Genomic DNA, 288,358 nt, shown 5'->3' on the forward strand with positions numbered 1-288,358 from the left:
ATTGAAAAAATTTCACTATGGATTGATGAAATGATGGCTACTCTGTAGGGGGAGTAGCTTAGATAAGATTTGTAGAGATGTTGAAAACAACAACAACAAATTTGATGACCGACGATGCATATGTACCTTTGGCATTGTTGTCAAAGGGGGCGAATAAATATATTAGCCTAAGGAGGAGATGTGTAACAAAAAGGGGGAGAAGAAATAGTTCCAGGTAGAGAAGAGAAGAACTGACAAAAGAGTGAAGTGTAGCAGAGAAGTTCCAGAATTGAGCAACATGATTTTAGTTGAATTTGTTGGTGTTTAATTTTGGTGTTGCCATCAATTCCAAAGGGGGAGAATGTTGACATGATTGGCACAATTGATGCAGATGAAGAATGATGACTAAACCGGTAAAGGATTGTTTGTGATGCCATTGTGATGAAGAGATTGAGATTGCATGATTGGATGACTTTGATCAATTATTTGTGTTGTCATTGATGGCAACTAATGTTTACTATGTTATATTTTGTCATCTTAGGCTTTTTGGTCTACTAGAAAGACCTTACCGGTAACAAAACAGGAAACTGAGAATTAGGACCTTAACCGATAAACGAGGAAATGTTTTGATTAAATCTGGTGATTGGTGATGATTGAAGTGTTGCAGTTTGGAATGTGAGTTTGTATCATTGCAATATATATCTGATCAGAACCACATCATGTTTTGGTTATTGGAAGTCATGTTTATTATTTTTTTTGTATTTTTTCTAGGGTTTAAGGACTGGTAAAGAATTCTCTTAACCAGTAATGATTTTTGGTTTGGTGGTGACCTACATCAAGTTCAAATGTTGGTGATGATGTGGCTGGAACCACACAAAGTGTTTGAATGATGTTTTGGTGCATTCAAGAGCGAATTTATTGGGAATGTGCGAAGTGCTTAGCAAAATGAGCTAAGGGTTTGAAAGTGTATTAGATTGAGGTGCAGTGATCATTCGACGATTGTAATTGATTTGTAATTGATTGTAATGATCCATATGATGATCTGTAATGAGTTGTAAAGATTTGTGATGATCTATATTGTAAGTCTTAGGGTTTTGTAACCGACTAAGTTGTAAAGGTTATTTAGGTCGGTATAGTTGATGTTTGGTGTGTCGGTGGTTTTTGAGAAGAGTGTGAGAGATTTGCCAAAGTGTAGCAAATTTGGAGCAGAATTGGATCTGATCAAGCAAGAAGTTAAGTGCTATACCCAGATCATTCACTGTTGTTCCCTAATAGTTGCAGCAGTCAAAATCCCTTAACCAGGTAGGCCCTAACATGCCTTACATTGTAAATCACTTAACTGGGTAGCTCAACATCTGAGTGTTAAATCCTCTTGTGAGGTTGATCCTAACAGGTCAAAGCTCCTCATAGGGCTCATCATATAAATCCCTTAACTGGTCACTCCTAATAGCATTTGCTCCTAAATGGGCATCTTTGTAAGCTCCTAACTGGGCTAGGCTCCTAATAGGGCACATTCTGAAAGAGTGCACAATTTTTGTGGGTACCAATTCCCATCGTGGTTTTTCCCTATTTGGGTTTCCACATGAAAAACATGGTGTTCATATGGTGAATATTTTTATGTATTGTTATGTTTTATTTTCAGTTAATGCATGGTTAATGAACACTTAATGTGTAGACTTGATAAATCAGATTAGCAGATGATTATCAGTAGATATCGGTACTAGTAAATGGTTTTGTTGATGGGTATTGTTTGATTTGGTGGAAGTTTTATAAGGTTGAGTTTCAGATTTGAATTTGTTGTTAATACTAATTCACCCCCCCTCTCAATATTAATCAGATCCTTTAAGATTAATACCCGAAACCCCATACAACATGTTTTGAGGGGACTCGAAACCCCACAGGTTTTGAAGGGACTCGAAACCCTAAGATTTTACCAAGATCTAGGACCCACAATACCACGCTGCTAAAAGATAATATCATCAGAAAACCAATAGCCAAATCACAACTAGGACAAAATAAACTACCCCACAAACAAGAACAAGAGTTTTACAAAGGCTCCCTTAACCTACACACAACACCATGGGTTTTTCTAGGCACCCATAACCTTCAAAGAAACCAAATTACAATAGGTTGGCATACAAACACAATCTAGACGTAAAGGGTTTTGAAAGGCTCCCCTAACCTTCATCCTGGGTTTTGAGCTGGCACCCAAAACTAGCATAAAAGGGTTTCCAAGACTCCCTTAACCTGTAGCAAAAAACTCTGGATGCCCAAGGAAAAACCAATCCTTAACCAAAAATAAAGAAAACTACTAGCCAAACTGGGCCCTTGAAAACTAGCAGCAACCAGCCTGTTTGTGGGTTTTACCAGGCTCCCACAACCTGAAACCAAAAAACCAACTGTCTGACTCCAAACTGAACTAGGAGGGATTACAAAGGGTCCCTCAACCCACAAAAACATCTGGGTAGCAGAGACACAAAGGACCCAAACCTTGCCATCAATAAACAAATGAGAGAAGTGGAAGGCAACTTCAACCAGCAACATGAGCAACATCATCATCCAAAAGGCCTCCTCACACCATCTCTCCACCTTGATAGGGAAGAGGTCCACCTCAATAGGAGAAATGGCCACCTCAGATAGGCAAGGAGAGGAACAACCCATAAACCCAAACATTTCAATCATAGCCCAGCATAGAAAAAGTCCCTCCACCTCAATAGGAGGACAAACCAGATCAGAAAAAAACCCAAGACACCGGATCTCCCAAAAAGAAAACCTTAGCAACACCATATCTGGCCCCAAGGGCATAAGGAATCCCAAAGAGAGAAGGGAAACCAAAAACCCACAAAAGAAGAGCCTTGAAAAACCGACTGGATCCCAAACAAGAGGAACCACCACCGCACCCAAGGAGGGAAGATCCACCAAAGCAACATCATCCACAACAACACGGGGCTTAGAGACCCCAAGCCTGAAACCGCCTATCCCTGAGAAGACCCCATATTCTGGCACAACACAAGCCTCCAAACCCAAAATGTCACCACACGAGCTCTTGGACACCCAACAATTTGCAGCACCAGTCTGCAACGAACCACAAACAACTAGAAACATGACACCCCCTCCACTAAGAGACACAAACAGGGGTGAGGAGATCACACCTCCCTCCTCTCCACTCGCAACCCACACACTCTATAAACCACACAAAACTGCGCAGTAACCAGAGCAACAAAGATGGGCCAAAGGGAAGAGGCCCCCACCCTCACCATCTGCCTCGTCATCCTCGTCTCCATCGCTTGATTCATTAGGCACCGAAACCCTAGCATTCATCATCCTCGTCTCCATTCTCCATAAAGGTTTGACCAAGTTATGGTGGTGAGACATACGAGTTTTTATATTTAAAAAAAAGCTATACTAAAAAATCCATAATAATTATTTTTTTCAAAAAATTGCAAAAAAATATGTTACATTTGGACATGAGTCTTCTACTTATATCTAAAACATTATAAAATAATATTATGATTTTATTATGGTTAGGGTGGTCAGACAGACACCTGCTTCTTATCTTTTTTTCTAAAATTTTAGTACTACTACATTGAAATTTTAAATTTTTGTCAAATAGTTTTTTTTAAGAAAACAACTAGTAGCTTAGAAACTACATTCAATTTTCTATAGATTCTATTCTTACATATGTTTGAAATAATGTTGGTAACTTATTCAATTTTGTACATAAAGTTTCCTAACTTTGTTTTTCTTATTTTCATTGCCACTTAAAGGCTTGTTTAGCCCACCATGATCTTGCAAATATCTCATTGGTATGAGTTTGCTGATGGGTTTGTCGTGTTTGTTTAGTCCAATATTTGGTTTTTACAAAAGGGAGAAAGGTGACTTAGACACGAGGATATATCTATGTCTATTTTTGCTAGAACGAACATCATCTTGATTGTCCTCCACAAGTTGAGATACATTGAAATCAAGAGGTAACTTGGCACTCTCTTGGGCAAGAATCATAAACTAATGTTGTGGGTTCTTGCATAAAATTGTCTTAAGCAAATTGTTGAATTTTGAGTTGGACAAATAATCTTGAAGTTCTGCCAAGGTTAATAATTCATCATATAAATCTTGCACATTATTGCAATTTTCAAAAGTCCTAGTATTGTAAAACTCTTATTCATCAATTTAGTGCAAGTATCCATGTCTTGAGATCTTACGGCTTCATGGGCTTCTCTTCTAAGTCTTTGGGCTCTTGTTTCAACCATACAGAGGAGAAGGTTTGACTTGGATGGATGGAAGGATGACAAAGGGTGATGGATGGAGGGAAGATATGAAAATGACAAAAGGTTGGGAGTATGCATTGCAAAGGTCCTGATATGAGGTTCTAAATGTGATAGAATTAGGACTATGATAGATAGCCACAAATCAATAACTTAAGCAAGATATATATAACTTCCTAAGAGATGAAAAATTCCAAGGTAAGGTATCTTGACTTAAGAGACTATAATGGTACCCTAGATAATAGATCTAAGAGGGAAACCACCAAGTGATGACAAAGTTTGAATGCAAGATAATAAGAACCACTAGACAACTTTTGACTTTGGCAATGTTGATGTTTTTGGAAGAATGAAGGTCTGAATAAACTAAAAATGGAAAGGCAACAATGTTAAACTGGTGGTTGATTGACTAGGAATCCTGTGGAATTAGTTGGAAATCTCTTTCAATCTCTGTAACTGAATACACAAAAGATACTAGGTACATGATGATATATGCCACATATGCATTATAAAGATCCAAACATGCCAAAACAAAATTACAAAAAATTAAAAAATGCAATGATATCTATTGTATATATAGTAAGATAGGCATGACAATAATGACAAAAAACACAACAAAAATTAGAATCTGACATAAGATATATAAATGCAACAAATATTACCATAATTGTGAAATCGGTCAGAAATCGATGCAATATTTAGCCTACAAATTTGAAAACACTAAAAACTCAACAACAAAAAATGTAAGAAATAACAAACAAATGTCCCACCTGGCAATGCCAAAATGTATATGCTGAATTTGAACCCTAAATATTGCAAACCTTAGTTCCAACCACAAAACCCTAGATTTATAATGAAATTCAACAACACATCAATGAAGAACCATCAAATATGCAAAATCATAAAATAAACCAAATGATGCCTTCACACATTCAAATGGGTTTGATCTTCATTATTCTCTTATCTCCATTGATTTTTCTTTTGAGATGGTTGCTCTCAGATGTTTATGCTTGTGCAAGAGCTCAATGAAAACTGGATGTGGTTGTGATGATGTAGACTAAAGTCAATTTGGTAGGATGTAAGTATGCTCCAAGATTTGGTATGAAAGAGAGAGGAGGAAGCCTCTTATATAGAGAACATCCTAAAAATGGAGGGATAAGATTAATAGGTGAGACAAAAGATGGTCGACTAAAATCTAAGGGTAGGTAGAGGAAATAATAAAATAAGGGAAGTGGTTAAGATGGATAAGGGTCCACTTGTCTTATAGATAAATGGAAGAGAAAAAAGATAAATGAATTAATTAGACAAATCAAAGAATTTATTTAATTAATAGAAGAATGGCCACATAAATTAAATAAATAAAACATTTTTTAATTTGGAAAAAAAGGAATTTAAATAAATAAAAATATTTTTTAAATTAAGATAGAAAAAGGCTTATAAAAGATTTAGTTAATTAATTAATTAAATAAAAAATATTCATTTAATTAATAGAAGAAAAGAGGATGATTAAATAAATAAAAATATTGATTTAACTAAACTAGGACAATTTTTAGGTGTCTACACCCTCCATTGAAGCCCTCCTTATAGAACCTCCACCATTACCATTTAAATTTCCATTGCTCTTCTTGAAGGAAATAATGCTCGACTCTGTATTCTTTGCACAAACATTACTTTGCCATGAAACATGTAAGAAGGGATTTGGGTGTGCCCTAGCCTCTCCTCGACATTTAGTCACTCACCTTCTCTACCAAATCTTGCCATTTACTCCACGTGATTGCTAAATTCACTTCTTGTATGATTCTAAAATGAATGAAAACATATCCTAGGGTACAAAGTTTCTTAATCCCAATGAATGTAAACATTTATTTTTTATTTATCAACATTAATTATGCTTCTAAATTCTCCACAATTGCATTTGTTGGATAGGGAATTCTCTATACAAAAATGGAAAAGCAATTAGAAGAATCGACCTAAAAAAAATATATAAAATCTCAGGAGGCATTATAAAGCTTAAAAAATACTTTAGAATTAATAACATTTATATCATTATTTGTAAAAGAAAAAATGTTAAATTCAAACATGTATTCATCACATTTTTTTAATTTTACAATAATATTTAGTTATTAGGGGGAAGCGTACCAATAGTTGTTATAGCTAACTTCACACACCCATAGATCCTAAACGATACATCGTATTTTGATGTTTTTTTTTGTTGTCTCCATATGCGACTTAAATGCTTATAGCTATTGTTTTGGCTTTTGGGCAGTAGCAACACACGTTGTGGGATCCGTTATGCATGCAAGGGTCAAAAAGTACACATTTCAAATTGTCGTCCAATACCTACTTAAAGATGACTCAATAACCGTGCACTTAAAATTGCTAATACTTATGGACAAATGTCCGAGTAGTTGTGCACAAATGTTCCACTAGTCATACATAGATGGGCCAATTAAGGTCCAAAAAAACTAAAAAGTGAGTGACTATTGGTACATGCAAAATTTATTAATGAGTTTTTAGTTATTATTTTTTTGGTTCCTTTAAAGTTAGTAGCTAGAGGGTTGGGTGCACAAAGAGTGCAACTATAATGACTACTAATGCTTTTCCCCTAGTATAAATATCTTATATACAAATTGATAGATATTAATTGAACTATTTTATCTATCTTAAAATTATTTTATTTTATTTTAAAATATTTTTTTAAAATTATTTTTGATTTTATTGTATCTACAATTTTTTATTCTAAATTTTGAAATTTGATTATTTACATCTAATTTTTTATTTTCAATGTTTGAACTTCTTATCATTATTTAAAAAGTTATTAAAAAGAAAAATTGTAAATAATCGAATTAATGATTCTTAATATGTCTTCTAATAATTTAAAAATATATGTATTTAGAATTTAAACTTTTTATCATTATTCTTTTTAAAATAAAATTTATAAAATATATCTTTTTAATGAATTACTAATTTCATTTTTAAATTAATTGCTATACATTGTAACTGTGAAATACTAGACTAGTTTTTTTTTAATTTTTAATTTAATTTTATATTTATATATCGATCTAACACTTATAATTTTGATGAGAGCATATCTTTATTTATATGTGATAATTATTTTGAAAACATTATGTTTATAATTAATAATATTTTGACATGTAAATGATTGTCAAATTCAAGATAAAATGCAAGAATTTTTATTATGTCAAGAGGACATGAATACTATATACTAATCTTCTCCATATGAACAAAAACTAAAAGCTAAAACAATACAATACAATTTACTTTCACACACATATATAATACAATATTAAGCCTTAAAACATAAACTTGCATAAATGGATATGGTTTTCACAAAAAAATGCATTTTTTTTTTCAAAAGTAGAAGTTGCATGGCTTTTTTCTACCTATTCAAGTAGATTTAAGTCTTCTAGCTAAGCCATTCACTTGGTGAAGACAATTATTTTGCATACAACAATAGATAGGTGTGGTTTATAGAGGCTTGACAATCGCAAAGAGAGGATTTTATTTCTCTCAATAGATTGGATTTAGTAGTTGTAATTAGAATTAATATGTGATCATGTCTTATATTTTTAAAGTTAGATTGTCAAACCTCCAATTAACCCCAACCCTTGTTTAAGAGACCCTTGTTTAAGAGACCTAAATTGTTTAAACACTAATAATTTCAAGAGAAGAAACAAAATAGACTATATTAATGAAACATAAACTCCAATATTTTTATTTTTTTATTTCTAAATATGGTAATGAAACATAAAGCAATTTCATTTACCAAATTGAATTCACATTGTTATTTTTCATTCCATTTTGTAGCATCTTAAAGAATAGAGGCTCCATGGTGGGCATTTTGAAAGGTTGCATTGGTCTCAACATTACCATTTTCATTGATATTCAACATCCTCTTTTCTAGCAACCCTTTTTCATTTTTATTGATTTTGACCATCATACTTACCCTTGTTTGTATCACTACTATGGTGTGTTTATGCAGTTGACTCATGCCTTCAAATTGATATCTCTTGATTCATGCTTTCAAATTGATATCTCTTAATGTATCTTGCATAAATTTTTCAAAATATAAGTATGCTAGTTAACTTAACACACTCAATATTGTAATATCACTGAAGATTTTTTTTAAAGACTGGATATTTAAACCATCACACTTTACAAATATTGATATATTAAAGATTTATCTTTATAAATTTATATGTTTGTATGTATGTATGTATTGTGTGTGTATGTTTCACTTTTTGTTGAATCTCATTATATATATTTTTTATTTTAATAAAAAAATACGCTACCCCCATAATAACAATTTGCACACACACACACACACAAACACGTATGTGTTAGCTATATTTCTATACATCAAACCTTTTCAAACATTATTGTTTACAATAATATAATTATATATATTTTCAAATATTACATTAATTTTTAGATATTATATTACTGTACCATCAAATGTTATTACTACTCATTCACCCTTTCTATTTCCTTTATTAATTTTTTTCACATCTTTTCTTCTAACTCATGTCTTCAAATTGATATATCTTGACTCATTCCTTCAAATTGATATCTCTTAATGTATCTTGCATAAATTTTTCAAAATACAAGTATGCTAGTTAACTTAACACACTCAATATTGTAATATCACTGAAGATTTGTTTTAAAGACTGGATATTTAAACCATCACACTTTACAAATATTGATATATTAAAGATTTATCTTTATAAAGTTACATGTTTGTATGTATGTATGTATTGTGTGTGTGTATGTTTCACTTTTTGTTGAATCTCATTTATATATATTTTTTGTATGTTTCACTTTTTGTTGAATCTCATTTATATATATTTTTTATTTTAATTAAAAAATGCGCTACCCCCATAATAACAATTCACACACACACACACACACACACACACACACACACACACACACACACACACACACACATGTTAGCTATATCTCTATACATCAAACTTTTTCAAACATTATTGATTACAATAATATAGTTATATATATTTTCAATTATTACGTTAATTTTTAGATATTATATTACTATACCATCAAATGTTATTACTACTCATTCACCCTTTCTATTTCCTTTATTAATTTTTTCTCATTCACCCTTTCTATTTCCTTTATTAATTTTTTTCACATCTTTTCTTCTATATTTTTTTATATCAAAGATATTCAAATTGGACATCTTACAACAATATTGCTTTTAGACCAAAATAAATAAATAAGTTAACACTCCATGAAATAGAAAGAAAAACAAGAGAGCAACACTTAATAGATTGATTTCACAATTCCAAGAAACAAATAAATCCCACACTTTATATAAAATAGTGTGAAATATAAAATAATAATATATATTTTTACATTTCTTTTAATTAATATTGATTAAAGTCTCACACATTTTATCTCTATAATTTATTTTTTAAAACATAAATTAATTTTAAATGTATTTTCAATTAATATCTTTATTGTTTAATTGAATTTTAGAGGTGTAACCTTATGTAATAGTACAAACCTAAAAATGTTCACAAAAATTATTTAAAAAAGGAATTTATTTTTTAAATAATAAAATTAAAATTTTAAAGTAAAAAACATAAATTTGAAGTAAAATAAAATAACACTTAACTAAATGAAATAGCATAACATTATATAGATAAAAGAGCTATTTGTTGTTTTTAATCTATTTATTTATTTTGTTGTTCAAGTTTAACATTAGTAGTTTAAATAGATAATAAAATTTAATAGTCATATAATTTTTTACATACAAATAAATAGGAATTGATTGGCCCCTTGTCTATCAAATATTAAAAAAATGATAAAAAAGTGTTCATAGAGGACCAATATAACTACAACACTTATCAATGAGAGCCTCAAAGTAAAGAAAAGAAAATAGCTAGGAAAACCTTTGAATAGTAGGTAGAATGAGCAAGAAAACCACTCTAAATTAAAAAGAATAAAATTCCTCAAAATATTAGAGGCTGAGAGAAAACTTGAAACCCAAGGTTGTTGAACCAACACCTAAGATGTAAATGTAAAAAAAAAAGAAATTAAGAAATACAATACAAAATTATAAGAAAGCAAGTTGACTTTTGTAGCCAACTAGAGAAGATTCTAAAAACCTTAACATCATGCTTCAACATTGAGCTACAATAATCATGTGTAAGAGTTGAACTACAAACATTGTAAGTTAGTTAAAGAATTAAAATGGTCCCATGGACAACTTCTTGATGCTTCTTCCTCTGAATGCAACTATTTTCAATTAAAGAAGGTAGTATTAAAACATCAATTGGACCTCTACAATCGGGCATCTATACGTAATACAAGAAGAGTTTTGATTATCATATATAGATCATTGCAAAATAAGGTAGATTTTGGTTATCATCCCCACAAAGTCCAAAATTCTTTCTATAGGATCTTAAAATTAAATTCTTCTAATGAAATATCATAATTCAGAAATTTATTCTCTCAAATTCATTACAAAATTTAACATATATTTGAAATTTGCAAGATTTGAAATAACATTACTTTGAAGCTTACAAGAATTGAGACTAACATTTCTTTGAAGTCTATATAAATTGAAACTTTTCCTTAAGGCTTCCTATTATTATTATGAAAGTTTCTTCTCAATCCAAAACTTCAATGCATTTAATAATGACTAGAAGAAACACAATACTTTAAATACATGTAATGATCCAACACCAAAGAACAATACTTTAAATCCATAAAACATACAACCAAATATAAATAAAGATCATTTATCCAAAATCAAAATCCATAAAACACACAAACAATGTATAATGAACAATCTCTACCCAAAGATCAAAATGTAGTTTATTAATTAAATTAATAAAAATCAGAATATAATTGTTTTGGAATCAGACATGTACATGTGATAAAGCAAGAATTAAACTTTGCTTAGCAGAAGACTTACCCAAAGATACAATGCATTATATTATATATACACGTACTCATTTCTATTTTTAGAAAATAGTTTTTTTTCAGGGAAAAAAGGCAAGCCAGGAGAACCACAAAATAGGAAGCATACTCCGTATGCTTTTTTGCACTCCATCCTCTGCCACTCATCATATTGTTACCGTTGGAGACGTTTCTCAATATTCATTAACGTAGAATAGATAAATACGGAAGCGTATATACGACACTCAGATATTCCAAATTGGAGGAGAATAAACGAACGAGTGCAGTGAAAAATATCACGCAATCACTCTGAGCGCCCAATTCCAGTTAAACATGGCCAATTGGATTAAAACATTCGAAAATTCCTGATATCAGACAGTGCAATTGAGCAAAGACAACGTCCATAACATAATAAAATGAAATCTCCACCATCGCCATTGCAGTCACCTGGAAAATGCCACCAAAAATTGGCGCTAGAACCTCTGTATCTTCAAGTAGGAGGAGGCACCAAATTATTAGGTTATGGGGAAAGGCTTTCAGTTTTATGCGAGTATGGCGCCAAGTATGGCAAAGTCAGATGCACAGTGGGAAAAAAATCGAGCAAAAAGGGTTTTGAATCAAATAATATTCGTAATGTAAGTCTCTTGTCAAAATTATATGCTGCTACACAGTCGTCCTCGGTTGACATCTTTCCTGAAGAAGAAGAAGAGGATATTGACGATGATTTATCTCGTTTCAGAGGTTTGGTGTTAGACCTCTATTACAGGTGTGAATATGTTAAATCTTTAAAGTGTAAAGTGTATGAAATATTAAAGTTTTTTTTGTTGTTGTTTCGCAAACGTTTATTTTAATATTTCTGTTGTTAGGAGGTGCTCAACTTATTTTAGTTTAGTTTTTTTGTTCGTTTATAATTTTAAGGAATATTGTTGGGGTTTGATTTAGACTCTGCTCTAGAAGCTGGAGCAATTTGTCGAAATGTATTTAGTTTTTTGAATTTTGAATTTTGTTATGGTTATCCAATTGTCTGCTGGGCGGGGAAGGACCGCTATAGCGTCAATCTTGCTTTGCTCCCGACCCCACCACCGGCAGAATCGAATTTTTCTTGCTTGGTTTGTAATTATTGTGTTGGAGGTTTTAGGGTTGAAACAATCTGTAAATTTTTGGCGGAGATTCCACCCGCCTCCTTGGGCTAAAATACCAATATGTACGTGGTAACTCTCGGCAAAATTTGCTTGGCTAAGCTGCTATGGTGTGAGGATAATTCTTTATGGAACAAAATTTGCCTGGAAAATTCCCCGACCAGAATCTGCTGTTACTGGCCATGGGCTAAGCAGAAACTTTTCTGGGTGTAGGCAGGGGAAATGGGCTGTGCAATCTATTGCACATTGAGTTTTGCCTGTAAATTATTGAGACTAACACACCTTGCCATAAGAGGGGCAATAATCGGATTGGGTTTTTTGGAGAGAGGATCAGCAACTAATGCTAGTCACATAACTCCAACTTGACAAACCAAACATTTTCAATCAATGCTAGTCATACGATTTCAACTTGAAAAGCTAAACAAACAATATCAGCAGAAACTCTAAATATGCTTAAAACTCCAGCATACATTAGTCCTTCTAGTGGCAAATAAACTGAATGGATAATGTCAGCAATCAATTCAATGGTCATAATAATCTGGAATTTATCATCGTAAATGAATATCTCTGTTCCCAAACTGAAACTGCTCTTCCAAATGACTAATCTTCAAACCTCAACATCAACTGTCTTCCTCAAGCGGTGAAATTCGATTTCAAGCCAGTAATTGACACTTAACTTGGCAAAAGGTGAGTTTGGTATTTCTAAAGGAGAGGAGATTCCTATGGTGATAAGCTGGGGACATGTATCCCTATGCTATGTTTGTTTGGTTATGTTGTCCTTCGTGATTGATACATTAAACTTATGTGAATCTCACTGCTTCCTTTCTACATCAAACCAATTTCCCCATTTCACAAAGCTCGTGCAAATAGAATGTGACACAATTTGGTGGATATGAAAGAGCTAAAATAAGCTCAATTTTTTTTTTGATCGATAAAAGTCAGCTTGAAGGGGCTGCACCCCTGTATTGAAATTACAAAAAACAGTTACATTATGTTTAGTTCATATCTGCAAATATGGCAATAGTGCCTCGCTGCCACGCTTCTCCACCCGATGCTTCTTGCCCGACTTCCAGGGGCAATTAGGTCCGCACTCACTATGGTCTGCATTTGCCAAGATGTTTTCCATTTCCTATACAATTGGCTCCTCATCCAACGTTTGCAATTCTCTTACATTTGTGCTTTCCAGGTTCTCCTCCTTGATGAAGGCCTTCAACCACTCCAAATCTTCTGTTGGCATCAAATCTAGATTGCACTTCAAAAATTGCACCCCCTTCATCACCCCAGTTCTAAACTTTGGTAGCTCTTGTGGGTTCGTTGAGAAAATGAGTGGGAAATGCTCAACAATGCAACCATTCTTTCAAATCATATGGTAATCATGCGGAAGAGGGATACAGGCCTTTGACTCCACATTATTAAGAACATCTTCCATTTCCCCCAGAAATATCCTCCAAATTAACTTGTCACAAAGTTGCTAAGTAATTTCTGGATTTGACTGTGTGAATTTTTAGTATTACCAACGTTTCGGATCAAACTCCATGATCCATCATCAGGGTGATAGCAAGAGAAGAGAGTAGAAAATATGATTTGTCACAAAGTACCGCAGCCATCTCCTTTGATTCCCCAGTGTTAAGAACTGACACCAGAAACATGGCCGAGATGTTGGAGTTAACTCTATAGAAGTGGTTCGACCTTAAGATGCATTCACCAAGCACCATCTTAATGGCATGAACGACCAACCCATAGCTCATCTTAAACACCCTGAGCATCCTTTTCTTAGAAACTTCACCTAGAAACCCCATTTGCCTTTTGCCACAGATTAGTTGAATTGGCATGTCTATTTTATTCGGCTCACCAACTAATTTTTGCGAAGTGGCATTTGGCATGGTCCTAGAAATAGCCAGGCCCAAATTCTCCACATTTCTAACTCAAACTTCCCAACACCTCCAATGCCGAATCATAAATGCTCCCGTCATATCACCCGCTGCTCACCATTTTCATGTTCGTAGTGTCCTTCCTTTTCCTCTCCATTCCACTTGGAGATGCTACAAAGATCAACCTTACCTTGCAATCATTCGGATTGCATCACTTGCACAATGCCTGCCTTCGTAGTGTGCTTTGCCAACTCTTCTGCCACCCCATTAGCCTAACTATACATGTGGCTGACCTTGAAAGCCTCAAACTCTTTAAGAAGTTCATCAATGGGCACAAGTCATTTCTCCAAATGCTAGTTAGTAGTGAATCCTTCTTTGATGGCGTTGATGTTGAGGCGTGAATCTCCTTCCGAGCATTTCTTGCTCACCTTCTGCTCCTGAGCACATTGCAAAGCCATTAGTGCCGCCTAAAATTTGGCCTCATTGTTCATCCCTCTTCCTAGGTATATCGACTTAGATGCTATGATACACCCTTGATGGTCACAAAGAACACATCTAGCTCTACATTCACCTGGATTGCCCTTGGACGCACCATCGAAATTCACCTTGAGCCATCTCTCCTCCAGTACCTTCCATATGGCTCCCTTTCGGGGGTCAGCAGTAGGATTAACTCACTGAACCCCATGAACAGGGGAAAATAAGCTCAAATTACATATGTACAACTGCAACGAATTTTCGCATAAAGTGAATCTGGTTTCTTTTTTTTTTAGGGTAAAAAACAATTTTATTCAAGAACTAATAAGATCATATAAACCACAAAGATTTCCAAATGGAACATACAAGTGATCCACCAAGGAAGTCTATGTAATGTCCCCGATTTTCGGCCTGGAATTGCTTGTGTTAGATTTTTGGAGAAATAAGGGAAAATTATTTAATTTAATATTATATAAGTTGTCTCATTATATTTATTTAAAAACATACATGAGATGACTTTATATTTTATTAAATTAATAAAGTGACTTAAGTATAAAATAAAAATAATTAAAAAAAGTCACTTAAGAAATATTAAAGTGTACGTACCCTCTTCTAGAAGGAATCTTATGATAGGTTATGAAAAGAATAAATAGAAGAGGGTAATTCATGGATGGGCATCAGTTGTTTGTTATCTCTTCTTGTGTTGTGGTTGTGGAGCCAAGGGCTGTCCGCAGATTTGATCTTAGGGAACGATACCTTCCTTCGATCTGCATAACTGAGGAGGTGAAAGACCCTCCGAAGGGTTGCCTTGAGAGTGAGGAACATTCAGTTCTTCACATTGAGCTAATTGGAGTTTTAATATCAGTTCATGGTGGACGAATTTGAGGAGTCTTCAGCTGTTGGGGTTTGGTGATTTCAGCTCTTCATTGGCTTGTATGTGCATCGATTTTTACTTGAAGGCTAGATGATTCTATGGGAGGTTTATTTGGAGGTTAAATTGTGGAGAGATTGCATCATTTCAGGTCTGAGACAAAATTAACCAGTCCCTCTATGCACATCAATTTGCTCATATGTCATTATGAAAGCATCCTTTCAAGGATTTGTTGACAGCGATTTCATCTAGAGGGAAGGGCGATTCTTTGTGAAGAAGATTGAAGGGGTTGAAATCAGTGTTGAGCATCCATTTTCAGGTCTGCAGAAATTTGTATCAGACTGGCAGATCACACATTGTTTGAGCTTCAAACTTCATCTTGATGGATAGTGCTTCACTCTAGGGGTTAAGGCGATTTGTCTTTGACAATATTTGGAGGCTAGTAGCAGAGATATTGTTAATTTCCAGACCCTCCATTATCAGCTGCAGGGGCGACTTGAGCAAGAGGTCGAATTAGCACTTTGGAGTGTTCTTTGACCATGATATTGTTTGCTTCTTATAGGCGCTTTATCCCAGGTTCAATTGCCAATTAAATTTCTTTGTAATTCTCAGTTTGAATGCATGAGTTTATGACTGTCATTTGTCGTCAGAAGTCTGAGAGTTAGTAATTGTTATTAGCCCATGTATTTGATCTTTTTAATGTCCTTTCAAGCTATCATATGAATAAAGGTTGAAGGAGTTTATGACTGCATCTTATATGATTAAATTCTGAGGTTGTATGACAACTATTTGATATAATGACAGCTAGTAGATGTCCATGTTTGAGAGCTTGATTTGTCTTACAATACATCTAGGTTGCTGTCTAAGCATTCCAGGATTAACATACTTTTATTTCAAGTTGTTGGTGAATGTTCTTTCATGAAAAATTAGTGTTTGATGTCCCTTATATCAAACTGAAACTAAGACCAGCAGACTGAGACCCTGTTAGCTAAGTGTTTGACAATATATGTAAGCCAAAAGATCAGAATTTTATATCAGAATTGGCAAGGGACATTACAGTCTATAAAACCACCAATCAATAGTCATGGAGGGATGGAGACTCCGTTGGCAGTCAGACCCCACCAAATTGAAACTACCTTTCATGATCCTCATGAATAAGCTTAAGAAGTTGCTGAGATTTCTCATGATCTAAACCATTCCAATTACCAACATCCAGCCATGAATTCCTTCGGAAGCTCACTTGGCAAGAGAGTTAGCGACCCTATTCCATTCTCTTGAGATATGCACAAAGGAAATTACCTCAAATTGTGTGGCTAGGCACATGATCTATTTAGCCACTATTGGAACTTTCTATAGTTTTGAACAGACACCAAAATCATTGAATCTGTTTTACGTAGGACCTATCTTCCATTGAATAGCATAAGCTCTTTCCAAAGCCTTAACAATTGCCCAAGCTCCCATTTGTTTATTAGAATGAGAGCCTATAAAAACAGAGAAAATAAAATGGACCAAACCTTCACTATCTTGGCCTATTCCCCCATTACCAACGTTGCTTAGATTACCTCTAGAAGAGCCATTGGTATCAATTTTAAGAACTCCACTTTGCAGAAGACTCCATTGATCTATTAAACTTCTTAGAAATTTGATTCTGATTACTAGATCAATGTTGAATAGACCAAGAGAGAGAAATCTCAAAGCTTTTGACAATTGGCCAGTTTGACGAAGTGAGAGAATCATCCATGTTAAAGTTGGCTTCAATTGTCTCCTTAATCATCAAACCATACTTGTAAGACTTTGCACTAGCAATTTTGAAAGATTCTATGATTTTGCTGTAACAAAATCTGCCAAAAGATGAAAGAAGGACGAATGTGCTAGGCAGCAAGAAGAAAAGAGGCTGAGGTAGGAAGGTGACCCAAACTATCCCAAAATTTAGACACATAAGTAGTGTGAACAACATGTCTTCTCCAAAGCTTCCGCTAGAGATCCCAAATTTCCTTTGGAAATGGGCATTGAAAGAAAAGATGAGAAGTGCATTCCTTGCTCCTATCATAGAAAAAGCATATGGAAGGTCCCTAGAAACCTCCTTTCGGAATGTTATCCCATGTGAGGCATTTATTTCGACTCAAGAGCCATAAAATGAAATTGCACTTGGGCCATCCAAACCAGTTCCAAATTCTCCTCCACTAGGGAAATTCAGCCTCTCCCCTTTTTTCCTATTCAAGATTTGATATCCAAGAGCATTTTTTTAAGTCACAGTCCTAGGCCAGTATGTTAGAGACCTCTAGAGAAGAACAAATTCTCTCAGCCAAAATAGAAGCCAAAGTATCTTGATCTTCTAGAAACCCTCCCTTAGGCTAGCTTTGTGGCTCTCGCCACCTATGAATATTGGATCTACCGAGGGGAACCTGATATTTAAAGTCAACAACCTTGGATCAGTTAGATTCTAGGATAATATTACAAAGAGGCCAGACTTGGGGGAAAGACGAGAGGATAGGGGGATAATTATCCCAAGAACCTTCCTAATATAAAGCTTTATTACCTTTATTTATTATCCAAAAAAGCTCCTTTTTAATAATCATGTCACCTTTTTTGATGGTGCCCCAAATTATGGATCCTTTCTTGACCAAGTCAATTCTAGGAATGTCCTCGTCAAGAACCCCTTCGAGATACTTAGGATTGAGGATTTTAGGCCAAAGCTAACTAGGATTTTTGCACCATCTCCAATATAATTTGGCAAATAAAGCTTGACAATTGAGTTTTGATTGTCACAATCAATGGTCCCCAACCTCTCTAGCACCACAAACAATATCCAATTCATGTGGCTCCATTTTTGCCTATCCAAGGTTTTGGCCAATAAAAACTTCTTAGAGAGAGCATCAAATTCCTTGAGAAAACTCTTAGGAGTTGCCAAATTAAGAACCCATAAATAGGCAATGCTTAAAAAAAAACCACTAAAAAATCTAGTGGTTAACTCTTGAATGAAGTATATCTAAGATGATCTTCCAGTGATCTCTTATGAGACTTCCAATTGAAAGAGGAATCCCCAAATACTCCATAGGCAGAGACCCAATTTTAAAATGAAAAATATTTCCTATCCTACGTTGAATACAAATTTCCAGGTTGAAGAAAAAGGTTCTAGACTTATACTCATTGATCAATTGACTAGAAATAGATATGTAAATATCTAAAGCCTTTATGAAATTAATAGCCTCTTCACTCTAGCCATCCTCATCAAAGCCATATCATCAACGAATTGAAGATGAGATAGGGAAATAGAGTTCTCTACCCAAGACCAACCTTGTATGCCTCTTAGCTAAAATATCGTTAGCAACGACCATTAAAACGAATTGTTAAGGAGAAAGGTCTCCTTGTCTAAGCCTATGAAAGTTGGAAAAAGGGAAGAGGGTATACAATTGATTAACACAACAAAAGTTGCCAATGTCACACAACTCATTAACTTGTTTGACCCACTTTGTACAAAAAACATAAGATTATAAAATGTTTTGTAGGAAAGGCCAATTAACCTTGTCAAAAGCCTTTGGCATATCTAGTTTGATGAACATAGCCTTTTCCTTCAAAGTAGTCATAGAGTGAATGAGTTTAATTGCCACAACAATATCATCCAAATTTCAATGAACCTTAAGGAATCCATCCTGTTTAGGGGATATGAGAATACTTCAAATCTTCAAGCATTCCGCAATAATCTTGGTAATGATTTTGTAAATGACATTGCAAAGAGCAATAGGATGAATGAGTCAAGCGAATAGGTGTTTTCATTCTTGAGAATCAAAGCAAGAAAAGTGGAATTAATTGCCCATAGCACCGTTTTATTCACTTGGGATTCCCAAAACCCACTTCAAGCAAGTCAAAAATTACAATCTCTCAAAATTCTTGAAAGAATTCAATTGGAAAACCATTAGGGTCCAAAGATTTACATTTCTTCATTTCAAAGACAATCGACTTAAGTTCATCCATTGAAATAGGGTTTGATAGAGACTGATTCATATCATCGAAGACAAGGGGAGGAATACACTCAAGAATAAGTCTCTCATTATCCACATGTTGAGGTCCTTGCTGATTAAATAAATTAGAGAAAAATACTTGATAGCTTTGCAAGAAATATCTTGGAAAGAAGAAAGGGTTTTTCCTTGACAAGAGATGAGGGAGGCTATAACATTACCACTTCTACACTCCTTCAACGAGGTATGAAAAAAGGAATATTCCCATCTTGCAACCAATCGATCCGAGATTTATCTCAAAAAAATCTCCTTCCAAACCTCCCATTCAGCCATCTCCTTAGAGAGGGAAGATTCCTCTCTCAGAAGTTCATCTATCAAACCCTCATCATTAATTTGGAAGGCATCTTCCTATAACTTGCTTGAAGATGCTTCTTATTTTGAAAGAATTCCCAAAGGTAAACCTATTCCATTTTTTGAACCTGTACTTGAAAAATTGAAGGCACTTGAAGGAGAACATGGCCATGCCAAAGCTAGGTTTCCTTTCTAATTGCAAACCATCCAAATGATTATATAGATCCACGTCCTAGAGCCACATTGGTTGAAATTTGAAAGGTGGATTTCTCAGCATTGATAGCGTCGAGGAGTGAAAGAGGATGTGCCAATGATTAAGACCCCGTCGAAACCAAAATCTGAGAGTAGGAATTCTAGTTGTAACCAAGCCAAAATTCAAAAGTAAGGAATCTATCTAGCCTTTTAGAATAGAATCCAGACCACACCTTCTATTGGTCCAAGTAGAAGTTCCATTTGTTTGTTTCACATCTATGAGATTAAGAAAGGATATGTTGTCCCTCATCAAGGTAGAGGAAGGACCTAGATGCTCCATACCTCCTCTTTTTTCATCTAGGGTAGTAATAGAATTAAAATCATCTGCTAAAATTCAAGGCAAGCTAGGAACAAGAGATCAAACAAATCTAATGTGAGTCCACAACAAAACTTTACTTGACAAACCACTAGGAGTATTGGAATTAGTGAGTAGGATAGAAGCGCTTGAGAAAAAACAAGAGGCAACCAAGGAAATGGGATTCCTACTACCAACCCACCAAGAAGGAGTTTCACTATTTGGATCCCATAGGCATGCCAAACCACCCAAAGTACTTGATGTGTTTTTTAGGACACCTCGAACACATAATAAAATACCAAGTATTCTATCCTTTCTTGAACAAAGAAACCTCATATGCTAAAGAATATGATCAAATGAGACAACTCCAAGGTTTACAATGCGAACACTTGACTTTATGTTGTGGATAAACTCAGTGTGTTTGATATGATCTTGCTGGAATCACAAGGGGACTTACATTTATGAACACTATTGGAACATGGAATCTATAGTAACGCACTTGGAAAATAAAAGATAAAAGGTGATAAGGTTTAAGAAATGTAAGCTAATCCTAAGAATGTAATTAATGATTGTTGACTCGATGCAATCAAACCAAGCTTTGCGTTGCCATGAGGAAACAACTGCACAAAGATGGTGCAATCTCTCAAGGATAAGCAAATGATTTTCATATCAACTATGCACACCAATGTCATGAACAATAAGCATATAGCAATTGAAGTTAAGCTTTAAGATAAGTTTAGTCTAACTACGCATTGCAACTTGCAATCAACAAATTCCAAGTGGTATGAACATTAGGTTTCACCATTCATCAACAATAATGTCTTCCATTCAACTAACGCATCTAAACTGTGAGAAGTAGAGACCATGCAACAAGTTGAACTAGCAAACCAAAATCCACCATGCCTTCAATGAAAATAGTATGTTTATTACATCAAGCCTTAGCAACAATCCCCTTTCCTCCTACTCTAATCTAATTGCGAATTATTTGCTAACTATTAACTTTTACAAATGAGAGAATTGAGCCTTATATAGAAGTCTCTTTACATTTTAGTGGCTCTGATTGATTCAAGATCAATGGCCGAGATTACATGATGAAACCCTAATTAGGGTTTGTTACAACTAACTTAGTTCGACCAATGATAAAATTACATTGTTAAGGACACATGTCCTTATTTAAATTCTTACCAATAGGGAAATTGGTTAGGTATGTGAAATAATATATGGTGAATCACCATGTGTCACTTGCTCCTTCGTGAGATGAATCAGGTTCACTGAACTTGGACATGTTGACTTGTCACATTTTGATTGTCTTGATGATGATCGGATGCCACCTCAACTTGCTCATGCAGATTGTCACAAAGTAGTGATTTTGATTGAGCAATATCTCTTGATACTCAACATTATCTAGTTGCTCAATGTGATGAAGATGGGGGCATATTCCCAAATTGTATCATCTTAGTGATCGGGCATCTAACTTTGCTCAACTCTTCTAAAACTATCTGCTTCTTTGATCATGCTTGGATAATCTCATCTCATAACTTGGGAATTTCATCCTTGTTGTCTCTTTGATGATGTTTGATCACCTTCATGATGTTTGGAATTCCTTGCCTTGGACTTGAATTCTCATTTTAGGGAATCTCCTTGTGTTGTACCTATCTCGCATTCGTCCTCATTGTGACACAAATTCGTCTCTCCTTAGTGTAACTCTTGAATGTTGCAATCACCTTATGTATGTGCATCTTGACCTTGGAGTCTTGGATTTTTGAAGAAAATTTTAAGACAATTGCAATTGAATCCTTATATTGATCCTCACACTTGCCTTGTTGAAGTGTTCCTTTCTTGATGACTTTGATCTCTTGTTTTGTGAAGACCCTCATGTTGAACGCAATCCCTTGTTATGGTTGAGTCTTTCTTTTGATTCACCTCCTTCTTGAATGTTATCCTTTTCCATGTTGCATTTTTGATGTTGTGATGACATTTCCTTGATTTCCATATTGAAATGCGAATCTTGTGTCCACCTTGGAATGGTAGTCCTTGTCTTTGCATTATTGAGGCTTAAGTCCTTAATCCTTGCATTAAAACCTACAAAAGAAACACATTTTGCATCATTTATCATGTGATTGCACAAAATATAAGACTAGCATCTGACAAAACTGAGAATGAAAATCCCTAGGTTTGGAAATGGTGTTGCTGATTGGAAATTTGGTAAAATTGAAGACAAAATTTTGCTCAGATCAGAATGCCCTGTAATATTCCTCTTAATTTTTTTGGTTTTTAGCAATAAGAGTTACAAGCAAACACCATAACCCGTTAAGATTAGAGAAATAATACAAACTGCTGAAAGGGAACCCTTCCACCTTTTGTTCACTGAGAGTCCAATCTACGGTGTTCTGGGGATTGTTAGCACCATAAATCAAACTGAAATTACAATGCACGGGCAGCAAGCCAACCCCTTCTGCTTATCCAACAGGATAGAAACTGAACTCTTGGCGGTAAACCAGCCAAGGGAAAAATAACAAGAAACTGAAACTCAATCACTCTACTGTGTATTTCAGCAGGAGGACATTACCTTATGCTATCATTCTACCGCATATTTCTGCAGGAGGACAATTGCATAAAACTTATCACTCGACCACTTATTTAGTGGGAGGACTAAGTACATAAACTGAATTACAAAGCAAGAAGGCAGCTAAGCCAGCCTCTTTTGCTTATGCAGTGGGAATTACAAATAAGAACAAGAAGAATGATTGATCAGTCCTACTGAAACAATCTTACAAAATAGAGTTATGAGATAAGATAAGAAGCTTAATGCTGATCTCAAACAATCCACTATCAAAATCACACCACACTTGAACACTACTACTGCTCTAATTTTGCAAGCTAGAAAACACACTATCCGGCCACTACCGAAAACACCAAAACACTCATAACTTTCTCAAAACTAACCGGAATCACACCAAATAAAATGCAAATGACAAATATAACCTGGACGATGAAACATGAACATAAAACCTGCAATCTAGTCGCCTCAAAACAGAAGCATGCACCCCAATGCACCTCTGGAATGGTACGACCCAGCTGAAAGGTATGATTTGCAACTAAAAATCCAATTTGCCAAATCAGTGGCTATAAAATTGCAGACTATATCACCTCCATGCCACTGTTTGATAGAGCCAATACCCAGAATGAAGGAATCACTTGGTCAAGAGGTATGAGCAAAATAAAGTTTCAGCAACTCCGAGACCAGCAGCAAGAAAACACTCCCAAATCCACACAAAACACTCCACATTCAACAAAAAACATAGCTAAGTACTATCTCAACAAAACACTCTCTAACAACACTGGAAATACAAGAAACATAGCTAAGTACTATCTCCCAAGTACGAAACTGAGACTTAGCTAGGAAGACACACTTCGAAGCTCAGATTTCAATCGCCAAACCGACAGCATAACAATGCAATTTCATAAGATAGCAAATGAGAGGCCAAGCACCTGTATTTATAGATTTTTCCCTCTGAAATTCAAATGTAATTGCTCCCAAATTCGCCCAAATCTCATTGCATTTCATTTCGCTATCACATGGCGTCCAATTTACATTTCATTTCATTACCAAAGTGGGCACCCAAGTTGTATTTAATCAATAATTAGACAAGTTCGAACTTGCCTAAGTCCTCAAACAATAACTTAAGGCATTCTTCAAATTTCAATGCCTAACTTAGGAAAATAACAATATAGATGGCAGATAAATATTTTCCCCTAAGTTGCCCACAATACAAATAATCAATAATAAAAATAATTAAATATCAAACCTTAGGATAAGGAATTAATATTTAATTAAATAAATTATAACTCCAATACTGATCAATACCAAAATCAAGGATGAAGTTGTGCGATGAAGACCACTGAATTGTGCTGAGTCAGAACCCTGTTCGAGGCTGCTAAAAATAGAAATGCTCAACACATCCACTTACTAAAAATAGTAAGTCAAGAAATATTGCTCCGAAAAAAATGATCTTCGCACCTAGAGAAAGAGCTTGGAAAGCTCAATAGGATTGCATCATCCAAACAGCCAAACCCTAACTTACTAAAAATAGTAAGTTCTTACTTTACCAAAGAATCAAATGCATGTTATGCCACCACGGAGTTCATGGAAAACCCAGAAGGAAACCATAGACAAAACTGAAGAATTCCCTCCTAGTAAACCCTAAAAAGCTCATGCAGAACTCCAGAAAAGTGGGAAACCCTAATTCTCCTTTTCAAATAGCCTATGGTGGTGCAGGGCACCCAAGGCATATCTCAGACTCTTGAAGAGTCACTAGGTTGTAGTAAGTGTTTAAAAGGGTGTAATCATGGTGTTGATCCTTTGGATCCACCTAATAATGTTTTTTGGTCCAATTTGTAAGGCTAAGAGTCCCAAAGGTACCTTAAGACAACCTTGGGTCTCATTAGACCAATAGGACCTTAGAATAGGATGTCATATGTCTTTTTGATATTGTTTTAGCAAATAAATGACTTTAGAATAGATCCTAAACATGTTTGAAGCTTGGAGGATGCAAATTGCCAAAAGTTGCAAAATTGTCAAAAAATGTTGTCCACAACTTTTGCAATATTGCTCTGAGAAGTTGCATTTTGGTTCTAACGGTCATAACCATTCAAAAGGTGGTTAGAGTCGTTGGAAAGGGTCTATGTAAGCATGTGAAACCTTCGAGGTGAAGGTGGGAAGTGAACGGATGTTGTTTTGGGTGGAGAACTGAATGAGAAACACTGAATTTCTTGAGCAATTTTGGTTTTCTGAGATAGTACGGTACTTTACGGATTGCCAAATCAAAACTCTGGGCATGGAATGATGTTAAATTGAATCATCTATTGTTTTCCTATGTTTGGAGTTCACTTGGTGACCGGAGTATTGGTTTTGTCTTCTTTCTGTTCTGACTGGTCTAGAAACCCTTAATTTCAGGGTTAGTGCAGAGATTGAACCCTAACTTGTCTTTTCTGCAATGGAATCTCACGGCCACTTGGAAAATGCAAGTTAGGGGAGTGTATTGTAAGACCCTAAAGGCTCAGGACTGGAGGAGTTTGTCTGTTGCTTCAACCACCAAGTTCTAGGCTAAATATCTCTATGTATTTAGCCTAAGCGATGAGGCCATTGTGTGGACAGTCAACCAAACAAGCAAGGTGACCGGTTTAATAGCGGATCCTGTTCTTTTGGAGGTAGGAGAACCTAACCAAAGTGCTGCATTGGTCCTATGCACCCATTCCTTGATACTTGCTTTGTTAACCAAGCCTAATTAGGCGTATTAGGTTTGTGAACATAGTAAGGGTTAGGGTATGCCGGAGTAGACTCAATTCCTGCAACTTTGGGATCTTTTGTAAGCCCAAAAAGGGTATCCAAAACAGTGATTTGTTTGTCTAGTCCTTTGGAAGTTTTGCAAGTTGTTGCCCATAAACCGGCTAAAGAGACCTACTAGGATCCTCTAGCCTTATAAGGGTTTTTAGCCTTGTGGAGATCCCAGAACCTAAATGGTGTTTGATTGTCCTTATATTAGTCATAAGTAAACTATCCCAATCATCAGATTGAGAATTTGTAGACTGGAGACGAGATTTCCATATTTTGGTCAAAATTAAGGAAAGTGTCCCTAAAGCCCAATTTTGGTTGGAGTTGTGTAAGGTCCCTAGAACCTATGGAAGAAGTGTGGGGTGTGAAACACACTTAGGAGATCAGTCCTTCCATCTAGGAAGCCATTGGACCACTTAGGAGTGAGAAATCAATCTTTGGGTGTATTAACCAAGAAGTAGGCCCATTAGTACATTTCTTGCTGAGTACTCTGCATCATACAGGTCTCCGGAATAGGTCAATGGACCACTGAACTAATCACTACGGAGAAGGGGACATTACATGCCCTAACTCTGCCTTGAAAATCAGAATCAGGTCTTGCCCAATTCACACTTAAGGCTTATGAAATTCCCTTAAAATCTGCCCAAATTCGCCTTGATTGAAGTCTGATTTGCAATGCTCTTGCAAAATCTGGACATATTCGCACTAGGTCAAGTCTTCTCTGCTACATGCTTCGCCTAGGTCAGATGAAATTTGCTTGAGGTCTGCTCTGCTGATGATTTACTGCGAATCAGACTTGACTGCCATTTGAATGGGTGAATTTGACCTTGTTTTATATGATTCTATAACCCTTGAATTCATTTCTTCTCCATTTGGCTGACTTGCAACTTTAAGTACTTGAAATTAAATTGTTTTAATGCCTACTAGGTCGGCCAGCAGAAGCAATATTTGCTTTGTTTTTATAAAATTTGAAATTTCTCCTCCAAGAAGCCGACTTAGACACACACATCACCATGGTGGGATTGACAGGGGTATAAGTGTGAAGTCAATTGCTTGATGTTTCCACAACACACAATTCACATTTGATTAAATATTCTGCTCTGCCTATATGCCAATCAGACCTGCACTTAGGTGTGCACCTGATTTTAGGTCTGCCCTTCCTGATTTTAGGTCTGATTCTACAAATAGATATTCCCTCTTTAATGTCTTACACTCGTAGCTTTTGTGGGGATACATGTTTTGAGAGTGAATGGGAGGGTGATAAGTTTCACCTCCCTATGAAAGGAATTCTAAATTTGGATTTCTATTTAGCATCCCTTTTGTGAGAAAAAAATAACCTTTTGTTTATTTTTCATTCCTTGCTGGAGTATTGTGAGAAAAAGAGAAATTTTGAAGAACTTGGAGTTGAGGAGTCTTGAAGTGAAGCTTGGAGCGCTTCATCAGCTCTTGATAATCTTTGGATAGCCTAGAGAGGTAGGTTCCCAAGCTTCCTTTTCGCTTCTTGTTATGCATGTGTAATTGTTTTTGAAAATATGTTGTCATTGATGTCAAAGGAGTGTTGTCCTTGATGTCAAAGGAGTGTCAGATGTGCTAGTCAATTCTATCATTGATGCAATGGCATTCGAGATTGAAGAATGCATAATACTATCATATCATACTAGAGCATTTTGAGTTGCGGAAGTATTGTGGCTAGCTATGGTGATGGAATTAGTTGAGGAATGTTTGTAGTATCACATTGCATCTATTCATGTTGGTGGACATGATTTGGAAAGATTAGAATGTTTGGGGTAAGTTACCCAAGTAGCGAGCTTGTTCTAGTAACTTGTTATGTTACGCATTTCTTCACCATTGAGATTTATGCTCCGTGGTCAGAGAGTATGTCTACACATGTTTCATCATATTCCAAAGTTTCTAGAGTTGATGTTTATCAAACAAAATGTTTGAAGTGACAGAAGGGTCACTGTACTAGTTAATAGGCGGGTTGTTGTTCCGGTTTGATGTGGCAAAGGCTTGTAGCATGTGCTCACCAGAGGTAGCGTGTGGATGCTGTTGGAACCAGATAGGGCTACATTGAACCATGTGGCATGTTCTATTTTTTGGAGTAGCGTGTGGGCTATTGGACCTGGCCTATTACATGTTTGATTGAGGAAATTGTTGTGGCTGACTTGTAGATATTGTTTTTTATGTTTTGGGTCGACATATGAATGTAATTGTATTGCATGTATATAGTGATCTAGGATTTGTCCTAGGTAGTAGTAGTTACTAGAATGCTATTCAGTTAGGTCTTCAATGTAATTATTAGAGTGATTGATGTATAGTATGATTTGATGTAATGTGAGTTGCATTCCAATCATTGTGCGAATTCATCAGAATATCATATGTAGTGTGGGAGAGTTTGAAGATTGATCAGATCAAGCGCAAGTTGAGTTTCCAGTCTTGAAGGTTTGCAAATCATATCTTTGTAAGCTAGTAGGACTGGTGTGTTACCTATTGAGTTGGTGCTTAGATATTTGTGTTGGGGATTGATGTCTCTAGTAGATTGGTGTCTGCAAACACAATTGGGGATTGGTGTCTCTAGTAGGTTGGTGGCTACAAACATAATTGGGAATTGGTGTATCCAGTAGGTTGGTGCCTACTTCATATTGTAAGTGATTAATTTTTGCGAGGCTAGATTTGGGCAATAGATCCAAGAAGCTATTCTCATCGTGGTCTTTCCTATCTTGGGTTTCCACGTATATCTAGTATTCTTTGTGTGGATGTGTGTTTTATGTGCTATTTAATTGCTACATCATTAAGAAGATTTGTTTGAGCTGCATTGAAGTATTAAGGTTTAAGCTTGGAGAAGTTGTATATAGGAATTAATGCTTAATTAAGTTGGAATTGGGATATATCGATTCACCCCCCTTTCCCCTCTCCCCCCCATCCTCATAGTATATTGTGTGCCCTTCAATTGTAAGAAACTGGAGTTATTGTTGACGTGTCTAAAGTCGCATTGCTACGACTCTCTCCGGCCAACGCAGAATAGAATGCTGAGTATCCTATCCTCTCTTGAGATAAGGAAATCCCTAATGCTGTTTTAGTTGATCAATGGGGACGACCTCAAGGTTTCAACTGTCAGGTCATGACTGCAGGATAGCTCAACAGTTTGATGTGTTTTGCTGGAAACACAAAGGGGACTTACGTTTTGCAACAAGCTGGTCAATATTTGATTCTCGAACTGGGAAATAAAAGCAAAAGAGAAGGGTTTAGGAAACTTAAAATTAATAAGATTGTTATGCGGGTAGACAGATTCAACATAACCAATCCCTACTTGGTCAGAATGGCTCACAACCTCACAGGAACGGTGCAATCTTCAAGGGGACTTGGAAGATTTTCAGACTGCAAATGCATGGCTAAGCACCCAATTCTGGCGTAGCTCAGACAGACACCTGTAATTGAACTAACCACGATTTAAAGGCTCAAGCCAACCATACACAAGGATACACAATCAACAAGTTAAGTCTATTTTGGTTTTTCTGGTTTAACAGGGATCTTGCATATCCCGAATATAGCATTTAAATTGGCCTAATAGACTTAACTTGCTGCAAGGAACCTGACAGGGGCCCTCCTAGCACCAATTCTATTGACGTGTCTATAGTCGCATTGCTATGACTCTCTCTGGCCAACAAGCTGGTCAGTATCTGATTCTCAAACTGGGAAATAAAAGCAAAAGAGAAGGGTTTAGGAAACCTAAAATTAATAAGACTGGTATGCGAGTAGACAGATTTAACATAACCAATCCCTGCTTGGTTAGAATGGCTCACAACCTTGCAAGAATGGTGCAATCTTCAAGGGGACTTGGAAGGTTTTCAGACTGCAAATACATGGCTAAGTACCCAATTCTGGTGTAGCTCAGACAGACACCTGCAATTGAACTAAACATGATTTAAAGGCTCAGGCCAACCATACACAAGGATACACAATTAGCATATCCTCAATGGTATGAGACTGAATCCATCAGATACCTACACACCAAGAAGATATATCTAAACTGCAGAAGAAAACCATGCAAACAGAAGAAAACCAAGATAACAAACACCATTCTTCAATGTTTATATATTGATTTTGACTGCCCTTACAACAATTTTTTGCAGCATTTCTATGCTACTCCTAAAATCTAACCTTCTACAATCTAACCTATTCTAACTGAAATCTAACTATCTAACAATAATCTAACTATCTAACCCTTTACAAAACAAAGGGCTCTGCCTTTTATAGATTTTACATAGCTGCAATCTGCCTTCTAGAACCTTGGCAGCCTTTACCCATGCCTACTTAATTCTCAGTTATCCCCCCAACCACCTTTTCAACTACCTATCACTATTTGGCATTAATCGGTCAATTTGACAATTGGAGATAACTGACCTATGTCCCCTCACTTTGAATTCATTAGATGGGGCCCACAGGCAACTCTCTTTTTACAATAAACAATTTTAGTTTTTGAATGAGAATTTCTGGAATTTTTCTAGCTGTATGTTCATCAGAGAATGCACATTTTGTAGCACTCTGTGTTCTTTGTCTTCAATCTCGTTTTCTGGTGGTCTGGTGATGGTGCACTTCCTCGTGCTTCGTCTTGCGCTCTACAACACGTTCCTCATTTCCTCTTCCGGTGTTGCTTGCGATCATGGCTCCTTGACGTTTCAGGCTTTCTCTTGGTTCTTCCCGACGAGGCCTTCGACCTGCAAACGATTAATTTCCATTCCGGATTAATCATTTGAAAAATTTAATAAATTAATTTAACAATCATATTAAATTTTAAACGACGTCGGGCTTTGTCCTGTCAAAGACGAAAGATGTTTGCATAAAAAAATTCCCCCTACGAAATTAGGGTTTTAAAGACAAGATTTAAAAGTGCAAGCTTTTGACGTCTCCTATTCAACATGCGCTAACAAGTTTGGGCCTTTTTGACGTTTCGAGAGTTTTAAATATAAAACACTTTGCTTTGAATTTCGGCCTATTAAGTGAAATTGCGAACTTGGACGTTTTCTTTCCATTTTCGGCTTATAATGGGGTAACTTTTCAAGTTGTCCTCCTATTTCGGCCTATTTGGCTGAATTGCATGATTTGAACCTTTATACCCTTTTCGCATTGAAGCTATTTTGTGCGAATTAAAGTTTGCATGATTTTTTTAAACTTCAAAACCATTAGCTTTTAGCAAAATTCAGACATTTTAGCGTAAATGAGCGATTTTATTTTTGTGTAAGTCGAAGTGCCTTCACTTAAAACTTGCGGGTACGTTGGTCTAAAATGGCAAATTTGTTTTATTTTACGTTTTTCGTGATTTTAGGTTTTGGTCGCAGGTTTTTGGATGAAATTTGTGTCTTATTTGGACTTGGTTTTTGCCTTGGCAAATTTCAAGATTCTTGACTGAGATGGGCGATTTTTTTGATTTTCGGCTTCTTAGGGAGCTTTTGCGTTTAGTTCATTTTCGGGCTACATGGGGATTTTGCATGAATTTGTGAATGATTTTCGGGCTATGAAGACCTTTTGCACAACTTGAAACCCTGGTGTTTTCTTCTTTGAAAGAATCCCGAAATTTGGTCATTCAAGCCGAAATACGCGACTTAGGGTTTTGAAGATTTTCGAGCAAAGTAGACTGTTTGTGCGATTTTGGACGTCTTTGTGCTTTTCGGCCCTAGAGGAATTCACGTTTTTGTATGAAATCGCGCGACTTTATTTTGGTTTGTAAACTTGGGATTCTGGCAAAAGTTTGCGATTTTTGTCTAAACATTTTAACTCCTCACTCACATGAATTTTGGGCATTTTTAGACAAATGGGCAAACTTCTTGCTTTGTTAATGAGATTCGGCCATTTTCTCCCTCTTGCTCGATTTATTGTTTTAAAATTTAAACGCCCTCCAAAATTCGGACCTTTTGATACAAATGAGTGATTTAGTAAAATCGTTTTTTAACTTGCCCTAATATGATACTCGGGCATCTTAGAAATTTTGGGCGAACTTCTTGACCAATTCGCGATTTTGACAAACTCACCATTTTCGGGGGCGTTGAGCGATTTGTCAGGCTAAGGAAATTTGACTATCTTTCTGTTTGCAACTCGACTTTAAACTCGTCTCTGGAGGAATTCAACTTTCAGGTTACACTGAGTGATTTCCAGGTGAATGGCAGTTCTCTTATGGCCCAAGCTTTGTGAGAATTTTGGGCAATTTGGAGGAAAATTGGAGACAGTAGAAAAAACACGAACCCATCATGTAGGCCTCTTTCTCTCTTCGTGAGAAAACTTCAGACACGAGGGTCCCCTGCAAAACAAGGGGTGTGTGTGCATTACGCACAACAATTATATATTGTCATCTCTGTGTTATTTTCTTTCTTGTGTTATTGTTATGTTGGGAAGGGTTGTATGCGATAGGTTCTCCGTCTTGATGAGAGCGTCTTGAGTGAGGTGTAGATAGAGCCTGGACCCTTTATGAGGATATGCATCTTCCTTCGAGAAGGAGAAGCTTGGGTATGAGTACCTTTGGATTTTGGTGTTTTGGCTGGGAGAATAATGTGATGGTTTTGTTATGAGAATATGAAAGGAGAGAAGGAAACAAGATATATGGTTTATATTGGTATATCATCCCCATTTAGGAGAGTTGTTCCCTCGTCTCACCCTATTATGAATCTTAGAGAAGATTCTTGTTTGTTCATACTTTGGGTGGTAAAGGGAGTTTTATTGTTTTGTGTGTGTGAGAGTCAAATGGTAGTGTTGTCCTTGTTTTTTTAGATGTGTGCAAACTTGATTTCTTTGGAGGGCTCCTAGCTTGGGGTTTCCTTGTGAGCAAGCCAACAATTGGGAAGTGAGCTTCTCTTTGATCATTGCAGAAGTTTGGTGTTTTGTGTAGGTATGAAGAATTTGTTGGAGCGTGCAAGTCAAGAAAATGACTATCTCCCTTGTGTCACTGTAACATGTTTTGAGGATAAGTTGTGGAAAGTATTTTTAAATATATTGCGTCAAGTTGGAAAGAGGGAAACTATTTTAATGCATATTATTTAAAATAATAATTACTTCAAGTGTGTTGCTATGATGGAATTGTATTATAATTGAAGATATTAAGGAAATGTGTTTTATTTTTCCATTGGAGAGATTTCTTTACTCAAAATATTCCATGGATGTTTACTCAAACATTTCATGCATATTCAAAAGAAAAATAATAATAATATTTACCTTGTGTTTTATATTAACCACACACAAACACACACAAACACACCCACGCACGCACGTGCGCCACATGCACACACATGCCACATGCATGCACTCACACATACATACAGATATATGCATGTATGTAATTTTATTCTTTATTTGGCAATAGTAATTTTTTTTTCTTATTTTAAATTTAATTATTAATAGTATACTTAGAAAAGTCAAATGTGTGTGCGTGTGTGTGTATATTATAAAATAATTAATTACAATGTCATCTCTACTTTTTGGAAATTAATATAGGCTTAAGATAAGTAGTAGAGAGATTTTGTTGTGGAGATGGGGGAAGCCCCAACTCCCCACAAGTTTGCGGGCTTGTGGGGTGTGGGAGCTTCGCTCCAGCCCATCATGGTGGCGATTTGGTCCCATTGTGGGAGTCAAGACCCTTGTTGGAGACATGGACTCCACACAAAAAAATATCATAAAGCTTTGTTTTTGTCCAAGGGCTAAATTATTGGGCATGACACTCATAAATTGACCAGGGAAACCACAAATGACTTGGATCAACACAAAACTGATCATCAATTTGATGACAAATGAATGAGAGATAAATTTACATTTTGAGTTTCATAGGGGTATAACCCATTGTTGACATAATTATTTTAGATTATGAGATGCACCCAACACAACAAAGAATGCATGGATTGTAATGTCCCCTTTTCCGCTCTAGTTTGTTTTGGGGACTGTTAGCCTATTCCGGAGACCCGTAGGCTAGTCGGACGCAAAAATTGGGGTTTCCTACCTCTGGGAAGATGTTTCTGCAGTTTTGAAGGCTTGCATGTTGGAATTTGTTAGTTTGGGTTTTGGATTCCTTCTGGGTTTTCAGAAGGCTTCACAATGAGGGTACATGCATAGCAAGCTATGGAGTTTGTTTGCCTTACTATTTTTAGTAAGTGGAGGCAGAAGCAATTGAGTTCTCTGGGTTTTTTTGGGTTTTTTGTGAGCTCTGCGATGGTATAACATGCAAACTAATCTGAAGACTTTTTCCAGACTTTTTAGTAGGTTATGACAGTTGCTCAATGTGGTTAAATTGCATTTGGACACGCTTACTATTTTTAGCAGTATGCTATTTTTAGTAAGTGATAGTTGCGAGACACTTACTATTTTTAGTAAGTAATATTTTTAGCATTGCTATTTTTGGCAGATTTTTGTGGTCCAGTTCAGAGGCAATTTCTGGCAATGTAGTTTTCAGGATTCCAGACTTCAGAGTATTTTGAGCAGTATTTGATATATGACAATTAAAGTATTTTTAATACTTTATTATTTTCCCCTTGGCCTAGGCATAAATGGTGTATGACATAAAGGGGGTCGATTTGATATTTAATTTATCAACTAATAGCCTAAGTCTGGACACCCATGGAGGTATTTTTCATTAAAAGGGATTATGACTTTATAATATATGTGATATTCGCTTAAGGGAGAAATACATTGTTGCTAAATAAAATATTTAAAAGTCATTTCCCTAAGTTTATGTCGAGTGCTCACTTATTATATTATTGGCAATTTTAATAAAGTGACTCATCTATGCACTTGGGCGATTTGGGAAGGAGATGGAATGAAATGCAAATTACAAATTTGAGAGAATTGAATGTGCATTTGGATTTGGCGTTCATTTGGGAGTGAATTTGAATTTGAATTTGATTTTGGAGCTTCAAAAACTATAAATAAGAGTGTTGGGCTCTTGTTTTGGGCATCCAGAGAATTTACACTGTTATGCTGTCGGAATGAGTCCAGACTTCTTCAAGGGTGAAAACCTCCTACAGTATCCTTTACAGTTTCAAGTGTGAGACATCACTCCTAGCTGTGGTTCGATTTTGTTGGATTGCTTGGTTGTTTCCTATGGATTGTGTTTGTGTGGATTTGGAGAGTTTGTTTGCTGCTGTAATTTTGGTGTTGCTGGACGTGGTGGCTGAAGCATTGTTTCATTCATATCTCCCTTCTTGTTGATCATTGCATTCTGGGTATTGGCTCCATCCAACCGTACTCCCTGGGCGATATAACTCACCAATTTGCAGATTGGGATGTGGTGATTCTGATTTTTGGTTGCAAGTCGAAATCTACAGAAGGCTGTACCATTTGGGAGGTGCCTTGGGTTACGTGCATCAGTGTTGAAGCTTCCATGTTGCTGGTTTGAGGTTTGAGATTGATCGCCTATGTTGTTAATTTCATTTGTTTCAGTTTTGGTGTGATTTAGAGTGGATTGGAGTGAGTTGTGAGCTTTTCATTGTTGCTGGTCCAGTTTTGAAGTTGCTGGTATTTTATATCAGACTTATTATTTTATGTTTGTGGCTTGAAATCAGCTATAGTTATTGTTGTGAGCTAGTAGTACTTCATTGTAATCATCCTTGTATCATTGGTTAGTACTACTAACCTCTATTATTGAACTTGAAGTGCTCATTGTAATCTCCACTGCATAAGTGGAAGAGGCTGGCTTGGCCGCCTTAGTGTTTGTAATTTCAGTTGGTAGCTTTTGTCCTCCCATTGAATAAGTGGCTGAGTGATCTTGTCCTCCCGCTGAAATATGCGGTAGAGTGATAGTTTTATATATTGTCCTCTCGCTGAAATATGCAGTAGAGTGATAGTTTTGTATAAGTCCTCCCGTTGCATAAGCAATAGGGTGATTATGTTGAATTTCCTTGTTGTTTCCTTGGCTGGTTCACTGCCAAGTAGTTTAGATTCTATCCCTACTGAATAAGCAGAAGGGGTTGGCTTGCCACTCATGCATTGTGATTTCAATTCAGTTTATGGTGCTAACGATCCCCGAAACATCGTATGCTCTCACCCTCCCAAATTGGGCTCTCGGTGAACAAAAGGTGGAAGGGTTCCATTTCAGTTGTTTTGGCTTATGTCTCTAACCTTAACGGGTTATTGTGTTTGCATTGTAATCTTGTTGAAAAAAAATAAAAAATTGCCAGGGTTATTACATAGACACAAGGAGAGGTAGAGGGAAAATGTGATGTTGCGATGTAACAAGCTTTCAATTAAGGTGTCAAAAAGACGAGTTACAAGGTAAGGGAAATACAAAGCAAGTGGACTAAAGAATAGTCCAAGACTATATTTCCTTTCTCTAAACAATGACTAGACATTTGGAATGGGTACAAAAGTCAATATGCTATTCAACAAAAGCATCCAATAACTAGTGTAAGTTTCAAATGTAATGATTAAATATGTGGCATATATTAGTCCACAAATAAATCTTCTAAGGGACTTGTTTCTATCTATGAGATATCTGCTTGTACAACATCGAGATTTCTTTTGAAGCACTCACCTCAAGTTAGAGTTGAAAAAGAACCGGAAAGAATCAAACCATTGTTAAAGTATTGGACAATGAACCCTCTTATTTTCTTCTTGTACTTTGAAGACCAAACATTTGGAAGAAGATAACATTCCCTAGGTTAACAAGGACTTCATTTTCCATAACTAAACATGGCCTAGTAATAGGTTTGGATACTCTATGGGGAACACCCTTGGGATTGAACTCATAAGTATTTGAAAATGCCATGCACTAGCCAATGCTCTAAGCTTTTATTTTACATAATTTACATTAGGATGCAAAGAGTCATGAAATAAGCATTTTGTACATTATACTTTGCTGATTCAAAACATGGTCATAATATTTTGAGTGTCTTGTAGCCACTATTAATGTCATAATGGGGATTTTTAGAGAACATAGTACCTTGCTTGTGTATGCAACTCTCTTTTTGACTTCTCTTTGCATTTTCCATGGTTTTATAATATTTTCTTTCTTTTACTTTCTTTTTCTCATGTGCTAAAACTTACTTTGGCACATGGATTTGAGATATTGTTCAATAGGGATTGTGTAGCCTATGATGCAAACATTTATGCCTTGTAGGACCATGTGGGTTGATATAGATCAATGTTACAAGACTTTGCTAGATTCGGTGAGTCCAGAGGTGAGCCACCTTTGCAGAGTCTCTGGGACTCTAGACTTAGACTCGCTGAGTCTTGGCAGTCTCGGCGAGTCTACAAGACTCAATAGATTCGCCAAGTCCTGAGCCTAGGACTTTGCTGCATAGTCAAAGGAAAAAGTGACAAAATGATGAAAAGACAAAATTGTTAAGGATTTATCTGACATTTTAGCTACTTCTTTTACAAAAACTTAGAAACCTTTCAATGCTTGTTTGGTTTATGACATGCCCATTTAGGATTATCCCCTTGTTTGTCTTTAAGTCAGTCTAATTTGCTTCATCAGAATATATACATGAAATATAACATTGAAATATAAGTCACATTTCAATGTGTTTTTTCTTTCTTATACTTTAAGTTATATTCCATGTATATATCGGTAGGATGTTTGAGAGTGGTTTTAGATTTGTACAAGTTGTAATGTAGATTCTAGGTTTTAGATCTTATAAATTTTGAGATAGTCGAATTTCAGTAATCAGCATTCTCACTCTCTCTTTCTCACTCTCTTTTTCTCCCCTTAACTCTAGACCTATCTGTCTCCCTGTCACTCTTCCTCCATCCTCTCTATCTACCTTTCTCTATCTCACTCTCTCCTCTTTCTCCCAAGATCTAGACCTATCTCTCCACTTCTCTCTCTCTCTCACCCCCAAATCCCCACAAGGGGTGCTTTCCTTAACCTCGTTTTGGTGTCACCCCCAAACCCCCATCAAACTATAAGTCTAAGCAAGTAATAGGCCAATGATGAATCATGATCATGAAATCTACAAAGTACATATCCCTTGTTGCAAATCTTTGCATCTTTGTAGTCAAACCCACAATCAAGGATTATCTTGTTTCATGCATTGGACAACTTGTTTAGTATACAAGGACTGCCATAGGCAAAGTTGGCATGCTACACTAGTCATTGTACAGTTGATACAAAGTTAAGTCATAGTTGGTAAGAAATGGCATTTTCATAATGCAAAAATGTATTATCATGTCTTGCACATACAACTCATAGAACATTCCATCCATTAACATCCTAGGTAAGGTCCAATTAGAACATACCTATATATCTTTTACATAGCCGTTCCTCTTTGTTAATGAGCTTGACAACAAAACATGCAATCTTGAAGACTTCAAGAAAAAATTATGTTACCATATGATTTTTATAAATTGTAGGTAAGCCTTTTAGCTGCATCACATATCAACAAGTAAAAGTTAAAAAGGAGAGATAATGCGAATTTATTAATTAGTTTGCATTAATCTTTATATTTAATTATTATATTGTGCAGAATAATTAAAGTTTTACTGATCAAATGAATTAATTCTTAAAGTGAAATAAAGATAAGTGGGCAAGTTAATTTTGGCAACAAAATATTTAAGAAAGAAAGTTGGGTAAAAAGAGGTTACAAGTAGTTACCCAACTACTTGGCTGTGGTAAGTTCTTTATAAAGGCGATTATTTTGTTGTAAATGGGGATTTTTTGATTCTCTCCTCCACGGGAAAAAACTTTGTAAACAATTTTAATGTTTTATTCATAGTTGAAATATGTTCTTGGAAAAAGAATAATTTCTTTTCCTCATGGATTTATTTCTGAAAGTCTTTGTGCTGTTCAGGGAGAGTGGCCTGTGTACCTCCATTTTGGAGGGATATTTGTGAACTGTGATTTATCACTATTTGCAATTATTCATTGAAAGTGTGTGCTGTTAATACTCATTTATATATTTTCTATTCACAAGCATTTATTTCACTTTCTATGTTGCATGTACCAAAATATTAATAGTCTTTGTGCTATTAATAATCAGTTATACTTTTTTTTTGTTACAACAATTTATTTTGTGCCGAGGAGAGGTTATTAAAAATATAAAAATTCAACATTTGAGGGAGCTGCCCCTCTTTGAAAGCAGAGGAAGATCATCCTTTCCATGATGATCTCTCCAATATTGCAAAGTTTAGTTACTGTCCATTGGGCAAATTAATGAGAAAAAGCAGTGGCAAAACCATTTTCTAACACTTTAATAATTCCTCACTTGAATATACACACTAGTCACTGAGACACAAGAAAATATCATGGCTACATCATTATCTAAGAACTAGCTTGGACAGCAGCACATAGCTTGCCTTGATGTTGGGATGAGTAATGTAGGCTCCTATGAGCCAGAGACTTATTTTTTCAGTTTTAATAGTTGTTTTGATGCCATGGATTTCATATTCCACGAGTCTTGTATACATTTGATAATATTTATATATCTATATGTGTTATTTCTTTCAGCTAAAATTTGCATTTATACTTATGTGATCAATATATACTTGTGTATGCGATCAAAGTAGCTTCTATTTGATGAGGTTATTGTCTTTAAAGTTTATTTATTTAAGTGTGCATGAAACAAGTTTTAAATTCTTAAAAATCTCTTAATTTCTTGGTTTTTTCGATTTGACGAGTCTTTGTCGAGTTTTTGCTTAGTCTGGGCACCGAGTCTAAGTCTGAGTCAAAAATCAGCTTGTTGAGTCTGAGCTGAGTCCAAGTCTTGTAACACTGATATAGAGATTAGAGTACTTCTGCTAATAGACTTCTGCTGAACACTCTTTAAATTTCTTTTCTGCCTCTAGGGAGTTAGAATAAATGTTCCCTGCCATGTACAATAATTGATCTTGCAACTAAGGCAACCTTCATTTTTGAGTGCCTATCTGATCTGTGCCATTGAAGAATAAATGTTTTCTGCCTTGTACAATAATTGATCTTGCAACTAAGGCAACCTTCATTTTTTAATGCCTATCTGATCTGTGCCATCGATTTGTGGCCTAGTTCAACTATATGCAAGCACTATGAACTCTATCTCACCATATCCATCTTGCTGGACTATGTATCATTTGAATTATTCAATTTGTTCTGTCTAACAAAGAGTAGATAGATTTTAAGTTCTTTGTTTAATTGTAATCCATTATAATTGACTGTGGTTATGTTGTGGATTTTATGCATAGGCCCATCAATGTTGTCTGCTGGAAGCGTGCCATTTGCTTGGAATTCTTGGAGAAGGTTAGAATTGTACTCTACTTTCCTGGGGCAAATCTTTGAGCTACGATTTCTTCTCTAATAAATGATGAATATTTGTCACTGTTGATATCCTACAAACACAGATTTTTAATTATAAAATGGGTCATCATTTCTAATTTATAATGTGTATGGTTTTCATCTTATTTGTAGATCCCAGTTTTCTAAAATGTTAGATACAAGGATTTTGCAAGTTTTAATCTACTCCTACTTCCTGTTGAAATGAACAAGTTCACTTGTACCAAAGTTATAATATTTTGGATTTGCATTTTATCACATTGGGAAAGATCCTTTTTTTGTCATACTCAATTGTCTTATTGATCGAACATCTTTTGATGCATTTCTATTTTTCAGGCAGATGTTTTACAATATTATGAGCAGACTGTTTCCTCTCCTGGAGGATCTTTTAATATTCCAGCTGTGTTGAAGGTATGCTTTTGTTTGGTAATCAGTTATCTATATCATATGAGGTCATCCTACTCACCTACAGTTTTAAGGAATTTTTTTTGTGTGATTTTGTAGTTAGTGCACAATGCCTTTATTATGTTTTATTAATATGGTTGTATCCAACTATGAATTAATTGTTGTTGGCTTTTGAGTAGATATTTGTTTTAGTTGGGAGATGGTTTTGTTCTGCTAGGCAACTATCGGATTCTTTAAATAAAATTTGCATGGTTAGAGAAAGGGGTTTGTTCATTGATTGATCATCTTTGCTCTACTTTTGTAATAACTTCATGTGTGAAATAAAGTTAAATTATTATTTCTATGATAGGATAGAAAATATTTGGTGTCTTTGCCTTAAAATAAATTGGGTTTGATATAAAATTTTAATGGCTTTAGACCCCAATAAAGTGGGATGACATTACAATGTGGTCAAGACCAAGAGATTAGTTTTTATTTTAAGATTGACAGAGAAAAGAGAATGAAGAAGACTATGAGAGGCTCTAGTAGTGTAAATCCGAAATTTAAGTCCCTCCCGAAGTAGAAGTTAGAGTTGGAGTTACAGTTGGGAAATAATTTATATTAGAACATTCAACCCATTACGAATAACCACATAATGGAAGAGTGGGTGGAGATAGAAATTTTCCATTATTAGATGAAGCATGGGTTGATCTTGCAAACCAAGTTCAGTATGAAGAAAAATTAGTAGACTCCTTCCTCGATGATGAAGTAGAGGCATATGAGAGAAACTTCCAAGGTATCTAAGTGTTATTAATTGAAGAAGAAACCAAGCCAAACACCCCTAGGGCTAAAGTGTGGAGTGTTTAGAAGAGAATTTGAAGGCAAAATAAGTGTGTGGACTGTTGAAGTCGTAAGAAGAGTAGATGATTCCCATGTGGTCAAGAGTGCTAGAGGAGCATTGAAATGTTTGAATTAAAACTCTAATGAGATAATTCTAGACACTAGGTTTGCATCAAAATAAAATCATGTTGATTTCAACATCAAGCCTTAGTGTAGAAAGGCAAAAGTTGCCTAAGTTTATAGGTATTGGATTGAGGATGTTGTAAGGCACTGTAAGACTTGTGAAATGATTTGGACAACAAATGGCCAAGATGATAAAGCATATTGGCTATGATCTTCTCTAGCCACCTTGAGAGGTGTGGCTATTGATTGGTATATAGAGATTGAATCAAGCTCTAAAAATACATGGGAGAAATTAAAGAAGGCCCTTGAAGAAGAATTCAAATCTCTTCAAGGCGACAATGAAATCATATTAGAAATTTGCAACACAAGGCAAGGTAAGCACAAAAATATAAGAGCTTATAATCACAGGTTCAAAGAATCACTCATAAATTTAGAAAAAGAACTTGTACATTGAAGGCCTTATTCCTTCATTAAAAAAAAATGAAAGCTCTACCACCATCATTATATATTGGAGCGTATAATTGAGCATTGTATATAAAAAGTGAGGACAAGATGTCTTCATGATCTAAAAGACAAATACATGAAGATGGTGTTTTTGACAAAAGTAATGATAGTGAATTTTACAAACATTAAGGAGACACACTTTGAATGATTAAGGTAGAGAAAGAAATTAGAAAAGAGCCAAAAGAACTATGGTGCATTAATTGCAATCATGAGATTCATATCAAAACTAATTGTTTTAGGAAATTGTTTTGTGATGTTTGATAGGTTATGGGCCATTCAATAAAAAGAGAGTGTGTACGATTCAAAGACTAGAAACATACAAGTACTTTTCACACAAGAAGAGCACTCCACTCCACTGAAGCCACAAAATAACATAAATGCATGTCTAGGTGGCCATTGAAATCAAAGAGGGGGAGGTTAGATTTGGATACAATACAACTCCAAAGGTCGCTCCATTAAACAATGTCGACAGTATGATGAATTGGGATATTTCACAAGAGATTGCTATAGAAAATAGGTTTACTATGACAATGGTTTGGACTTGGAGGCCATGAAGACACTAGATGTCCAAAGCAAAATGCCAACATCAACATCATTGATGTAGAGAGGCATAATAAGTAGTGGTCGTTACTTGAGCCCAAACAATGAAGATCGTGTACTTGTATCCATGCACAAAAAAGGCCTTCATAAAGCAAGAGCCAAGGTGTAGCATACTATGGATAACAAACATAGTCACTCAATTGCAAATGCAAGTATGGCAACAAATCAATTGCCATTTGAAAAAAAAAAATTGCAAGGCAAGTACTTCAAATTATTGTACCAATTAAAGTATTGGACTATTACAAAGTATTCAACTATAAAATTCTATGGCTGATGCTGTATTTGGGAAGAATGAGATGATGCACGATACAACTGTAATGTCCCTACTAGTTAGGGATCACTGTCATGCAAAACAGATTGTTAGAATACAACAAATATATATATATATAACTAATCTAATTTGCAATTAAACTTCCATTACTTAATTAACACTAATCTCAATTCCTATTTAATAAAAAGGATACGAGTGCAGTACTGGGACATGTCCATAGGCGGTTGTGAAGCTCGCCTTCTTGGAACCCATCTTGGTTCCAAGCCATACCAGGAAGTCGAAGGTTAATTCGATTCCTGTCTTGGATGTAATTTCTTACACCCAAGCCATCCAGTAAATCGAAGGTTAATTCAATTCCTGTCTTGGATGTAATTTCTTACACCCAAGCCATCCAGGAAATCGTAGGTTAATTCGATTCCTGTTTTGGATGTAATTTCTTACACCCAAGCCATACCAAGGAAGACCATCATATATTAACGATTCCTCGCCTTGGATGATGCATCTCACCATCCAAGTCCACCAAAGAAGACCAGCCAGATCCGTCTCTTCTTGGATGACTTTGTCAACCAAGACATAACATATATGCATATAGAAATTCAGTATATACTGCCTACCAGGGATTATCATAATCCCTCCATTAGGCTAAGGGAGTTTCCTCCCTATAGCCTCCATCATAAAGTCACATTATTCATATTACATTGTATAATTCATTATCATTTTCCATTTCATAATTTACGTCTACATTTACATACTTTTTAATCCTCTTTATTGATCCTAGATATACATAAATATTATGCATGGATATCTATATAAGTAAAGATTCAGTAATATATATATTCGTAAATTAACCTATATTTAGAAGTATTCTTTAATTCATTATCGCTCTTTAAATTCATAAGTTAAGCCTACAATTATATTTTTCTTCATTCTCATTATTAATCATACGTACATATGAATTTACTGCATACATACAACATTATAATCATTTATACTTTTATAATATACAACATCATAATTATAATTCTGCAGAATGATATTGGAAACAGATTTACCAAAGGAATACTATTATATCTATTTGTGTGTGTGTGGTACACACTTCCACACACAAATACATACCTGTAGCGTGCAACAGTACCTCCCTTCTTTTCCTTTACCGTCCTCTCTCCCCATAGCAGTAACAAATCCTTTTTTCCTATATTCTCCCCCCTCTAGACTTGATTTCTAAACTTATTTATATCCGATCCTACCTTACATGGAGGGGTCATGTAATGTCCCTACTAGTTAGAGATCACTGTCCTGCAAAACAGATTGTTAGAAAGACAACAAATATACATATATATAACTAATCTCATTTGCAATTAAACTTAAATTACTTAATTAACACTAATCTCGATTCTTATCTAATAAAAAGGACACGAATGCAGTACTGGGACATGTCCTTAGGCGGCTGTGAAGCTCACCTTCTTGGAACCCATCTTGGTTCCAAGCCATCCAAGAAATCGAAGCTTAATTCGATTCCTGTCTTGAATGTAATTCCTTACACCCAAGCCATCCAGGAAAATCGAAAGTTAATTCGACTCCTGTCTTGGGTACACCCAAGCCATCCAGGAAATCGAAGGTTAATTCGACTCCTGTCTTGGGTGTAATTTCTTACACCCAAGCCATCCAAGGAATGACCATATGTCAATTCCTTGCCTTGGATGATGCATCTCATCATCCAAATCTACTAGAGGGGACCGGATAGATCCGTCTCTTCTTGGATGAACTTAGTCAACCAAGCCATATATGCATATAGACATTCAGTATATGCTGCCTACCAGGGATTGTCATAATCCCTCTATTAGGCTAAGGGAGTTTCCTCCCTATAGCCTCCATCATATAATCACATTTATATTACATTTTCATAGTTGATTACTATTTTCCATTTATATTTACATATTCCTAACTTGACATGTATTCCATAACATATATCTCAGAAAATGTCCATTATCAAATATTCACATTTATTAATTTATATTCCTACTATCCATTGATACGTATTCCTTAACATACGTTTATACATATCCATTAATATCTGTATTAGACTGTTCATTACTGTATTCATTAATATATATATTAATTTACTATATCCATTAATATATGTATTAAAAATATTCAGTATTCATTAACATCAGTAATATCATGGAATTCTTTGAGGATTTTGCTTTTGAATCTGGTCTGAGGGGTCAAGTATACCCTTCCTTTGTACAAGATGAGATTTCCTTTAACTTTAAAATCTGTATTTGGAAGATTTCCCTCCAAGATTTCCTTTGCTTGTGGATCTTGGTCATATTCATTAAGGATTTCTTCCTTCCAGTCTTTTGAAATGCTGGTAATGGTATTGAGGTGGGCCCTACGGGACAATGCATCTGCTGCCCTGTTATTCACCCCTTTTACATATTCTATATCAAAGTCATAGGCTTGTATTTTGCTCACCCATTTTTGTTGCCTATCATTAAGATCCTTTTGGCTCAAGAAGAAGCGTAGACTGTTATGATCGGTTTTCACACCAAACTTCCCACAGACAAGGTATTGGCGGATTTGGCCAAGGCGTGCATTATGGCTAGCATTTCTTTGTCATAGATAGAGTAGTGTCTTTCTATGTCGGTAAGTTTACGACTCTCAAAAGCTATGGTATGTTTCTTTTGCATGAGTACTGCCCCAATTCCCTCCCCGGATGCATCACATTGTAGTTCAAAGGGTATAGAGAAGTCGGGGATGGCTAATACTAGACAAGTGCTCATGGTTCTTTTAAGATGCTCAAAGGCCTGTTGTGCCTGGTCATTCCACACGAAAGCCCCTTTCTTAGTTAGATCGGTAAGGGGTGCTACAATCTTGGAAAAACCTTTTACAAAACGTCTATAGTAGCTGCATAGCCCCACAAATCCCCTTAATTGTGTTAAGGTTCTAGGGGTGGGCCATTCCTTGATGGCTTTGATCTTTTCTTCATCCACACTTACTCCTGCCTCACTAATTTTATGTCCCAAGTAGATGATTTCCTTCATCCCAAATTCGCATTTGGAGACTTTGGCATATAATGATTTAGACTCAAGAATGTTTAATACCTCCTCAATGTGTTGGAGATGTTCTTTCCATGTCTTGTTGTAAATAAGTATATCATCAAAGAATATCAGAAGAAATTTCCTCAATTGTTGCCTGAACGTATGATTCATGCATGACTGAAAGGTGGCTGGGGCGTTAGTGAGTCCAAATGGGAGGACCAAGAACTCAAAATGCCCATAGTGACATCTGAATGCTGTTTTGGGAATATCTTCTCCCCTCATTCTAATCTGATGGTAACCTGACCTTAGATAAATTTTAGAGAAATATCTTGCTCTGTGTAGCTCGTCCATTAGTTCATCAATTCTCGGAATGGGGTATCTGTTTTTTATAGTCTTTATATTCAGGGCTCGGTGTAATGTCCCTACTTTGAAATATAATTTAATAATAAATAATAAAAAAATTAAAATACAAAAGAATAAATATAAAAATTAAAATTAAAATATAAAAGAATATAATTAAATATTATTTAAATTTGATTAAACCTAATGAAAGGTCAAAAGGCATGAAATGATAAGTTGTGACTCCCTCAAACGTGAGATATAAAAGGGAGAAGAGAAACTCATTTGAGGGGGGGGAGAATTTGAAAAATGAGAAGTGTAGATCTGATTTAAATAAGAACTACAGATATGATTATGAAAGGTTGTGTCCCTTTCAAAGGGTAGAAATAATGAAGAGTTGCACTCTTTCAAAAGGTGCTAATGGTGAGAGGGTGTGTCTCTTGCCAAAAGGCATGCATGATGAAGAGGTGTGACCTCTCCCTCACATTGAGAGATATAAAAGAAAGGAATAAAAGCATTCAGTAAGAGCACCATCAAGCAGATCAGATCAGAATTGTTATTATTGAGTAATAGGAAGTAACATCCTTGTTCTTGGTGGTATGCATGGGGATATGTTTAATAAGTATGCTTAATATATGAAGTCTAATAATGTTCATATGCAAAACTAATAGTAACACTAATATGGACTGCAATATGTATGACAATCATACTTAATTTCATATATATTCATAATACATGAGAAATTAGTATACTTATAGTCTAAATCATGTTATTACTGTCAATATTTAAAAAGATGGGAAGGAGATGTTCCAAAGAGGGGCAGTCTAAATCCAAGCAATAGATTAAGTCCCAAGATAGGGTGGGGATCAGCGACCCATAAGCCTTGAGGGTATAGACCCAAGATAGGTAAGGGCTTGGATCTGTAAACTTTGAGGGAACCTATTGTATTTGGTCTCTAAGCGCTTTGGTAACATACATAAACCCTTCTCCCTTAAAACTGAAGTAGTAGCAGGGCCTAATAACTATATTAAGAACTATAAATAATGAAATTAATCATCTAATGAGGAAAATAAATAAGAACTTGTTAATAACTAATTGAAGAATATCAATCAATTTTAGTATATTGAAATAGATCAGGTAGGGGACATTACACTCGGTAATCTATACACATTCTCATCATCCCATCTTTCTTCTCGACCAATACTACTGATGAAGCAAAGGGACTGCCGCTTGGTTGGATGTGTCCCATTTCTAATAACTCTTTTATGGTTGTTTCAATCTCCTCCTTGAATTTGTGGGGGTGGCGGTAAGGAGTGGTAATGACAGGTTTTGCTCCTTCTTCTAATTCAATAGAGTGTTCAAATCCCCTTTGTGGTGGTAAACCTGGAGGAATGTCTTCGAAGACCTTTTTGTGTTTCGTGAGGATGGGTTGTATCTCACTATGAATGATTTGACCTTCGCTCGGAGATTTATCCAAGACCATACATTGGGCGACCCACTCTCCTTGATCATGCCTAAGGATTTTCTCCATTTTATTACATGATACTACCTTTGGAGAGCCATCAGGAATCCCTTTCAATGTTATTTCTCTTCCTTCATGTTGGAAGCATATTTCCCGATTTGGACTGCCCATGGTGAACCGTCCCAATGAGTTTATCCATGGCATCCCCAAAATGATGTCATTTTCTAGGTTCACCACAAAGAAGTTCCTCTTAATTGTATGCCCCCCAGGTGACTTCCAATTGAGGTATAATTTTAGTGCACCTGTCTATGACTCCGTTGCCCATGATCACTTCAAACCCTCCAAACTCTTGAGTTTTTAACCTTCTCTTTGCTGCTAAGCGTTTGCTAATGAAATCATGTGAGGCTCCTGTGTCTACCAATGCGATTACTTTCTGCCCTCTGATAGTCCCTTTGAGTTTGAAGCATCTATTCTCACTTCCTTGAGTGATGACTGCCAAGGTACTTGGTTCGTTGTTTTTAAACCTGGCCCTTTTATAGGGTCTTTCCTCATCCCGTATTTCTTCTGTGTTATTTAACTGTCCCCTTTTATGTTCATGGCCTTTTCCCCATGGGGCCTTGCATTTGAAACATAATCCCTTCTCCATGAGTTCTTCTCTCTCCTTACATTGGTGATTCAAACTCCAAGGTTTCTTGCAAAAGCGGCAGGGCCTCTCCCGGCGGTCCCTCTGGGGTCCCTCATTCTTATGTGGTGTTTTGGTGGAGGTGTTCTTGGGAGCACTAAAATTGACCATCCTAGTTTTCTTAATGACCTCTACTAAATTCTGTGGTTCCAAGGGTTATACAAAATTTTTAATGGATTCTTTCAAGCCTTCTAAAAACATGTAAGTAAGTCTTCTTTGGGATAGGTTGGGGACCATTACTAATAGGTTTTGGAATTGGTCTATATAGTCTTCAATGGTTTCTGTTTTCTTAAGGTGTGTTAACTCTTGGAAGTACCATTCAGAGTCTTTCTGGTCAAACCTATTGATGAGCTTTTGGGTAAACTCGTTATAGGTGGAGACATTTTTGTGTCCTAGCGTAATGAGACTGTTATGCCACCAATTATGGGCTATTCCGGTTAAATGGAGTATGAGAAAATTTATAGCATCTCCTTCAGTCATGGGGCTGTATGAAAGGTATGTATCTAGTTTTTGGACCCAAGCTTGGGCGATATCCTTCACTGACCCATCAAAGCATGGTAGAGACATCTTGTTGACTTTAGCTTTGAGGTCTTTACTCATAGGTTTTCTCCTTCTCCCTTCATTAGTCTTGGACTCACAGAAGTTCCTGAAGGAAACCACCCTTTAGACTTCTGGCTCTGGTCTAGCATAAATTTGGGCGATTTCTTCCACCCCAAGTGTGGTAGGTTCCTCTTCATCTCCTCTATGTTCCTCTCTAGGAAGAAATTCGGGGATTGTTTGTCTAGAACTTTGAGGAGATCGTTCGTTATCAGCGTGATTAGAGTGTGTCTCTCTTCTAGGGTTTGGAATATCTCTATTGTTGCTATTTGTACTTTGGAGGATCAATTGGCTCATTCTTTCGAATTTCTCATTGGTTTGCTCCATGAACATCTGAAGTTGTTTGGCTAATTGATCGGCCATTGCTTTTGGGCCTTTCTTTCTCTGATATGTGATCATAAACTAAAAATCCTTCCCACAGGTTGGCAGGATTATGCTCTGATACCACTGTAATGTCCCTACTAGTTAGAGATCACTATCCTGCAAAACAGATTGTTAGAAAGACAACAAATATACATATATATATCTAATCTAATTTGCAATTAAACTTAAATTACTTAATTAACACTAATCTCGATTCTTATCTAATAAAAAGGATATGAATGCAGTACTGGGACATGTTCTTAGGTGGCTGTGAAGCTCGCCTTCTTGGAACCCATCTTGGTTCCAAGCCATCCAGGAAATCGAAGGTTAATTCGATTCCTGTCTTGGATGTAACGACTCCTGTCTTGGGTGTAATTTCTTACACCCAAGCCATCCAGTAAACGAAGGTTAATTCGACTCCTGTCTTACACCCAAGCCATCCAAGGAATGACCATATGTCAATTCCTTGCCTTGGATGATGCATCTCATCATCCAAGTCTACCAGAGGGGACTGGCTAGATCCATCTCTTCTTGGATGAACTTAGTCAACCAAGCCATATATGCATATAGACATTCAGTATATACTGCCTACCAGGGATTGTCATAATCCCTCCATTAGGCTAAGGGAGTTTCCTCCCTATAGTCTCCATCATATAATCACATTTATATTACATTTTCATAGCTAATTACTATTTTCCATTTATATTTACATCTTCCTAACTTGACATGTATTCCATAACATATATCTTAGAAAATGTCCATTATCAAATATTCACATTTATTAATTTATAGTCCTACTATCCATTGATATGTATTCCTTAACATACGTTTATACATATCCATTAATATCTGAAAATCATTCATTAATATCTGTATTAGACTATTCATTACTGTATTCATTAATATATATTTTAATTTACTATATCCATTAATATATGTATTAAAAATATTCAATATTCATTAACATCAGTAATATCATTTTCATTATATATATCTATTAACATATATAATAACATATTCATACAACTTACTTGTAGCTTGCTGACATAGCTTCTGACCTTCCTTCTTGCCTCGCAGCAGCCTTTCTATCCTCTGCCTTTTTTTTTCGTTTGATCCTGTTGTAGTATGGGCTTTATACCCGTGGAGAGGGATAGACATGACCCTCCATGGGGCCCCTTCCGTGGGAAGGGGCGTGACAGGTCGCAGCCTAGGCTGCGGCTACCATCACACCACTTCCCTTCCGAGGGAAAGGGTGTGACGGTAGTCGCAGCCTATGCTGCGGCTTCTGTCCCAACACTTCCCGCGGGGGGGGGCCGGGGGGGAGAGGGGGGGTCCACGTGACCTTCCCTTAATTAAATATATCTATGCGCTTTAATATATTTAAATATATCATTGCCTATTTAATATATTTAAATATATCTACGTAACTTTCCCAATTTAAAATATATTAATTTATTCTATGTAAATAATATATAAATATTATTTAATGTTTTAATTCCATCATTTTGCTAATTGTTTTACACTATTTTAATTCCATGATATATTAATATATTACAATTGTCTTAGATCATTTTAATTCCCTAATATACTAATATATTACATTATTTTAATAATGGTCTTTTAATTTATTTCATCATCATAAGGCTTACATCGGGTAGTGAGGTGGGGTTATCACAGGTCATGTCCGTTGGTGAAGATTATTCATAACCAACGGTTTTGTTATAATCTTATACATTCACCATTGATTAGATTACCGATTTATATTATGATTACAATGTTTCAATAACAACGATTACATATTATAATCATTGAAAGGAGATACAAGAGCAAGGAAAGAAAAATAAAATCCAAGAAAGTTTATTGATGAAGTAATTGTTACCAAGAGAAAAGCAAAAACCTTGGAGCATCACCCAAATGTGAAGAAGGAGGCACAAGAACTTTTGAAAGGGGAAAAGCATAGAAAAACCCCTTGTGATATTATGAATGAGGCAATGCCTAAAATGAGATGAGGAGAGGAGTTACAAAGTAACTCCCAAATCTATGAATGCCACCATTCATAAAATGTGTGTGCCATGTGTCCACATCCTCTTATGGAGGAGATCTAATATTCCTTAATAAAGGAAAATAAAAGAAATGACTTGTCCTCACACATGTACTAGAGGACAAATTACATGTAGGAATTCCAAAGGAATATCCTAAACTAAATACAAATAAACCTAAGCTAAGTAAAGATTAAATATTCTAACACCCCCCCTTAAGCTTTACTTGGGGAGCTTACATCAAACCCTTCAATGTGTTGTAATCCAAGATTTTTACAATGAAATTGGAACTTTTCTTTACAAAGTGGCTTGGTCAAAATATCTGCAACTTGGTCTTCCCCCTTGCAATAGAGGAGTGAAACTTGCTTGTCTTCAATTTGTTCTCTAATAAAGTGGTGTTGGAGAGCAATGTGTTTTGTCCTTGCATGGAAAACTGGATTTTTAGCCAAGGCAATGGCACTTTGGTTGTCACAATACAATTGAGTTGGTTCGTGTTGAGGTAGACCCAAATCTTCAAGTAGTCTTCTAAGCCACAAGACTTCTTTGGAAGCATTAGTGCATCCTTTGTACTCAGCTTCAATGGATCCAAGAGAGGTAGATTGTTGCTTTTTACTATTCCAAGAAATTGCTCCTGAACCAACAAAAAAACAATAACCACAAGTAGATTTCCCATCATTGGGATCTCCACCTAGATCGGAATCAGTAAAACCTTTTAAAGTAAAGTCAGAATTTGCATCATAAAACAAACCTACATTAATAGTTCCTTTAATATATCTTAAAATTCTTTTAGCAACTTGAAAGTGTGTTTGTTGAGGTTTAGACATGAATCTTGAAACCAAACCAACACTATAAGCAATATCTGGCCTAGTAAGAGTTAAATGATTTAAACTTCCGAATAATTGTCTATACAAAGTAGGATCAACAAGAGGAGTTTGCATATCAAGCATTAACTTAGTGCCTAATTCAATAGGAATTGAAACATGATGAGCATCATTCATTTTAAACTTATCTATGAGATCTTGAGCATATTTACTTTGAGATAAGAAAATTCCTTTAGAGGTTTGCCAAATTTGCATTCCTAAGAAATAATGTAAAAGACCTAAATCAGTCATTTGAAATTTTTGATTAAGTTGAAACTTAATATCAGAAATCAAAGTATTGGAACTTGAAGTAAGAATCAAATCATCTACATACAAGATAATAATTATAATATCATCTTCACTATGTTTAATATACAAGTTAGGATCATTTTTACTTCTAATAAAGCCTTGAGAAAGAAAGAATTCATTAATCTTTGAATACCACTCCCTAGGAGATTGCTTTAATCCATAAATTGATTTCTTTAATTTACAAACTAAGTGTGCATTACCTTCTTTAATAAAACCAGGAGGTTGAGACATATAAATTTCCTCATGTAAATCACCATTAAGAAAAGCACTTTTAACATCCATTTGGTGAATAGGCCAATTCATTCTAGAAGCTAAAGCAAGCACAAGTTTAATTGTAGGCATTTTAGCAACAGGAACAAAAGTTTCAGTATAATCTAAGCCTTCAGTTTGAGAAAAACCTCTAGCAACTAATCTAGCTTTAAATTTACTAACTTGATTATTAGCATTCAATTTAGTTTTATAAAGCCACTTGCAAGAAACAAGATTTTTACCATGAGGCAAGGGAACTAAATCCCAAGTTTGGTTAGAAGTTAAAGTATCATATTCTTCCTTCATTGCTTTTTGCCAATGCGGTTGATTTTTAGCTTGATCAAATGTTTTAGGATCATTAGAATTCATAATAGTAGTCATTAAAGCATAATTACAATAATTAACTCTTCTAGCTTGAAGTCTATCCATTCTAGCTAAATATTCATCACTATCTTGAATTAAAGATTTAAACCATTTAGGTCTTCTTTTAGAAGTAATGGATTCATCACTAGAAGAAGAGTCATGAGGAGTAGAGTTATTATTATCATCATCACTATCACTAGAAGGAATAGAAAGAGATGCATTAGGAGTAGGGTTAAGAGAAGGAGGTTGGTCCTCCACAAGCACAACTTTGGTTTGACCAAGTTCATCATCCTCCACTTTAGAACAATCATGAATGCCTTTTTCTGCAATACAAACATCTCTGGCAACTTTTACCTTGTTAGTAATAGGATTGTAAACTCTATAACCTTTAGTATTTTCATCATAACCAACAAAAATAAAAGGAGAAGATTTAGCATCTAATTTTTTTCGTTTCTCCTTAGGTTTGTGAACATAAGCTATGGAACCAAAAATTCTTAAATTCTGCAAATTAGGCTTTCTACCAGACCAAGCTTCTTCAGGAGTTTTATCCTTTAAGGCTTTGGTAGGTGTTCTATTAATTAAATAAGTTGCACAAGCCATAGCTTCAGCCCAAAACTTGTAATCCATATTTTTTGCATGCAATAAACATCTAGCCATTTCAACAATTGTCCTATGCTTCCGTTCTGCCACACCATTTTGTTGTGGTGTATAAGGAACAGTAAGCTCATGTTTAATTCCAAACGATTTCAAATAAGCATTAAATGCATTATTGACATATTCTCTTCCATTGTCAGTACGAAGAATCTTAATTTTAGAACCAGATTGCCTTTCTACAAACATATGAAATTCAATAAACACATCAAGCACTTGATCCTTACTATGAAGGAAATATATCCATGTTCTCCTTGAAAAATCATCAACAAAGGTAAGTGCATACCTTGAACCTTGGATGGAGGGATTCTCCATGGGACCCAAGAGATCACTATGAACTAGATGCAATTTAGTGTATGCCCTCCAAGATTGACCATGAGGAAAGGGTTCCCTATGCATCTTACCACTCATGCAACCATTGCAAACAATTTGAGAAGGAACAATACTAGGCAATCCATCAACCATATTTTCTTTTTGCATCAATGAAATATAATCAGAATTGAGATGGCCAAGTCTTTCATGCCATATAGTAAAATCAACAGTAGTGAGCAAAGAATACTTTGGAGGAGCAAATTCATAGAACTTGAATAAGTTATCACTATCCATTTTAGCAGTAGCAATAACATGATTAGTGTTTGGATCAATGATATAACATATGCCCCTATAAAAGTTAATCTTATAATCTTGACAAAGTTTAGGAACTGAAATCAAATTTGATTTTAATTCAGGAACATAAAGAACATCATGTAATTTCCCATTAGGAACATTCACATCACCAATAGCTTCAACTTTACAACTATGATTATTAGCTAATTGAACAGGAATATTAGAAGTATCGGGATGCAAAGATTCAAAACATTCTTTATGAGAAGTAACATGTTGAGATGCACCAGAATCAATAATCCACTCAAGTGGTTGAGAAACATTATAAGTACATGTAAATGCATGACGAGATGAATTACCATTATTATTACCTTTCTTATAATTAGGTTTATGTTGATTATTTTGATTATTTTGATTCATGGGCTTTTTACCATTTTGTTTCTTAAAACAATTATTAGTAATATGTCCATCTTTCCCACAATATGTGCAATGGGGTCTTGTTTGAGAATTATTCCTTTGATTATTGTACGTATTATTATGATTATTATTATGAGAATTGTTATGATAGGATTTAGAATGAGATTGATAATTAGAAGATTTGTGATTATTATTATGATTATTATTATGATTATGATTATGTTTATTATTATTGGATCTAAAATTATTATTATGATTTTGATTTTTAGACATAAAAGCATGTTCACTACTTTTAAGAGTACCAAATTGAATTAATTTAGCTTCCTCTTGATGCAATAAATTACGAAAAATATCATATGTTAATTGAGTAGCTAAGCTAGGAATAGCAAGTTGAGCATGAATATTCGTAATAAATTGTTGAAATTGACGAGGAAGACATTTTTTAAGAATAAGATGAATTAAACGTAAATCAGCTAGAGTAACTCCTAAACCAGTTAATTGACTATTAACAGAATCAAACTTTAATAAGAATTCATCCATAGTTTTAAAATCCGTATACCTTAGATCTTCAAGTTGATCTTGAAGTTGAATTTTTCGGGATTCATTTGAGCTATCATAAGTTGTTTTTAAAATTTCCCAAGCTTCATGCGCTTTTGTACAATTTCCAATTAAAACATACAAATCAGGAACCATTGAAATACCAATTAAACCAAGTGCTTCCTCATTTTGAGCCTTCCATCTATCTAGGTCGGCTTGAGGAGCAGTTGTAGCGGGTTCAAAGGTTTTATCAGTCGCAACATCCAAAAGGTGTTTGAAACGAAAAATAAACGAGATATGTGTTTTCCAAGAATGATAATTGGAACTATTTAATTTAATTTCCGGAATTAATGTAGACATGATAAAAAAAATAATGATTAAATTATGCTTAATATTGAAAAAAAATGCCCTCTTGGATTAAAATGAAAAAAATTTTAACCTCCTTGATTAAAAACTAACCAAATTTGATTAAAAAAAAATTATTTTTTTTAAAAAATATTTATGAAAAAGTTTTCAAACTTTATGATTATCTAAAAAATGTTATATTAAAAAACTTTAATTAAAAAAAACTATTAAATTACTTTAATTTTAAAAAAATAAAAAACTTGTTAACTTTATTATGTGAAAGAGTCTTAAAATAAACTAAAGGAAACTTTCATATATGTTAGAGAATCTTAAAAATAAATTTAACTTTTTAATCTATATAAACCTGTATAACTTTGGAAAGAAACCTTCAATTAAACTTTATACTAGTTAAATGTTATAATATAGACAAAACTTTTTAAGATTCGAATGAATGATAATGAAAAGAAAAGAAACGGTTATGCACTGGGTTCTACAGTCTACTTCTGAATTCGGTAGAAGAGAACAGATACGTTACTGCACAGGTGACAGAAAGGAGCAGAAACTCAACGGGTGTAACTGGAGAATCTAATCTAGGTTGGTTTACAGAAAATAACAGATTGCAAGCTTTGAGCACCTTAACGCAGGTTGGAAGTTGAATGTTTTCACCTCATACAATAACGTAGCTTAAAACTAACAATTTGGAAGCTAACAATCTGAACGTTTTCACTCATTTGGAGTTGAAAAACTGTATAAATGATGAAAACTATGGATGTCCCAATTGAGCGAAAACTCAGTTTAATGGAGGAAATGCTCGTCGATTCAATCAATAAGTACGAGGATCGATCCAGTAGAGAACAGAGGCGTACTTGGGCCAATGAGCCTCCGCAAGAAGCAAGAAGCATGAAGCACAGAGGTTACAGGGACTGAACCACGATGGTCAAATAAATAATGATTTGCAACTCAAATATCAGTCATGATATTAAAGGAATATTTTTGGAACTGAATGAAACATTGAGAAACATACTTACACACTGCTTGAGCAGATTATAATCACTAATATAGATAGCATCTTTATAGCCAAAACAGCTGAAAATTTTACCAACCTAATTTTACCAACTATCGTTGTACAGTTAAGAAGAAGAATAAACTAAAATTTCTTTGATGCTTGCATTATACAAAGTAAAAATAGGAAAACAATTCTTCAAAGCAGGAAACGTACAAAACGCAGGTGCAGAGACGTTGAATGTCAAAAATGAATACAAAACGCAGGTGCAGAGATGTTGAAGTTTTAGATAAAGTATCTCTAAAAAATAGTATACTCAAAATGATATAAATTTGAGTAGAGGTTGAGGTGCTAAGGAGAGAAAGTTACAGATTAGATTTGAAATATAAATAGAAGAGGCAAAATATAATAGAGATATAAGAATACACAGATATCAAAGCTAAAGATAATGGTTATTCTGATAAGAACAACTTATTAAAAACTTAAATTTTTCCTCTCAAAGAAACAAATTATGAGAACTAATGCAATGTAATAATAAATCAGATTTGGCGGCAAGCCAACCAAATAGATTAAGGAGGCTGAGTTTGGCGGTAAACCTTCCAAACTATTCACACTAAAAAAAACCAGAAACTTTGGCGGCAAGCCTTCCAAAGACACAAATTTAAACCAGCAAGAAGGAACTTTGGTGGCAAGCCTTCCAAAGCCTTTTTTATTTTTTAATAAAAAAACTAGAATAGAAGATTAAACCTGCAAGCAAACTTGTTAACAAGTTTGAAAAAAAAGTTAAAAATCTGAAACCAAAACCTGCACAATAGAAAATATTAGAAAAAGAACTTCTTCTCCTCTCAAGAATGCCTCCAACAAGGTGAACTCCACAGAATGGTAACCTTCATCAATGTCAACTTAAAACAAGGATTAGAAACCTGCTCTGATACCATGAAAGGAAATACAAGAGCAAGGAAAGAAAAATAAAATCCAAGAAAGTTTATTGATAAAGTAATTGTTACCAAGAGAAAAGCAAAAACCTTGGAGCATCACCCAAATGTGAAGGAGGCACAAGAACTTTTGAAAGGGGAAAAGCAAAGAAAAGCCCCTTGTGATATTATGAATGAGGCAATGCCTAAAATGAGAGAGAGAGAGAGAGCAAGAAGCTCTTTACAATATTGTCATTAAGAAGAAATGAGAGAGGAGACATCTCTTAAATAGAGATGAGGAGAGGAGTTACAAAGTAACTCCCAAATCTATGAATGCCACCATTCATAAAATGTGTGTGCCATGTGTCCACATCCTCTTATGGAGGAGATCTAATATTCCTTAATAAAGGAAAATAAAAGAAATGACTTGTCCTCACACATGTACTAGAGGACAAATTACATGTAGGAATTCCAAAGGAATATCCTAAACTAAATACAAATAAACCTAAGCTAAGTAAAGATTAAATATTCTAACAATCATTTTATTATAACTATCGATTGTTCCAGTATTTACCACAGTTGCCTTTGCTAATGAAGACATTATATTTTTGAATATCATTTGACCACAATTACCTTTGCTGACTAAGACATCGATTCAAACTGGGCTGCCTTTGTATTATTAATCATATTGCATTTAATAAGTTAGTAATCGGTTTTTATATGCACCATTGATTATATGTTCATTACATTTGCTATTCGAGGGTCACCACGGTATGATTCATGCCTTACGTGTGTTCATGTGTACACTTTATGCTTTAAGCCTCCTGTGTGTTCATGCATTTCTTCATGCCTACCTAATGATATAGCCGAGAGTTGTATTTAACTCATTTATATTATATTTTATTATTATTTTTTTCTTCTTTTGTATTTTAATTGTATTATTATTTATTATTGAATATATAAATTATGTTGATAATATATAATATTTAAATCATGTTCATAAATAATATTTAATTAATGAATTTTAAATAATCACTCATTGGTAATTATTATATTAATTAATAACAATAATTTCTTCATTTAGGGTCTTTCTCTTTCTCTCCTTATATATATAATGATCCAAGAGGGGACATGACAACAACCCATTTAGAATTTGAAAATAATGAAGATCCTTGGAAGGAATTTTACTAATAAAATTGTTGATGTTGGGTTTGGTGTGAATATTCTTCCAAAAGACACCAGGAGAATTTTGGGCAAGTGGACCATCTGGTTCCCAATTTTTCTACTAGGGGGTGTAGATAATCAAGGAATTGAGGTACTTGGAGTATTAATGGCCCAAAAGGTACTTACTAGAACACACATCTTTATTAAACTTTGTGATCATCTCATTATGGAAGAAAGCATACGATGCACTATTGGGTTGGGGTTGGTTGATAGCAACCAAAACTGAACATAATTGGAAAATTAATACTCTCTCCATTGAAAACAAAGATAGGAAGTATATAATTGATTTGAAGAACCAGGGATTAAGTGAGGAAGCAGCTTCCTAGGATTCGTCAAATTTCTCATATTCAAACTTGAAGAAGAATAGATAGAGAAGCATGGTAAAAGTCCTAGAGAGCCAAATGCCAAAGGAATTTTGGAATTGCAGTTGTGTTCTAAATGTGAAACAAATTCTCTTTACTGCTTTCTCCATTGGCAAATTGAGGATTGTGAATTACTTTTATCCACTTGCAATTTTATTGAATAGTTCATCTGTACCAAATAAAGTGTATGATTAGGAGTTGATATTTTATTCTCAAAGGCCAAAAACTCTATATTTGATTGCCATCGATGCTTGAACTGAAGAAAACACACACACATATATACTGAGGGGGGCTTAATCAGTATATAATCAACTTTCTCAACTATTTATTTTAGTAATCTCAAAGCAATAAGCAAATCATTGACACAATTAAGATCTAACATAAGAAGACAAGATGCACACGCTATTCTACATGGAAACCCTTGTAGGAGAAAACCACGACAAAATATTGCTTTTTATATATAACTTCTTACAACTTTGTAGGCTCCAAACCACAACAGACACCAATCCCCTCCACTGAGCTCCAACTCAGCAAGTGACTCTAATTTCTTGAATAAGAGGCTCCAATCCCAAATCTCGCCAATTAGAAGGCTCCAACCTTCGTAATGTAGGATGATAATGATGTTGATGGATCTGCCCTAGATCCTTTGAAGAGCTTCATTAATCTGTTCACTCCTTTCTTGAGAATCTACTCTAAAAGTTTGCTCCAGCACTGCTATAACTTACCTCAAAACTGCACTCATGTCTGCTCTGATTTTATCAATGAAATCTGCTCAGATCTGCACTCATGTCTGCTCCAAAATCATCAATAAAATCTTCTCCAACTCAGCTATAAGATATATTCTAAATAAGGTATAAGATCTGCAAGAATTCTTCTATAAGCCTGCTCCAGGTCTGCAATTTTTTTCCCCTTTTATGTCTGCTCCAGAGCTGCTCTTTATGTCTGATTATTTGCTCTCATAATCTGCTTCTTATCTGCTCCTCTTTCTGCTTTTAGTCTGCTCTAAATGGAAGAGATATGCAATTGAATTGATTGTAAATGATCTCAAATGAACTTGCCTATATATGCCAACAATGCCAAAGGTTATACCTCTTCAAAGAGGTTGGCCTGCTAAAACAGTATATATATATTTATTTGTTTTTAGTCCACCTTGAAGGGTGCGCTAGCCATGGGGTCAGCCCTATCAAAAATAATATTTTTTATTTTTATTTTTCTATTGAAACACCACGAAAATGGGTGCCATAATAGAAGAGGTCAGTCCAAATCAAAGGCAATTTTAATTTGAATTTTTTACCTACAAAAGCTGGGTGCCAAATGTAGAACCCTACGTTGGCGCAAATTAAAGGCAATTTTAACTTGATTTTTTTACCTGCACAAGGTAGGCACCAAATGTTGAACCCTAGGTTGGCCAGCATAAATTGAATTATTAGTAATCTTGTTAATCTTCAAAGGCATTCAAAAATCAAAGAACCCTTTGACATCAATGACAACAATTTCCAATAAGAACATTATTGAAGGCAACTAAAGGTAAGCTTCAAAATAATAATATTAAAATATTTATTGATCTGGAGCATACAAATATTTGCTGTCCTAATGAATGTTACAAAGGATCCTACTCTTGTTGTGTATTTTGGCACAAATCAAAGTTAGACTAGATTAGGCCTCATAGGTAAATTATGGAAAAGGGGAAGTATCGTAAAAGTGGGTTTGACAAAAAAAATAAAGATGTTGGAGAGGAAAATAACAGGTAGTCCCCACATAAAAAACACAAAAAAAATGAATGGAAAAATATTATCTTGCAATTGGTGGAAGAGCTATAAATTAAAAAATAAATAATATTTCCATCTTATGTTTAAGAGCATAGAGTATTAGAAATTTTGAAAACAAAATTCTTCTTTGCATTGTGCGACCAACCCCAAAGCTACGCAATTGGAAAATGAATATTCTCTCCATTGAAAAGGATAAGAAGTAAATAATTGATTTGAAGAACCAGGTTTGAATGTCCCAAGCCAACACACTTAGGACATTAGTCGATTGAACAGCCTTTTGTTCTGAAACAACAACCGCAACAACTAAGATGCAACAACATGTCATATTCCCACAACATTGTGCACACAAGTTTCATGCAAACCGCAATGACACAAGGGCACTAACCACATGAAGGACTTCACCATTGCTACAAGCAAGGCAATACCAATAGAATACTTACCAATTGTAGGATGAAGACACCATGATGAACTTATGAGAGGCAAATCGACACCCAACGACCATTGGGTATTAAAACACAATCATGTTCTCTCGCAATTGGAAAATGAATACTCTCTCCATTGAAAAGGATAAGAAGTATATAATTGATTTGAAGAACCAGGTTTGAATGCCCCAAGCCAACACACTTAGGACATTAGTTGATTGAACAACTCTTTGTTTTGAAACAACAACCGCAACAACTAAGATGCAACAACATGTCATATTCCCACAACATTGTGCACACAAGTTTCATGCAAAACACAATGTCACAAGGGCAGTAACCACACGAAGGACTTCACCATTTCTACAAGCAAGGCAATACCAATAGAATACTTACCAATTGTAGGATGAAGACACCATGATGAATTTATGAGAGGCAAATCGACACCCAACGACCATTGGGTATTAAAACACAATCATGTTGTCTCGCAACCCAACTCAAGGGTAGGATGATGGAAACATCTACCTCAAATCCACACCAAGACATGCTTACAAATTCCACAACACCACGAAAACCAACACAGATTATGGAACAACTAAAAGCTAACACCCCTTGACTAGACTAATCAACCATTTTTTTTTGGAACAAGGAGTAGGATGAGGGTAACAATCAACCTCTAGTCCACTAAAAAAATCAGCTAAACAACACTTAAACCAAGGGACAAGCCTACACAAGAGGTTGCCTTGCTAGGAGGTACAAGCCCTCAACCATCTGGAATGAAGACAGTTTGCTTCTAAGCAACAAAATGCTTTCTAAGACAAATGGGTGCCATAAACTTAAGGTATTGCACTTGTTGAGGAATTGACAACATGTGATGACTCTCTAGGCCAAGGGGAACAACTTTTGTATACAAAGTTTCCTCAAAAAATAGCTAGAAGACCCAACAAACAAAGAACGGCAAAAAAAGGGGACACCAAAGCATAGAAATGAGACTCAGACTTGACATGGACTTGGCGAGGGTGACTCGACTCGGGACTTGAGATTTGGCAAAAAAACTGAACACAAACTCGACAAGTGGAAAACCCAAGAAATTTAAAGATTTTTAAGAATTTAAAACTTGTTTCATGCACCCTTTATTAAATAAACCTTAAAGACACAATGACATCATCAAGTAGAAGCTAATTTGGCCACATACACAAGTATACATTGATCACATAATTATAAATAAAAATTATAGTTGAAGGAAATAACACACTTAGATATTATAGTTCTCGCACTGGAGTCCAAGTTTAGTGTTGAAGTCCCAAACAAGCCCTATAGTCCTAATTTTAGCACTAGTGCCTTGATTAGTGAGCAAAACCATGTTGGAAACTTGAGCTGTTTTGTTGCGTTGTCATTGATGTCAACCCGCCTTGTGTTGTCATTGATGTGGCTATTTGTTGTAGATGGTCCGGAAATGAATATTCTGATATTGTTGTGTGGCCTAGTGAAGATGTTGAGGTGTTTTCAAAAGGTTGATGTAGTGATATGCAGCAAACAGTATTTATGCAAGAAAAAGTTTTTAATGTCCCGATGGAGGAATGCAAGCATTCCTCTGGTATGTGAAAATTATGGAGTGATTTTGGATATAATGTTTATGATCTGTGTATGTTGCACTATCAAGTTTATAGGTCCTTTGTTGCTCAATTGGTAGAGTTGGTTGTTGTTGTTTTTGACAGTGGTTGTCTGGCAGAACTGGTCCAAAGAATGGTTGGTGGTTCTTTGATTTGTGGTTTCAAGTGTTGCATCTTGGAGGAAATGTTCATTTGGTTTGTGCAATGTTGTAGTTCAGTTTTTTGATGATGGTTTGATTGGCAAGTGAAGTTTTGATGTTTTGAGTTTAGTGTTGTCAACTGGTCTAGTTTCTGGTTGATTGAGGTGGTGTATCCTTTTTGGATCATGGCCTTTTGGTCAGGATATCTTTTGGACGTTTTGTTTGAAGGTTGATATGGGTCTCACCATGGCGTGTGTAGATCCGCATTGAGTTTTTTGTATTTGAAGATGTTTTTGGGTCGACTGGCTAGCATACTACATTGTTCATCTACAAGTTTCATTTGTTGTTGACTTTGGAGGATGTGTTAGCATGTGCGGTTTGTAGGAATCATTTGGAAAGGATGTGTTGTGATGTGTTTGGGTCCCCTCTATCTCCTGGATTGAACTGCAATGGATGCTATAGGTCCGGGTGGCTAAATTTATGTAATATTGTTTATTTTGTCTATGGCTGACCCTTAACTAGGGTTTTAAATGAATTATCTTGTATATAGAGGAGTGCGGACGTATGACTTGAGTATGGGATATATGTGAATTGATGTAAGTGGATGTGAATGATGCACAAGTAGATTTGGAGTGCAGAAGTGCGAAAGACAGTTGTGAAAGCTTTGAGATAGTTCTTGATGTCAGATGTGTTTGCCATGATATTGGTCGCTTGACACAATGGTTCAAAGACAATTTCATGATCAAGTGTTCTTGGTCATTTTAGTTCATTGATCCTTTACACTTGTCGGAAGGTGTGTTCCTTTTGGCAATCAGTGTATTCATTTGTATTTTGCCTTGAGACAATGAGTCTTAGTAAAGCAAGTCCTTTGTATCTTGCCCTAAGGTTTTGCGCTTTAGTCTTGCAAGTCACTTTTAGGGGTAATGAGCTCCTTGGCATTGAGCCTAAATGTTGTAATGAATTATTCATATTGTGAGTGTGATTCTCACTTTGGTTTTTCCCTGTTTAGGGGTTTTCATGTAAATTTGGTGTTCATGTGTATGTTGTGTTTTGTGCTTTCATGTTTCATAATTACAGTAATATGTTATGTGTGGTTTGAAGTTTAATAGATCAGAAGTAAAATGTTTTGAGGTCTAGACTAATTCACCCCTCACCCCTCCCCCCTCTTAGTCTTGTGGTGTGTTCAACAATTGGTATCAAAGCCCGCTTACTCTTAGAGGAGCTTAACTGCTTGGGGAAGATTCAAAATGGCACATGAGGTTAATTACAAAGCACCAAAGTTTGATGGCACAAGTTACTCTTATTGGAAGAAAAGGATGGAATGTCACTTGGAATCTTTGCAAATTGGAATATGGGAGAGTATCTAGAATGGGTATACTGCTTCAGCAAATGGTCCTCTGAATCCAAATGAGGTTAAGGCACATGAGAAAAATGTGAAGGTTAAAGTTGCAATTATTAGCTATTTAAGTGGTGCAATATTTGCTAAAGTTGTTGAGTTGAAGTTTGCTAAAGAGATATGGGAAAAGCTGAGTAGTGTATATGAAGGTGATCAGAAGACAAAGCAAGCTAAGTTAACAAATCTGAAGCACAAGTTTGAGAGCCGTATAATGTCTGATGATGAGAACATTGAAAGCTATAAATGCCAAGTAAATGAGTTTGTGAGTGCAATTAAAGGTATTGATGGTAAATTAGAAGAAAGTGAAGTTGTGAGAAAAGTGATGTTGACACTGCCTAAATGCTATAAACCTAAGAAATATGCCATTGAGGAAAGCCATGATATGGACAAGTACACCTTGGATCAGCTGTATGGTTCACTCTCTACCTTTGAGATTGTTGAGCTAGATGATTTGTAGAAAGAGAAGAAAAATGCTGCATTCAAATCTAGTAGGAAGATTGAAGATGAACTTGAATGAAGCATTGACATGGATGAGATAGAAGCAAACTTGGTAAGAAGACTGAAGAAAGGATTCAAAAGGTACAAAGGTAAGTTACCCTTGAAATGTTTGAATTGTGGAAGAATTGCTCATTATACTTCTAAATGTACTTATAAGGAAGATTATAGTAGAAGACCTGATGGTAATAACAAGGGAAGAGATAATCACAGATGCAATAATAGAAATAAGAGAACAAATGATAGAGACAAACCTAAGAATTCTACTCAATGGAGACCTACTCATCTGAAGAAGATGGAAATGACTCAAATGAAGAATTTATTATTTTTAGCTATAGAGTAGAAGAGTGATGAAAGGTCAGATAATCCGAAAGATGTGAAGAACTGTGAATGACCAATGAATGTGAAGACTGCACTGCATGTGAAAGTTGAGCCTAAGGCATGGATAATTGACTCTGGATGTTCAATGCACATGACAGGTGATAAAGGAAAGTTCATTGATTTTGAAAAGTATGATGGTGGATCAACTAAATTTGTAGATAAGGAAGTTGCACCAGTTTGTCGTAAAGGTACTATTTCAATTAATGGTAAGTATGAGACACAATTTTTTAAGTGAGTCAAATGTGTAGTAAGGGCTATAAGCTTATATTTCATAGGGCTGGAAGTGAGATCAAAAAAGGAAGTTTCAAAAAATTAGTTGCAAAAGGTATAAGAACTAATGACAATGTTTACTATGTGAAGGATAATACTGGTAGCAATTGTATGGTGGCATAGAGCAGTGAATGCTGATTGTGGCACAAAAGGATGGGACATATCAACTTTGACAATATGGTGAAGATCAGTTCTACTCATGTTGTAAGGGATTTACCAAAGATTATCAAATCCGTTGATACTATGTGTAGGGAATGTTAGCTGGGAAAGCAAACAAATAGGAGATTCAAGAACAAGGAGCATTCTACTTAAAACCTTTGGAGATGGTTCATACAGATCTATGTGGACCTACAATGACAAGAGGATTGAATGGTGAAATATACTTTATGTTTCTTATTGATGATTATTCTAGAAATACATGGGTTACTTTCTTAAGAGAAAAATATGAAGCATTTGAAAGGTTTAAAGTATTCAAGTCTATGGTTGAGAATCAAGTTGATGCTAGGATCAAATGTTTAAAGTCTAATAGAGGAGAGTTTACTTAAATGAATTTGATAGATCATGTGAAGAGTATGGTATTAGAAGATATTTTTCTACTCCTAGGAACCCTTAGCAGAATGTAGCAATAGAAAGAAAGAGTAGGATTGTTATTGAAATGGCTAGAACTATGATGAAGGATGCTAACCTACCTAATGTGTATTGGAAAGAGGTTGCACATACTGCTGTTTATATTCTTAACAAGCTTCAAAGTGAATCACACAAAGACGCCTTATGAGATATGGAATGGAAGACTTCCTACAGTCAAGTATTTCAGAATCTTTGGAAGCAAGTGCTACATAAGGAGTGATGAAGAAGATCTAGGGAAGTTTGATGCAAGATTAGATGAAGGCATATTCTTGAGATATTCTACAAGGAGTAAGGCATGTCGATGTTACAACAAGAGGATAAACAAGATTGTGGAGAGTGCAAATGTCAGAGTTGGTGAAGAATGGAATCAGAGTGAGACGGTACCTGAATTTGAGACTAAGATAGAAGTTGTTTCTATTGCTGCAGAAGAGAAGGATGCTCCAGAAGAGAAAGGAGAGACAAGTACAGAAGAAAAGGAACTGGAACAAACTCCCAAGACACCAACAAAGTACGTGAAGGAGAATCATTTAGAGGAACACATTATTGGAGACAAGAATAAAGAAGTTCAGACAAGAAGAAGACTTGCTGAAACCAAAGTTTGAGGACTCAGACTCGCCACTGACTCGGCAACCCAAAAATTGGACTCGGACTTGCCACTGACTCGACAACCTAAAAATTGGACTCGGACTCGGACTTGGCCAAAACTCGGGAAAGGACTCAGCAAAAAAAAAATCATAGTTTTACAAAAAAAACAAAAAGGAAAACATAAGAGCCATAATTGAAATATTACGCATGTCATATGATCTCTAGACGCTTAATATTTGAAATTTCATCATTCATACTCACAGTTTCAAACTTTAAAATGTATAACAGCAGCATAAGTTTATAAATGTTTACAAAATTACATATAATGATATGATTAAATGTGAAAAACAACAAACTAAAGAGAAGACTACATCTTCCTCTTTGCTCTCATAATATAGCTTAATTTTTCAGGCTTTGAGCTAGTAGTAGTAGTAGTAGGTGTTGAGGTATCTAAATGGTGAGATGATTCTTCTGCAAAATCAAAGTCCTCATCTTTGTCCTCCTCCATTTCATCGAATCCTGTTGCTTCTGCTTCTTGTGTTGCTCCTCTCTCTATTTCTGCAAGATCTTCTTTGGTAAGGAGGACATCATTACCAAAATTTTGTTCATTGATGGTCCAATCACCATATGGATCAGTTTCATCCAAGTCAATGGCCTCATGTGAAACACCCTCCACCTTTCTAGTACGAAGGTGAAGGTTCTACCGAATGAAGACAAGATCATTGAGGCGCTTCTGTGTCAACCTATTTCTCTTCTTTGTGTGAATGCTCTCATATAAACTCAAATTCCGTTCATACCCAGAAGCACTACATGGCTGGGGAAAAACACGGATGGCTATCTTTTGAAGATTAGGCATGCCAACACCATAATTCTACCACCATAAATCTACAAAAAAACATTCAGAAATATTAGAATTGAGAAAAAAATGTAACAATCAAGTTTCTAGTTTTTTTCTTGTAGTATTGAACTAAATTTTTACCTGGTTGTTGTTTTCCTCTCCTATCAATTGCTTGTTGTGAAGAAAAGAGTCTCCCCTCTACACCTTTGTAGATCTTGAACAATGAACATTTCCAAATTCATAAATAGATAGTCACACTCGATAATGAACATTTCCAAATTCATAAATAAAGATATAACAAATGTCAAATCTCACCTCCAACTCATCAAGAACCTTGTCTCTCAACTCAGGATTAGGTGCCATCTTATCAATGCATGCAACAACACTTGCCATGACCTCCTCATCAACCCTAAATGAATCAAAGAAGTAGAATTTCAGGTCAAGTAGGCGAAGGCATGTATCGGTTGGTGGAGTTGCTTCGTCCACCTACGATCAATGATGCGTGTAGGGTAAAACTATGGTCTAGCTTCTTTCTTGAATTGATTTGGAATTGAAACTTATGCGGACATCCTCAGTTGTACCTTAAAGTGTCAATCTAGGATTCGTAAGCTGATGAGAGGTATAATGGCTATCTTCTCAAGGGATGAAGATAGTATGTTAAGTGATTATGAATGCAGTTTTAATCTACACTCTTATTCTAAGAACAAATCCAAGACTCCTACACTTTAACTAACAAATTAAATCTCACACTTAAAAGATTCAAACTTAGATCACACACTTTCAATCAAGTCTCTTTAATTAAACACCTCCTTATGAAATACCAACTTATAACATTCACTTGATCTATTACTACTTTCCTTACTCCAAATGATTTTCACTTAGCACTTTAAGAGTAAAGACAAAATGGTTCTGCTTCCTGTCACAGTAGTGACAGGAAGTGGAACAGTGTGTGGAAATACCAAAATTATGGAATCACAGCCTATCGGACCAAACATATATTTGTCTGAATATTAGAATTATGAATCACAACTTATTCAATCAGATCAGACATAAGTTTGTATTGATATAGTTTAATTTCTGAACTGGGGTATCTTACTTGACCTGCAAATTCTAATTAGATTTGTGAATGTAGAAATGACACTACAATTTAAACCAAAGATATTCTACTATATGGATCATTAAATGTTCTGCAAATTCACAATTCCTTCAAACTGATACTAGATTGATTAGGAACTAAACTGTTTATTTAATCACACTACTGTTATCATAAACAATGAACATGTAAATCGTGCAATCCAAGCATAAAATTACTCACTCCACACTTATAAAGAAGTCGCTTGATAACACGAGCAAGGGGGCCCTACCTTCTCGGTCACCAGGGGAACGCAACACACACGGGTCCTTACGCTACTTCAACCATTCAATACATCGAATACCAAATTGATAGATTAAAAGGAGCAATATATTCATACGATGAAAAAAGGTACTTCTTGTCTTCAGTTTACATCCATATTTATAATATAATGACCAAATCTTAGTTTGTTATAGCTTCCGACCAACATCTTACCATATTACATTACATTACAAAATGGGCACAGATCGAAACCCGTGTATCAACAACTATGATCTAGATAAAAACAGTATTTGTCTAACAAATGCCTTTCTTTGGCAACACCAAAATAACCACTAAACAACTATCCCAAAATCGGTTTATGTTTGTTGTGCCCTTCCATCACCCGCATTCTTGACAGCTGGATTGACCGTTCATTCATTTCCTGTCATTGTAACAGCAAAATAATTAGAATAGTTATGATTTTCAGTAACCCATAAATCCTAATTTCCTTTCCATATTTTATTAAATATTAAGGTTCCTTCATCAAATGGTGACAGGAACGTGGACAAGAACAAGGGTAAGGGCAGAAAACATAAAGCAAAATAATGACACATCCTCTACTCATCAATGCACCAAAAGATTTCACATTTCTTGTATTTCGGCCATAGTAATGTGAAATGGCCTCTTTGGCCCTATCCATGGCCTCATAAATGAAACCCATTGGCATGCCCTCTCCATTCACCGTACGAAGAACCCTTACTAAAGGTTGTGTCACCTAAAAAAATGAAAACAAATTATAAATTAGTACAAAATTAACCCCTAAAAAAAATCAGCAATTAGATTATCTTGTATAAAGTTTATGTTTATGTTTGTTACTTACCCTAATCAACTCCTCTCCACTTTTGGTGAACCCTTCATAAATATAATGCTTACAATCTTCTCCACTTCAACTCTTTTGGAGTATGCATACTCCAACCAAGCATCGGGCACAAACATTTGTTTAAGATGAGGAATGGCACCAAGAATGCTCTGCAAAGTGAGGAAGTGGCTAGCAAATTGTGTCACTCTAGGTCGCACAATGTCCTTGCCATTTGTGTGTTTTTTCTCATCAAAGCAAGGTCCTAAGTATGATTGTAAATCAATTTGGTGACATTGTTTGCATCTTCAACCACCCTTTTCACCCATCCAATCTTCCCAATGTCCTCTAACAACAAGTCCAAGCAATGTGCAGCACAATGACTCCATGTAATTGTAGGATGCCTCTCCATAAGCATTCTACATGCAGCTACATATGCAACTGCGTTGTCCGTGATAATTTGGACAACATTCTCAACTCCAACTTCCTGGATCATCCCATCCAATACATTACACAAAGTTTTTGCATTTTTTTTTCATTTCAGGGATCAATAGACTTTGGGAATACCATTGCACCATTTGAAGCCACCAAGAAGTTGAGATTCCTATTTCCTCCATTTGCTCATCCATCCAATAAAATGTTACATCCTTTTCTCCTCCAAAATCTTTTTCGATCATCAACCACAACTTGTTTATTTTTGATGGCTTACTCTAGCAATGGCCAACTGAAGTCTCTACCTATTGGGGCCTTGAACCCCTTACCTACAACTATAAATGCATTAACCAAACCTTCCCAATACGCATTGTTCACTGCATTGAAAGGTAAATTATTGTAATAACAAAAGTTTGGGGCCTTAAACCCCTTACCTACAACTATAATATTCCCACAATTTTTATTTTTATTTTTACAACAAGATCACAATCACGTGTTAGGGTTAGAATAATGTAATCCAAACAACTGAAAGGAACCCTACACCTTTTGATCACCGAGAGCCCAAACTAGGAGGGTGAGAGCATATGGTAGCAGGGGATCATTAGAAGCAAACTGCTTAAAGTACTGATTACAATAATGGGTGGCAAGCCAGCCCCTTCGCTTAACTAGCGGGTAAACAAGATACTTGGCGGTAAACCAGCCAAGGCAATAGGAGCACACTCAACACTAATCACTCTACCGCAATGTTTCAGTGGGAGGACAGAATTACAACAACAAAGCTCAACTCGACCGCTTATGTAGCGGGAGGACCATTACAAACAAATATCACTTGACCGCTTATGCAACGGGAGGACAAAATTACAATTATCCAATGAAGGTGGCAAGCCAGCCCCTTCTACTTTTCAGCGGGAAATACAAGTATAAAGTAGGAATAATTGACCGTTTAGTACTACTGAAATCAGCCTTACAATAAGTGTACCTACATGACACTGTTAGCATCCAAGAAGCATTATATCTTCAATGTTATCAAAGAAATGATCCCAATCAGCTACAATGAGAACTACGAATATGACAAGCCAAAACCACTACTAACACCAATTCTGAAATTCTGGAAATTCATAGAAAATTCACCAAACCAGCAAGCTATAGACACACTAAAATGCTTACAAATCATCCAAAAAAAGTCCGAATTGCACGAGAACGGAAGCAAACAGAAGGGAAAGCATAGACGATGAGATCCAAACCTCAAACCAGCCACACGAACACCAAAAACACTCAGCACACAACCCTAGGCATCACCAAAATGGTATGACCAAGCTGAAAATTTCGATCTGCAACTAAAAATCTGAATCTCCAAATCTCAATCTGCAAATTTGTGAACCTTATCGCCCAGGGAGTACAGATAGAGCCAATACTGTAATGTCCCTACGAGTTAGAGATCATTGTCTTGCAAACCAGATTGTTACAACACAACAAAAATATATATACATAACTAATCTAATTTGCAATTAAAGTCCAATTACTTAATTAACACTACTTTCAATTCTTTAAAATAAAAAAGATACGAATGCCATACGAAGATATGTCCTTAGGCAGCTGTGAAGCTCGCTTTCTTGGAACCCATCTTGGTTCCAAGCCATCCAGGAAATCGAAGGTGAATTCGATTCCTGTCGTGGATTTAATTTCTTACACCCAAGCCATCCAGGAAATCAAACGTTAATTCGATTCCTGTCTTGGATGTAACTTCTTACACCCAAGCCATCCAGGAAATCCTGTCTTGGATGTAACTTCTTACACCCAAGCCATCCAGGAAATCGAAGGTTAATTCGATTCCTGTCTTAGATGTAACTTCTTACATCCAAGCCATCCAGGAAATCGAAGGTTAATTCGATTCCTGTTTTGGATGTAACTTCTTACACCCAAGCCATCCAGGAAATCGAAGGTTAATTCGATTCCTGTCTTGGGTGTAATTTCTTACACCCAAGCCATCCAAGGAAGACCATATGTCAATTCCTTGCCTTGGATGATGCATCTCATCATCCAAGTCCATTAGAGGGGACCGGCTAGATCCGTCTCTTCTTGGATGAACTTAGTCAACCAAGCCATATATATGCATATAGATTCAGTATATACTGCCTACCAGGGATTATCATAATCCCTCCATTAGGCTAAGGTAATTTCTTCCCTATAGCCTCCATCATATAATCACATTAATATTACATTTTATAATTCATTACTGTTTTCCATTCCATAATTTACATCTTCATTTACATATTCTTTAATCTTTCTAATGATCCTAAATATACATACATATTCTACATAGATTCCTATCTTTATTGCTACATTCATATAAGTAATCATTAGAGATATATGTATTCATAAAAATGCATTAATATATATGTGTGTGTGTGGCACACATGTCCACACACATATACACCTTAAGACTTCTTAACCCCTCTTACCTGTATGCAGATTGTAGCCTGCGGTTGGAGTTCTCACTGTAGATGTCGCCTGCAGATTAGGAGGCATACCACAAAGAACACAAATGTTACTTCTTGTAACTTGATAACAATTCTAATATGATCTTATCAATGGTGATCTCACTAGATGCTTTTGATTCCTTCCCTTTATATCTCTCAATTTGAGGGAGAGGTCACACCTCTTCATCATGTATGCCCTTTGGCAAGAGACACACCCTTTCACCATTATCACCCTTTGAAAGAGTGCAACTCTTCATTATTTCCACCATTTGAAAGGGACACAACCTTTCATAATCAAATCTGCACTTATTATTTAAATCAGATCTGCACTTCTCATTACCAAATTATCCCCCCCTCAAATGAGGTTTTCTTCTCCCTTTTATATATCATTGTTGAGGGAGTCACAACTTTTCCTTCATGTCTTTTGACTTTTCATTAACTTAATTAATTTTTAATTAATCATATTTAATTATGTCATTTTATATTTTAATTTTATTATTATCATTTATTATTCAATTCTATTTCAAAGTGGGGATATTATTATAATTTATTATTAAATTCTATTTCTAAGTGGGGATATTATTATAATTTATTATTAAATTCTATTTCTAAGTGGGGATATTATTATCATTTATTATTAAATTCTATTTCAAAGTGGGGATATTACAAATACCCAGAATGATGCTCTAAACACAAGTAGCTACGAATAAAACTCACTTCTAGCCAAGTACGGACCAGCAACAGAGAAACTCCAAAACTCACACTGAAAACTGAATCAAACACTCCAAAAACATCACCCAAAATCAACTATCCGGCTAGGTACTGTGTCTCAAGTATGAAACTAAAGCAACTAGGAAGCTCTTCCAACTTCGAAGTTTAGTCACTAACCATTCCGGCAGCATAACGATGTAAATTCTCAAGATAATGAAATGAGGAGCCAATACCTTGTATTTATAGATTTCTCCCTTTGAAATTCAAATGCAAATGGCGCCCAAACTCATCTAAAACTCACTTCATTTCATTTCATGTCACCTCAAGACATAGCGTCCCCATTCCAGCCTCCTTAGTCGAACTTTATCAAGGTGCACAAGTTCGAACTTTGAGAAAATAACATTAAGTGTTAAATTGACTTCATTTGGATGCACACTTGACTTAGGAAAATAGAATGGGATTTTGGATAAATAACATAATTTTCCTTCCTAAGTCATTCCTCCAAAATATAATCAGTCAGAATAATTAAATATTAAACTTTAGAACAAAGTAATAATATTTAATTAGAAGTTAAAATCAACCACTGATTGTTGCCAAATCAACCATGTGAACGGAGGTGCAAAAAACACTAATCTGAATTGGATTAGAGCTCTTCTCAAGATTGCCAAAAATAGCATTGCTTGAACTGACACTTACTAAAAATAGTAAGTCATGAAAACACCTCTGAAAGACATGCTCGTTAGACACTGTGAGAGCTCGAAAAACCCAAAAAAACTGTACTATCTAGTTAGCCCAACACCCACTTACTAAAAATAGTAAGTTTAGATATCTCCTCGTAAATGAATGCATGTTATACCACCGTGAAGCTCTCAAAAAACTCAGAAGGAATCCACGAACAAAAATGTAGAATTCCCACCGAACAGTCCTCAAATGGCTCGTGTAGAACTCCACAAAAATAGGAAACCCTAATTCTCCATTCCAATCAACCTACGGGTCTCCGAAATAGGCCAATGGAACGTTGATTACTCTTCACTGAGAAGGGGACATTACAGAGTCCTATTTCCTCCATTTGCCCATCCATCCAATAACATGTTACATCCTTTTCTCCAAAATCTTTTTTCGATCATCAACCACAACTTGTTTATTTTTTATGGCTTGCCCTAGCAATGGCCAACTGAAGTCTCTACCTATTGGGGCCTTAAACCCCTTGCCTACAATTGTAAATACATTAACCAAACCTTGCCAATACGCATTGTTCACTATATTGAAAGGTAAATTATTGTAATACCAAAAGATTGCTGTTGCTATCCTTGCTTGCTTATGCTTCTCTCTATTCCATCCTGTACCTTCAAGTGAAGGTTTTTCTCGTGGAACATTTCATGGAACAAAGTAATTAGGGTCTGATCTAAGTTGAGTCTCACTAGCCTCACCCTCATTGTCACCAAAAGATGGAAGTGGTTGACGTAAATTTGGGCTTCTGTGAGTGCGACCAAGGGGACCCGAAGTGGACAATGTGGGATTCATTGCAGCTGCTATGGCTTCTTTCTTTTTTTGCCTTTCTTCCTTTTGTATATCGTACTTAGAAAGAAGGGCCTTCATCTCTAACAATCGTCGGAGTTGTTTTGTCACATAGCTCCACACCTTGTCCAGGTATTTGTGCAAGGTGGTATTTTAATCTATTGATTCCACCAGTCATCCATTTGCTACATTTGATCCAAGTGACCTCCCCCTTTTTGTTTCCCGGTATCCCATACTTCCATGCTTTGTCTTTTTGTCTTCATGGCTTTGGGGTTGCCCTTGGAGTTGGAGTTGAACTTGCCATTGTTGTTTTAACATGAAAATATAAAAAAATCAGCTGGGTTTTGTGGACAATCAACAAAAAAATGATAAAGAATCATTTGAAAAAAATGATATTCGAGAACAAGAAAAAAATATAAGGAAATAAGTTAGGAAGAGAAATAGCAAATTTTTTGGTAGCATATCCCCTTGTTTTTCAAGATTTTTTTGATTTTCAAAAACATGGAGATGATAGTGTTTGCAAGAAGTTTGCATAAGGAATTTGAGATGTGTATGATAGGTGAGCTATCATTTTTCCTTGGTCTTCAAGTTAATTAGAAAAAAGGCATTTTTATTTCTCAGATCAAATATATCAAAAAGATGTTGAAGAAGTTTGAGATGGAGAATTCCAAACTGATTGCAACCCCTATCTTTATTGGTTGTAAGTTAAGTAAGGATGATGGATCTTTGGATGTTGATTAGAAAAAGTATAAATCTATGATTGTAGGATTGTTGTATATGATTGCTTCAAGAGGGGATATTATGCAAGTTGTTTTGTTTGGTTGCTAAATATCAAGCTAATCCTAAGAAATCTCATGATCAAGCAGTGAAAAGGATATTCGAATATTTGAAAGGAACTCCAGATTATGGATTATGGTATAAGAAGGATGATGATTTTACTCTGAAAGCATATATAGATGTTGATTGGACCAGATGTGCTAATGACAGGAGAAGTACAAGTGGTTTAGCATTTTTCTTGGGAGACAGATTGGTCTCTTGGTTAAGAAACAAGAATTAGTGTCATTATCTATTGCAGAAATAGAATAAACTGATGCAGCATCTTGTTGTACTCCACTTATGTGGATGAAGCAAACTCATAGTGATATTAAGGTGAAGTATGATGAGACAATTCCTATTTGGTGTGATAATACAAGTGCTATTAACATTTCAAAGAATTCGGTAATGCATTCAAGGACTAAACACATTGCAATCTGGTATCATTTCTTAAGAGAGAAGGTTGCAAAGAAGTCAGATTGGAGTATGTACCTACTAAAGAACAGATTTCAGATATCTTTACTAAGGCTTTGGCGAAGGATACCTTGGAGTTTCTCCGATTGAAGTTGGGGGTTATTGCCATTACTTCTTTAAACTAGATGCATTCAAATTGTGCATCTGTCTAGGGGGAGTTCTAAAGTTCATCTTTTGATCCTAGATTGATGCAGTGGCTGCTCTTAGGGGAGTAGTGAATGTTGCAATTATCAAAGCTTATCAGAAATAGAAAGGGGGAGAGTTTAGTAGAATGCTCTTTGTCCTTGATGTCAAATGGAGAGAGAGATCAATTGTATGTTTAGTGCTCTTTGCTGGTGGTGGTGTTGCCATCAATGACAAAGCGGGAGAATTTGGGAAACTTGAGTTTTTGTGTTGTGTTGTCATTGATGTCACTGTGCTGCAGATGGTCTAGAAATGAATGTTTAGATATTGTTGTGTGGTTGGGTGAAGATGTTGAGGTGTTTTTGGAAGGTTGGTGTAGTGGAAGATTCAATATGTAGCAAACAATATTTATGCAAGAAATAGTTTTTAATGTGCTAAAGGAAGAATGCTTTGCATTTCTTCGATATGTGAAGATTATGGATTGCGGTTTTGGATATAATGTTTATGATCTGTTTATTTTGTACTATCAATTTTATAGGTTCTCTGTTGCTCAGCTGGTAGAGTTGGTTGCTGCTATTTTTGATAGTGGCTGTTTGTTAGAATTCGTCTAGACAACGCTTGGTGGTTCTCTGATTTGTGGTTTCAAGTGTTATGGCTTGGAGGACATGTACATTTGGTTTGTGTGGTGTTCCAATTTAGTTTTTTGATGATGGTTTGATTGGTAGGTTAAGTTATGATGTTCTAAGTTCAGTGCTATCAACTGGTATGGTTTCCAATTGACTAAGGTGGTGCATCCTATTTGGATTATGCCCTTTTGGTTCGGATATGTTTTGATGGTTACGTTTGAAGGTTGACATAGGTCTCACCATGACATGTGTAGATCCACATTGAGTTTTGTGCATTGGAAGATGTTTTTGGGCCGACTGGTTGGCGTGCTACATTGTTCATCTACATGTTTCATTTGTTGCCAACCTTGGAGGATGTGTTAGTGTGTGCAATTCGTTGGAATCATTAGGAAAGGATGTGTTGTGATGTGTTTGGGTCTCCTCTATCTCTTGGAGTGGACTGCAATGGATGTTATAGGTCCGGGTGGCCGACCCTTAACTAGGGTTTAAATGAATTATCTTGTATATATAGGAGTGCAGATGTATGAGGTGAGTATAAGATGTATTCGAATTGATATGAAGTGGATGTGAATGATGTGCAAGCAGATTTGGTGTAGCAAAAGTGTGAAAGACAGTTGTGTGAAGAACTTTGAGATAGTGTTTGATGTCAAATGTGTTTGCCATGATATTGGTCGCTTGACATAGTAGTTCAAGGACAATTTCATGATCAGGAGATCTTGTTCATTTCAATTCATTGATCCTCTACACCTGTGGGAAGTTGTGTTCATTTTGGCAGTTAGTGCATTCATTTGTCTCTTGCCCTAAGACTATGAGTCCTAGTACTGCAAGTTCTGTTTATCTTGCTCTAAGGTTGTGCGCCTTAGCCTTGCAAGTCTTATTGGGGGTAGTGAGATCCTTGGCCTTGAGCCTAAACATTGTAATCAATTATTCATATTGTGAGTGTGATTCTCACTAGGATTTTCCTTGTTTAGGGTTTTCTACGTAAATCTGGTGTTCATGTGTATGTTGTTTCATAATTACAGTAATATGTTAAGTGTGGTTTGAAGATTAATCGATCAAAAGTAAAATATTTTGAGGTCTAGATTGATCCAGCCCCCCCCCCCCCCTCAATCCTGTGGTGTGCTCAACAAATGAAACTCATTTTTGGTCCCCAAGACAAGAACAACTTTCAAGAACTACAAGGATACGATGAAAAATGGGCTTAGAAATGACGAAAATTATTGATGAATCAGAAATGTCCTAAAGACTTGACCTTGCCTCACACTAGTACATGAAGGAGAACTCCCAAGGGTTGGGGAGACCACAAGAGGCTACAACACAAGGGGGTGAAGGGGAAGATGTCCTACACCTCCCAACCTCGCCAAGACCAGACAAAGAATCTAGAACAGCCCCACAACAAAGCGTTTCACACCAATTCTCTATGCTCTATCCCAAACTTGGGAGATAACACACGAGATTCATAGAAGCCCAAAACAAAATGCGCTTTGTGTTCATTTTACCAACATTTCCATAATGATAAACTGCATATGAAATGACATAACCATGCATCTAAAGATAGGTCGACCACTTATATAGGAGGATTATATTCCATCCATAAAGGATGTTTCCAAATTCAATATTATATTTACAAAAGAGGACTTTGTTGAAGTTATAGCTGCAATAGAGATCCAAGATGCAACGTCTCTTATTTATCTTGTGGATTCAGTTACCTTTATTTATCCTGCTTCGGTTCATTGGCTTTCGTTTTCTTTTCATGTTCTGTCGGTGAAGATGTCTTTGTGGCTGTCGGTGACTTTTCATGTCTATGTGGTTGTTGGTGACTTTTCATGTCTATGTGGTTGTTGGTGAAGATGTGGCTGTCAGTGTCTTTTCCTCTTCCTTCGTGGAGTCTCTTCACTTGCAATTCCAATTCTTTATTCATCGCCCTTCCATTTCCGTGGCTCTTCTTCTTCTTCGGTAGATGGATAGTTATATATTGCTGGCTTCTCTCATTTGTCTTGTAGCGAGTTGCGAAAATTGTGTATGTAATCTGTTAGATCAGTAATATTATATGTTTTTTGTGTTCAAAGTTTTCAGTCTTATGAAGGTTTATAGAATGTATATGAGATGTATCATTTGACTTCATTGTCATGATTGATTTGTAGAGAATCAAACTTATCTTATTGTGATTGATAGTAATCTGAAACTATCAACAGTTGTATTCATTTTCAGAGATATAATAAAGTTCATTTTTGAGTGGGCTGGGTTTTTCACCCTAAGGTGGAGGGTTTTCCCAGGATAAGCTCTTGTGTTTATGTTGTTCATAAGTTTAGTTTTCTGCTTTCTATTTATTCTTATTTGTTAAGGAAATTGGATCAGAAGATACTAATATATAAATATATTATGTATAGTTGATATTCGCTGATCAATGCAATTGCCGTTGTTATTGATTGATTGACCAACGAAGATCAACTATATATAAGTTGAATCGATGTAAATGTCAACAGTCACGTCTTTTGAATACCGACTATTTCCTAACAAACGACATAATAATAATATAGTCGCTGTTTTATAACCTGTCGGCATTAACCTGTCGGCATTAACTAATTGTAATAGGACTGTCACGATAGTTATCGTGACTGTTATACATAAACAGTCACGATAATACCGTGACTGTTTATGTATAACAATCACGATAGTATCGTGATACATAGTTAACTTATGAATTGTAGATTATACCATTCGATTAATATTTAGTGTTTTATATATATTATGATATATATATATATATATATATATATATATATATATATATATATATATATATATATATATATATATATATATATATATATATATATATATATATATATATATATATATATATATATAACATAATTAATGATTGATATATTATATTAGTATATATATACTATAACTCATTATATATATATATATATATATAATAGTTTTACGTCATTTTTGTAAACACGAACGAACATATTTTAACACTCCCTCTTGAGAGAGAGTTTACCAAGTTTGTAGAATTTTCACATCAAAATATATGACTCAATTCAAAATGTCATATCATGATAATTTATCACTTATAACAATATACATATTTGAGATGTCCGGACCAATCCGACTCAACCCCTTTCGGGAGTCTATCTTAAATAATTGTTAAACAAGTGATGATTTTGGTAACAAGATGTCCGGACCAATCCGGCTCAACCCCTTTCGGGAGTCTATCTTGAGACCTGGTTTCTATTGTCAGGATCGTCACCCTGAAATAGAAACGATAAATAGAAGATCGTCATCTTCGCACAAGTTTGAAATATTTCAAAAATTATATATATATATTTATGAATGAAATGTACATTAATAGTTCATATTTTGATCAAACCAATTTTGTTCCTGAAGAATTCTATCTTCACCCTTGCAAGGGATTTAGTGAAGATATCAGCATTTTGTTCCTCAGTGCTGATGTAGACTAGTTTAATAATTTTTCTGTCTACCATATCTCTCACATAGTGATATGGAATCTCTATGTGCTTTGACCGATTGTGAAAAACAGGATTTACAGAGAGCTTGATGCAACTCTGATTATCACAATGAATAATGGTAGGTAATAGAGGTTTACCAAATAAGTCAAAAAGTAATTTTCTTAACCATACTGCTTCTCTAGCTCCCATAGATGCAGCCATGTATTCTGCCTCTGTCGAACTCTGAGCTACAGCTGATTGCTTCCGACTAAACCAAGATATTACTGCGGAACCCAAACTGAAACAAACTCCTGTGGTACTCTTCCGATCAATGGTACTTCCTGCCCAATCTGAGTCTGAATAACCTTGAAGTTGAATTTCAGTCTTGTCATATTTTAGTCCAAGATCACTTGTTCCTTTTAAATATCTCAAGATGTGTTTAGCTGCCACTAGATGAATCTGTTTTGGTTGACACATGAAGTTACTTAGTACATTTGTGGCATAGCAAATGTCAGGACGTGTATTCACCAGATACATGAGGGATCCAATTATCTGTCTGAAGAGTGTCACATCTGCAGGTTCTGAGTTTTCTGCTTCATCCTTTAATTTCTGAAGATTTGTCTCCATAGGAGTAGCAAGAGGTTTACAATCTACCATACCAAATCTGTTCAGAATATCAGAAATATATTTCTTTTGACTGAGGAGAATATGATCTTTGTTTTGAATAATTTCAAGACCTAGAAAGTAGTGTAGTAGGCCCATATCCTTCATATCAAATTCAGCTACTAGGTCCTTTTTACATTTATCTATTAGATTGTCTTCTCCTGTAATGAGTAAGTCATCAACATAGAGAACAAGGATTATCATGTCTCCTTTTTCAATTTTGAAGTATATATTAGGATCTGCAATATTTTTAGAGTACCCCAATTTGCTCAAATATTGATCTATTCTTTCATACCATGCTCTGGGAGCTTGTTTGAGTCCATAGAGTGCTTTCTTTAACTTGCATACGAATTTATTTTTGTCATGAGTGAGAAATCCTTCTGGTTGTTCAATGTAGACTTCTTCCTCAATCTTACCATTTAGGAATGCAGTTTTGACATCCATTTGATGTACTTTCCATCCTTTAGAGGCTGCAATTGCAAGTATGGTTCTGACAGATGTGTAACGAGCTACTGGAGCGAATGTTTCCTCATAGTCAATGCCTTCTTTCTGTGAAAATCCTCTAGCAACAAATCGGGCTTTATGTTTATCAATACTGCCATCTGGAGCATACTTGATTTTGAATAGCCATTTTGATGATACAACTGACTTATGTTTAGGTCTAGGGACAATATCCCATACATCATTTTTCATGATGGACTGATATTCTTCAACCATTGCTTCTCTCCAGGCTTGTTTTGATAATGCTTTCTCAACACTGACCGGTTCTGATTCTGATAGTTCAGTTAGAAGTGCAGTGTAACATTTTTGCGTTCTAGTTCTTTTGTTTTCTCTGGAGATTTGTGCTGGTTCCATATTGTTTTCTTCAAGCATTTTCCTAGCCCATAATGGTCTCTTTTTGTTGTTTACATTTTCTACACAAGAAGGTTCAGGATCAAGGATTGCGTTTTCGTTATTTGATAGTGTTGAATTCATATTTGAATTGTTATTCTCGCTTTCTTCCTCAAGTGATAAATCTTTCTCAAGATCAAACAAACTGTTGTCTTCATTATTAGTGGATGAGAAGTTTTCTTCAAATTTGACATCTCTGCTTATTTCTACTGATTTTTGATTAGGGATATAGATTCGATATCCTTTAGAGTCTTCACTGTAGCCTAGAAAAATACCTTTCTTACCAGAAGGTTCTAATTTGGTTCTTTTCTCTTTTGGTACATGTATATATACTGGACATCCAAATACTCTTAAATGACTGAGATCAGGTTTAACTCCTGTAAATACTTCTTCTGGTGTGGTATTTTCAAGTATTGCATGTGGACATCTGTTTTGAATATAAACTGCAGTGTTGGCAGCTTCTGCCCAGTATGATATATGAATATTATGATCATGCATCATAGCTTTTGCTGCTTCAATGATGGTTCTGTTCTTCCTTTCTGCTACTCCATTCTGTTGAGGGTTATAAGGTACAGTATACTCCCTCTTAATCCCAACAGATTTACAATAGTTTTTGAAGTTGTCAGATGTGAATTCCCCACCATTGTTTGACCTAAGAGTTTTGATTTTCTTATTGGTTTGATTTTCTACCAATGCTTTGAATTCTTGAAATTTGGCTAATACTTCACTTGACTCTTTAAGTTTTAAAAAATATATCCATGTTTTCTTTGAATAGTCATCCACAAAGATTAGATAATATAGGGCACCTGAAAAAGGAGGAGTGGACATGGGGCCACACATATCAGTGTGAATGAGTTCTAAAACACTATTCGTCTTGTGTTCACTTGTTGGAAAAGATCCTTTAATGTTCTTTCCTAATGCACATCCCTTACAAATGCTCAAGTGTTCAGATTTTAGAGAGGGTACCCCAGAGGTGATTTTATGCAAAGTAGGAAGAGCACTATATCCAATGTGTCCTAGTCTTTTGTGCCAAATTTCATTATTCTGTTGAACATTGTGATTTAGGGCTACTTTTTGTTCATTACATAGTTTGTATAAGCTTCCATCTCTGGACCCTATGTGCATTGCATTTTTGATGTTTGTGTTTTTGGTCCAGAGAAGAACTTTTTCTTCATTAAATGTTACCCTATATCCTTGATCAGCTAACCCTGATATTGAGATTAGGTTTCTCTTTATTCCGGGCACATATAATACTTCTTTTAACTGTAGAGTGACTCCATCTCTTATCTGTATCAAACAGGTCCCAATTCCTTTTACCGGATAAGTGGAGTTGTCACCAATGGTTACTTCTTCTGTAGAGTTTCCAGAAAGGGTTTCGAACTGATCTCTGAATCCAGTGATATGTCTTGATGCACCGCTATCTATTATCCAAGTATTTTTATTGGAATTTAATTCACTTGCTAAGGCTAGATAAAAAAGAGAATTTTCTGTTCCTTTAGTTTCTGCTAAGGCTGCTTGAATTTTCTGTTTTTCTGGACAGTATTTGTGAATATGTCCAAATTTGTCACATTTATGACATTTTATTTTGGAGAGATCCCTTTTGAAGTGATGTTTTCCATTACTTGAATTGTTGAATTTTCTCTTCTTTTTCTGAGAAGTTTTAGTATGAAGGGCTTGTACTTCATTTTCATTTTTCGACCCTATTCCTCTGGATGCTAATCTCAATTCTTCTTGAGTACAATCGTTCTTTAATTGTTCGAACCTAGGTAAAGGTGGTCTTGTACTTATGCACTAATGAAGGTTTCCCAAGAGATGGGTAAACCCTTTAGGGCGATAAGTGTAAGTTCAGTATCTTCTATAGTATTTCCAATACAGAGAAGTTGATCTCTTATTTCAGATATCCTTAGGAAATAGGAGGTGATTGTTTCCCCTTTGTTCATTTTCATGTTGAGAAGTTGACTCTTCAATGTTAAGATTCTACTGGCATTGTTTATCTCAAATGTGTCTTGAATGATTTTAAACATTTCAAAGGCACTGGTAATTCTCGATATGCTCGGGAGGATAGAATCTTTCACTGAATCTATAATCAATTTCCTGGCTTTGTTGTTTCTCCTTTTCCATGTAGTTTTCTCAGTTTCTTCTTCCGGCATTTTCATATCCTTCTCAATATATTCCTCTAGTTCAAGTTCCATTAGAAGAGAAGTAAGTCTTGTCCTCCAAGATACAAAGTTTGAAGGACCTTCTAATCTATCTTCCATTCTCATACAGTGAGCCATAATTTAATTTATAATTTAAAATATTCTCAGCTATATGTTAGGTTTTATATATATATTATCTTCTTTATATTCCTTTCTGCTCTGATACCATGTTAAGGAAATTGGATCAGAAGATACTAATATATAAATATATTATGTATAGTTGATATTCGCTGATCAATGCAATTGCCGTTGTTATTGATTGATTGACCAACGAAGATCAACTATATATAAGTTGAATCGATGTAAATGTCAACAGTCACGTCTTTTGAATACCGACTATTTCCTAACAAACGACATAATAATAATATAGTCGCTGTTTTATAACCTGTCGGCATTAACCTGTCGGGATTAACTAATTGTAATAGGACTGTCACGATAGTTATCCTGACTGTTATACATGAACAGTCACGATAATACCGTGACTGTTTATGTATAACAATCACGATAGTATCGTGATACATAGTTAACTTATGAATTGTAGATTATACCATTCGATTAATATTTAGTGTTTTATATATATTATGATATATATATATATATATATATATATATATATGTATAACATAATTAATGATTGATATATTATATTAGTATATATATACTATAACTATATGTATAACATAATTAATGATTGATATATTATATTAGTATATATATACTATAACTCATTATATATATATATATATATATATATATATATATATAATAGTTTTACGTCATTTTCGTAAACATGAACGAACATATTTTAACATTGTTCAAATTTAACATGGTATCAGAGCAAGGTTTAGAAGATTGATCCAGAACCAAAATCTTCAAGTTCTTTATTGTTAGTGATATAGTGTCAGTCGGTCTAGGTGGAGGGTTTTCCCAGGATAAGCTCTTGTGTTTGTGTTGTTTATAAGTTTAGTTTTCTGCTTTCCATTTATTCTGGTTCAAATTTAACATGGTATTAGAGCAAGGTTTAGAAGATTGATCCAGAACCAAAATCTTTAAGTTCTTTATTGTTAGTGATATAGCGTCAATCGGTCTCCTTCTAACCGACTCTGCAGAACAAAATGTGTGAATGGCCTATCGCCCTTACACATTTTGTATTTTGATTTTTCATGATTAACCACAACTATACCTTAACCTATGTGTATGATTGATAAGGAATTAATAAACAAACAATACTGTGTTAAATCGGTATATCCAATTGATCATTAGTTAGCAATAGTTAATGCTTAACAAACTAATGATTAATATGTCCTGTCACTCTATTGGAAGGTTGTGACTCTTAACTATAGTCGCATCCTCCTGAGGATAGTTGACCCCCTTCGGGGCATTCATATAATCAGTCTTGCCTTCATTATTGACTAATGGGGAGATAAGAATCATAGACGGTGGCAATCAGACTGATTATAGACAAGCAGCAAATCGAAGACATTCTATAGCAGTGCAATACTCGTAGATAAATAACATGGTATCAGAGCGGGTTGGATCTTCCTGTTCCCATGCGATATAATTCATTTGATGATGAATCGCCAATTCGATTCAATCAGTAGCTGAAGGTCATCGATAGGATAGTGAACCCTTTCATATTTATGAGTCGATACGATCAACAGAATACCTCAAAAAACTCACTGAACTCGGAAGCCTGGTCTTAAGGTATTTTTCTTTAAATGGAGAATTGGCTTTGAAAAGTAATGAACAATGAACCAATTTGGAGTGTGGGCAAATGGCTTCAGAAAATATTGTAGAATCAACTAGTTTAGGCATTGGCATGAAAAGTCAAGGCAAAGATATTTAAGTTTAGGACAATGCTCTCCACTAATTGAGACTTTGGATACCTATTATATGCCACAAACCTCCATTGTTTCAAGACTTTTCATGCCAATGCCTAAACTAGTTGATTCTACAATATTTTCTGAAGCCATTTGCCCACACTCCAAATTGGTTCATTGTTCATTACTTTTCATTGTTCTAATTGAGACTTTGGATACCTATTATATGCCACAAACCTCCATTGTTTCAAGACTTTTCATGCCAATGCCTAAACTAGTTGATTCTACAATATTTTCTGAAGCCATTTGCCCACACTCCAAATTGGAGAATTGGCTTTGAAAAGTAATGAACAATGAACCAATTTGGAGTGTGGGCAAATGGCTTCAGAAAATATTGTAGAATCAACTAGTTTAGGCATTGGCATGAAAAGTCAAGGCAAAGATATTTAAGTTTAGGACAATGCTCTCCACTAATTGAGACTTTGGATACCTATTATATGCCACAAACCTCCATTGTTTCAAGACTTTTCATGCCAATGCCTAAACTAGTTGATTCTACAATATTTTCTGAAGCCATTTGCCTAAACTTAAATATTGACTCATAAATATGGCTTTCATATTTATGAGTCGATACGATCAACAGAATACCTCAAAAAACTCACTGAACTCGGAAGCCTGGTCTTAAGGTATTTTTCTTTAAATGGAGAATTGGCTTTGAAAAGTAATGAACAATGAACCAATTTGGAGTGTGGGCAAATGGCTTCAGAAAATATTGTAGAATCAACTAGTTTAGGCATTGGCATGGAAAGTCTTGAAACAATGGAGGTTTGTGGCATATAATAGGTATCCAAAGTCTCAATTAGTGGAGAGCATTGTCCTAAACTTAAATATCTTTGCCTTGACTCATAAATATGGAGAATTGGCTTTCATATTTATGAGTCGATACGATCAACAGAATACCTCAAAAAACTCACTGAACTCGGAAGCCTGGTCTTAAGGTATTTTTCTTTAAATGGAGAATTGGCTTTGAAAAGTAATGAACAATGAACCAATTTGGAGTGTGGGCAAATGGCTTCAGAAAATATTGTAGAATCAACTAGTTTAGGCATTGGCATGAAAAGTCTTGAAACAACATCGAAGACATTCTATAGCAGTGCAATACTCGTAGATAAATAACATGGTATCAGAGCGGGTTGGATCTTCCTGTTCCCATGCGATATAATTCATTTGATGATGAATCGCCAATTCGATTCAATCAGTAGCTGAAGGTCATCGATAGGATAGTGAACCCTTTCATATTTATGAGTCGATACGATCAACAGAATACCTCAAAAAACTCACTGAACTCGGAAGCCTGGTCTTAAGGTATTTTTCTTTAAATGGAGAATTTGCTTTGAAAAGTAATGAACAATGAACCAATTTGGAGTGTGGGCAAATGGCTTCAGAAAATATTGTAGAATCAACTAGTTTAGGCATTGGCATGAAAAGTCTTGAAACAATGGAGGTTTGTGGCATATAATAGGTATCCAAAGTCTCAATTAGTGGAGAGCATTGTCCTAAACTTAAATATCTTTGCCTTGACTCCATGGACAATCTAATTGAAGTTGATCTGCCGCTCACGACACTGAATTTCTTGGAGTTAAGACGTTGCAGAAATTTGAAAAGAATATTAGGGAACTTTGTACTGCCAGAGCTTGTAATGCTGAATGTACTAGAATGTTGGAAGCTTCAAGACTTGCCAAGCCTTGCGTGTCTGAGTTGTGTTGAAAGCATTAGCATTGATGGATGTAGGAAGTTGCAGAACATATCAGATATTGAAGAGTTGCAAGGACTGAAATATTTACATCTTTCAGCACTCGGAGAAGCAGCCCTAAGGAATTGCATCTACGGTTTATGAAGACTGTCGATAGAATTTATAAGTGTAATCCGTAAAGCCAATCATAAAGCCAAGTTAGCTGTAAATGCAGATAAATTTTTCGAAATGATTGGTGTTGGTGAGAACGCAGAGGGACGGATTCGTATAAACAAAGTTATCATGATGCTGGAGGATTCAGGGGTTCACTTTAGCACTATCATCGTATGCGTTGTGGTCCGAGCCCCTTATGGAGAGGAAAGTAATATGATAAGCATTCCTTGTGCCTCTGGTGTTATAAACAGCTATGTGGGAGGAGGAGAATGGAGGCCGTTGTAATTACCGGAGATAAAAAGTTGAGATATGCAGATCTTCCGAGTGTGACACTAGGTACTATAATAAAGAAGAGGTGGATAATGACTGTGAAAGTTGATGCCGAGGATATAACTTCACACTTATTGCAAAAGATGATTGATGAGTTCTATCAAGGTGTTAGATTAAATCTGGGTGCAAACCTTCAGTTTCAAGTCGTGGGAATTAAAGAACCAATAACAGTTGGTTTCGGGTGCAAACTCCCAGGCAGTTTGAGACATCAACATACATATCTACCAGACTGTTGTGGGTAATTAAGAAACTCTACAGGAGGCAAGGATTAGTGTGTGACAAAGTTATCGCATAAATAGACAGACAATGAGCTTGTATATGGATGTGACTGCAATCTGTGGGTTCCTTCTTTACATTAGCCAAAGCATGTCCAGTATATTGCCTGGTTCGAGTGTGCAAATAGTCTGCAGTGACTCTTCCTTCATATTGGATTAGAGATTCAGAGGGAGCTTGAGTGACAGAGGGAGCATGCCAAGTCCTTTACAGAGGATCAGCAAGCTTGTGAAGCAGTGTGGCTTCAAACGCTCTTTGTTTGGTCAAACATTGGAGCCACTGTAATTTATTGTATCAAAGGTGTGAGAATTCTGCCCTTGTTGAGAGGGAGTCTTTGCTGAGAGGGAGTCTTAGAATTCAGATGTTCTTATTAATCTGATATGGTTCATGATTAGTGTCATGTGTGTGACTCCATGACAACATTGGTTCAGTGCTTGATGAGCCCTTGTGAACATTATTGTGAGGTGACGATCTCTCAATAATGAACACTTGTACATCTGATCATTATCGTAAGGTGACGATCTTACGATATTGATTGATCATACCATTATGATGAATATCATGAGATGTGATATCTATGGATATGTCATAATGGTTTATATCTCTAGTAGTAATATCTATGGATATGCCATAATGGTGGATATCATGAGACGTGCTATCCATGGATAAGCCATAATGGTGGATATCATGAGACGTGCTATCCATGGATAAGCCATAATGGTGGATATTACATAAAGCGATATTCATGGTGAATTTCATGTGACGTGAAATCCGTGGACATGCCATGTAGTAATATCTTTAGATATACCTTAATGGTTGATATCACGTGAGGTGATATCTATGTATAAACCATAATGGTGGATGTCACATGAGGTGATGTCTATGGATATGCCATAATGGTTGATATCTTAGTGAGGTGATATCTCTCCTTCCCACATATGGATGTAGCCATTGTGGTCAACCATCATGATGAAGTGATATGTTATCACGGTGAAGTGATAAGCTTCTCTCATTCACATGAGGAGAGTCATTGTGTTAGTCATCACAATGAGGTGATGTGACTTGTGAAGATCAAGAAGGATTCCTCCCTAGCTAAGAGGGAGTGCTAGTGATATAGCGTCAGTCAGTCTCCTTCTAACCGACTCTGCAGAACAAAATGTGTGAATGGCCTATCGGCCTGACACATTTGTATTTTGATTATTCATGATTAACCACAACTATACCTTAACCGATGTGTATGATTGATAAGGAATTAATAAACAAACAATATTGTGTTAAATCGGTATATCCAATTAATCATTAGTTAGCAATAGTTAATGCTTAACAAACTAATGATTAATATGTCTTGTCACTCTATTGGAAGGTTGTGACTTTTAACTATAGTCACATCCTCCTGAGGATAGTCGACCCCCTTCAGGGCATTCATATAATTAGGCTTGCCTTCATTGTTGACTAATGGGGAGATAAGAATCATAGACGGTGGCAATCAGACTGATTATAGACAAGCAGAAAATCGAAGACATTCTATAGCAGTGCAATACTCGTAGATAAACAACATTTATTTCTTTCTTTTGTTTGCCCAAGTTATTCATAATGGTGAACGGATTGAAAGTAGATGATAGACTAGATGGGTCATCAAATTTCTCTTCTTGGAAATTTAGAATTCTGATTACTCTAGAAGAGAATGATCTCCTTGACCATGTCTCAAAAGATGTAGAAGAACCTTCTGCTGATGCAAAGAAAGTTCAATGGAGAAAGAATAGGACTATAGCTAAGAAAATTCTAATAGATTCTGTTAAGGATCATTTGGTTCCTATTGTTTCTAAGTTGGGTTCAGCCAAACAAATGTTTCATACTCTGAAGGACCTATACGAATTCAACAACACCAATAGAGCTCTATCCCTGAGATGTCAACTGCTGCATGTTAAAATGGATAAAGAAGAATCAGCTGTTTCCTACTTCATGAAAATTACAAAGTTAAAGGATCAGCTTAGTGCAATTGGAGAATCTTTTGCTGATAAAGACTTGGTGATGTTAGCCATGAATGGACTTCCCAACCTCTGGGAATCTTTCATTCAACGTATAAGTGGAAGAAATGATCTACCCAAGCTTGATCGGTTGAGAGCTGATTGTATTCAAGAGGAATGCAGATTGGAGGGGAGAGGTATTGGGCGTAATCATCATGATATGGAAAATCAAGTCCTTGTTACTCATTCTTCTATGGAAAAAGGTAAAAGAAGAAAGAGGGATAGAGACAAAGAATCAGATCCTGTTTCAGATTCGAAAAAGGACTTATCCCACATTCAATGTTATAGGTGTGACAAATATGGTCACATTGCTCGAAATTGCAGATTCAGGTCTTCTCATCTAGCTTCTTCTGCAGAAATCAACATAGGCACACCTCAAGAGGAGCCAAGGTCTAATGTAAATTCAAAAAGTTTCTTTTTTTAAAATGAGAATATGACATTTCAGCTTCAGAGGGAGCCTGACATTCCAACTTCAGAGGGAGCCTGACATTCCAGCTTCAAAGGGAGTCTGACATTTCAGGAGCCTCATTGTCTTGAAAATTTTGTTAATGAGTTCTTCTCTGCGAGAGAAGTTCGAGGTGAAATCCCTTGTTAATGAGTTCTTCTTTGCGAGAGAAGTTCGAGGTGAAATCCCTTGGTTAATGAGTTCTCTACGAGAGAAGTTGGAGGTGAAATCCCTTGGTTAATGAGTTCTTCTCTGCGAGAGAAATTCAAGATGAAATCCCTTGACCCACCCTCTGGGAGTAGCTATGGTGGAATTCATGCGTATGACTTTATGATTTTTATTTTTGATTTCACTCAACCTTTAGGAGTAGCTATGGTGAATATTGTTATGCTGAGATAACAACTTTATTGAATAAAATCTGTGATGAGACTCTGTTAACTTTCTTTGGTTGCAACTGAATGTATCTGTCATGAGATGACGAAATGAAGATCTCTCTCTTGCTAAGAGGGAGTGTTGAAGTTATAGTTGCGATAGAGATCCAAGATGCAACGTCTCTTATTTATCTTGTGGATTCAGTTACCTTTATTTATCCTGCTACGGTTCATTGGCTTTCGTTTTCTTTTCATGTTCCGTTGGTGAAGATGTCTTTGTGGTTGTCGGTGACTTTTCATGTCTATGTGGCTGTCGGTGAAGTTGTGGTTGTTGGTGACTTTTCATGTTTATGTGGTTGTCGGTGAAGATGTGGATGTCGGTGTCTTTTCCTCTTCCTTTGTGGAGTCTCTTCACTTGCAATTCCGATTCTTTATATTCATCGCCCTTCCATTTCCGTGGCTCTTCTTCGTCTTCAGCAGATGGATAGTTATATATTGTTGGCTTCTCTCGTTTGTCTTGTAGCGATTTGAGAACATTGTGTATGTAGTTTGTTAGATCAGTAATAGTATATGTTTTCTATGTTCAGAGTTTTCAGTCTTATGAAGGTTTATAGAATGTATATGAGATGTATCATTTGACTTCATTGTCATGATTGATTTGTAGAGAATCAAACTTATCTTATTGTGATTGATAGTAATATGAAACTATCAACAATTGTATTCATTTTCAGAGATATAATAAAGTTTATTTTTGAGTGGGCTGGGATTTTCACCCTCAGGTGGAGGGTTTTCCCAGGATAAGCTCTTGTGTTTGTGTTGTTTATAAGTTTAGTTTTCTGCTTTCAATTTTTTTGGTTCAAATATAACAGACTTAAGGTCTTGAATTATACATTTATATGATAATATGAAAGTGAGAAAACTGAAGGCAAGGAGATAACCTCCACTTGCATACTAATTAAAGATCCTCCAAATGAAGCCTCAAGAACTCTAATCCCTAATGGTGGTATTCCCGCCACCCAACCATGTGGTACCCTTAGGCCCATTCCCATTGTGCTAGGAGATAGTCATTTGGGCACAATCACATCAGTCACACAAAACATGGAGTATGGCTCATTAACACACCAATCAGTATAACGTCATATACACATGGCATCAAATGAAATACAACATCATCAAGGCATACATGCCAAGATACATGATCGACAACAAATGCACATGGGCCCACAAGCATGACAAACATCCAATGCATAATAGGCCAACAAACTGATCATCAAATCATAGAAATACATGCTCAAGTGGATAACATCACCGGTATTGAGCAAAAGGAATAACCCACTTCATTGGGCATAGATGTGCCAACATGACAACATATAGCACAGATGTAAAAACATGCAATCAAGGTCTCTTTCTATCACAATGTGACTAGAGACAGGTTTCTCCGTGTACATCAAGTACAATGATATCAAGGGCGAGGAACCCGTTGGTTGAAAAAATTTTACACTTGGAGAAATATACAAAATTGTGGTTTCAACCACAGTGTGTGAGTAAAACTCTCCTAATTAAGGGAAGGCTCCCCCTATCTATCTACAACTTAAAATTAAAATAGGATGGGACAACAATCTTTCTTCTTCTTTCAAGAAAGCCAATATCCTTTTTTCTTCACAGAAAAGGATAGCAATTTAACATAAAACAACAATAACAATTTTTTGAAATGAAATGAGAGAAAGGAAATGAAGTTTCTTGAAAGCTCAAAGACTTCCATCACTTCCTTTGGGACGGGACAACAATATCAAGCTCAAAGTTTTGATTATGTGAAGTCATATTTACCCTTTTTCTATATTAATGATATTCAAAACAAATTATATCAGCACAAAGACTGAAATACCTTATTCTTTTCTACGTAAAACAGTAAGAAGTAGTACAAGCTCAAAGACTCACAGCTATTTCTTACAAAATTTGCTTCTAAACTCTCTTAAGAACAAGTGCAAGCACAAAGTCTTGCAGCTCCTCTCAAAAGAATATTTACTCTAATTTATATTAACCTCCAATACTTGCAGCACAAAGACTGCAAATCAAATTCGATTAAGCTCTTAAAGAAACATTTGTAAGAAAGATAATATGGAACACAAACTCAAGAATGTAGCACAAAGACTCAAAGCTTGAGCAACCTTCTTCTATTGCTTTCAATTCTTGAATTCACACATGAAAGCTCAAAGACTTCTTTGCTATAAATTTGGCAGAGTTTTTGCTTGCTTTTCTAAAAGATAAAGATTACAATAGACCCGACCCCTCAAGTATTTATAGAAGAGGAGTCTTGAGAAAACGGTGGGAGGATCCTAACTAACTTGAGAGATTCTCTCAACCACCAAGACTTATTCAATAACTAACTATGACTTATTTCAACTACAGTCCTAACTGAACACAACTTGTAGTTGCTTTACATGTAATTACAAAAGTGCAAGTAAAGACTTGACTTGCAATTTACAAAAAGTTTTTACATGTAACTTGTCAAAAGAAAAACTACAACTAAGAGATTACAATTTTGGAAAAAACGCAACTAAGTGTTGAAAAACACTTAAGTTGCAGCTTGTGAATACATGAATCCTTCAAACTTCTGGATGATCATTCGTAGCTCAGCAGGATTCAGTTCGTGGGTGTTCTTGGCAATAACCATGGTTTTCATGATGGTGTCATGGCATCGAAGAAGCATAGAGTCATTCTTCTCCAAAGTGGACTGGATTTCGTGCAAAAAGATTTAATGTTTCATCAAAACCTGAATTGAAGCAGCTGAAAATTGTTCGCTCCTCCACTCATTATGAATCCTCATCTGTAGATCTGCGAGCACTTCTTCTTTTATCAACTCTCGATTTTGAGTCATTATGCTGCAAGAGGCCTTCTCACAATGAGAAACAACACCTTGGAATACTTCAACTCGCAATCTCATTGCATCATCAATCTCCTCAATGAGGGATTTGAGAACAAGGGCTTTATTCTCCAGAAGTTCTTCAAATTCCAAGTACATGACCCTGGAAGGAATAATGGCATGCTCCTGAAGAACACTCAACTATTGTCGAGGTATTGTGCGCCAAATTGTCAAGCTATCTTCAACCCTTTCCAAATTCTGTTTGAAAGTCTCGGAGGTATGATTTAATTTTTCTTCAATGGTCTCCAACTTCGACATTATTTGGAAAATGTCTTTCAGCACTTGTGCACACAAATCATGAAGTTGATCCACCCAAGAATCCAACGCTTGTACCTTCTGAACAACTCTTTCAACTCCTCGAATTGATTCTTGTGAACCGGAAGAACTTGTAGGATTACTCCCTTCACCAGTAGGTTTTGTAATTTTATGAATAGCTGCAACAAGTTGCCTGTTCTCCTCTTCTAGCTTGTCTTTCTTTGCTAGAAGTTCATCATACCACTGTACTAGTGAAGCTACGGATTGCTGGGCATCATGCTTGACCACTTCATGTGTTTGTTTACCCAATTCTATCCTTCTAACCCTGTAATCAGCAGCTTGCATTTCCTCACGTGGCTTATCCGCAAGGGGCTCAACAATTTCTGCCACTTTCATCTTGTTGTTGTCAATAGTTACTCTTGAGATTGTCTTGGCTTTTTTAGCAACCTTGGGCTTAGACTGCTTGAGTTGCTAATAATCAAAGACATTAGGAGAGATTTCCTGCTTCTTCCTCTTTGGGGTAAAAGAACTAAGCCATGGAGGTAAAACGACTAGTTCTCCTCTAGTAGCTGCTGAAGGCGAAGGAGAAGCAGTTTCTGTTTGAACAGTCCTAGTCACCCTAGGAGGAGTATCTATTTGGATGGCGACCATGGTTTGCTCGATAACCAAAGGGCATGAAGATTGCCTCATAAATTCTTCAAAGCCAAAAGTAGAGGTATCGATCTCTGACAAATGGATACATGTAGGAGTATCCTCGAGGATTTCTAGCAAACTCTCTTGTTGATGATCAAGAGGTGGCTCAACTGCTGAAATAAGAACGACATTCTGAGGAGACTCCTCCACTATTATGTCAGGAGGAGATAGAGGCAACTCCATGGAAACTGAGGAGGGAATCTCATGAGGTGACTCCGAAGCCAGTGACTTAGGAGCATCATTTGATTGTTGTCCTTCCTCTGGATCATCAGGATCAATCACATGAATATGAATCCGGGACTTTTCTTTCCCACGAATTGTTGCCTCCTCAGGAGGAAGCACCATTGCCTGACTAACCCGCAATTTGATCCTAGTGCCTGAAGATGATGCACCTTCCTTGTTTTCAATCTGAATATCAGACTTACGTCCAAGAGGCCCCATAGAATCATCTTCTTTTCTGACCTTGATCTTGATGAGCCTAACACCGTTACCTTTGAGCCAAGTGTTGGTGTTAGCTAAGATGGGCTGAAATCTCTCAAGAATGGAAGTGCATTCTTTATGTGACCATTGGATTAAAGGAAGTGGGGCTTCCTCAACCCTTCGTGAGACAAACTCTAGATCGAGCACATTACCATCATCAATCATTCCTTGCAGAATGTCCACCAGGTTCAGATCAATAACCTGCTTAACAATATTCCTGTAGTAGTCCATCTTGAGAACCTCCATTTCTGTACGAAGATCTACCTAGATATCCTCAATACGATGCACATGTACGAAGGACTTTTTGATCTTTTCCTTCATACCCTAGTAGTCAAAATCTGCCCTTGATTTAAACCTTTTGAGTTTAATCTCTTGCATCTTAGTCTCCATAGCTTTGGCTTTGACAGATGTGACAAGAGAATACCGGCCAATCCTTAATGGGTTTGTTGTAGAAATCCCAATTCCAACCTTATGTTTGACAGATTGATTAGCGTGCACAGCCATGATCTATCTTCCCAACTCCATAAGAATAATCTTATCAGTCGGGTATCTAGGAAGCATGTATGGCTGCCCACTGTAGAATCCGACTCTTACATAAGTGGAAGTCAGGAATTGAAGAAACAAGCACCCATACTCATTCACTCTTTCCCATGCTTCATCTGACACCCTTCTGTTCTTTAGAGTCTTGTCAAATTGGCACATGAAGTAACCAAAGAATGCATCTTGAACCCTTCTGAAATGTAATATGTTGGGTCTCAAAGGCAGCTGATCATAAAATTCCCACACAGGTATAATCGAACGATCACCCTTGGTAGAAAGACCAGGGAAATGTTTGAGTGATGCTACCAAATATACTAAGTAATCTCTCCCCATGATATATGATGGGACTGCCTTATGAACATGGTAAACTGATACATCCAGGGTTCAAAAACATTAGAGTGTTCAAGACCCATCATCCTGCTGAGGAGAGTAATGATGTCTCCAATTTCCCACTTGAAGTCACAATGGTACAACTTAGCCCACCTCGTGAAGGCAGCTCGTGGCTCATGAATCCACCTGTTAATGTGGCGTTTACAGTCCTTTTCCCTCTTGACATAGTACTTAGCTGCACTATCCTTTGAAATTTCCATATAAACAGGTGCTGGTGGTATTCTGAAGACTCTCTCAATAGTATCTGCATCGAGGCGGATTATTGCCTCACCATCATCATTTCTAATGGTTCTTGTCTCCTTGTCAAAGTGATGGGTGCAAGCGAGAACAAATTCAGGTTCTAGGGCAGCCACTGGAAAAGAAGATGCATGATGAATGTGGCTATCCAACAACCGCTACATATTAATATCCTGCTGATCCTCCACCCTCTTAATGAATTCTGACATGTCCACATGCCCTATCTCTATATCCTTGATGTGATCCAAAGGAGAGGAAACTTGTGAAGGTGAAACTTCATTCTGGTACTTGACATATTTATACTTCATCTTCTTCGAAATGGGAGACGATGGTAAGTCTGACATTGAAGGACAACATGGTATGTTGCGATGAAGACTTAAAAGTGTTAAGGCAACATCATAATCAGCTGCAACTAACATTTTTCCTTCTTCAAATGGGAAGAACTCCAGCACTTGCACTTCACAACTTTGTGAGAGAAAGATGGGAAATAAATGGGAATACTGAAAATTTGACTTTGACCAATTTCGGATCGTGGGGAAAGTTTTACAAGTGGGGAAGAACGAACATGCGATCGGATTTTTAAAACCCGAATGCAAGTATACTAATAAAACGGAAAATGATTAAAAAATGAAATTTGGACTTATGGGAAATGACGTGAACGGAACGTGTGGATATAGGCAATGAGTATGGATAAAAATGGGAAGATTTTGGGAATGTCATTTTTAAGAAAATGGGAAGAACTTTCAACATGCAATCCGGTTCTGAAAACCCGATTTTGGAAGAATGGGTGTTTTTCATCTTTGCAACTTGGAATTTCAACAAAAGATGGTTAAAGTCTTATAACCATAAGGGAAGATCAATTATTTTCATCCAACTTGTAATTGGGATTTAAAATCCCGAATACAAGAAAAACAATGCAATTCACAAATTGCTTTGCAAAGGGGAAAATCCTTCTCACAAATCCGATTTTAGGGCAAAACCAACATATATACAAATGTACAACTAGAATGGAAAGACAAGAAAACAAGAAAATGAAACAAGAAGAAAAGAAAACATACCTTGCTTCAATCCAAAATGCCTCTTCAAAAATGAAACAATCTTTGAATGAAGAAGACAATCCTTTAAATAAGCAACAAATCGAACTTAAAAACCCTAGCCATTTTTTTTAAAAACGTTTTTAGCAGCAAAAACGCCTTGCAAAGTGGAAAAAGAATTGGTCAAATCTCCCTTAAATCTCAACGCCTAGGGTTGAGGAAGCAAAACGATATGGGAGAGAAGAGATTCATGGCATCTTGGAGGACAAAATCTTGGTGTTTTGGCAAACACGTATTGCTGGAAACTCGCCTTCAAACCAGCAAATGAATACACCAAATGGCGTGAAAAGAGTTTCAATATGCATGAAAACAGTGAGGAAACCAAAACGCCTTCCTCCTAAGATTTCTCCACAAAAATCGGTGGAAAATGTCAACCAAATCCTTCAACAATGCTGGTTGGGTTCTTGGGAGAATGCAACAAGTTTTATTTTGCATGTAAGAATGAAAATCGGGTTTCTTTTTTCATTTTACAAGTTTAAAAATGTCACTTTATTTTGTAGAAGGCAAAATCGGGTTTTTGAGACCACATTGCAAGTTCAAAAATGCCTTTATTTTCACTTATGGAGCAAATCAGGTTTTTGAGACTCAATTGCAAGTTTAAAATGTCACTTTATTTCCATTCTAGAGCAAATCGGGTTTTTGAGAGAGAAATACAACTTATAATAACTTGTAAGGGGAAAATAAAATCCCCTCAACAAGTTTTAATAACTTAATACATGTAATAGGGAAATAAAATCCCCATTACAAGTAAAAACTCTAAAATAGGAACTTTATAAAAGAATTACAAGTAACTTTTTAAATTTGCAATTTAAAATTGACTTGTAACTAACCCAAAAAATCCCTATTATGACTTAAAAAACCAAAAAGCATCAAGGGGGAAATAAAAAGTAAGTTACAAGTTCTTTTTCAATAAAGTGCACTTGTAATTAGCTAAAAATTTCCTACAAAGACTAAAACAAAAGAAAACATTAAAACTTGCAATTTAAGGAAAATTTTCCACCTGCAGTCAGGGAGAAAAAACCCGAAATTGAAGGAAAGACATAGCAAATGAACCCTGAATGCGATGAAATTTGAAACGTGGTTCGAGGATGGACTGAAGATTAAGCTAGTCCAAGGGCGAAGCAAAATTCTGCCTTGGGAAGCATGCCATAGAGTAAAATTTTCATTTTTTGACAAAAAAATTATGTAATGGTCCATCATTATCAGGGGGAGGAGTGTCATCTCAATAGCTCAAAGAGATGGCTAAGTGGAGTCGTGTATGCATCCATTCGCCCACATGAGGAACCCAACTTGCAAGGCCCAATGGTTCTTGAGCATGCCTTCTATGCTCATACCAAGATTGTACTAGCACTCTGGGTATGCAATCAATTATCTTGGTTATTTTTATTTCCCCAATGTCTTTAATTTTCACTTTTTAAAGAAACTCTTAGCCCTTCAAATCCTTGGCCCCTTTGTGCTTTGGCCAATGTCAAGAGCCACCCATTTCCTACACCCTACATTGATATTCCTAGGTTCATCATGCCAATTAACTGTTTGGGCATGGCACTGATTTCAATTCAAAATTTTGGGGCTAGAAACAAACGTGGTCTCATAATTTCCTGAGTCAAAAACAAATACGGAGACTTTTTATCCTGCATTTAAATTCATCTAGAATAATTAGAAATTCAAATTTTCTGAAATATTTTACAAAGGAAAACCCATAAAATTTTCCAAGATTGCATTTATGGAAAGATTCAAATTTTAAAATACAAATTTCAATTTTCTAAAAACACCCTTTCTAACAACACACTTCTGAGATCAATTTATTTTTGAATGATTTTGGATTTCTTTTTCAGAATGATGACACAAAATAGAGATTTTAAAAAATTTTACCAATAAAAATGCATGAGTTAACTCTAAAATGGAGGCCATACGCTTCAATAAGGATAAGGATAGCAAAGCATAATTTAAACAACTTTCAACAACAAGAAATTGAGAAAATTACCTTTCCTTTTTTGGAGCTGAGAGATGACAAAATTGATTCAATTGGGAGAGAATTTCACAAGCAATTCACTCACACCAGCTATGCCTTGCTTTCCCATCCGAATTATAAACAATTCCATTCACCAACCAAGCTTTCTCTTGAAATTTCCATTTTTGAGAAGAGAGTTTTCGAAAATGAGAGAATGAGATAAAAGGCAGTGTCTTTTTCCTTCACTTTTTTCAATTCTATTTTCATTTTCGCTTTTTATTTTATTTCTTTCATTTCTTTTTTATTTATTTCTATTTCTTTCTTTTCATTTTCACAACTATAATTTTTATTAAATCAAAATTGCCTCATTCATTTCTTTTCCCAAAGACTATAAAATAATACAATTAATTCCTTTTTTCAAAATTTAAATAATTTTAATCAGTTTTTTAAAGCCAAAGGAAAAATTTGGGATAACAATTTTAACCAATTTCAGTGATTTAAATAATATTTCCAATGCACATCAACTTGCAATTTCCCTTTCTTTTGTTTCCCAATTTCTTGATTCTTAATACATTAGGCAATATTCACATGCAATATTTAATATTTAAAACTACAATTGCATGCCAATGGGAACTAAGCAACCACCTTAAACACATAAACTCAAAGTGATATCTCTAATGTACCCACCATTGGGGAATAACTAAGACTTGCATATTAGGTGGAGTAATACCCTTGTACATGTAACCACTTAACACACACATCAAGTGTACCTGTTCAATATATAATAGCTGAAGCACAAAAATCATCCAACGGGGTTCAACATATATAAGACATATAATCATGATATATTATACTAACAACCATAAAATAAATCACTATGATAATCAGAAAGCATAACACATACATCTCAAGGAATACAAAAGAATGAAATTCATCAAGTCCTTGCAAGGAAACTGGCACACTGACACACACACATCTCAATGCATATAGAACACCAACAATTGACATATTGAGGAACCTCATCTCGAAAAATGCAGGTGGTCCAAACACACCATGTAGAGCAAGAACAAAAGCCACAACCAGCTAACGAAGAAAATGGTGAAGTTGAAACACCAAACTATACCCAAAGCAACAAGCACAAGCATAACCTATGCATTTCTTGATACATAGCTGAAAAACAATGCTGAGATCTAGCCATCTCAAGCCTGGAAACGAGAGGGCTTTACATAAGTAGTAAGTGAGGAAGCAATTTCTTGGGATTCCTCAAATTTCTTAGATTCAAACTTTGAAGAAGAATGGTTAGATAAGCATGATAAAAGGCCCATGGAGAAAATGTTGAAGGAATTTTGGAATTGCAATTGTGTTATAAAGATGAAACAAATTCACTTCATTGCTTTCTCCATTGGCAAATTGAGGAATGTGAAGTATTTTTGTCGATTTGCAATTTTATTGAAGCTATGCAGATGACTAGAAGCAATCAAATTCATATCGAGGAAACTTGGCTTAGTGATCCTAAATTGTTGAAAAGTTCATTTGTGCCAAACAAATAAATGTTTAGGATTTGATATTTTATTGCCATAAATGCTTCAACAACAATATCGAAGGCAACTAATGAAATTATTGAAGTACTCAAAATAATAAATATTAAAAAATTAATTGATTTGGAGCATATGGATATTTGTTGTCCTGATGAATGTTACAAAGGATCCTACTCTTGTATATTTTGGCACATCAAAGTTAGACTAGAGTCGGCCTCACATGGAAATTACCAAAAAGGGCAAAGTATCATAAAGTGGGTTGGACAGGAAAATAATGATGGAGAGGAAAATAATGGGTGGTCCCTAGATGAGAAACACAAAAAATAATAAAGGGAGAATTATTATTGTGCAATGGGTGTTAGAGCTACAAACTAAAAAATAAATGAGTATGGGTGAAAAGAGAAATTAGAAGATTATATCATAAAACTTCTATGTTCACTATATGTTTAAGAGCATAGAGTATAAGAAATTAAAAACAAAAATTATTTCCATTGTGCAACCAACCTCTATATTGTGACCACAACATAAAATGGACAATCACATTAAAAATTATAAAGTCCCCAACTTTTACTTTGTATGGCCTTAAAAGATTAAACCATCCATATCATCTTCCCTACCGTATAGTAGAAAAGGGTGAAATAAATCATACATTTTAAGAGTTATGCTACCATATGACTCCATAAAGCTCCTAATTTCAATGTATTGTCAAAGGAAAGACCATATGAAAACTTCTAATTTTTCCCCATCATATGACAGGCTGAATAAGAATATCTTATAGTTCAATTCAACTACTCTTTCTACCATACAGTTTAATTCACTTAAGATAACTATTGTTTTAACCTCCAATCCTCTTGCTTCAATTGTATGGTTTGCATAGAACAACGCAAGTTTGTCATTCCTTTTCTGTATAACTCCTTCCAGTTGATCCTCCCAACCATACGGTACTCACAATACCTTTTTCTCATCGCATGGCCCTTGCTAAAACATCATACTATATGGCCTCTACTGGAATAGTTGTTTTGGAATCACCACTTTGCAGTGTTCAGCCAAAAAAGCCTAAATCAATTTTCGTTGTAACTAGATGATCACCCATTCTTCAATCAATCATTGTTTAGTCTATTCAAGTTGCTTCTATTGTATGGTCAGTGTGGGTTCTATTGATCCTTCTACAGTTGGCTTTTCTTTAGACTTTGAATTTGGCAAAAATAGAGAAGCATTCCTACAGGTTGGTGAATTGGATAAATGACATTCATGGAATATGGGGATACTGAACAAAATTTCATGATTAGAATTCTTTTGAAGTGCTCGTAGTGCTGTTTGGGTTTAGTGGTTGCTTGTAGCAATTTAGGGCAAATTTTTCTTTCAGTTATCTTTTCTTCTTCCATCGTAAACCATTTCTGGAAATTGTTGTCTATGTTTAATTGCGGAATGTTCACTAGTTGTGGAAAGATCAGGTTATGATCAGATTGTTCTAGTTGCTAGTGGGAGGTATTAGCAACATGGTTTTGCTTTGTCTATAATGCCGTCACAAGTTTACCTAATGTTACTTGATGATTACTTGTTTTTATATTGTCGAGAAGATGACTTTTGTTTGGTGGGGATGATGTAGCCAATGTACAATGCCTTTCTTATGTTTTATTTATACAATTGTATCCAACTATGTATTGATTGTTGCCAACTTTCAGATAATTATTAGAGTCAGTTAGTAGACAGTTGTGTTCTACTTGGCAGCCATCAGGCTCTTTAAATAAAGTTTTTGTAGTTAGGAAAAACGGTCTGATCCTTGGCTTATCATTTGTAGTCTACTTCTTTTATAACTTCATGTGTGAAATAAAGTTATATTTAAATGCTTTATCTGTTCATTATTTCAAATATTAATTCTATAATTATTTCCAACAGAGTTGAGTGTTTATTTTTCTTGTTCTTTTTTAAATTTCCGTTTAAATTAGAGTAATTTTCATGGGCTTACTGTGGATGTTATTTTTTGTCTATCCAGCTTGCAAGTTTCGCATATGTTCCCAAGCAAAGACATGTTAGGATGCAACTTAGCCGGAAAAATATATATCACCGCGATTTATTCACTTGTCAGTAAGTATCTTAATTAATGTGGATTTCAATATACTTTTACATTCAAGTAGGCTACTGTTGCATTAATGCCTATGTTTTATTAATGCCAGTAGTCATCACTTTTGGTCAGAGAATTATAGAAGATAAATCTAAAGAAAGAGCAATAACCAGGAAGAGATTACACACACAGAGATATAGATGTCCTAGTGGTTATGCCTTGTCTACGTCAGTACTATAATTTGCAGATATTGAAACCAAGGAAAACGAAAAAGTACCTTAAGTAGAAATTATTTAATACAGGATTATCATTTATGTATAAGGATGAATGGTTTCAAAGTAGAAGACAATAACCTTGTAATTGGGAAAACTCAAAACTGAATTATAATGGGTCAAAATGGTCTTTAGACTGAGTACTAGTTTCTCTCAAAAAGTTAACATTTGTGAATTAGTGATGGCTGTTTGTGAGGCATAATTTATCAATTTGGGGTACATAAACCATAGTCATTTTTGAATGAAAAACAGTATGATATAGCTAGAAGAAAAACTGCAGAGAAAAGTACAGCATAAGTGCACAGAAATCAGTGCAGCACTTGAAGTCTGAATGGTTGCACTTGTTGCTTTCTACTACTTAGAATGAATTCTTAGAGTATGGAGGGGAGTAAGGGAGTTGACAATTAACATCAGAAGTGACAATTGATAGTGGAGAAATATGTAGCCATGTCTTTGGTTCCCCTGACTGCTTCTGCTGGAATTAGGGGCTTTTGGAGTTTTTGAAGCCCTCCACTTGCCAACTGGGTGTTCACATGTAATTTAATTGTTGAGGGAATTGTTTACTTAATGAGTTAAAATGATGGACTCCAAGGGTGAATGCAAGGATCGAAACCCACATATTAAATCCCTTGCCTCTAGAATTCTCATTGGAGTTTCTTTAATCTTATATTGCAGGGGAGCTCACTTCCTTTTGAAAAAGGCAGTTTTCTTTATGCTTGAAATATCCATGCACATCAATTGAAAAAGGCAGGGGAACACAATTAAAATGTGTTACGTACTAAAGTAGAAATCAGCAAATGTAGTTTGTGGTTTTATTTATTTTGGAGTTGAAATATGCAAAACTTATATTGATTATTCTACTAGCAATTTGTTTATCTTTGCAGATCTTTAATATTTTTTCCAAAATTTGTGAGAGAGTAAAATTATAACATATCAATCTTCTGTAACAAAATTCAATGTGTTTCCTTAATACATTATGTACACAGTATTTCTTTCCAAACCTAAAATCAAAAGCTGAAATAAAGTAAAATGTATAGAACAATATCCATGCCTAGAGACATGCCAACTGACTGAAGTGATATATAGAGTCAAAATATACTTACGTATTGAACACAACATGGTTGCTGTGACTCTCTTTGCCCTAGGTGCAAAAGTGCATTCAAACCCATACTGTAACGTCCCCTCTTTTCTAATGACCATTCAGGAGGGAGGATTTGTCTGTTAGCCATCTCCGCAGGCAAATGGTAAGGTTAGGAGATGATTGGTTAACCAAGAGGAGCTACACTTAGTCAAATTCTGGTACTTGGTAAAAAAAAAAAAGCTTATAATGAGAGCTTATAAGTTACTTTTTCTATAATTAGAAACTTTAATAAAAAGTAACTTTATTTAAGTTATGACTTATTTTCACCCCATGGCTCGATTTCCTAGGCAAGATAAATAATTAAAAGGTGGTCAAAATGTTAATGATGAGCTGACCCTCATGCTGGGCGAACTTTTGGAGGGAGAAAGGAATCTTTCTTTGATACTTTTGGAGAGTTCGATTAGGGTTGGAAAGCATAAAGATGTTCTATGTGGCTTTTTGGTCATTATGTTTGGATGATTTTTGAACAATTCTTTACCTTCAGCAGGTCTGCAGCATATTGGCAGAGTTCTGGAGTCAATTTGGAGACGGAAAACTTCAAATTGCTAGTGTAGGACGAAAACCATCACACCTATCAGCATATTGATCTTCATTGGAAGCTCTTTTTCAGGTCATGGGGGCCAAATTCAAGAGCTAATTGGTGAATTACAGAAGCATTAGGGTCTGATATTCTGATCTGAGCAGAAATAAATCAATTCCCAGCAAGTTTATGCTCTTAATCAGCAGGCTGTACCTTTCCCAGGTTGGCCGTACCACTTGTCTTGTTTGGTGTTTGCAAATAAAATAATTGCTGGGGTTTTAGCCCAGCAAATCACATCAGAATTCATTGTTGGCAGCTAATAAGAAGAAGTCAGTGGTTATGTTGGAGAAATTGCATCATTTTGGAGTTGTGTCGGCAAATTAGTGGGAAAATTGATCATTCCTGGAGATTCCACTTGGCAAGATTCTAGAAATTGTACTGGACCTGAGATTTCTTCACAAATTTGTTTTTGATAATTATTTATTAGATGAATAAAGCTTATTGGAGTCATTAGCTACAACTAGAGGTGCCTCAAACATTCTATCTCACTTTTCAAGCAAATAAAGTCACCCTCAATCTAGCATTGGACACCTGGTAAGCCAACTTTGGCTCTGGTTACAATTAGAAGTAATTTAATTTGTTTGACAACTTGCTGTTAATAAATCAGAACTTTGAATCTTAGTTTCAGTCATAATTTCAGTTTTTTATTTGTATTACTTCATCATTTTGCATCATTCTTTAAATAAGCAAAAAACCCAAAACCTTCAAAACTATCAAAAACCAAAAAAAAAAAAGTATTTGCCTATCAAAGACTTCAAGACAAACCAATCAGATTTGTGCCAATTCCTAGTGGGCATCTTTCATTGGTATCAAAGCGATGATCCTTCTAGCCTGGGGGTCATCGGAGTGATTTTGTGTATCGGGGTGTTGATTTGTTTTTTGTACACGACCAAACACAGAATAAAATACCTAAAGGTACCTTATCCTCTCTTGAACAAAGTTTCCCGACTGCTGAAGATCTCGCCAAAGGATCAATCGGAGAAACTCCAAGGTTCTATTATGTAGGTTCTCTACTCGTGGATAAGCTCTTCGTGGTATGATGTGATTTTGTTGGAATCACAAGGGGACTTACATTCAATGACCTGAACGTCTGATTTGCTGGAATCACAAGTCTTATTTACCAACTGGAAGATAAAGAAATGGCAAAAGATACAAGGTTCAGGAAGTCTACTCTAAGACCTAGAATGCGAGAAGATGGATGAATGACCAGGTGGAATCCTACTGGGTTGGGTCTTACCATCAGGTTGAACAATTCAACACCAACTCAGTGCAATCTTCTAAGGGATGTTTCAAATATGTCCAAATCGTAGACCATCAGATACTGATCACCATTCAAGATAATGCATGAACAACAGAGGTGTTATGACTCAGGATTAAGCTTGTTCTATGCCAGTTGACCATGCAAGGAGCTCTTACAATCAGCAAAAGGCTAGTGGTTTGGACTAGGTGGATTCCACGCGAGTGCATTCAATAACTTCTTTCATTCAATTTAATTATCTATCATCTAAAATGAAGATTCAACAAGAGACCATGCATATTGCAAAGAAACAACACACTTCACCATAACTTCAATGAAAATGGAGTTTTTTTACGATCAATGGCAACAATTTCTTGCCTTGTCCTCCTACTCTACTCTAATTGCTATTCTATCAACTGACTATTAACTATTTCTAACTATTCACCATTTCTAACTATTCACCCACTATTAACCTTTTACAAATGAGGAGCCAGGGTTTTATATAGAGAACCCTTTACAAACGGACGACTCTGATTGACTTAGAACCAATGGCTAGGATTACAAGATAGAAACCCTAATTAGGGTTTGTTACAACAAACTTCCTTAGCCAATTACATTTCAGGAGTGAGGACCAATAAGAAGCAGGGGTAGGTACATCGAAGTTTGTGCCGCCTCTGGTAAATTAGGTACATTGAATCTGGTCATGCTGAGGTGGACCAATCTGACTGGAAGAATGATGACTGGGGATGCCACCTTGTCTAATGCTTGTGGCTTGGTTGATCCTCTTCTCTATCTCAATTTGATGAATGGTGTTCCTCTTTTACTCCCAAGTGCTTGATGAGGCTTTCTTATCGTCAAGTCTTCCTTCCCCGGTAGCATACCTTGCCTTGAAGTGTTGGCAAACCCTTTCTTTGTCATCTTGTGGTAGAATGAGGTCTTGAGACTAACTTGAACTCCTTGAACACCCCTGGTCTTCCAACGCTTCAAAGCACCTTGAATCCTCCCTTTTTGCATGTGGAACGTCCTTGATGATGATGGACTGGAAGAGGTCATCCTTGTCCCGGCCTAGTCTTCTTTCATCTGCAAAACAAACCATAAGATGATGAAGGACACATGATATATTCATTCTAACATAGCGTTTTCCACCTTAAATCATCAATAAGAGTTATCAAAATGAAGTTCTCTTGAAATCCTTCCCAACGACAGGCCCCATAAAATTTCGCCTTGGACCCTGGCCAAAGACAGGACCTATTTGGGATTTTCGCCCTGGACCCTCTGGAAGGGTCAGGAGCGAAATTCTTGTTTAAGCTCAAATTCCATCATTTTATTGGTTCAAAATGCCTCCAAGACAAGCATATGCTATCTTTCTCTTGTCCAAAGCCTAGGAATCCATGTCTTGACCTTCATCATGAGTAAGTTAGGTAAAATTGAGAATTTTGCTCTGGACCCTTTGGAAGGGTCAGGAGTGAAATTCATTCTTTAGCTCAAAATCCTTACCTCTTGGACTCATAACCTATTCAAACACATGCCTGTGGCCATCTTTAAGTCCAATTCACCTTGATCATTGTCCTGGCCTAGCACAAACTGGAAGGAAAAATGGCATTTTGAGAATTTCGCTCTGGACCCTTTGGAAGGGTCAGGAACGAAATTCAAGTTTTTCACTTGATATTTCATTTCCTTCACTCCAATCTATCTTGCAAGGCGAGAATACATCACTTTTCTTCCAATCATGCCATAGGGATCAAAGTTCTGGCTTCAATCAAGGGAAAAATAGGTGGTTTGAAGAATTTCGCCCTAGACCCTTTGGAAGGGTCAGGAGCGAAATTCATTTCTTGCTTGTTTTCCCTGATTCAACTCCATTCCTCTCACTTTGTTCTTACTTGATTCTCACCTTTGGATCTATCTCTCAACATAACAACACTTGCTTTACCTCACAATGGCTAAAAAGGAGAATTTCACTAAAAACCATGGCCAAGGTTAGGACCTATTTAGGATTTCGCCCTGGACCCTTTGGAAGGGTCAGGAGCGAAATCCTTATCCTAGCTCAAAATCTTGGCCATTGGTGGCCACAATCCATTCCAAGGCATGCCTAGGGGTCCTTCCAAGCTCAATCTACCTTGATCCACACTTAGCTTGACACAACAATGAAAGGAAAGGTTGGTTTTTAGGAATTTTGCTTTGGACCCTTTGGAAGGGTCAGGAGCGAAATTCACCTTCTTGAGCTTATTTCATCATTTTTCTACTTCAATTCAGATCAAAAAGGCAAGGACATATCAATCTATTCCTATCTAGGCCATAAAAACCAAGAACTTGACTTGTTTTGAAAGGGAAATAGGTGCTCTTAAGAATTTCGCTCTGGACCCTTTGGAAGGGTCAGGAGCAAAATTCATGTTTCTGCTCAATTCCATCAAGTTTGAAGATCACCAACAAGTCAAAGTCATGCCTAAAGACATCTCCAATCCTAATTCATCTTAGTCCACACCTGACTTGGCACAAAATTGAGGGAAAAGAGTGGTTTTGTGAAATTTTCGCTCTGGACCCTTTGGAAGGGTCAAGAGCGAATTTCTCATTCTAGACTTGACTCTTCATCTTTTCAACTCCAATCTTCTTTGAAAGGTAAAAATTCACTACTCTTCGCTCAAGGAACAAGGTTTGGGGCCTAAACATGGAAGCAAAAGAGGTTTATCAAGAATTTCGCTCTGGACCCTTTGGAAGTGTCAAGAGCGAATTTCATGATTTAGGCAAAATCTTCATCTTTCAAAGCGTCCAACTATTTCTCAAGGCAAGAACATACCAATTCACCCTCCAACATGCCAACGCCTAGCCAAAACAAGGAAGAAAATAAGAGCTATAAGGATTTTCGCTTTGGACCCTTTGGAAGGGTCAGGAGCGAAATCCTCTTTCCAGGTTGATCTTGCACTTCATTCATCCAATTCTTCCTCAAACGCAATCAATTCAACTTCCTTTCATCCTAATCAAGGCAATTCGCTATCAAACTAGCTCCAGACAAGGTCACTCTAGGGCCTAAGGCAAAAAAGAAGGTCAAATGGAGGATTTCGCTTTGGACCCTTTGGAAGGGTCAGGACCGAAATTCTCCTTCCAGCTTCCAGGTTGATTTCCATCATTTCATTGCCTCAAACTTCCTCTCCAAGGTAAATATGCATCCAAGTCTCCTTAACTATGCCTCAAAAATCCAAAACTTGGCCATATCAAAGAGCAAAAATAGAGAAAAAGTGAATTTTGCTCTGGACCCTTTGGAAGGGTCAGGAGCGAAATTCTCCTTCTAGGCTCATTTTCACTTTTTTCCTCCCTTCTTTGGCTTGGATATAACTCATTAGACTTCTCCTGATCATCCTCCAGTCGAAGTTAGCATTCACTTCAAGGCTTTGTGAAGAAAAAAGGGGCTCATATGAATTTCGCTCTGGACCCTTTGGAAGGGTCAGGAGCGAAATTCTTGTCTTGGTCAAAAATACTTCACTCCTTCACATTCTATCACTTGGAAAGGCAAAGACACATCATTTCCCTTCCAAATATGCCCAAGGAACAAGGTTGGTAGTCTAAGCAAGGAAGCAAATGAGGCTTATGAAGAATTTTGCTCTGGACCCTTTGGAAGGGTCAAGAGCGAAATTTCTATTTTAGGCTAAAATCCTTCACTCCTTCACTTTTAGTCACTTTAAGTTATGAAGTATAAGTGATATTTCCTTATATCTTTCTTCTTTCTTATACTTTAAGTTATATTCCATATATACTATTAGGATGTTTGAGAGTGGTTTCGGACCTCCAGAAGTTATAATGCAAAATCTAGTTTTTGGAGGATTCTTCAATTTTCTAGACTTAGTCAAATTTCAAGATCAGGATGACATTCCAGACAGCCAAATTTCAGGACATTTGAAGATCAGAATGACAATCCAGACTTCATCACTCACCAATTTGACTTAACTCAGACCTCCAAAGATGATACTCACTCACCAAGCTTCATTGACCTCCTCAAACTCAAACAAGACACAATTAGCAAAAAGAACAAAACCTTGTCCTAAAGAAGACTTTCAAAGAAATCCTAACCTGGAGCACCTGCTGACTCCCCCTGGCTCAAGCAGAGCCTACCATCCTAGTGATCCCCCTGGCAACACTCAAAATGCAAAGGCTAACAGACAAAACCCTAAAAGACCTAGAAACAAACCCCAAAAAGCAAAAAAGGTAGGGGTCCCCATTTGCAATGGGGCGATGTGTGAATACATCACAACACGGGGCAGATTTGGTACTTTCAGGTTCTACACACGTAGAAGAGCTCAAGTGGATGTGAAGTTTGTAACTGAACAACTTGTAGAAAATAATATGGCTGAACAAGAGAATACCAAGAATGAGGGAAGACAGGAACGACTTGATCTTGATGAGATTATGAGGAGCTTGGCTAATGGACAACCGAGAATTGTGCAAGCTATCGATAGGTTACAGAATAAACTGGATAGAATAGATTTGGGACACCTCAGGGATAGGCGTAGAAGGCATAGCAGATTAGTATTAGTTGCAAGTAGTCGTGGCAGCAGTAAGACTCCATCTTCCCTGGGTAGTTCATCTATCTCACCACGGAAAGACAAAACTCAAACCAGGACAACTGATAGACCCATGCTTCCTTGTTTCACTCCTAGAGATGAACTGCCATTGGCTGACCCATAGGATGGAATAACATTTTAGGATACAGTTATCGCCGCCAGTGAGGAATGGGCACATCTTCTAGCTCATGTTAGAGATGCTTTTCCGTTGCACTAGTACTGTATGCAACGAAGGGATTCCATGAGCGATCATAATGATAGATGGCTGAGACAGCAATGGAACAATGACTTGAAGAAAGCCTCAATCAAGTTCACTTTATCTCCCTTTGATGGCAGTGGGAAAATTAGTGCACGAGCTTGGGTCCATAAAATGGACATTTACCTATCCTTGAAGCCGATGCCAAAAGATGTGGCCATTCAATTTGCTGTCCTACACTTAGAGGGTGTTGCATACGATTGGTGGCACCATGGATTAGTCACTCAGAACCATGCTCTTATTCACTCATGCACAAAGTTCACAGAGAGATTGATTGCAAGGTTTGATAGGAAGGATGTGGAATTATATTACATGGACTTAGCTCTACTGAAATAGATAGACAACATTGAAACTTACATTAATGAGTTTCAACGCATTGCAGTCATGGTACCTGAGATGCCTGACAAGCGAGTAGTGTGGCTTTTTATTGAGGGCCTACATGAGAGACTCAAAGGTTTGGTTAAGGCTTTAAAGCCTAAGACTTTGCAGGAGGCCATACAGATTACGCTAGACCTTGATAGCTCTCCTCCACCCTCCATGTTTCAGCAAAACAAAAACTTTTCCATGAACTCCAAACCCTTCCAAAAGTCATCCTCACAACAAAAGGGAAACACTTCTTCTCCTAAGATTAATCGTGAATCTAGGAATGAATTGAGAAGAAAGAAGTTGTGTTTTACATGCAAGAAGCCCTGGGAATCGGGTCACAGATGCCTTGGCAAAGGCAAAGCCCATCTTATTGAGGTGAGCTAAGACGTGGAGGATGAGCACATACATGACATAGATGATGAGGGGGTACATGATGATCCTACTCGAGAGCCACCACAGATAGAACTTGATCATACTAACTCCATGGCTACGACCAACATTACTATGGCCACACTTTCGAGCTATCCTAAGTACCACGCCTTCAGACTGAAGGATACTGTACATGGGCAACGTGTAGTGTCCTTGGTGGATATTGGAGCAACCCATAATTTTATTGATCAACACCTGGTGGAGAAATGTGGGTTACAATCAGAGGAATCTTCGATATTTAGAGTGAAGGTAGTAGATGGGGCAGTGTTAGGTTGCACTAGGAAAAATCCTTAGCTCAGTATTCAGATGGGCGACTACACATTGACAAATGATTTTTATTTTCTTCCATTAGAGGATTATGATGTAGTTCTTGGTATGTAGTGGTTACAGGGAATTGGCAGATATATCATAGACCACCGCAAGATGCAATTGGAGTTCGTTGCTGATGGCAACAAAAGAATATTGAGGGCATTGTTAGATGGTGGCCCTGAGAAAGTATCATCTCATAGGATGGAGACTATTATCAGACATAATGACATCCATTGGGCTACTCAGTGCTTCATTACATCCAAAACACCTACTTCTTAGGACGAGTGTAGTATCCCCAACAATTTTTTGTTTATTTTAACAATTTACAAACACACCAATCACCCATTAGGGTTAGAATAATGCAATTCAAACCAACTGAAAGGAACCCTAACACCTTTTGATCACCAAGAGCCCAACCTGGGAGGGTGAGACCATACAGTGCATGGGGGATCGTTAGATGCAAACTGAAAACTGATTACAATATTTGGGTGGCAAGCCAGCCCCTTCCACTTTTTAGCAGGATATGGAGAATATTAAAAATCACTTAGCAGTAAACCATCCAAGGATGATGCAAGAAACTGAAGAACAATCACTCTACCGCTTATGTAGCGGGAGGACTAGAAATGAAATTCACTATCAACTCCACTGCTTATTCAGTGGGAGGACAACAAAGAAATTACAAATCAACTCTACCACTTATGCAGTGGGAGGACAATATTACAGAGCCAAATGTAGGTGGCAAGCCAGCCTCTTCCACTTTTCAGCAGGGGTTTTCTTTACAATCTAGAAATGGTTGTTAGTACTACTATTCAGCATTACAATAAAGAGATACAATTCATAGAATAGAGAGATTTTATTGTCCAATACTGATGAATACTTCCAAGCTTAACACAATTAGCAAACTCAAACACACTCATAGAGAAATAACACACCACTGATCACTAAATTGAAAAAGCAATTTGTTGTACGCATAACACGCAGAAAACAGCCACTACCAAAACCACTGTTATGCTCATAACTCGCTTAAAACTTCACTGAATAACACAAGAACAGAAGAAAATGAAAGCGAAGACTGAGATGATGCAACAAGAACCTCAAGCCTGCACTGTGAACACCACCAACAACTTGCACGCAACCCGAGGCAGCCAAGGAATGGTACGACCCAGCTGGGAAGTGCAATTTGCATTATTAAATTCAAATCAGCAAATGAGGATCTGCAAATTGGCAGACTCCATCGCCTAGGGGAGAGAATTAATCAGAGCCAATACCCAGAATGACTTGGCGAACACACAGGGACTCATGAACAGATTTCTAATTCAGCACACACACCAATCAGTAGCATAACACTCCAAAATATCTGAAACTAACACACAAATCTGCAACATTGTTCCTCAAATCTACTCCTCTGGATGAAGAGCAGTCACAAGCTTAATTAGTTGCTGTATTGCGAGCAAGAAACCAAGCAGTAGCTAGGAGGTATGCATTCCCCAAAGCTTCACTCCAAATTTTGGCAGCACTCCATTATAATTTTCTTCATAGATGCCAAATGAGAGGCCAAACTCTCATATTTATAGATTCTGAAACTCAAATTCACATTCAAATGGTGCCCAAATTCCTATCTTTGCATTTGGATTTCATTTCAAACATGTCCTTGACTTGGCACCCCTTTCTCTAGGCACAAAATTCGAACTTTTCCTTGGTCCAAACATACAACATAAAAGAACATTATACATGAGCATATATTCCATCCTTGGTGCCAGACTTAGGAGAATAAATAAATTTTTGAATAAGATGCATTATTCATTTCCTAAGTTGTCCAACAATATAATTAAATATTAAACTTTACAATAAAGTGTTAATATTTAATAAATCACTTGCGAAACAAATGTTGATCAGTACCGAAACAAATGCTGATCAGTACCAAATTGAACTATGAATTGAAGTGTTGGAAACTATCAAACTGAACTGGGTCAGAGCTCTGCACTGAACTACCAAAAATAGAATTGCCTGAATGGACACTTACTAAAAAAAGTAAGTTAGAAAAGCAACTTCCAAAAACATGCTTGTCAAACCCTATGAATGAGCTCAGAAAACCTAGAAAAACCCCAAAATTCAGTCATCTGACATCAACTTATTAAAAATAGTAAGTTGTGCAAACTCCCCTGAATTGATTGCATGTCTTACCACTACGAAGCTTAGAGAAAACCCAAAAGGAAACCTCAATTCTTTCTGCCAAAATCCAACCAGAACATCCCTAAAAACTATGAGGAATTCTCCTCAAAAATAGGAAACCCTAATTCCTCATTCCAAACAGCCTATAGGTTTCCAAAATAGGCTAATGGACCATTGATTACTTCCTACTAAGAAGGGGACATTACAGGGAGATCATTTCATATCGACATTCAACTGGTTTTTGATAAGCATGGAGTGGTTGTAATGTCCCCAATTTTAATAAAGTGACTTAATTAAGTTAATTAATTAAGTGGTCCTAAATTTTAAATAATACCATAAGGACTTATTTAATTAATTAATTTAATTACTAAATAAAGGTGGCCAAATTAATAAAATAATAAAATTTTGGTGTCGGCCGTTTGTAACCCTTCGGGAAACTTCCCGGAGCCCACTTATAAGGCCGAGTTTGGCATAGTTGTAGGTAGGATGCGAATTTGGTGTTTTCTCTATATGTGCAAATTCCAGTTGGAATTCAGTTGTCAGCCATTTCGGAGGTGGAAGATCCTCCCTACTTGGCATCCGCAGTTTCGGTGGGGGAAACTCCTCACCCTACTCTACTCTACTCTACCCTCAGTCCAAGGTTATTGTAATCTGAAGTGCTATCATTACTAAATCTGAATTTCTACTTGCATGTCTGTGTTAATGCATGATAGCTTCGGTAAGATAAATGATTGAATGAGAGATAAATGAAGTCTCTCATTCAATCATTTATCATATCGATAAACCATCAAGAAAAACATCAATCTATTATTCATCTGATAATCATTCCTATCTATATCGAATCTACTTAGTAAATCAATATCGATGATCTCTAATGGTTATTCGGGTCAACTATGTATTCCAATTTACATCAGATATGTTCCTTGAAATAAACAAATGATTATCAAGTGCTTTTGGGTGGCAAAGTATGCACCGCTTGGGATGTATAACTGTTAGTTAGTGATCGGTGTCAATTAACATAGACACCGATTCCCATCGGTTAATATACCACGCCAACCCCATCGTAAATACCGTTTAACATATACACAATGTTACGTGAACCCCGATTAGTATCGGGCTGGTAATAAGTTAAACACCGATTGATTATACATGCCAAGGGGTGCGATCAAGTAGTGTCTTGATCGGTCATGTCCATAAGACATGACCAGTCAAGCCACTGCTTGATCCTCCCTCTTGCATATATATATCATTTGATATTTGTGAAGAGGATATCGAAATCGAAAATACTCCTCTCACCTGTCAAATAAAGAAGATAGTCAGATTCATAATAGAGATAGAAAATTTCATAGATATAGAGAATACATCAAGAATACATCTTGCATATTGAATTGTAAATTGAACAATCATTTACATGGTATCAGAGCCAAGTTAAATCGAACCTGAGGCTATTCAATTTTACATAAAATTCAAATCAAGCATATATTCAACATCACAATCCTATCAATGGCTAGCGCTATTAGATTTGAAGACAGACTAGGAGGAGGTGATGACTTTGCATGGAAATTTAGAATTCAAATGATTCTAAAAGAAAATAAAGTCGAATCATTTGTAAAGACTGAAACTGAAGAACTTGAGACTGAACGTGACAAAGCAATTTGGAGAGAAGGAAACGATAAGGCTATCAAAATCATAGTTGATGGGGTAAGGAACAACGTTATGCCCATTATAAGGAAACATGAAATATCCTTCAACACGTTCAAAGCACTTGAAGATGCTTTTGAGGTATCTAATGCCAATAGAACCTTGGCCCTAAAAAGAGAAATAAATCACATAGCCATGATGAAAGGAGAATCAGTGAATGCCTACTTCATGCGAATATCTTCCCTAAGGGATGAACTGGCAACCCTTAGATATGAGATCCAAAGCAAAGAATTAACCCTCATTGCTCTAGATGGGTTGCCTAGCATATAGGAAACATTCGTCCAAGGCATCAGTGCAAGGGATAACTTCCGAAAATTCGATAGGCTAAAGGCTGACTGTCTCCTAGAGGAATCAAGGCAAAATAAGAAAGGGATCAAACAGATGAATATAGATGAAGACCTTCAAGTTCTAAATACGAACTCAAACAAGAAAGGCAAGCAGAAGCAATTCAAGAAGAGAAAAGGTCATCACGGCAAGAACGTCTTCAAGAAGGACCTCTCTCAGATTCAGTGTTACAGATGTGACAAATTTGGGCACTATGTTGCCAAATGTCCAGAAAGAGCTAAACAAGCCACATTTGCCAAAACAGGAAAATCCAAAAGGGAAGAGGACTCCGAGAACTATGTACTCTATTCAGCACTCACAAATCAAGCATCAAACAAAGTAAACTCCTGGGTGATCAACAATGGCTCATCCAAACACATCACAGGATTCAGAGAAGTACTAGACTCCATGAAAGAGGAGAATGATGAGGAAGTAACTATCGGAGATGATTCTACACACCCTGTCAAAGGAGTTGGAACCTGCACCATCAAACTAAAGTCGGGTGTATCATTACAACTTAGAGGAGTGCTATATGTTCTAGGCATCAAGAGAAATCTAGTCTCAATATCAGCACTGGAGGACAATGGATATAGAGTAACCTTCATGGACAACAAAGTATTGGCTTGGCCAAAGAACTCATCCATCAAGAAAGCTAAAACAATTGGTCAAAGACAAGGCTATTTGTATGAGCTATGTACAGAGGCCAACCTAGCCCTAATTCATGAGACCACATATACCAACGAAATCTGGCATAGAAGACTACGCCACCTAAATTTTAGAGCTTTATCATCAATGGGAGACCTTGTCACCGGTCTACCTAAGTTAAAGCAATGTCATTCAAATGCATGCACAGGATGTGCCCTAGGTAAAAATACTAAGGGTGCTTTTCAGAATAGTACTAGGAAAACAAGTAAAATTTTAGAGTTAGTTCATTCTGATGTATGTGGACCTATGTCCATACCTTCATTGGGGGGATTTCTATATTATGTAATATTTGTTGATGACTACTCTAGGAAAACTTGGATCTACTTCTGAAATGTAAAGAATCAGAAGAGATCCTTAATAGGTTAAAAGAATTCAAATCACTAACAGAGAACTACTCAGGAAATAAAATTAAAACCCTAAGAACTGACAATGGGGGGGAATACACATCAGAATTATTTAAAGAATTTTGTAAAATTTCAGGGATTAAGAGGGAGTTAACAATACCTTATAACCCTCAACAAAATGGGATAGCTGAAAGGAAAAATAGGACAATCGTTGAAGCTGCCAAAGCTATGATTCTTGATCAGAATCTAAATATCAATCTTTGGGCAGAAGCAACTAGCACTGTTGTATATATTCAAAACAGATGTCCCCACTCTCATCTTGAAGATAAGACTCCTGAGGAAGTCTTTACTAAATCAAAACCTGATATTAGCCACCTTAGGATATTTGGATGCTCTGTTTATATTCATGTACCTAAGGAGAAAAGATTAAAATTAGAGCCTTCTGGAAAAAGGGGAATCTTTGTAGGATATAGTGAAACCTCCAAGGCTTACAGGATCTATATACCTGGTCAAAAGAATATTGAACTAAGCAGGGATGTGATCTTTGAAGAAGACTTAGCTTTCAAAAAAGCCCAAAGCTCTCTAGACCCTGAAGTCTATATCCCCACCCCCAGCATAGATAGAGATCCTACTCCTGAGCTTCAGAGGGAGAATCCTAAGGAAACTATAAGTGAAACTCAAAGTCCAACTAGAGAAAATCTCGAGAAAAGACCACTATGGGCCACCAAAACTATAGCAGAAGCTCAGAAGTTTGTTGCTCCTTCAGGAACCTTCAGGGAAAGCAAAAGGCCTAACAAATTCACTAGCTATGTTGCCCTTATAAATGATCTCTCCAAAGCCGAACCAAACAATGTATCAGAGGCTCTTGAACATCAAGTATGGAAGGATGCCATGTCTGAAGAGTATCGGTCCATTATGAAAAATGATGTTTGGGAGATTGTTCCTAGGCCAACTAAGAAATCTGTTGTTTCATCTAAATGGCTTTTTAAGATCAAACATGCTACAGACGGTAGTATTGAAAAACACAAGGCTAGATTTGTAGCCAAAGGTTTCTCTCAAAGGGAAGGAATAGATTATGAAGAAACTTTTGCACCTGTTGCCAGATATACATCAGTAAGAGCTGTACTATCCATTGCAGCAACTAAGGGGTGGAAAGTACACCGGATGGATGTTAAGACAGCATTTCTAAATGGTGAGATCTTAGAAGAAGTCTACCTAGGGCAACCTGAAGGGTTTGAAATTTATGATGCAGAGTCTCATGTGTGCAGACTCAAGAAAGCTCTCTATGGGTTTAAATAGGCTCCCAGGGCCTGGTATGAAAGAATTGACACCTATCTCTCAGAACTAGGCTTCTCTAAAAATGATGCAAATCCTAATCTCTACTACAAAAGAAATAAAGGTAATATGCTAATGTTGATTTTATATGTTGATGACTTATTAATCACATGAAATGATTATCTTATAGATCAATGCAAGAAAGATCTATCCAAAGAGTTTGATATGAAGGACTTAGGACTCCTTCATTACTTCCTAGGATTGGAAGTATGGCAGAATTCTGACAACATTATACTAAACCAAGGAAAGTATACCTTGGATATATTGAAGAGATTCAGAATGCTAAACTGTAGGCCCATGACCTCTCCTATGGAAACCAATTTATATAAACTTAAAGAAGCAGCAGCAGAGTCACAACCCACTGACTCTACTCAATACAGACAGATGATTGGGTCCCTGATGTACCTGGTGAATACAAGACCAGATATCTGTTATGCAGTTAATGCCTTAAGCCAGTTCATGTGTGAACCTAAGGAGATACACCTGGTTGCAGTAAAGCACATCATGAGATACCTACAAGGTACTCTAAACCTTGGTCTCAAATATGAGAAAGTTGACATAAACCTACATGGATTTACAGATTCAGATTGGGCTGGAAGTGTAACTGACAGGAAAAGCACCTCAGGGTGTTGCTTCAGTCTGGTTTCAGCCATGATATCTTGGATTAGTAGGAAACAGTCCTCTGTAGCTCAAAGCTCCACCGAGGCAGAAAACATTGCAGCTTCTATGGCTGCTTGAGAGGCAGTATGGCTTAGAAAGTTGCTTGTGGGGTTGTTTGGAGAACCTATGAAACCCACTATTATACACTGTGACAATCAGAGCTGCATAAAAGTTTCAGTTAACCCAGTGTTCCATGACAGATCCAAGCATATTGAGATCCCATACCACTATGTGCGAGATATGGTAGACAGAAATGTAATTCAATTAGAATATGTTTGTACAGGAGATCAAACGGCAAATACTCTGACCAAACCTCTTTCCAGGGTGAAGGTTGATCACTTCAAAAAAGGTTTAGGTATGATAGAAAGGTAATTTGCTTTGTAATCTGTATTTACATATCAATAAGATGTTTAATGTAAACTTTTTTGTCATGATAGGACACTTTGGATTTTTATCCCCTGAGTTCATATCTAAGAGGTGACGTGTAAGAACCCAACTTGGCTCTCCTCTGTTGACTGTTTCTTTTGAATGCAGTAGATTTGAATTTGTTTGTTTTTGAATGTTTATGGATTGTTTTTGTGTTTTTTTGGTAATAATGAGCAATGATACAATACTGAAATAAACTCCTATGCTTAAAATAATACTGAAACAATAATAGTACTGCTGGAATTAATTTACGAGACTATCACGGGAATGTTTGTTTTGTTTTATGGCCAATATGCCTAAAAAACAAATTCATTACAATGTAAGATAAAAATCTGATTTTTGCTGTCCCAGTAGATGTTTATAACTTTATTATTAAATCACTTAATAATAAATGCTAAGTTATTCCAACTTGTCTAACTCCATGAATATTTTGAATTTAGCTATGCCGTCTGAAACTGGAGCTCACCAGTTGACCACCCATCTGACCGTGATGTCTGTTAAAAATAGCAAGGGTCCATCTCCAACTGCTAAAAATAGCCTGGCCAAGCCAAACTCATCATAAACAAACTCTGGCAACCCAGAAGTGTACTCTGCTCTGTCCCCGGAAGATCTCCACGCCAAGGTGACCCTCTATCCAATCCTACTAGCCTACGAGGGTCTTTGATAGGCTAATCACAAGCTAGAGTGATGTCTCTAGCTAGAAGGAGACATCACATGACGATCTCTGAAGATAATGAACACTTGTATGGAGACATTATAAGGTGACGATCTTATAATGTCCAAACTAGTTATCATGTCGGATCTCTGGTGTGTCATGGATGAGCCATGATTGTGTTGTGGTAAAACATTTATATGAGATGTTAGTGCACCTACCACAACTTGGATAAAGATGAGAGTTGAATATTTTCTCATATGATTATCCTTAAGTATTGCGTACTTAGGCAATACTGATATCACATGCTAAGGTGATATCCTATCACCACAAGATTAATGTGATTGACACCTTGTATCACGTGTTTAGGTGATACTTCATATCATGTGATTAGGTGATATGATTCCCTAGAAAGTTAGATTGTGTGAAGGAATGCTAACTATCATTTGAATTGTGATGCTTGATATACTACTCTCATTTATCTTACCTAGCTAAGAGGGAGTGTTAATGCATGATAGCTTTGGTAAGATAAATAATTGAATGAGAGATAAATGAAGTCTCTCATTCAATCATTTATCATATCGATAAAAAAAAAAAAAACATCAAGCTATTATTCATTTGATAATCATTCCTATATATATCGAATCTACTTAGTAAATCAATATCGATGATCTCTAATGGTTATTTGGGTTAACTATGTATTCCGATTTACATCGGATATGTTCCTTGAAATAAACAAATGATTATCAAGTGCTTTCGGGTGGCAAAGTATGCACCACTTGGGATGTATAACCGTTAGTTACTGATCGGTGTCAATTAACATAGACACCGATTCCCATCGGTTAATATACCACGCCAACCCCATCGTAAATACCGCTTAACATATACACAATGTTACGTGAACCCCGATTAGTATCGGGCTGGTAATAATTTAAACACCGATTGATAATACATGCCAAGGGTTGCGATCAAGTAGTGTCTTGATCGGTCATGTCCATAAGACATGATCGGTCAAGGCACTGCTTGATCCTCCCTCTTGCATATATATATCATTTGATATTTGTGAAGAGGATACTGAAATCGAAAATACTCCTCTCACCTATCAAATAAAGAAGATAGTCAAATTCATAATAGAGATAGAAAATTTCATAGATATAGAGAATACATCAAGAATACATCTTGCATACTGAATTGTAAATTGAAAAATTATTTACAGTCTAGTGTTCGTTCCGTGCCAAATTGTGTTAATCTGATTATATGGTCTATCTTGCACTACGCATTATAAAACATTTGTGTTTCCCTTCGCATCATAGTACTGGAGTTGAACGTGCCCGAAGGAAAGTAGTTAAAGGTGAATCGGCGTCCAAATCCATTGCACGGACAGAGGGAGATCGATGCCATACGGCCTCTAGACTGTACGCTGGGTTGAAAGGAGTGACCATAAGATCCCATCCTTGCCATACGGACAGCTTAATACCACCGCACGATGGCCTGTCTGTGCGTGGACCCACACCAAACCATTTAGGCCGAAGGGATTGAACCTCATGTGACTTTGACTGTACATACCGTATGGCTTGGCACCAACCTCAATGTATGGCTGGCACCAAACACCACCATACGCCTTTCTCTGTGGTCTTCGCATCTTGTTGGGGGGAGGGGGGGTTGTTTGTGAGTTGATTGGTTCCGGGTACATTATAGTGGTATCAAAGCTAAAATCTTGCCAGCCTGTGGAATGCTTGGTGACTACAGAAATGGAAGAAAGGGATAATGAAATTGCTGCCAATAAAATTACCGTTGTATAACAAATATCAAAAGAGGAAGAATCTTCTGACATTTCAAGAATATTTAGTTTTGACCGGAAAAAGTATACTTGTGCATGAGGAGGTTATCAGAATCTTTGATGAATACTCAAGTGAACCTGAGGAGATCAAGGCTACCAAATCCTTTGATAGGTACTATGTAAGGAAAAGAAAAGAGGAGTTGGATCCTGAACTAAGAACTCAATCAGATTCAAAGAAAGATGAAGACAAGTTCACACGTTCACCCCAGCGATAGGAGGATATAGACAAGCCAGAGACAACAATTGTCCCTTCAAGTGGAGAACACTTAAACTTTCATGACAACTGCAAGGATGAAGATGTTTGTATGAATTTTGTCAAGCCAACAGCGGTTGATCAACTTTATGGAGATGCAAACTCTAGCAATGATCCCTTACAGGAGCAATTTCTACAGTTGGTTGAATACGAAGTTTACCCTTTGGTTGGGCATGAGGCATGCATGATTGTCATCTCTCCTTGTGAGTGGCATCTATATGAAAAAAGCAAGATGGATTTTGATGAGTTATTTCTCAACTCTGAGCAGGGCAATGTTTATATCAGAGTGGAGCAACGCAAGATGATTGGGGATTTGCAGGCGCTGCTCACAGTCATGGTGCGGCATCAAGCTTTCAATGGATACGACTACCAGCCTCCGCGCATGGTCTGGGATCTCAGAGCTTGTCAGATAGCAGATAGTTACGGATTGCTTGAGGGCAAGCAATCTTTGGGCCGAGAAGACTGTAATGTCCCCAATTTTAATAAACTGACTTAATTAAGTTAATTAATTAAGTGGTCCTAAATTTTAAATAATATCATAAGGACTTAGTTAATTAATTAATTTAATTACTAAATAAAGGGGGCCAAATTAATAAAATAATAAACTTTTGGTGTCAGTCGTTTGTAACCCTTCAGGAAACTTCCTAGAGCCCATTTATAGAGCCGAGTTTGGCATAGTTGTAGGTAGGATGCGGATTTGGTGTTTTCTCTGTATGTGCGAATTCCTGTTGGAGTTTAGTTGTCAGCCATTTTGGAGGTGGAAGATCCTCCCTACTTGGCATCCACAGTTTCGGTGGGGGAAACTCCTCACCTTACTCTGCTTTGCCCTCAGTCCAAGGTTATTGTAATCTGAAGTGCTATCATTACTGAATCTGAATTTCTACTTGCATATCTGGTGTTCATTCTGTGCCAAATTGTGTTAATCTGATTATATGGTCTATCTCGCACTACGCATTATAAAATATTTGTGTTTCCCTTCGCATCATAGTACTGGAGTTGAACGCGCTCGAAGGAAAGTAGTTAAAAGTGAATCTGCATCCAAATCCATTGCACGAACAGAGGGAGATTGATGTTGTACGACCTCTAGACCGTACGTTGGGTTGAAAGGAGTGACCGTAAGGTCCCATCCTTGTCGTACGGGCAGCTTAATACCACCGTATGGTGGCTTGTTTGTGTGTGGATCCACACCAAACCATTTAGGCCGGAGGGATTGACCCGTATGTGACTTTGACTGTACATACCGTACGGCTTGGCACCAACCTTACCGTACGGCTAGCACCAAACATCACCGTACGCCTTTCTCTGTGGTCTTCGCATCTTGCCGGGGGGGTTTGTGAGCTGATTGGTTCTGGGTACATTACAGTGGTTTTTGGTGACATCCATCCTGAGTACCTCCTGATAGAGGCTTTGAGCATGTGATTGAGTTGGAGGAGGGTGTGAAGCCAGTTATGACTACTCCTTACCGCCACTCTAATGCTTATAGAGATGAGATAGAGAAAATAATCAGGGAGCTTCTGGATATGGGATTCATTACACCGAGCCCCAACCCTTTTGCTTCTTCAGTATTTTTGGTTAAGAAGAAGGATGGCACTTTACGTATGTGTATAGACTACCAAGCCTTGAACAAAAAGACAATTAAAAACAGGTATCCCATTCCACTCATTGATGAGTTACTAGATGAATTGCATGGGGCTGTTTATTTTTCGAAGATTGATCTTCGGTCGGGATGCCATCAGATTAAAGTGCGGGAGTCAGACATCCATAAAACAGCATTCAGGTGCCACTATGGTTATTACGAGTTCTTAGTGATGCCTTTTGGCCTCACTAATGCTCCAGCTACATTTCAGTTCTATATGAACCACATATTCAATAAGCATCTACGTAAATTTGTTTTAGTGTTCTTTGATGATATCTTAATTTACAGTAGAACATGGGAGGATCATTTGAGGCACTTGGATGAAGTGTTGAGTATTATGGAATCACAATCTTTGTATACTAAGATGTTCAAATGTGAATTTGGACTAACAAAGATTCTATACTTGGGTCATGTGATTGGTGCGGATGGAGTCAAAGTACATCAGGAAAAGATCCAAGCCATTCTTGATTGGCCACCTCCCAGAAACATCTTAGAGTTACGTGGATTCCTTGGGCTTTGTTCTTATTATAGAAGATTTGTTAGAGGATATTCTCAACTTGCAGCACCTTTGACAGATCTTACCAGAAAAGGGGCATTCCGTTGGACAGAGGAAGCGCAGGGGGTATTTGATAAACTTAAGCAAGTAATGAGTACTTGTCCTATGTTGGCACTTCCAGATTTCACCCAGCCTTTTGTGCTTGAGTGTGACGCTTCAGGAGAAGGTGTGGGTGCAGTTCTCGTGCAAAATCATCACCCCATTGCATATGAGAGTAGGAAATTGAAAGATAATGAAAAATTATACTCTACATATGACAAAGAAATGTTGGCTATTATGCATGCATTAACAAAATTCAAACAGTATTTGGTTGGAGGGAAATTTGTTGTTAGAACTGATTATAACAATCTTAAGTACTTTCTAGAACAAAAGGAACTTAGTGAGAAGCAACAAAATTGGGTTAGTAAGATCCAAGCATACGATTTTGACATAGAATATGTCAATGGGAAAAAGAATATTGTTGCTGATGCATTATCTAGAAAGCCATCCTTTGCTGCTATATGTTCGTTGAGTGAGATTTCAGCTGATTGGAAATCTCAACTCTTGGTGGAATATTCCAAAAATCATCATGAATGAGATCATTCAGGATGATAGATACACGGTTGTAGATGATGTAATCTATTATCTGGGGAGAATTTATTTGGTTCCGGAATCTAGACTGAAAAATCAGATTTTACATGCTTATCATGACACACCTATAGCGGGACTTCAGGGGTTTGGCAAGACCTACATGCAGATTAGAGAGAGGTTCTCTTGGAAGAGGCTCAAAGATGATGTTTTACAGCATGTAAGGGAGTGTATGACTTGCCAACAAAATAAAACTGAAAATACATTCCTTGATGATCTGCTACAACCATTATCCATTCCAGAACAAAAATGGATGGGAATCTCCATGGACTTCATCACAGGACTTCCTAGGGTGCAAGGGAAGGACTGTATATATGTTGTTGTAGACAGATTGACGAAATATGCACATTTCTTCACCATAGCAACAGATTACTCAGCTTCACAAGTGGCTGATTTATTTTTCAGAGAGTTGTTTCATCTTCATGGACTTCTTGTGACCTAATCACACATCACCCCATCCTAGATGGGGACCCCCTGCTTTTTAGGCCTTCTCGATCTTTTGGTTTTGGTTTTTGGGGTCTTTTGGTGGCAATCTTGTTAGTCTCCCTGCTTTGCAAGTGAGTGGGTTCAAATTGATCAAGTTTGCTTTTCGTTTGAGTGAATTTGGTTAAGTCTAGGGCTCATTTTGTCAATTTTAGGGTTTATGTTTTTAGTCCCAGATTTTAGGGGTTTCTTTTAGGGTTTTGGAAAAAACTGAACATAGAACTAGAATCAGGACCCCTCAAGGAACCTCCCACTAAAATTTGAGCAAAATCGGAGCAACTTTCTATTTTTAGAAAGTTCCTATTTTTTAGGGATTTTACTGCATCTCGAAATGTCTTCATTTTGCCAAAAATCGAACTTACTATTTAAAGTAATTTCTATTTTTAGTAAGTTTCTATTTATAGTAAATCATCCTGCGTCCTGTTTTGGGCTCTAACTCTGACATTCTGAAAAGTTTCTATTTTTGGAAAGTTCGTCTGTGACAGGTCCCATAGGCAGATGATGAAGACAAAGTATACCTAGAGAATCTGCCTAAATCCGGAGGGTCAAAAAGCAGATAAGTGTTGTCCTCATTTTTGGATTCTCAAAAATGTGACAACCCCTACAATTTTTTGCGTAAAAAGTGTCATTTTTGTCTTCAAGCCATGTTTTACGAGGTACAAAACTCACATTTGATAGTGTCAAATCATTGGGGGGTGTCTTTGCCATCATTGTCCAGTTTTTGGTAAGTTTTGGTCTTCCTTTTCCTAGCTTTCTGTGCAATTTCGGGTTTCAGAACAGTCACTACAGGTTGAAGATTTTACTCTATGGCACACTTCCCAAGGCAGAATTTTGTTTCGCCCTTGGACTAGCTTAATCCTCAGTCCATCCTCGAACCACGTTTCAAATTTCATCACATTCTGGGTTCGTTTGCTATGTCTTTCCTTCAATTTCGGGTTTTTTCTCCCCGACTGTAGATGGGAAATTTTCCTTGAATTGCAAGTTTTAATGATTTTCTTTGTTTTAGTCTTTTTAGGGAAATTTTTGGCTAGTTACAAGTGCACTTTACTAGAAAAAGAACTTGTAACTTACTTTTTATTTCCCCCTTGATGCTTTTTGGCCTTTTAAGTCTAAATAGGGATTTTTTGGATAAGTTACAAGTTAATTTTAAATTGCATATTTAAAAGTCACTTGTAATTCTTTTGGAAAACCCCTATTTTAATGTCTTTTGCTTGTAATGGGGATTTTATTCCCCTATTACATGTGTTAAGTTATTAAAACTTGTTGAAAGGATTTTATTTTCCTGTTACAAGTTATTTATAACTTGCATATCTCTCTCCAAAACCCTATTTTGCTTAGAAATGGAATAAAGTGACATTTTAAACTTGCTATTGTGTCCAAAAAAACCCAATTTGCTCCATAAAGTGTAAATAGAGGAATTTTAAACTTGCCATTGGATTTCTAAAACCCAATTTTGCCTTGTTTAGAGAAAAGTAACATTTTAAATTTGTAATATGGGAATTAAAACCCCATTTTCACTATTACATGTAAAATGAAACTTCTTGTTCTTTCCCAAAAACCCGACCAGCAATATTGGAGGATTTTGTTGAAGATTTCCAATGATTTTTGTGGAGAAATTCAAGGAGGAAGGCGTTTTGGATTCCTTGCTATTTTCATGCATTTTCCAACTCTCTTCACGCCATTTGGAAGACATTATTGCTGGTTTTATGGTGTTTTAACAGCAAAAACGTTTTTGAAAAATGCCACGATTTGCCTCATTCAAGTGCCATGAATCTTGTCTTTCCTAAATCGTTTTGGCTTGTCTTGCCTAGGCGTGGAGGTTGGGTGCGTTACTTGACCGATTCTTCATGCTTTTAATGGGCATTTTGATACATATGGCATTTTTTTTTTCAAAAACGTGGCTAGGGTTTGAATCTTCTTCTTTTGTCTATAAGAGATTCTTTCTCTTCACGATAGTTATGTGTTTTGTTTTGTTCTTGCCTAAAATCGGTTTTGTGAGAGATTTTCCCCTTTGTTCCAAGTTTGCAAAGCAATTTGCAAATTGCATTGTCTTTCCCCATTTTCTTTCTTTACTTGCATTCGGGATTTAAAAACCCAATTGCATGTAAGATGAAAATAATTGATCTTCTTTTATGGTTGTAATATTTTAAGCATCTTTTGTTGAAATTCCAAGTTTCAAAGATGAAAAATACCCATTCTTCCAAAATCGGGATTTTAAAACTTGATTACAAGTAAAAGTTCTTCCCATCATGGAAAAGTTCTTCAAAAATCCATTCATAACCATCCGCACTTGTTGTTTTTGGTCATAAGCTTCATTTCCCTCATATCAAGATCCCTATTCCCACCATTTCATCCACTCATTTCACACCTTCATTCATATTTCCCATTTAAAGTCTACTTGCAGTTAGCCATCCAAACCCGAAATTGGTCCAAAATGCACTCAAAAAACACTTGAAAATGAGTTTTAAAGGTCCAATTACAAGTGCAAACTTGTGTTTACCCATTACACATATGAAGTTGCATGTTTGATCTCCACAAGTGCAAGTTAATGCTCTTATTTATCCCACACATGTAATGCAGCTTCCAGAACCCGAAATTCACCTATGAGCCCATTTTTGCATCAATTTATCCCTTCCCTTGTCAGTCTGGTTTGCACACACGACCTTCCAAATCAATGAATTAAGGCATGGGCCTTATTTTGCAAGCAAATTTCAATATTGGAGGATGATACAAAGAAGAGATACAACAACAATTCATGGTTGAGAGCACATAATGCTTTCAAGACAAATATGGTCATGACATGGAAAGAGGAAGACAGCCCTTTCCCTCTTGAAAAGCTAGTACTATCCCAAGCAAGAAGACAAGGATGCAAGTTCCCGTTCCGGTTCAAGATGTATCATACTTCAGAATACTTCAAGTTCTAGCATCCTGAAGCGACATGAAGATCATCACAGACAAAGGATGATGCAGTTAGAGTCGCGTCTTTAGACACATGAAATAGTTTTAGTTATGCATTTGTAATTTTGCTTTGACAAGTTACATGTAAAAAAAAACATAACTTTGTAATTGCAAGTTAACTCATTACTTGCACTTTTTTAATTACATGTAAAGCAACTACAAGTTGTGTTCAATTAGGACTGTAGTTGGAATAAGTCATAGTTAGTTATTGAATAAGTCTTGGTGGTTGAGAGAATCTCTCAAGTTAGTTAGGATCCTCCCACCTTTTCCTCAAGGCTCCTCTTCTATAAATACTTGAGGGGGTCTATTGTAATTTTTATCTTTTTGGCAATGCAACAAAATTCTGTCAGTTTGTATGTGCACTCTAAGACTTTGAGCTTAGATGTAAATCAGATTGCTTTCAATAAAAGAGGCAAGTTGTGTTCAGACTTTGTGCCAATTCAAGTTGTTATGTGACGACATTTTCTAGAGTTGATTGTGAGTTTTGTTCTATTGTGAAAGAGGGATTTAAATTCAATCTTGCAGACTTTGAGCTGCTAATTGTATTTAGAGTTATATGTTTGGTTTTCAGATTTGGTCTTGCAGACTTTGAGTTGCTTATCATATCTGAAACTAGTGTGGAAAGCTAAGGTGGGAAGATAGCTTGTAGACTTTGTGCTACTTCTATTTTTAAGACTTGTGCATGTAAGGTGAAGTGCATCATGCAGTTAGACTTTGAGCTGCTACATATTGTACTTAGTTAGCAGAAAATTATCTAAAAAGGTTGACAGGAGAATAGATAGTTGAAGACTTTGAGCTTTCTTTCTGTTTTCCCGTCCCGGGGAAGTGACGGAGGTCTTTGTGCCTTCATGGAAACTTTGCTTCCCTTTATGTTCCAAAAATCCCACGAAAAGGTCTCATTTCGGTATTTACTGTTTTAAGTTAACTTGCTATCACTTTTCAATGAAGAGAAAAGGATATTGGCTTTCTTGAAGAAAGAAGAAAGACTGTTGTTTCATCCTGTTTAGTTTTAGATTAGATATAGATAAGGGGAGCCTTCCCTTAATTAGGAGAGTTTTACTCACACACTGTGGTTGAAGCCATAATTTTGTATATTTCCCCAGGTGTACAAAATTTTCAATCAACAATAAGTTTGATAAAAAATGGCTGTGTTGGCATCCATTCCTAAAGTGGAAAGATCAAAAAATGTTCTGAGTCTGGCAAGATTCTAGTTCAATTCTCAAAATAGCACTTGATCCGGAAATGATTAAGTTGGAAGAGTCAAAGAAATCCTGAAGCATTAAAGATGATAGCTTTGGTCAGATAAATATGATCATGAATGAGACTTACATCATTAGAATAATTTATATATATACCAATATACATAATAATAATAATTGAGTTTATTATTATTATATATTAATATACATACATTAATATTCTTGTCATGAATAAATTAAATCTGATTAAATGATCTAATGGCTGATCATATATCGATCATCATCTTCCAAGTGTAAATCTGTGATCATGCATGATCCATTCCCTATCGATGGACTATATCGACTATGTTCTTCGATTTGCCATAAATCGATAATGTGTATCAATTTACCTTAACCGATAATGTATATCGATTAAATGATTCTTCATTTTAACATACCAATTGTAATCGGTTGTGTTAAATGAATAGTTAACTATCAATTGTGAATCGGTTTGGTAAATGAAACGGTTTGTGTTAATGCATTATGAAACTACCGATTATGGATTGGTATGATGTTTGTAATATTAAACGGTTTGTTAATGCATTATGAAACTACCGATTATGAATCGGTATGATACTTGTAATATTAAATGAACAAACATATCGGTGGAGAGACATGTCTCCACACGTGTGGAGACATGTCTATCCATCGATGTGCCTCCTCATTTATATATATATATAATTCACAAACAAATCGATGAAGGTGGTACAGCAATCAATAAATATATGCCTTTGAAGATCAATCCATTCTTCCCACTCTACAATAATCATACTTGGTGAATTAATTACTGTGTATTCCTCCTTACACTTGCAGCAACCTGCAAGAATTCATAGGTTAGTAAGAGCATCATTTGTGGAACATAAAATTAAAAGATACCTCTATTCTATCTACTAAGAAATCTAATCTACATTAACATGGCATCAGAGCAAGGTCAAGGAAGATCCGATTAGCTTCGAGATAAGTAGATTACCTATCGTATCATTTTGCTCTTAAGAGAAATCACATTCCTTTCTTTAGAATGGCAAGCGGAGTCAGATTCAAAGATCGTCTTGAGGGGGCGTCAAACTTTGTATCATGGAAGTTTAGGATTATGCTTACCTTGAAGGAAAATGAAATAGATTCATTTATAAAGGAAAACATACTTGAACCAGACGATGATGTTGAGAAAATTCAATGGAACAAGAACAATGGAAAAGCCATGAAAATGATCGTGGATGCAGTTAGAGACCATATAGTTCCAGTTATTTCAAAGTATGACACAGCATACCGCATGTTCAAATCACTTGAAGACATCTATGAAATAAACAATACCAGTAGAGCTCTCACATTGAAAAGACAACTACATCATGTGAAGATGAATCAGGGAGAAACTATCACATCATATTTTATGAGGATCACTGAATTAAGGGACCAACTTTCTACAATTGGTCATCAAATTGACGACAAGGAATTAACATTGATGGCTCTAAATGGACTCCCAACTTCATGGGAATCATTTATTCAAGGAATAAGTGCACGTTCAAAACTCCCCAAGTTTGATCGGTTAAGGACAGATTGCATTCAAGAAGAATCCAGATTGATCACTAGAGGGATTGAACAAAATATCACCAATGAAGATATTCATGTGTTGAACTCTCACTCTCACAAGAAAGAAAAAAAGAGGAACTTCAAGAGGAAGAAGGACAAGGGCACCAATAGAAAAGGCTCTTCCAAAAGGAGGGACATATCCCAAGTGCAGTGTTTCAGATGTGATAAGAATGGATATTATGCCCTGAAGTGTCCGGATAGACCAAAACAACAAGTCTCCATTGTTGAAATTGAAAAAGCTAGCATGGAGAATGAACCTGAGAAGTTTGTCTTTTATTCAGCTTTATCAAGCCAAGTCTCAACCAGCCTCAACACCTTGGTGATTGATAGTGGAGTCTCGCGTCACATCACCGAATTCAGAGAACACCTAGACACTATGGTAGAGAAATCTGATGAGGAAGTAACCATTGGGGATGATTCTAACTACCTAGTCAAAGGGATTGGAACCTGCAACATAAATCTGAAATTAGGCATATCTCTTCAGCTCACAGGAGTATTATTTGTACTAGGGATAAAGAGAAATCTAGTATCCATTTCTGCACTTGAAGACAAAGGGTATAGGATAACCTTTATGGAAGGCAAAGTTTTAGCATGGCCAAAGAACTCCATAATCAAGAAGGCTCATACTATAGGAGTCAGACACGGATGTCTTTACAAACTATGCACTACTCCCTCTCAAACCCTAATTCATGAGACTTCAAATTCAAACGAGATTTGGCTCAAAAGATTAGGGCATCTCCATTTTCATGCTCTACCCTCCATAGAGAAAATGGTGATTGGTTTGCCTAAGCTAAACCAAAATCATGAAGGAACATGCAAGGGTTGTACCCTAGGAAAGAATACAAAAGGAACTTTCCACAATAGTAATAGCAAATCTAAAAATGTATTAGAACTAATTCATTCTGATTTATGCGGACCCATGTCAGTAACCTCTATAGGAGGATTCTTGTACTATGTAATATTTGTAGATGACTTCTCTAGGAAAACTTGGATATATTTCTTAAATGTAAAGAGTCTAAAGAAATCCTTATGAGGTTCAAGGAATTCAATTCTCTTGTAGAAAACATATCCGGGAAGAAAATCAAAACATTAAGAACAGATAATGGGGGGGAATATACTTCAGACATTTTTAAGGAGTTTTGTGTAAATGCTGGAATTAGGAGGGAGTTTAATATACCTTATAATCCCCAACAAAATGGGGTGGCAGAAAGAAAGAATAGGACTATAGTAGAAGCTACTAGAGCTATGATGTATGATCAAAACATAGAAACTTCATTTTGGGTTGAAGCCTCTAAACAACTGTCTACATCCAAAACAGATGCCCTCATTCACTTCTAGACAACAAAACACCTGAAGAAGCATTCACTGGCATCAAACCTGATATAAGTCATCTAAGAATCTTTGGTTGTCCGGTCTACTTACATATACCTAAAGAAAAGAGGTTTAAGTTAGAACCCTCAGGCAAAAAAGGAATGTTTGTAGGCTATAGTGAAACATCTAAAGCCTATAGGATGTACATTCCTGGCCAAAGATTAATTGAACTTAGTAGAAATGTCATTTTTGAGGAAGACATTGTTTTCAGGAGATCCAAAAGCTCTCTTGAGATAGAAGATCAAGATCCTCCTAACAATATGGAAGAGGATCATGCTCCTGAGATTCCGATGGAGACTCCTGAAGAAATTGATAGTGAAGATCAAATTGCTCCCTTAAATGAACCCAGTAATGAAAACTTGTAATATCCCAGTAATTTTTTTTTTGTTTTTAGACCAATAACAATTCATCCACAACAAATAACCCATTAAGGTTAGAGGAATAAACCAAACAACTGAAAGGGAACCCTTCCACCTTTTGTTCACCGAGAGCCCAGACTGGGAGGGTGAGAGCATACGGTGTTCCGGCGATCATTAGCAATCATAATCAAACTGAAAATTACAATGCATGGGCGGCAAGCCAGCCCCTTCTGCTTATCCAGCAGGATAGAAACCAAAGCTCTTGGCGGTAAACCGACCAAGGGAAAATTACAATAAACTGAAGTTCAATCACTCTACCGCGTATATCAGCGGGAGGACAGTACATTAAGCTATCACTCTACCGCATATTTCAGTGGGAGGACCATTGAATTGAACTTATCACTCGACCACTTATTCAGCGAGAGGACTGATTACAAAACTGAATTACAAAACATAGAAGGCGGCAAGCCAACCTCTTCCACTTATGCAGTGAGTAATTACAAAAGAAAGCAAAAAGAAGGGGATGATCAGTACTACTGAAACAACCTTACAATATAGAGATGAGATGAGATGAATAATTGCAGATTTCTACAACATGACTGTAATTTTCTGTTACACTGATCTGCACACTGAAAGTACAGTTTCAACAGCCTATGGAAACATCAAAACACTCATAACTCACTCATTTTTTGCCCGAATCAACTCAAATCAATCCCAATCCCACCGTACATCAAATGCAATGACAACCAATCAAAGCCACATCCCAAACAAACCCATTTTTATTTTGCACGCATCCCAATGCAAACAGAAAAACCCACGCCTAGCCTAGGAAGTTCGATTTTGTCTAATAAAATCATTGCTCAATCAAAACAGCTAAAAACTCACACATTGTATCGCCATGGCATGGAAGGAAGAATGAGCTGGTACCCAGATGGATGGAGTCGCCTAGTTAAGAGATATGAGCAAATTTCACTTTCAGCAGTCTCACGACCAGCAACCAGAAACAATCAAATCCAACATCAATCACTCCATAATCTGCAACTCATTAACCAATCTACAATGGGAACACAAGGGCACAGCTAGGTACTATATTGCAAGTACGAAACTGAGACTCAGCTAGGAAGCCAACTTCGAAGCTCAGATTTTCAGTAGCCAAACCGGCAGCATAACGATGCAATTTTCAAAGATAGTGCAAATGGGAGCCCAAGCCTCTTATTTATAACTTCACTCTTCAAATTCAAATGCCATTCCTCCAAATTCCACGCCTTGCATTTGAATTTCATTCCACTACATGTGGACCCAAATGTAGCGCCACTTTCTCCTAAGTCAAAACTCACGCCCAAAAAGGGGGAGGACCCACGTTAAACACTTAGGCAAATAATGGAGATGCAATGTGAAATAATAATCTTCTAAAATATTTCTACATCCCATAGTACATCTGAATTTCGCCAAAACTTAGGATAAAATAGGCATTAATCCCAAATTTAATAAACCAGCAGCCAATAAACAGATTAATTAAATATTAACCTTAGGATAAGGAAATAATATTTAACTATGTCGCAAATGACTCCCGTACTGATTATTATCACAACCAGGATGAAACTGAGCCCGAACGACCACAAAACTACTGCAGAATCAGAACCCTGTCTACTGCCAAAAATAGAATTGTACCGCAAAGTCACTTACTAAAAATAGTAAGTCAAGAATTAATGCTCAGAAAAGCATGATCATCGCGTCCAGAGGCAAAACATGGAGAACTCAGTAGGACAGTAACACCAGAATGGTCATTCCCTGACTTACTAAAAATAGTAAGTCCTTGTTTCATCAATGCTAGACCCTCATTCTTCATTCCACCTAGCCTACGGGTCTCAGGAATAGGCTAATGGACCACTGAAAGAGCATCAATGAGAAGGGGACATTACAAAACCGAAAGAGACCTCTCTGGGCTAGGAAGGTGATTCAAGAAGCCAAGAATTATACAGCACCAAAGGGAACCTTCAGGGAAACCAAGAGACCTCATAGATTCTCTAGTTATGTTGCCTTGATGAGTGAGATCATAAATTCAGAACCATCCTGTGTTGAAGAGGCTCTCAATCATCAAGTGTGGAAAGATGCTGTGTCAGAAGAGTATCAGTTCATTATAAAAAATGATGTCTGGGACATCGTACCAAGACCTAAAGAAAATTCGGTTGTATCATCAAAATGGCTTTTCAAGATCAAACATGTTGTAGATGGTAGCATTGAAAAACACAAAGCTCGGTTCGTTGCCAAGGTTTCTCTTAGAAAGAGGGAATTGATTATGAAGAGACTTTTGCCCCTATTGCTCGTTACACTTCAGTTAGAGCCGTAATTGCTATTGCAGCATCAAAGGGATGGAAGATCCATCAAATGGATGTGTAAACTGCATCCCTGAATGGCACGATCGAGGAGGAAGTCTATCTAGAGCAACCTGAAGGATTTGTTATAGATAAGGTTGAATCACATGTTTGCAGATTGAAGAAAGCTTTGTATGGACTCAAATAGGCCCCTAGAGCCTGGTATGAAAGAATTGATCACTACCTCTTGGGGTTAGGATTTTCCAAGAATGATGCAGATCCAAACCTCTACTTTAAGGTAATTGATGGTGATATGTTAATTCTTATTTTATATGTTGATGACCTATTAATCACAGGAGAAGATCACCTAATTACCCAGTGTAAAAAGGACTTAGCTTCAGAATTTGATATGAAGGATTTGGGTATCCTACATTACTTCCTTGGATTAGAAGTTTGGCAGCAGGCAAATAACATCACGTTGAATCGAGGAAAGTGTACTATTGACATTTTGAAGAGGTTTGGAATGATAGAGTGCAGACCTATGTCTACACATATGGAAACAAATGTGCACAAATTGAAGGAAGCAACAATAGACTCAGAATTTGCAGATCCCACTCTCTACAGACAGATAATTGGATCCTTGATGTATTTGGTCAACACTAGACCTGATATTTGTTATGCAGTGAATGCACTTAGCCAGTTTATGTGTGAACCAGTGTTCCACGGAAACGCGTTTCCCCCTCCCAGGCCCAAGTCACCCCGTCCCCGAAACCCGTCCCCGAAGCACATCCCCGCATCCCCCCCTCTCCCCATCCCCAACATCCATGGAACACTAGTGTGAACCAAAGGAGATACATCTCGTTGCAGCAAAACACATTCTGAGATACCTTCGAGGATCAATTGGATATGGTCTTAGATACAAACATGTAGACCTAGATCTACATGCATACACTGACTCGGATTGGGCTGGAAGTGTGGTTGATAGGAAAAGCACATCAGGATGTTGCTTCAGTTTAGGATCAACAATGATCTCATGGAATAGTAGTAAACAATCCTTAGTTGCACAGAGCTCTACAGAAGATGAGTACATTGCAGCCTCGATTGGAGCAAGAGAAGCAGTGTGACTTAGGAAATTGCTTGCAGGACTGTTTGGTCAGCCCTTGTATCCTACTATCATCCATTGTGACAACCAAAGTTGCATCAAGCTTTTAGTGAATCTAGTGTTTCATGATAGAACAAAATACATTGAGATTCCTTATCGCTATGTTAGAAACATGGTAGAAAGGAATGTGATCCAGTAGGAGTATATTAGTACAAGTGATCAAACTGCAGACATCCTCACCAAGCCACTCTCCAAGATAAAGGTTGAGCACTTTCGGGATAAACTTGGTATGGTTGAAAATGTAAATTAAATTTGAGATTGAGTCTCTAATTATTTTATTTGTACTAATATTTAAAGATGATTAATGTGTAAACTCTTCTATTGTCATGTGTGTGACTCCATGACTTCATGGGCCCCTGTGGACATTGTTGAAAGGTGACGATTTTTCAATAATGAACACTTGTATCAAATTGATGTTGTAAAGTGACAACTTTACAATGATCAATTTTACTATCATGATAGATATCATGTGACTTGATATCTGTGGACACATCATGATAGTTAATATCTCTTAGACATTATGGTAGATATCATGAGACTTGATGTCATTAAATAAACCATAATAACTCTGCAAGAGATCATCATGGTGGATACTATAAGTCTTAATATCCGTGCATATGCCATGATCTGATATCCATTATGGTAGGCATCATGAGACGTGATGCCAAGTGCACATACCATAAAGATATATATTTACAAGGTATGGTGAATATCATGTGACTTGATATTCTTGTTTATACCCCATCTCTTGATATCTTGATAAGGTATCTCTCTTCCGGCACAATTAATGGATCTATTGTGTTATGCTCTTGGATAGATTTTATCCTCCCTAGCTAAGAGGGAATGTTAAGGATGATAGCTTCGGTTAGATAAATATGATCATGAATGAGACTTACATCATTAGAATAATATATATATATATATATATATATATATATATATTAATATTCCTGTCATGAATAAATTAAATCTGATTAAATTATCTAATGGCTGATCATATATCGATCATCATCTTCCAAGTGTAAATCTGTGATCATGCATGATCCATTCCCTGTCGATAGAGTGTATCAACTATCTTCTTCAATTTACCATAAATTGATAATGTGTATTGATTTACTTAATCGATAATGTGTATATCGATTAAATGATTCTTCATTTTAACATACCGATTGTAATCGGTTGTGTTAACTGAATAGTTAACTATCAATTGTGAATCGGTTTGTGTGAATGCATTATGAAACTACTGATTATGAATCGGTATGATGTTTGTGATATTAAATGGTTTGTTAATGCATTATGAAACTGCTGATTATGAATCGGTATGATACTTGTAATATTAAATGAGGAGGCACATCGATGGATAGACATGTCTATCCATCGATGTGCCTCCTCATTTATATATATATAATTCACAAACAGATCGATCAAGGTGGTACAGTAATCAATAAATATATGCCTTTGAAGATCGATCCATTCTTGCCACTCAGCAATAATCATACCTGGAAAATTAATTTACTGTGTATTCCTCCTTACACTTGTAGCAACCTGCAAGAATTCATAGGTTAGTAAGAGCATCATTTGTGGAACATAAAATTAAAAGGTAACCTCTATTCTATCTACTAAGAAATCTAATCTACATTAACATGAAGAAGTCAAAATCCTCCACCAATCGCAAATTGCGCCCATACCTAGAGTAGGATGCCGAAACAAGAAAGCCAAGGAAGAAGTTGAAATATTGAAATTCCCTCCACAGGGCAAAATAGCGCCCATTCCCCAAGAAGGGCGCCAAATCAATCAAGGCAAGGAAGGAAGTTAAATCTTAAAATTCCATCACCAAGTTAAATTTGTGCCTAGGGAAGAATGGGGGCGCTAAAAAAGACATGTCATGGAGAGCATGGAAGATGCAAAATTCCATGACCAATGGAAATTTGCGCCTAGGAGAAGGTGTTAGGTGTTGAGGGAGATCATGGAAAATTGGACAATAAAGGAATTCCTTCCTCCTAGCAAAATAGCGCCCTAGTCCCTAGGTGGGGCACTAGAATGCCTATGCCAAGGAAAAGTTTCAAAACACAAAAAATCCCTCTCCAAGTGATTTTGGCGCCCAAGCTAGTCAAGTGGGCGCCAAAGTTAAATGATCATGGAAAACATGAAATGCATCAAGTTCCAAGCCTAAGTCAAAACAGCGCCTAAGGAGTAGATGGTGTGCCAAAACCTCATGTTCATGGAAAATGCTCAATAGAATGAATTCCTTCACTCATGCTAATTTGCGGCCATATCTTGGTCAAAGCGCCCAAAAGAGGTCAACATGAAAAGTTTGGAAGAGGTTGAATTCCATGACAAGGTGAAAATCCGCCCAGGAAGGCTTAAGGGCAGCAAACTTAGGTTGTCATGGAAAGTGAAGGTGTGAATTCCTTGCCTAAGTGTGAATGGCGCCTAAGACACGAGTAGGGCACCAAATAGGGGGTAGCAAGGAAAACTTAAAAAATGTGGAATTCCTCAAAACTATCAAAAATCCGCCCAAGACATTAAGGTGCCAAAATCAACTCTCCATGGAAAATCAAAGAAATGAGGAAATTCCTTCACACAGTGAGTTCCAAGTCTAGGATAGAAATTTACAAGGCAAAGAGGAAATTTGAAGGTTAGGAAAAGAAAGGAAAAGCATAAATCCCCTTGGAAAAAAATTTAAAATTTCCATTTTTAGCCACCAAATCTCATCAGAGTTCGAATTTTTTTGTAGATTTGGGGTCGTGGGAGATTTATCTCTCTCCTGGACTCGGGGCCTAAATTTTAGGAAAATTCCTTAAAAATAGGAGATGGTGGAAAAGCATAAAAAAAATCCTTCCAGAGCAAGAAAATTCAATCCATGTGGTTAAATAAGGTGAATCTTGAAAGAATCTTCCAATTTCCCTCCGAATTTTGAAAAAAATGGAAAGTAATGAGTTGGCGAAGGAATATTCTAAGAAAGAAATGCAACTCAATGCTATAAAGGAAGGTTCCATTTGCATGGCATAGTGAATTGGAAAGTATATCGCGCAATTAATGAAATTGCCTCCCAACTTAGCAGCACAATTGGAGAAATTCTATATAAGCATGAGGATGCATTTCATTTCTCACACACGGGATTTAAGAAAGAAGAGTTGGAGAGGAGAGTCATACTTACAGAAATTTTCATCATTTTCAAAAAGCTTTTCCAGGATGGGAGAATCAAGCAAGGTGGCTACCATCACCAGGCAGGCACAGATAAAGGTAGAGCTGAAGGGATTCCTTCTGAAATCCAAGATGGTGTCCAGGTGGAAGGAGATCAGCAATACAAATTTGGGAACCTTTAACTTGGCGGCTTTCAGAATTAGAATGTTTAGAACAACAGGACACACTCCATCCCCTACAACTGCCAAGATAGTCAGAAGTGGAATTGTTTCGGTAGCTGGTTTTCCTCTTGCTATCCAGTGCCTAGACTTGAATCTTGAATGTGCAAAACACTACAATCCGGAGCGGGGAACGATTTCAACATCAAATGGCAAGTTGTGAGCCACCTTGACTTCGGAAACAATTGGTGAAGCCTTTGGAATTCCTTCACATCACTCGATGACTTACCGGACCATGAATGGCACAAAGGCGATATATGATGCAGATCCTAACAGATGTGTGGAACCATCAACAAACATTGGTTGTTGAAGCCTAGACCGCACATGTGCAAAATGTCGAAGATGCTCACTATCTTTGAATTCAAGCAGGAATATGTGGATCTAATAATGGTGCTGAGCAGAATAATGGGGTGTCCACGTACCATCAACTTTGAGCCACGGATGTTCTTCTACATCGGCGAGGTTATGAATTCCAATGGGTTGGTGTATTGGGCCAGACTAATCAGCTACGATGTTCATAAGCAACTAAAAGATTTGAAAGAAAAGAAATCATAGTCCTTCTACATGAGCTCCTACATAATTTACATGCTTGCAAGGATGGGAGGCTTTGATGGTCTACCTGGAAAGGGAGTTATGGGTTGTGGACCAGCATAATTGAAAGTTCATGAGAATTATCCTCAACTGCACCTCCACAATACTGATTCTTTCAAGTTGGCGAATGACACTTTCACCATTTACCTGACCAGACTCATGCAGAATGAGCTCCACTCGAGGGTATCACTATAGGCTAGGGCATTGGTTCAGCAATTTGGAGCCACATTCCTACAATTTCCAAAATTCACATATATTAGGGCACAGGGCTTTGCTTTCCAGCGATATAAACTACCACGATATCCATTTGACAAACTGACACTGTTAGAACTTATGAGGCAGTTGACAGCTTACAATCAAATTCAGAAGAAGAAAAAGAAGTTGTCTCTTGAATTCCCAATTTTCCTCGGGAATTATGTGGAAGTGTGCCTGAACTTGGCAGCGGCGGTAAAAGCAACTAAAGAATTAGCATTTTACTGCTTGGCATATTACACCACCAGGTCTCGCTATGATCCATATCGCAAGATTAGAATGGTTGTTGGAGTAAAATGTTTACACAAGTTTCACCTAGAAGACTACTGGGAAGATGCAAGGGATGATTTTAATGTCAGAAAGAAGATGTTCTCCAGGCTGCCTTTGCAAATAATCAAAATAGGTGAAGTGATGCAGGTGCTAGATCAGGTGAAGGAAGATTCGGACTTGGTGCAACCAGAATTTGAAAAGTTGAAGGATCAACCTATATAGCTCCCGAATTGGTCAGAACCGAAAGTAGATGATCTGGATGTTTTGGCCAGACCAGTTCTAAAATTTACTAAACACTGGGTTGATCGGCATATAAGAAGGCTGAAAGAGGGAAATGTCCACCTGACTTTCCAATTAATGGGAAGTCTTGATTCCCACAACGAGGCTACGGAAGGATCTCCACAAGCTCAGGCTAAAGGAGAAGTTCAGCAGAAAGGAGACATCCAGCTTGATAGAGGGAAAAGTGCTCCAAAGAGGCCGAGGACGACAAGTAAGAAGGATGTCCATCGAGAAGCCCAACAGGAAGCCCAACAAAAAACCCAGCAGGAAGTCCATCAAGAAGTTCAATAGGAAGAACCACTGCAAAAGAGAGCGAGGGTAGAAAAGATGCAGTCACCGGCCAGTTCTTCCAGCGTGCAAGAGGTAGAAATGTTTGTGCAAGAAAATCCAATAGACCCACCTCCAGGCAATATCCCTGACAGTGCTCTAGCATGGGATCTTCTCAGCGTCAGTGCTTCACATAGACCACATCAGCCAAGAAGTCAGAGACAAGAAATTCCTCCTCATCGGGAAGAAACTTGCCAGGGTAGTTTCGTGTAAGCCATCCATGGCGAGATGGAGGAAGTATCGCAGGAGCAAGAACAAATGGAAATCCATAGTCACTCCATTCTTGCTCCTGATTGGCTGATGGATAGATTAAGAAAGGAGCCGGAAAAGGAAATTGATCCAACACGGGAGTTAGAAGAGCTGTTGAAAAGAATGGATCAGCTGACAGAGAAGGCTCCCCAAAAATCCTTCAAGGTTGTAAGGGATGAATCTGGATCATGGACCTTGCATATAGCTGAGCTTGCAGTAGATAAAGATAGGAATAAGATTATGCCAGAAGATTATGTGATTAGATAGATAGATCTAGGGCGTGCTTCCATTGGGTAGGTAATTGAGGACTTCGAAGGATCTTCCTTGGCCGTGACAGAAAAGATGTAGAAAACAAAAGCAAAATGTAAAAGGTTGAAGGAAGAAAATAGGGCCTTGTGTGAATACATTTGAAGTCTCAAGCGGCCACTCAAAGAAGCAGATCCCTCATTCATTCCTCCTTCCTCTTTCCCTAAGGAAGTTGTTAAGGACAAAAAAGTAATCAGAGTGATGGCCCAGAGTTCTAGGGAATGGGTGGAAGACGTATTTACTACAGCTGGAAAGTTCATTAAAGATTTGGCTCAGCTTCATACCAGATTTGTGGCCCTTCCAAACAGATTGGAGATAGCGGAAGGTTTGTGGGAAGATGTTCACATTTATCAAGACTTAACCATTCTACAACTTAAGGCTCTAATGAAGATCTCAAAGCAAACACTAATTGATGGGAAAGTAATTCAGGAGAACGAGGTTTATGACTTTTCCCAATGGTTCTGCGCTGTTTGCTCGGGAAGGAATACCTTTGAAAAATTCAGCTTGGAGTCTTTAGCTTTGAAAGACTCAATTATAAGGGTGCAGGAAGAAGTGATCAATGTCATTGAAGCATTGTTCGCAAAGAGGCTCAATGAGGATGGAGTAACAGTGAACTCCTTGAAATCCCAGTTACATTAGTTCTTCTTCGTAGGTTCTTTTTCTAAGGAACATTTTCAGAATGTTTCCTCATTTTCCAACACAATGAAGAAGGCGCAGGAGATGATTATGGAATGGGAAAACTTCTTTTCCAAGATCGAGGAAGAAATCACCTTGATGGAATTTGACATTGAAAGCATGCCAAGTGTCTCCGTAAGAGAGCTGGAAGCCGTCATCACTAAGTTTATCACATATGCAATTAATGAGAGGGATAATGGTCGTCCATTCTTGGACGAGAATCTTTTGATGGAGTAGTGGCGACACATTTATTGCTGGAATATTTTGACTTAGTGGCAGCTTGGTCAATGCATGTTGAATGCATGAAGAATCTTTTTGAATGCAGCTGCCATATTAATGATTTTCTAACAGACTCCTGTCGCATGTAGCCGTTGCATGAAGAATGATGGGCATTTATGGTTGCATGAGGAATATCCATGATATGTTGGGCAAATTTGATGTAATGGGGTGCATTCAATGCACGAATGGATGCCATTTTTGGGCTTATTTGAATTTATTGTATATGGGCTTAGTGGGTATTGATTGTTGGCTCCCACCTTGTTGCATCTTGAGTGGAGAATCTTTAAGGGTGAAACTTTAATTAGGGTTTGCATGTTTTCATGGCCCAAGGCCTATATAAAGGGGTGACCCCCTCATTTGTAAAGGGAGGAGAGATTGTTTGTGAGATTGTTGAAGTAGCCAACTTAATACTTTGTTCGATTTTCATGGTGTATTCTTGTTCTATTTTAGCAATCCACATGGTCTAGCTCTCTTTAGTTAAAATAGGTTTTGCTTTATGTTGTTAGAAGAACTAGATATGATAGGATTACTTGTTGCAAAGTTCGTGCTCATACTTTTGGTGTGCAGCTGATTGTTGAATATAGTGCAAAGTTAGCCTGAGCCTCCGTTATATGTGTATGCTTAACTTCAATTATCAGTGAAGATTGTTCGATTTGATGGTCTCCATTGGTGATTTGAAAAACCTTTACACACCCTCTAAAGATTGCACCGCCTTCGCGTAGTTATGCTTTGCTAGCGAAATGAAGTGTGGTTAGATTTTTTGTGAGTGATCTCGTCTCCTTGTTCTTAGGCCTAGATTAGACTTAGCTTAGTTCTCTAAACCCTTTTCCCATTTACTTTCAGCATATTTTAAATCCAAAAAAGTCCCACAAATTTTTTTCAAAGCTAAATCATTTTTATCAAATCCTTGAACTTGCATAAATTTGTTATCCTCTTCAAGTGAATGCGTAAGGCCCCTTGGGTTAACAACAAACTCATCAACCAACTGAGTCACATTCAAGATTAAAGGAACCTTGGAGTTAGCTGTTTGAACTTTCTTGCAATCTTAGCATACAGTATAACTTTGATCAAGAGAGGATAGAGTGACCATTGGTAAACTTTATTTTGCGTTAGATGTAGTTAAAAAAACACGTCAGCAGGACTCCCTAAAACCATTGTCAGTGATCGGGACAGCAGGTTCATGAGCTCTTTTTGGCAGGAACTGTTTCGACTCATTGGTATGGATTTGACTCCCAACACTAGCTACCACCCTCAAACAGATGGACAAATAGAAGTGGTTAATAAGTGGGTTGAGGGGTACTTGCGCAATTATGTTTCAGGGCAGCAGCGTGCATGGGTGCCTTGGTTGCACTTCGGAGAGTTTTGTTACAACACTACTCATCATTTGTCCATTGATATGTCTCCCTTCCGTGCTTTGTATGGTTATGATGTTGTCATTCGTCGATTTGGCATTAGGGGATAATAGAGGGCCTTTGGCACAAGATTGGCTCTAGGAGAATCAGGATATCCTTAAGTCTCTTAAGGATAACATTCAGAGAGCTCAGAATCAGCAAAAGACATGTTGATCGTCATAGAATTGAGAGATAATTTGACGTTGGTGATATGGTGTTCCTACGTCTCCAACCTTATTGGCAGAGTACGTTGAAGAAGAATGGAGTGGAAAAGCTTAAGCCCTGCTATTATGAACCATACCGTGTGCTGAGGAGGATTGGGGAAGTTGCTTATGAGATTGAGTTGCCACCTAGCAGCAAGATTCATAATGTGTTTCATGTATCCTACCTTAAGAAAGTTGTTGGATAGAATGTTGTGACTTCACCTGAGCTATCCCCTTTGGATGAGGAAGGCAAATTGATTATGGTGCCAGCAAAGATTCTTGACAGGCGTGAGAAAAGGTTAAGAAATAGAGTGATCTGGGGATATTTGGTAAGATGGAAGGACTTGCCCATAGAAGATGCCACTTGGGAAGGTGAGGAGATTCTATAGCATCCCGCTTTATGTTTGCTTGAGGGCAAGCAATCCTAGGGAGGGAGGACTATAATGTCCCCTCTTTTCTAGTCACCATTCAGGAGGGAGGATTTGTCTGTTAGCCATCTCCGTAGGCAAATGGTAAGGTTAGGAGATGATTGGTTAACCAAGAGGAGCTACAATTAGTCAAATTTTGGTACTTGGTAAAAAAAAAAAAGCTTATAATGAGAGCTTATAAGTTACTTTTTCTATAATTAGAAACTTTAATAAAAAGTAACTTTATTGAGTTATGACTTATTTTCACCCCATGGCTCAATTTCCTAGGCAAGATAAATAATTAAAAGGTGGTCAAAATGTTAATGATGAGCTGACCCTCATGCTGGGCGAACTTTTGGAGGGAGAAAAGATTCCTTGGAATCTTTCTTTGATGCTTTTGGAGAGTTCGATTAGGGTTGGAAAGCATAAAGATGTTGTACATGGCTTTTTGGTCATTATGTTTGGATGATTTTTGAAGAATTATTTACCTTCAGCAGGTCTGCAACATATTGGCAGAGTTCTGGAGCAGATTTGGAGACAGAAAACTTCAAATTGCAGGTGTAGGACGAAAACCCTCTCACCTATCAGCATATTGATCTTCATTGGAAGCTCTTTTCAAGTCATGGGGGCCAAATTCAAGAGCTAATTGGTGTATTACAGCAGCATTAGGGCCTGATATTCTGATCTGAGCAGAAATAAATCTATTCCCAACAAGTTTATGCTCTCAATCAGCAGGCCGTACCTTTCCTAGGTTGGCCGTACCACTTGCCTTGTTTGGTGTTTGCAAATAAAATAATTGCTAGGGTTTTAGCCCAGCAAATCAAATCAGAATTCATTGTTGGCAGCTAATAAGAAGAAGTCAGTGGTTATTTGGAGAAATTGCATCATTCTGGAGTTGTGTCAGCAAATTGGTGGGAAAATTGATCATTCCTCGAGATTCCGCCTGGCAAGATTCTAGAAATTGTATTGGACCTGAGATTTCTTCACAAATTTGTATTTGATAATTATTTATTAGATGAATACAACTTATTGGAGTCATTAGCTACAGATGGAGGTGCTTCAAACATTCTATCTCACTTTTCAAGCAAATAAAGTCACCCTCAATCCAGCATTGGACACCTGGTAGGCCAACTTTGGCTCTAGTTACAATTAGAAGTAATTTCATTTGTTTGACAACTTTGCTGTTAATCTTAGGTTCAGTCATAATTTCAGTTTGTTATTTGTATTACTTCATCATTCTGCATCATTCTTTAAATAAGCAAAAAAACAAAAAACTTCAAAACTGTCAAAAACAAAAAACAAAAAGTATTCGCCTATCAAAGACTTCAAGACAAACCAATCAGATTTGTGCCAATTCCTAGTGGGCATCTTTCACATACCCATATGCAACTGAAGAGGTTGGAGGACGTATAGGGAAATCATCCACTCCATTTAGTGAAGACCTTGCAGGCATCGGGTTATCTTACAATATGGGTAGCATTTGACTAGATTGTGAGGAAGATGCATTGCTTCTACCCTAGATTTCTCAACTTATCTTCAAAGAAAAGAAGCAAGCATACTGTGATTGTTAGGGAGACTAGGACATGTTCTGGTAGCCCTAGAAAATTTCTAGTCTCTAGTCTATTAGTGTTTTAATATGCACGTTTTGGTGCAACACAAAAAGGAATAGTGTGCAAGAATAAACCTCTCTTCAAATCTGAAGGGGACACTTCTTGTAACATAAAATAAAATAAAAACCCCAAAACCTAAGGCCACAACCCCTAGCTTTGGGTTTTGAACATACATTACAAAAAGAAACTAATTGCCTATCTTTTAGTTCTCGGGCAAGGGAACAAAGCTTATCACTGCTTCTACTCTAGACAAGAGACAAAAATGTGAGTACAACACAAGGATTGAATTGGTTTGAACTAAGGATTTTGATGTCTTTTCACTTTAAGTGAACAACCTATAGCAGCTAATTAATGCTCACTCTTTTTAGCTAAAGAAGAGACAAAAAGGTGATTTCGAACAAACATTGGAAAGGTTTGAACTAAGGACACACAATTTAGTTAAAAGATTCAAGAAATTGCATACTAAGACACAATTTCCAAATTTATAGAAGCTTTCAATACAACGGCTTGAAATTCAATAAAACAATTTATTTTACCTAAGCACACATGCACAATTTCTCATAAGACTTTTGAACAGCAATTTTTATTTGCATGATAGGAAAATCAAATTCCATTGAAAATCTAAGTGCAAATGACACTTATTTATAAGAGTTGCACACTTTATAGAAAATTGCAATACAAAACCTGCAAATTCAACAAAATAATTGTATTTATTGAAGCACAAATAAACAAGATTTGTAAAATTTCAAGCAAGATGATTGAAGTCCTAATATTTAATAAACAAAATTATTCTTTTGACATTTCATCAATCACACAACTGTTGAAACTTCAAAATATGGAAGTATATAACAAATAAATAGATAATTTATACCTTCAAGTCAGTTTTTCATTCCTTTAAAAATCTTACAAGGAAATCTCTACAAATTGTTCATCTAATAGCTGCACAGAAATTTACTACATATTTTTTTTTGATCAGTAGAAATTTACTATATATTCCATTCTTTAGTCTTCTTCCTTTCTTTATACTATTCAACAAAAAATATAATCTTCCAAAAATCATCCTTATCTCTTACTATGTAATATCCCTGTAAAGTTATTTCAATTTCAATTAAAGAACAAGTTATGAACTATGTATGCTATATATGGATATGAGGAATTATGTCAATGTCTAATAATTCTGATTTTTATCTGCAGGTCTGAAGGAGAGAGATCATTTAATATTTTCTATGTCTTCTCCAAATGAATTCAATTGGCATATATATCATTTAGGCAACCGGTCAATTGGTGTATTGACCGGTCATGCCTTTTAGGCATTACCGATCAATGCACCCATTGATTGGTGCCTTTACAATTATACCATTAACACAATGCTGATTATCGGTTCAAAACCCCCGATAGCATATTATAATATCATAATATAATGACTAATCAATATAATGAATCGGTTCATATAAACACCGATGATTCAAAGTGCACGATGTATATAATCCAACCGGTGCAGTTGTTAACCAATGTTAATGCCAAATGAAGCGGTGTATTCATTAAACCCGATAACAAATATGCCCGATATAATTAAGCCCGATAACAGATGTGAATCGGTGCCAATGGTTATGCACCCGATAGCAAGTATGTATCGGCAAATTTAACCCGATAACTTATAGCATTTAATATGCTATCGGGTTAATACCCCGATAGCATATTAATGCCAATTAACAGTTGACATTAATATGCTATCGGGTTGTTAGCCCGATAGCATAATGATAAGCAATGTTTGTACAAACCGATAATCATATGCAATATAAATCAGACATGAAGCATGTAGATAAATAACAGAACAAGGAAGGTTAGGAAGATCTTATCTTGCATAAGCTACCATGCATTAACACTCCCTCTTAGCTTTGGAAGATAGATAAGGCAACCTGCATCACATTTCCTTTTCATAACTAAGATAATGTCAGTCAGCAAAAATCATTTATACATGAGAAGTACCATCAAGACATATGATACAAAATAGAAGAACATCACCTGAGCATGTGACATAAAGTATTATTTTAACATGTGATAAAAGTAAGAGAATCATCACCTGATCATGTGAGAAATCACCAAAACATGTGATCTGTAAGATTCATCAAGATATCACCTAACACGTGATATCAGTATTGCCTAACATGCAATACTTAAGGATAAGTCTATGAGAAAGGTTAGTTTCTCATCATATCCAAGTTGTGATAAGTGCAATAACATTTATAAATGTTTATCACAACATAGTCATGGCACATCCATGACTTACCAGAGATCCAACATGATCAATGGTTGAGATATCACCTACACGTGATATCAGTATTGCCTAACACGCAATACAAGGATAACCATATGAGAAGTGCTTAAGTTCTCATTATATCCAAGTTGTGATAATGCAATAACATTTGTACAAATGTTGTATCACAACATAGTCATGGCACATCCATGACTTACCAATGATCCAACATGATTACTGGTTTGACTATCATAAGATCATCACCTTATGATGTCTACATACAAGTGTTCAGTATCTGAGAGATCGTCACCTCTTAGATATGAACACAGGTGGCAAGAAGCCAAGAGATAGTCCAAACATGACAAAGAAGTTTACACATTAAACATCTTAAATATATGTAAGTATAGATTACAAAGCAGATTACCTTTCTATCATACCTAAACCCTTTCTAAAGTGATCAACCTTCACTCTGGAAAGTGGTTTGGTCAGAATATCTGCAGTCTGATCTCCTGTACACACATATTCTAACTTTATCACATTCCTGTCAACCATATCTCGTACATAGTGATATGGAATCTCAATATGTTTGGACCTGTCATGAAATACTGGATTTACAGAAAGTTTTATACAGCTTTGATTATCACACTGAATGACTGTAGGTTTCATAGGTTCTCCAAATAATCCCACGAGCAATTTCCTTAGCCATACTGCTTCTCGGGCAGCCATTGAAGCTGCAATATATTCAGCCTCTGTGGAACTCTGAGCTACTGAAGATTGTTTTCTGCTGATCCAGGATATCGTGGCTGACCCTAAACTGAAGCAGCACCCTGAAGTGCTCTTTCTGTCAGTCACACTGCCAGCCCAATCTGAATCTGTAAATCCATGTAGATCTATGTCAACCTTTTCATATTTAAGACCAAGCTTTAGGGTACCTTGTAGATATCTCATTATATGCTTTACTGCAACTAGGTGTATCTCCTTAGGTTCACACATGAACTGACTTAAGGCATTAACAGCATAGCAGATATCTGGCCTTGTATTTACTAGATACATCAGGGACCCAATCATCTGCCTGTATTGAGTGGGGTCAGTAGGTCTTGATTCTGCTGCTGCTTCTTTAAGTTTATGGAAGTTGGTTTCCATAGGAGAGGTCATGGGTCTGCAGTTTAGCATTCCAAATCTTATCAATATGTCCAAGGTGTACTTCCCTTGGTTCAGTACAATATTATCAGAATTCTGCCATACTTCCAATCCTAGGAAGTAATGAAGAAGCCCCAAGTCTTTCATATCAAATTCTGTGGATAGATCTTTCTTGCATTGATCTATTAGGTGATCATCTCCTGTAATTAATAAGTCATCAACATATAAAATTAATATTAACATATCACCTTTATTTCTTTTGAGGTAGAGATTAGGATCTGCATCATTCTTAGAGAAACCCAGCTTTGAGAGATAGGTGTCAATTCTTTCATACCAAACTCTGGGAGCCTGTTTGAGCCCATAAAGAGCTGTCTTGAGTCTACACACATAAGACTTTGCATCATGAATTTAAAACCCTTTAGGTTGCTCTAAGTAGACTTCTTCCATGATCTCGCCATTTAGGAATGTTGTCTTAACATCCATCTGATGTACCTTCCACCCCTTTGCTGCTGCAATGGCTAGGACAGCTCTTACTGATGTGTACCTGGTAACAGGTGCAAATGTTTCTTCGTAATCTATTCCTTCCTTCTGTGAGAACCCTCTAGCTACAAATCTGGCCTTGTGTTTTTCAATACTGCCATCTGCAGCATGCTTGATTTTAAACAACCATTTAGAAGACACGACAGACTTCTTGGTTGGCCTAGGAACAATCTCCCAAACATCATTCTTCATAATGGACTGATATTCTTCAGTCATAGCATCTATCCATACTTGATGTTTGAGTGCATCTGAAACATTGTTAGGTTCAGCTTTAGAGAGATCATTCATAAGTGCAACATAGTTGTTGAATTTATTAGGCCTCTTGCTTTCCCTGAAGGTTCCTGAAGGAGCAACGAACTTCTGAGCTTCTGCTATAGTTTTGGTGGCCCATAGTGGTCTTTTCTTGCGATTATCTATAGGTGGGTCTTGTGTTTCACTTATAGTTTCCTCAAGATACTCCCTCTGAAGCTCAAGAGTAGGTTCTTCTTCTAGGTTAGGAGTAGGATTATGAATTTCAGGTTCTATTGTATTTTGGGCCCTTTTGAAGGCTAAATCTTCTTCGAAGATTACATCTCTACTGAGTTCAATATTTCTCTGCCCTTGTACATAGATTCTGTAGGCTTTAGAAGTTTCACTGTATCCTACAAGTATTCCCCTTTTTCCAGAGGGTTCTAGTTTTAGTCTTTTCTCTTTAGGTACATGAATATAGACCGGACACCCAAATATCCTAAGATGGCTGATATCTGGTTTTGTCTTGGTAAAGACTTCCTCAGGAGTTTTATCTTCAAGGTGTGAATGAGGACATCTATTTTGTATGTACACAGCAGTGTTAGTTGCTTCTGCCCAAAGGTTCAAGTTTAGATTTTGATCTAGTATCATGGCTTTGGCAGCGTCTAATATGGTCCTATTTTTCCTTTCAGCTACTCCATTTTGTTGTGGATTATAAGGTATTGTCAACTCCCTCTTAATCCCAGAATTTCTACAAAAGTCTTTAAATAGTCCTGATGTGTATTCCCCCCCATTGTCAGTTCTTAAGGTTTTAATTTTGTTTTCAGAGAGATTTTCTGTTAATGTTTTAAACTCTTTGAACCTACTTAGGATCTCTTCTGATTCTTTACATTTCAGAAAGTAGATCCACGTCTTCCTAGAGTAGTCATCAACAAAAATTACATAGTACAAAAATCCCCCTAGTGAGGGTACGGACATAGGTCCACATACATCAGAATGAATTAACTCCAAAACTTTGCTAGTTTTCCTAGTACTATTCTGAAATGCATTTTTGGTATTTTTACCTAAGGCACACCCTTTGCATGCCTCTGAATGATATTGCTTCAACTTAGGTACACCTGTGACAAGGTTTCCCATGGTTGACAAAGCTCTATAATTCAGATGGCCTAATCTCTTGTGCCATACTTCATTTGCATTAGTTGCTTCATGGATCAATGCTAGATTGGGCTCTGTACATAGCTCATACAAATAGCTTTGTCTTCAACAAATGACCTTAGCGTCTTTGATGGAGGATCTCTTTGGCCAAGCCAACACCTTGTTTTCCATGAAGGTCACTCTGTATCCTTGATCTTCTAGTGCTGATATGGAGATTAGATTTCTTTTGATGCCTGGAACATATAGTACTTCTTCAAGTCGTAGTGACATGCCTGTCTTCAGTTTGATGGTGCAGGTTCCAATTCCTCTGACTGGATGTGAAGAATCGTCTCCGATGGTTACTTCCTCATCATCTTTCTCTATCATGGAGTCTAGTATTTCTCTAAAGCCGGTGATGTGTCTGGATGAGCCACTGTCGATCACCCATGAGTTAGATTTGTTTGAAGTATGGCTTGTAAGTGCTGAGTAGAGGACATAGTTCTAGGAGTCATTTTCTTTTCTAGATTTCTTCACTTTTGCAAATGTGGCTTGCTTCCCTTTCTCCGGACAGTTTGCAACATAGTGTCCGAATTTGTCACACCTATAACATTGAACATGTGATAGGTCTTTCTTAGAAGTGTTCTTGCCTTGTTTAGCTTTTCTTTTCCTGAATTGCTTCTTTTTGTACTTTTAATTGATGTTTGTATTTAGGACTTGCAAGTCTTCATCTATATTCTTCTGTTTTATTCCTACCTTGTTCAATCGGGATTCTTCTTGTAGACAGTCATCTCTTAGTCTTTCAAACTTAGGATATTTGGACCTTGCACTGATGCCTTGGACGAATGTGCTCCATCCACTAGGTAACCCATCTAAAGCAATGAGTGTTAGTTCTTTGCCTCGGATCTCGTAGTCCAGAGTTGCAAGTTCATCTTTTAGAACTGATATCTGCATGAAGTAGGCGTTGATTGTCTCCCCTTTGTTCATGGTGATATGATTTATTTCTCGTTTTAGTGCTAGAGTACGACTTGCATTTGATATCTCAAATGTCCTTTCAAGTGCCTTGAACATTTTATAAGCTGTCTCCTGCTTTCTAATGATGGGCATTATATTATTTCTTACCCCATCCACTATTATTTTAATAGCCTTATCATTTCCCTCGATCCATGTGGATTTCTCGGTTTCGTCTTCTGGTTGTGCACTTTCAGTTTGGACATATGAATCAACTTTGTTTTCTCTTAAAATCATTTTGATTCTAAACTTCCAAGCTGAAAAATCTTCGCTACCTCCGAGTCTATCTTCGAATCTGATAGCGTTGGCCTTTATGGAAATGTGATGTAGTTTGTAACTTAATCCTTGAATTTTATCAAAATTGAATAGCCTTAGGTTCGATTACCTTGGCTCTGATACCATGTAAAGTTATTTCAATTTAAATTAAAGAACAAGTTATGAACTATGTATGCTATATATGGATATGAGGAATTATGTCAATGTCTAATAATTCTGATTTTTATCTGCAGGTCTGAAGGAGAGAGATCATTTAATATTTTCTATGTCTTCTCCAAATGAATTCAATTGGCATATATATCATTTAGGCAACCGGTCAATTGGTGTATTGACCGGTCATGCCTTTTAGGCATGACCGATCAATGCACCCATTGATCGGTGCCTTTACAATTATACCATTAACACAATGCTGATTATCGGTTCAAAACCCCCGATAGCATATTATAATATCATAATATAATGACTAATCAATATAATGAATCGGTTCATATAAACACCGATGATTCAAATTGCACGATGTATATAATCCAACCGGTGCAGTTGTTAACCAATGTTAATGCCAAATGAAGTGGTGTATTCATTAAACCCGATAACAAATATGCCCGATATAATTAAGCCCGATAACAAATGTGAATCGGTGCCAATGGTTATGCACCCGATAGCAAGTATGTATCGGCGAATTTAACCCGATAACTTATAGCATTTAATATGCTATCGGGTTAATACCCCGATAGCATATTAATGCCAATTAACAGTTGACATTAATATGCTATCGGGTTGTTAGCCCGATAGCATAATGATAAGCAATGTTTGTACAAACCGATAATCATATGCAATATAAATCAGACATGAAGCATGTAGATAAATAACAGAACAAGGAAGGTTAGGAAGATCTTATCTTGCATAAGCTACCATGCATTAACAATCCCTACATAAATATTAATATTTCTTACCTTATTAATTTATTTCCTATATAACCAATTTCTATTTATATATTTAATCAATGTCTAATATTTAATAAATTAATATTAATCTAGTGTCTAAATATTAATTTAATAAATTAATTTAATGTCTAAATATTTAATAAATTAATTTAGTAACTAAATATTAATTTATGATCAATAATACACTAAACCCCAAAGCATGATGAATTCATGAAAGAAGTATAAAGTATACAGCAGTGTGTTAAAAGTAGTTATTAGAGAAGCATCGAATTAGTAAGTGAAAGGACGTGGTCTATGTGCTGATCGATGTGCACTTCCAAAAGGTGCGATTAGGAAGATTATATGATTTGACTTTAGATACTCTCCAAATGGTGCAATTGGGAAGATTATATGATTTGACTTTAGATACTCTCCAAATGGTGTGATTCCTAAAGGAAAATAAGAATATTATCTTTCTTAAAAAAAGGTACGATTTGCTTTAGGAATTATATGAAGATGCAATTATTATTGTGACTACGAACAATGTCTCTTCAATCTGAATGGGCATATATCTTAGAAGTAAGGATATAAATAAAGATTAGAAATGGAGTTTGAAGGCATCGAAGGATAAGAAAAGAAAAGTGGAGATTGGTGGTTATAAGCAAATTGCTGCCATCGATATGTTTCATTCATAAATTGTTATAGTATTGGTGCTTCTAATAGAATATTAAAATATGTTAATTTTAGTATTAATGCTCATTCAGTGTACATTCTATTTTAGAAAGATCGTCTTCGATCTTCTCAGCAGTTTCTTTTTAGAAACTTGCTATTCTTGTAAATAACTTGTATTATTTATGAGCGTTTTGCTCATTCTGTTAATTCAATCAATTCTTTGAAATCCATTGCGTGTTTTCGCACTGTATTATGGTATCAGAGCCACAGGAATTTTTTCGAAAATTTTTTTTATCCTAGTGGAAATTTTCGAAATTATTTGTTTGAAAAATTTATCATTGTTTTTCTTGGCTGGGGCGGAATCGTCGATTTTTTTCGTCGATTTGTTTGGCGTTCGCATTGTGATTAGCGGCGGAATCGTCGAATTTTGGTGTTCGCGGCTCTGTGCAACACCTGGGCGAGTTTTTGACTTCGGCTCCCGCGACCTCCGCCTGCAACGCCACCTGTTCGCGCGCTCTGTTCGCGTCATGCCTGTTCGGCTCCCGTGACCTCCGCCTGCAACCTCCACTGTTCGTGACCTCCGGCGTCGCGACCTACGTCGCTTCGGCACCTGCAACTTTTGATCGCGACCTGCATCTCTCTGCACACAGCGTCGCGACTTCAGCTCTGGGCTCGGTTCTGGTGACGCGACGGTGCCTTCTTTCTCCGGGCCAAGGTTTCTTCAGTCACCTGCAACTGCCCACGGATTCTGCATTTTTCGACTGAGGTGTTTACCTCCAATTTTTTATCGAAAATATTTTTTTCTTACAGATTCTTGGTGGGTTCTTCGAAACCTAATCTGGGTTGTTGTCCAATTTTTCTGGGTGCCTCAATTTTCGTGCCTCAATTTTCGAGCCCGCGAATCCAGATTCTGACAGGAGAATCCTTCTGGGTTTTTTGCACACTTTTCTGGGTGGTTGTTTTTTTTCTGGGTCAGCCAGGAATTTTTCTTGGGAAACGTGCAAATGGCTTCTCTCACCAATCTGATGTTAGAAGGTAGTCAACGCTTTAATGGTCACAACTACAACATCTGGAAACAGCGTATGTTGACCATTTTTGAATATAGGCGTCTTGACCAGCTTGTTTTGGGCAAAGAACTCAGTCCTGGTACACCTGGTGCAGATCAAGATAAGTTTGATGAACGCAATCGGGAGGCAGTCATGCTTCTCAAACTCTCAGTAACTGATGATCAGTTACCGCATATTCCTTCCGGCAAGACAGCTTCTGACATCTGGAAGCATCTGAAGGAATTGCATGAGACATCCGACAAGAGCCGAGCATTCTTTCTGAAGAATCAGTTGTTCTCCATTATGACGGACGAACGTATGTCCTTACAGGAGCACCTCACGAGGATTAAGGACATTCGAGATCAACTCGAAGCTATTGGTCGGACTATGGAGGAAGAAGACATGGTTGTAATCACTTTGAAAAGTCTTCCGAAATCGTATGAACACTTCATTGAAACCCTCAATATTACTTCCACTAATGTTGATCTGAAGTTTTCAGAACTGTGCACCAAACTTCTACAGCAGGATCGCTGGAAACAGCAATTTGGTAGTAGTACTACATCAGCCTCCTCGGAAAATGCCTTCACAGCTCAATCCTTTCAGAAGGATAAAGGCAAATTTCAGTCCTCTCAGTCTTCTCAGCAGAAAGGCTCTTCTCAGACACAGGATGGAGCTAAGAAGAAAAATGTGCAGTGCAATTACTGTCACAAGTACGGCCATATGAAGAAAGATTGCCGTCAGAGGCTCGCTTCTGAACAAAAGAAGCAGGGAGGGTCACACCAGAAGGCGCATGTTGCGGAACATTCCGAGCAGAAGGAGTCTGCCTTTTATGCTTTTATGGCTAAGAGGTCTTCAGATCATGCCAGGTCTTCTGCTTGGTACATCGATTCTGGTGCATCACGTCACTTTTCTCATCGGCGTGACTGGTTTACAGACTTCTCACCTTTCAGTGATTCCGTTGTATTTGGCGGAGGTGAGGAGTATACAGTTGTTGGCAGAGGCACTGTTCAGATACAGTCTGGTGGCAGGACTCTCCTTTTTCTGAATGTGTATTATGTTCCTGGAATGGAACTTAATCTGCTCTCTGTCAGCCAGATTATGAGGAATTCTCCTCAACTAGATGTGGTGTTCAGTGCTCACAAGTGCTCCATCATTGATAGGGAGACTCGTCTTACTGTTGCTGTTGGTCTAGAGGATCATGGCCTATATAGGCTCCTTGACACTGGTGATTCTCCTGAAGTGGCTCTGGCAGCTCGTGTTTCTCCTCTTAGCACTTTGTGGCATCAGAGATATGGACATCTCAACATTCAGTATCTCTCTCAGCTGTCTCGGGAGGGACTTGTTTCAGGGTTACCTGATATTCAGACTCAGCATCTTGGAGTATGCGGCGCCTGTCAAGCTGGCAAACAGCATCGGACTTCATTCCCACATGGAAAGTCTTGGCGCGCATCTAAGGTACTTCAATTACTTCATGCTGATATTTGTGGTCCTATGAATACATCTTCTGTTACTGGTTGCAAATATTTTTTGCTTATTGTAGATGATTTTAGTAGAAAGATGTGGGTGTACTTTCTTAAACATAAATCAGATGTATTTAGTATCTTTCAGAAGTTTAAGTCCTTTGTTGAAAAAGAGTCTGGACAAAGTATCATTACTCTTAGGACAGATAACGGGGGGGAATTTTGTTCTTCTGCATTCTCCAACTTCTGTGATACCCATGGCATCAAACGCCAATTGACTACACCCTACACTCCTCAGCAAAACAGTGTTGTCGAGCGTCGCAATCGTACGGTTGTTGAGATGGCCCGTTCTATGTTACAACACAGGAGTGTTCCGAATAAGTATTGGGCTGAAGCAGTATTTACTGCTGTCTACCTTCTTAACCGCTCTCCTACTCAGGCTGTTAAGGGGAAGACTCCAGAAGAGGTTTGGTCTGGTCGGAAGCCTCAGATCAGCCACCTGAAGGTTTTTGGCTCTGTTGCCTATGTTTGGATTCCAGATGCTAAGTGCTCCAAGTTGGATTCCAAAAGTCAGAAACTCATGATGACAGGATACAGTGATCACCATAAGGCCTACAGACTGATAGATATAGACACTGAACGTCTTATCTTCAGTCGTGATGTTGTATTTGATGAAGATAGAGGATTCTTTCAGTCCCCTTCTTCTGAGCAGAATTCTGATGGTCAGCCTCACAGTGTTCTTATTCCATTAGGTTCGCCTGATGGGAGGGATGATGCAGAATCTATTTTCGATGATGCACTACCTGAGTTCCCTCCGAAGAATACTCCTCCTCTTGCTGCTCCTGTTCCTGATCCTGAGCCTCTTCCAGCTCCTCCAGATGTTAGCACTTCTACTCTCCGGCCTAAATGGTGGGCCAAAACCATTGGTGATCTCAGGGATACTGAGCTCATTGAGGGTAGAACCTCCCGTAATAAGAGCAAACAGCAGCATACAGTCAATTTTGCTCTCATGGCTAACATACACAGTGTTTTTGAACCTCAGACATATTCAGAGGCTAAAGGTATACCTGAGTGGGAACAGGCTATGGAAGCTGAGTTCCAGAGTCTTCAGAAGAATCACACTTGGGCCCTTTCTGATCTTCCTTCAGGGAAGAAGCCCATTAGCTGCAAATGGGTGTACAAAGTAAAATACAAAGCTGATGGAACCCTAGACAAGTATAAGGCTCGTCTTGTTGCTCGTGGGTTTTCACAGAAAGAAGGCATTGACTACGAGGAGACTTTTGCTCCTACAGCCAAAATGAGTACCATACGGCTCGTTCTTGCCTTGGCAGCCCAGTTCAGTTGGAAAGTCCATCAGATGGATGTAAAGAGTGCCTTTTTGAATGGTGACTTACAGGAAGAAGTCTACATGACGCAACCCCCAGGATTCAAGGTTGCTGGTCAAGAACAGAAGGTCTGTAGACTAGTCAAAGCACTCTATGGTCTGAAACAAGCTCCTCGAGCTTGGTACATGAAAATTGATAAGTACCTGACAGATCATGGCTTTCAGCGGAGTCCATCTGATGCAAACCTGTATATCAAGCATACTAGTAATGATATTCTGTTTGTGGTTGTCTATGTGGATGACTTAATCATTACTGGCAGTTCAGCACATTTGATCACTGGGATCAAACAGGATTTGTGCCGCACTTTTGATATGACAGATTTGGGACTTCTACATTACTGCTTAGGAGTTGAAGTTTGGCAGACTGAGACCAGTATCTTTCTCTCTCAGTCCAAGTATGCCAGAAGTCTTGTGGACAGGTTCAGAATGCAGGATTGCAAACCTGCCTCTACTCCTATGGAACCCGGGCTCAAACTTTCAGCTCAGTCATCCTCACCAGTTGTGGATGAATCTCTGTTCAGGCAACTAGTGGGCAGTCTCATCTATCTTACTGCTACTAGACCTGACATCAGTTTTGCAGTGAGCTACATTTCACGCTTCATGACAGCTCCCAAGGCTGATCATTGGTTAGCAGCGAAGCGTGTGCTGCGTTATGTGAGTGGCACTTTTGATTATGGACTTCTGTACACTCGAAGTTCTGATCCTATACTCAGTGGTTACACAGATTCTGACTGGGCAGGTTCGGTTGATGACCGTAAGTCTATAGCAGGGTATGTGTTTAGTTTGGGATCTGGTGTTGTCACATGGACTAGTAAGAAGCAGCAGGCAGTGGCTCTCTCCTCGACGGAAGCAGAGTATCGGGGAGCAGTTAAGGCATCTTGTGAGGCGGTTTGGCTTCGGCGAATGCTTGCGGATATGCATGTCTCCCAGGCAGGTCCTACTCCCTTGTTCTGTGATAATCAGGGAGTGCTCAAACTCGCCAAAAATCCAGTCTTCCATGAAAGAACCAAGCATGTAGAAACGCATTGTCACTATATTCGACAGCTGGTTGAAGACGGATCCATCCAGTTGCTGTATGTTCCTACCTCGGAGCAGCCAGCAGACATATTCACCAAGCCCCTTGGTCCTGATAAATTTGTAAAATTCAGGGGGACTATAGGTGTAGTTAATAGATTGAGCATTAAGGGAGGGTAATAGAATATTAAAATATGTTAATTTTAGTATTAATGCTCATTCAGTGTACATTCTATTTTAGAAAGATCGTCTTCGATCTTCTCAGCAGTTTCTTTTTAGAAACTTGCTATTCTTGTAAATAACTTGTATTATTTATGAGCGTTTTGCTCATTCTGTTAATTCAATCAATTCTTTGAAATCCATTGCGTGTTTTCGCACAGCTTCTTCTGAGAACTGTTCTGCAGTTAAATATTTATAATGATGTCTGAAAAATAAATGAAAGAATTGTTACCCTCTAGTCAATAATAGACATTCAGCGTTGACCTCGGGATTTGGGACATGTGCTTAACCGCCTCCTATGGATCCTTGTGTCTAGCCATTGTGGTGTTCATTGACAGCTCAAGTTTTTGGCGTAACGGCAGTAGTGTCCAACAAATGGTATCAGAGTGTTGGGTTACGGGTTTGAATCCCGCGGGTCGCGCTGAGGGGGGGGATTGTTGCCCTCTAGTCAGTAATAGACATGTAGTGTTGACCTCGGGATTCGGGACATGTGCTTAATTGCCTCCCGTGGATCCTTGTCTGTGGCCGCTATGGCATTCGTTGACAGCTTGAGCTTTTGGCGTAACAGCAGTGGTGTCCAACAAGAATATATATATATATATATTAGATTGTAAAAATAATAATAATATTAGATTGTAAAAATCACAAAGAATATATATATATATATATATACACACACATCATTCCTCTTGCTGCTATTATCAGTATTTAAGAAGATGGGGATGAGATGTTCCAAAGAGGGGCAGTCTAAATCCAAGCAATAGGTTAAGTCCCAATATAGGGTGGGGATCAGCGACCCATAAGCCTTGAGGGTATAGACCCAAGATAGGTAAGGGTTCAGATCTGTAAACTTTGAAGGAACCTATTGTATTTGGTCTCTAAGCACTTTGGTAACATACATAGACCCTTCTCCCTTAAAACTGAAGTAGTAGCAAGGTCTAATATTTATATTAAGAACTATGAATAATGAAATTAATCATCTAAATAAGCTAACTAAAAGACTTCCATTTTTATCCTTTAAAGTGAAATGCAAAATGTAATGACTTGAACCACTTGAACTACTTACCAACATGTTATCTTTGAACCTACGTGGAAGTTTGTATTTGAGCTAGAAACTCAACAAAGATCTCTTAGTAGACTTTTCAACAACAATTTTAGTAGCAATACAAGCATACCCATTTCTAGTAAAAATTTAAATGCACATGACATTTATAAAAATTTACAAAGTTTTGCATGAGAAATGATAAAAAGACTGTGTAATATGCAGCCCTATTTGTGCTTTGTTTTTTTTGTTTTTGAATGTGTTTTTTTAATTTCCCCATTTTTGTGCCTTCCTAAGCATTAGTTATTTTCAAAGGTTAGCCTATTATCAATTGTCCTCATAGACTAATGTGATGGTTAGGGGGCCCTTTGTGGGTGATTCAGGATTTTCAGCTGAATCTTGGGTTGTTTATTTCAGTACTCTCCATCTCAAAGATTCAATTTTTTGGTGGTTTGTCTTCTAGAGGTCTTTCAAGCTCCATTTAATGTAATGTCCCCTTCTCAGTGAGAAGTTCAATGAGTAGCCTAGTTCGAAGACCCGTAGGCTAAATGGAAGCAGAAATTAGGGTTTCCTATTTTCTAGGAGGATTCTTCGCAGTTTTTCAAGGATGTTCTGGTTGGAGTTTGGTAGATTGAATCAAGGTTTCCTTTTGGGTTTTCTGTAAGCTTCGCAGTGATATGACATGCAAGTAGTTCAAAGGAGTTTGCAAAACTTACTATTTTTAGTAAGTTGATGTCAGTGATCATGATTATTGGGTTTTTTTGGGTTCTCCGTGCTGAGCTATAGGGTTCGAAGAACAGTCTTTTTGGAGTTGTTTTCAGGACTTACTATTTTTAGTGTCTTCAGGAAGTTCTATTTTTAGTAGTTCAGTGCAGAATTCCAACCCAGTCAGTTGATGATTTTTCAGCACTTCAAATTCATGGTTCATTTTGGTACTGATCAGTGTTTGATTTGCAAGTGATTTTCTAAGGTTTAAAATTTATTTATTAATGTTGGACGACTTAGGAAAGGAGAAATACTTTTTATTTTAAAAAAGATTATTAAGTTCCCTAAGTCAGCCGATATGGATGAAGAGTGCTTAAGTTATAATGTTTTTATGTTGCAAAGTGTGGACCAAGGGAGAAGTTCGAACTTGTAGCCTAGGTTGTGGACTTTCATCTTGGGCGCTATATACTTGAAGGTAATGAAATGAAATAAATCGCCAAATGTGAGTGGAATGAAATGACATGTGATTTGGGGGAATTTGGGGAGCATTTGCATTTGAATTTGACTGGGCAAAAGTTATAAATAAGTGACTTGGGCTCTCATTTTTCTCATCCATGAAAATTTGTATAATGAAGTGCTGTCAGAATGGTACCAGATTTGAGCTTCGAAGTTGCGAGCTTCCTAGCCTATGCCAGTTTCGCGCTTGACATATAGCACCTAGCTGCGGAGAGACTATTTCTCACTCGGAGGAATAGATAGAGCTTATTGGGAATGGATGATTCAGTTGGTTTTCTGTTTTGGGTGTGAGTTGTGTGTTTTCCTGGTTGTTGGTTGGCGTCATGGCTGAAGCGGATTTTCACTCCTAGTTTCCTGTGCGGGGTTCTGTTGATTCTGGGTATTGGCTCTAAAGATTTCTATGCTCCCAACGATGAGATTTGTAAGTTTATAGCTCCTAGTATTGAGTTTCCAAATTTAAATTTCAAATCGAACTTTTCAGCTTAGACGTTTTTGTTAGGGAGTGCATTGGGATGCATGCTAAGTGTTTGGGGTTATGTTGCTGCTGTTATCCTGTTGGTTCTTAGTCGTTCTATGCTATTTATCAATTTGGGGGTGTTGTTGGTGATTTGAGTGGGTTTTGAAAGAGTTAGGAGCATTTTGGTGTGTTTTAGTGTTGCTAGTTATGCATTTCCAGCTTGCTGTCATAAATATCAGATTTTCGAAAGTTGGTCATCAGGTCTACTTTTGAGAGTGTGAGTAGATTGGATGGTTAGATGATGATTGGAGGTGTTGTTGCAGTTGTCAGCTCATAATCAGCTCTTGGCTATCAAATTTCATATTTATTATAATGCTGGTTAGTAGCACTAACAGCAACATTTTGGCTTTCTGCTATCCCACTGCATAAATGGAAGAGGATGGCTTAGCCGCCTATCTTAGATTAGTAATATTTCTTATATTCAGAAATATTGTAATGAAGTTGTAAAGCTGGTTAGTAGTACGAACAACTATCTTTCAGATTTTTTAGTTGGTTCCCACAGCATAAGTGGAAGAGGGTGGCTTGGCCGCCTATCTTGAGTTGTAATTTTGTCCTCCCACTGAATAAGCGATGGAGTTGATATTAATTTCTAGTCCTCCCCCTGCACAATCGGTTGAGTGATTGCATTCTTCTATTCTTTGGCTTATCCTTGGTTGGTTTACCGCCAGGTGATTGCATAGTTTTCAATATCCCGTTGTATAAGCGGAAGGGGTTGGCTTTCCGTTCGAAGATTGTAATCATTTTCAGTTATTGGCATCTAACGATCCCCTCAACACTGTATGCTCTCACCCTCCCAGATTGGGCTCTCTGTGAACAGAAAGTGGAGGATTACTTTCAGCAGCATTTGGTTTTCATTTCCTAACCATAACAAGTGTTGTGTTGAATGTAATTGTGGAAAAAAAATTGGGAAAAAATTAAGGGGGATATTACATTTGAACATGCTATTTTTAGTAAGTCTCCTAAGCATTTTGGTTCCATACTATTTATAGTAAGTCATTTGGACTGTTGGAGGGTACCTTGGCTAGTAATGGGTAGTTGGCAGAATTAAATAAATGTCAAGTAAATGATTAATATTAAATAATTTAAGTTTCCACTTTAATAATATTAATCAAATTAATGACTTTATATTATAAGGGGATATAAGGGGTCTTTTTGCATAAAATATATTAATGATATAAAGTCAATTAGTAAGTCTATAGAACATAGATAAACTACTAAGAGAGGGGGGGGGGGAATATGTAGTTTAGCAATTCAAAATAAGTGATCTTTTCTTGTTTAAATAATCTTAAGATCAACCTTTTGCAAAATTAAAACATGCACATAATGAGAGCATTCACACAAAGAACACCAAATTTTTACATGGAAACCCAATGTGGGAAAACCACGGTGAGAAGTGTTGCTAGGGTCTACTGCCCTAATCCAACCTCACAGTTTTTAAAAAACTTACAATCCTTTTGGGCACCAACCCAAGCGTTCACCAGTTTTCATATGAGAGCAACAACCTTTCTCACTCTACAAATCTTGAGCACTGACTCAACAGATTTAGAGCACCCACTTTATTACAGTGCAATTACAATATTTAAACACTTCTCAGACAACAAACTTCTATCAATTTGATACAATCATGATTTTACCATCACGAAAAAACAGATTGAAAGTAAGAATCCAGATGCCTCAGAAGTCTATGAAAATTTGTACTAAAAAACGTTAAAACTGCAACATTAAAGTTACAATTTGTTTTGTCAAATCCAATGAATTTATGAAACACTTTTGTCCAAGTTCTGAATCACAGTGTGCACAGCAACCAACAGATCAGTAGTCAAAAGGCCTTAATACATTGTCACTTTCTCAAGGTGAAAAAACAGAATTTTATCTTTAGCACATCAGTATAAATGTATATAGGGACAAAAACGTCAAACAAAAGTAACTCTATACCTTCCCTTTTCTTTAGCTATGAAACTCTTTCAACCCTCTGTGTTTGATTTAGTCACATCCACGCATCACAAATTCCTCAACATTCTTCTATACCAGTTGAGAAAATTTTACTTCTTTCGATAGCCATAGACTTATTCAATTCTACATTAGCACTCCGTCATGCCATTCTCAGTCAATGTTATAAAAGGACTATCAAATAGTTGTAACAGTTGCCAACTGTTTTGACCAGTTATAGTAACCAACAACCACCTTTAAACAACTGTATTTCACTTGAATATCTTAAGAAAATATACTTAGTCAAATTCTATTCAAAAGCCTTTGTTCTTCATGTACATTCAACCATCTATAAAACAAGCACTAATTTTGATTATATCTGCAAACCGTTATAATTGATTATTGTACACTCAGACATTATACTGATTATGAACCAAAGATATGTGTAAGCAAGATGATCATCGCTCAGAGATGGAAAGATTATTCACGAAGAACGGATATCTATGCTGAATAAATTGAACACTTGATATTATAAGCTAGATACTTTACTGTTTCCAGATTTTGAGAACAACAGCACAAAGTTCGAAGAATTTTCTGTAAATGAAGCAAATTCAAAGCCTATTTGGGCGGATACAAAAAAAAAAGATTCAGCAATGAATGATCGTGAATAATAAATAATCCTGACATGTGAAAAGCAAATGATCAAACAATGAAAGATCGAGAGCAAAGAATGAACAAATTTCAAGTCTCATAGCCATTCATCTTACATGTTTTGAGTATTTAATAACTGATATTTACTACCATTGCAAGGTATAACAATCTGTGATTTTGTGTAACGATCTGTTTATTCTGTGAGGATGTATATATGTCACGTTCTCTTCTCATTAATGCCATCTGTCAACAATCTCCCCCTTTGGCATTGATGGCAAACATTTGAACATGAAACAAACATTGGAAACAAATATCTGAATCTGAAACATAGGAACATTTGAACAGCCATCTGAACTTGAAACAAACATTTGAACTTGGAACATAAGAACTGGCCAGTTGCAAATCCACACCCTGCACAAGCATGTGAACATTTGAAACAAATATCTGAATCTGAAACAAACACTCTGAAACAAATATCTGAATCTGAAACAAACAATGGAGCACTCTACCCCTTCAACATTAATGACAAAGGGTCGTGTTGACATGTTTTTTATGACAGCGTTGACCACAGAATAAAGTTACCAATGATCACTTCACTCTCTTGATCAAAGTTTAACCGTATGCTAAGATTGCAAAATGTTCAAATGGCTAACTCCAAGGTTCCTTCATGCAACAGACATGACTCAGTTGGCGGATGTGATTGTTGGTAATCCAAAGGGACTTACGTTTGAATCATTCTTTCACTTCTTTGATGTGGCATGGAACTTCATCATTATGTAGCTGATGCTTCTGCTTTGAACGAACTGAAATGAATTGAAAATAAAGGGGAAAGGGTTAGAAAGGCCTAAATCTACTCCTAAGGGCAGTGATATCAACAGCTAATGCTTTGGTGGACAAATTCCAAATAAACCAAGCTCTGCTTCGCCAAGTTTAACTACAACTCCGCAAGAACCAATGCAATCTTCTGAGGATGCTGAAGGATTTTCAAATCGAGAAAGTGCATTTGAATACCCAAAACGGTGCAATCCAAACGACTGTCCACAATTGAACTTAGCACAAGTTTAGTGGCTCAGGCTAACTTTACACTGTAACTTACAATCGGCAAGATGCAAAAAGTATGAACCATGGAAATTCATCAGACACTATTACATTCTCCATTGAAATCAAAGCACTATATTAACAATTGAGAAAATAAAATTCTTCTCTAAGTGGGGAAGGTGAAACCATTCAAGTTTTGAAAAAATAACTTAAGTGGACACCATCAGAGAACAATGTTTCACTGTTATTATCTCAAAAACTTATCGCAACAATTTCATACAAAGCTCCCTCCTTTCAAATGAGGGGGGTCACCCCTTTATATAGGCCTCTAGCCTTGACCACATGCAAACCCTAAAGATTCCCCACTCAAGATGCAACTTGGTGGGAATCAGCAATTAACAACCCATCATGCCCATATACAATTAATTCAAAAGAACCCAAAATAGCATCCATTATGCATTAAATGCACCACCTCTTTCAAATTTGCCCAACATGTGTTAAATATTCATCCATTCAAAAATCACCCCATTATGTCATAAATGCTCCATCATTTCCACATGCGGCGGCTGCATGCAAAAGGAATTTGCCATAAATTCAACATGCAATGACCGGGACGCCATTTGGTCAAATATTCCGGTAATGAATGCACCACCCTATTGCCATGTGTTCAATGGATCCTCGCCATGCAAGTCGACCCCGCCATCGTATACCCGCTCTTGCACATCTGGAATTGTTGGAGAGAGAAAATTTGATTCAGGAAGAATTTTCTTGAAGTCTCTTCAACTTTCCTTGCTTGAAGAAGGTTTTTCATCAATTCTGCACATTTCCTATTTTTTAGGAAAATTTTCAAATTAAGGTTCCACAGTCCAAGAGAGAGAAAATTCCCTCATGACTCCAAATCTATCATCAATTTGAAATTTGGATGATTTTGATGCCCGAAAATTGATTTTTTAAATTTTTTCCCAAGGGGGAAATTTCTTGTTCAATTCATCCTTGATTTCTTCCTTGCCTTAGAAATTGTTTTTTGCACCTTCAATTCATCCAGGCGTGGAATTCATGTTGTGAAGGAATTCTCCTTTGGAAAGAAATTTGTTCCTTACCTCTAAGGAAGGAAATTCTTCATGCCTTAGCCAATTTTCATGATTTCCAAGAACTATGTCCTGAAGGAAGGAATTTCCAACACTTAGCCAAATTTTCACGTTTTCCAAGAATTTTGTCGTGAAGGAAGGAATTTCCAACACTTAGTCAACTTTTTTACTTTCCTACAATTCTTCACCTTGGGCGCATTTCTTTCTTGAGGAAGGAAATTTTTGTGCTCTTTGAACTCATCACATCCGCAGGGAGCTTTTTGACCAATTTGCCACATTTCCTATTTTTTAGGAATTTTTATAAAATTTAGGACCCAGGTCCAGGAGAGAGAATTATCTCACAAGTTCAAATCTGCAAAACTTTCTGGATTCTGATAAGATTTGGTGTCTAAAAATGGAAATTTCAAAAAATTTCTCGAGGGGATTTCTGATTTTCATTCCTCCTTGACCCTTGGATTTTCATGTCTTAGACAAATTTCCTTAGTTTTCCAGCTTGAGCATGGAATTCATTTTGCATGGTGGAATTGATCATTTCATCCTTGGCCATGGGAGTCTTCCGATATTCTTAGGCGTGGAATCATCTTGGAAGAGAAATTTCATCATCATTTAAACCTTCCTTTCCTGTCTTTGAACTTGGGCACTGAATTGGCTTGATGAAGGAATTCATCCTTTACACATTTTCCAAAGTCTAGGCATTTTGGCGCCCTTTCATGTACATGGGCGGAATTTTTACACTGAAGGAGGAATTCATGCTTTGTTTGAATTATCCATCATCCCTTGGATTTGGTGCCCTATGACCTTCTTGGGCGGATTTTGCATAGGTGGAGGAATTCACACTTTTTTCCATTCTCCCTGTTGACCATGCTTTGGCGCCCTTTGACTTTCCTGGGCGGGATTTTGACTTATCCAAGGAATTTATACATTTTACTATCTTCCATGACTTCTTGGCTTTGGCGCCCCCTTGAGGAGTAGGGTAGCATTTTGCTAGGAGAAAGGAGCTTTGACGTTCTTTTATGAATTCCATGACGGAGTAGTTTGGGTGCCCTTTGACTTCCTAGGGCGGCATTTTGGGTTGGAGATGGAATTCCCTCCATTTCTTGATTTCCAAGGAACCTTCATTTTGGTGCCCTTCACCCCTGCCTGGGTGGATTTCCATGCTTGTGGAGGAATTTGATGTTTTCTACCAATTCAGGACATATATATAACATTTAAGTATAAGAAACTTGTTGGCATTTGATCATTTGATCGCAACCGGTAATTGTTTGTTTGCTTGATGCAACCGGTACATGTTTGATTAGATTGTTGTATGATGACTATGTTGTATGTTGTTATTGATGACAACTATGTTTTTACAGTCATCTAAGTCCTATAGGTCAACCGGTAAGGCTTAAACGGCAAGCAGAGACAATTTTATCAGAACCAGTAATTAGGACTTTAACCGGTCAAAGACAGACAGAGTTATATTCTGACAACCGGTACAAGAAATCTATGAAGAATGAGATGATACGGTTTTACAACAGCAATGGAGGATAGTAGATTAAGTTATGTTCATGACCGCACGTGCTGATTCGATCAGATGAACAAGATTTGATTGACAGAGTAGGTATTCTGATTGAGACTTAACTGGTAGTGATGAAAATCACTCAGATCGGTAAAACGGCACAGAATTGGATTTTGTTATGTCGGTGGCTGACATAACTAAATCGTACAATGCAAGATTGTCTAGATGCATTGAACCTAGGGAATTGTAACAAGGTTCTACCTGACCTTATGATGATTTTAAATGTGCGATGAGGTATGAAAGGATGAGCTTGATAGTGTGAAAGATCATTAGCGAATTTTGTATTTCTGATAGTGCGATGATCAGAGGAGTTGAGAGATGAAGTCTATGTGATGTTGTAATGTTCTAACGCGGATCTTATCAGACACTGAAGGTGTTATACTAAGATAATTTGTACTTGTTGTCTCCCTAACAGTTGCAACAAGAAAATCCTCTTACAAGGTCACTCCTAACAGGGTGCAGTCAGATCCTAACAATTCTGATCATTAAATCCTCTAACTAGGTGACACAATAACTTGTGTTTGCAAATCCCAGTAACTTGGGTAGCTCCTAATAGGGTTGGTCCTCACAGGCCTTTTTGTAAAGCTCTTAACCGGGCCTAGACACTTCTAACCGGGTGTTGGAGACCTTAACCGGTTAGATATCTATACTGCAGATAGTGGATCTTTGTGGGTACCTACTTCCACCGTGGTTTTTCCCATTTGGGTTTTCCACGTATAATCTCTTGTGTCATGTGGTTTATGCTTTATGTGGTGATTGCATACTTGGTGTCATTTCTTATATGCCTATTAAGTTTTAAGTTGGTGAAATTGATAATCAGATTTGTATTGTTTTTACTTGCACTGATTCACCCCCCACCCCCGCCCCTGCCCCCCTCTCAGTGCCTTATAAGTTCATCAAAACTTTAAGTTATATTTCATATATATTGGCAGGATGTTTGAGAGTGGTTTCAGATCCCTAGGAATTATAATGCAAATTTTGGATTTTAGAAGATCTTTCAAATTTTCAAACAAGCAAAATTTAGGCCATTTCCGAATCAGGATGACATTGGTGGATTGATGTGAATTTCCAGACTTGATGATTTTGCATGCTTTCCTCTTCTGGAATAGGAATTCCATACTTAACCATTTTTTTGATCCAACTTGTCTGCCTTCTGACTCTTCCGGAATTAGAAATGATCTTCAGGAACGTTCAATCTTCAACGTCTTCAGGGATGTTCAGTTTTCAGTGTTTTCCTATGAAGAACCTGCCAAAAATAGATTTTCCCAAATAGTAAGTGTTTCAAAATGTTAGGGTTTGGACAAAATAGGTCAAGAAAGCACTTACTAAAAATCGAATCTTACTAAAAATAGTAAGTTTGATTTTTGGCAAAATGAAGACATTTCGGGACTCGGTGAAATCCCTAAAAAATAGGCACTTTATAAAAATAGAAAGTTTCTCCGTTTTGTCTCAAATTTTACTGGGAGGTTCCTTGAAGGGTCCTGATTCCAGTTATATGTTCAGTTTTTTCCAAAACCCTAACAAAAACCCCTAAATCTAGGATTAAAGGCAAAAACCTTAAAATTGATGAAACAGGCCCTAGACTTCACCAAGTTCGCTCAAATGAAAAGCAAACTTGATCAAATTGACCCCCAAACACTTGCAAAGCAAAGAAACTGAAGAGATTGCTGCGAAAAGACCCAAAAAGCAAAGCAAAAGACCAAGAGGGCCTAAAAAGTAGGGGGTCCCCATCTGGAATGGGGCGATGTGTGAAAACGTCACAATAGGTTGGGAATATAAAGTAAACAAGATAAGGCTCCCCTTATGCAAATGCCAAGATGAAACCAGAGTTAGAGCCACAACACCAAGCCGATTACGAAGATATTCAAAAGTAGCTTGTGGAAGCAATTTTGTAAAAATGTCTGCCAATTGGTGCTTAGTAGAAACATAATTGAGTTGGACTTCATGAGCTCTAACTTGTTCACACAAAAAGTGATACTTGATAGAAATGTGTTTAGTATGTGAATGAAGTACAGGATTTTTGGAAATATTAATGGCACTAGAATTATCACAAAATATAGAGATAGGCTTATCAAAGATCACCTTCAAATCTTTTAGAGTTTGTTTCATCTTGAGAACCTGTGTACAACTAGAAGCAGCAGCAACATATGCAGCCTCAGCAATAGACAATGTGATTGATTCTTGTTTCTTTCTCAACCATGCAACCAAACGATCCCCCAAGAAGAAAGCACCACCACTAGTGCTTCATCTATTGTCAACACAAACTGCCCAGTCTGCATTTGTATATGTTGTCAACGTAAAATCAGGAGTCGTGGGATACCACAAACCATAATCCAAAGTGACTTGGAGATACTTAAAGATTCGTTTCAACTTTCACTGCATTAAGATGAGAAATTTTTGGTGTAGATTAAAACTGAGCAACCATACAAATCGCTTGCACAATATTAGACCTAGATGCTATGAGATATAATAAACTACCAATCATTGACATGTATTCTATTTGATCTGTGGCTAGTGAGTCATCATTCTTACTTAGCTTGCAACCAGTAATCATAGGCGTACTTATAGGTTTGGAATCCTCCATTTGAAACTTTTTGAGCATCTCCTTGGTATATTTAATCTGTGATAAGAAAATGCTTGCATTCAATCGTGACACTTGCAACTCGAGAAAATAGGAAAGTTCGCCTAGCATAGACATTTCAAACTCAGATTGCATCTATGTTGCAAAGTCTTTACAAGCATCATCACTACTGCCAAAAATAATGCCATCCACATAGACAACAACAACAAAAATATGATCTCCATAGGATTTGAAATACAAATTACTACCTGCATTGCCTCTGTGAAATCCCTATTTAAGCAAATACCGATCCAATCTGGAGTACCAAGCATGGGGTGCCTACTTAAGTCCATATAACGCCTTTTTTAGCCTGCAAACAAAATCTTCCTTTCTTGCACATGCAAAACCTTCTGGTTGTTCCATATAGACTTCTTCCTCTAAATGCCCATTCAAAAAGGCTGACTTAACATCCATTTGCCAAACTTTTGAAATTTTTATAAACAGAGAAAGCAAGAAACATACGAATAGCTTCCAAACGAGCAATTGGTGCAATGGTTTCTACATAATCAATGCCTTCAATCTAAGCATAACCTTTACAAACAAGTCTGGCTTTATTTCTAACAATATTTTCTTCTTCATTAAGTTTATTCCTAAAACCCCATTCTGCACCAATAACATTCTTATCTGATGATCTAGGAACTAGTTCCCCATGTTTCATTCTTTTCTATCTGACTTAATTCTTCCTTCATTGCCTTAACCCAGTTTTCATCAGTACTAGCCTCTTTGTAAGTTCCAATTGAGAAACTAAAGATAAATATACCTTCTCACTATGAGATTTTGCAGTTTTTCGCCTTGTCTGCACTCCATCCTCCTTGTGCGCAACTATCTGTTGTTCAGGATGATTTTTAATAACAAATTTTGAGGGGTCTTCTTTCATTATAATCACTTCATTCTCTGTTTCTGAACTTTATGCTGACAGGGTTTAGATTCAAGCGTACTAACTTTTGAGATAGTACTAGAGTCTCTTTTTGAAAATGACTGTCCAGATGACTCTATGTTTAGTGCAGATGCTTCAGGTGTCTTTACATCTACATTACCACCAGCAGATTGATTCATTTCTATAGATTCAGAACCATCATCTTGCAAAACTTCATCAACTTTGACGTTAATGCTATCAACAATTTTCTTTAATCTATTGTTATAACACCTGTAAGCACGACTATTAGTAGAATATCCAAGAAATATGCCTTCATCACATCTAGAGTCAAAACCACTCAAAATTTCTTCTTCTCTTTTAATGAAACATTTGCTGCCAAAAAATTTAAAATATTTAATAGAGGCTCGTCTTCCATACCACAACTCATAAGGAATTTTCTTACTGTATAGGCATAACTAAACTCGATTGAGAGTATAAACAACAATACGAACTACTTCCACCCAGAAGCGGTCAATTATTTTGGCTTCATTAAGTAGTGTCCGAGCCATTTCTTTGACTGTTTGATTCTTCCTTTCTACCACACCGTTTTGTTGTGGTGTGCGTGTTGCAAAGAAATGCCTTTTTATTCCATGTTGTTCACAATACTCAACAAAATCATTAGATAAAAATTCGCCACCTCTGTCAGATCTCAGGCGCTTAATCTGATAATCACTTTCTTTCTTAACCATAGCCCTAAATATTTTAAACTTTTCAAATGCTTCTGATTTGTCTTTAAGGAATGTTAACCAAGTCATTCTTGAAAAGTCATCAACAAACAACATAAAGAACCTTTCATTTTTCAAACCTTTATTTCTTGTGGGTCCACAAGGATGCTAACTAATATACTCCTTTGGTTTGAAACTAACCCTCTTATTTGTCTTCCCTACTGACATTCTTAGCAAACAACATTCTTGGGTTTAACAATATTGGGCATATGGCGTACTGAATTTAGAGAGCTAATCTTAACGAGATTATCAAAATTTACATGTCCTAATCTCCTTTGCCACAACCAATTCTCATCAAACTGACTAGTTAGACATTTTTTACCTTTTATCTCCCGAAGATCATAGACATTGCTCTCTGTACATTTCCCTTGAACACCTAGCTTCCCTAAACTTATTTTCTAACTTCACACCCTTGAGCATTAAATACAACATAATATCCATTATCGCACATCTGACTTACAATTAGCAAATTATAGTTCAATTTTTTGTGTGACTTTATGTTTAAAAGTCACGTTATGTGACTTAACCCAACTAGCGAACCTGGGTTCACCAGGGTTCGTGCCTGTGTTCTCCTGAGTTCGTGCTTGTGTTCACCTGGGTCCGACTAGGGTCCACCCCAGACACCCTGGGTTCATTGTGGGTTCATGTTCACAGTGAACCCTGGTCGGACCCGTTGTGAACCCAGCACAAACCAAGATCCACACGGACCCGGTCCGGGCTAGAGCCTTTAGAAGCCTTTAGATACGTGAACCCGATATCACATCTTTTTTTGGCATTCATTCACTTATTCATTTTGGAGAAAATTGATGGAGATTGAAGAGAAAGGGTTTTGCTGAAGCTTCAAGCTTTTTGGAAACGAAAACTCTCAGAAGGACAATACATGCAAGTGTGAGATACCATCCAAGGGTATTCAGTGGATAATCTCATCCAGAGATTATACATGTGCATTGGATTCTAAGTTATAGAGTTGAAAAAGGGTATTTAGAGGATCAATTCAAGAGCAGATTGAAGATCAATTATTTTGCAGATTTAAGGCAGTTTAACGGCTCATAAATCCAGCCGTTTCTTCTTCTAATCAAGTCGTACTCTCCCAAGGGCCGGGTATATATATATTCCAAGGCTGCGTGGGGTTTTTTGAAGAGTGTTTTCAGATCTGCTATGGATTCCAATAATCAACAAATATCATCATTCAAGGAGGTGTTGGAATTTATGTATCTGATCTGTATTTTCAGCATTGATAATATTATCTATAGCTGATAAGGGTAAGTACTGTTAATTTATTAAATTAAATCTAGAGTAGAGTTTGAAGAAATTGTGGTTAAATTATTTGGAATTGTTATTTAATTTCATAACATTATTTCCAAGCATTTATATTTCAATATTTATATATCAAAACAAAAAAATCAAAAAATTGCAACAAAACACAAAAAATAGAAAACTCAAAAAAAGTGAAAAAGCAAAAAAAAGTGAGACATAAATATTCTAAAACCTGAATTCAAAAATATAGAACAGGGTGGGATATTTCAGTGGTATCAGAGCAAGTTTTTCCTGCCGGCCTATGTTTTGTGATTCAAAGAATATGAATACTGCTGATAAATCTATTTCTGAGTTGATGCAAGAACTCTCAAAACTTATGAAGGACCCAAACATCAAAGGGTACCTTAAAACGGTGATAATATCCAAACATAAGGAAGAGTCTGAAAATAAGATGTTAGAACGAAAAACAAATGATGAAGATGGTGCTTTGAATGAGGACTTTTTGACAAAGCTTCATGATGACTCTTTGGTCATACATGCAGCTACCGTGGCAATGGTTGTGCATGAAGGAAATTCAAATAACATAATAGCAGCCTTGAATACACCTCTAGGGCTATCCAATGAAGTTGTTAATATGGTACAAAAGTTGGCATAATAAGATCCTTAATTCACCTTAAGATGATGGCTTGTTGAAGGCAAAAATAGTGAAGTCTTTAAAATAGCTAACAATGATGATTCCTTATCTCATTACATTGATAGTGGGGAGGCTCAAGGGATTTGGGACATCCTTGGAGTCACTGATGACAAGTATGAAAGTTCTGATTTTAGAACTCATTATAGCAGTAGTTTACTTTCTTTGCAAGAACATGATTGGAATAATCAATTTGAGGTGATTGCTGATAACTCATTGTTTGAGATTGGTGTCGACATGATGTATGACAATCCACTTTTTGAGTTGGATGATGAAACACACCTCTTGGCTGTAGCATTGCACTTGATGGAAATAGGAACATGGTTTGCACTCATTCAGGGGAGTTGGTACATTTTACTTTGTCAAGGAAGTAATATTTTTCAGTTGGAGATTTCTTGGAGGTGTTTTCCAGCCACTGTCGAGTTATTTTTGAGCATTGCAATGCTTATACTTGGAGATTTCTTTGGTCCAGCTATTGTCCTTGGTGTAGAGTGCTGAACCTGTTAAAATCAGATAATACCTTGCTGATATCAGACTTGAACAACAGCAAGCTTATGTTTATTCAGACCTTCCAAAGTCATGGAGTTCACCCTATGAAGGTTTGTGTTGTAAGCTTTGACAGTTTACCTCTGGAGTTGGTCCAGGATAGTGGACTTCTTTATGCTATGCTTCGTCTTTATGAGCATCAACCAACCATTATGGCATCCATTTACGCCTCTCAACCAACTTTAGACCTTGCCAGTAGCTCCAATCTGATTGTTCCAATCAATAGGTCTGAGGTTTATGTTGAAGTTGAGAAAAGATATCAAAGAGATTGCATATATACTAGTGGTATTACCTGTTGAAGGAACTCTCTATTAGACGTGGATTAGTTAGCATAGGAATAACAAAACGGACATAGGATCAGATTGGTAATGGCAGTCAGAATGCATTGCCAATTTGATCCCTACAGTTAAAGCAGTTGACCAAGTTCTTGAAATGGAGGCTGTTATCTAGATAATGAACTCAATATGAATAGATAACTAGATTTGTTTTCTGAATTGAACTAGATCTTACAATTAAACTAGAAAAATATAAACAAAAGCTGCAGATGTAAAAGACCAGACCATGTTATTGCTTACACAACACTTCAAGTGAAGACTCAAGTAATCTGAACATATAAAGGATCTAGATTTAGTACATAGCATCTGTAGTTGCAAAATATGAGAAAGCAGAATACAAGTTTCAATGTTAAAAAAGTTTCAAAATTCACCGATACCCTAACCATAATAGTAGTTAAGGGGGTCGGCAGGTTGCATTCTGGCATCCTCACTACTGTGGCAGTTGATAATCAAGACATATTAACATCCTAATATTCATCAGGACAATCTCCAAAGCAATGAGTTGCTTCCAGAATCAACAAATCAACTATTTGACAAGAAACTACATGTTGCCCAGAAATACCACAAGTTTGTGCAGATATGAAAATACATGCAGCTGAAGAACTAGCAACTCATAGCAAATTATAATAAAATCATGCAGATTAATGTATTATCAAATGCTTTGGAGTGCAACAGTTTGGAAAGGGGAGTAATGTTATGAACTTAACATGATATCATATTAGTACATATCAGACAAGGAGTCGGCTTGCTGTAATCAGGTGCAATTATTATATAGTGATGTGTGTTAGTTGAGGAATGCCATGGAAAGTTACTGGTAATAGGGTTTGGAATTTCTGCTAGATATGAGTGTGCGAATTGATCATCTGTAATAGGTAATTGTGGAGGAAATGGTGCTTCGACTATCATAGTAATGTGAATCCATGAACCGCTCATTTAGATTATTCATTATTTTTGTTTTAGCCATTGTTTGACTGTGTGATGTTATCACAGAGAATGCATATGAATTTCTATTTAATTAATTTAATTGAAGTGATGTACCATAATTAATAGGAAAACTAGTTAAAATCTTCTAGAGGGCTTTACAATCCAAAGTGTGGACTGGAGGTTCACCTAGGTAAATTCCAGATAGAATACTTTTTGATGAAATGAACTTAAACCCACTCGTGGTAACAAAGGACATGAATAATTAACAATATGTATCACCAAGTGTTACTTTAGGCCCATTATCCCTGGGGCAAGTATCTTTGAGGACTACATGCTCAAGCTAGTATTGTGGCTCATAAAGGTGTCATGTATCTTCCATTACTATGGCTAGAAATGTATATATCTACTATGCAATACTGAGAGAACTCGCCTTTGGGTTTGGACTGATTGTGGACTTGTGATGTATAGGATGTGAGCAGGTTCTGACCTAATGGATATTTTGCTTGTTGTAGCTTGAAAGGAGCTATAGTGAGACCTTATTCTGAACTTTTAGATAATTGTCTACGTGATGTTTTTGAGATCACCCCCTCCTCTGCCTTTATAGTCAGACATTTGTGTTATTGGCAATAATTTAAGGATATACAGATAATTTTGTACCCATGTGTTGCATGGATGCACAGGTTAAATTTTAGATAGAGGATGCCATTGGGCATGGAGCTATGGATTTTGGGGGACATTACATTCAATAGCTTACCATGGCATATTTTATTAGCTCTATTTATTATTTATCTTTTCCTTCGCAATTTACTGGAGCAGTACGATCCTTAGCATGTTTCTCAATATGACATAGTACCCTAAAATGTCTAGGGAAATAAAAAAATGAAAACTATGTTATTTTTTAGTAGCTTGACTTAAAAAAACTCTCTGTGGAATTGGTCATATCTTTACATTTTCTGTTGGCTATCTGGGCAGGTATTGTGGTTCGGAGGACGATTTGACAATTGATCATATATTTCCTGTTTCTCGTGGTGGAAAATGGAGCTGGGAAAATCTAGTACGTACCTTATTTAAGTTTTTAACTTATAGTTTTCCATGTACTCTATGATACTTGCCATGCCAAACTTGCTACACATCTTTAGGATGAACCCAAGGCAAAACCAACAAACACTGAATGGTAGGCCAGTTTGTCAGGTTCTAAATTTAGATCCTTGGTGGGAAACTCTGTGATGTTTGTCAACAATCGATAGCAAGCATGATCTGATAATAAGTTAGAATTACTCTTACCTTACTTTGACCAATTGTTGGAATGCATGGACATCATTCAAAACATATACCTTACCCATTGGCATTTATGCATACATCTTTATAAGAAAGATAAATTCTCATTTACTGATTGTTACTTTATGGAGACATTTTTGTTCTGTACTAAATATAATTCTCTATTTTTTTTGAGTTTCTAGGGTCAAGGGATGTGGGGATGCATTTCTGAATCACAAAAGATTTTCTCATTTTGAGGGGATGATGAAACCGTGGAACAAATGCAAAACACAAGAAATCTAAAGAATAGAAATTGAAGATCATTAACATTTGTGACATTGTGTAATATCCCAGTAATTTTTTTTTTAATTTTTTAACAGTAAGAGTTACAAGTAAACACAACAACCCGTTAAAGTTAGAGAAATCATCCAAACTGTTGAAAGGGAACCCTTCCACCTTTTGTTCACCGAGAGCCCAAGCTGGGAGGGTGAGAGCATACGGTGTTCTGGGGATCGTTAGCACCATAAAACAAACTGAAAATTACAATGCCTGGGCGGCAAGCCAGCCCCTTCTGCTTATCCAGCAGGATAGAAACTAAACTCTTGGCAGTAAACCATCCAAGGAAAACATGACAAGAACTGAAACTCAATCACTCTACCGTGTATTTCAGCGGGAGGACATTACATTAAGCTATCACTCTACCGCATATTTCAGCGGGAGGACCATTGTATTGAACTTATCACTCGACCACTTATTCAATGGGAGGACTGAGTACAAAAAATTGAATTACAAAACTTAGAAGGCGGCAAGGCAGCAAGAAGGGATGATCAGTACTACTGAAACAACCTTACAAAATAGAGATGAGATGAGAAGAGTAATTGCAGATTTCTACAGCAGGAATATAATTTTCTGTTACAACTAATCTACAGGCTGAAAGTACAAATCTGCGAAACACCAAAATGCTCATAACTCCCTCATTTTTCACCCGAATCAATTCAAATCAATCCCAATCCCACAATATAACACTAACAACAGCATCCAATCCAAACTACAACCCAAACAGCCCACTATTCATTTGGCACGCATCCCAATGCAAGTGCAAAAACCCACGCTATACCTGGGAAGTTTGATTTTATCTAGTAAATTCATTGCTCATTTAAAACTGCTGAAAACTCACACATTGTATCGCCATGGCTAGGAAGGAAGGATGAGCCGGTACCCAGAATGATGGAGTCGCCTGGTTAAGAGGTGTGAGCAAAATATACTTTTAGTAGTCTCGCGACCAGCAACCAGAAACACACAAATCCAGCATAGAACACTCCATAATCTGCAACTCATTCATCAATCAGCAATGGGAATACAAGGACACAGCTAGGTACTATCTTGCAAGTACGAAACTGAGACTTAGCTAGGAAGCCAACTTCGAAGCTCAGATTTTCAGTAGCCAAACCGGCAGCATAACGATGCAATTTTCAAAGATGATGCAAATGGGAGCCCAAGTCTCATATTTATAACTTCACTCCTCAAATCCAAATGCAATTCCTCCAAATTCAACGCCTTGCATTTGCATTTCATTCCACTACATGTGGACCCCCAAAAGTGGCGCCATTTCCCATAAGTCAAATCCCACGCCCAAGGCATGGACCCACGATATACTTTGGCCAATATTTAGAGATAAGTCACAAAATAATATTTCTTTCAAATAATTCGACATCTCATTAATAAACATGAAGCTCGCCAAATACTTAGGAAAAATATGGACATTAATCCCAAATATAATAAATCAGTAGCAAAATCAGATTAATTAAATATTAAACCTTAGGATAAGGAAAATAATATTTAATTATGTCGCCAATGACTCTTATACTGATTATTATCACAACCAGGATGAAACTGAGCCCGGACGACCACAGAACTGCTGCAGAATCAGAACCCTGTCTACTGCCAAAAATAGAATTGTGCCACATAGCCACTTACTAAAAATAGCAAGTCATGAACTAATGCTCAGAAAAGCATGATCATCGCGTCCAAAGGCAAAACATGGAGAGCTCAGTAAGGCAGTAACACCAGAATGGCCATTCCCTGACTTACTAAAAATAGTAAGTCCTCGTTTCATCAATGCTGGACCCTCATTCTTCATTCCACCTAGCCTACGGGTCTCAGGAATAGGCTAATGGACCACTGGAAGGTCATCAGTGAGAAGGGGACATTACAGTCCGCCCTCCCCAAAATTGCTTGTCCTCAAGCAACTGTAAGGCTGGATGCAATAAAATCTCCTCATTTTCCCACGTAGCATCCTCTGCTAGTAGATTCTTCCATTTGACCAAGTACTCCCTGATCACTCTTCTCCTCAAAGATCATTCCCTGAATTCAAGTATAGCTTCCGAAACCAAAACCAACTCTCTCTCCTCATCAAGCGGAGGTAACTCAACTGAAGCAACAACATTATGTCCCAGAGCCTTCTTAAGGCGAGACACATGAAATACATTATGGATCCTGCTGCTTGTTGGTAATTCCAACTCATAAGCCACTTCTCCGACCCTTCTGCTGACTCTGAAAGGCCCATAGAATCGAGGCTTCAATTTCTCAACCCCACTCTTCTTGAGAGTAGACTGTCTGTAGGGTTGTGTTGATGTGTTTTTTGTACATGACCAAACACAGAAAAAATTACCTAAAAGGTACCTTATCCTCTCTTGAGCAAAGTTCCTGACTACTGAAGATCTCGCCGAAGGATCAGTCAGAGTAACTCCAAGGTTCTGTTATGTGTGGATAAGCTCTTCGCGGTATGATGTGATTTGCTGGAATCACAAGGGGACTTACACTCAATGACCTAAACGTCCAATTTGCTGGAATCACAAGTCCTATTCACTAACTGGAAGACAAACAAATGGCAAAAGATGCAGGGTTCAGGAAGTCTACTCTACTATCTAGGATGCGAGAAGATGGATGAATGACTACGTGGAGTCCTACTGGGCTGGGTCTCACCATCAGGCTTGAACAATTAGACACCAGCTCAATGTGATCTTCTAAGGGGTGCTTCCAATATGTTCAAATCGTACACCATCAGACACTGATCACCATTCAAGATAATGCATGAACAATAGACATGTAATGACTTAAGATTAAGCTCACTTTATTCCAGTTGACCACGCAAGGAGCACTTACCATCAGCAAGAGGCTAGTGGTTTGGATTAGACAGATTCCACATAGGTGCATTCAACAATTTTCTTCATTCAATCTAATCATCTACCATCTAGAATTGAAGATTCAACAAGAAACCATGCATATTGCAAGAAACAACACACTTCACCATAACTTCAATGAAAATGGAGTTTATTTACAATCAATGGCAACAATTTCTTGCCTTCTCTTCTTAATCCACTCTAATTGCTATTCTACTATTCTGGCCTCTATTACTAACTATTAACTATTAGCTATTATTAACTAACTATTAGCTTTTACAAATGAGGAGCCAGGGCTTATATAGTGACCACAATACAATTCAATGGCTTAGATCAATTTGAGATCAATGGCCAAGATTTTACAATGAAAACCCTAATTAGGGTTTGTTACAACAAACTCAATTCTGGCCAATGAAATAATTGCATTATTTGGACACATGTCTTCTCTGGAATATTTGACCAATGGAGAACCGAGGTAGGTACATCGAAGTTTGTGCCATCTCCCATGAGTCAGGTACATTGAATCTGGACATGCTGAAGTGGACCAACCCAACTGGAGGAGTGATGACTGGGATGCCACCTTGTCTTTCCTTCAAATGTTGGATTGGAAGAGGTTGTCCTTGTTGATGCTGAGCTGGAGAAGGTTGTCCTTGTTGATGCTGGGCTGGAGAAGGTCGTCCTTGTCCTGGCCTGGTCTTCTTTCATCTGCCAAAACAAACCAAAAGATGGTTAAGGACACATGATAAATTCATTTCAACATAACATTTTCAACTTAAATCATCAACAAAAAGATATTAACATGAAACTTGCCCAAGATTTTCTCCAGGAACAGACCCTATAAGAATTTCGCCCTGGACCCTTTGGAAGGGTCAGGAGCGAATTTCCCTTTTTAGACCAAAATCATCATTCTTTCAAACCCAATCTTTGTTGCAAGGTAAAATCTCATCTTTCTTTGCCCTAGGAACAAGGTTTTAAGCTCAAGTAAGGTTAAAAACATAGGCTTGTAAGGAATTTCGCTCTGGACCCTTTGGAAGGGTCAGGAGCGAAATTTCCTTCCTTGGCTAAAACACTCATTCCTTAACTCCTTCAAACGTCCTTAAAGATTTCAATATGCCCATTTTCTCTTTCAACATGCCTTGGACATCAAAATTGGGTCAAAAAAGGAAGGAAATGCATCTTAGGTAGATTTTCGCTCTGGACCCTTTGGAAGGGTCAGGAGCGAAAATCTCATTCTAGGCTTGATATTTCATCTTTTATTGCTTTCCATCATTTCTCAAGGCAAGAATATGTCTATCGCTCTGGACCCTTTGGAAGGGTCAGGAGCGAAAATCATGTTTTGAGCTTGATTTTTCATTTCTCCAATGCTTTCAAACATTTCAAATGGCAAAATCATGTCCACACTTCCCTTCAAGATGCCTTGCAACTCAAAATTTGGTCAAACTACGGAGGAAATGAACCTTAGGAGGATTTTCGCTCTGGACCCTTTGGAAGGGTCAGAAGCGAAAATCTCATTCTAGGCCAGATTACTCACTTTTCAAACTCCAAACCACTTCAAGAAGCAAACTTAGATCATTTTCCACCTGAGGAAGAAGGTTTCAAGGTCAAACAAGGTAGCAAATGAAGTTTATGATGAATTTTGCTCTCGACCCTTTGGAAGGGTCAGGAGCGAAATTCTCCTTTAGGCCAAAATCTTGTTCTTCAAAATCAATCAAACTCCCTCTCAAGGCAAAAACATACCCATTCATCTCCCATCAAGCCAACGCCTAGCCAAAATAAGGAAGAAAACAAGAGTTATAAGGATTTTCGCTCTGGACCCTTTGGAAGGGTCAGGAGCAAAAATCATGTTTTGACCTTGATTCTTGATTTTTCAAACTCTAATCTTCCTTGGGGAGCAAACATAGATCTTTCTTCATGCATCTCCACGTTGGTCCTGACTCTTGCTAAAGGAAAAAATGAGTGTTTCAAGAATTTCGCTCTGGACCCTTTGGAAGGGTCAGGAGCGAAATTCTCATTCTTGGCTAAAATCTTCACTTCATCCACCTTCACTCACCTCCTAAAGTTAGAACATGTCAAGACACCCCCAAACATGCCTAAGGAATTATGAAATTGGTCTTGACAAGTGATAAATTGAGGTGCACAAAGATTTTCGCTTTGGACCCTTTGGAAGGGTCAGGAGCAAAATTCCTAATCTTGGCCAAGATCCTGACTTCATTTTCACATTTCTTCATTCAAACAAGCGTTTTTGCCTTCATTCAAGCCTAGGAATGCATTAGTTCTAGGTTTTGGTCAAAGTAGAATGTCATATGGAGAATTTCGCTCTGGACCCTTTGGAAGGGTTAGGAGCAAAATTCGCTTTGAACCCTTTGGAAGGGTCAGGAGCGAAATTTGACTTTTTGAACTCTCCGTCAAGATCATTTTATGGAATATAACATTTAAGTATCAGAGCTTATACTTTAAGTTATATTCCATATATACTTTCAGGATGTTTGAGAGTGGTTTCGGACCTCCAGGAGTTATATTGCAAAATCTAGTTTTTGGAGGATTCTTCAGTGTTCCAGACCTAGTCAAATTTCAAGATCAGGACATTCCAGACTCAGCCAAATTTCAGGATCAGGACATTCCAAACTTAGCCAAATTTCAGGGCATTTGAAGATCAGGATGACATTTCAGACTTCATCACTCACCAACCCGACCTAGCTCGGACCTTCAAGAATGATACCCACTCACAAAGTGTAATGTCCCCTTCTCACTGATGTTCTTTCAGAGGTCCATTAGCCTATTCCTGAGGCCCGTAGGCTAGGTGGAATGAGTAATCAGGGTCTAGCATCGATGAAACGAGGACTTACTATTTTTAGTAAGTCAGGGGATGACCGTTCTAGTGCCATTGTCCGACCGAACACTCCTTGCTTTGCCTCTAGACGCGATGATCATATTTTTCTGAGCATTAATTCTTGACTTACTATTTTTAGTAAGTGGCTGGGTGGCACATTTCTATTTTTGGCAGTAGTTAGGGGTTTGAATTCTGCAGCAGTTTGTGGTCGTCTGGGTTCAGTTTCATCTTGGAGGTGATAATAATCAGTGCGGGAGATATTTGCAACATAATTAAATATTATTTCCTTCCCTAAGGTTAATATTTAATTAATCTATTTATTGGCTACTGGTTTATTAAATTTGGGATTAATGCCTGTTTAATCCTAAGTTTGGGCGAAATTCAATTATTTTATGGGATGTGAAATGTTTTTTAAAAAGGGATATTATTTCACTTTACATCGCCATTTTGTGCCTAAGTGTCCAACGTGGGTCCTCCCCTCTCTTGGGCGTGACTTTTGACTTAGGAAGTTGGGCGCTACACTTGGGTCCACATGAAAGTGGAATGAAATTCAAATGCAAGCGTGGAATTTGGAGGGATGTCATTTGGATTTGAAGAATGAAGTTATAAATATGAGGCTTGGGTTCCCATTTGGACCATCTTGAAAATCTGTAATGTTATGCTGCCGGATTGGCGACAGAACTTGAGGCTTCGGAGTGCGTCTCCCTAGTGCTACCAAGTTTCGTACTTGAAATACAGTACCTAGCTGTGCCTTGTATTCTTCTATCGTTTTCAGAGCTTTGCCATAGACATCTTGGTGTTGCAACGATTCTGGACTTGCTGGTTTTGCCTGGGGCTGAAACACATTTTTGCTCATATCTCTCTGCTGGAGCGTCTGATAGTTATGGGTATTATTCCTATCTTCCTTCCCAGCATTGGCAAATAAGTTTGTAAGTTTTTGGCACATTTGTTTGAGTATTGATTTAATTATGCAAAATCGAAATTCCTAGTATAGGCGTGGGTTTTTTGGGTTGCATTGGGATGCGTGCAAAATAAAAAGAGGTTTGTTTGGGGTGTGGCTGTGATTGGTTGTCATTGTATTGGATGTATGGTGGGATTGGGCTTGATTTGAATCAATTCGGGTAAAAATTGAGTGAGTTATGAGTATTTTCATGTTTTCATGGGCTGCTGGAACTGTACTTTCAGCCTGCAGAGCAGTGTAACAGAAAATTACAGTATTGTGTAGAAATCTGCAGTTAATCTTCTCATCTCATCTCCATATTGTAAGGATTGTTTCAGTAGTACTGAGCATCCCATTCTATCTGCTTTTATTTGTAATTCCCACTGCATAAGTGGAAGAGGCTGGCTTGCCGCCTTCTCGGTTTTGTAATTTAGTTTTCTTTGATAAATAGTCCTCCCGCTGAAATATGCGGTAGAGTGATGTTTTAATGTAATGTCCTCCCACTGAATAAGTGGTCGAGTGATAAAGTTCAATGTTTTGGTCCTCCCGCTGAAATATGCGGTAGAGTGATTGTTAATGTAATGTCCTCCCGTTGAAATATGCGGTAGAGTGATTGTTAATGTAATGTCCTCTCGCTGAAATATGCGGTAGAGTGATTGAACTTCTATTTCTTGTAATCTTTCCCTTGGTCGGTTCACCGCCAAGAAGTTTAGTTTCTATCCTGCTGGATAAGCAGAAGGGGATGGCTTGCCGCCCATGCAGTTGTAATGTTCAGTTTGTTTATTGATGCTGACAATCCCCGGAACACCGTATGCTCTCACCCTCCCAGTCTGGGCTCTCGGTGAACAAAAGGTGGAAGGGTTCCTTTTAGTTGTTTTGCTTATTACTCTAACCTTAACGGGTAATTGTTGTGGATGAATTGCTATTGGCCTGAAAAAACAAAAAAAAATTAGTGGGATATTACAGTGGTATCAGAGCTGGTTTTCCTGCCAGCCTGTGAGAGTCAGTGGGTTTAGAAGTCTCCATGAGTGACAGAGACGTCAGACACTACAACAGAGAACAGAAGAGACAGCAATTTCAGGTTCCTATAGTGCCCGAAGAGGACACATTTTCAGAAGTACTGAGGAACGGAGGGAAGAATTTAGATACCTCAAATTCAGTGGATTCAATGGCAGATAAAACTGCAGAAACAAATGAGGCACCCGACAAGAAGGCAGAGAGGCAATTCAATGCCATGATGGACATGATGACATTACTGCTGTCAAAGCTCAACCAGAACGTTGTTGGGACCCCTAATCAGCCCAACAATGGACTGGAAGCCAGCACTTCTAACATTCCTGTAAGCAATGGAAATGGGAGCAATAATGGGAGTAACAATGGAGGTTCAGCCCCAAGGCCTTTACAACCTGTCTTTTTGCCCAAAGAAGTACAACAAGCTGAAACAGAGATACCCACAGCTGATGAGATAAGAAATAGCTACATGGAGTATGCTTCCCTTCCTGGTGAGATCCGAGATATCCTAACTCTGGATCAATTCATGAATCAGAAAATGAAAAGAGGACGGAGGAATGACTACAAGTCTGCTGCCCCAAGAGATTTCCAGCAAGCTCTTGGAAGAGTGACCTTAGCACACTTTGATGGGAGCGCTAAGGGTACTGCTAGAGCATGGGTACAGAAGTTGGACAATTACTTGTCCTTGAGACCGATGCCGGAGGAGGATGCCATCAAGTTTGCTACCTTGCACTTGGATGGAGTGGCCCACGAATGGTGGTACCATGGATTGGTCACCCTTGGTCACAACTTAGTCACCACCTACGCTGATTTCACCAACAAGCTAATTGAGAGATTTGACACCAGGGATCCAGAGGTGAAGTTTAGAGAACTTGCACAACTGAGGCAGCAAGGTTCCTTGGACACTTACGTGACTGAATTCCAAAACCTATCAGTCATGGTGAGTAGCATCTCAGAGAAGCGACTGGTTGTCCTTTTCACTGAAGGACTTGAAGAACCATTGAGAGGATGGGTCAAAGCTTTTGATCCGCCCACACTGGCAGAAGCTATAAAAAAATCCAGAAGTATGGAGTTGGCTGCCCCTAAAAGTAAAATTCAGTCCAAGCCTTTCCCTTTCAGAAAGGATAAGAAGAAATTCACTAATCAGACCAAGAGGTTCCCTCTGCGAATGGATGATGGGCTCCGTCAAGAGCTCCGGAGAAAGAATCTATGCTATTCTTGCAGAGAACTGTGGGTTCCCGGGCATAGGTGCCATGGAAAGGGGAATTTACATCAAATGGAAGGCTATTCTGGAGATGGATCAGATTCTGAAATTTCAGAACAGCAAACTGAAGTTGAGGACAGCGAATATGAAGAGGCTCCTGAAGGGCCCGAATTTGGGTCAAAAGATAGAGGAGTGGTTGCTCAACTCTCAAGCATTCACAAGAATGAGTCTTTCAGAGTTCGGGGTGTGATTGGAGAGCATCGTGTCATAGCTCTCATTGACACAGGTGCAACACACAACTTCATTGATGAAAGAATTGTTGCAAAAAAGGGACTAGTGGCAGAGGAAGTTGAGGACTTCAAAGTCATGGTAGCAGATGGCTCCACTATATCCTGTAATAGAATGATTTCCAACATGTCTCTGAAGTTGGGAAATCATGAAATCAGAGATGATTTCTTTGTGGTAAGCATTGGAGGGACTGATGATGCAGTCCTCAGGATTCAATGGTTGAGATCTCTTGGTGAGATCACACTAAACCTACAAACCATGGAGCTGAAATTCATGTCTGAAGGGAAAAAGGTAGTTTTGAGAGGAATGTCGCATGGGGGACTTAAGGTTGTATCCTTGAAAAGAATGGAAAGGCTGATCCGCCATAATCAGGTGGAGTGGGCAGCAGAGTGTTTGATTATGCCTTCCAATCCATTGGTGGATAAGGGCAATTATTCCTCAGACATTTCAGCAATGGTCAAAGATAAGAGCAATATTGTGGTGATACCTTCAGAACCACAACAAGAGCACAGAAAGTATCCTGAAGACATTCAAGCTTTGATAACTAAGAGAAGCAAGGTGTTTGAAAAGCCACCTCCTGGCAGACCTCCTGAAAGAGGTGTTGAACACATTATTGAGCTTGAGGAAGGAGCTAAGCCAGTCATGACTACTCCTTACCGATACCCCAAAAAGCAGAAAGATGAGATCGAGAAAGCAATTCAGGAATTGCTCGACATGGGGTACATCCGGCCTAGCAAAAGTCCCTTTGCTTCGGCTGTTGTTCTGGTGAGAAAGAAGGATGGGACCATGCGTATGTGTGTGGATTATAGATCGCTGAATCAAAAGACCATCAAGAATCGGTATCCTATTTCGAGGATTGATGAGCTCATTGATGAGCTACATGGGGCAATTTTCTTTTCCAAAATTGACCTCAGATCGAGGTACCATCAGATTAGGATGAGAGCTTCAGATGTGGAGAAGACTGCTTTCAGGTGCCACTTTGGGCACTTTGAGTTCTTAGTCATGTCCTTTGGGTTGACGAATGCTCCTGCTACATTCCAGTCATGCATGAACAGGATCTTCCACGAACAGTTGAGGAAGTTTGTGTTGATATTTTTTGATGACATCCTGATTTTCAGCAGATCATGGAAAGAGCATCTTCAGCAGTTGGATGAAGTGTTAGGCATACTAGAGTCTGAATCCCTGTTCGCCAAGGAATCCAAGTGCGAATTCGGGATGGAAGAGTTGCTCTACCTGGGTCACATCATCAGTGCAGGTGGTGTGAAGGTAGACCCTGAAAAGATTAGGGCTATCATCGATTGGCCTACTCCAGAAAACATAACACATCTAAGAGGATATTTGGGATTGTATGGATTCTATCGGAGATTTGTAAAGGGATACTCTCAGTTTGCTACCCCCCTTACAGATCTTACCAAGAAAGGGGCCTTTGAGTGGTCCGAGAACGCACAGACAACATTTGAGCAGTTTAAGAGGATCATGAGCTCCTGCCCAGTTTTAGCATTGCCCGATTTTACCAGGCCATTTGAACTACAATGTGATGCGTCTAGAGAAGGTGTTGGTGCGGTCCTCATGCAGGATAAGCACCCTATAGTTTTTGAGAGCAGAAAGTTGAGAGGTCCTGAGAGACTATACTCCATTTATGACAAGGAAATGCTTGCCATAATGCATGCACTTGCAAAATTCAGACAATATTTGGTGGGAAGTAAGTTCATTGTCAAGACTGACCACAACAGTCTTAAGCACTTCATGCACTAGAAGGATCTGAATGAGAGACAGCAGAAATGGGTGAGTAAGCTACAAGCTTACGACTTCGATATTGAGTATGTAAAGGGGAAAAACAATGTGGTAGCAGATGCCTTATCATGGAGGCCCCATTTGAGCTCACTTTGCGAGCTTACTGCTGGTTGGAAAGAGTTATTGCTTGCTGATTATGCCAAAAATCAGTTTGCAATCAGTCTTGTAGAGGGTACTTTTCATGATGAAAGGTACAAATTGGTTGAAGGATTGATACTGTACAAGGGAAGAATCTTCATAGTACCTGAATCTAAGTTAAAAGAGAAGATTTTGCAGACCTTCCATGACATTCCCCTTGCTGGTCACCAAGGTTATTTCAAGACATATAGGCAGATCCGGGAGAGATTCTCTTGAAAGGGGCATAAAAATGATGTTTTGAAGTACATTAAAGAGTGTCATACATGTCAGAAGAACAAGGATGAGCACACTCTACCTGCTGGTTTGTTACAACCCTTGCCTATTCCCGGTCAAAAATGGGAAAGTATTTCCATGGATTTCATCACGGGGTTGCCTCGGGCTCAAGGAAAAGATAGTATTTATGTAGTGGTGGACAGACTTACAAAGTTTGCTCATTTCTTCGCCATTACCAGCTCTTTTACAGCAGCACAAGTTGCTGAAGTGTTCTTCCAAGAGGTATTCAGATTGCACGGTTTACCGAGGAACATTGTGAGTGATAGGGACAGCAAGTTCCTAAGTGCCTTTTGGCAGGAAATTTTCAGATTGTGTGGAACTGTGCTCACTCCAAGCACCAGTTATCACCCCCAAACTGATGGACAAACCGAGATAGTGAATAAGTGGGTGGAAGGTTATCTCAGAAACTATGTCTCGGAACAGCAGAATACTTGGGTGAGGTGGCTTCACCTAGGGGAGTATTGTTACAATTCTTCCTATCACATGTCCATCCGGATGTCACCATTCATGGCACTATATGGTTATGAAGCTCCTAGTTTCGCAGACTTGGTATTTGGTGATAGCAGAACCCCTCAGGCGAAAGATATGATGCAGCAAAGTCAGGATATTCTGAGAATCTTGAGGGACAATCTACAACATGCACAGAATCAGCAGAAGTTGTATGCTGATCAGCAGCGTATTGAGCGCACCTTTGAGGTGGGCGACATGGTTTATTTGAGGCTCCAGCCTTACAGGCAGTCTACTCTCAAGAAGAGTGGGGTTGAGAAATTGAAACCTCGATTCTATGGGCCTTTCAGAGTCAGCAGAAGGGTTGGAGAAGTGGCTTATGAGTTGGAATTACCAGCAAGCAGCAGGATCCATAATGTGTTTCATGTGTCTCGCCTTAAGAAGGCTTTGGGACATAATGTAGTTGCTTCAGCTGAGCTACCTCCACTTGATGAGGAGGGAGAGTTGGTTTTGGTTCCAGAAGCTGTCCTTGAATTCAGGTAGCGAACTTTGAGGAGAAGAGTTATCAGGGAATACTTGATCAAATGGAAGAATCTACCAGCAGAGGATGCTACGTGGGAGAATGAGGAGATTCTATTGCATCCAGCCTTACAGTTGCTGAGGACAAGCAATTTTGGGGAGGGCGGACTGTAATGTCCCCTTCTCACTGATGTTCTTTCAGAGGTCCATTAGCCTATTCTTGAGGCCCGTAGGCTAGGTGGAATGAGTAATCAGGGTCTAGCATCGATGAAACGAGGACTTACTATTTTTAGTAAGTCAGGGGATGACCGTTCTGGTGCCATTGTCCGACCGAACACTCCTTGCTTTGCCTCTGGACGCGATGATCATATTTTTCTGAGCATTAATTCTTGACTTACTATTTTTAGTAAGTGGCTGGGTGGCACATTTCTATTTTTGGCAGTAGTCAGGGGTTTGAATTCTGCAGCAATTTGTGGTCGTCTGGGTTCAGTTTCATCTTGGAGGTGATAATAATCAGTGCGGGAGATATTTGCAACATAATTAAATATTATTTCCTTCCCTAAGGTTAATATTTAATTAATCTATTTATTGGCTACTGGTTTATTAAATTTGGGATTAATGCCTGTTTAATCCTAAGTTTGGGCGAAATTCAATTATTTTATGGGATGTGAAATGTTTTTTAAAAAGGGATATTATTTCACTTTACATCGCCATTTTGTGCCTAAGTGTCCAATGTGGGTCCTCCCCTCTCTTGGGCGTGACTATTGACTTAGGAAGTTGGGCGCTAAACTTGGGTCCACATGAAAGTGGAATGAAATTCAAATGCAAGCGTGGAATTTGGAGGGATGTCATTTGGATTTGAAGAATGAAGTTATAAATATGAGGCTTGGGTTCCCATTTGGACCATCTTGAAAATCTGTAATGTTATGCTGCCGGATTGGCGACAGAACTTGAGGCTTCGGAGTGCGTCTCCCCAGTGCTACCCGGTTTCGTACTTGAAATACAGTACCTAGCTGTGCCTTGTATTCTTCTATCGTTTTCAGAGCTTTGCCATAGACATCTTGGTGTTGCAACGATTCTGGACTTGCTGGTTTTGCCTGGGGCTGAAACACATTTTTGCTCACATCTCTCTGCTGGAGCGTCTGATAGTTATGGGTATTATTCCTATCTTCCTTCCCAGCACTGGCAAATAAGTTTGTAAGTTTTTGGCACATTTGTTTGAGTATTGATTTAATTATGCAAAATCGAAATTCCTAGTATAGGCGTGGGTTTTTTGGGTTGCATTGGGATGCGTGCAAAATAAAACGAGGGTTGTTTGGGGTGTGGCTGTGATTGGTTGTCATTGTATTGGATGTATGGTGGGATTGGGCTTGATTTGAATCAATTCGGGTAAAAATTGAGTGAGTTATGAGTATTTTCATGTTTTCATGGGCTGCTGGAACTGTACTTTCAGCCTGCAGAGCAGTGTAACAGAAAATTACAGTATTGTGTAGAAATCTGCAGTTAATCTTCTCATCTCATCTCCATATTGTAAGGATTGTTTCAGTAGTACTGAGCATCCCATTCTATCTGCTTTTATTTGTAATTCCCACTGCATAAGTGGAAGAGGCTGGCTTGCCGCCTTCTCGGTTTTGTAATTCAGTTTTCTTTGATAAATAGTCCTCCCGCTGAAATATGCGGTAGAGTGATGTTTTAATGTAATGTCCTCCCGCTGAATAAGTGGTCGAGTGATAAAGTTCAATGTTTTGGTCCTCCCGCTGAAATATGCGGTAGAGTGATTGTTAATGTAATGTCCTCCCGCTGAAATATGCGGTAGAGTGATTGAACTTCTATTTCTTGTAATCTTTCCCTTGGTCGGTTCACCGCCAAGAAGTTTAGTTTCTATCCTGCTGGATAAGCAGAAGGGGATGGCTTGCCGCCCATGCAGTTGTAATGTTCAGTTTGTTTATTGATGCTGACGATCCCCGAAACACCGTATGCTCTCACCCTCCCAGTCTGGGCTCTCGGTGAACAAAAGGTGGAAGGGTTCCTTTTAGTTGTTTTGCTTATTACTCTAACCTTAACGGGTAATTGTTGTGGATGAATTGCTATTGGCCTGAAAAAACAAAAAAAAATTAGTGGGATATTACACAAAGCAAGACACAATTAGCAACGAGAGCAAAACCAGGCCCTAAGGAAGACTCTCAAAGAAACCCTAATTCTGGGGCCCTGTGGACTCACCCTAGCTCAAGCAAAGCCTGCAATCCAACGATCCCCTCGACAGCACTCATCCTGCAAAGGCTAAAAGACAAAACCCTAAAAGACCTAGAAAACAAACCCGAGAAAGCAAAAAGCAGGGGTCCCCATTTGCAATGGAGCGATGTGTGAATACGTCACAACAGGTTGGAGCCTCAAATAAACCATGTTGCCCACCTCAAAGGTGCGCTCAATTCGCTGCTGATCAGCATATAACTTTTGCTGATTCTATGCATGCTGGAGATTGTCCCTCAAAATCTTCAGAATATCTTGACTTTGCTTCATCATATCCTTTGCCTGAGGCGTTCTGCTATCACCAAAGACCAAGTCTACGAAGCTAGGAGCTTCATAACCATATAGTGCCGTGAATGGTGACATCCGAATGGACATGTGATAGGAGGAATTGTAACAATATTCCCCTAAGTGAAGCCATCTTACCCATGTATTTTGCTGCTCCGAGACATAGTTTCTAAGGTAACCTTCCAACCACTTATTCACTATCTCGGTCTGCCCATCAGTTTGAGGGAGATAACTGGTGCTTGGAGTGAGGACAGTACCACACAATTTGAAAATCTCCTGCCAAAAAGCACTTAGGAACTTGCTGTCCCTATCACTCACAATGTTCTTCGGTAACCCATGTAATCTGAACACTTCTCGGAATAACACTTCAGCAACTTGTGCTGTTGTAAAAGAGCTGGTGATGGCGAAAAAATGAGAAAACTTTGTAAGTTTATCCACCACCACATAGATACTATCCTTCCCTTGAGCACGAGGCAGCCCCGTGATGAAATCCATGGAAATACTCTCCCATTTTTTACCGGGAATAGGCAAGGGTTGTAACAAACCAGTAGGTAGAGTGTGCTCATCTTTGTTCCTCTGACATGTATGACACTCTTTAATGTACTTCAAAACATCACTTTTAAGTCCCTTCCAAGAGAATCTCTCCCGGATCTGCCTGTATGTTTTGAAATAACCTTGGTGACCAGCAAGGGGGATGTCATGGAAAGTCTTCAAAATCTTCTCTTTTAACTTAGATTCAGGTACTATGAAGATTCTTCCCTTGTACAGTATCAATCCCTCAACCAATTTGTACCTTTCATCATGAAAAGTACCTTCTATAAGGCTGGTCACAAACTGATTTTTGGCATAATCAACAAGCAATAACTCTCTCCAATCAGCAATAAGCTTGCAAAGTGAGCTTAAGTGGAGTCTCCTAGATAAGGCATCTGCCACCACATTGTTTTTACCCTTAACATACTCAATATCAAAGTCGTAAGCCTGTAGCTTACTCACCCATTTCTACTGTCTCTCATTCAGATCCTTCTGATGCATGAAGTGTTTAAGACTATTGTGATCAGCCTTAACAATGAATTTACTCCCCACCAGATACTGTCTGAACTTTGCAAGGGCATGCATTATGGCAAGCATTTCCTTCTCATAAATGGAATACAGTCGCTGAGGACCTCTCAATTTTTTCCTCTCAAAGACTATAGGATGCTTATCCTGCATGAGGACTGCACCAACACCTTCTCCAGATGCATCACACTGTAGCTCAAATGGCTTGGTGAAATCAGGCAATGCTAAAACAGGGCAAGAACTCATGATCCCTTTAAACTGCTTAAATGTTGTCTGTGCCTTTTCAGACCATTCAAAAGCTCCTTTCTTTGTGAGATCTATAAGGCGAGCAGCCAACTGAGAATATCCCTTCACAAACCTCCGATAGAATCCACACAATCCCAAAAATCCCCTCAAATGTGTTATGTTTTCGAGAGTAGGCCAATCAAGGATGGCTCTAATCTTTTCAGGATCCACCTTCACACCACCCGCACTGATAATGTGACCGAGGTAGAGCAACTCTTCCATCCCAAACTCACATTTGGACTCCTTGGCGAACAAGGACTCAGATTCTAATATGCCCAACACTTCATCCAATTGTTGTAAATGTTCTTTCCAAGATTTGTTGAATATTAGGATGTCATCAAAAAATATCAAAACAAACTTCCTTAACTATTCTTGGAAGATTCTGTTCATGCATGACTGAAACGTAGCAGGAGCATTAGTCAAACCAATGGGCATGACTAGGAACTCAAAATGCCCAAAGTGGCATCTGAAACCAATCTTCTCCACATCTGATGTTCTCATTCTAATCTGATGGTGTTGAGACATGGACCAGCTAGGACTCAAACCTAGGACCTTCCATACGCTGCTGGAGTGCTCTACCACTGAGCTACTGGCCCCTCTTGGACCAGTCCATCGTCGGTCCGAGTGTGGCTTATTTCCAACACCAACACCCCCCCTTAAGCCACACCTCTCGTGTGCTTGGGGCTCCTAGCCTGGACCTGGCTCTGATACTCAGATATGGCACTCCGTGTTCCGAGCTTCCCTCATTATATATCTTTCGGTCATTTACCATACCCCTCTCCCTACTCGGCCAAGTGAGTGCCGAACGTGTGCTGTTTGTTGAGTGAGCGCCTTAGAGGGTTACAAAAGTCTGCTGCGGAGTGAGTGCCGGTGTTGGCATGTTACGTATAGAATCGAGCCCTATTATTCTATTATGAAACTGAACGTCCCACCCCTAATTAATGACCATGTTGAGACATGGACCAGCTAGGACTCGAACCTAGGACCTTCCATACGCTGCTGGAGTGCTCTAACACTGAGCTACTGGCCCCTCTTGGACCAGTCCATCATCGGTCCGGGTGTGGCTTATTTCCAACACGAACAGACGGTACCTCGATCTAAGGTCAATCTTGGAAAAGAACACTGCCCCATGTAGCTCGTCAATGAGCTCATCAATTCTCGGAATAGGATACCGATTCTTGATGGTTTTCTGATTCAGGGCCATGTAATCCACACACATGCACATGAAAGAAGACCAAGCCAGGGCAAAGACGACCTCCTCCAGTCCAGCATCATCAAGGACGACCTCCTCCAGTCCAGCATCATCAGGGATGACCAATTCACCAGCGACCTCCAGAATCTTTAATTTGCCACACTAAGGAACCACAAGATGACAATGAAGGGCGTTGCCAGCATTTCAAGGAAAGGTACACCACCCATCCATCACGTCAAAGACAAAGGAGAATCAAATAAGGTCAGTGCAAGGGTCCGTTGAAGAAGCAGATAGTTTTAGAAGAGTTAATTAAAGTTAGCTTCTCAGCACCATCAAATTGAACATCTACCAAGTTACAAGTGTCAGACAAGGTGGCATCCTAGTCATGACTCCTCCAGTCGGATTGGTCCACCTCAGCATGTCCAGATTCAATGTACCTGACTCATCAAAGACGACACAAACTTCGAGGCACCTGCCCCTTCTTCCTATTGGCCCTCACTCTTGGAATGTAATTTTCTCATTGGCTAAGGAAGTTTGTTGTAACAAACCCTAATTAGGGTTTCTATCTTGTAATCCTATCCATTGATTCTAAATCAATTAGAGCCGTCTATTTGTAAAGGGTTTCTCTATATAAGCCTTGGCTCCTCATTTGTAAAGGTTAATAGTCGATAGTGGGTTAATAGTTAGTTGATAGAGGTTAGAATAACTAATGATCGATAGTGAATAGAATAGAAATTAGAGTAAAGTAGGAAGAGAAGGCAAGAAATTGTTGAGTGAAATGTTTCGTTTCTTTGCAATATGCATGGTCTCTTGTTGAATCTCCATTGTAGATGATAAATGATTATATTGAATGAAAGAATTTATTGAATGTACTCGCGTGGAGTCTACCTAGTCCAAACCACGAGCCTTTTGCTGACTGTAAGAGCGCCTTGCGTGGTCAACTGGCATAGAACGAGCTTAATCTCGAGTCATAACACCTCTATTGTTCACGCATTATGTTGAATGGTGATCAGTATCTGATGGCGTACGATTTGAACGTATTTGAAGCATCCCTTAGAAGATCGCACTGAGTTGGTGTCGGATTGTTCAAGCCTGATGGTGAGACCCAGCCCAGCAGGACTCCACCTAGTCGTTCATCCATCTTCTCGCATTCTAAGTAGTAGAGTAGACTTCCTGAACCCTGCATCTTTTACCATTTGTTTGTCGTCTAGTTAGTAAATAGGACTTGTGATTCCAGCAAATCAGACGTTCAGGTCATCGAGTGTAAGTCCCCTTGTGATTCCAGCAAATCACATCATACCACGAAGAGCTTATCCACGAGTAGAGAACCTACATAATGTTGACATGCCTGAAATCGCATTGCTGCAAACTCCATACGGCCAACGCAGAATAGAATAAACTCACTGATTATCCTACTCTCTCTTGAGCTAAGGAAGTCTCTAATGCTGTTTTCTGAGTTTGATCAAAGGAGACAACCTCAAGGTTTCTTTTTTTAGGTCTTGACTGTGGGATCTCTCAGTGGCTTGATGTGTTTTTGCTGGAAACACAAGGGGGACTTACGTTTAACTGGCAATTTATAGATAAGTTCCCTGGAACTTTTACGATCTTTCTATCGGATGATATCGGTTAATTTGATATTGTTTTGATAGGACTGCAGATTTTCTGAATAAAAGGGAAGAAAGGGAGGGAAGGATAGAGAGGGAGAGAAAGACATGAACTGTAAATTCTAACTAAGATAGCAAATTCAATCAAGCAGACAGACACCTCCAGGAAACTAGATTTAACATCATCAGCTATTTAGACACAATGTTTGCATAAATCCAGTGCAATCTTCAAAGGGGAAACTAGATTTTCATATTATCAAGTACGATATTAGAATTTCTACATTCATAGTATGTATTTGATAACCGAACTGAGCATGAAATGGTCCAGATTAACCATGCAGAAAGAAAAGCAATCAGTTGTTCTCTAATGGTATGGACTGTAAAGATTCTATCAGATGCTTGATTGAAAAAAAAAATGCTATGTAAAATAAATTGGCATAATTGAAAGCTTTCTAAATTAAGTGAAGAAGGAGACCATGCACTCATAGGGAAACTTGAAAACAATCTTAATTCATTACATTAATTCCTATAAATTTCTCCAGAGTTTTTGCAACAATCCAAGAACTTCTTACAAAAAGGAGGGAAAACCAATCCCTTAAATAGGCCTCAAAAAGGATGAATGGCCTAGATTTAATCTAAACAAGTGGCCCAGATTCATCCATAAAGCATGGCTGCCCATACCCATAAATGGGAGGCAAATATCAACAACTACCCCAAAATGGGCAATAACTACACAAAAAAGGATAATTACAACAATTTGGAACAATCCAAAAAGGTGCATAAAAAAAGTTTTACATTTGTTGACCAAAAGTCAACTGTCACCTTTTTGGGCAAAAGTGTATTTTAAGATTTGGAGGGAAAAAAGCACTTTTGAGAAACTACTTTCTCTATTTCGGTCTCACACTCTTTCTCTAGAAACTGATCCTCGCCATGCAGGTATTCCCACCATAAATCACGACCTGCTGCTCGTCCCTCGCGAACGTATTCCTGGAATTTGATACACAACTGGAAGAGCAGACTGAATGGAGGCATGGGAGGGTGGCGAATTTTGTACTGCATGCCCTCGAGATACTGGTCCACGTGCCTTAAACCGTCCTTCCAGCTGGAGCGATTACGCTCAAAGCATAATATATCTGAATGGAACTGACCAGCAAAACTCAAATCCTTAGTGGAATAGGAAATCTTATCCGTCCCCAACCTTTCTTCCCAGTCCGGCTGGATTGCACTATCGGACAGGTCATTTATCCATCCCGAAACCTTTGATCGGAGGATGGTCTTACCTAGTTCTTGCATGTTCCCCAGAACTACCTCACATGCGTCACTTTCTTTGTCAATAATTTCTTTGGTGTCGTTCTTCATGGTGATGGTCCAGTACCACTCCTTGAGAACATTGATGATATGAGGATCTAGGATGGTAGACAATGTGGGAATTTGCGCATGTGTCCAGAAAAGAGCTCTCATGAGGGGAAGGGTAGAGGCTGCCACTTCGTGCATGTGAAGGGATTCCTTCTTTACCTCTAACAACTTGACTAGAGTGAGCTCTCGATGAAGGGCCATTTCTTTCACCTCCTTAAGGATCTGTTCCCCCCTTTTCTTGATGTCTTGCATCCACTCCTTGACAGCCTTTGCGGTATCCCGAATTCCTTTAAATTCAGTTGTGGTCCTTTGCGCCAACGTTGTCGGGGGAATATGGGATTCGGAGGGGTTGTGTAATGGCCTTAAGAGCTGATCGATGTATTCCTCAGCTTGCTCGGCACGAGCCCGATACATATCCTTTTCCGCTGTGATCTCTTCGAGCTGTCTGAGTATGTTCTGCACTGAATCCTTAAATTCTTCTTTTTCTTGCTCTTTGATAGCTCGTCCGATGGGGACAGTTGTGATGCTATAATCTGCCAGTGTTATCTGATCTACTGGCTTGTCTACGGGCGGGGTGGCAATATGAAGAGTGTGGTTCCTTTGCTCGTCCTTGGTCACTCTAGAATATGCCCTTGGTTTCTTCTTCCTTTTGGCTTTTGCTTGATCCATACGCGAGAAGATATCCTCTAGGTCGATGGGTGTTTTGGTGGCGGCCCTGTGCTGAGCTCTGGCAATCAGCCACTCTTGAGGCACTGCCTAGGTTGATGATAGGGTCAAGTCAGCATTCTATTCTCCTACGTTCGCAACTGACTGACCACAAATTCACAGCTGCCCTGCCACCGGAGGAGTGAAAGAGGTGTGAAGCTCTTTGCTTGCAGTTGAATTCTCCCCTATTTCGCTGAACAATTGCCCGACATCTTCATGTGAAGGTTGCTCTTCAATTCTCTCGAGCTCATGAGTTTCATCTATCCTTTGTTCTCCCTCGACGGTGGAGTCGTCTTTGGCTGCATTGAGGAGCAGCAACTCGTGATGGCTTTGTTGGGTAGGTTCATGCACTTCGACCCCCTGGGTGGATGGGATTTCTCCTTCTTCTATTTGGTTACCCAGTTCAGTCAACTCAAGGGCTCTTAGCTCAGTGTCCAATACATCAGGCGCAGGAGGATCATTGGCCTCAAATGCATCGATGTCGCTTTGGGAGGGCGGAGCAGGTACGCAATCCAATTCTATGGCATCGTCGGACGAACTGGGATCTTTTGAAGATGAAGTGACCTCCGGCCTCTTTATAGGAATCTTCTCCCTTCTTGTTCTTTTGGACGTCCGAGTCCCTCTGCAAGCCTTAGCCTTCTTTCTTTTCTCTGGTTTCTCAATTCTTTCCCGGGGTGCACTAGATGTTCCCTCATCTTCTGAAGATTGAGAATCGAAGTTGCCCATCAAATGGTAAGTGAACTGGACTCCCTCATGGACTAGCCTCTCGATCTGCTGATGTAACCACTGATCTGTGTACCTTGCTGGGGCTGCCATTTCTGCCTCAAAATCTGTGATTCGGTCCTTGGACCAATCAACACCTGGCAGGAGATGCCTTATTGCTTCAAATTCTCGGGCCTGGAGGCAATTTTCTGAGTCTGTGAGCTGGTCTGGGACCCGACGGTATTCAAAGAGTCGCATCTACTGCACACTCAACCTAGAATATTCCCGTCGCCTGACCTCGTAGTCATCGGAGCAATTCTTCCAATAGTCTTCAACTAACTCCTTTGCTCTGTACCTTCGACCATAGGCCCTTTTAGCCAGATTATCGTGATCAAAGTATTTTCTCGGGAAATGGTCCTGTAGGCCATAAGAGGCCAACTCCGCAAGGGACTCCTCTGCTAGGGTAGGGGTCTTCAAGTGGACATCATGGCTGCCTATGACCATAGGAAATGTGAATTCAGCCTACTTGCTCTCTCGGAGTAAGATGCCAGCCGGGCGTGACTGCCTTGCAACCTCCATAAGAATTACTTTGTTGGTTGGATACCGTGGAAGTCGGAGGGGGGCACCATCGAAACCAACTATTCGGATGTAGGAAAACCTGGGGAACTGAATGAACCAGGCTCCATACCTTTGCACTAAAGTAGTAGCTTGCTCCGAGAGCCTTATGTGTAACCCTCCCTACATTAGCCTAACCAGGCGCATTGTGAAGGCGTCATTGACGCATTCATACTGACCAACCACGCAAGCCGAGCTGTTCTTTTCCCTCTGAGCTATGTCCTGGTAGTGCAGCTGTGGGTAACAATCATAGACTTTGACCTAACCAAGCCCATTCCCGATTTCACCTTTCATTATCAATCCTGGCAGTGGTTGGTTCTTGGCAAACATATAGACCAAATAAGAGGTCATGGTGAAGTACTTCTTCGTTTCGAACTCAATCAGCTGAGTGTGGATGTTATCGCTTATGATCTGGGCCCAGTCAAACTTAGATTTTCCGGCGAAGACCTGCTCTGTAAAATAGAACATCCATTCTTCAAAGTAGCTGGACTTAGGAAGTCCCATGACTCAGCTGAGTAAGGTGACCATATCCCCATGTTCATTATGAAAATCACTCCTGGAGGTCTTTTTCACAATCCTGGTGCTCGAAGGCCTTTTCTCCTTGAACCATTCTTCGTTGATCAGTGCCTTGCATCGGGCCGGATTCATATCATATGCCCCTTGTGCTTCGTCTATGGTTGTAGCTGTGGGATTATTTGGAAAGGGGATGTCAAATGCATCACCAATAGCCTCAGGGGAGAAGTCGGCGATAGTCATATTCTCCAGAAGCACTAGTCTGGACTTTGGTTCATAATGCTGAGCAGCCTCCACTACTAATTCATAGTTCTGTATCGCTGGAGGAAAACCTGCCGCTTGGGCGATGCCACTTTCCACCATCTGCCTAGGCCTGCCATATGCGTTGGGTGAGAAGACCCAATTCCTGAAGTCCTGAATATCGATATGGCCAAGGTCAGTATCACCAATGTTGTCCCAGACGCTCTGAACTTTCGAGTCCCGCAATCCTCCCCTCTGATACTGATACTTCATCTTTTCAACCTTACGCGGGATATCTGATTTGGATGCCCGTGAGGTTTCGGCTGCAGCGGGAGTTTTTGATGATTCCACCACCGATTTAGGCATTTATCCTGCACAGCCGGACGTGGATTACGAGGTGATACAAGAAAGGTAATGCGGGTTAGATAAGAAAATGCTCCAGCATGCTGGGATTAATTTTAAAATTTAGTTTGGACATGGAGCAACATTTCTAGCTAACAGCCTGATCAATTTTAACCACAGCATATTCACGAAGATTCCTGACTACGCATTTATACTTATCACTTCTGGATTTTGGATTAACTTTCGACAGAGACAGCATGAAGATTTTCCTAAGTTTGAAAAGAGATGCAATTTCTAGCGAAGCCTTAAGAGTGGATTTCTAAATTTCGAGCGCTTTGAACAATGTTTATAAGCGAAAGAGATGTAAATTTCAAGAATTCAAGCAGTGCGATCAAATTTTACACATTCACCCATTCGATTTAAGCATTTTTCAAACGATCATACGCAACAAAGCGTACTTACCTGATGGGAGCGGATGGCGAGAGATTACCCAACCTCGTCACGTGAAATGAACAGACGATCCTGCAAAGTTTGAATTCCAACGGTTATCTCTTTGTTTTAAATTTTCACGGTTGCGAGACGAAAGAGAATTTATCATTTTTAAATGGTTTTCTTCTTACCCTGGGTAATTGGCAATCTGAGTTTAAATGATCAGGAGGAGTTAATGCAACACTTTACCTTCTTATTTTCGGACCTTGGATGGTTTTCAAATTCTGAACTGCGCTTTCCTCCTTGCAAGTTTTGCAAATTTTGCGTTTATATTTCGCGATTCGCACACCTCTGGCGAATTTCGGAGGTCTGACCCACTTTTGGTGAATTTCAGACCTCACACTTCCTCTTTTGCAAACTTGGAAAGTTTGCGACCTCCACCTGCTGGGGCTTTGGGCGTTTGGCGGTCTTCGGAGCACCGACACTGTTTGCAAGTAAAACCTCGAACTTAAAAGACAATCTTGCAAATTTCGGAACTTTGAATGCCTTCGAACTCCCTTTCCCGATTTACAGATAAACTTTGGGATTCAACGCGCTTCTAACATTTCGGAGCTATTGGGCCTGAGGTATACTTTGCAATTTTAACTTTCTACAGCTTCTGGCGCTTTGGAGTGTATTTCGCGATGACTTCGGGGCTCGACGTCTATGGAGAACTTCGGATCCAAAGCGCTATGTTGCCTTGGGCGCTCGAAGTGTATTTTGCAAATAAACTTCGGAGCACTCGACCTTTGTATTCATCACAATTTCGGAGCTAAGGAACGATTTTGCCTATTTCGGAGCTATTGGGCGCGTTTTGCAAAGTCGAGGCTCTTTGGAATTTCGGAGCAAAGGTCCGAATTTGGGGCTTTCTAGCGAACTGAAGTTTTCGAACTTTTATGCCCTTCTTGCAACTTATAACACTTTCTTTCTAATTTTCGCTCCCAGGTCCGAAAATGAGGACTTTATGATTTCAAACGATTTTCGGACCTTAAAGCATTTTCGCAATTTTGATATTATCTCGCATTTCGGAGCTAGGGTCCGAAAATGGGCTCCAAGCGTTTTTCGGAGTTTTTACGCCTTTTGGAAACATTTCGCGTTTAATCATTTTGGTCCAAAGGGTCCGAAAATATAATCGCTTAGTGATTTTCGGAGCTGGGGGCACTTTCGCAATTTTCGGACCAAGTGCGTCCCTTTTCGAAAATTAAACGCCTTTACTCTCTCTACGCTCATTCCCTGGGTCCGAAAATATAAGTCGAAGGCGAATTTCGGAGCTGGGAGTACTTTTGCAGATGTTGTGATTTCACCTTTCTTTCATTTTCGCACTAAGGTCCGAAGATAGGAACTTAAGTGATTTTCGGGGCTACAAGAGTCCTTGGAAACATTTCGCATTTTATCTCTATTTTTAAAATTCACTCCAAGGTCCGAAAATGGGTACATTAAGGGTTTTCGGACTTTATGACATGTTTGGCGAGCTCTAAAAGAAACTTCGGACCTAGGGGATGATTTTGCAAACTCGATACACTTTCCATTTACCCCCCAGGGTCCGAAAATGGGCACTCAAGGCGAATTTCGGATCTAAACGTGCTTCTTACAAACTCCAGTTTTCACCCCAAGGTCCGAATTTGAGCGTTTTAAATGATTTTCAGACCTAGAGCTACCTTTTGCAACGTTTAAAAGCACTTTGCATTATTTTCGGACCAAGTAGGAAACATCAGACTTCGAAATTCTCGCCCTAGGGTCCGAAATTAGGCCCCCTGGGCGATTTTGGCAACTTTAACTTAGTGAAATTTTAACCCTTTTGGCCTCTAGGTCCGAAATTCGCCCCTTGGGCAATTTTGAAAACTTGCACAAAACGTCGGACCTCCTACTAGCCTTTTGCCAGGTTCCACAAATTTGAATTTAGGAGGCTTCAGAATTCTAAGGCATTTTGGGCCATGCAATTCGATCGTTCATCAGCAGGCGAAAATCATCTCTCGTTCAAATCTTATAAACATCACGGCAACAAACCTTATGCATTCTGCTTCATAGCTGTTGTGCGATAAATGGCGACTTGGGTCTTCGTGCGACCTTTAGGCGCATTGCCCTTGCTTGGCGGGCTTCGCCGATTCCTACTACCTTATGCCTACCCAAGGCGATTTTCAAAACTTCGAACAAAACTCTTGGCGTTCACGCCCGAGAGCTGGACCAGCCGGGAAGATTCATCGGCTCATTACTTCAACATCAATCACTTTACGGATCAGTCGCGGACTCGCTCGAAGAGACGCAAGAAACTCTGTGCGAAACTCAGCAGGCAACAACGGAAAGCTCAAAACAGGAAGGGGGACCCTGTCGGCGACAAGGAGCGTGTGCAACGCACAACACATAATAGAACCTTGAAGTTTCTCCGATTGATCCTTTTTGCGATATCTTCAGCATTCAGAAACTTTACTCAAGAGAGCATAAGATACCTCTGGGTATTTTATTCTGTGTTTGGTCATGTACAAAATACACATCAACAAGACCCTAGGATCATTCTTGGTTATAGTTTGGATCAGTCTGATGGTTGTGGAGTTGCTCACTTGAGTATATGCAATCTTTCGAAAGGGTGGAGTGTAATGTCCCCATTTTTAGGCTCTCTTGTAGTGCAGTTGGTGTTGGCTTTCTAGATTGGCATCAACAAGATCAGAGGAGTATTCCAGTGTCACCAGCGTGCTCGAATGGATTAATGGAGATGAACAACACTTTCTAGAGTGAATTCAAACAACTTGTCTAAGACTTACTATTTTTAGAATGTTTCAATTTTAACACTGATTGGTCAGTTGGGAGTTTTGTCTTAGTAGTTTTAGCAGTTATTATTTATAGTAACCACTATTTTTGGCAGCTGGTCATAGCTTCATTTCCTCTAAATTTCAATCAGTTTTAGGGTTTGGATAGTTTGGGCTATTTTTAGCATTTTACTATTTATAGTAAATGCTATTTTCGTTAATTGGTCTCAATCTGAGCTTTTCCTTAGCTTTAGAGTGCAAAGACTTCAGTTTTAGGATTTATGAATTTCTTTAGGCTGAGAAATAATATTTACTTATTTCACTTAAATATTCTAATAAAGTGATGATCATTTAAGTGAAGTAAAGTGGATGTCAAAGTTAAGGAGGTAAAATAATATTATAATATCTTTTATGTGGTCTCTTAAATTAAAAAATAAAATAAAAGATTTAAATGATATTTTAAAAAGAGAAAAGGGATGTCCACTTGAGGAGAGATGAGTGAAATATTTAAAAGGGGAAAGGTTATTATTTTATGATGTTTGAGTTGCTAAAAGGAGAAATGTTTAGATAGTTAGAGATGACTATTAAGTAAATAATAAAGATTAATTAGAGAATGTGAGAATATGAAATTTTTAGTGGTATGAAAAGGCCCAATAGAATTGTAAATGGGATTGATATATAGTGAGGTGGTATTCTTAAGGGGTCAGTTTTAGCTATTGACAAGTGTAATACCTTTTGATTTATGCAAAAATTTTGAACCTAATGAGTTTTCTATGGGCGACACAAGGGTTAAAAAACTTTATTAAAATTGTTGCATTCATAGATCCTAAAGGACCATATCTCATTATTGTAACAATTCTTGCATGGTTCAACTTTCTATTTTTCGAAACATTTAAACTTTTTCTAATTCCAATCTCTACCACGAACAATTAAGTTTATTGTAAACAATTAGGCATCAGTTGTTTGATTGTTATCTCTTGTGAGTGTGAAGACACTAGTTGTCCGCAGAAGATCTTAGGGAACGATACCTCCTTATTGGTCAAGCATAACTGAGGAGGTGAAAGATCCTCTAAGGGGTTGCTAAAGGAGTGAGGAGTACTTCAGCTTCTCAATTTGTGCCTAAAGAGTTTTCATATCAGACCTCATGTACTTCATACTTCAGAATTTCCAGATTTGACAAAGGTTGACATTGGAAGCATATTTTTTGAACCAGAAGGGTAGCGATATTCCTATTTGTGGATTTGAAGGTTGATTGGAGGCAGATCGTGGTTTTTGGACTTGCTGTTGACAGTGGTTGCAGACTTCCTGGTACCCTTTTTTTAACTCATATCTCTCCATTTTTGCATCGAATCAACACTTTGATGATTGCAGATTGAATGTGAGGCCACAGTGATACCTTTTGGAGTATTTATTGGTGAAAAGAGTGCCTAAATTATTTCTTAGAAGGGGGCATATCAGCGACATAGTTGCAGACCTAGGATGCCATGTTTTGATTTATATCTCATCACATGTGCATCGATTTTGAGATCTATGGGCACCAAAATTCATTGGAGAGTGTGGCGATACTTTTGAGGCAATTTATTGAGTGTTTGGGGTATCTATTCATTTATTTGAAGAAATCGAATTATATCAGGTCTGCCCCTTTTAAGTCCACCGGTTTTCACCATCCAAAGTCTATAATTCCTCAAAGTCATATGGGATGATAGGCGCTGTCATAAGGCAGAAATCCAATCAGTTTTGAGGCATTTTTGGGTGACATTCATCAACGGTGACAATGGCAGATCTGAAGCTCCATCTACAGCAGTTAAGGTGATCATCTCATGAGCCATACTTCGCTGTCAAGAGGCTTAAGTGACTACTGGTTTGGCTTCCCACCACATTGCAGATTGTACAGGTTCATTATTGCCCATTTTATGTTGCATTTGTGAGGTTAGAATGGTAATTTCGGTCCATGTCTTCAGACTAGACCTGAATATGTGTCTGTTTCAGAATAATGTTCAATTGTAGACAGCTCATGTAATGAAGCATTGGTCTCATAAATAACCAGTCTAAAGATTATTGTTAGTAGATGGCTTTCCAACTGTTTGCAATATTGTTTATCTGCTGTTCCATTGTTTCATGATCTCTTTATCTCTCATATAATCATACAGTCTGAAATGGTAGTATTAATTAGAGTTCCGTGACTCGCCGCGAGTCACTCAAGTCAGCGGGCCGGGTGATCCCTACCGGATCACGATGACCCTGACCAGGGCTCGGACAGGTCAGGAGGCGTGACTCGCCGAGTCCGAGGGTCGTGACCCGGCCGGCATCACTTAAAAAAGTGCAGTCAAAAAAACAAAAAAAACATAACATTTTTTAATGATTTTTTTTGCCATTTCCCTTTCTTATAACCCTAAAAGGGATTGGCCAGGCAGACAGAGAGGCTGAGGTTGTGGCTATGGCAAAGGACGAGGATAGAGCACGATCAGGCACAACACCTATAGCTACTCAGACTAGCACATCACAGGCAGAAACTATGGCTACTCAGTCATCGAGGACCTACCTTAGATGCCTTTCTAGGAGGCAGATAGACGAGACTGAGCCTGAGCCTGAGCTATAGACTTGTTTTTGTTTACACTTTACAGTTACATATATGTTTGGGAACATTTGAAGTCATGGATTTTATATACATTGGACAACATTTATAACTCTATATATCTATGTTTTCTAATTCCTTCAGCTACAATTTACATTTCTATGCATGTGATGGATGTATGTTTATGTATGTGATCAAATTAGCTTCTATTTGATGATGTTATAGTGTCTTTAAGCTTAATTCAATAATGGGTGTATGAAACAAGTTTTAAATCGTTAAAAAACTCTAAATTTCAAGGGTTTTCTTATTTTGCCGAGTCATTGCCAAGTCCAAGCTGAGTCACGAGCCGAGTCAGAGCCGAGTCCGAGTCTGGGAACTTTGGTATTAATCAATCATTTCTTAGCAGTCACATTGAGTTAGAACAGCCCTCTTGTTGTTAAAAACAAGTATCTTTTGATGTTCCTTGAAGTCTAAAGTGTTTGATCAGTTGTATGCCAAGTGTTTGACGAAATACCATAGGGGTAAAAACTGAAAATTTCAATCAGCATTGGAGGGGGTTCTGTTGTGACCATTTCACACATCGCCCCATTAAAATGGGGACCCCCTCTTTTTTGCTTTTATTTTTTGCCTGTTCTTCTCTCTGCTTTAGGGTTTTGAATTAAATGAGTGAGTCGCCTGGATTAGGGTTAAGCCTTAGAGTTGCCTTTTGATGTTTTCGAGCCGAAGTCCAGTCCAATTTTGACAGATTATTAAGCACCCTCGCATTGATTGCAATTTTGAAATAAGATGAGCCTGCCAGGAAGTCAAGTTTGTCTTAGGATGGGTTCAGTTAAGATTTTGAAGGCACATTCAAGTTAGGTTTAAAGGTGTTAGCATTTCAATGATTAAATTTTGCAATTTTGTCCAGGTGAATGTTGACCAAATTTTGGAAAGTTTACTAACTTGCCCCTGGCCTTGGAAATGGCCTAATTTTGCCTTGTCAAGTGATTGAAGACCAAAAATGTGGATATTTTAGCCTATAGAGGTGAAATCGCTCCTGTCCCTCTCCCAGGGACCAGGGCGAAAGTGATATTTTATGCAAATTGGTTATTGACTTGCTTAATTTGTTTTGTGCAGGATCGCCAGGGGATATGATCGAACACGAATTGAAGATTTTGAAGATTTCGAAGACTCAAAAAACGATGAATTTTGAAGATTCAAGACAAGTTCGCTCCTGTCCCTCACCTAGGGACCTGAGCGATTTTCCTCAAACACATCTCCTTGGACGTTTTTGGGATTTTGACTCTTGGTCATAGCTTGCAAAATGATGATATCTTCCCCAGCAAAGGAAATTTGAGATGATAATTATGAGGATTTGACCCTAAGGACCAAAATCGCTCCTGTCCCTCACTGAAGGACCGGAGCTTGAAATCCAAACTTACGTTGTCCACACAAGATTTAAGTAATTTCGTGAATTGAGAAGGTCAGGAGAAGAATGCTTTGTTCATTGAATATAACTTGAGCCATCTATGAAGTTGAAAATCAACCCAAATTGGCTAAGGCGCTCCTGTCCTTGACCAAGGGACCAAAGCGAATATCAAAGGTAGCTCCTGTCCCTCTCCTAGGGACCAGAGCGATTTTCCCTCAAGACATGTTTTTGGCCAAAGTAAAGCGAATTTCAAGATTGATATGAAGGAAAGAGGGCATAGTCACTCCATTTGAAGATAATTTTGAAGGTTGCAAAACGCAAAGTGAGCCCATAATGGCCAAGGCGCTCCTGTCCCTCTCCTAGGGACCAGAGCGATTTCCTCATAAGGCAAATTTCCCGCAAAGTTAGAACGAATTTTATGTTGGAGATGAGTGAAAGAGGGCACAATCAACCCGTTGAAGACAATTTTGAAAGTTGGCGAAACACAAGTAAGCTTATAAATGCAAAATCGCTCCTGTCCCTCTCCAAGGGACCAGGGCGAAATATAGATTGTCTAGCCTCCCTCTCTGAATTTGGACAAGTCCGAGCCTAGGTGCATGATGGAGATGATATTAGGAACGCTTCGAAGAGGAACAAAGTTGCAAAGACCACGAGAATTTGATGGAAATGGCCAAAGCGCTCCTGTCCCTCACCAAGGGACCAGAGCGAAATATTCAAGAGTACCTAATTCTAAGAGGCCACTTTCATTTCAAGCATTCAAGATGGAGTAAGCAATGACATTTTACGCCTTGAAGACAATTTGATATCAATATGATTGAGGATTTGCGCCATGGACTAAAGTTCGCTCCTGTCCTTCACTGGAGGACCAGGGCGATTTCTATTAAACTAGTCATTTCCTTCCAAAACCATATCAAGGCGAAGTCATGCAGGGTCCAAAATGTCTTTAGGAAGACGATAGATAAGGAGTTAACATCAAAAGTCGACAATGTTAAGCTCAAGTATAAAATTCGCTCCTGTCCTTCACTGGAGGACCAGGGCGATAATCTTTGGAGGAGCTCATTTTGTCTTGGAAGGCAAGTTAAACATGCATAGAACAAACAAGGATGATCCTTGCCTACCTCGCAAATTGACTTGGCAATTAAAAAGACAAGGATCAAGGACAAAAGGACAAAATTGCTCCTGTCCCTCACCAAGGGACCAGGGCGAAAAACACACTAGCCAACCTTCCTCTCCAAATTCGGACGAATCCAAGTCAAGATGCAAGGTCAAAGTGATGTTTAAAAGGTTTCGCGAAGGAATGAAGTGACAAAGGCCATCAAGTTGATAAAAAATGGCTGGGGCGCTCCTGTCCCTCTCCAAGGGACCAAAGCGAAATGTTCAATATGCCTAATGGCCTAAACAATTAAAATACCATTTCTCATTTTCACGACTTAAGATATAATGGGGAAAGCATGTGTTATGCCTTAAAGGTAATTCAAGGACGATTAGATCAAGAATTTGCACAATCAACTAAATAGCGCTTCTGTCCTTCACTCAAGGACCAGGGCGAAAATGCTTTAAAATGCACTCATTTCAAAGATTGAATGGATCAAGCTCGAAATATTCAAGTAAAATGCCATTTTGGGCGTCCAGGATGAAGTGTTGAACGTGAAAAACAAGAATTACAAGGCTAAGAAGCATGAGGCGCTCCTGTCCCTCACCAAGGGACCAGAGCGATATTACTGATGTCCCAAATATCTCCCATGCTAGGCGCCAATATCATTCAAAGTGCATTAAATGCCAGTTTCGCTAAAACTCCAAGATATTTTGAAATTAAATTGGCATTTAATGAGAGTGCCTAACATTTATTAATTGATTTTAGCCTTTTAAAAAATCGAAATTCAATTGCAAAGGCATTTAATTAATTAATTAAATTATTAAATGAAAGGAATACGCTTGGGGTTTTATTTTAAATATTTTGTAAAGGTCGGCCTCCTTTCTATTTAATTTTGTTTATTATTTGCTTCATTTCCACCAAGTCGGCCTATTGGAAATTGCCAAGGTAAGCGCCTATATAGTGGAGGGGTGTTGAGCGATTTTAATCCATCATTCATTCATTTGTTCAAATGCGATTTGGAGAAGCCAAGGAAGGAGCGAAATCTGATCCAAGGAGAGGTGCGAAATCTCAATCCAAGGAGAAGTGCGAGCTTTGCTAGAGGTTAGAGGAGGAGCGATTTTTCCTCAAAGCGTTGAAGGCTAAGGGTGGTGAAATTGCTAGAAGAAGCTCACATTGAAAACTTCGATCCACATTTTGCCTAGCAAATTTCTTAATTTTTGCATCTTTTTTAGAGATAGTTCTCAAAGAAGGGTATGGTGAAGATCTTCCTAGCCTTGTTTAAATTTTGAAATTTTGAACTTCCAATTGCATAATCGTCAAATTTAGGAAATGATAATTCAAAGATTTATCATGAAGTTTCCTAAATTTAAAGCTTAAACTTAATCTATATCTTTTTTACGTTCCAAGGTATATTGCTCATTATGAAATGTTGTGTAGGTATCACGATGGCGACCCCAAAGGCAGGAGCATCCACCAGTCGTCTAGCCCTTATGAAAGAAGATCAAAGGAATGAAGAATTGGAGACCAAGATCGTGTCGAAGTGGAGCAACACTGGAGATACCAACTTGGGAAACTTCAGTGTGAAGAAGTTTCAAGAGGTCCCTTACATTGGGAAGCCATCACCTGTCGCAAGGAGAATAATTGAAAGTGGCATTATCAAGGCGGCCGGCTTCCCTCCAGCAATCCAGTGCCATGAGCTGATGATCGAGTGTGCTCGCCATTATGACCCACAGTCAAGATCGATCGTGTCCAAGGAGGGAAACACTTTGGCTTATCTTTCAGATGAGGCTATCAGTGAAGCTCTTCATCTACCAGAACATAAGGACATGATTTACAAAAGCTTGGAAGGAGCCAGATCCATGTACGAAGATGATCCAGACACTTGCTTGAGCATCATCAACAAGAATTGGCTACTCAAAAGTCGTCCTCGCCTGAGCAAAATTCCCAACACACCACATAGGATCGACTTCTAGGAGGAGTACAGAGATTTGATAACCTTACTCAATCGAGTTACAGGGGCTCCTCAAGCCTTCTATTTTGAGAAGTGGATGTTCTTCTTCATCCAAGTGATAGTTCAAGGAAAAGGAACAATTCATTGGGCTAGAATCATTAGCCATTGCTTGGACATATAGTTGAGAAGACTGAAGGCTACTAAATCCTTCCACATGAGCTCGTACATCATATATGCCTTGATCAGGAGTTTTGAATATGCAGGACTACCTCACAGAAGGATCGATTGGAAGAGGACCTGGAGAAGTCAGAGTTTGTGAATCTTATGTTCATTTGCATCATCCACCTGGGAGTAATTACAAGTTAGTCAATGATACCTTCACAATGAACATCACCAGAACACTGCAAGGCGGGATTCATAATCAGCTATCTCAGGAGGCACAAGAACTTGTAAAGAGGTATGGTGCTTGGTTTATCCAATTTCAGAAGTTTACATATATCAGAGTTCATGGGTGTCCTTCACCTCCATATATGTTGCCAAGATATCCAACAGACCGAATAGTACTACTTGAGGTGACTAGGCAACTAGCGGCTTATGCGAAGGCATTCAGACACAGACATGGAAATGGGATTCCTGTACCTATCATACTAGGAAATTCAGTTGAGGTATGTCCTAATGTTCCAGCTTTAGATGATGCAGAAAGGGAGTTGGCCTTGTATTCATTTTCATTCTTTTCATTAAGGGAGAATTTTGATCCTTATGGGCATATAGAAGAGACAGTTGGTAGAAAATACAAGCATGAATGTCAGGTAGAAGACTTTTGGATGAATCTCTTAGATGATTTAGAAGTAAAAAGAAAGATGCATTCCAGATTGCCTTTGGATTTCATCAGGAAATGCAAAGTTTACAGAGTGGCCGATCAAACTCAGGACAGTGGCAGGCACCTCCAATCCTCTTATGATAGAGAGGACAAGGCAGTAAAGATAGATTGGAATGAACCTGAGGTTGTGGACTTGAAGACTTTGATGGCTCCAGTTTTGTCCTGTACTCGCACATGGGTTGATGTGCAACATCAAAAGTTGAGAGAGCAGAATATATCAATGACTTTTACTTTGGAGGAAAGGTCGGCAGAAGGAGCAAGCGTAAGTGAGGGCCATCCTCATCCTAAAAGCACAAGCGAAGGCAATCCTCACCCCAGAAGCGTAAGTGAGGGCAATCCCCATCATAGAGGTGCGAAGAGGAAGGAAAGACCTAAGAAAAGAGAATCTTCCAAGAAGAAGCAAGAGGCCAATCGAGATCGCTCATCCGGCACATCTTCTCGACAGGAGAAGAGGACACTTGAAGTTGAGGAATCTATGGAGTCAATGGTTCAGAATGATAAACCTGAAGAAGGACAGGCATCTCAACGATCATCAAGTCAATCTCCCCAAGTCAATGAGCTACATGAAGACAAAGATGATGATGAAGCGACGTCTCCTCTCCGGAAAGAAGAGTCACTACCTAAAGAAATACAAGTTAGAGAGACAAGGTCCGCCATTCCAGATTGGTTGAAGGAGAGATTAACAAGGGTAATTGTGATCGAAGACGAAGAAGATAATGTGATTGATTTAGATAGCCTTGTTGGAGATTCTCAGGGAGTAACAGAAAAGAGGAAGGCCACCAAAATGTCCAAGATGATCAGAGATGAGACAGGGTCCAGGAAGTTGCAGATAGCTACACCGGCAGTGGACAAATATGAAGGTGAGATCCTTGCAGAAGAATATGATGTAGAAACCGTTGAGCTTGGTCCACTCACCACCGAGCAGGCATTGGATGAGGTAACTGATTCATTTGAAGCACTTAAGGATAAACTTAAGGAAGAGATGGAAAAGAGTAGAAAACTTGAGAGAGAGGTCAGTGCTTGGAGAGGCTACTTTAGCCACCTCAGTCAGCCTTTGGGACATCAGGATCCAGCAGTATCTCCTGTGCAAGCACTTCCCCTTGAATCAGTTGGTGAAGCAGAGAAAGTTAAGAGCTTGGTCCAGCTCATGAGCTCTTGGATGGACAAATCCCATACAGTTGCTGTTGAGTTTGCAACAAGAATGATGCAGACCATTCATCGGGCTATCCAGGTCCTTGAGATCATCCACAACCTAATGATAATAGTAGCCGCCTTTGCTCATACTAAAGATGTTATCATTCCTGTCCTTCAAGTAATCAGGCAAACACCAAGAAAGATCTTAGCACAAGAAAAGATAATGGATGGAGGAGCTCATAATTTACTCCAGTGGTCTACTTTACTCCAGATGAAGGAAGTTCTCTTCGAGGACACCAGCACTAAATGCAATCAAGTAGAGGAGGTCATCCATCCAATCCAGGACAAGGTGTTTGGGGTTTTATGTACTATTCTCGGCAGAAGGATCGAAGTTGAGACAGATGTGGATCTTCAAGAATTAGAAGAAAGGGTCAAAGTCATCTTTTGCAAGGATGAGAATGTGATTACAGATGAGCAAAGAGATCAAATGTTTGCTACTATGCTCCTGATTGAGAAAATTAAGGAACTCGAACCTGAATGGGATGCAGCTCTTCTCAAGGCCTTTGATCAGATTATTCACTTGGAGGAACGAATGAGGAATCTTCCTAAGATTCCTATTGCTGAGATCGAGGGAATCGTGTCCAGATTCATTGCATATGCTAAAAAGGAGCATTGGAAAGGGAATAAGGTTCTAGAGGAGAGGTTGCTATAGATGACATGGCACCTTAATTGTCATTGGTCTATGTTTCCTAGATTTTTGTGCCAAATTAAATATTTGGCTATGCATTTAATGTTGTGCAATAAAAAGGGAACTTTTGTAATAAAACCCTAATTAGGGTTTAGGTGTCAAAATCTCAGCCATTGATCCTCTTTTGATCTGGGCCGTTCATTGTAATTGAGGATGTTATATATACCCTCACTCATTTTCATTTTGTAATTAGAAATTAGAGATTAGAGAGCAATAAGAAATAGTTAGAAGATTAGAGTTTTTGGAGAGAAGAAAGTTATTTTGTAGCAAGATTGAGTTTGAAGAAAGGATTTCAAACAATTGTTGTCTATTTTGGCTTTGAGATCAATAAAATATTGAAGTTATGGTGTTTTATTGCAATTCTTGTGGCTATCTTCATGGTTGTTCGTTTTCTTGAATCATTCTCAATCGAAGTAGTTTTTTAAGTTTGAAGGACTAAGTGTTGGGTTTGATTTTGGTGAGATTCACGTTCCAAACCACTAGCTTCTCACTGATTGTGGGAACGCCTTGCGTGGTCAACTGGAGACTTGAATTACTTAAACCTTCAATCGTCATTGAGCTTTGGATATGTGCCTTTGTGGTAGTGTCCATGATCCTTGATGAATTGAAAAAATCATTTGCTACCTTAGAAGATCGCATCAATTTCAGTTGGGTTGTTATTTCATGGCAATATTGAAATTGGTAGAATCTTGCCAAGTCTAGCCTACATTGGGTCATTCATAGGATTAGATTAGAATTTATCCCTTGCAAACTCTACCTTTTGATCTTTTTGAAGAAATTGTTAGTTTTAGGAAAACTTGTTCCTGCAGCTTGGAGAACATAAGGCCCCTTGATGAAACAGCATTCACAACGACCACTGGTGCTTATCCACACGTAGAGACCCTACATAAAAGAACATTGGAGTCACCCTGATTGATCCTTTTTTGCGACATCTTCAGCAATCAGAGGCTTTATTCAAGAGAGGATAAGGTACCCTTGGGTATTTTATTCTGTGTATGATTGTGTACAAAATACACGTCAACAGGTTCTTACAGTGGTATCAGAGCTTTCATCCTGCCATCCTGTGTTTGATGATTGAGAGGGAGACAAGGTATTACAACAGGGAACAGTGAAGGCAACAATTTCATATTCCATAGGTTCCTAAAGCGGACACTTTATCTGAAGCATTGAGAGAGAAAGACAAAGAAAAGATGGCTTAAGAAGACAAAGATGTAAGAATGGAGCGGAAGTTTGACACATTGATTGATATGATGTCACAAATGCTTGGTAGAATGAATCAGCAGGCCGAAGAAAATAGAACAAATCACTCAGGTGAAGATAGTAGAAGTGGCAGTCGTAATGAAGTGGATAGAACAAGAGACAGATCAAGAGACAGGGCTACAACCCGACATGATACTTACACTAGAGGATCAGCCTCTAGACCACTCTTCCCTACCTTCACTCCATGTGAAGAACAACCTCCCAATGTTGCTACTACTCCTTATGTTGTTGAAGCACGTCAGGCCTACTTGGAGTACACCACTCTACCTCCTGATTTGCGGTAAATGTGGTCCTTTGAACAATATATGAATCAGAGAGGAAGAAGGAATGGAGGCCGGAATGATTATCAAAATCAGCGATCTGATTACCAGCATACCCTTGGGAAGATCACCATGTCATACTTTGATGGCAGTGACAAGAGCACGGCTAGAGCTTGGGTGCAGAAACTTGACAATTACTTGTCACTTCATCCGATGCCCGAGGAAGATGCTATCAGGTTCGCCGCACTGCATTTAGAGGGTGTTGCTCACGAGTGGTGGTATCATGGCCTTATTACATTGGGGCATAACCAAATCACCACCTACGCACAATTCACTGACCGGTTGATTGAAAGATTTGACCGGAAAGATCCCGAGATATATTTCAGAGATTTGGCGCAACTCAAGCAAATAGGTGGACTAGAACCTTATGTGGGAGAATTTTAGAGACTTGCAGAGATGGTTCCTAGCATTTCAGAAAGAAGGTTGGTCATATTATTCATAGAAGGACTGATGGAGCCGCTGAGCGGATGGGTTGAGGCATTTGACCCACCAACCTTGTTGGAGGCTATGAAGAAGGCACGGAGTATGGAGCTGGCTGCACCCTGAAGTAAGTTTCCATCAAAATTTACATCCAACAAAGATAAATTGCCCTATCGGAAAAGAGATAAACCTGATTTTAAAGATAAATTTCCTATGGGTAGAAATCAGGGGAGTTTTAATGATTTAAGGAAGAAGAAACTTTGTTTTTGGTGTAAAGCACCTTATACTCCTGATCATGAGTGTCCCATGAGACCCAAGGCAAAGGCAAAACAAATGGAGTGGGTTTATGAGCATGAGGACAATTCTGATTTCTCAGACCAGCAAACAGAGCATGAAGATGTAGAGTCTGAAAAGGCATCAAAAATTTCAGAACCTGAATCAGAGGGGAAGAATACTACTATGTGCATTACTTCCTTGCATCGGGAAGGTTCTTTCTGAATGAGGGGAATCATAGCAGGGCAGTGTGTCATCACTCTCTTTGACACAGGGGCAACACATAACTTCGTTGATGAGAAATTGGTGGCTAGGCGTGGAATTCAGACACAGGAATTTGAAGGAGTACAGGTAAGAGTTGCTGATGGCTTTGCTCTCTCTTGCAATAGAATGATTACTTATCTTCCTATGCGTTTGAGTGACTATGATTTTAAGGCTGATTTCTATGTAGTTAACATGGGTGACATGGATGTGGTTCTTGGAATGACTTGGATACATGCTATTGAGGAACTCACACTCAATGTCAAGCACATGGAACTTCGTTTTGAAGCTAATGGCAGGAAACATGTGCTTAAAGCTATTACAGACTCAAACCTGCGGATGATCTCTTTCAGGAGGATGGAGAGATTGATTCGTCATGATCAGCATGAGTGGGCAGCAACTTGTCATATCATGCCTACACAGACAGAGCAACAAATGGTAGAGTACCCACCTGATATTCAGGGTTTATTGACTAAAGACCCCAAGGTGTTTAGTGGTGCCATACCACCGGGATGACCTCCTGATAGGGGAATAGAACACATCATTGAGCTTGAGGAGGGTGCAAAACCTGTTATGATCACACCTTATAGGCACCCGAAAAGGTTGAAGGATGAAATAGAGAAAACCATCAAGGAACTGCTCAACATGGGACATATACGGCCGAGTAAGTCCTCCTTTGCTTCATGTGTGGTACTAGTTAAGAAGAAAGATGGGTCTCTAAGGATGTGTATAGACTACAGGGCTCTGAACAAAAGAACTATCAAAAATAGGTACCCTTTTCCACGCATTGATGATCTTATTGATGAGTTGCATGGAGCTTGCCTCTTCTCCAAGATAGATTTGAGATCGGATTATCACTAGATACGAGTGAGAGAGCAGGATATAGAGAAAACAGCTTTTCGATGCCATTGTGGACACTTCGAGTTTTTGGTCATGCCTTTTGGGTTGACCAACGCTCCAGCTACTTTCCAGTCTACAATGAATAGGGTCTTCCAACATCAGCTAAGGAAGTTTGTTCTTGTTTTCTTTGATGATATCTTGGTGTACAGCAGGACGTGGCAGGAACATTTGGCACATCTAGATGAAGTGTTGATTATTCTGGAAAAAGAATCCTTGTATGCCAAGGAGTCCAAGTGTGCATTAGGAATGACAGAATTATTATATCTTGGACATATCATCAGTGTTGAAGGAGTGCATATGGATTCTGATAAGGTTCGTGCTATCATAGATTGGCCTACACCTGAGAACCTTACTCAGCTTAGAGGATTCATGGGCTTGTGTGGATTTTATAGACGCTTCGTCAAGGGTTTTTCACAGCAGGCAGCACCATTGATAGACTTGACGAAGAAGGGAGCCTTCGTTTGGATTGATCGGGCACAACATTGTTTTGAAAAGTTCAAACAATTGATGACCACTGCCCAGTATTGGCTGTTCCAAACTTCACTAGACCCTTTGAGCTTCAGTGTGATGCATCCGGTAAAGGTATTGGTGCAGTCCTGATGCAGGACAAGCATCCTATTGCATTTGAGAGCCGTAAATTGAGAGGGCCTGAACGTACCTACAGTATTTATGATAAGGAGATGTTGGCCATCATGCATGCATTGGCCAAGTTCAGGCAATATTTGGTAGGCTCCAAATTCAGCATCAAGACAGATCATAATAGTCTGAAGCATTTCCTTGGACAAAGGGACTTGAATGATCGCCAGCGAAAGTGGGTTAGCAAGTTGCAGGCGTATGATTTTGACATCACTTATGTCAAGGGGAAGAACAACATTGTTGCTGATGCGTTATCACAGAGACCACATTTGGATGCCATGGTTGAGATTGCTGAGGATTGGAAACATTTGATTGCAGCAGAGTATGCTAAGGATTCTTGGGCTTCTAGTATTATGGATGGTATTGTGCAGGATGATAGATACTCCATTGTGAATGATTTAATCATTTACAAAGGGAGATTTTTTCTTGTACCAAGATCGGAGTTGAAGGGAAAGATTTTGAGGGCATCGCATGATTCCTCTATGGCTGGACATCTAGGGTACTACAAGACATACAGGCAGGTTAGGGAGTGGTTTACTTGGAAAGGACTTAAGTCCGATGTGCTTCAGTATGTGAGAGAGTGTCCAGTTGTCATCTGAACAAGCAGGAACATTCTTATCCAGCGGGACTACTTCAGCCACTTCCCATTCCGGATCAGAAGTGGGAATGTCTTTCGATGGATTTTATCACAGGGTTGCCTAGAGTCCACAACAGTGATTGTAGCTTTGTGGTAGTAGATCATCTTACGAAGTTTGCCCACTTCTTTCCGATCTCAGCTACCTACTCAGCAGCACAGGTGGCAGATTTGGTTTTCCGAGAGATCTTCAGACTTCATGGGTTGCCACGAACCATAGTGAGTGACAAAGATATTAGATTCATGAGTCACTTTTGGCAGGAATTGTTTAGACTTAGTGGCACTGAGCTCACCCCCAGCACTAGCTACCACCCACAGACCAATGGGCAGACAGAAAATGTGAACAAATGGGTGGAGGGCTACCTCAGAAATTACATAGCTAGACAACAACGGGCATGGATTAAGTGGTTGCACGTGTGTGAGTATTGCTAGATTACTACTTACCACATGTCTATTCGGATGACACCATTCATGGCACTTTATGGCTATGATGTGCCCAACTTCCTAGATCTTTTGTTGATTGACAGCAGGGTGCCCAGTGCTAGGGATTTCCTTCAAGAGAGTCAGGACATTGTACGATCATTGAAGGAGAATATTCAGAAGGCACAGAATTAACAGAAGCAGTATGCAGATCAGAAAAGAGTTGAGCGATCTTTTGACATTGCTGATATGGTGTACTTGATGCTGCAGCCATACAGACAATCTACTCTCAAGAAGAGTGGAGCAGAGAAGCTTAAGCCACGTTACTATGGGCCATTTCGGATTGTGAAGAAAGTTGGAGAGGTGGCCTATGAGCTTGAGCTGCTAGCAGATGCTAGGATACATAATGTCTTCCATGTGTCGTGCCTCAAGAAGGTGATAGGACACCATGTCGTACCTTCTACAGTGTTGCCACCCCTTGATGAAGAAGGGAAGTTGATACTAGTACCTGAGGCTATCATTGATTTCAGGGAGCGCAAGTTGAGGAATAGAGTTCTCAGGGAATATTTGGTGAAGTGGAAGGATCTACCAAAGGAGGATGCAACTTGGGAAAAAGAGGACATCTTGCAGCATCCAGCATTGAGATTGCTTGAGGACAAGCAATTTCAGGGAGGGCGGACTGTAATGTCCCCTTCACATTAGACTTCAGTATTTGACTAGATTGGCCTATTATCAAACCCTCGTAGGCCAAGAGGAGTGTTTTGGGTATCATGCTGTGGCAATTTGAGGCTTCACATCTCATTATCTATTAACATTTTGATGATTTAAGAGATAACACATATCAGGAGACGTGTCGGTGTTTATCAAATAATTAATTAAAAAGGTACATTATAATGTTTTAATAAAATAATATAAATTGTACCTAACCTTATCTTCTAGAAGGTGTTTGTGATGTGACAAGTAATGTATAAATAGAAGAAAGGGAAGACACATTAGGCATCAGTTGTTTGGTTGTTATCTCTTGTGAGTGTGAAGACACTAGTTGTCTACAGAAGATCTTAGGGAACGCTACCTCCCTATTGGTCAAGCATAACTGAGGAGGTGAAAGATCCTCTAAGGGGTTGCTAAGGAGTGAGGAGTACTTCTGCTTCTCAATTTGTGCCTAAAGAGTTTTCATATCAAACCTCATGTACTTCAGACTTCAGAATTTCCAGATTTGACAAAGGTTGACATTGGAAGCATATATTTTGAACCAGAAGGGTAGCGATATTCCTATTTGTGGATTTGAAGGTTGATTGGAGGCAGATCGTGGTTTTTGGACTTGCTGTTGACAGTGGTTGCAGACTTCCTGGTACCCTTGTTTTCACTCATATCTCTCCATATTTGCATCGAATCAACACTTTGATGATTGCAGATTGAATGTGAGGCCACAGCGATACCTTTTGGAGTATTTATTGGTCAAAAGAGTGCCTAAATTATTTATTAGAAGGGGGCATATCAGCAACATAGTTGCAGACCTAGGATGCCATGTTTTGATTTATATCTCATCACATGTGCATCGATTTTGAGATCTATGGGCACCAAAATTCATTGGAGAGTGGCGATACTTTTGAGGTAATTTATTGAGTGTTTGGGGTGTCTATTCATTTATTTGAAGAAATTGAACTATAACAGGTCTGCCCCTTTTAAGTCCACCAATTTTCACCATCCAAAGTCTATAATTCCTCAAAGTCATATGGGATGATAGGCGCTGTCATAAGGCAGAAATCCAATCAGTTTTGAGGCATTTTTGGGTGACATTCATCAACAGTGACAATGGCAGATCTGAAGCTCCATCTACAGCAGTTAAGGTGATTATCTCATGAGGCATACTTTGCTGTCAAGAGGCCTAAGTGACTACTGGTTTGGTTTCCCACCACATTGCAGATTGTACAGGTTCATTATTGCCCATTCTATGTTGCATTTGTGAGGTTAGAATGGTAATTTTGGTCCATGTCTTCAGACTAGACCTGAATATGTGTGTGTTTCAGAATAATGTTCAATTGTAGACAGCTCATGTAATGAAGCATTGGTCTCATTAATAACCAGTCTAAAGATTATTGTTAGTAGATGGCTTGCCAACTGTTTGCAATAATGTTTATCTGCTGTTCCATTGTTTCATGATCTCTTTATCTCTCATATAATCATACAGTCTGAAATGGTAGTATTAATCAATCATTTCTTAGCAGTCACATTGAGTTAGAACAGCCCTCTTGTTGTAAAAAACAAGTATCTTTTGATGTTCCTTGAAGTCTAAAGTGTTTGATCAGTTGTATGCCAAGTGTTTGACGAAATACCATAGGGGTAGAAACTGAAAATTTCAATCAGAATTGGAGGGGGTCTTACAACCGTACCACTTGCAGTCCTCTATTTTCATCATTTGGACCATACAACTCAGTAGGAAGATGGAAATTGTTGTAATCTTTATTGTCATTACTTTCCTAAAGGGGTTTGGAGCATTCCACAGGCTACAGATGTCGATTGGGGTCTAGATCAAGGATTCTTTGAGGAAAACTTAGGAAATTTTGAATCTTGCCTAGAGGCCAGGCACATTCCTTAGTAATTTCAGTATATTTGTTTTTATATTATTCATTATTGTTGATGCAAATAAACTTCATCGGAGGCATTGGACACCATTCGGCGCTCATCCATTGTGTCTTATTCAAGATTAGTCAATAAAACCCCTCTTTTAGCTAGACGTTGGAATCCTGGTATGTTTATTATGCTTTGATGGAATAGAATTCTTGATTTTGGAAGTCATTATAATTGCTGTCATACAAATCAAAATTCTGAAATTAAATTCAGTCAATTATACTATTGTATTGTGCTTTCCAAATTTTGGTTTATTGGCAATTGGTCATGAATAAACATTACTCAAAATACTGAAATCAAACCCGAGCAAAAACCCTCAGCAAACAGTCTCTAAACATCATTACAGCAGTATAGGTTCAAGAAATTTTCAGTTCAGACTGGTTGGGGATCTTTCAGATGGTACTTAATAATAACTCTCCTCTATAGAAGTTAGCCTAAATGCACAATCTTCTTCAATTCAAGAAAGTATGCTTGTGCTAGTTCTTTGCTGAACAATCTCACTACCTGTGGTCAGTTGATAATTGAACGTAACAGATATACAAGGATGACAATTATTTCAATGAAAACAAATGATACACAATTCCATATCTTAAAGAGCGGCTCTTATGATTGTCTGGTGATTTTTTCAAGGTTAGTTACTTACACGGAAGCTTCCCCATGAGAGAGAAAAACTTTATGGTTATTGTAACAAGACAAATGCCATCTCATGGCTCCATCTCGTTATTTCAACTACTGCATAAAATCCAGAAAATTTACCCCGGTGTTGCTCCCTCATATACTGAATTTTATTTAAATCCCTCATATACTGAATTTTATTTAAATAAGTATTAAATTTTATTTTTGAAAAACTGGCATTCAAGTATTATTTTTATTATTACTTTTACTATCATTATAATACTTTTTTATTGTAAACATATCCATATTTTATTTGCATTTAATTATTTATAATCCTCGTATGTTAATATTCTAAAAATTCCTAAAATATGCTTTTGTAATTTCTAAGTTTGATACAATGTGTCTCTGGTGAGCTTTCTTTTTTCTCACTGATTGTTTAATTTGACCTTTCTGCTTTTTGAATTTGAATGGTGCCATTTGTTGCTTGCATGGTCATGACTCATAATGATCGTGTCAAAGTCATTGCTGTGTATTAAACTGTCTCTGAATAGTACAATACTCATAAGCAGAGTTCGAGGCCATCATGAAAGTGTGAGGAACCTTTTCTGACTTAAAAATGCATGGGACCTGAGTTATAAGATATGAAGCTTTGAGACATTTGAAAGCCTTGATGTGAAAGGCATATTGTTTCCTTTCAATATAAAGGGGTGTGACTTATTGTATATCTTGTACTCTAGCAACCTTTAATACATATTAATCACCTAAATGATTGGCTAGATGCTAATTGTCTGTAATTTTGTTTCTTTGAGAAGAATTTTGGGACAACCTGTGGAATTTCAGCTTATATTTTTGCTAAAACTGAGGAAAAGAGAAAATAAGTACAAATTACATTCATCAATTATCAAATCAAGCACAATATCTCTCAATATGTTCAATTACAGTTGAACACACAGGACGCATTGGTTTCCCTTTTCTGAGTGATACATTTTATATGGCATGTAAGTTGTTTATTTATGCAAGGCAGATGTTTAGCTTCACAAACCTTTGTAATATCTTATTGTGTTCTTTCTTTGCACAGTGGTCAATCATATATTTTAAGGAGATAAGTAACATGTGACTGCTCAACGATTAGGATTAGTTGAATTGTGAAAACAAATTGATTAAGGTACACTTGTTGATTACTTGACATGATATGAATCAGAATTTGGTTATTTACTAATAATTTAAATTAGATATTGATTAAAAAATAATGTTTAATCAAGAAGTCATTAAAATTTTATTACTAGGAGAGAAAAATACGATTTTCTGGAAATGTTCCTGATATGAGTTTCAGTATTGATCATCAATTTGTCTGAACTTCAACATTTACAATTCCTTATTGCTATATTTTCATGCATCGCTCTGTTTTAATTCAGGTTTATCTTGGTTCTGCTTGGATTCATCCGTCATCTTTTTGACCAGGTTACTGCTTGTAATGAATGCAACTGGCGGAAAAGTGACAAAACTTTGGAGGAGGCAGGCATGAAACTGACAAGAATTCCAAAGGTCTTGTCACATTCATTTCCTTATGGTTGATTTCTTCCATTTTTTGTCTTAAATTTGTTTGGAGAAATAATTTATACATTATTTTTCCTTTTTTAAAATAAACATCGGTACACATTTCTAACATGATGTTAATATGTAGGCACCTAAAGACTATCACGTTTCACGATTACCTGTAACACGATCAACTTTCAAGATGTTGATGAATCAAGAAAGGCTACCCAATGAGTGGACTGGTTATATATCTTCACAAATTTGATATTGTAATAAGTTTTATGTTTTATTACTCTGTATTTTTGGTGTAACATTGTTTACTGGAGCTGCTTTGTCTGTGTTCTTATGCACCTTCCACATCTAATCTCCATGATGTTATCTGTTCCATAATGTCTGTTCATATGTAGGCTAACATTATCAACTGTATAAATGATTCGAAATTTCATTTATCAGAATGATTTTCTATTTTTGTCATGAGAATTCTAAAAATCTTTGAAAATATGTAATAGTTTAACTCAACCTTGGGACTAGAGTTACTTTGATTGGAAACTTGAGTACATTAACAAAAAATATTCCTTTGGATCAAATTCCCAAGGAGAAAACAATTAGGAATCATAAAAGGGTTATATTTAGTAGTCATATCGTGTTAATGTTTAATTAAGTAGTTATAATCATAAAGGGTTATATAGTGCATCTTATCTTATCTATCTCTCCAACCCTCACTCTCACCCTCAGACTCCCAAGAGGGGTGCTACCCTCAACCTCATTTTGGCGAGGCGGAGGAGCCTCATGGGACCCCTAGGACAAGACCCTCTAGTTCTATCTCTCCCCTAGTTTTTACTGAGCTCGGAAGAGGAAGATGTAAAATGTTTTGATGTAATATTTACTTTTAGTTTTACAAAAATAATTTGCCATTTCATTTTGTTTCAATCTGTCGACCATCAGCATTCCACAAGAAGATGCCATTTTGTACCCAATTTGCATTTAAATCAATCAAATATATCTAGACTTAGCTTGTTTCTTTTGCGTACTCATTTATTGACTCATTCGATGCATCTCCTCATTGAATTTTGCGAAAAAATGTATTTCTAATTGAATTTAAGCAGTTTTAAGTTGCCGAGTTTTTGTCGAGTTTTTGCTGAGTTTTTTTAACGGGCCTTAGCGAGTTTTTGTTTTGGCTAGTAGTTCAACTTTGGTGTGTACAAATATTCTTGTTGACATTCAAGAACAAAAGAATTATAATTGCAGGATTAATCATTACAAATCTTTGTGTAAACTACTTTGCTTGAGATATCATGGAAACTAGTCATTTGTACATCCATTCCAAATATAAGAAAACATAAAGTATGTCAAAAGCAATGTTACAGCAGCCAAGGCATTTCTCTTTGTCCAAAATTTCCACCCACATCATACCGATAAGGATCAAATCATTAATTACGAGATAATGAACATACTAAGATTGCATACTCAGAATTGAGATAATTAAGCTTCATGGATGTTAGTATCTCATCAACTCACTACGGTACAAGGAGAACCTAATATCATGAGATCTTCCTTTATTGACAAAATTGTTTGACCAAGGGATATGCCATTGGAGCCCACAAATGTGAAGGCACCAAGTAATTATGAAAAAATTACTATAGTATGAAAGCATTGACAAATGTAATATAGAAAACTATATCCCTCTGTATTTGGGTAAATATTACAAAATAATTGTGTAAATCTATCCCCCTCTCTAAGCAAGCCATATTCTTTGCTGAAAAAGAGTAGTACAATAACTCAAACTATGAGGTTGGAGTTAGGATGCGAAAACCTTCTTTGGGTGCTGGTCTTGTTTAGCTAACCTCTAATCTTCAAATCCAGTTTGTATTTTCATAACCTCTATTCCAATCAACTTTTGTGTGCTACCATGTTGGTTGTCTTCTTGTACAACTCAATTTGTTGTCTATTGTGTGTCAGTTGTTTCTGCAGGTAGGGTTTCTATAGTTTGGTGACTTATTTTATTGAATACAAGGGTTTCAAAGTTTTCTCAATGCACATAAGAGGCAATAGGGCCATACACAAAAATGATCAAGGGCCCAGGTTTGATCCTAACGAACAACTCTCTAGATGAGAATCTAGATGAGGTGTGTGTAGAAGCTTTATGAGAGACATGATTGCAAAGATAAAGAAAGATGTAGAATTGATCAGTAATTGTGTGTGTGTGTGTGTATTCATGTCGTGGAAGCCCATAGTTGTGAGGAAGTTGAATTGCCTATTATAGAAGAACTTTTTTTCCTTGTTTGATTTCTAATCCCTTGACAATTGTAAATCTAAATCAATTGGTGGTGTGTCTTAATGAGTTGATAAATGGGCAGGCATAGATGAGCCTTTGGAGTGCCAATTGCTTTGCCATACCAAATACACTGTTAGAATCCTCTAGAATGATAATCAAAATAATAGTGTGGTGTGAATTCGTGTGAATTGGATGTTGTAGTTTGTTTGAGAGGTGTATTGGAGCTTGTTGCAACCATGGTAGAAGATGCAAGATGTTGATGAATGTGTGTTCGTTGTAGAAGTGTTTGTCTTTGTTAAAGAGTGTGGGAGAGTCTTTGTACGCAAGCATTTGGGAGGTGCTCTAGAGTATTGCAGAGTACTTAAGTGTTACCATGATTATTACAAACTATGAGAGTGGTCTTGTTGTTATTGCAAGTACTAGAGTTAGTGAATCCTCTTGGATGAGTCACCTCTCCTTATGAAATTATAGGCTTGATTGCATTAATCCTAGGAGGTAAGTGCAAATCCTTAACTTCTAGTTGCTTAGTGAAGCATTTGTTTAGTTGCAAGTACTCTATGCCATTGCAATAGTATGCATTTGTTAGTGAGGGGGATAGTCTTTGTGTTCTTGAAAGCGTCTAGGAGGTGCTCTAGTGTATTGCAAACCACTAAAGTGTTCCCTTGGTTATTACAAACTATGAGAATGGTCAATTCTTATTGCAAGTACCATAGCTAGGGAATCCTCTTAGATTAATTACCTCTCCTTGTGAAGTTATAGATTTGATTGCATTGAGTCCAGGAGGTAAGTGCAAACCCTTAACTTCTAGTTGCTCAGTGAAACATTTGTCTTGTTGTGGAAGTTGACCCATTGGAACAACTCTATAGACAAGCATAAAAATAGTTGTTTAAACAAGGTTTACAAAATATGATTTATCTATGTCCCAACATGTTATTCTTCAATTGGATTTGAGGTGAAGAATGTTGAGCATGCATAGTCATATGACGCAATCTTCATTGGAGTTGAGCATGAATTCATTTTGGGAATCCAATACATCTCATTGGCCATTGTCACAACTATGTTGAGGGATGATGTAGTACACACACTTTTGAAAATATATGTGGATGCCCAAGGAATATTTTATAGATCTCCATTGACGCTACATCATAGACTATTTTCTCTTGAAAAAGATGAATACATATGAAAAGTGACACAGAAAATTGATGCTTATCCCTTAAGTGTTGCAAGCAGTGAACCATCCTAGTTTGTAGGGCTGCAAGAGAGACATTGTAGATAGCTTCAACCTTGTTATACCCAATTCAAACCTTGATTGCATTACATGAAATTTCAATTTTAAATTGTCACGTGTCTCAAATTTTTTGTCCAAATTTGAAATGGTCAATTTTTGGTTATGTCAAATATTCAATTGTTCACAATTTGTATAATTACTAATTGAGCTTTCTTTCCTAAAGAGGTAAACACTTTTGACTTGAAGCTATTAACTAGTGAGGTCACAAATGGGAGACCTTATCCCCATTTAAACATTCAACAATAACATCCCAATGGTGTTTGACCCTTGATGGTGAGAATAACAATATCGGAACTTAACCATCACACTAGATGTCAATACCAACTAATTAGTGATTGAGTTGTTTAAAACTTTGAGTTCTTCAAGACTTCTTTTTGAACCTTTTCTTTCTTAACTTTGACTTTTTTAATTTTTTAAATTTCTCTTTCTTTCTTTAACCTTTTAATACATGCACATTGGTATGGCACTTTATATTTCCATGTTCTCTCTGCAAGTTCGTTCATTGTTATTTTTTATTCTACATCTGCTAGAGATAATGCATTGTGTGTTCCATTTTTCTGGCTTGGAAAAAATCTGATCTTTGTAGAAACTTAGAAGCCCTTTCTCGCTTCCTCTAGGGTTGGTCCAAAACAAGTCTCCACCTGGTTTAAACTTCCTTTGTTGCCATCAGAATTTGTTGAATCTGATATTTTAACTAAGATCAGGGATTCTTTTGGCAAATTTCTGTTGTCTCATTCGGCATTTGAGGATGGGGTAGTGATGGTAAAAATTTGTGTTTTAATTTCACCTAAACTTTCTCCGCCGAAGTTTTGTAATATTCGGTCTCCTTTTGGTCTTTGGCGTCAAAATTTGTTAAAAGATTCTGGGAATTTTGGCTGTTCTTCGATGACTATGGACTCCTCTGTTTTTTCACATGAAAACCATACAATTTGGCTCAGGTGTTATTGATTCCTCTTTTGATAGGGATGCAGAGTTGTTTGTTTGGAGTAAGAACCGTTTAGATATATTTGCTGCTAATTTACCTCCCCCTAAAAGACTACGTTCATGCCTAAAGCTTCGGTAGAGGCTTCTCTGCGTTTTACTCCTCCCCCGAGGATTGGGTGTGTGAAGGGTTCTTTTTTGAATAATTCTAATGTTGCTAATGATGCTTTACCTATGGGAAAGTCTTCTGCTGAGCTTGGGAAAGTTTTAGGGTCTGAGATACAATTTCCTGAAGAGCTGAATACCTCAGAACATCTTGGGGATGTTGATGTTGTCCCAGATGAGCAGCTTATTGCTCAAGTGCAAGATATTGCTAATACAAATAAGGTCTCTCTCAATTATGATCTTGCCAATAAAGTGATCTCTTCAATCTCAGTTGATTTGGGTACTTTGGAAAATGATCTGGCTGCTTTTCCCACTACAAACTCCTTTGATGTTCTTAATCTGGATAAAGTCATAGTGACATCAGATCCTAGGCCATCTTCGGCTCACATTCTTCTGGATAAGGTAGAGGGTCGGGTGGCTTCGGCTCTAGAGAATAGATTTCCTCCAGACACTTCTTTGGGCAATTCTGGTTTTCCTGTAGTACAAACCCCTCTTTCTCCCACATTGTCAACTCCTGGGAAAAGAGGCTGTAAACCCAAATCTGTTAAAACTAATCTTGAAATTGATGCGGGAATTCAGTCAACTCTTCTTTCCTCTTTGGAAACTTCCAGAAAGAAGAGATCCAAAAAACCCTTTAGTCCACCAGTCACAAGAGGCTTGGCGACTAAGCGTAGTCTTCACAAGTCCTTTTTGGCAAGTAAGGTTTCTCTGATTTCTTTGGAAATCTTGAGGGGAGCAGATGCCTGCCCTCAGGGCCAATGAGGATTTTATCCTGGAATGTTAGAGGCTTAAATGCTCCTAACAAGCGACGCTTGATTAAGTCACAATTGGACTTAATGAAGTGTGATGTGTTCATGATTCAAGAAACTAAGTTAAATCTCTCTTCGGCTAATAGGTTATTCTCTTCTTGGAAAGCATGAAATTTTTGTGCTTCTCCCTCTTCCGGTGCTTCTGGGGGTCTTGCGTTTCTTTGGAAAGATTCTAGTGTTCATTTCTCATTAATTGCTTCTTCATCCAACTGGATGCTTGGTCTGGTCAAAAGTAGGATATCTAACTTAAAATTTTGGATCTTTAATGTTTATGGGCCGTCTGGGGTTTTAGAAAAAAGAAACCTTTGGGAATTTTTGGCTTCCCTTGCAGCCCCGTTGTGCAATGTTTTTCTAATTTTGGGGGGGGATTTTAATGCAATTACTAGTTTGAATGAAAAGGCTAGGGGAATCATCCCTAACAAGCATTTTATGTCAGAGTTTTGCTTCTTCATTCAGTCTTTAAATTTGGTTGATTGTAAACCGCTTAATGGGACATTTACATGGACCAACATGCGTAGGGACTTTTGCCAAATTGTTGAGAGATTGGATCATTTTCTGGTTTCAGAAAATTGGTTCAGTTCGGCACAGGACTTTGTTTCCTCAGTTCTCCCCTTTACTGGCTCTGATCATCTTCCTATTCAGTTTACTATTTTTGAGGACAGGGCTCCTCGAAAGTTACCCTTTAAGTTTGAGCCAATGTGGTTTCGGGATCAATCTTTCCTGCCTTCATTAAAGCAATGGTGGTGTTCTGCTCCATTCTTTCCTGGATCCTGGATGTTTCAGCTTGTTAAGAAGATGGGTTTCTTAAAACATAAGATTAAGGTGTGGAATGTATCGCATTTCAAGAACATTTTCGGGGAAAAGGCTAGAATTCAGGAAGAAATTGAACAAATTAATAAGACCATTATGGCTTTAGGAATGTCCTCTCTTTTGTATGATAGGTTGAAGTTGTTGAACTTTTAACTTTCTGAGACTTTGGTTAGGGAAGAATCTTATTGGAGGCAGAAGTCTAGAGATCTTTGGCTTTCCGATGGGGATAGAAATACTAAGTTTTTCCATTCCTCGACCAAGCTCAAGAGGCAACATAATCGAATTTCTTGCACTACTGACTCTACTGGAAACAATTTGGTAGATGAGGAAGAGATTGCTTCCGAAGCTGTTAGGTTCTTTAAGTCACTTCTTACAGCGGACCCAGTTGCGTTAGATAATGAGATTGTGCAATCGATCCCCTCTTTAGTTTCTCAAGAAGATAATAAGAAGCTTATGACTCCCTTTACTCTAGCTGAACTGAAAGAGATAGTCTTCTCCATGCATCCAGAGAAGGCCCCAGGTCCGGATGGGTTTACGACACTATTCTTTCAAAAGTGTTGGGAGTTTATAGGGAATGAAGTATTGCTAGCCTTGGAGGAATCTAAAAGAAATAGATCTATTCTTAGAGAGCTTAATACTACTCTTATTGCTATCATTCCGAAGGTGGATAATCCTACTTCGTTCTCGGATTTTTGTCTGATTGCCTTGTGTACTACTTTATATAAAATCTTTACTAAGGCAATTTCAGTTAGGTTATCTAGGCTCTGTTAGTGCATGGTAGCTTATGCAAGATAAGATCTTCCTAACCTTCCTTGTTCTGTTATTTATCTACATGCTTCATGTCTGATTTATATTGCATATGATTATCGGATTGTTCAAACATTGCTTATCATTATGCTATCGGGCTAACAACCCGATAGCATATTAATGTCAATTGTTAATTGGCATTAATATGCTATGGGGTATTAACCCGATAGCATATTAAATGCTATAAGTTATCGGGTTAAATTCGCCGATGCATACTTGCTATCGGGTGCATAAACATTGGCACCGATTCACATCTGTTATCAGGCTTAATTATATCGGGCATATTTGTTATCGGGTTTAATGAATACACCGCTTCATTTGGCATTAACATTGGTTAACAAATGCACCGGTTGGATTATATACATCGTGCACTTTGAATCATCAGTGTTTATATGAACCGATTCATTATATTGATCAGTCATTACATTATGATATTACAATATGCTATCGGGGGTTTTTGAACCGATAATCAGCATTGTGTTAATGGTATAATTGTAAAGGCACCGATCAATGGGTGCATTGATCGGTCATGCCTAAAAGGCATGACCGGTCAATACACCAATTGACCGGTTGCCTAAATGATATATATGCCAATTGAATTCATTTGGAGAAGACATAGAAAATATTAAATGATCTCTCTCCTTCAGACCTACAGATAAAAAAAAAAATCAGAATTATTAGACATTGACATAATTCCTCATATCCATATAGAGCATTCATAGTTCATAACTTGTTCTTTAATTGAAATTGAAATAACTTTACATTGTATCAGAGCCAAGGTAATCGAACCTAAGGCTATTCAATTTTGATAAAATTCAAGGACTAAGTTACAAACTACATCACATTTCCATAATGGCCAACGCTATCAGATTTGAAGATAGACTCGGAGGTAGCGAAGATTTTTCAGCTTGGAAGTTTAGAATCAAAATGATTTTAACAGAAAACAAAGTTGATTCATATGTCCAAACTGAAAGTGCACAACCAGAAGATGAAACCGAGAAATCCACATGGATCGAGGGAAATGATAAGGCTATTAAAATAATAGTGGATGGGGTAAAAAATAATATAATGCCCATCATTAGAAAGCAGGAGACGGCTTATAAAATGTTCAAGGCACTTGAAAGGACATTTGAGATATCAAATGCAAGTCATACTCTGGCATTAAAACGAGAGATCAACCATATCAGTATGAACAAAGGGGAGACAATTAACTCCTACTTCATGAGGATATCAAGCCTAAGAGATGACCTAGCTTCCCTTGGATACGACATCCAAAGAAAAGAGTTAACACTCATTGCTCTAGATGGATTGCTTAGTGGATAGAACACATTCGTCCAAGGCATCAGTGCTAGGTCCAAATATCCTAAGTTTGAAAGACTAAGAGATGACTGTCTACAAGAAGAATCCAGATTGAACAAGGTAGGAATAAAATAGAAGAATATAGATGAAGACTTGCAAGTCCTAAATACAAACATCAATAAGAAGTACAAAAAGAAGCAATTCAGGAAAAGAAAAGCTAAACAAGGCAAGAACACTTCTAAGAAAGACCTATCACATGTTCAATGTTATAGGTGTGACAAATTCGGACACTATGTTGCAAACTATCCGGAGAAAGGGAAGCAAGCCACATTTGCAAAAGTGAGGAAATCTAGAAGAGAAAATGACTCCAAGAACTATGTCCTCTACTCAGCACTTACAAGTCATGCTTCAAACAAGTCTAACTCATGGGTGATCGATAGTGGTTCATCCAGACACATCACCGGCTTTAGAGAAATACTAGACTCCATGATAGAGAAAGATGATGAGGAAGTAACCATCGGAGACGATTCTTCACATCCAGTCAGAGGAATTGGAACCTGCACCATCAAACTGAAGACAGGCATGTCACTACGACTTGAAGAAGTACTATATGTTCCAGGCATCAAAAGAAATCTAATATCCATATCAGCACTAGAAGATCAAGGATACAGAGTGACCTTCATGGAAAACAAGGTGTTGGCTTGGCCAAAGAGATCCTCCATCAAAGATGCTAAGGTCATTGGTCGAAGACAAGGCTATTTGTATGAGCTATATACAGAGCCCAATCTAGCATTGATCCATGAAGCAACTAATGCAAATGAAGTATGGCACAGGAGATTAGGCCATCTTAATTATAGAGTTTTGTCAACTATGGGAAACCTTGTCACAGGTCTACCTAAGTTGAAGCAATATCATTCAAAGGCATGCAAAGGGTGTGCCTTAGGTAAAAATACCAAAAGTGCATTTCAGAATAGTACTAGGAAAACTAGCAAAGTTTTGGAGTTAATTCATTCTGATGTATGTGGACCTATGTCCGTACCCTCGCTAGGGGGATTTTTGTACTATGTAATTTTTTTTTATGACTACTCTAGGAAGACGTGGATCTACTTTCTGAAATGTAAAGAATCAGAAGAGATCTTAAATAGGTTTAAAGAGTTTAAAACATTAACAGAAAATCTCTCTAAAAACAAAATTAAAACCTTAAGAACTGACAATGGGGGGGAATACACATCAAGACTATTTAAAGACTTTTGTAAAAATTCTGGGATTAAGAGGGAGTTGACAATACCTTATAATCCACAACAAAATGGAGTAGCTGAAAGGAAAAATAGGACCATAGTAGAAGCTGCCAAAGCCATGATACTAGATCAAAATCTAAACTTGAACCTTTGGGCAGAAGCAACTAACACTATTGTGTACATACAAAATAGATGTCCTCATTCACACCTTGAAGATAAAACTCCTGAGGAAGTCTTTACCAAGACAAAACCAGATATCAGCCATCTTAGGATATTTGGGTGTCCGGTCTATATTCATGTACCTAAAGAGAAAAGACTAAAACTAGAACCCTCTGGAAAAAGGGGAATACTTGTAGGATACAGTGAAACTTCTAAAGCCTACAGAGAAATATTGAACTCAGTAGGGATGTAATCTTCGAAGAAGATCTAGCCTTCAAAAGGGCCCAAAATACAATAGAACCTGAAATTCATAATCCTACTCCTAACCTAGAAGAAGAACCTACTCCTGAGCTTCAGAGGGAGTATATTGAGGAAACTATAAGTGAAACACAAGACCCACCTATAGATAATCGCAAGAAAAGACCACTATGGGCCACCAAAACTATAGCAGAAGCTCAGAAGTTCGCTGCTCCTTCAGGAACCTTTAGGGAAAGCAAGAGGCCTAATAAATTCATCAACTATGTTGCACTTACGAATGATCTCTCTAAAGATGAACCTAACAATGTTTCAGATGCACTCAAACATCAAGTATGGATAGATGCCATGACCGAAGAATATCAGTCCATTATGAAGAATGATGTTTGGGAGATTGTTCCTAGGCCAACCAAGAAGTTTGTTGTGTCTTCTAAATGGTTGTTTAAAATCAAGCATGCTGCAGATGGTAGTATTGAAAAACACAAGGCCAGATTTGTAGCTAGAGGGTTCTCACAGAAGGAAGGAATAGATTACGAAGAAACATTTGCACTTGTTGCCAAGTACACATCAGTAAGAGTTGTCCTAGCCATTGCAGCAGCAAAGGGGTGGAAGGTACATCAAATGGATATTAAGACAGCATTCCTAAATGGCGAGATCATGGAAGAAGTCTACTTAGAGCAACCTGAAGGGTTTGAAATTCATGATGCAGAGTCTCATGTGTGTAGACTCAAGAAAGCTCTCTATGGGCTCAAACAGGCTCCCAGAGCCTGGTATGAAAGAATTGACACCTATCTCTCAAAGCTGGGTTTCTCTAAGAATGATGCAGATCCTAATCTCTACCTCAAAAGAAATAAAGGTGATATGTTAATATTAATTTTATATGTTGATGACTTATTAATCACAGGAGATGATCACCTAATAGATCAATGCAAGAAAGATCTATCCACTGAATTTGATATGAAAGACTTGGGGCTTCTTCATTACTTCCTAGGATTGGAAGTATGGCAGAATTCTGATAATATTGTACTGAATCAAGGGAAGTACACCTTGGACATATTGACAAGATTTGGAATGCTAAACTGCAGACCCATGACCTCTCCTATGGAAACCAACTTCCATAAACTTAAAGAAGCAGCAGCAGAATCAAGACCTACTGACCCCACTCAATATAGGCAGATGATTGGGTCCCTGATGTATCTAGTAAATACAAAGCCAGATATCAGCTATGTTGTTAATGCCTTAAGTCAGTTCATGTGTGAACCTAAGGAGATACACCTGGTTGCAGTAAAGCATATAATGAGATATCTACAAGGTACCCTAAAGCTTGGTCTTAAATATGAAAAGGTTGACATAGATCTACATGGATTTACAGATTCAGATTGGGCTGGCAGTGTGACTGACAGAAAGAGCACTTCAGGGTGCTACTTCAGTTTAGGGTCAGCCATGATATCCTGGATCAGCAGAAAACAATCTTCAGTAGCTCAGAGTTCCACAGAGGCTGAATATATTGCAGCTTCAATGGGTGCTCGAGAAGCAGTATGGCTAAGGAAATTGCTCGTGAGATTATTTGGAGAACCTATGAAACCTACAGTCATTCAATGTGATAATCAAAGCTGTATAAAACTCTCTGTAAATCCAGTATTTCATGTCAGGTCCAAACATATTGAGATTCCATATCACTATGTACGAGATATGGTTGACAGGAATGTGATAAAGTTAGAATATGTGTGTACAGGAGATCAGACTGCAAATATTTTGACCAAACCACTTTCTAGAGTGAAGGTTGATCACTTCAGAAAGGGTTTAGGTATGATAGAAAGGTAATCTGCTTTGTAATCTATACTTACATATATTTAAGATGTTTAATGTGTAAACTTCTTTGTCATGTTTGGACTATCTCTTAGCTTCTTGCCACCTGTGTTCATATCTAAGAGGTGATGATCTCTTTGATACTAAACACTTGTATGTAGACATCATAAGGTGATGATCTTATGATAGTCAAACCAGTAATCATGTTGGATCACTGGTAAGTCATGGATGTGCCATGACTATGTTGTGATACAACATTTGCACAAATGTTATTGCATTATCACAACTTGGATATGATGAGAACTTAACCACTTCTCATATGGTTATCCTTGTATTGCGTGTTAGGCAATACTGATATCACGTGTAGGTGATATCTCAACCATTGATCATGTTGGATCTCTGGTAAGTCATGGATGTGCCATGACTATGTTGTGATAAACATTTATAAATATTATTGCACTTATCACAACTTGGATATGATGAGAAACTAACCTTTCTCATAGACTTATCCTTAAGTATTGTGTGTTAGGCAATACTGATATCACGTGTTAGGTGATATCTTGATGAATCTTACAGATCACATGTTTTGGTGATTTCTCATATGATCAGGTGATGATTCTCTTACTTTTATCACATGTTAAAATAATACTTTATGTCACATGCTCAAGTGATGTTCTTCTATTTTGTATCATATGTCTTGATGGTACTTCTCATGTATAAATGATTTTTGCTGACTGACATTATCTTAGTTATGAAAAGGAAATGTGATGCAGGTTGCCTTATCTATCTTCCAAAGCTAAGAGGGAGTGTTAATGCATGGTAGCTTATGCAAGATAAGATCTTCCTAACCTTCCTTGTTCTGTTATTTATCTACATGCTTCATGTCTAATTTATATTGCATATGATTATCGGATTGTACAAACATTGCTTATCATTATGCTATCGGGCTAACAACCCGATAGCATATTAATGTCAATTGTTAATTGGCATTAATATGCTATCGGGGTATTAACCCGATAGCATATTAAATGCTATAAGTTATCGGGTTAAATTTGTCAATACATACTTGCTATCGGGTGCATAAACATTGGCACCAATTCACATCTGTTATCGGGCTTAATTATATCGGGCATATTTGTTATCGGGTTTAATGAATACATCGCTTCATTTGGCATTAACATTGGTTAACAAATGCACCGGTTGGATTATATACATCGTGCACTTTGAATCATCGGTGTTTATATGAACCGATTCATTATATTGATCAGTCATTATGTTATCATATTACAATATGCTATCGGGGGTTTTTGAACCGATAATCAACATTGTGTTAATGGTATAATTGTAAAGGCACCAATCAATGGGTGCATTGATCGGTCATGCCTAAAAGGCATGACCAGTCAATACACCAATTGATCGGTTGCCTAAATGATATATATGCCTATTGAATTCATTTGGAGAAGACATAGAAAATATTAAATGATCTCTCTCCTTCAAACCTGCAGACAAAAAAACAAATCAGAATTATTAGACATTGACATAATTCCTCATATCCATATATAGCATTCATAGTTCATAACTTGTTCTTTAATTGAAATTGAAATAACTTTACAGGCTCCTCCCTCGGATTGTCTCCCTAGAACAAGGAGGATTTGTTCCTTGTCAAGAAACATCTGAAGGTGCGATTGTAGCTCACGAATTTCTACACTCCATTTCTCAACAAAAGGTTCTGGCTATGATACTTAAGCTAGACATGCTGAAGGCTTATGATCGAGTCAATTGGCAGGCTCTCAAGGTTGTTTTATATCATCTGGGCTTTTCGTGCCGCTGGGTTAAGTGGGTGTTTTCTTGTATATCTTTTGCTCGCTTTTCAGTTTTGATTAATGGTTCCCCGTCAGGGTTTTTTGCTTCCTCTCGGGGACTTAGGCAAGGGGATCCTTTGTCTCCTTTTCTATTTATCCTTTTGGCAGAAGCATTAAGTAGGGCCATCTCTAGTGCTACAGCTTCTGGTTTGTGGTCAGGTATTAGAATAGATGGCCTCCCTTCTCCACAATCTCATTGCTTATTTGCGGATGATACGCTTCTGTTCGGGGCAGCCTCTCTAAGGGAGGCTCGTGTTATTAAGAAAATTATCTATGATTATGTAGCTTTTTCTGGACAAAGTGTTAATAATCATAAATCCAAAATCTTTTTTGTGAATGTCTCCCCTTTAGTTAAAAATAGACTCGTCCGCTTTTGGAGTTTTCAAGTTGGGACCCTTCCATGTGTATACCTGGGCATTCCTTTTTTTCCAGGGTCGGATAAGGCTTCCTTTTGGAACAAAATTGTTCATTCAATACCCTCCCGAATCTCTTCCTGGAATCATAAGTGGCTGACGATGGCTGGTAAAATTCTTTTAATTAAGTCAGTTTTGAATACCATCCCCACATATTTGATGTCCGTTTTGCAGGATCCCCCCCAAGTTATTAAGAACATTAGGGTCTCCCTTAGGACCTTTCTTTGGAATGATAACTTGGGTGATAAGCCGAGGATTCCTCTCTTGGCTTGGGACAAAATTTGTCGTCCCAAAGCGCTGGGGGGTGCGGGCATTCATAATTTAGCTGCTCAGAATAAGGCTTTGGGGGCAAAATTGGTTTGGAAGTTATATGCTGACCCTCATAGTAAATGGGTTGCCATCATGTTTGCTAAGTATTTAAGGGGTGCTTCTAGAGAAAGGATTTTTACTGCTTCATCTCTTCCAAAAGGTTCGGCTTTTTGGAATTTTTTGGTTTCATGTAGGATGGTTATTTTACCACATCTATCCTGGGTTGTCAATAATGGGAAGAAAGTCTGGTTTTGGGATGAAGTCTGGAATGGGCACTCTGCCCTTTCAGCTATCCGAGACTGGTCCCCTTTGTCTGGTATTCTATTAGAATTTTGGGGGCCTTCTGTTGCCGATTATTTTGACATTGTCTCCTCTGGTCCTTTTGTGATTGTGAAATGGAAGATTATCCCTCCCTTGTCGGTTGATATTAATCTAATTCTGGCTTTCGTGGAAGAACTTCACAAAAGACCCCTTGTTTTCCAATATAAAGAGGACTCCTTGGTTTGGATTAAGAGTGTTTCTGGTTCTTATTCAGTTAAAGAAGGTTATAATTCTTTAGTTCAGACTTCTCCATCCCCTTGCTGGCCTACTAAGCTTTTTTGGCACCCGGCTTGTCTTCCTAAAGCAGGGTCGTTTGCTTGGTTGGCAGTCCAAGATAAGGTTCTCACCAGAATGCACTTGGACAGACTTGGGATTACGACTGTATTTCCTTGTGTTTTTTGTGGTCATTGTATGGAATCCATGGATCATCTTTTCTTGTTTTGTCCATTTGCTTCTGAGTGCTGGTATTGGTTATTTGGCATGCTTGGCTGGTCTTCTGCAATAGATCCCAATCTTCTTTCGCATTTCATGGCCTGGCCCTTGTTGTTTTCCTCATCGTTCTATTCATCCCTTTGGGTTGTGGCCCCATCACTGGTAATTTGGAATATTTGGCTTGAAAGAAATTCTAGAATTTTTAATATAAAAATGCCGCTTTCTCTGAAGTAATTGGTAAAATTCAAACCTCCATCAGTGAGGTGGTTCTTTCGTTCATTCATAAAAACTTAGATCATCTCAGTTCTTTCTCTCATTGGGATAATCAGGTTACTTGGAAATGGTTCGCACTTCGTCTGTTGCCTTCCCATGGGGTTGTATTAGGAGGTCTATCTTCTTTGGTTAAATGAAAATTGGTCAAATGGACTCCCCCTTCATTCCCTTCATTCAAACTTCAGTTTGATGGAGCCTCAAAGGGGAATCCGGGAAAGTCTGGTATTGGAGTAGTTATTTTTTATCATTCTTCAAAAGTCATCAAAGTTGTGGGTAAACAAATTGGACATGGTACCAACAACACGGCTGAGTTTCAAGCTTTATCCTTTGGGCTTGATATCGCTCTTTCATTAAACATTAAAGACATTGTTATTGAAGGCGATTCCATGGTCGTGTTTCAAGCGGTTGTAGCCAAGAAATGTCTATCTTGGCATCTTCAATATTTCTTAGATCACATTCTTTAGCATTTAAAATGCTTTTCCACTTTTTCTATTTCGCATTGTTTTAGGGAGATCAACGTCATTGCGGATTTTTTAGCAAATAAGGTTGTTGTGGAGGGTGTCGATTTCTTGGAGGTCTCTCCCTCGGACATTCCTACATCTTGCATGAAGATGCTTTCTTTATAGGTGGTCCTGCTTCTTGAAATCCTACTTCACTATCTATGCTTCGTTAGTATATGTAGTAAAAATGTTGGCCTTCATGACAATTTTGTGCTATTGATATCTTATGTTAGATTTCATTTATGGGGTAGGAAATTGGTTGGGTTTCTTCTACTGGTCTGATTAAGCACTTGTTTTTTCCTCTTCTCTTTATTTGGTATCATGGTCTATCAGTGATTCAGGTAGTTGTTCTAATGATTGGGGATATTATGCTATTCGCTGGCTTTATCATTGTGTGATCATCCTCATATTAGCAGGTTTCTTTCATTATGTGATAATTATGACATGGTGATCCCATTCTCAGTTATATCACTTGTTGGTGGGCACTTATGGCTATCATTCGATCTTTGTCTTGCTTTTCACTCTAACATCATGTTCTGTTTTCTATGGAGAATTCTTGCCAAATTCGGCAGATGGTGGCTTTTTCTGAGGAATTGGATAGAGCAGTTAATGTGGATCTCTTATTCTTGGTTCTCTCATGGCTCTGAGTTTTGTTTTCTTCAAAGCTTTGGATTCTTGTGGTGTTTAGACAAGCTGGATTTTGGGGTGATGGCTCTGATTTATTGGTGGACATTCTTGACTCCATCTTCGGATGCTCCCTGTTAGACTGATTCTTACAACTTCCTTTATATCTAATGCGGATGGCAATGCATTGCAATGTATCTGGGGGGTTTTGTTATGCCTATGGGCTTTTTGTAATGGGGTAGATAGGCTTATGTTTTCTTGAGCAATACTGAAGGGTTTTCTTACTGGTTCTTTCCCTTCAGTGCTCTTTGAACCAGACACATGTAAAAATATATATAATCAATATAATTTTAGTGGTCTCATCCACTTTTATCAAAAAAAAATATATATATTAAAAATAATTAATAATTATTTAACTCAAATTAATAGCTCAAAATTGATTATTTTAAATATACCAATAAAAATAATAAAAATATTCATAAATTATTAATTAAAAATTAACATTTTAAATAACTCAATCACTAATTAGTTGATGATGGCGTCTAGTGTGGTGGTTAAGCTCTGGTATTGTTATTCTCACCATCAAGAGTCAAAAACCATTGGGATGTTATTGTTGAATCAATTGTGCAAATTTTGTGGTGGGAATATGTATGAGACATCAACTCAAAATGATCACTTTTTTACCCTCGCATGCATAATGAATCTCACAATATTCGTTGTAACTACCAAAAGGTCAAAACAATAGCTATAAGCACTTAAGTGACATACAAAGACAACCAAAAAAAGAATCGTCAAAATCTGATGTGCTATTTCGGAACTTAGGATGTGCAAAATTAGCTATAACAATTATTGATGCTCTTCCTCTATCAAGTAATCAAAATTTTAAAAGTCTTAAATAATTTAAAACCTTTGTTAAAAGATTTTGTTAGACTTTGTCAAGACAAAGGAAATCATCATAAAATTAGAATTATCTAAAACGGTTTATTTGGAAGTTTTTTTTAGTACATTCTAAAAATAGTTCGTAATCATCATTTTTAAAGAGAAGAACATATTCTAAGATTTGTTATTTATAATTAGTGCTATTTTTAGTAGTTTTTTATTTTTTATGCATGAAATTTTTTGAAGGAATTAGCTATTTTTAGAAGTTTATTTTAACATTTTTTTGTCATTTGAGAAATATGATTTAAAAAAATTAACTATAATATTTGAATTATTAGTGTAACCAGTAGTCCTATTAGAATTAATAGGCAAGATAATATTTTTAATAAAACTTTTTATTCATTCAAACAAACTATATTTAGAGTAGAAGTAGTAAGTAATTTATTTTATTTATTTTTGTGAAGCTTTGTAAATAATACAATTAAGTGTTTTTTTTTTCCATTTTCACTTAGTAAAGAAATCAATCAATTGTAATTCTCATGTTTGCATATGTCAAAATTCAATGTTATCTTTCTTCTAAGTGTTTATTAAGATGTTCTGTTGTGTGAGCTTCTACCAAATTTACAAGCTTTGTATTGTAGAACATTTTGATATTGGATTGTGGCTTTTTCATTTGTTTTACCAAACTATTGTTGTAGTAATCTGGGGCCCAAGTTTGATCTTGGTGGTCAACTCTTTAGATAAGGATCTAGAAGAAGTTGGAGGCATTTGAAAGAGACAATTGCAAAGAAAATATATTATTATTTATCTGTCATTCTATACATGACAGACAATCTATTTGTTGCTTACCTCTGTTACATCAATTGATTGATTGCAAGCTATATATATATATATATATATGCCGTGGAGACCAAGAGTCGCTAGGAAGATGAACTATATTCTATACATGACAGACAATCTATTTGTTGCTTACCTCTGTTACATCAATTGATTGATTGCAAGCTATATATATATATATGTATATATGCCGTGGAGACCAAGAGTCGCTAGGAAGATGAACTATCTCATATAGAATTGGAATCATTTATTTGTTTGATGTCTTATCTCCCAATGATTTGCAGATATGAAGTAATTGTAGATGCGTCCCTGATGAGTTGTGGATGACTTGCAAAATGCAAGCCTTAGGGGTGTCAACTGGGTTGCCACGTTGACTACACTATCTAAATACTTCAGAGTGATACTTAGAACAATGTGGTAAGAGTTTGTGTGAAATGGACTTTGCTGTTTGGCCTGGATTTGTATTAGACCTGCTGCAACCATATTAGAAACCATAGGATGTTTGGTGGAGGTATGATTACTGCAGAAGTGTCTGGCTTTGTTCAAAATGCTCTGCACTACTGTTTGGAGTACATGCAACATTTGTTGACCGCTAAAGTACGTGTTCACAGTTAATGCGAGCAATATGACTGGTCTTGGTGCTTAGATTAGGAAAACCATTTAACTCTTTTATTTGGAGGACTAGTGTTGTACTTATGCGAGCTGTGTGCGCCGGAACAATAATTTTGAATGATTCAGCAATAGCTCTAAAGGAGACTGAATTTGACGGTTGATCCTGTCAAGGAAATTTTTCATGCTGCATGTGGCATATATCCAATCAAAATTGTGCTTCAAATTCCATGGCATACCATGGTTAAATTAGGAAACATCGTAGGCTAGCCATTTTGGGAAAAAAAAAGTATCCAAGTTCACCTTGAATGTGATACAGTCCCGCTAATATTTTTATTCAAGTTTACTGCAAAGATGCATAAATATGGAAATCCAGTCATCAAATTTAGACTCGTCGCTTTAGTTTTATATGGCATATGTGGTGCTGGTGTGTACTGGGGTGTATACTTGAGCACGAGCGAGCGCAAGACTGAGTGAAAGGTAGTGTGTAGGAAAAGGACATATTGGTACAAGGGTGAGGGTGCTCGTATGGCAAAAGGCTGGCCTGGACTCTGGGTAAGTGTACAAGACAATTGGTAGTGGACAAGACAATTGGTAACCAACAAGCTGTGTCCAAATGGTAACAATAGTACGCTCAGAAACAAGTCATTCGGGCAGCGAGTACTCCTCCCTGTCGGGGTCCGCATATTTTTGACATGAGCTCATCTACTTCTCAGGACAATGGATACGGCTAGGCAGGTAGAGGTCGGTTGCATCCTGAAACTATTTTACATCATTTCTTTATCTTCGTTTTGTTTTCTTTTGCTCAAGTTCAAGTTGGACTATGAATGTATTCACCTTCTCTGTGCCCAACCGAGATATAATTTTAGCGTCTACGTATTAAATCTGTCCTTCAATATTGTGCCATTTAAAATTTTCAATCCCACAGCCCCATTCTCCAAATCCTCATTTAGTGTTTAAACCATCATAAATACAATAAAATAAATTCATGCTATTCGTTCTAATTTAGAACAAGTTCACTTCTTAACGTTCCAGCCATATATTTAGAGGAAACATTTTTAACTTTTTTTCAAACTTTTTTAAATCTTTCGTGTGATGTGCTAAATTGTTTTTTTATAATACATGTGCTAAATTTATTGCTGGATAGCCACTAGCCTTCAAGCAGCAATCTTCCTCTATCCACCACAGTTCTGACACAACAGTAGATGTTCCATCTATATTTACAGTCTTTTGATCGTATGAGAATTGGACAGCCAATTCATATCTGGTATGATAGGTCCACAATATTACTTGCAGGGGAAAGAGCACCAGTTACTCTTCATGTTCCAATTATTAACTAAAAAAAAAAAAAACACAAATAACTAAAAGTTAATTAATAAATTTCACATGTATCAAGAGGCACTCACTTTTTAGCTTTTTTGGACCTTTATTGGTCCATTTGTACACCTTTATTGGTACAGGTACACTACTACTGGGGCATTTGTGCATAAGTATTGGCAAATTTGAGTGCACGGTTATTTGGGCATCTTTAAGCAAGTATCGGGTGGCACTTTGAAAAGTGTACTTTTTGACCCTTGTGTGCATGATGGATCCCACAAAGTGCATTGTTACCAACCAGAAGTCAAAACAATAGCTATAAGCGGTTATGTCACATGTGGAGACAAACAAAAAATTGTCAAAATCTGATGTACCATTAGAATATGTGGGTGCACGAAGTTAGCTATAACGGCCACTGGTACACTTCCCCTAGTCCTTCCAAGTATGATCTTGTAATCTCGCATGAATTTTTGTTTCACAAAGGCTGCATTAAAAATGGCATATATCAATCTATTCCTCTTGGGTGGTAGGAGTTATATTAGAAATGCAATTGATGCAAGAATTTTAAGCATTGTTATGATCTCGTATCACTAAAAAGTATGTTGGGCTTCATTTTGGTAAATTTCCATGTGTAAGTTTAATTGCTACATGTATTGGTTTTTCTTTTGGTATTTTTTTGTATGCAAGTTGTTTAAATATGAATGTGCATGTCTTGCTATGTTTTGTGTGGGGTAGCTTTGTGAAGTTTTGTATATCTTTTACATGAAGATACAACATTGTATGGTTGTGCGTGAGCCTTATAGTCCCGACACAAGTTTGTTTGAGTATATTTCAACTTGCTTGCAAGTTTCTCTTATGTAAAGTTGGATGGAAGACATGAATAGTTCCTATGCATCTTGTGCAACTTTTAATCTGAAGACAATGTGAGTGTCAATGTGACTTTTATCCAATGACAACTACTTTAATAGTTTGTTAGGTATTAAATGAAAGTAATTTCAAATTTATTAAGGAACATGAATATTTTTTTAAGATTGTAGCTCTTATCTAACAAATCAATTTTTCAGCTTGGGGCACATTATTGGTGGCATGACTTGTACCAATCTTCAAAACTTTTTGTTGATAATGTTTTCTAATGACGTTACTTATAGGAGATGCTTGGTCATTTGAAGGTGTTGATCAACATTTAGATGAATCGGTGGGTTTTAGGTGAAGGTTTGAGCTAATGACATTAGATTTTATTATAAAGTCTTAGCATATATTTCTCTAGCAGTTGAGGGTAGTACAACGATGTCAAGTTTCACAATTCATTTCATTTTGTATTTGAATATGATTTTTCTTGTTATGTTATGTTGCCATTGATGTCAAACATGTTTGTTCAAATGTGGTATGTAAATGGTCTAGTATTGTGCTAGACAACAATTGAAGAAAGTTGCAAATGTTCAATAGTGTATATGATTCGATGATGTGTGTGTTCAGATGTTGTCATGTTGTTTGGAGGAGATGTTGTGCATACATAAGGTATTTTCGGAAGGTTATTGTACATGAAGTTTTAATATGTAGGAAAGAGTATGTAATGTTCCAATGGAAGAATGTTTTGCATCCTTTCGGATTATGTAGATCATGTTGTTTGGATTTGGATATAATGTTTATGTTCTGTGACTGATGTACTATCAGGTGTGCAAGTCATTTGATTGCTCGGACGATGAGGTTAGTTGTTGTTTTCTGACAGTAAGGCTATTTGTCAAACTAGTCCAGGAATTATCTGATGATTTATGCATATGTAGATCCAAGGATTGGAGTTTGGAAGACATGTTCATTTGATTTGTGCAGTATTCCAGTTCCATTTTCAAGTGTTGGTTTTGTTCCGCAAGTTGGTTATGTTGGTATGTGCTTGACATGTTTTGTTGTGTTGTCTCAATTGTTCTAGTTGATCTATCTTGTTTGGATTAAGCTATTTTGGTTTGGATTATCTTTGGAGGATGTATTAGAGTGTTGATATGGATCTCACCATGGTGTGTGGTGGTTTACACTTAGTAATTTGCATTGGAAGATGTTTTTGGGCTAACCAACTGATGTGTTTCATTGTCTTTCCACACGCTTTGTTTGGTTCCGAACTTGGAGATTGCAGTAGTGTGTGTGGTTCATGGAATCTACTTGAATGAATGTATTATGATGTGTTTGGGTCCCCTTTATCTCCTAGAGAATACCAAAGTGATTGTTTTAGGTCTAGATGGCCTAATTTAGGTAATATTGCTTATTATATCTTTGGCCCACCTAATTGAGGGTTTTGATAAAAACCTTTGTATATAAGAATGTATGGTTGTATGTGTTGAGGTATGGAATGAGCATGAATCATTTATGAAGTGGATGAGAATAATATTCAAGTAGATTTGGTGTTGGCAATGAGCGAAACTTAATTGAGAAATGCCTTGATAATAATATCTTCATAGCGACTATGATCAGAGATAGTTTTTGTGATCAGATGTTCTTGCTATATATTGATCTCTTGACACCGAGATTCAAGGACAATTTCATGATCAGGAAATCCTACTCATTTCAGTTCCATCTATTCCTTTAATATGCTGGTAAACAGTGAGTCTATTGGTAGACTTATGTATCTTGCCCTAAGGTAGTGCATCTCAGTTTTGCAAGTCTCTTTGTATCTTGCCCTAAGGTTGTGTGCCTTAGCATTGCAAGTCCATTAGGTGCATATTGCTCTTTGGCAATGAACCTAAAACCTTGTAATCAGTTTTATTATATTGTGAGTGTGATTTTCACCATGTTTTTTTTTCCTTATAGGGTTTTCTATGTAAATCTAGTGTTCATGTGTTGAATGTGCTTTGTGCTTTCATGTTTTGCAATTGCAATATGAGATTAATTATTATATAAATCTAGAAAGAATTGATCTAGACTAATTCACACACCCACCCCTTTTAGTCTTGCGATATGTTCACAAATTGGTATTAGAGCAAGGTTCCTCTTAGAGAAGCTTAACCACTTGAAGTATATCCGAAATGGCATAGGAAACCAACTACAAAGAACCAAATCTTGATGGTACAATCTCCACATGTTGGAACAAAATATTCATAAAATTTGAGGTAAGAGAAAACCCGTTATGGGTAACTAGTACCAACAACCAATGTCATCATAAAAATAATATAGAATGGGATAAAACTATGAACCACTTAATGGTCCATTCATAAGGGGAAGCAAGTGGTTATCCTTCCCATAACGGTATATGGGCAATAGGGTTACTCCATGAAAATGTCACAACATATTATCATATGCTTCCTAAATGTCCACAATTCTACTTAACCCCACATTTTAACTTATCACAACCCTTGGATTGGCGCTCAGTAGGGTGATAAACAAGCAAGACTAATTCACACACCCACCCCTTTTAGTCTTACGATATGTTCACAAATTGGTATTAGAGAAAGGTTCCTCTTAGAGAAGCTTAACCACTTGAAGTATATCCGAAATGGCATAGGAAACCAACTACAAAGAACCAAATCTTGATGGTACAATCTCCACATGTTGGAACAAAATATTCATAAAATTTGAGGTAAGAGAAAACCCGTTATGGGTAACTAGTACCAACAACCAATGTCATCATAAAAATAATATAGAATGGGATAAAACTATGAACCACTTAATGGTCCATTCATAAGGGGAAGCAAGTGGTTATCCTTCCCATAACGGTATATGGGCAATAGGGTTACTCCATGAAAATGTCACAACATATTATCATATGCTTCCTAAATGTCCACAATTCTACTTAACCCCACATTTTAACTTATCACAACCCTTGGATTGGCGCTCAGTAGGGTGATAAACAAGCAAACACAAAAAGAATGATTCCACCATACATTTAGCTAAACATACCATCTGTGGATGGGTACCCAATACTACAATCCCATGGGTACACAAATAAAGTATGAGCTATTTACAACACACGACATAAGCACCAATGCTAGGTGTTCACATCCACAAGTGAGTACAAAATAAAATTTCCTTTCCTAATTCATCTCTTAAGTAAGAAACCATATCCTCCCACATAATTATGCAATAATTATCATTAACTTTTACAAGATTTTTCTCCCAACATCCACTTGAATTACTCTTTCCAAGGTGTAAATAAAAATTAACCATAGTTTCACAATCAAAAGCATCTATATACATCCAATTCACCTCAATGATACATAAAATTAGACAAACAAAACCATACTAGATTAATGAATTACATTTCCATTTACAAGGTGGTACATCATAATACAATGCATTAATGGCAGCATTATCCTTTTAAATCAACATTACAATAATTTTCAACAAGATACAATAATTCTACTCTTAACAATAAAACTCACAATGGTACTCATCAAGAGGATTTAGTTGGGTGACTTATGCATTTACCCAACATTCTAAAACCATTATGTCAAATACTTACTCATTCAATCATGAAATATATTAACTAAAGGCACGCAAGGATTTAGATATGGGAATTAAGTCTTTACCCAGTGTTTTATATGATCATGAAAATTATTCTATTTCTACTAGGTGGTATAGATAATCTACAATAAAACCTTTATTCAAATAATAACATTCAAACTCTCAACTCTCATCAAGGAGGATGTACAATGGTTGATTAACACCACAAGCACAACATTCAAGATACACTATATTCACTTAATCATGTATTTAACATTTGTGCACCTCTAATTAGGACATAAAAAATTAGCATTGATATGATTCTCTCAAAATAATAATGCAATTGGGTACTCTAAGCCTCACCAACACAATGCACATGTCATTCTATATTTCATGCATACCATGCAATGATAGAAAGATACTCGTTTTGGGAATTAATAATGCAAGTATACCTAATGCATTCATTTCCTTATACATAATATTACAATTGCCATGTATATGATTTCACTACTTTCCTTTATCTGTAAGATTTACTTAAATTAATTTGATACTATACCCAAGTTCACACATACATCCTAGTGTAGGAATGCAATTTGAGAACCTAAGTCATTCACCCAAAGATTTATTATAAACAAACACCTTTCTTACATATCTACAAAGTCAATTTACATAAAACATGCACTCAAATGAGTACAAGGAACAATGCACTCTCAAGAATCATTTCCATTAACCATACAAAGAGAGGGCATTGTATTTCAATTCATGACAAGGCATATAGAGAATTGTTTCATTACACAATCATAGATACATCTCTACTTTTCATTCCCTATTCAATGCATATAAACATAATTTTATCACAATAAATATCATCTCTTTCACAAAAAACAAATTGCATCAATCATATGGGAGCATGTAATACTAAATAAAATCTAAGAGCACAATTATTCATTTTCTCTCAGTTAACATTTTCACAACCACAATTCACTAAGAGGGCCAAGAAAGAAAACGCAAGACCTAATAAGGTCATTTCAACAATCATTTTCAATAAGTAGACAAAGCAAAAACAGGGAATTCACATAATAAATACTTCTTGGCAATCTCAAAGGTCCATTTGATCCTCCAAACAACATGAATTAAGAAAGTAGGAAAGGTAAATTTAGGAAACACACATGTTACCTATAACTTGCTAGAACGCTAAGTCCCTGAAAATGCCTCAAGAGAGTGTTGACTCTAAACCTTGGGAGACTCTCAACCAAGGTCATTGCTCTAGTCCTATTGATTGTGGTGAGGCATAAGAGCTATCCTTCCTCCAAAAGCACAAGGCATAGGTCGATATCCTCAACCTCTATAATTTTAGGCTAAGCCACACAAGGATTAAAGTCCTAAGACTATCTCACAACAACACACACTTGAGAACACACACATCAAGAACACCACAACCACATGGGTAACAACAATAATCAAATATCCTAGTGTTGCAACATGGCCTCTGATATCAAATGTCATGCCATGTTTGAAGGACCAAGGCAAAACCTGACAAAACTTTTTTTTGAAACAACAACCACAACATCAAAGATGTGACAACCATATGTCACACTTGCAGTATAATATGCACACCAGTTTTATTTGAAACACAATGGCATAATGATAACAACAAGAACAACCTCACCATTGCATAAGCAACGAGGTACCAAAAAAGACTAAACAACCATGGGATAAATCCATGATGATGAACCTACGAGAAAGGTGATGACATCCAACGATGATTGGGTACTAACCTATGACCTTATTCTCTCACAATTCCACATAAGGATAGGATGATGGAATCAAAATCCTCCAATCCACACCCATGGCACATAAATAACACTTACAAGATGCTCAAAACTAAAATTGATGACAAAATAACTAGGAGCCAACATTTCTTGACTAGATGATGACAACTTGATTTTTGAGACAAAAGTAGAATGAGGGTACACTCACCTAAATTCCACTCAAAAACCATCTATGAAAACCTCAACAAAAGATCCAACCCACATAAGAAGTTTCTTAATCTAGAGGTACAAAACCTCCACTAAACAGAAGGACAAGGGTTCACTTCTTGGAAATGGCATGTTTTCCAAGGCAAGGAAATTACCTAATTATTGATACAAGGCACTTGTCAATGAAACAAAAATATGGAAATAATCTTCAGGTCAAGGGGGATAACCTTCATGATTAAGGTTTCCTTCATAAATGATCAAAAAACACCTACCAATAATGAAATGAAAAAATTAGGTATATGAGGGCACTAGCACCCATATTAGACAGTAGCACCCAAATGGGACACTAATGTTGAAGCATTTCAATCCTAGACTTAAGTTGGAGTCCTTTACTAGCATTGTAGTCTTAAGAGGGCATTGCAGTCCTTACAAAGTGTTGGTGCCAAGACTAGTAAGCAAACCCAAGTAGGTATAGGATCCCAAGGACATGTCAAGCACCCTGAAACAACCCAAGAAGACTCTCGACAAATACTAAGACTTGAGATGACACCTAAAATTGTGATGACAATAAGATGGGTCCACAACACCATCCAAAACCACTCCAACAAGTATTACATTCATTTTAAACCCCAAGGAAATGTTCCTACATTCATTTTATCATAATGACATTTAAGAAAGAAAATAAATCCTATAGAATTCATGCTCATATCTCACACCAAGTCATGTGAACAAGGTTTAGTTTCACTATCATATATCATTTGATTACATTTTGTCTTTGAAAGGTTCATTTCACAATATCACAATTACATCACAATGGGACTGAAATGTCCCTAAAGTACACTATTTGCATTTGAATGAAAGATAACTAAAATGTATAAAAAATATTGTGAAGAGTGTGATCCAATGGCTAGTTATGATCCTTGATCCTCTAATCTGCAATGGTGGTTTCCACACCACCCAACCACATGGTACCTAAAGGGTCCACTGCCCCATGCTAGGAGATGTCACAAGACCCAATCACATGCATGCAAGGTACAAGGGAAGAATGGTAAACACACGTAATTCACATAAAATACATGAAATACAAGTATATAATCAAAATCACTTCTACAACATAATAATTGGATAAGGTATCGATCCCACATCCATATAAACTAACTCTAGGAAAGAGAAAAGATAGAGCCATAATAATCACCTTACATACCCAAAAAGTAGAATACCACTATACCTCTAATAAGAGAAGAGATAAGCTACCAAAAAATAATACTAAGGCACTCAATGACCATAAATAGGTGAGACACCAAGATTCCCAAGAGTAGCTCAAGGATAAAATACCAACTCATGAATTTATCATATTTCCATACTTGAACAAGCATGAAAAGTAATACACATTAGGTTTTTATGACAAAATTTCAATCATTCCAAAATTTCTCATTTTTTCAAATGAATTAAAATTAAAAAATTGTCCAATCCACCACTGAAATAACTTGAAATTTTACCAAAATTTAAATTTCCAAATTTTGAAAAACAAAAGATATCTTTGGTTCCAAAGATTCCCAACACCCATTCTAAGGTATCAAACTCAAATTTCAATCAATTTCTGGAAAATTGGACATATATAATGGCATTTTGGAAAAAAATACATTGTGAAAAAATTGTGAAATGAAAGGCATTGGGAGATTTTGATGCTCCCCTAAATCTACTCCAACCATTTACAATGAATAAAAATTATCATTAGAGGATAATTTAGAAACATGCCTCATATTTAGCCAAAAATTTGAAATGAGGCTAGCTTCAAACACACCTCATAGAAGAGTGAATCCATACACACACACACACACACACCATCCCTTCCCAATTCCTCATTAATTTCCTCTAATCTCATCAATTTTCACCCACATTTTCCCACAATCATCAAAATAAGACTTTCCCAAGAAGAGGATTTTCTCCCCCATAATTTTATTCTCCAAAATCAAATTTTTTTAAATGAAAAAGCCCTTTTTGCCTATTTAGCCCTTTTCCAATTTTCAAATAAAACAATATAAATTTATTTCATTTTTTAAATAATTTTATTTAACCCTAATTTACCCAAACCCAAATAAAATATTTAAATATATACATAATTGATATTCGGCTTTTAAATCTGCGACTTAATTCTATATTAGCATAATATGAAATCATTTAGTATGTATGTATGTATTAGTGGAAAATAAGGTTTACAATTGTATGCATATAAACAAGAAATTACACCTACTTTCCATGCATTACATTGAAGGGTGAGTGAATTAAATTGATCGGATCTCACTTTAAGTATAAAATGGATAGAATGGAGATAAAATTCACTTTCCTTTTGGAATTGAGTTGAATGTCTATTAAAGAGAATGAGATTGAATGCTACATCTATCACCCAGTTCCAAAATTGACATAAAATAACAAGAACAGTAAGATTTAGATGCGACATGTAGACATGGATATAGATATGAAGAAAAAATTTAGAGAGAGGCACTTGTATCTAAAAATTTGGCTTAGAAGTACAAGAAAAGGTGGCTTGTGGTGACTCTGTCCTCCAGCTATCAAATGTGGACAAATAGGAAACTTTCAAAATTAGAATATCACTCACAATCTTCTCCCAAGAGTGCATCGAAAAGTTGTTGGACAGGATGGTGTGGAGTGACCTTGTTCTTTGTTTTCTGCTCCTACAAAATTCAAACATGCTCATGGTCATTTCCTCTACCGAAATCCCCATTTGTATCTTTTGGATCTATCGCTTGCACAAAAAAAAGGGAAAAGGTATTGTTAATATTGGGTGCCTAGGTCAAACCCCAAGTTTGGAATTAACCCTTGAATTGAAATTGAAATTGAACTTGAAATGGAACTAAATTGAAATGAAAAACTTTCCTTTTGAGGGCAAGGCTATATCTAAATTGAAATGTTTGAATTGGAGCTTGATACCTTATTGAATCTTGCCTTGAAGTCTTCATGCCAAGGTTGATGTTGTCATGTCTAATGTCTTCATAATGTTTTTATCATGGATGCCATCATTAATGCTTGAAATATGAACTTAACCTCTTTCACTACCTTGAATATGCTTGATTCCTTTCTCACTTTAATTTTATTGATAGGGATTTAATTCCAACAAGAGAGATCTCCAAAATGAGGGGATAATGCTTTCTTTTATACCTAACCACACCAAACATGTTTGAAATTTGAAGCGGGTCAACACAGAGAGAGTTTTTCTATCTCCAAAATATGATCATTGAGATGTTCAAATTTGGGCCCATTTTGGGAGAGCAAAGATACCTAGGGTGTCCCTATCCTGCCCATCAGGGCTAAAATTTGTATAGAGTCCTAGAAAGGTGTTGAAGATGTAGATTTTAGGGTTGTGTGAGATGAATCAAAATAGTGTCACGACACGAAGGTTGGAATACTCAAGTGGGGCTTAGGTTATGACAAAATTGTATTGGGATACAATTTATGATGCTACATTTATCCCCGAATTAAGAAAGAGTATGAGCCTACATTCATACACTTGGTAAAGTATAGAGTAGCATTGAAAAAAAATCATCAAGATATTTAAGAGGCAAGACACACCAAACCTCAAAGGACTTAGGATCTTATCAGTATAATATCAAGATAAAAGGAGCAACACATGAAGAGAAAATAGAGTTTAACCATGTTATCTTAGTAAGGCTTATTCTTAATATGAGCCATGTTGGTGTTGTAAGGTGTGCGCCCTTGGTCTCCTTGTGTTGTGTAGTGCAGTGCTCGGGTTTGTGACATGGCTTAACCGCCTCATATGGATTCTACAAGTCTAGTGGTGTTATCAATCATTAACAAGTTGATCTTTGATGCAACGACAGCCGTACTTATAACAAGTGGTATTAGAACTTGGGTCATAGGTTCAAACCCCTTTTCTTGTGTTGGGGGGGATTGTTGCAAGGTGTGTGCCCTTGGTCTCATTGTGTTGTGTAGCGTAGCACATGAGTTTGTGACATGGCTTAACCACCTCTTGGGGATTTTATAAGTCTAGTGGTTGTATCGAGAATTAACAAGTTGATATTTTGGTGCAGAGGCAACCATACTTTCAATAATTGATATGGAAATTTTGAATTAGAAAATTGGTGCAAAAGATAACAAAGCAAAAGGCTTAGTTTGTAAAGTAATTATCTGAATAAGTGAATTAAATCAACTACAAAATGGGTATTGTAGTATGTACTAAAATGTCATGATGTGTGATCAGAAGTGTACAAACCAAGTCTCGTGGTGTGTGAACAAAGTGTAACAATGAGAAAAGTGTGTGCCCCCATGTTAAAGAGACTGTGTATGCCTTACCGAGAGAAATAGCATTAAGGTATCATACATGCATCCAAAAGACAAGCACGTTACCACAATGATATGCCCTCAAGCAAAGACAAATCAAGTACAATGGTCACAAAAAGTAATGAGAAAGCATGAACAAAGTGTAACAATGAGCAAAGTGTATGCCCCCACGTTAAAGAGACTGTGTATGCCTTATCGAGAGAAATAGCATTAAGGTAGCATACATGCATCCAAAAGACAAGCACGTTGCCACAATGATATGCCCTCAAGCAAAGACAAATCAAGGACAATGGTCACAAAAAAGTAATGAGAAAGCATATAAGGGATCCACTAACTGGGGTCAATATGTGCATTTGATAAATCATGTATATTGAGTATGATTGCATTGAGTTGACCTCACCCCCCAAAGGTAGTGGATCTACAAGAACAATGGAAGAAGAGAACATAAGATGAACAAACAAAATTCTTTTGGGGGTCAACAATGGTAGAGACCAAAAATAGAGATCTCAACGCTTTGCATCATCCCCAAGTAGACAACACATAGGCACAATTACGACAATAGAACATGTATAGCATAACATAGATACAACATATAAAATAATTCATATAAAAATAGAAGAATGTCATAACACATTGGCCTCTTTATTACCTTATGCCAATGGAGAAACAAGGGTCATCTAAAAATAGCCTAACATAACACCAAGACATATCAAGCAACATATCATGAGGGAAGGACATTACGTAGAAGCTAGCACACATAAGAGTCTACTGCACAAGTGAAACTAGTCAAGCAAATTGTCCACCGTCTAATCTAGCTTAACATCACTTAAGTATGGTATACAAGATGCAAGAAGAGAAACAATGAGCATGGTAGATTGAGCTACTGTAAGTTCCAAACAAGGGCTATACTCTAATGATGAGTCACTTTGTTTGTCACAAGGAGCTACGGTTAATGCTTTTGAAAGTTGTGAAGATAGTTCAGTTCATGATTAATCTCAATAACCTCAAACATATCATTAGAATCATTAGGATCAACATTTTTAGCATTATCATCAATACTAATATCCATATGAATTAATCACAATAGGATCTTTAGCACGTAAAGGAAATAAACCATCATTTCACATAGACATCTTTAACTTTTGGCGTGGTCGATTAAGTTGAAATTCATCTTAACTTTTGGCATGGTCGATTAAGTTGAAATTCCTCCCTATGGTTAGGCAAAGGTTGGACAAATGGGACAAAATCAACATTTGGCATCTTCAGGGAGGAATTTGTTTAGGAAGAAAGTTCACGAGCCTTGGCATGACGTCTTTTTTGACATTCTCTCGCACTACAATTTCTCTTAGTTCAACTTGAAAATTGTTAAGGTTGAGGATCAATCAACAAGGTTTCTTATCTTCCTTTGTAGGGGGGGGCGATGGGGATGGAATAAACCTCACTAGGTTGAGAGATATATGATGTTGGGAATTTTCCTTTATACGATGTATGAGGTGGGACCATATCATATATAGGAGGAATAGAAGGAGCAAGAAGAAGTCCAAGTCCAAGATGAAGAGGAGGAATATCCATGGGTGTAGAATATTTGGGTTTACTCAAGGCCAATATCATCTCATTTTTTCATTTTTGATAACATAGGAAAAGGTCATTATTTCAAGGTTTCAAAGGTTCAAGTTGTTGAGGCCAAAAGTAATCAAGGGTGCAATTTCCATGTCTTGTTGTTGGTTAGAAAAGAATATGATTGATCATGATAATACACCCATTATGAGGGCACTTCAAATACTTATGGAACGTAGAAGGGATATATTTCATGAAAGAGAGCCAAGGATCTCCCAATTTCACATGAAATTTATTGGAGGTAGGGATAATAGCGAAGGTAAAATATAAGCACTTAGTGCCAACTTCAACTAGAAGACTGTTAAATCCTATAGCATGACAACTGAAACAATCATGCACCTTAATCATAACATCGGATTTATCATATGTTTCTTGATGAAATCATTGTGTAAAGAGATGTTCTTGTTGCAGAGCCAAGGGTGTAGATGCAAGCTAGACACAAACCCAAGCAACTTGGCAATGAGAAGGATTCACAAAGGAAGATCACTTACCCAATCCAACTTAGCAACTTGGTGGCAACCATTCATGGCTACAAATACAAATTTTATGGACAACACGCAACATCAACTAGAAAACTGGTCTGATGGCCTTTAAGGCATTATACAACACTAAAAAACCCAATAAAACACTCTGCAACTCCCTTTGTTAAGGATCAAATGGACTGCTTTCACAACACAGCCCAACACCTAGTAACCCTCATTCTTGGGGTTTTGACACATAAATTTCTGGACATAGGTGACTGACACAAAAGGAACACATATTCAAATACCCATTTGCGATATGTAAAACATACCCCAATTCCACCATATGTTACTTTGAAATGCCTCTCTCAAAATAGGGTTGTCAACAGTTTAAAGGGTTCAATTAGGTCAATTTTACAAAGCAACCCACTCACAAAATCCTCACCACTCCTCAACCAACTAGTCCAGAGGTTGTATAGCATCACCAAACTAGAAAATCAACTAGTCTTGGGTGCCCATAGTCACTAGATTACAGCCAACTTACAAATTTCTCATCACAGTCTATGTTTCAAGCCTGTCAAATAGAGATGCCAGGCCTAGAATTTCCAAATACAATCACCAACCTTGACCCCTTATTTTCTAATCATCTACAACATTGAAAGTACTCACCAATATCTGATTCCACCAAATTTGGGCATTTACAATGGTGGAATGAGGGGTTATTTACATTTTTTTTGTGACAAAACACTTACCTCCTAGGGTTTGATCATGACAGTTTTTACAAAATCCTCTCAAATATTCTTAATACTAGATGAAACTTGACCCAATAACCACCAAATGAAACTAGACTCACCACTCTTCAACCTCCCATAGGTTTCCAATCATTACTTTATTGTATGGAAACATACCAAACACTGCAACATAGAAAAACAGTGAATTTGCACATGGAAAATGTATATTTTATTAAACTTTCCCTAAGCTTATTAAACAACCAAGCCCCAACCAAATAGAATATTTTTAAATAGGTCTCCATCAATTCCCAACTTTTCCTAATAACCTTTCAATTTAGTGACCATTAGGTTACAAATCTACCAACTTTACATTATGTAAAGTGCAAAGTTGTCAAGCAGTTTTTTAACTTTTGCATATTGTTGACAAAACTTTGTGAACCAACCTTAACTGACTTCTAATCACCAAATACATGACTAAGGAGGCCAAATGGGCCAAATTACATCATTACCTTCAACATTTGATAGTTTGTTACATTTTGACATCATCATGACAACATTTGCTCATATAGGGCCAATGACCAACATGACTCCCCAATTGAATTCAAACTCATTACAAATGGTCCATAGGACCTTATTAAACCTTAACATGACAATAAACATGAAATAAAATTAAAAAAAATCCAAATAGCCTCAAGGACACATGAAATCCCTTGGGTGCCCCTGTACCATACACCTGGGGTGAGAAAGATTTCATTCTCTAGATGAAATGAGTTGTTGAACTAAGACTCCATTTTATTTGATGTCCTACTTTGACATCCAGGTAGCATATTCATTTGGTAAGCCATGCTACTTGACCAAGTATTCATTGTACACCCCATGTCTTGTCCTCTTGACCTCCCTTGTGTCCAATATGGCTTCAAGCTTCATGGATTGGCTAGGTGGTAGATCTTTGATCCATTCTATATCCTCAACTCCTGATGTACCTGCTTCTTGACCTACAAAAACAAATCCCTTAAAGGGAAAAATATTAGCAACATTAAATATAGGGGAGATAGCCACTCCAGAGGGAGTTCAATCTCATAAGAATTTTGTCCAAACTTATGGATCACTTTGAAAGGTCCAATCTTCTTCATCATTAGCTTGGTGTATTTGCCTTTAGGTAGCCTTTCTTTCTTGATATGTGGAAGCACCATATCCCCAACCTTAAACTAAAGATTCCTCCTCTTTTGATATGCATTCTCTTTATACTTCACCACACTTTTCTTGAGATTTTCCCTCACTTGTTAATGGATGTCTTTCATTGCTATTGCAAACTCCTCTTCTTCTGTACTTCTCCTCTCCATACATTTCAGATATCTGAGTTCATATATCCCTCTTGGGCTCATGCCATGGACAACTTCAAATAGGCTCTTTCCTATGCTCTGATTAATGAAATCCTTATATGCATACTGTGCTTGGGGAAGTACTAAATCCCATTGTTGACCATGATCCTTTGTAAAACACCTTATCAAGTTTCCAAGTGACCTATTAACTACATTTGTGTGTCCATCCATTTGGGGATGGTAGGCAAAACTATATGTCAACTTGGTGCCCAATTTTCTCCACAAGGTCCTCCAAAAGTGACCTATAAACTTAGAATCTTTTTCTCAAACTATGGTGAGTGGAAGTCCATGAATCCTCACAACCTCTTTGAAGAAAAGTCCTATAATATTAGAGGCATCACTAGTGCATTTACAAGGGATAAAGTGTGTCATTTAACTGAGCCTATCTACCACAACAAAATTACTATCAAATCCTATTTGAGTCCTAGGCAACCCTAAGACAAAGTCCATACTTATACTTTCCCAAGGCCTTTTTGGTATGTGTAAAGGTTGGCAGAGGCCTAGATTTGAAGTAGTTCCCTTTTCTCTCTGACATATTGTACAACTCTCTACAAAATTCCTTACATCTACCTACATTTTAGGCCAAAAATAAAATCTCCTAACCTTCTCCAATGTTTTGTCAATCCCAAAGTGTCCACCAAGACTCCCACAATGCTTCTTCCTTACCAAATTGTCTCTTTTAGAGCACCTTAGCACACACAACTGAGCCCCTTTGAAGAGTAAACCATCTTATAACACAAAATCAAAAAACTTACTATGAAAGGCATCTAAAAACTGATTGCAAAAAACAAATGCATCTTTAAAGTCAACATCATCTTGATACATACCTTTTAAAGCATCAATACCAACACTTTGGAGTTGGACCTCCTGCACCATGAGTGACTTCCTACTAAGAGCATCAACAATTTTGTTTTCTTGACCTCTGTTATGCTTAATTGTGAAGGTGTAGGCTTGCAAGTATTCTACCCACTTCATGTGCCTATGGTTCAATTTGTCTTGACTGTTCAATAATCTTAATGCATGATTATCAGTGAAAACAATAAAATCCTTTGGAAAGAGGTAATGTCTCCATTTCTTGAGGACTTGTACCATTGTATAGAGTTCTAAGTCATATGAAGAATACTTACTTTTAGTTTCATTCATCTTCTCACTGAAAAATGCCACTTGTCTCCCTTCTTGACTTAAAACTACCCCTATGGCATAACTGCTTGCATCACATTCAATGATGAATACTTTGTTAAAATCAAGTAATGTGAGTATGGGTTGCTGAGCCACCCTCCTTTTCAAATACTCAAAGCTTTGATCTTCCTCATTAGTCCATTGGAATTTACTCTTCTTATCTCCCTTAATGGTGTCTATGATAGGTGACCATGTGACTGAAATTATTTATGAACATTATATAAAAAATCGCTAAACCGTGAAAGCTCCTTACCTCTGTTGTTATCTAGGGGTTGGCCAACTAAGTATAGCTTCAACTTTTTTGGGATCCATCTTCAAAATACCCTTTGATATCACAAACCCAAGGTATACCAACTCCTCTTTCATTAACTCACACTTTTGAAGGTTGATCATCAATTGCTCTTCATGAAGCCTCCTCAACCATGTCAAGATGCTACAAATACTCTTCCTTGGACCTACTAAAAATAAGGATGTCATCCAAATAAACAACCACAAATTTTCCAATAAAGGGTTTTAATACCTCATTCATCAATCTCATGAAGGTTCTAGGTGCATTGGAAAGCCCAAAAGGCATTACCATCCACTCATATAAGCCCCCATTTGTCTTAAAGGTGGTCTTCCATTCATCTCCTTCCCTTATTCTCATTTGATGGTACCCACTTTTCAAATCAATCTTTGAGAAATAGCATGCACCTCCTAGACTATCCATTAAATCTTCCATCTAGGGTATAGGAAATCTATACTTGATTGTAATCATATTTATTGCTCTTGAACTAGTACATAACCTCTAACTATCATCTTTCTTGGGTGCCAAAATAGTAGGTACGACACAAGGGCTCAAGCTTTCCCTTATAAGGCCTTTGTCAACAACTCTTGGATTTGATTTCTAATTTCCTCATTTTTCTTAGGTGTCATCTTATAGGTTGTTTTGTTTGGCAAGCTTGCACCATGTATGAGATTAATATGATGACTCGCATCCCTTGTAGGTGGCAATGAACTAGGTAACTCCTCCAAAATGATGTCTTCATAGTTGTCCAACAAGGTTTGCACTTCTTTTGGTACCTCCTTTTCATTTGTTGATGTCATAACTGAAGTAGGATTCCTAATGATGGCATAGCCTATACCTTCTTCACTCAAACTCTTCAAGAACTCTTTCTCCTTTGACACCATCACACTCGGTCCTTCATGGTCATCCCTATCCTCTCCTTGTATGGGTGAAAGAGTGTATGACACGATATCCTTCATTATCACATATGTGTTCTTCTCCCCATCATGCTTGGCCTTCCTATCAAATTTCCAAGGCCTTCCTAGGAGTAAGTGGCATACATCCATAAGGATTATTTCATATAGTATCTTGTCTTTGTAGTCACCAATGTTGAATTCAACCCAAGTCTTCTCATTCACCAAGACTTGTTGCCCCCTATTGAGCCATGAGACCTTTTAGGGTGTAGGGTGAGCGTTCTTCTTCAATTTCAGTTTTTCTACCATCTCCAAAGACACAAGATTATCAATGGAACCAGAATCTACCACTGCCTTGCATACCTTTCCTTGTGCTTTGCAAGTTGTCCTAAACAGTGCCCTCCTTTGTGGGGGTTCCTTGGTTGTTAGTACTTTTATCAATGTCCTCCTTATCATTAATGACTCACCTTCCTCTAGAACATGTATTAAGGGTGAATTCACACTCTCGACCTCTTCTTGCACAATTTGAGTCCTACACTCGCCTCCATGAAAACTTGATGTTTGATTCTTTGGGCATTATATTTGAAGGAAGGGTGGCCAAATTGTTTGCAGTTATAACACCTTCCAAAGAAAGCATTGGATCCCCTACCTTTTGCATTGGGTCTTCCTCTACCATTAGACCTTCTACCTCTAAAGCCACCCCTTGATTCAATGCCTTGTTCTTGGTGGTTTCTTGACTCACCATGTTACCTTTAGGATTGCCCTCTTTCACCAAAGTTGGCTTTACCCCCAAATTTCCTTCCTCTTCCTCTTCCTTGCTTCTCTTGCTTCATTTTAAACTTCTCTTCTATCCTACATGCCATTTGGAAACACTCCTCAACTATCCTAGGAGTGACTAGGCTTATCTCATCTTGGATATAAAATCTTAGGTCATTCAAGTACCTAGCCACTTTTTCCCTCTTGTTCTCCACATGACCATACCTTATACTAAGGCTATGGAATTCCTCAGTATAGGCTACAACATCCACATCCCTTTATTTAAGAGTCTGCAACTTCCTAAACACTTGTATTTCATAGTCTATAGCTAAGAATTGTGCCTTCAACTTGGCCACCATCTGGTCTCATGAGTTTATCTTTGGTTTGTTTTTGTTTACCCTCTCTTCTTGGGTGTAATTCCACCATGTCAAAGCATATCCCTTCAACTTGGTTTTTGCAAACTTGACTTTTTTGTCCCCCGCTACCTCCTTGTATTCAAAATAATTGTTCGAAGCATCCACCCATTCTGTCACTTCTTCAGTATCTATTTTTTCCCATACATGGGTAGGTCTATCTTCACATCAGAGGTATCTCCTCTTACAGTCCTCAAATAATTTATAAACCTTCTCTCTTCAAGAGCCATCTCCTCTTCTTGAGGTCTTTCCCAAGGGTCTCCACTTTCACCCTCTTCCTCTTCTTCGAACTCACTCTCCTCTTCACTCCCCCTTCTCCTTCTATTTATGTCTTCTAATGCTTCCACCTTCTCTCTCGAGACTTTCAAATCCCTAGAAACCATTAACCCACCCTTTGGAGGCATCTTATCTGTACAATTTCAACTGTCTCTTCTGCATACTTCAAATTTTCTTCTCCTTCAATCAAAAGCTAAGCTCCAATACCACTTTGTTGTAGAGCCAAGGGTGTAGATGCAAACTAGACACAAACCCAAACAACTTGGCAATGGGTGTTGTAAATTTGGAGGAATTGATTATGTGTTGCATTGATGTCAACACTAGATTGTTTGGTTATCAACCGAGTTCCGATAGAGTGGTTGGATTGTGATATTGATCATATGATCAATCTTCGGTTTATTCTAATTGATGGAATTGGTTTGGTTCAGATGTGTATCTCATTTAGTTGGTTCGGGATTTGGTGATCCGGAAGTTATCATATGTTCTAGTAATCCTTTTATTTACCGGTAAGGGTTTTACCGACAGAGCTTTGTTGAAGATCTTTTGATGGATTTGATAAGTGGTGTTGGTGCGGCTTCTAGAAGGTTCTCAAGATGCTGATGGTTATCATGTTCGTGTTTCAGTTGATTGGTGGTGTTGCATTTGGCTTATGGCGACCTATTTTATGGACTGGTTTGTGTAACATGTTGATGGATGCTCCCGATGCATTACCGATTGGATTTATTGATTGGTTGATGTTGTTTGAGTCTCAAACCGACTTGGGTTATCATTGGTTTGTGGGTTTATGTAATGGATTTATTGTATTATCTTTTAGGTGGCCGACCTAATTATTTAGGTCCCGGGTTTGTATATATATGTTGTAAGATCTCTTTGTAGATCATGGTCACGGTTATGGTTATAGGATTATTTGTGTACGAATAAAGTTGTAATCATATGAAGAGGTTTTGGTCGATCATAGGTGATCAAATTGGGTTGTGTAAGAGGTTTAAGACTGTAATGGACACCTCAGAATGCCCAAAAACCATACCAACTGCTGCTAGGAATTTTATCAAACAGTTTGCATCCAACTCCTTATTTCTCTGTTTAATGTTTTAAATTCCCTTATGGCTCCGGAAATGAAATGTTGGTTTGTTTTACATGGAATTGAAATCACAGAATATGAACAAGAATGAAACTACAATAATATGCAATTGGAAATTGAACTACTGCTGATATGATATTATTTTCAGAATTAATCAAATACATAGCAGATTTTTCAACTCACTAAATACTCCAGCAATAATGCTCCATCAAATGTTTTCCAATTTTGCTACTACAATGACATGAATAGTGCTATGTGAATAGTGTCATGTGAATAGTGCCACGTGAATAGTGTTGCGGCCTGTAGCTGGAAATACACCCAAATAGTGTTGTTGCCTGTTAATGAAGCTAAAAGCAATGGATTCCAAAGGCCAAACCCCAAGCGAATGACATCTAGAATGTCACACGAGAGGATAGACGTCCTCTAATGCCAAGAAAGGATCTACAACTCACACATCAATTTCTTCTCAAATTCAACATGTTGAATGAAGCCACAAAAGCTTCCTTTTATTCTTTTTCCAAGGGTCGACCCAACTCACTTGAGCAATGTGGGATAAAAGATGTGCAATATAAAACATATTAAAATATTCACTTATGTCTCCCTTGGGTGCCCCTTTGATTTGCACACATTCCCATAAAATAAATATTAAAGTAACACTTTAATATTTTACAATTAAATTAAATGTTACTTTAATAACACTTCAGGCATTAAAATATATTAGCAATCGGACTCCGAATGGCGCGAGTGATAGCTCGTCGAAAAGCTCTCACCGAGGAGTATCGAATCCAATCACCAAAACTAGTCTCTGTTGTGTCCTGCTAACTTACTAAAAATAGTAAGTATGCCTTAAACTAAGTAAATCAACTCCATTTTGGCCCAAACTGGAAATGACTAGGCCAAAACACTCCAGGATCCCTTTAAACCCTTCGTTAGCCCTCAGGGCCATGTAGAGCTAGGCTAACGCACATATGCTTGGTCAATTGCTAAAGTGGGGACATTACAGTCCACCCCCCTTGAAATTGCTTGTCCTCAAGCAATCTCAGTCCAGCCTGCTGTATCACCTACTCATTCTCCCATGTAGCATCTTCCTCCAATAGGCCTCTCCATCTGACCAGATACTCCTTCACTATCCTGTTTCTGAGTTTCCTCTCTCTGGTGTCCAGAATAGCCTCAGGTACTAACACAAGCTTCCCCTCCTCATCCAAAGGGGGTAAATCTGCAGAAGGTACTACACTCTGACCAATAGCTTTCTTAAGCCTAGACACATGAAATGCATTGTGTACCCGACTACCCTCTGGAAGCTCAAGCTCATAGGCAACTTCGCCCACTCTGCGAATCACCTTGTAGGGACCATAAAATCTAGGCTTCAGCTTCTTTGCTCCGCTCCTCTTGAGCGATGACTGCCTATATGGCTGTAGCCTCAAGTACACCATATCCCCTACCTCAAAACTGCGTTGTACCCTATGCTGATCAGCATACAACTTCTACTGATTCTGAGCCTGCTGTATGTTCTCCTTGAGCGCTCTCAGGATATCCTGACTATCTTGCAATGAGTCTTTGGCTTTGGGCACCCTGCTGTCTCCCAAAACCAAATCCATGAAGCTTGGTGCTTCATAACCATAAAGTGCCATGAAGGGTGTCATCTTGATGGACATATGATATGTAGTATTGTAACAATACTCTCCCATATGCAACCATCTAACCCAAGCCCTCTGCTGTGTAGTCACATAGTTCCTCAAATATCCCTCCACCCATTTATTCACAATATCTATCTGCCCATCTGTCTGTGGATGATAACTAGTGCTGGGTGTAAGATCTATGCCACACAACCTAAACAACTCTTGCCAGAAAATACTCATAAATTTACTATCTCGATCACTGACAATGAATCTAGGCAGCCCATGTAACCTGAATATCTCTTTGAAGAAAAGATCTGCCACCTGTGTTGCTGTGTAAGTGGACAGAATAGCAAAGAAGTGAGCGAACTGCGTTAAGTGGTCTACCACCACATAGATGCAATCCCTCCCTTGCACTCGTGGCAACCCAGTGATAAAGTCCATTGAAATACTTTCCCATTTCCTATCCGGAATGGGCAAGGGTTGTAGTAACCCTACAGGGAATGTGTGCTCTCCCTTATTCTGCTGACAAACTACACACCCCCTGACATACCTCTGAACATCATCCTTGAGCCCTCTCCATGAGAACCTTTCTCGAATTTGCCTGTAGGTCTTGAAGACCCCTGGATGCCCAGCTGTAGGCGCATCATGAAATACCCTCAGTATCGCCTCTTTCAACTGTGATGACGGAATCAAATAAACCCTATCCTAAAATCTGATCAATCCATCTATCACCTCATAGTGATCATCTTGTATAGTACCTAAAATCAAACCTGAAGCCCAAGTATCTCCGACATACTCTGCTATAACCTTATCCCTCCAATCTCCTGTAATCTCTGCAAGAGCACAAATGTGAGGTCTTCTGGATAGGGCATCAGCTACTACATTCTTCTTCCCTTTAACAAAATCAATGTCAAAGTCATAAGCCTACAATTTAGTGACCCACTTATGCTGCCTATCATTCAAGTCTCGCTGGCTCATGAAATAATTTATGCTGTTGTGATCCGTCTTGATCACAAACTTCCCTCCAACCAAGTAGGATCGGAATTTGGCCAAGGCATGCATGATGGCCAACATCTCACCATCATAAATAGAATAGCTCCTCTCCACACCTCAGAGCTTCCTACTCTCAAAAGCGATGGGGTGCTTCTTCTGCATCAATACTGCTCCAATCCCATCACTTGATGTATTAGAATGAAGCTCAAAAGGCTTTGTGAAGTCTGGTAGAGCTAGAACTGGACATGAAGACATCACCTGCTTGAAATGTTCAAAACACCTCTATGCTACCTCTGTCCACATGAAGGCCCCCTTCTTAGTAAGATCTGTCAAGGGAGTAGTTGTCTGAGAAAACCCCTTAATAAACCTCCTATAAAAACCACATAAGCCAAAGAACCCCTTAAGCTGAGTAAGGTTTGTAGGCGTGGGCCAATCAACAATAGCTCTAATATTTTTAGGGTCCACCCGAACTCCCTTTGCACTAATAATATGACCAAGGTACAAAAGCTATGTCATCTCGAACTCACACTTAGACTCCTTGGCATACAGGGACTCTTTCTCCAAAATAGATAGTACCTCCTCAAGATGCTGCAAATGCTCCCCCCATGATTTGCTAAAGACCAAAATATCATCAAAGAAAATCAAAACATATCTCCTCAATTGCCCCCTAAACACCCGGTTCATGCAACTCTGAAAAGTAGTAGGGGCATTGGTTAGCCCAAATGGCATAACCAAATACTCTAAATGACCATAGTGGCACCAAAAAGTTGTCTTCTCAATGTCCTCTGCCCTCATATTGATCTGATGATACCCTGATCTCAAATCTATCTTTATGAAGACGCATGCCCCATGTAGCTCATCTATCAGCTCATCTATCCTTGGAATGGGGTACCTGTTCTTAATGGTTTTCTTGTTCAAGGCCCTGTAGTCAATGCACATGCGCATTGTTCCATCTTTCTTCTTAACCAAAACAACTGCTGAAGCAAAAGGGCTTTTGCTTGGCCTAATGTGCCCCATCTCCAACATCTCCTTGATGGATTTCTCTATCTCATCCTTGTGTTTCTTAGGATGACGATAGGGTGTGATCATAATGGGCTTATCCCCCTCTTCTAATTCAATGACATTCTCTATTCCCCTATCTGGACGAACGCCATGTGGAATACTGCTAAATACCTTGGCATGTCTATCAAGGATGTCCTGCATATTAGGCAGATGACTCTTAACTTGTGGTTCTGGTGATGTTGGCATAATCAAGCACTCTGCTGCCCACTCAACATCATCATGTCTGAACAACCTCTCCATCCTCCTCAAAGAAACTATCCTACAACTACCATCTGATAATCCTCTGAGTACCACGGTCCTGCCCTCATGCTAGAACCTCATCTCTACTCTCTCCATGTTGAGAGTAAATTCTCTCAATGATGCCATCCAAGTCATCCCTAAGACAATGTCATAATCACCCATGTTCACAACATAGAACTCATCCTGGAGCTCATAACCATCTCCCAATCTGATGCGAAGATTTGTAATCTTCTGTGTGCATAGTAACTTGTGACCACTAGCTACCATGACTGGGAATCCTGAATGTTCTTCAGTTTGTCACCCTCTCCTAGCCACTAACTGTGAATCTATGAAATTATGTGTGGCCCCAGTGTCCAGCAAAGCAACCACCTTTTGTCCCTGTATGGTACCACGCACCTTAAAAGTAATTGCCTTTTGAGCACCTGTCAATCTAGCTAGGGACTTCTCATTCCCTGAACCCTCCTTAGTGGCACTGCTCTCACCATCAGACTCTAACTGCTGCTCCTCATCCTCTGACTGTGACTCCTCAACAGAGAAGTACTCCATCTAGTTGGCCTTAGCCTTCAGAGGACACTTGTGAGATAAATCCCACGGTTCCCTACACTGAAAACATAGTTTTTTCCGCCTCAACTCGTTCAGTGTCTCATTGTCTAACCTCTTTGATTCCTTTTTTTGAGGCTAAGAATCCCTATGTAGAGGTTTATTATCCTTATCCTTCTTGAAGTGTGGATCCTTAGGAGTGAACTTACTCCTAGAAGCGGAAGGTGCAAGATCTCTCGCCTTCCGAATGGCATCCTGCAATGTGAGGGGATCATGTCCCTTCACCCAACCATGAAGAGCCTTTGACAATCCATCCACAAACAGTACAATCAACCTCCTCTCTGAAATGTCTGTAACCAACACTGATAGTCTCTGGAAATCTGAGATGTAACTGTTGATAGGACCCCATTGTCTCAACTGAGCTAACTCCATGAAATGGAGTTCTGGATCCTTCATATCAAACCTGTCAATCAACCTCTCAGTGAACTCTGCGTATGTGTCTATCTGATTATGGGCCAATGTGACCATACCGTGGTGCCACCACTCATGTGCACTCCCATCCAAGTGCAATGCAGCATACTTAATCGCATCCTCCTCAAGCATGGGATTAAGCTGAAAATAAGTATCTAATTTCTGGACCCATGTCCGTGCTGAATCCTTCCCTGTACCATCATAGTAGGGAATAGACAACTTTCCCAACTTCTTCCTCATCTCATAATTATGTTGTCAGTTTCCTCTCATTGGCATATTCTTGAGTCTAACATCCATATATTCCCTGAATGTCATCTCAGCCTGTAGCTCAGGGCTAGAGTCCCTCCAATCATCCATAATCATATTTTGAATCTCTTGTTGTGTACGACCGACATTATTCCGGTCATTCTATCTCAGAGGAAACTATGGCATGAGTGGTCTTGTAGTAGAAGAACCTGCTCTAGCATATGTCCTGGTTCCCCTATTAACCGATGCGTCTCCATTACCTCCATTACCCTGTCCACCTCCCTGATTAGCATTATTACCTTGGTTGCCATTATTACCTTGGTTGCCATTATTACCTCAGTCTTCTCTCGTCAAATGTTGTGTAAATGCTATAGCCATCTGCTGCAATGTAGCCTGGAGCTCCCTCTGACCCCTAGCAAGATCATTGAGCATCTCCCTAGTGCTAGGTTCTCCCCTTTCCCCATCTCTGTCACCCATGGCTGGTGCTGAAAAAAGGTCACCCTCTTCTTCAATCTCTGGTGAATTTTGTAGGTTTGTGTTTGACCTGTTTCTCCTCAAGTAATACTGATGTGCTGGATGCATGAAACCCTCACAGGATGGCAGGAAAAACAAGCTCTGATACCATTGTAATGGACACCTTAGAATGCCCAAAAACCATACCAACTGCTGCTAGGAATTTTATCAAACAGTTTGCATCCAACTCCTTATTTCTCTGTTTAATGTTTTAAATTCCCTTATGGCTTCGGAAAAGAAATGTTGGTTTGTTTTACATGGAATTGAAATCACAGAATATGAACAAGAATGAAACTACAATAATATGCAACTAGAAATTGAACTACTGGTGATATGATATTATTTTCAGAATTAATCAAATACATAGCAGATTTTTCAACTCACTAAATACTCCAGCAATAATGCTCCATCAAATGTTTTCCAATCTTGCTGCTACAATGACATGAATAGTGTTGCATGAATAGTGTCGCATGAATAGTGCCACGTGAATAGTGTTGCGGCCTGTAGCTGGAAATACACCCAAATAGTGTTGCTGCCTGTAGCTGGAAATGCACCCAGAATGCACCCAATTTGCCTGTTAATGAAGCTGAAAGCAATGGATTCCAAAGGCCAAACCCCAAGGGAATGACATCTAGAATGTCACACGAGAGGATAGACGTCCTCTAATTCCAAGAAAGGATCTACAACTCACACATCAATTTCTTCTCAAATTCAACATGCTGAATGAAGCCACAAAAGCTTCTTTTTATTCTTTTTCCAAGGGTCGACCCAACTCACTTGAGCAATGTGGGATAAAAGATGTGCAATATAAAACATATTAAAAATATTCACTTATGTCTCCCTTGGGTGCCCCTTTGATTTGCACACATTCCCATAAAATAAATATTAAAGTAACACTTTAATATTTTACAATTAAATTAAATGTTACTTTAATAACACTTCAGGCATTAAAATATATTAGCAATCGGACTCCGAATGGTGAGAGTGATAGCTCGTCAGAAATCTCTCGCCGAGGAGTATCGAATCCAATCACCAAAACTAGTCTTCGTTGCGTCCTACTGACTTACTAAAAATAGTAAGTATGCCTGAAACTAAGTAAATCAACTCCGTTTTGGCCCAAACTGGAAATGACTAGGCCAAAACACTCCAAGATCCCTTTAAACCCTTCGTTATCCCTTGGGACCATGTAGAGCTAGGCTAACGCACATATGCTTGGTCAACTGCTAAAGTGGGGACATTACAAAGACCTCTGGTATTGAGCTTAAATGGAACTGTACTCAGGCATAGGAGATGCTATTCTTGAAATTCAATCTTTTTTCCGGATTGTAGTCTGGAAATCTTTTGTAGTCAGTGAGGTTCCTTTATGATGAGCAGTGCACTCTAGTCAATCTACCTTCTTACATGTGAAGACCCCTTTATTGTAATCACATACTTACTGTAGAAGTATCATCTGACTGTGGGTAGGGTTTCCTACCGTGCTTTTTCCCTTTACTGGGTTTTCCATGTACAAATCTTGGTGTTATGTGTTGTGGATGCATGGTATTTGGTTTGTGATTTATGTTTGTGCTTAATTGATATATCTTGTATTCCGGTGTTTGGTTTATGCATTTTGGTAAAAGGTTTTAAGTGCTCAAATTTTCATAATCTATTGACAACTGATTCACCCCCCATATCAGTTGTCCATTGGTTATCCTAACAATTGGTATTAGAGCCTAGTCCTCTCTACAAAATATTAACCACTTGAGGAAGACCCTATTGTGAATAATCATTCAACTTCAATTGCTTGCTGAAAGAACATCCCTAGGCTTGAAGGAGCAAATTACAGAGTATGGAAGCTTCAGATGGAGACTCATCTAAGATGTCTTAGCAAGGAGATTTGGGAGATCACTGAGAAAGTCTATACTCCTTATGATCCGACATCTAGGAATCCTCCTCTGACGAACTTGGATAAGAACATTGAAAATGACAATAGAGCTAGAGAAGCCCTTTTTGAGTGCCCTTTTAGATCAGCAAGTAATGGGATTAACAGACAAATCATCTGCAAAATCTATATGGGATAAGTTAGAGACTATGAATGAAGGTGACCCTACTATTAAAATTGCTAATCTTGATGGTTACCGAGTGAGATATGAGAACCCGAGAATGGAGGAAGATGAAGCAATTGTTGGTTTTATGGAAAGAGTCAATGAAATTGTCTTGGGAATTCAATGATGTGGTGGATCTATGAGTGAAGATGAGATTGTTTCTAAAGTATTGAGAGCTTTGCCATCGGCTTACAAGATGAAGGCTACTGCAATTAATGAGTTAAGAACAATGTCTAACACTTTTGTCAATAGGAATATTTTGGTTGGAAAGCTATCTTCTTTTGAGTTTGAAGAATTTGGTCCTCAAGGAGCTGCAAAGAGAGATTTTACATTCAAGGCATCTACATCATCAACCAACAAGAGTGACTGGAAAGAATTGTACACAAAGGAACTAGAGGATATGAAGAAATAACATGAAGATCTTGAGAAACTTGAAGCCCTGTTTGCTAGAAGATTACCTAACGGTCTGGTAGGAAGTAGGTATGAAGGAAAATAACCCTTCAAATGTTTTGCATATAATAAGATATGTCATTTTGCATCTAGATGTCCTGAGAGGAATTCAAGATTTGAAGAAAAAGCTAGAAGATCTTTTAAGCCTAACCATGAATATCAGAACAAGCATAAGTAAAGGAGGAACAAAGACAAATCATGCTACTATGTTGACGAGGAAGGTGTGACTGATGATTCTAATGATGAACCGACAAAAGATTCAACTAGTAGATTCAGAAATGGAAAGGAATGGGTATTCTTAGCTATCAAGGAAGATGATCTAGAACCTATCATTCAAAATGAAGAGAAGGCTCTTGCTGCTAAAGTTGAAGACAAGGATGAGTGGGTGATAGACAACAGATGTTCACATCATATGACTAGAGATAAAAGGAATTTTCTATCTTTGGAAGAATTTAATTGAGGTCTAGTCAAATTTGGAGATGACAAAGCATGCATGATCAAAGGAAGAGGAACTATTGTTGACATTTAAACATTTGATCTTAACCGATAATTGTTTGTTTGCTTGATGCTGTTAGGTCCCGGAGACAACTGAGAGGGGGGGGGGGGTGAATCAATTGTCAAATAAATTCAAACCAAAAACTAATTAACCAACTTGATACTTAATATCGGTAAACCAGTTAAATATGCCGCTAGACAGTGTTAAAAGTAAACTATTATACCGGTAAGGATTAATGCATGAAACATAAACATAAAGTCATCCACAACACATAACACCAATATTTGTACGTGGAAACCCTGTAAGGGGAAAAACCATGGTGGGAAACCTTACCCATAATCAGATGATACTACTGCAGATAGTAAGTGTACATAAATGGGGTTTGCACATGCAGAAAGGCCAACAACCTAGAGCTCACTGCTCAAACACAAAATGGGAGTCACATTGACTATAGTTGGATGATTAAATCCAATAAGAATGTACTGCACAAAATAGCATCTTCATATGCTGGATTCAGTACTGGTGTAATGTTGATATGCTTCTACAAAAACCTAGCTTCACCTTCAAATGATGTCTCTGTGTATACCTCTACTTAATCTTGCATATACCTTTACTCAATTCTTTTTCGCATTCCACACTTGATCTTACAAATAAGATCTTACATTTATACCATACCCTAAGACCAATTTTAGTAGGTCGGCTCTACAAGATATTACAATAAAAACATTTTACATACAATATAATATCTGATGCAATAACCGATTAAACATGTCGGCTTAATGTATTTACAACAATAATAAATCATCTCCATATCGTGTCATGTTGATCTAAAAAGGATAAACCTACCGGTGTAACAGTAGATAACCCTGGACCTATTTGTCGGTAAAAGCAAATATGCAAATATGAATATACCAACGATCAATTCTTCAAAACAAAGTGTCCACATGATGTCTTCGATATTATCAAGTGTCTTCCATATCATTCTAGGTACCAATGAACATTATATCCCGTCGGTGAACCATATACCAGTAACTGTGCAATAGTTACTTGCTTGCCGATGAATGTTGCTGGATCTCCAAAGTGCTTGTTTTCAGTAGGTGTTGACATCACTGACAAAACCATACCAAAATACCAACAATCTCCCCCTTTGGCATTGATGGCAACACAAGATGGAAAAACCATCAAAGTGCCAAAACAGAAATGCCAAATACCAAAAACCAACAATCTCCCTTAGACAACAATTTCTTCCCCTGGGAGCAACATGTGTTTATCCAAAGATTTATTTTCAATACAAATCTCTCCTCAAAAAGATAATGTGTTTTTCCATAGATATATCTCCCCCTTTGACATCAAATGCCAAAGTTACAAAAATTAAGTTTATACAAAATACCAACTACTCCCCCTAAGAAGTAGCTTCCTCATCAAAAGACCGGAGTAAAAAATTTGTCTTTTAATTATGTCGGTTGATGACAATCATCAACTGTCTAAGTCTCTATCGGTGGTGGTATGACTCCAAGCTAATCTCTGAGATATTCAAAAGTCTCCTTAGGCAAAGGTTTTGTGAAAATATCTGCAAGCTGTTCTTTAGTATTCACATAAACCAGTTTTATCTCCTTTTCTTCAACTTTTTCCCTTAGAAAATTAAGTTTGATAGAAACATGTTTTGTTTTAGAATGTAATACCGGATTCTTGGATATATCAATTGCTGCAGTGTTATCACAATATATAGTAATGGGTTCCTTGCATTTTACCTTTATGTCTTTCAACATTTGTTTAAGCCATAGTACCTATGTATAGTTAGTTGCTACTGCAACATATTCTGATTCTGCTGTTGATAAAGATGTACAACTTTGTTTCTTACCCAACCAAGAAACTAATCTTTTTCCAAGAAAGAATGCTCCTCCGGTGGTGCTTTTTCTATCATCCACATCTCTTGCCCAATTTGCATCTATGTATGCACATAGATCAAAATTTTCATCTCTAGGATACCATAATCCAAAATTTGTTGTGCCTTGTAAGTACCGGAAAATCCTTTTTACAGCTAATTCATGATTTTCCCTAGGATTACTTTGAAATCTAGAAACAATACATACTGCATTCATAATATCAGGCCTAGTTTGTGTCAAATACAGTAGACCTCCTATCATAGATTTGTATCTAGTTGGATTAACAGGTGTAGATTCATCCCTTTGAGATAATTTGTCATTTGTAGTCATAGGTGTGCTTACCGGTTTAGAGTTCTCCATCCCAAATTTCTTTAGTAATTCTTTCAAGTACTTGGATTGACTCAAAAATATACATTTATCAGTTTGTGAAATATGCAATCCTAAAAAGAATTTTATTTCTCCAATCATAGACATTGCAAATTCTTGCTGCATTTTAATAGAAATTTTTTTACATAATCCATCTTCTCCTCCAAAGATTATATCATCAACAAATACTTCAATAATCAAGATGTCATCATTAGTTATTTTGTAATATAAATTGCTATCTGCATTTCCTTTAGTAAAACCAATCTTTAAAAGATACTTATCCAACCTTTCATACCAAGCTCTTGGGGCTTGTTTTAATCCATACAGAGCTTTCCTTAACCTGCAAACCATATCATTGTCATCTGTTAAGGAAAATCCATCAGGTTGTTCAATATATACTTCTTCTTCAAGATCTCCATCCAAAAATGCACATTTAATATCCATTTGATAAACTTTGTAGTCCTTGTGAGCTGCAAAAGCCAAAAATAATCTAACTGCCTCAATTCTGGCTACCTGTGCAAATGTTTCATTGTAATCAACTCCTTCTTTTTGAGAATATTCCTTACACACTAGTCTTGCTTTATTTCTGACAACCTTACCATCTTCATTAAGTTTGTTTCTAAATACCCATTTGGTTCCAATTACATTTTTATCTTTAGGCTGGGGAACTAATGTCCAAGTATTATTTTTCTCAATTTGTCCTAATTCTTCTTCCATAGATTTAATCCAAAATTTATTTTCACATGCCTCATGGATAGACGATGGTTCAATTTGAGAAATAAGACATACCTCTTCATTTGCCAATCTTCCTCTTGTCATAACTCCTTTAAATTTGTTTCCAATTATTTGATCTTCAGAATGATTCTATCTTACATACCAGGGTGTCTTAGTTTGTTGTTGTTCTTCAATTATTGTGGAATCCTTTGATGATACCGGAGTAACTGGATCTTCATTTTGTACTGATGGATTCACTGTAGGTTCATTTGTCACAATTTTTGTGGCCGGTTCAAAGTCTATATACCTTGAAGTTCCTCTGAATTGTTCATCAATCTTTACATTTGTACTCTCAACAATTTTCTGCAATCTCTTATTAAAACATCTATATGCCTTGCTCTTAGATGAATAACCAAGAAATATTCCTTCATCACTTATAGGATCAAATTTGCCAATATACTCATCTCTTCTAATATAACATTTACTTCCAAAAATTCTAAAATACTTAAGAGTAGGAGTATTACCAAACCATAGTTCATGAGGGGTCTTATCGGTTTCACCTTTGATGTGAACTTTGTTGAATGTATAGATAGCAGTGCTAACTGCCTCTCTCCAATGCACATGTGGTAGATTTGCTTCTGACAACATACTTCTTGTTGCATCCAAGATAGTTCTATTTTTCCTTTCAACAACTCCATTCTGTTGTGGTGTCCGAGGTGCTGATAACTATGTTCTGATTCCATTCACTTCACAAAATGTATTAAAGTCCTTAGATGTAAATTCTCCTCCTTGATCTAATCTTAAACATTTGATTTTCTTACTGGTTTTATTTTCAACCATTGCTTTGAATACTTTAAACTTTCCAAGTGCTTCTGATTTTTCTCTGAGAAAAGTAACCCAACACATTCTAGAATAATCATCAATAATTAGCATGAAATATCTATCACCTTGTAAGCTTTTTGTTCTAGCTGGACCACATAAATCAGTGTGAATTGAATTAAATCAAGAGCATTATTGGATTTTTCTGGAATACTTTTGAAACTAGCTCTAACTTGTTTTCCAAATTGACATTCCTTACAAATTGTATTATGAGGTTTCACAATTTTAGGTAGATCTCTTACTGCCTTAGAGGTACTGATTTTTACCATGCAATCAAAGTTTACATGACATAGTCTCTTATGCCATAACCAACTTTCATCTATATGTGCAATTAAGCATGCCTTTTCACTGTTATTCAAATGAAAGATATTACCTCTAGTCTGATTACTGGTTGCAATTTCCAAACCAGTTCTATTCATGATTTTGCATTTTCCATTTTTAAATTGTAACTGAAATCCCTTCTCAACTAATTGACCAACACTTAAAAGATTATGCTTTAATCCATCAACATAGTAGACATTGTCAATGTTATGCTTACCATCAAGAGATATTGAACCCTTACCTTTGATTGAACAGGCTTTGTCATCTCCAATTCTTACTAAACCTCCATTGTATTCTTGAAAGTTCAAGAATTTGCCTTTGTCTCTTGTCATATGATGTGAGCATCCTGAGTCAATGATCCATTCATCCTTTGCTTCAACTTTAGCTGCTAGGGCTTGTTCTACTGGTTGAGCAGTAGGTGTCGGTTGATCCTCTGTTATAGCAACAAAAACCCATCCATTGTCTGTTGGATCCTCATTAGAATCATCAACAATGTAACAAGTTTTGTCTTTGTTCTTCTTAAATTTGTATCTCTGATATTCAAGATTAGGCTTGTATGTTCTTCTTGCTTCTTCTCTTAGTCTAGCATGTCTATCAGGGCATCTCGAAGACATATGACCAATCTTATTGTAGTTAAAAAATTTAAAGGGTGCTTTACCTTCATACTTACTTCCAACTGGACCTTTTTGCATTTTCCTTGCAAATAGTGCTTCAAGTTCTTCAAGTTCTTCATTCTCCTTCCTAGTTTCTTCAAGTTCTCTTGCATAAAAGGCTCTCTAGTCTGATTTGTCAAATGATGGAGCAGATGATGTTGATGCTTTAAAGGCCAAATCAGTTTTTATAGTAGCAACAGGACCAAATTCCTCAATTTCAAAGGCTGAAAGTTTTCCAATCAATGTATCCCTAGTTACTGATGTATTAGGCATTGTTCTCAACTCATTTATATCAGTAACCTTCATTTTATATGTCGATGGCAATCCTCTTAAGATTTTTGAAACAATTTCATCCTCACTCAAAGTTCCTCCACAACATTTAATACCCAAAACAATTTCATTTACTCTTTCCATAAAAGCAGAAATCCTTTCATCTTCTTCCATTTTCAGATGTTCATACCTAACTCGGAAGCTTTCAAGTTTTGCAATCTTAACTATGGAATGTCCTTCATTTAGTGTTTCCAAATGATCCCAAATAGCTTTAGCAATAGACCTATCTGATAATCCCATGATTTGTTGATCTGATAATGCGCTTAAAAGTGCTTCTCTTGCTTTGCAATCATTCTCTTCATCTTTAGCTAAGGTAGTTGGAGTAGTCTAACCAGCTACAAAAGCAGTATAACCATTCTTTGTAACTTCCCAGATGTCTTTACCGATGCAATTCAGATGTGTCTCCATCCTGATCTTCTATATCCCATAGTTGGTTCCATCAAGTTTAGGAATGTCCTTCCTGAAATAATTTGTAGACATTGGATCTCCTCAAGTTGTTAAACTTCTGCAAAAGAGGACTAGGCTCTGATACCAATTGTTAGGTCTCAGAGACAACTGAGAGTGGGGGGGGGGGGGGGGTGAATCAGTTGTCAAATAAATTCAAACCAAAAACTAATTAACCAACTTGATACTTAATACCGGTAAACCAGTTAAATATGTTGGTAGATAGTGTTAAAAGTAAACTATTATACCGGTAAGGATTAATGCATGAAACATAAACATAAAGTCATCCACAACACATAACACCAATATTTGTACGTGGAAACCCTGTAAGGGGGAAAACCATGGTGGGAAACCTTACCCACAATCATATGATACTACTGCAGATAGTAAGTGTACATAAATGGGGTCTGCACATGCAGAAAGGCCAACAACCTAGAGCTCACTACTCAAACACAAAATGGGAGTCACACTGACTACAGTTGGATGATTAAATCCAATAAGAATGTACTGCACAAAATAGCATCTTCATATGCTGGATTCAGTACTGGTGTAATACTGATATGCTTCTACAAAAACCTAGCTTCACCTTCAAATGATGTCTTCGTGTATACCTCTGCTTAATCTCGCATATACCTTCACTCAATTCTTTTTCGCATTCCACACTTGATCTTACAAATAAGATCTTACATTTATACCATACCCTAAGACCAATTTTAGTAGGTCAGCTCTACAAGATATTACAATAAAAACATTTTATATACAATATAATATCCGATGCAATAACTGATTAAACATGTCGGCTTAATATATTTACAACAATAATAAATCATCTCCATATCGTGTCATGCTGATCTAAAAAGGATAAACCTGCCGGTGTAACCATAGATAACCCTGGACCTATTTGCTGGTAAAAGAAAATATGCAAATATGAATATACCAATGATCAATTCTTCAAAACAAAGTGTCCACACGATGTATTCGATATTATCAAGTGTCTTCCATATCATTCCAGGTACCGGTGAACATTATATCCTGTCGGTGAACCATATACTAGTAACTGTGCAATAGTTACTTGCTTGCCGGTGAATGTTGCTGGATCTCCAAAGTGCTTGTTTTTAGTAGGTGTTGACATCAATGACAAAACCATACCAAAATACCAACAGATGCAACCGGTACATGTCTGTTTTGTAAAGAGATTGGATTTTTGTATGATGACTATGTTGTATGTTCTCATTGATGGAAACTATGTTTCTAAAATCATCTAAATCCTATAGTTCAACTGACAAGGCTTAATTGGTAAGCAGAGACAATTTTTATTAGAACCGATATTTAGGACTTTAACCAGTAAATGGCAAGCAGAATAATATTCTAACAACCGGTACATGAAATCTATGAGGAATGAGATGATGTGGTTTTACAACAGTAATGAAGACTAGTAGATGAAGTTATGTTCATGACTGCATAAGGTGATTCGATCAGGTGAATGAGATTTGATTAACAGAGCAGATATTTTGACTGAGACTTAACCAGTAGTGATGAAAATCACTCAGATCAGTAAAACGACATAGAATTAGATTTGTTATGTCGGTGGCTGACATAACTAAGGCATGCAATGTAAAATTGTCTAGATACATTGAACCTAGGGAATTGTTTTAAGGTTCTAGCCGACCTAATCATGTTCTTAAGATTTGTGATGAGGTATGAAGATATATATGAGTGTGAGCTTGAATGTGTGAGACATCATTAGTGAAGTTCATATTTCTAATAGTGCGGTGATCAAAGGAGTTTTGAGATGAAGTATATCTGATGTTGTAATATTCTAAAGTGGATCTTATCAGGCACTAATGGTGTTATACTGAGATCATTTGTACTTGTTGTCTCCCTAATAGTTGCAACAAGAAAATCCTCTCACAAGGTCACTCCTGATAGGGTGCAATCAGATCCTAACAAGTTTGATCATTAAATCCTCTAATCAGGTGACACATTAACTTGTGTTTACAAATCTCAGTAACGTGGGTAACTCCTAACAGGGCTGGTCCTCACAGGCCTTATTGTATAGCTCTTAACCGGGCTTAGACACTCCTAATAGGGTGTGCCCCTAACTGGGTTTTGTAGACCTTAACCGATCAAGTCTCTATACTGCAGATAGTGCATCTTTGTGGGTACTATCTCCCACTGTGGTTTTTCCCATTTGAGTTTTCCACGTATAACCTCTTGTGTCATGTGGTTTATGCTTTATGTGGTGATTTCATACTTGGTATTATTTCTTATATGCCTATTGAGTTTTAAAGTTGGTGACATTGATAATCAGATTTGTATTGTTCTTACTTGCACTAGTTCACCCCCCCTCTCAGTGCCTTATAAGTTCATCAATTGGTATCAGATCCAAAATTCCTTAAGGCCTAACCACTTGGAAGGGATATCTAATCCTAAGTAAAATATGGGGGAAGGAATGAGTTACCGAGAGATGGCTAAGGAACTTGCAGAAACCAAGGAAGATTTAGAAACCCTAGGAGGCAAGTATAAGACATCACTAGCTAAAAGGAAAGAATTGGCCGAACAATTGTTGGAGATCAATGAAAGCAACTCTTCTAATGGAGAAAACATAGATGCATTGGTTGAGGAAGTGGAGAAACTAAATGGTGACAAAATGAACCTAAGGAGAGAGCTTGAAGCCCTTACAATCTGGATGAGTCAAGAACTTGAAGCTAGGAGGGAAGTTGAAGACAAGATCAAAGAGAAATATCATGAGATCTATAAGATAAGTCAGGAAAATGGCACTCTATATACACATTGGCTTGAGGAGAAAGAAGAGAAACAAGAAATCAAAGAAGATCTTGATATGACAATGTCTCTTAGAGACTCTTATGAAGCATAATGAAGATCTTACTAAATAGCTTGCAGAAGCTAATGAGAAGCTTGCAAAATTCAACAAGAGTTCTACCATGCTAGATGAACAAATCCAATCTTAGAGGATGAATGGTGATACATTTGGGTTAGGATACAATAAATTTGAGAAATTATAACCTTTTGGTACCAAGAGCAACATGCATGAAAGTAAAACAGCTTCTAAGGCTCATCAACTTACCGGTAAGAAATCTTACAAACCTGTTTGTTTTAATTGTCATAAACCAGGACATACTGCTAATGCTTGTAGAAGCAGATCTAATGTTAATACTGGTTATAGACCTAATACTATATATGTACCTAGAAAATTTGAAGGTTACTATTATACATGAAACATGTATGGGCATAGATCTGTCGAATGCAGGTATGGAGCTAATTATCCAACACCTCATATGAATCCAATATCAGTTGGTGATTGGAGAAGGAATTCCAGTGATCGGAGAAGCACTAATTGGCAAAGACCCTATGTTAACCGGTCTAGTCCTTATGAAATGAAGAAAAGAATCAATGTGATTTGTTCAATCTGCAACAATCATGGACATGTGGCAATGAACTGCAGAAGAAGGATGGGTAGAGGCAATTCAGGACCGTGGAGAGAATTTGGAATGGCATGTTATCATTGTAACAAACTGGGACACAATGCTAAGTTTTGCAGAACATGGAAGAACCAACCGGTGAATCATTCTGCAAACCGTAAAGGAAAGCAGAAAGTTGATATTGAAGAAACCAGAGATGAGATGAATAGAACCTAGAAGAATAAGAGTGATGACAAACCATCTAAGGAATCAAATTCTTCACCTAGTGTGGAGAATCGATCATCGACAAACTAAGTTGTTTCTACAACTTGGGGTGGACATATTGTCAAATCTTGAGATGAACCCTTGGATGAAGTAATGTAAGTTAAAGCTGCATATTTTGATGCATTTTGATGTTTATAAGTCTTTTTGAATCATAACCGGTAAATATCATTTAGTTTTAGCAACCGGTAATATTCTTAAGAGTGTTTTAAGGAGTTTTAAGGTTTTGTCGGTTAAAGCATTTAATGTTGTAGGTAGTGGTGCAGCGGCACTTAGCAAATTTTGGTAATTTTGTTTCTAGGATGTTGGAATCATGTTTTTAGTTTTTTAATAAGGCCAAGAGGCCATTGAGTGTGTGCTCAAATGATTGTAAGGGCCCTAAGAGTCTTTGTTTGGCCAATGTTGGCATGTGAGCTCTTAAGGGTGCCAGGTAGAGCACTTAATAGGATAAGTTGTTAGTGAGTAATGTATGTTGGTTGATGTTGTTTTGAGATTTTTCAGGTCATATGAGTCATTTGAAAGTGACCAAGTTTTGGTTCGAGCAAGGTTGCTCACCTATGCAACAAATTGCAAAATTTGCAAAAGTTGCTCATAGCAACTTTGCAACATTTTCATACACCAACAGTTAGTTGGTTGACACATTAGGTTGTGAGAATTTGTAACTCCTCCAAGGCAAGTATAAGGCTTGGAAATACCAATGATAATTGGTTGTTGAAGGTAGTTGAAGATCTGAAGAAAATAAACAATTTTGGTTTCCCATTTGTGTGTTCTCTTCCAGGTTTTTGTTGTTCTTTGCAAGTTTATATGACTTGTATGGATTGAGAGGTCCAAGATAGGATCATGGATTGTTATACTAGTGTCTTATATTCATTTTTTATTTATTTAGAGTCTTGAAGTGTTGTAGTTTGTGAATAATCTTCATTTTGTCGCAGGAAAGTCCAAGAGCCCTAAAAACTAGGGTTTTGAGAGAAAAATGGCTCCAACCTAACGTTCCATGGTGGATTTCCTCTTTGAAACATTGTGGAATGTTAGATTGCATTATATACTATGTTTTATTTTTGGGTTTGAGATAGGGGAAGCCAAATCAAAGATTTGCCACAATACCCTAAGCTTGGCACATTGAGTTGGCAAGCATTAGGAATCATGGATAACAGGCCCTAATTGGGTGAGTCTAGTGGGTGAAGGTGAAGTAAGATTGGATTGGAATACCATATGGAGGTACAAACCTCAAACCAACATCAGTTCACAAAGGAAATTGGACCGGTGAAGGAGTTTTAACCAATCCCTTGTTGGCATTCTACACTGTAATGAGAATAGTTGATTTTGTCATTGATGGAAACCAACTGGAAACCAACCGGCAATAGGTTTCTACACATGCACCAGCATCACAGATATCATACACTGGTAGGCACTAGCATCGACAGGCACTTTCATCGGCATCCAGTTTACACCGGAAATGAAGTATACTGGCACTCAGGCCAACTTGGGATTAATTTTTGTTTATGTGAATTGTTTTGTAAATGTAGTTAACTATTTGTAAGTCGAATTAGTATATTGTATAGACTCATATATGTATGAGATCTCACAGGTCATTTTGAGGTAGTTGTAGTAATGGAAGAATGTAATTATTGTATGAGGTGATATAGTGGACAACAAAAGTTTTGGTTAAGGTATCTAACTGAGCTTAAACCGGTACTGAACCAGGCATTAGAGATGCTATTTTGAGCAGTACATTGTATTGGATTTAATTATCCATATTGTAGTCAGTGAGACTCTTTTGAGTAGTGCGATCCAGGAAGTTGGCCTTCCTGCATGTGAAGGCCCTTATTGTAAGTAATATTTATTCATTGGCCAGTGAGTAAATATTGTGGGTCACAAATCCCACCGAGGTTTTTCCCACACCGGGTTTCCTCGTTAAAATATCTTGTGTTATGGTGTGTTTCTATGTTGTCTCTATTATTTGTGTTTACTGCATTAATTCTTGTTTACCGGTATACTGTTTTGGGTTACAAAGTTATAAATAAGTTTAAATATTCAATAAACCGGTTAGACACTGATTCACCCCCCCCTCTCAGTGTCTTTGGGACTGTTTTTGAATCTAACAATTGGTATCAGAGCCTAGTCCTCTATTTGAAAAAGCCTAACAACTTGAGGAAGATTCTGAAATCGGTACAGATGGAGAACTTAAGAAAACAGTTGGCAGGAGCTCTTGAAGATTTTGATACGGAAAAATTGAAGAATATCAAACTTGAAGATGATCTGAGGACTGCTAAGGAATTCATTAAAGGACTTCAGGAGAACTTGGTTATAGCACAACATAAGAGAAAAGAACTTCATGAGCAAATGCAGAAACATGATGATGAAAAGGAAACTCTTAGTGATATTGCAGACAAATTGAGACAAGAAAACACTAATATGAGGAATGAAATGCAAGATATGACTATAAGGTTATGTAAGGATATTGAAGACAGGAAGAAGAATGAAGAAGACTTGACTAGGAGACTAAATGATGGAGGTAATGAAAATCTAAGACTCGGTCATGAAATTGATATGCTAAAGACAAATATGATTCACATGCAACATGATAAAGATGAGCTTGTGAGACAAGTTGGAATTCTTGAAAATGAGTTGATCACTGCAAATGAACACAAAGATAAATTCAAGAAAAATTCAGAAAGACTTGATGACATGTTGAAAAGACAAAAACTTGATGGAGATACAATTGGACTTGGATTTAAACATGGAGAAAGTTGCGGGAGTGCAAACAATCAAGATCACAGTAAACCGGTAAGACAACCTAATGCTTATAAATTCAATGGGAAATGTTTCAATTGCAATAAATTTGGTCATAGAGCAAATCAGTGCAGATTTAGAAATAATTAGAATACAAACTTACCCACCAGTCAATGTTCCAAATACAATAAAGTTGGTCACAACTCAGAAAATTGCAGAATGAATGTGAAATGCTATGTTTGTGGTAGATTTGGGCATTTATCAAATCAATGCAGAACACAAACTAGTCAAGGATATGAAAAAACTATTCAGAGGAATAATGTAACTTGTTATGCAAGTAACAAGATTGGACATATTGCAAAATTTTGTAGAAGCAAGACTATACCGGCAAACAATAAAGGATCTAGTGTGAAGGGAAAAGAAAAGGTAAATGAAATAAAGCAAGATTTTTCAAAACAATGGATTAAGAAGGCAGATCAGAAAGTTGATGAATCTATCTTTGCACCAGTAGAACAGAGTAACCCTCCATCGGTAGGAGATTCTTCATCTAACTAAAGAATAATCCTTAAGGTGTATTGTAGCAAATTGAAAATCATGCATTTTACCCTCGGTTGATGGGAAGAAGACACATTTCTTCTTTACCGGCAGATATGTTAAGTTTTCACTTAACCGACGAGCATTTAATGCGGTTTTAAAGAACCTTTTTGGCTATAAAGCACCGGATAACCCTCATTTTGACTCACCAAGCATTCAAAGAGTGTGAAATTGAGGAAGGGCATTCTAAGGCAAAGCAGTGAAGTGATTTTCAGACATTCAGATAATTTTGAGTTAAGAGGTATTTATCAAAATGGCAACTTCATCTTTTGTTCCTAAGTTTATTGCAAAACCTATCATTGTTGAAAACATCAAACGCCCTAGACCTGTGTTTAAGATTATCCCTAAGATTGCAAAGAAGGATGATTCTGTCAGAGCTTTTTCAAAAATTCTAAAGGGTGTCGCATTTGCTGAAGACCCTAGAATCTACATCCATTGCAACATAGAAGACCTAGGGACTGAGGATTTAAAGAAAATGTTTAATGAGGTTATTATCGATGAACAAGGTGTGATTAAACCTAAACATAAGATTGTGGAAGACTTAGGTTTTGTGAAAACACTGAACATTCCTGAATTTACAAAGGAAGTTGTAAAACTTGTATTGAGTAGAGTCCATGGAGAGTTCATGTGGTTAGAGTCTGTTTGCAAGATAACCAATGAAGCAATTAAGGCAGTTACTGGTTTACCTTCAATAGATAGTAGACTTGATAAAACCAAGAAAATACCTAACAAGAGTGTGAAAAGCTTAACCGGAGCTACATTTGATAGCATATCACTTAGAGTCAATGATGTTAAGGATATAAATGTGAGATATGTTTAATATGATACTTGGATATAAAACATCACATTCCAATAGACTGAATTCGGTTTCTAGCCTTTGTATTCACAATGCATATGAGATGGTGAACAATAATGCTAAGATAGATGTTTGTGAATGGCTTAAAGATGAGCTGATTGAGAATTTGAAGAAGATTAAGGGAGATAAGAAAGGTACTTTCCATTTTGGGAACCTACTAGTATGCTTAATACTATGCTTTACCAAAGAGTTATCCGACATAGGTCACAAATATTTTGGTTATGACATCCCGATAGAAAAACAGATACAGGAAGCTTTCACCGATATGGGCATTGATTGTGATAAGATCATAATAGATTACTTCAAAACATTTC

At 37.4% G+C, this 288,358-nt stretch overlaps 3 protein-coding genes across 5 annotated transcripts; 1 reads left to right on the forward strand and 2 right to left on the reverse strand.

Annotated features, from left to right (window-relative positions):
• The first annotated feature begins 11,396 nt into the window (after window positions 1-11,396).
• LOC131029314 (uncharacterized) lies at window positions 11,397-226,311 on the forward strand. 3 transcript variants are annotated; one of them, XM_057959765.2, is made up of 7 exons: window positions 11,398-11,955; window positions 39,867-39,921; window positions 40,291-40,365; window positions 103,418-103,509; window positions 178,872-178,953; window positions 225,763-225,846; window positions 225,996-226,311. In XM_057959765.2, exons 1-7 carry the CDS (start codon window positions 11,606-11,608, stop codon window positions 226,020-226,022), a joined length of 765 nt encoding a protein of 254 aa, XP_057815748.2. In that variant the 5' UTR covers window positions 11,398-11,605; the 3' UTR covers window positions 226,023-226,311. The 3 variants fall into 3 exon arrangements, with proteins under 3 accessions (XP_057815754.2, XP_057815748.2, XP_057815743.2); XM_057959760.2 differs by having other exon boundaries at window positions 11,403-11,955; window positions 225,986-226,311; XM_057959771.2 differs by lacking the exon at window positions 225,996-226,311 and having other exon boundaries at window positions 11,397-11,955; window positions 225,717-225,847.
• A 41,023-nt stretch (window positions 226,312-267,334) lies between these two features.
• On the reverse strand, window positions 267,335-270,031 carry LOC131874407 (uncharacterized). Its single transcript, XM_059217770.1, has 2 exons — window positions 269,841-270,031; window positions 267,335-267,680 (listed from the first exon to the last, which is right to left on the reverse strand). The coding sequence occupies exons 1-2, from the start codon at window positions 270,029-270,031 to the stop codon at window positions 267,335-267,337; spliced, it is 537 nt and encodes a 178-aa protein (XP_059073753.1).
• Window positions 270,032-270,061: 30 nt separating this feature from the next.
• On the reverse strand, window positions 270,062-271,015 carry LOC131874408 (uncharacterized). Its single transcript, XM_059217771.1, has 2 exons — window positions 270,590-271,015; window positions 270,062-270,310 (listed from the first exon to the last, which is right to left on the reverse strand). Exons 1-2 carry the CDS (start codon window positions 271,013-271,015, stop codon window positions 270,062-270,064), a joined length of 675 nt encoding a protein of 224 aa, XP_059073754.1.
• Window positions 271,016-288,358: the final 17,343 nt, after the last annotated feature.

The sequence above is a fragment of the Cryptomeria japonica genome, chromosome 3 (assembly GCF_030272615.1).
Source record: "Cryptomeria japonica chromosome 3, Sugi_1.0, whole genome shotgun sequence".
Classification (NCBI taxonomy): Eukaryota; Viridiplantae; Streptophyta; class Pinopsida; order Cupressales; family Cupressaceae; genus Cryptomeria; species Cryptomeria japonica.

Excerpts from the sequence above, each read along its gene's own strand:
- LOC131029314 (XM_057959760.2), top strand. The coding sequence starts at position 11,606 with ATGAAATCTCCACCATCGCCATTGCAGTCACCTGGAAAATGCCACCAA. Across the intron at positions 39,922-40,290 it reads GCTTGGAATTCTTGGAGAAG|GCAGATGTTTTACAATATTA; the intron begins GTTAGAATTGTA and ends TCTATTTTTCAG. Across the intron at positions 103,510-178,871 it reads CGCGATTTATTCACTTGTCA|GTATTGTGGTTCGGAGGACG; the intron begins GTAAGTATCTTA and ends CTATCTGGGCAG.
- LOC131874407 (XM_059217770.1), bottom strand. The coding sequence starts at position 270,031 with ATGGTAGCTAGTGGTCACAAGTTACTATGCACACAGAAGATTACAAAT. Across the intron at positions 267,681-269,840 it reads ATGGAGAGAGTAGAGATGAG|GTTGTGTGGCATAGATCTTA; the intron begins GTTCTAGCATGA and ends AGAGTTGTTTAG.
- LOC131874408 (XM_059217771.1), bottom strand. The coding sequence starts at position 271,015 with ATGAGGAAGAAGTTGGGAAAGTTGTCTATTCCCTACTATGATGGTACA. Across the intron at positions 270,311-270,589 it reads CAAAGGCTCTTCATGGTTGG|ATGGAGTACTTCTCTGTTGA; the intron begins GTGAAGGGACAT and ends AAGGCCAACTAG.